The 288,358-nt window shown below is 46.3% G+C and overlaps 1 protein-coding gene and 1 long non-coding RNA gene across 7 annotated transcripts; one reads left to right on the forward strand and one right to left on the reverse strand.

Moving 5' to 3' along the window:
• Nucleotides 1-7,380: 7,380 nt before the first annotated feature.
• Nucleotides 7,381-238,526, reverse strand: AIG1 (androgen induced 1). Of its 6 annotated transcripts, none has more exons than XM_037844377.1 (6): nt 238,284-238,518; nt 179,077-179,232; nt 147,291-147,392; nt 64,657-64,772; nt 17,351-17,514; nt 7,461-7,707 (listed from the first exon to the last, which is right to left on the reverse strand). In XM_037844377.1, the coding sequence occupies exons 1-6, from the start codon at nt 238,422-238,424 to the stop codon at nt 7,556-7,558; spliced, it is 831 nt and encodes a 276-aa protein (XP_037700305.1). In that variant the 5' UTR covers nt 238,425-238,518; the 3' UTR covers nt 7,461-7,555. The 6 variants fall into 6 exon arrangements, with proteins under 6 accessions (XP_037700307.1, XP_037700306.1, XP_037700305.1 ...); XM_037844380.1 differs by lacking the exon at nt 7,461-7,707 and adding an exon at nt 9,985-13,224 and having other exon boundaries at nt 238,284-238,513; XM_037844379.1 differs by lacking the exon at nt 147,291-147,392 and having other exon boundaries at nt 7,381-7,707; nt 238,284-238,525.
• LOC119540277 lies at nt 97,320-100,315 on the forward strand. Its single transcript, XR_005218067.1, has 3 exons — nt 97,320-97,391; nt 97,997-98,139; nt 100,109-100,315. It is a non-coding gene; the product is annotated as an uncharacterized LOC119540277 (long non-coding RNA).
• Nucleotides 238,527-288,358: the final 49,832 nt, after the last annotated feature.

The raw sequence follows: 288,358 nt of genomic DNA on the forward strand, positions 1-288,358 counted from the left end.
CCAGCACTGTCAGGTATTATTTCTGCACGGCAGGAAGCAGAACTTCCCACCACAATACGCTCCCAGCTTGGCCTCGATGGGCTGCTCTGCGCGTGGCCCCGCCGCGGGCTGCTGGGCCTTTACCCTCAGATCTCCCCCTTCAGCCCGACGCCTCCGGGCCGTGGGGAACCTCTTCTGCCACACTTTCAGCTGGAATCTTGGAACCGATGTTACTCTCCAGATGTAAAACTTCATTAGTGCCAACTTATGATCTCAGGTCGAGCCAGCTTAAATGGAAAACTTACTTCTTAGGGGCACAATGTTGTAAGTTTGGGATATGTCATTGAAAAACAATTTCTCATATAAAAATTCCAAGGTTAATGATGGACATTTGAGGAAACAAATATTAAAAAGCAGGGGCAGAGAGGTGAGGGGCGTTTGAGCTTCCCTGGAGCTGCCAGCGGGAGTCGGTCATTCAGAATAAAACTCTCCAAACGTCCACCCCGCAGTTCCGAGCCTTCCTAGTGTCCCACACGAGGGCTTTGCCGACAGAGGCATCCCCGGGCCCGTTTCTGAAACCCCACTGGCCTCTGCGGCCCAAATGCTGGAGAGGGGCGAGGATATTTGGGCTTTGAAGATTCCTTCCCTTGCCCTTGGTGGAGAGGCTGGTGGGGGCAGGGAAGTTTCCATTTGTTCTGTCCTCTTAAGGTGAAATCCGCGTTTCCTAAGCTCCCCCTGGGGCGGGGGTGTGTGCCGAGCTGGCAGAGGGTTGGGTGCCGCTGTGGGGAGCTGTGGCCGAGTCCCAGGGCACCTGGACCCACCCCTGGCCCACAGTGGCCGGTGAGTGCAGCCTGGGGGAGCTGCGCCTCCAGAGCATGGGACCGGATGGATTGCTGGTTGCCATGGCGACTAGGGAGCCGAGGACAGGGGACCGTGCTGGAGGGACCCCTGTGCAGCTCCCCGAGAGCTGACAGCCGGGCAGCCTCTGGTTCTGGCAGGTCTGTGTGGCCTGAGGGGTAGACAGGGACCCCCTCTGGGATGCCCCATTGCCATACGAGCCGGGGTCACCCCCTCATCCTGGCACACAAGAAGAGAGAGGGAGCTGTGAATCAGAGACGGCACTGGCATTCCAGTATCACTCTGGATTTCAAAAATCCCAGGAGTGGATTGACTATTAACCTGAATGGGATGAAGAAATACCACGTCTGGCCTAGGTGAGGTGCAGGGCTCAGGGCTGGGCATTTTGTGCTATTTGAAAATGAATAAATTTCATCCTTGCACATATTTATATTGAAACTATTTGGTCAACCTTGTGACATATGCTTATGCAAGCATGTAGAACTAAACATAATACAAACATAATAAAAAAGTATTTATCTTGTGTTTGGTTTTATATGCTTGCAAAATTCCCTGGAGGGAATTTTACTGCATGCACTGTTTTGACTGAGGCTTAAAAAATACATGTATTTTCAAGAAAGCTTGGACAAAAGAGGCCCCCCTCTCTTCCTTGCAAATCCCCTGTAGCAAACACAGCCATTTGTCATTGCTCCAAAAACCTTTGAATTGTATTTAAAATTAGAGTCATCTGTCTCAAAAATTTTTGTTTCTTAGTTGATGAGTAGGCATGCAAACATCCAAGTATCTTTGAATAGCAAATGCTGTTTCCATGGGGACTTCCTCAGTCATCCTTTGTACTTGCATTTCAATAAATCAGATGAGTTCACAATGACTTTGATTGGCTTGTCAGCATTGAATAACTGATTTGGCTTAATGAGGTACAAAAGTGTTGGCCACTCAATTGTTAGAAAGTCATAAAAATGAGTTTTATATATTACCATGTGATCATTCCTAAATGGAGGGTTTTTTGAGTGTGTGTGCAGTTCAAGAGTAGTCCACATCCATAGGTAAAGATGCTTAATGATGCCTTCTGTGTTAATTTCCTCTTGTGGCTGTAAAATGTTACCAGAAACTTAGTTGACGAAGTCACTAAGTTCAAGCCAAGCAAAGCAAGTGTATTATCTTGCAGTTCTGGAAGTCACAGTACTAAAATCAAGTCCTTGCCAGGGCTGGCTCCTTCTGGAGGCTCCAGGGGAGACAATCTCCTGGCCTTTCCCAGCTTCTAGGGGCCACCTGCTTTCCTTGGCTTGTGGCCTCTTCCTGGCTTCACTCCGACCTCTGGTTCCGTCGTCCCATCTCCTTCTCTGACTCTGACCCTCCCGTCTCCCTCTTATAAAGACCTCTGTGGTCATATTGGGCCCACCAGACTAACACAGGATAACCTCCTCTCTCTCAGCTTAATCACATCTGCAAAGTCTCTTTTGTCATGTGTGATAGTTAGGTCTGTGTGCCAACTTGGTCAGGTTATGATGCCCAGTTGTTGGGTCAGACAAGCACTGGCCTGAGGTTATTTTGTGGATTTAAATCACCAGTCAGCTGATTGCCTCTATGCCTGATGGCATCTACAACCACAAAGGAGATGGCCTTCAGCCACGAGAGATGTCTCATCCAGCCAGGTGGAGGCCTTAAAGGGAGAACTGAGCATTCAGCAGTCAGAAGGGAGAATTTCCCTCTCTACTTCAGCCAGCTTCTCCTGGGAATTCATCAAAACCATTGTATGCCCAGCTTATGACCTGCCCTATGGACTTCAAGACTTGCCAATTCCCAAGGTCACTTGAGCCAATTCCTCTAATAAATATCCTAATAGTTATATATATTTGTATCTTTGCTGTTGGTTCTGTTTCTCTGAAGAACCTTGACTAATGCATCACGGAAGGTAAGATGTTCACAGGTTTAGAGGGTCAGGACGTGGACATCTTAGGAGGGCACTGTCCTGCCCACCACAGTGTATTCACTGAGACAAGGTGAGCCAGCGTGGTCTCATGGCCACCCCAACAGGTGGTTCCAGTCATGACCTTCTGCCCATGGCCCTTGTTTCTTTGCATCTGTGTTCCATCCTCAGCGACACCACCCATTGCTAGGCCACCTTTTTGCCCACCGTCTTCCAGTATAGGCTCTAGGATCACCCTCCCAGCTGCTCCCTTGCCAGTATGCTCGACTCTTGCTCACTGGCACATCCAGGGTCTTCAACCTCTCCTGGGTCCCAGTGTAGCCCTGAACGCCTTTTCTGTCTTCACTCCCCATGTGCCGTTCTGGGGATCTGTGCAAACTCCAGCCCCACCCTCTGGCCTTTCATACTCTGCAGGTGATTCTTTGAGGGGAAACTTGCAGCCATTAGAGCCATCACAAAGTTCCTGAACTGTATCCTTTGTCCTGCAAGGTCCCTTTCAAGGACATGCATCCCTTCTCCTTCTCCCCTTTTAGAGGGAGAGGTTTTCCCTCCAAAGGTAGGCCCAGAACTGTCATCTTTCAGGAATGTGGGTGTGGTGGTTTGAAGCTATGTGCACCTCAGAGAAGATCATGTTCTTTTAATCCACTCCTGTGGGTGTAGACCTCTTGTGGTTCAGACCTTCAGATGAGATTATTTCAACTGAGATGTGACCCACCTTATTCAGGGTGGGTCTTGATCCTCTAAATGAAGTCCATTTTAAGAAGATAAAAGAGAGAAAGGAGATCCAGAGAAGTTTAGAGAAAAGCCCACAGAAGCTAAGAGAGACAGGAGCTAAAAGAGAGACACATAGGGGTTCAGAGAGGAAGCCACTGAAGCCAGAAGCTGAAGCAACGAAACCCAGGAGAGAAAGAACAGCAGGTGCCACGTGCCTCGCTGTCTGACAGAGGAGCCCAAGCTCGCCGGCAGCCTGTCTGCAGAGGAGGGATTGTCCTGTGGATGCCTTGATTTGGACAGTTTCATGGCCTTAGAACTGTAAACTTGGAAGTTAACAAATCCCCATGTAAAAGCCAGTCCATTTCTGGTATATTGCATTCTATTGGCTTTAACAATCCAAAACAGTGGGTGCCCCCTCTTTGCCTTGGTTTTGGGGGTGCAGGTTCTGCAATGGAAAGAGCTTTCTCTACTCCTTTATCATCCACCAACTCCTCCGTCCTCTGCAATCTGGATGCTGTCCCTACAAAGTCACTGAAACAGCCGTAGACCTCTGTACTCAAAAATACAAAATCGTGTTCATCAGCCCCACATCAGCCAGGGCTTCCCCAGGTTTCCTGTTGGAGGAGATGGTGGGTCATCGACTCGAACACAGTCTTGATGGTTTTCTCTCCCTCACCCTAGTACACCAGTCACCCGACCTGTAGACTCAAGTTCACGAACTTATATGCTTTATACATATTAATACACATGCTAATATATATATATATACACACACACACATATACTTGTTTCCACATCTTCTCTGTTAGAGGATCAGATGTTCCCTCAAACTTTCTTGCCTTTTTTATAGCTTTTTGCTACATTTCATTGTTTACTCCATCTGTTTTTGTGCATGTGTGTGTGTGTGGTTTAGGAAAGGAATCTAGCCATTCCTTTTTACAAATAGTTATTCATTTGTTGCAGCACCACTTATTGAATAATTTGTCACACCTTTACTGATTTGAAATGTCATATTTTTATTTACCAGGGCCTGTTTTGGGGATTGCTATCTATTTCACTGCTTTTTCTCTCTAATATTGCCCTTCGATAATGTGTTTTAACAGCAAAAGCATGCTTTAATTATGCATCCTCTTCAAGATTCTCTCAGTTGTTTTTACCTTTTAGTCTTCAGTTAAATTAAACAAACAAAAAAAAACTTTGGCAACTATAGATTGGAGCTATATTAATCATAAATTACATGGAGGAAGAAATGTCATCTTTATAAAATTGGATCTTCCTTTCTGGAAATTGCCATATCTTTTCATTTTATTCAAGACTTTCAAAAAATGTCTCAGGAAAAAATATATGTTATTTAGTCATAAAAATTGTTATTTTATTATAGTGGATGTAAGATGTATGCTGCTAGTATTTTACTATGGTAAGTTAAAATTCTGTGATCTGTTGATTTCATTTTGAGGGGTATATTAACTGTGAAAAATAATTTGAGAAGTTTTTCATCACTGTGTATCTTTGGTGCAGTTTCTCCTTACGTGTTGCGCTAATCAGCATTACTTACTTAATTATTCCCACACGTGGAGCCGGCAGCACGTCCCCAGCCCCGTGGTCTTCATTCATCTCCACAGAGAGAGGACAAGGCACAGCCTCCACCTGAGAAGTGATGGAGGGGAGAAGGCTCCCAGCCAAAGGGGGAAATTGATGGCCATTTTTTCCTCACCACTCGGTGGCCACAGAGCAGCAGGTGGGCTCAGCTTGATGAGGTCTACTCTGGGGTCAGCAGTGGTGGGCCAGTGGGCGTCTGAGGAGACCCCGGGCTGGGCAGGTACGTCTGGAGGGACAGCCCCTGGGTGTCCTGCTTGGGCAGACCCCTCTGGGGCCAGGGTTCATGGGCTGGGGTCCCCGAAGCAACAACAACCCACCACCGGAAAACACAACCACAAGGCACAACGCTGAAGCCTAATCACGTACTTATATTGCAAACATAACGGATGCATAAGTCCACACTGCTGCAACGGAATCCATCCCTCAGCTTTAGGCTTGACGCCCGCGGATTTCAGCTTCTTCAGGGGTCAGCTTGGCGGCCAGAGGAAGAACGCGTTTTCTGGGGAGGAATGGTAGCCCCAGGGCCTGGAGGATCATTTCCAGGACATGTTACACACTTAGAGCTCCCCTCTGAGTTACCTGCAGAAATGCTTTCTGCTTAAATTATGCCTTTGTTCCTTTTTCTTAGATTTAATTTTCCTTTCCATTAATAATACCAACTCTATAATCACATAAACCTTTTTTTAAAAGAAAACTTTTTTGCTTCAAGTCAAAATGTATCTTATTTGAAGTCACATCTCACCTACCCACACACCTTAGAAAAACATTGTAGTGACAGTGTTGTGGGATCTTTGTTTCTTTGCGAACATCAAATGGGAACGTCTTTGGTGTTTGAAATGACTATTCCTTATCATGACATGGGATATCTTTATATTTTTTATTTTACCAATAATATTATCAGAAATAAATGTTGAATTTCTTCAAATGCCTTAGGCAGCTATGGAGAGAAGCATATGGTTTCTCTTTTGTGCTTTATTGAGCCAATGTGTTAAATGAATATCCTAACCTTATGCAGCCATTCTTGAATTTTTGGAATAAACCTTATTTAGTCAAGAAAAATTATTTTAATAGTGTTGGATTTATGTGGCCAGTATTTTAGTTAAGGCAAGTGAAATTTATTCACTATGCTGGCTTTGTTTTGAGGATTGTATTAATTGTGAAAAATAATTTTGGATGTTTTCCATCATTCTGAGACCTTGAAACAATTCAAATAACATGAGAATTTACTTGAAAGTTTTCAAGAACTTGCTCATAAAACGCAGTGGACCTGGCTCCTCTTTTCTTTGAGAGTTCATTGGACAGTTAAAAAAAAACAAACAAAAATCTTTCCGTGTATATGAGCCTGTTAAATCTATCTAAATTCTTATTGGGTCCTTGAAAATTTCCTTGAAAACTGAACATTTCATTGGGTTCTAGCAATTTGCTTCATATCTGTGCTTAAATTACAAAGTACTTACATTTTTCTCTCTCTTTCTTTTCAATTAACATGTCAGTAGTTGTATATTTTATTGATATTTGTATAGAATTAAATACTGGATTTATTAATCAATTTATTTATTTATCAATTCCATTTTTTCCTGCTGCATCATTAATTAATTTCTGCTTTTAATTTTATTTCCTTCCTTATATTTTCCTGTTTTTTTATGTTTTCTATTTCTTCTGATTATGTAGTTTATTTTGTTCATTGAATTTTTGTATAAAAATAAAAACTAAGGCTATAATTTTTTTCTAAGTATAGCTTTGGCAACATCTAATAAGTTTTGTAAGGTGTTTTGCTATTATTTTCTGAATCAGTCACAATTGCTTTTTTATTTTTTTTGTCTTTCACATAAAAGTATTTCTTTCCTCAAAAAGTTGGGTATTAAATTAATTAATTCCAGTTTTAGACCAGATAATATAACTAAGTTTTTCAAAAAGCAATGTATGTGCACATATATAGGAAAGCATACAGTGAACACTCTGCCAGTGCTGGTTCCATCAGATTCAGCCTCTACTACTTAAGCACAAAACCACTGCTATCTTGTTTCTATATCCTTCTAGAATCTCTTGACACATATACAAGCAAAGATTGGTTCTTTCATCCACCCCACACTGCCATCTTTTTTACGTGAAGAGTAGCATGTCGTACATACTTTCCAACATATGTATTTTTAAATTTTAAATTAGATTTTAGAGAGTTTTCCACATAAAGACAGCAGTATCATTCTCTCCCTTACTTTCTACAGATGCAAAGTATTCTGTTGAATGGAGGTACCAGACTTTTTAAAATCAGTTTCCTGTTGATTAACATTTATATTGTTTCCAGTTTTTCCCTATTACAAACTTTGCTTCAATTAATAAATTAAACTCGTGGAAATACATCTGCTTCGGTTTGCTAAAACTGTCAGAATGCAGTACACCAGAAATCGGTTGGCTTTTACAATGGGGTTTATTAGTTTACAAATTTACATTTCTAAGTCTATGAAAATGTCCAAATTAAGGCATCAACAGGATGACACCTGGACTCCAAAGACAGGCCGCTGACATCCGGGGCTCCTGTGTCACGTGGGAAGGCGCATGGCTGGCATCTGCTGGTCCTTCTCTCCTGGGTCTCGTTGCTTCCAGCTTCAGGTTCTGGTGGCTCCTCTCTGAGGAGTGAGGAGAACTAGAATATCAGCAGTACCAAATACTAAAACACATTATAAGGAAACATATTTCCTTAGCCAGAGTTTTCGTAACAATTCTGAGGGTCCTATCTTTAGACTCTCCAGGGCTTTTCTCTCCAAGCTCTCTGGGTGCTTCTCTCTGAATTCTCTGTTTTTTTTCTGTTATCTTCTCATAAAGGACCCCATAAAGGATTAAGACCCACCTTGAATCTGTGGGTCACATCTCAATGGAAATAGCTTAACCAAAAGATCCTACCCACAACAGGTTTTCCCCGCAGGAATGGATTAAAAAGAACACGGCCTTTTCTGGAGTACATGACAGCTTCAAACCGGCACAATATCTATTAGCATAATTTCTGAGAAATAGAATTTTTAGGCCAAATAATTTTAAGCATTTGTAATTTTTAAAGATACAAATTGCATTCTGTAGAGAGTGTACCAATTTATATTCCCACAAGCAAACCTCACCAATAGCGTGTGTCAAGCTTTTGGGTTTCTTTACGTAAAAATGGTATTCAGTGTGGCTTTAATTTTCATTTTTCTTATATGATTGAGGTTGCATTCTTTTCATATGTTTAAGAGCCACTTTATTCATTTTTTTCTCTGAAGTATTCATGTTCTTTGCTCATCATTTTCCTGTTAGGTTGTTGGCTTTTCTCCCCATCTTTTTCTTGAATCTCCTTATATATTAGAATGATAAGCCCTTTGATACAGGAAGTGAAAATATTTTTTCCTAGTTTGGGTATGTATTTTGTCTTTGTTTAACTCTTGTCCTGCAGAGTTTTTCAGTTTTTGTTTTATTTATTGATCTTGTTTTATGACTATTTAATCATGAGTTATAGTTAGAAAATTCTTTCCTACTCCAAGCTTACAAAGGAATTCCCTCAACTTTTCTTCTAATCCTTTTCTTAACCAAGAAAATTTTTACCCGTTTGCAATTTGTCAGGGTAGAAGGTCTAAGGTATGGGTCCAGCTTTTCTCCAGATAACTTTCCCAGTTATCCTAACTAAGTTTATTGAATAGTTCATCCTTCTTCACTCATTTGAGATAGAACTTTTATTATATTTCAAATTTCCACACATATTTATTTCCATTATCAATCTTTCTATTTTGTTCCATCTATCACTTGGTATATTCATAGCCAGATCCATCTGTTTTAATTAATGAAGCTTTTATAATATGTTTAATATTTTGTAGTGCTGATGTTCTAGTTCTCCTCACTGCTTTCCTTAGCCAGAGTTTTCCTAACAATTCTCGTTTGTTAATTTTTTTTTCATTTTTTTTATTAAATTCAGTTTTATTGAAATACATTCACACACCATACAATCATCCATGATATACAATCCACTGTCCACAGTATGATAACATAGTTATGCGTTCATCACCACAATCTATCTCTGAACATTTTCCTTACATCAGGAAGAACCAGAACAAGAATAAAAAATAAAAGTGAAAAAAAACACCCAAATCATCCCCCCATCCCACCCCATTTGTCCTTTAGTTTTTATCCCCATTCCTCCACTCATCCATACACTAGATAAAGGGGGTGTGATCCACAAGGTCTTCACAATCACACTGTCACCCCTTGTAATCTACATTATTATATAATTGTCTTCAGGAGTCCAGACTGCTGGGTTGGAGTTTGGTAGCTTCAGGTATTTACTTCTAGCTATTCCAATACATCAAAGCCTAAGAGGTGTTCTCTATATAGTGTGTAAGAATGTCCACCAGAGTGACCTCTCAACTCCATTTGGAATCTCTCAGCCACTGAAACTATTTCGTCTCATTTTGCATCCCCCTTTTGGTCAAGAAGATGCTCTCAGTCCCATGATGCCGGGTCCACATTCATCCCCGGGAGTCATACTCTGCGTTGCCAGGGAGATTTACACCCCTGGGAGTTGGGTCCCACGTAGGGGGGAGGGCAGCGAGTTCACCTGTCGAGATGGCTCAGTTAGAGAGAGAGAGGGCCACATCTGAGCAACAAAGAGGTACTCAGGGGGAGACTCTTAGGCACCATTACATACAACTTTAGACTCTCCTTTGTGGTAATGAGCTTCATAAGGGCAAGTCCCATGCTCGAGGGCTCAGCACATCAAACCGCCAGTCCCAATGTTTGTGACAACATACGCTAGGGGATCAGCATCTCAAAGTTTAGAGACAGGCCTTACAATTCAGGGATAGAGTTAACTGCTGCAAGAGCTTACAATCTAGGGACTATTACAATTATTGTGTCCACGTTAGGCTATGTTCTAAGATTCAATTCTGAGTTTACACATTGTAGTTAGTCCATACTGGTGAGGCATCATCCCTCTCACCATGTTTTCTCCAACACTTTTACTCCTATATCGTTAGTTAATTTTTACATATGACTTTTAGGATTAGTATTTCTAGTTTCAAAATAATAAAATGAATGAATGAATGAAAAAAACAAAGGTTGATATTTTTGTTGGGATCATGCTGAATTTGTAAATTAACTCAGGGAGTCCTGGCATCTTTAGGATGTTGGGTTTTGCCCTCTAAGAACACTGTATGTGTTTCTATTTGTTCAGTTCTTCTATTACGTCATTTAATAGTTTCATAGTACTGGGGTTTTCCTTCCATTGTATCTTGTAATATATCTTGTGTAAATGAAAACTATTTATTTACACATACTAATTTTATACCCTCTTACTTTTCTAAATTTTCTTAATTTTAAAATAATTCTTCAGTTGATTGTTTTGAAGTGTGTGAGTGTGACATTAAATTTCCCCAAAACAGCTCAGTATATCTGCAGTATATGCCAGTCCCACGTGCTTCTCCTCCAATGTGACACTGATGTGCCTCATCCAGGGGTGGGCTCTGTTCCCCCTCCGGAGTCTGGGCAGGCCTGAGGTTGCCCTTTGTGACTTCCAAAGCCAAGTCCTACGTAGCATACAGCTGTCACCCGGGCTGCACAAATCCCAGCAGCCACATGGGAAGGCCCCAGGTCACAGCCTCAGCCGCCACCTCCGACAGCCAGACTTGGAAGGGAGTGTAGACACGGCAGACACGGAGGGGAGCAGAGACACGCTCCTTCCACCACGCGCTGCCAGAACTGCAGAAACTTGGGGGTTTTGTGAAGCTGCCGTTTTGAGGTGGTTTGTTGCCAGTAATGGGTGATTGGCACAGGTTTTTGTTTTTAGCTTTTCCATTTTAATTTTTACAGCCCTGTGATTACTTTTTCCCTAGTTATGGTATAGGAATAATGACACCCTCAATGCGATAAGTTTCCTCCAAAATCTACTTGCACACCTTGAGCAACGGGCCCAGGGTCAGTCACCTGACTTCACCTGGGAGGGCAGACACTGATGGGTCTCGGAGCACCGGGGGCTAGAAACTTCATGAAGGTCAGGCCCCTGCTTTTTGGGGGGTGGTGGTTCATTTACCTACTACTCCCTGGGTGATTGTGTGTCCCCGTGGGCCTGGGTGCCTGCTACTTCCGGCTCACAGTGCGAGCGGCAGGACGTCATCGGTGAAGGAGCGGGTGCCCGTGGGTGCTGGGGAGACATGGCCACCAGGGACTGCTCTAGGGACCACTCTGGGGCAGGGCAGAAGGAGCCCTGAGGAAAGTGAGTGCACGCATCCTGCCGACTTTGCCAGGTTAAAGAAAACTGTCTCCTGTTTGGGGGCTCGTTGCCACAGAGAAATAAACTCTTGCAAGATGGCTGGCTTCCTACCCACACCAGGACTATGAGGATTTGCTCCAGGAGAAGGAGACCTCTTTCGGAAGCAGGGCGGCGGGGGGAGGCATGCCTGGCTGCGTGGGCGAGTCTCCTCCAAGACACGTGCACCTGCTCACGTCCAGTAGCCCCCCTCCTCCTCCAGGACGCGGCCGTCCTCTGCCCATGGCCCAGCAGGCGGTTAATGTGCTGTGGTGGGCGCTGCAGCCCTGTCTCCTCCAAGGCTTTGGCGCTGACGCAGAGTCACTCTGAGGACAGGGAGGTGCCCTGGCTTTTCTGCTTTGCTGGGTTTCTGCCAGGACTGTCCTACATGAGGGTCCTAACTCCACGAGTCAGGGGCCAAGGTGGGATTCCGCCACATGGTTTCTATAGTGATTTCCCCTATTAACCAAGGTGGGTGGCCCTGAGATTATTTCGGGCCTGAAATGTTAAAATCACAATCTTGGTGTGTTTTTTTTGTTTTTTTTTTTTCAAATTTCAGGTGCACTTTTGACCGTTTTCTTTTCCATCTTTCACAATTACTTCACATTGTGTGTTTTTTTGCAAATATACAGTATACCATTAATTGGGTCTTCCTTTCTGATCTAGTGTGAAAATCCTTTCCTTTTAACATGTGTATTAAGCCCATTCATATTTATTGATATAATAGACATGTTTTACTGGAGTTCTTTCATATTATTTAATGATATGTGGTGTGTTTTCTACATAATCATATCTATTAACTCAAATTTTCTCCTTTAGATTGAAATTTTTAATACTTCAGGGTGCTAAGAATTGAATATTTGTACTGTAAAGTATATACACTCTTACTAACTATTAAACTGTATCTACTTTAAATTATCTATAAATGAATTAAGTCCTAGGAACAACCTAGAAACCTCTCCTCCTTTTAGGCGGGTGCTGGGCCCTCAGCAGTGGCCAGGGGCACCATCAGACTGACTTCGGAAGAGGCTGTAGACAAGGAAAAGGAAAGTGAGAAAGAGAATGTACGGGTATGTGCGAGTGTGGGATTCTGTGTGTGTGAGCGAATGTGTGAAAGTGTGTGTGTGTGTGTGTGTGTGAAGGGGGGGGAAGTTTCTGATTTAAAAATTGTGTATCTTTATGATACAGGGAGAAACCAGGCCCATCTGCAGCAGGTATCGGAAACCAAACAAGAACGGAGACCCAGGGCCGTTGGGATCCAGAGGCGCCATGCCGAGAGCGGGTTAGGGGGGCTTGGTCTTTATTGAAGGTACAGTCTGTATCAAGGAAAAGTTTCACGGGGTTTGTCATGAGCTCCACGAACACCCGGGGCTTGACCAGCGGGACGTATGTATGCCCAGCCGCGAGCCTGTCCCCTCCGCCACGCTGCGGCCAGGCTCGAGGCGCGGCCAGCGGAGCAGCAGGCCCAGGTCCCTCACTCTGCCCTCCGGCCAGCGCGTTCTGGACCAGAAACGGTCGTGTCTCATTCTCCCTTGATTGAGTGGAGTCACAATTCATTCGCAAAAGTGAAAATCCAAAGACCAAGTTTAGCTTGAAAAAGTAGAAAAGGAAAAAGAGAGAAAAAGATGCTATTGCCAATAATGAAGCTAGAAAGAACTCAACGAGGGCAAGTTATTTTGGAGACAGCTGCACTCTGTTTTATATATATATTATTTTATATATATATAAATAGAAGCGTGCCCCGTCGGGGCAGGGGTGGGCGCGGAGGCGCGGCCTTCTGGAAGCCTCCTCCGGTCACGCGTCCTCGTTGGCGCCGTCCACCTCTCCTCTCGGCGTGGGCCTCAGTCCAGCTTAGGCTTGTCCTTCTCCTCTTCCGCACCTGGAGACACAGGCAAGGCCTGGATCTGGGCATCCGGTCAAACGCCAAAGCCGCTGACAAGCCCCGTCTCCCCACTGCTCCCTGCGCCCACCTCCACCGCCCCTTTCTTTTTCTCCTGCCCGTGATGGAAAGTCATTCACAGCTCTCACCAGCAGTGTCCCGGACCTCTGCCCCCTTCCCCGTGAATCGGGCCCCACCCAGCTCCCAGGGCTCCCGGGACTGAGGCTCAAGTCCGCTGCTGACCCCCCTGCCTTTGCACACGCGCCGGCCAGGTGCTCTGCTCCGGCCTCACCACAGGTGTGTGCAGCTCGCGTCGTGTCACGCTGTCCCTTCCCAAGGCAAGGACTCTGGATTCGCAAAACCAAGTCTTTTTCCTTAAAGCCCATCAAGCCCATTAGCCCCAGGAGCTGTCTCTTCCTCCCCTGTGTGCTCTGGGCCCCTCGATGGAGCCAGCTGCCAGCAGAGCTGTGCTTTTCCTTCCTTCCAAGGCTCGGATCCAACCTGGCTGTCCGAGCCCTGCCCACTGCCCCTGCCATGCCGGCAATGCCCCTGTTCCAGAGAGGACCCGGCTCTGCCCGTCTCCTGAACCACAGAGACCCCTGGCAATGCCTTCCCACGGGGCCTATCTTTGGCTCTGAGCCAAAGATTTTGCTTCTGATTCCAAATATCCCAGAGACTTTTGGTTGGTTGTTTTATTAATAAGCACGGACCAAAGAAAGCAAACCTCCTCTGTGTGGGTTTTGTTGGCTTCTCCAACCCACCCCTGCCCGCTGAGGATGGGCCCGGCTGCCCACTCGCGTGGGCAGCCCTCACCCCACGCGGTGCCAGGCTCATGGTGGGAGTGCGGGGTCTCTGTTGAATAAGCAGATAAACCGCGGATGCTGCGAAGGCTTCAGGAGCCTGGGAGGCGGTGGAGCAGAGGCAGGACTCGGTGCAGACAAATTCTAACGTGCCCACCCGCGGGCCACCATGACAGGGCCTGCAGTCAGGAGGATCCCCTCCCCCCAGCTCCTGGGGGGCCTCCTAGGGGGCTGGGGGGTGATGGGGTGGGGGGAACGGGCTGGAAACAGAGGGTCGCGCTTGGATGCTTGGTTTTTATGGACAAGGGGCTGAGGTCCCCACAGGCAGAGTCTATAGTGCTTTGTCCAAAGTACTTTTTGGAAATCCTGTGAGAGAAAACTTCATACTGAGGGGTGAGGGTCTCCACAGGGCAGAGGAATAGGATGGGGGGCTGTGGGTGCAGAAGCTGCAGGAGTGAAGGGCCCTGTGCTGTTCTCCTCTGAGTCTCCTTTCCCCTGGGGAGTCTTGGCAGCTGGGGGGACACTGAGAGGCAGGGGCCAAGGATAGGGGTGTTTGCAGACATGGAGAGGGGAAACATCAGACAGCTGGAAGTGTTTGCAAGGAACAGGAGTCCAATTTCCACCCAAAAGCAAAAAGAAGTGGTCACAAAGCCATGGTGAGATAGCCTCGGTGGCACATGTGGGGAGAGGCTGACTGACCCGAGACAGACCCAGGCCGGCTGGGGGGCTGTGCTCAGACGTGGCCTGGAGGGCCGGGCTGGGCCGAGAGCTGGGTGGGCAGCCCGGAGAGTGGGACCGGCTCCTCTTCTTGCTCCACACCTGCCTGCTACCCCCCACACCACCCCAGACTTGGGCATCTGGGCGCTCTCGTCGCACAAGGCTCTGACATGAACTAGATGGTCACTTCAGATCTGCTGGAATTGGAGACAGCGAGATTTCCCTTAGCTGAAGTACAGAAATATTTCATTGCATCCCAAGAAATTGAATAAAGCCACTTTGAGTTAGCTCCTTTTAAAAGGGCAAATGCTGAACTCTGATTTCTTAGCGTGTTTTAAGAGCTCGTTCTCATTTCACAGCAGGGTGGCCTTTTCAGTTGTTTTCTGGGTCAGGTCCGTGGTGCTAAGCCACGTTCCCGAACTTCTGGTCCCTGCATCTGGGCACTGGGAATAACCCGGCTGGTTGCCAGGCGGAGATGCTGGCATGTGGGGGCACCAAAGATTTCTGGACCTCAGCAGCCTCTGAGTGAAGGGAAGGGGCGGCCTAGACGATGGGCACCTCCTTTCAGCACTGGGGTTCCATAAGGTGATTTTCTCTTGACGTTGACATGCACAGAGCCTGAGCAAGCAGAGGACTCAGAGCCAGTTAAAGCCGTTATGGGTGCCAGGGGTGGGATTCCTTCTTCTCAGGGCCGTCACACCAGCTCGATGGGCTCAACTCTTCCTCACAGGCACACACACATGCACGCACACACACAGCTTTCAAACCGCAGTCTTGAGCCCTGCTGCTGATGGAGCCAGTCTGTGATGTGTCCAGGTGAGGCCGAGGGTCATCGAACTTTCAGAGGTGACCAAGACTCCCGGTTCCCTGGGGCCAGGAGAGGACAGTGCGTGCCCATAGCCAGACCTCAAGATAGCTGATGAGATGCTGACTGTCTGGACTTCTATGTGAAATCTCCTGATTTGTAAACATTGGCTCAAAACCAGAAATCCAACTATGCTCATCTAACAAAGTTTCCCCGCAGGTAAAATCTGGGAGAGGGTATCATTTTGTGACCCCTGTTGTAAATGGAATGGGGAGGGGGGTGGCTGCTTGGCACAAAACTTCTGCCTCTGTGGATTCAACCAGATGGTCACATGTATATCAAATGAATGTCTATTCCTGAAATGAGCCACAGAATATTGGTCAACCTCAACTATGCTACTTCAGAGAATAACTCAAATTAAATTCCACAGATAAAACAGCATACCCTAGTTCACTATTCATTTTTAATTCTTCATTCAAAGCTGCTAAAAAGCTGTATTCTACTGTTCCAGGTTGGGTTTTGCCTCTCCTGGTTTTTGAGTCATCATCTTATAGAAATGAAAGGAAAATGGCCAAATGGCCGTTGCAATCAAGCACATGGAGGACTCAGACAGCCAAAGCTACTTCTTGAATTACACAGATTGGGCATATTACTGCAAACTTAAGTACAGCCTTTCTCCTCAGAAACTGAAAAAGGTTCACATTCCACCCTCAAAATATTTCTGTACGTTAACTAAATACTTTAAAGTTAACTAATAGCAGAAATTTACTATTCCCACTTAGGGAAGAAAATCATTAAAAGATGAATTTCTGGTCCCTCAAGGTGTGGCCTGAACTGAATGTAAAACTGTGATGCTTTTTCTAATAGAGCACATATTGCAATCAAACCAGCAGCTGAGAAAAAAAACTTTTATATTCGTCTGGGCCATTGGGCATCAGCTAATACCCGGGCACGTACAACCTTAGCAGAGCCACGCACAAGGCAGGCTGGTTCCATAAGCACACAAAGGACGAGCCTTATTTGCCTGCTGTGATGGAGCAACTGGCATGGCCAGGTGCCCACTCCCTATGGGTCAGTCTTCACTGACAGTGAGGTCTGGGATTCTCTGACTGTGGCAACGGAAATGCCAGAGTGTCCCTGACATCCCCCGACCATCTTGCCTTTGGGTGCATTTTTGAGCAGGGCTCAAGTCACTACATACACTTTGGACAGACTTTGCCCAGCTCAGGTGAGATTATGTGCCTTGCCAAGATGGAGGCTCTGCCATAAATAGAAACGGAAGAGAAATCAAATCAAAGGTTAAGATATTTCTGCAGCAATGCAGCAGTGCCCTTTGCCTGTCGCTCGTTGCCACCTGCACGCCTTCAATATGGCGGCCGGCGTGGTCCACGTGGCGTGGCCTCCAGGCGATGGCTTAAAACGAGGCTGTCAGGGCGACTCCAGTCAAAGTGTTTGCCTATTACCTATGCAACGTGGGGCCCTTCGGCTGAAGCAGCATTTGTTCTTTATGGACGCTGCCTGCATCTTTCGGTTCACACCGCTCTTCTCCCTCTACAGTCTCACAGACACGTGCCTTTCCTCCCAGGTTTAAATGTTCAGCCGGCTGATAACTCTCAGAGAGCAGGAAGACTTTCAGGTAACTTCCAGCAGCTCTGAGGTGAATATTCTAGTTATACAAATGGAACTCTTCGTAAGTGATCCCAGGTAAAGGACAAAAGAAGTGGCCACCGTGGACTTTTCCCTCCGTCCCCGCCACACCCCTTTGGCCAAAAGGCTCCTTTCACGTCCCCTCAGTGATACTCACTTCTCTGTGTGTCCCAGATGTAGCTGTTCAGAAGCTCTCCCAGCAGGTACAGGACGTTCATTAGGACGGTCGTCGACCCAAAGAAGAGGACCCTGGCTCCCGGGCCAATGTGCTCCAGGAAGGGGTACACCCACATGCCCGTCACGTGGTGCACCCAGCACACCCTGCAGAGGAGTGGGAAGGAGACAGGGTCAGGTCCCCAAGCTGCTCCGTCACCGAGACACGCAAACGTGCATGCTCTCCTCCCGCAGGGGCCGTTCCGAGCTCGCCTCTGCTTCCCGGGAGCTGCCAGCAGCTGGGCAAGCTTGTGGTTGTTGCCTTTGCCTTTTTATCCTAAGGAACTTTAGACTCCTAGAAGAGTTGCAAATAGGTCCAGGGAGTTCCAGGGAGTGCCCTCGACCCCAATCCTCCTAACGCTGGCCCCCCAAATCACCGGGGAGCGAGCAGCTTTGAGGCGGCACAACCAAACCAGACTTTATTTGGAATTGCCAGCTTTTCCACTAATGCTCTTTTCTGTTTTAGTCCCAGGAGCAGATCCAGGGTGATCCCAGGTTGCAGGTAGCTGTCCTGCCTCCCACATCTCCTCCAATCTGGGCGGGCCCTCAGCCTTTCCTGGTTTTCACGACTCTTGGAAGTCCTGTTCAGGTATCTGGAACTGTGGTTCTTTTAATGCCACATGCAATCTCCTTAGCCTCTTTACGTAATGGATGATGGAGCCCTGGGCAACCGCCCTGAGTCAGACCCGGGCGACGCGGAGAGCACCCGGCCGTTGCGCCCTCCAGCCGGAGCCCCGGACGCAGCCCACGTGCGGCAGAGCCACGGCCACTGGCTGCAGCCTGGCCCCCACCTCTGACCTGTGGATCCACACTCGCTTCTTTCTTTTTTTTTGGTCTTTTTTTTTTTTATGTTACCTACTTAATTGCAATGATTCTATTTTTGTTCTGGAGATTTTTTTTTGGTTTAATGGGAAGAGTAGCATCATTAATCTCTACTTTTTTTCCCCCAAAAGTTTAGTTAGAACATTTTCTCCATTTGCTTCATCCTGACCTGAGCGCTAACCGCTGTTTCCAGAATGTTCTTGGGTTCATTACTTTATCAACTATGGTCAATTTTGAAGACTAAACAAAATGCAAATTTTTGCACAAGGAATAGAGATGACTTTTCTTTTCTTTAAATTACTTTATTTATCAAATAAAAAAACATTTCCTTAATGTTCTTAATATTAAGAAATGTTCTTAAAATTATATGTTTTAGGGGTCTTCACACACCTTGAAAAATTGGTTCTTGGGAAGGGGCAAAATATTATTCTGTTACGTATGAAGCAGAGGCATAGAAATATGTACATAATACATAAACAGAGTATACAGTGTATCTGTGGCATTAACGTTTCATGGAGTGGCCATTAGGGGAAATGGGGAGGCTGCAATCACAGAAGAATGGTTGAGAAACTGTCCAGAGGGAAGAGGCACCCAAACGTCCATCCAGGTCAACCCCAGTCCCTGCCCTACCAGAAGGTTCCACCAAAGAGCCGGGCGAGCTAGTCACGATTCAGAAACAATCTGGAGGCATTTATGAGAATCAGCAGTGATTAAACCATCAGAGCTCATCTATGGGATTCTGATCCATCATCTGCTGTTGGTCCATAAATTGGTGGTGGTTTTATCTTCATAATCTTGTCTAACTACTGGAAGCAGACGGTGTGCAGCCCTAAGGGGGCTTATCAATTTCCATACGGATAAGGTGCAATGCCCCCCAAATCTAAGACCATAAAGCTGTCACTGGTTTTGCAAATCAACTTGTAAAGGCAGAGTCAGACTTACTGTAAAACCGTTTCCTCAGAGAGGCCAGCTAGGAGCCACTCACACTGTGAGACACTTCAGATGCCTGTTCCTGGAAGAACGGACCTTTGTCTGCAGCTGTTAGTCACGGCCCTGCAGCCAGGCCCTCCCTCCTTGACGTGTCTGCAGAGTGCTCTGACAATGCAGGAGAGATGTCAGAGCAGGACTGACCCCATCCCATCTGCTGCTGGTCGGCTCCCACTTCACACCTCAGCCCGGACCTCCCCTCAACTCAAGCTGCCCCCGGATGTCCCCCTTGGGATGTCTAACGGGCATCTCCAGCTCCACAATTCCAGCGTGTCCCATCATTCCTGCACCTGCCACCCTATGGCAAACACACTTCTCCCACATCTGTCTCCAATAAATATTTGCTGCATTCCTCTGGGGGTGGCTCAGGGCAGGAAACAGGGGCCATCTTTGACTCTTTTTTTCCTCACAACATACTACCAGTCCGTCCTTCGATCCTAGAAGCTCTACTTTCTGAGTACACCCAAACACCTCCTTCTCCCCATCACCATCAGCCATCAGCACCCCACCCCGGAACCAGTGCTGGAGCTCCCCAAGCCTCTGTGCTTTTCCCCTGCTCCTCGCGGTCTGCACCCCACAGGGCGGCCTGAGTGATGTGGATGGGGTATGCTGGGTCACGTCGTGACGCCGGAGGCCCGATGCTCTGTTTGCCCTTCGCTTGGAGTAAAGTCAGAGCCCCAACATGAGTCTTCCAACCCTCCCCGAATTCCACGGTGCCCCTCGTGGAACCCCACTACCTGCCACTCTGGCTCCACCTCAGACGCTACTTCTCCCCTCCTGCCACACTAGCAGCCATGCGGGTCCTGATTTTACCCTTCTCCCCACTGCCGTGGGTTTTCACATTCTCCTCTTTCTGACCCACCTACTAGTCAAGTTCTATTCGTCCTTTATATCTTGGCTCAACTGTTGTAAGTGATACAGCCACCACTTACTCCAGAATTTCTCCCTGATCCTCCAGGTCAGATTTTATAAGCTCTTATGGAAACATGAATCTCTTTGATTTTTTTTCCCATTTAAGACACATGTTTATTGAAGTTAAAAAAAATTTTTTTTTGGAACCAGACAGAAAGATTAAAGTAGACAAGGATGTTGTAATCTGACTATATATAGTCTCATTCTTGCTGGAGTAAGAAATAGCTGAGCAAAGAGGGAGGAAAGGACCGTCTAGCTGAAAGGAACAGCACGTCCAAAGGCCTGGAAATGAGGGAGAGCGCCTGGGTAGTCAAGAAGAAAATTTTCATTGTGATCAAGGGAAAGAAGCAGGAGGGGCAGGTGGGAGCCCAACTATGGGTAATTTTCTAAAACCACAGTAAGACTTGTGGACTTCACCCTTGTATGGACAACAGGAAATCTATAAATAAACATGAAATAGATCAGAGTGACCTGGAAACCAATTGTATCAGAAACGGCAGCAGCCAGGACTGGAACGGCAGCATTAGATAGACTTAAGAGGTATTTAGACCCACATCTACCGACCTGTAGGTCACAAGCAGTGGTCAGCACTGAGACGGCTCACGCCAGGTCACGAGAGCTGGCTGCTAAATTTGGAGGAAGTTTGAAGCTGGTTGGTTGGTAGCTTGAAATCAACCATGGTGGGAGTTTTACACTGGGGATATTGGCAAATGCTACACATCAGCACCATCCTCCTCTCCCACCCCCTAGAAGAGCTGATTGCTACACATTTACCAGTAACCCACTGGTTACAAGCATTTAAACAAAAAAACAAAACAAAACAAAAAACAGAATAGAACAGAATAAAGAATAGAAACTATCAGAGCATATAGCGAAGGTAAAAATTGTTTTGTGAAACTTCTGTTTCGGTTATGTGTGTGGGTGTGTGTGGCAGGATGACTGGGTCATGAGTTATTTCTAAGCTAGGAGATAGAATTAAGAGGACTTGGTGATTGGATTTAGGCACGTAGGGAGTGGAGTGGAGTGAAGGATTAATCACAGATTTCTGGCTTGATTAGCTGGGTGGAGAGCGCTGCTGTGTGCTCAGATAGGGATGCGGTGAGGGAGATGGTTTGAGGCTGACGAGAACTTTGAGTGTGTTGGATTTGAGGTGTCCGGAAGATATCCAAGTGGAGAGGTCCCGATGGCTGTTAGCTACCTGGCTCTGGACTGAAGAGAAAGCACTCATGTGGTGGAAGTCTGTAGAGAGTTTGAGACCTCCCAGGAAGAGTCTGGGGCAGGAGGAAACCCTGGAAAAGGCCAAGATTTAAGGGATAGGTGGAGAAGGACAGTGTAAAAAGTCCAAGAAGGGTGGTTTGGTGACATGGAAGGAAGCCTTCTGTCTTCCTTCTGGGGTGTCTTGAAGCCAAGGACAAGTAGCTCAGGAGTAGAGTGGACAAGATCTTTTAGCACATTATCCTTGAGTATTGAGAATAATTAGACAACAGGGCATTCCAGCTCTAAAGAGGAAGCAAGGCATTTTTCAGATTCTAAGTGGTATTTGTTTCATTCGAATCTACTTTGGATGTTGATTGGGTATGAATGACAAATAAGAAGTAGAGCAAAACTGTCCTTATCAAGCTCAGTGGTGCTTTATGCCGAGCGGCCGAATTTCATCCTCTCACGTAGACCATGAGCTGCGGTAGGGACTGGAGCCCCCAAGGAGCTGCAGGCAGGAAGACAGCCCATCACCCCCTTTTCGGGCTCTGTCACCCTTATTTATCCTAGACTGACATGGTGCCTACCCTACCACTCATGACACTCCAGTTCTTACGACGACTGAAGACTTAACAACTGCCTATTTCTCCCCTGGAGTTAGAGAGCTGGGTACAGACAGAGCTGGTAGGACACAGTGTCGTGTGCCAGAGCTGACAGCCAGTTCCACTGCACGTGACTGCACGTGTGGCGACGGGCGCTGCACTCCTCGCTGTATGTGAACAGCTCTCGGGACAGATTTTATATTTGTCCCATTTTACAGATGAGGCCACCGAGCGGAGGGAGGTTGCACAGCCGGGGAAGGGGCCCCAGCCCTCGGCAGCCTGTCCCCCAGGCTCCTCAGGTGCCCAGGCCTGGGAGGAAAGTCTACTGTGCATTCTTCTTTTTTCCAACTGACTGTAAAAGTAATTCATGCTCATAAAAGAAAATAGGTGAGATACGGCAATGTTGCAAGTTATGAAATAAATCACTTTTGGTGACGTTTTAACACAAGAGTCTCTTATCAAGAATAGGAATCAGAGTTTACAGCTTCCCTGAAGGGAGGTGGGAGCAGCTGCAGGGATAAAGCTTCCTTCACAGAAGTTGTGACAGTGTCGCACCTTGTGTGCATCGCACCCACTGGAATCGCGTGTCCTGCTTGGCAGGAGGTGTGGGGGGTGGTGATGGGCACCGGCTACCGGCCCAGGGGCTGGGGGCCTCTGGGGGCCCCTGGGCAGCTCCCACCCGAGGCTTCCAGAGGCCTCTTCAAGGGCAGCTTTGTGCGATGTGTGGTCCGAACGCCGATCCTGAGCGAGCCCTTCTTCAGACCCAACCTGCTAACCCCAGGGCCGATCTAAAGCTCCTCGGGCCGCCCCCTGAGTACTGATTGCCTGCAGGCTGGTTCTTGCTACAGTTTTGGGAATCTGGAATTTGGCTGGAGTTTCCTGGGATTCAGGAATTCATTCATTTATTCAACAGGTATTTATTGAGCCCCTACTCTTTGCCACGGGGCAAGCAGGAGTGCGGGCGCAGAGCTGTGCCCTAGAGGAGATGGGCAGGGGGGCGTGGGGAGGGGGTCCAGTAGGGCTCTCTCTGACCGGCTTCGGGTCCCAGGACTATATGACGACACGGCCGAGAGCAAGCCGACCTCCTCGGGGACGTGTGTCGCAGCGCCAGAGAACAATGCGCCCACACACAGGCAAATGCCCAACAGAGGGGCAACCTGGAGGAGTGCTGGAATATTCTCTAGCTCAGCGATGGATAGGATTACAGAAACCTATTTTCCATATATTGTGAGTTTGATACAGTATTCTTCATGACACTTGTAAGGCATAATCACAATGTAAGATCCATTAAAGTCTTCCCAATTTTCTCAACGGAGTTAATCCAAATTTACAGAACTTGGGGGGACTCTATACACAGGGCCCCGCTTCGTGGGCCTGTGGCCTAGAGCCTGCTCTGCTGTCTTGAAACTCTTAATTTTTAAACAAAGGACCACACGCCTTCATAATGTACTGGGCCCACAAATGACATAGCCAGTCCTGTCTACACAGCTGCGTTCACTACACTTCAGGCCAACTTCAGGTTCATTCCCATGCCCGCCAGGTCACCTTGGTTCTATCTAACTTTGTGCCTCAGTTTCCCCTTCATTAAATTTCACCCACCTTAAAGATGCAGGTGTTAGATAATGTCACATTCTTAGCACCATCCACGTACAGTCGATAAAAACAAGCAGGCAGAACAAATGAAAACACTTTCCTTTGCTAACCTTTTCTTATGCAGAAATACATATTTGTCTGTCCGTCTCACACACAAGGATGTTTTAAGGCTACAAGGTTCTCCACCCATCCCAGGGGACAGAGGCAGATTGTGTGTGCCTCCCAGAACGAATTCTGTAATGAGCTAATGAGGGAGTGTGTTTTCCTCCTGATTCTAAATCACAAGATGGGAGTGATTATCCATAAAGACAGGCCAATATCCACCCCACGACAGTTTCCTCCACACAGGATCTGGCGCCTGCCTCAGCTGGGATCCAACATTTGCTTCCTTCCATCCCCACTTTCTCCGGAACACCAGCCTCTGGTGATGCCTCCTTGGACACCATTGCATTTGAATTCCCCGTAATAAAGCTCAGGACTGGCTTTGCTTAACTTCAATCACTCGGACCTCCTCAAGCACGTTGGTGCTGAGTATCCAGCGGCACACTGAGCATCGTGGGGAGCAGGGGACAGGCAGTGTGGTCAGCAGGGGACCAGCGATGATGGCCCAGGTGGTCATCGGAGTGGGCTGCAGTGGCCCGAGGCAGGGACACAGCTCAATCCCACTCCTGAAAACCATCAGTTTCCTTATTTTGCAGAAGTGATCTCCAATGTTTCTCTAGCATTTTTTGTGTTTCTTCCTCCACTAGAATCTTATTTTAGGACTACAAAGTTCTGGTTATACCCTCCCCGACAACATCTTCCTTGGACCTCCAAGCTCTCTCTCGTCGCCAACCTTCTTAGACAAACAGTGATTTTCCAGACATTCCTCGGGGACTGGCACCAAGTGACAAGTCTCAGTGGAGCCAGTTGTGCATTGTTGGCCGCATCCATCCTCTGTGTGCTACTCCAGCCACTGCTAACCATTTCTTCTCTTTCTCATTCCATGAGTCTGCGCCGGGGCCTGGTGTGTCGGATGTGAGTGTGGCAGTCTGTGAGGTGGACAGGTTAGGGTTAGTCCACCTGTGACGGGCTCCCAGCGGGCAGAGGGCGGGCCTCGGACACACTCCCACCTCCACCTCTCACCGCCGGGGAGGGCGGCACAGTCAAGTATTATTTTTCTTCAAGTTGAGTCGAGGAGTTTCTCTTAAAAATTTATTTTAATTTAGATCAAAGATAAACCTTCAAACCTGCCCCTCCCCATGCCCTGTCCTGGACCCCAGAGGAAGTCACAGTCAACCCTTTCAGCTGTTTCTTCTGGTTTGTACCTCCTTATTTCTTACTAATATCTGTGTACTGTCGTTTCTTAATTTACCTGTTTTAGATATTACGACTTCCTAACATAAAATATATAAGTTCAGTCTTCTTACAACCCTTTCCTTCTTTCTTTCCCTCCATTTCTTCTACCCAATATAGTTATATCACATTTGGGGGAATGGCTCAATCAGCGTGCAGTAGTCACATTATCGTGACTATGTACACTTGATCCATGGCTGGATCAAGCAGATGATTAATATTATGTTTTATTTCTCATGCACGTTTTTACTTTTTCCTTTAAAAAATCCGTCCTCCTTATTGCATACCTGTTGGGACTGAGTCCTGCCCCCACAAAAGGCCTGTCCTGTGGGCGTGAGCCCGTTTGTAAATCGGACCTTCGACAGTGTTATTAGTTAAGGTGTCCAGACTGAGTGAGGGTGGGCTTCGCTCCAATACGGCTCACGTCCGTATAATCTAAGGAAATTGGAAGCAGAAAGAGAAGCCCGGGGAGCAGCCAGGAGCTGGAAGTCAACCGAACCCGGGAGAGAAAGGAGAAGACGCCGCCATGTGCATCACCACCTGATAGAAACGCCGCCCGTTGGAGGACACTGGCCCAGGAGGGAGCACGTCTTCCACCCCCGCAACTGTCTGCCAATAAATTCCTCCGGTTAAGCCAACACATCGTGCCATTTGTTTTAGCAGCCAGGAAACTAAAACAATAACTATTGCTAACTTAGTCCCCAACTTTTCAATAACTCTCTCAAACACCCATGAGTAATTTCCTCAAACATTGACCCGTATGCCATCCATCAGTCTCATCTGCCATTGTTTCGAAGCGCCACCATCCTGCTCCAACAGGGAGCCGAGTTCCCGAGGCCCGCAGCCAGCCTGCAGAAGGAGCTTGGCTTTGCCATGCTGTTCGTCACAGCCCCTTTGGTGGAAGCCACATCTTCCTCTTCCGTATTAATCGTCTACACTCCCTCACGCTGAACCCTCCTCAGGCAGCTTCCTAGGAAAGGAACAGGGGAGGTGCATTTTCTTTCAACTTCTTGCATGTCTGAAAATGTCTCTACTGGACTCTCAATGGACAGTTTGACAGAATATAATATTCTGGGTTGAAAATAACCCCCCCCCCATATTTGGCAGGTATTGTTTCACTGTCTCTTTAGCACACAGGTTCCTGTCCCGATGCTCAGTTTTGACAGATGCTTTTGAACACACAGTCTTATTTCTCTTTCCGAAAGCTTCAGGGATCTTCTCTTTATCCCTCTTTCTTCATTTATTGTGCTGGTCACTTGGTGCCCTTTCAAGCTGGACATTCCTGACACTTAGTATTGGGCCTTCTAGATTGATTTTATATATATAAAACTTTTTGTTTTGATTTTCTATCTACTTTACTTTCTGAGAGATATCATCAAACTTAGTTTTTAATCTATTGAAATTTTATTTCTGCTATCAAATTTTTAATTTCCAAGAACTCTTCCTGGTTCTCTGATCTTTTTCTTTATTCCATCTTGAGTTTTTTTTTTTAAATAGAATTTATTTTTTTTCCTTTTTTTTTTTTTTAACTTTTTTCTTTTCTAAATCAACTGTATGAAAAATAAAAAAAAATTAAAAAGAACTTACAAAAACATACAATAAAAGAACATTTCAAAGAGACCATAACAAGGGAGTAAGAAAAAGACAACTAACCTAAGATAACTACTTTACTTCCAACGTGTTCTTACTCTACCCCAAGACAGTAACCTAATATAGCAACATTTCTGTGAACCTGGTCCCACCATACCCATCAGAAATCAACAGACCACAGTCATTCCTGGGCATTCCCAGAACATTAAATTTACCCATGATAGCTTATCTGTTCTTCTTGGATTACTGTTCCCCCTTCCTTAATTGTTCTCTATCACTAGTTCCCCTACATTCTACATTATAAACCATTTGTTTTACATTTTTCAAAGTTCACATTAGTAGTAGCATATAATATTTCTCTTTTTGTGCCTGGCTTATTTAGCTCAGCATTATGTCTTCAAGGTTCATCCATGTTGTCATATGTTTCACATCGTTCCTTCTTACTGCCGTGTAGTATTCCATCGTGTGTATATACCACATTTTATTTATCCACTCATCTGTTGAAGGACATTTGGGTTGTTTCCATCTCTTGGCAATTGTGAATAATGCTGCTATGAACATTGGCGTGCAGATACCTCTTCATGTCACTGCTCTCCGATCTTCCGGGTATATACCGAGAAGTGCAATCAATGGATTGAAGGGTATCTCTATATCTAGTTTTCTAAGGAACTGCCAAACTGACTTCCAGAGTGGCTGAACCATTATACAGTCCCACCAACAATGAATAAGAGTTCCAATTTCTCCACATCCCCTCCAGCATTTGTAGTTTCCTGTTTGTTTAATGGCAGCCATTCTAATTGGTGTGAGATAGTATCTCATTGTGGTCTTAATTTCCATCTCTCTACTAGCTAGTGAAGCTGAACATTTTTTCATGTGTTTCTTGGCCATTTGTATTTCCTCTTCAGAGAACTGTCTTTTCATATCTTTTGCCCATTTTATAATTGGGCTGTCTGTACTATTGTCATTGAGTTGTAGGATTTCTTTATATATGCAAGATATCAGTCTTTTGTCAGATACATGGTTTCCAAAAATTTTTTCCCATTGAGTTGGCTGCCTCTTTACCTTTTTGAGAAATTCCTTTGAGGTACAGAAACTTCTAAGCTTGAGGGGTTCCCATTTATCTATTTTTTCTTTTGTTGCTTGTGCTTTGGGTGTAAAGTCTAGGAAGTGGCCGCCTAATACAAGGTCTTGAAGATGTTTTCCTACATTACCTTCTAGGAGTTTTATGGTGCTTTCTTTTACATTGAGATCTTTGGTTCATTTTCAGTTAATTTTTGTGTAGGGTGTGAGGTAGGGGTCCTCTTTCATTCTTTTGGATATGGATATCCAACTCTCCCAGCCCCATTTGTTGAAAAGACCATTATGACCCAGTTCAGTGACTTTGGGGGCCTTGTCAAAGATCAGTTGGCCATAGATCTGGGGGTCTAGCTCTGAATTCTCTATTCGATTCCATTGATCTATATGTCTATCTTTGTGCCAGTACCATGGTGTTTTGACAACTGTGGCTTTATAATAAGTTTCAAAGTCAGGGAGTGTAAGTCCTCCCATTTTGTTTTTCTTTTTTAGAGTGTCTTTAGCAATTTGAGGCATCTTCCCTTACCAAATAAATTTGATAACTAGCTTTTCCAAGTCTGCAAAGTAGGTTGTTGGAATTTTGATTGGGATTGCATTAAATCTGCAGATGAGTTTGGGTAGAATTGACATCTTAATGACATTTAGCCTTCTTATCCATGAACATGGAATATTTTTCTATCTTTTAACGTCCCCTTCTATTTCTTTTAGTAGAGTTATGTAGTTTTCTTTGTATAGGTCTTTTACATCTTTGGTTAAGTTTATTCCTAGGTACTTGATTTTTTTAGTTGCTATTGAAAATGGTATCTTTTTCTTGAGTGTCTCTTCAGTTTGTTCATTTCTAGCATATAGAAACATTACTGACTTATGTGCATTAATCTTGTATCCTGCTACTTTGCTAAATTTGTTTATTAGCTCTAGTAGCTGTATTGTCGATTTCTCGGGGTTTTCCAGATATAAGATCATATCATCTGCAAACAATGACAGTTTTACTTCTTCCTTTCCAATTTGGATGCCTTTTATTTCTTTGTCTTGCCAGATTGCCCTGGCCAGCACTTCCAGCACAATGTTGAATAACAGTGATGATAACCATTAAGTACTATGCTGGCTGTGGGTTTTTCATATATGCTGTTTATCATATTGAGGAAGTTTCCTTCAATTCCTACCTTTTGAAGTGCTTTTATCAAAAAGGGATGTTGGATTTTGTCGAATGCTTTTTCAGCATCTATTGAGATGATCATTTGATTTTTCCCTTTTGATTTGTTAATGGGTTGTAATACACTGATTGATTTTCTTATGTTGAACCATCCTAGCATGCCTGGAATGAACCCCACTTGGTCATGGTGTATGATTTTTTTAATGTGTCTTTGGATTTGATATGTAAGTATTTTGTTGAGGATTTTTGCATCTATATTCATTAGGGAGATTGGCCAGTAGTTTTCCTTTTTGGTAGCATCTTTGCCTGGTTTTGGTATTAGATTGATGTTAGCTTCATAAAATGAGTTAGGTAGTGTTCCATTTTCTTCAATGTTTTAAAAGAGTTTGAGTAAGATTGGTGTCAATTCTTTTTGGAAAGTTTGGTAGAATTCTCCTGTGAAGCCATCTGGCCCTGGGCATTTATTTGTGGGAAGCTTTTTGATGACTGATTGGATCTCTTTGATTGTGATTGGTTGGTTGAGGTCTTCTGTTTCTTCTCTGGTCAGTCTAGGTTGTTCATATGTTTCCAGGAAATTGTCCATTTCCTCTACATTATCCAGTTTGTTGCCATACAGTTGTTCATAGTACCCTCTTATAATTTTTTCAATTTCCTCGGGATCTGCAGTAATGTCACCTTTCTCATTCATTATTTTGTTTATATGGGTCTTCTCTCTTTTTGATTTTGTCAGTCCAGCTAGGGGCTTGTCAATCTTGTTGATCTTCTCAAAGAACCAACTTTTGGTGTTATTTATCCTCTCTATTGTTTTTTTGTTCTCTATGTCATTTATTTCGGCTTTAATCCTTGTTATTTCTTTTCTTCTACTTGGTTTAGGATTGGTTTGCTGTTCATTTTCTAGCTTCTTCAGTTGATCCATTAGTTCTTTGATTTTGGCTCTTTCTTCCTTTTTAATTTATGCGTTTAGTGCTATAAATTTCCCCCTCAGTACCACTTTTACTGCATCCCATGGGTTTTGGTATGTTGTGTTCTCATTTTCATTCGTCTCTATATATTTAGCAATTTCTCTTGCTATTTCTTCTTTAACCCACTGATTGTTTAGGAGTGTGTTGTTTAACCTCCAGGTATTTGTGAATTTTCTAAGTCTCTGAGGGTTATTGACTTCTAATTGTATTCCATTGTGGTCAGAGAATGTGCTTTGAATAATTTCAATCTTTTTAAATTTATTGAGCCTTGTTTTATGTCCCAGCATATGGTCTATTCTGGAGAAAGTCCCGTGAGCACTAGAGAAGTATGTGTATCCTGGTGATTCGGGATGTAATGTTCTATATATGTCTGTTAAATCCAATTCATTTATCAGATTGTTTAGGTTTTCAGTTCCTTATTGGTCTTCTGTCTGGTTGATCTATCTATAGGAGAGAGTGATGTGTTGAAATCTCCCAAAATTATTGTGGAAACATCAATTGCTTCCTTTAGTTTTGCCAGTGTTTCTCTCATGTATTTTGTGGCACCTTGATTGGGTGCATAGACATTTATGATTGTTACTTCTTCTTGTTGAATTGCCCCTTTTATTAGTATGTAGTGACCTTCTTTGTCTCTCAAAAGATCCCTGCATTTAAAGTCTATTTTATTTGAGATTAATATTGCTACACCTGCTTTCTTTTGGCTGTAGCTGGCATGAAATATTTTTTTCCATCCTTTCACTTTCAATTTCTTTGTGTCCCTGTGTCTAAGATGAGTCTTTTGTATGCAGCATATTGATGGTTCATTTTTTTGATCCATTCTGCAAATCTATACCTTTTAATTGGTGAGTTTAATCCATTTAAATTCAACATTACAACCATGAAGGCATTTTTTGAATCAGCCATCCTATCCTTTGGTTTATGTTTGTCGTATATATTTTTCCCTCTCTCTATTAATATCCTTTAATGTACCCATACCGAATCTCTTTAGTACTGAACCTTTCTCCATGTCTCTCTCTCCTTTCTTTGTTTCTCTGTCGGTAGGGCTCCCTTTAGTATCTCCAGTAGGGCAGGTCTCTTGTCAGCAAATTCTCTCAGCATTTGTTTGTCTGTGAAAAATTTAAGCTCTCCCTCAAATTTGAAGGAGAGCTTTGCTGGATAAAGTATTCTTGGTTGGAAATTTTTCTCACTCAGAATTTTAAATATGTTGTGCCACTGCCTTCTTGCCTCCATGGTGGCTGCTGAGTAGTCACTACGTAGTATTATGCTGTTTCCTTTGTATGTGGTGAATTGCTTTTCTCTTGCTGCTTTCAGAACTTGCTCCTTCTCTTCTGTATTTGACAGTGTGATCAGAATATGTCTCGGAGTGGGTTTATTTGGATTTATTCTATTTGGAGTTCGCTGGGCATTTATGATTTGTGCATTTAAGGTGTTTAGAAGATTTGGGAAGTTTTCCCCAACAATTTATTTGAATACTCTTCTAGACCTTTACCCTTTTCTTCTCCTTCTGGAACACCAATGAGTCTTATATTTGGATGTTTTATATTATCTATCATATCCCTGAGGTCCATTTTGATTTTTTCTATTTTTTCTCCCATTCTTTCTGTTTTGCTTTCATTTTCCATTCTGTCATCTTCCAGGTCACTGATTCGTTGTTCAACTTCCTCTAGTCTTGTACTACGAGTATCCAGAATCTTTTTAATTTGGTCAACAGTTTCTTTAATTTCCATAAGATCATCTATTTTTTTATTTAGTCTTGCAATGTCTTCTTTATGCTCTTCTAGGGTCTTCTTGATGTCCTTTATATCCTGTTCCATGCTCTTCTTGATGTCCTTTATATCCCATGCCATGGTCTCATCATTCATCTTTAGTTCTTTAATTAGTTGCTCTAAGTACTGTATTTCTTCTGATCTTTTGATTTGGGTGCTTGGGCTTGGGTTATCCATAGCATCTGGTTTTTGCATATGCTTTAAAATTTTCTGTTGTTTTTGGCCTCTTGGCATTTGCTTAACTTGGTAGGGTTCTTTTAGGATTTGTAGACCAATTGAAATCCTTATCTCTAATTTGTCAGGTCTACAGCTTCGTGGAGTACACTTTCTGTGACTAACCAGCAGGTGGCATCTGCGAGCCACCTGTTCCCCTCAAGCCAGTTCTCCCCCACTTTGCCTCTGTGGTGAGTTGGGGAGTAAGTCTTGTGGGGTCCAGTTGGTGTACCAAGCTTGCGTGTGTAGTTGGTGTTGCCCACCCTGTATAAGGGGTGTGTGCCTGGGCGGTCAGGGAGGGGGGCCGCTCTAACAACCAAATCTCCCTGGTGTTCCTGGAGTTTTAAAGCTGCTGCAATAGTCTAATCCTTCAGTTCAGTCCTGCCACAGTTTGTCTCTGCCACTGACCCACAAGTCCTTGGTTTTGGCGTGTGGCCCCTGAGACTTGCGAGTCGGTCTCTCTTCCAGCCCTTGCACCCCCTGGTCCTCTGTTGAGGGATGACTGTGCTATGTCACAGGTGAGTGCCGTCCCCCCAGGGTGGTTCTGGGCTGCCGGTCTGTGTAGGGAGGCTCCCAGTCTGCTGAAATGATGTCTGAATGGGGCTTGTTAATTCCCACTGCTCCTCCTTCCCAAGTCTGGGACAACCAGGTGAGGGTGCAGGAAAGGCTAATGTCCATGCCCAATTTTGTGGTGTATGTGTGTTATTGTAAGCATTCTGTCACATTCTGTTGTCTGGGGCAGCTCTGGGCTATGGGGCCGGTGATGGGCAGGAGTGTTTCCTGTCCACCAGGATGATGGCTGTGAGAGGATGTCCCCCTTTTCTTGGGAAGTTGTGGTGTTTAGTGAATTTTCTCAGCCCCTGGATTATTGCCTTTTGTCTCTTGCTCTTGTCTTGACCTGCCCAAACTGCAAGTCTTTGAGGCTTTCTGTACTGGGCTTCTTAGAGTAACTGTTTTAGAAAATGAAAAAAATATTAAAAAAAAAAAAGAAGAAGAAAAAAAGGGCCCTCCCGGCAGATCTAATGCGTTATTGAAATGCTAAGAGTCAAAGCAATTAGGGCTATTAAGGAAAGATCCAGGGGGCAGAGAGATCAGTTTTTCTTCAGGTTTTGCAAATGAGCCTGCGGGCCTGAGCTCTGCCCTTCCCCTTTCTATGTTCACCAAACTCCAAAAAGCATCCGCTTTTATTTTTGAGTTTGTCTTGCTGTTTTTTTCTATGCCTGTCTCTTCTCTGCTGGGCTGGCTGCTCTCAGATTCTCTGGTGTCTGGTCACAGTCTATCTATGGTTGGAGTTTGGATCAGTAGAATGAGTTTCCGATAAGGGCTGCCACTGCAGTTCTCCCTTCTCCTTCCCGGAGCTGACAGCCCCTCTTCCCACGGGACTGAGCCTGGCAGGGAGGGGCGCGGGTCCCCTGGCCGCAAAAACTTACAGATTTCGCTGATCTCAGCAGTTCCACGTTTTCATGAGTGTTGTATGAAGTATGCCCAAAGTCAGATTGCTCTGTGGTGTCCAGTCCACGCAGTTCCTGGCTTTCTACCTACTTCCCTGGAGGAGTAACTAAAACATACACCTCACCAATCCACCATCTTGCCCCGCCCATAGAACTTATTTTTAGAACAATTTGGATTTATAGAAAAATTGAGAGTTCCCATGCATGCCACACCCAGTTTCCCCTATTATTAACATCTTGCATTCACGTGGTACATTTGTTAAAATTAATGAACAAATATTGATATGTTATTAACTAAAGCCTATTGTTTATGCATAATCCCTTCATTTTTCCCTACTGAACTTTTTCCATCCGGGATCCCATGCAGAATTCCACATAACATTTCGCCACCGTGTGCACTTTGGCTCATCTTGTCCACGTCAGTTTCTCAGACTTTCGTTGTTTTTGAGAAGCACTGGTCAAGTGTTTTCTAGGATGCCTCACTCCTTCAATTCGTCTCATATTTTTCCTTTTGGAAAGACTGGGATTATATTTTTTGGGAGGAAGATCACATCGTGTCTCGGGCACATACTATCAACATGATTTATGACTGTTGATGTTGACCTTGGTCACCTGGCTGATGTCGTATTTGTCAGGTTCCTCTACTGTACAATTACTCTTTTTTCCCCTTTTTTCATACTGTCTTCCTTGGAAGGAAATCACTACGAGCAGCCCACACTTAAGGAATGATGAGTTATGCTCCCCCTCTTTGAAAGCAGAGAGTCTACATAAATTATTTGGAATTCTTCTGTATGGGAGATTTATATCTTCTCCCCGTTTATTAACTCTTTCAGTCATTTATTTATATCAGTATGGACTCACAGATACTTATTTTATATTTTTTGGTTATAATCCAACACGACTTTATTTTGTTGTTCAAACTGTTACAGCTTTGGTCGCTGGGGGCTCTTTCGGTTGGTTGTTGTGTCCTTTTGATGTTCCTCCATCAATGTGTGCTGGGTCTTCGTATTATTTTACATTTCCTTACTTTCTGGCAGTACACAATATTCCAGGTTATCTTGCATATTCCCTGTCCTAGTCCTAGAATCAGCCATTTCTGCAAGGAGTCCTGCTTCCTTGTATTAGAAAATGGTATTGGAAACCAAGATCTCGGCACAATGTGTGCTCACTGCTATTGGGGTGTCACATCTTTTAGACCCTCTTGGTGACAGAGCAAAGGAGTATATGTGTACATATGTCAATATACACAAGACTAGAAATAGTGAAACCACCTGTATCTATTATTAAGTTAAACATGAGTTCTTACTGATGTCTCCAACTCTAATCCATTACAACACTGGTCATTCCAGGCTCCTCTCCTTGCTTGTTTGTGAATTCCCACTCCAACAGTAAGAAATATGGTTCCCATGATCTGCTATATATTTAATTAATTATTCTATTCCCGATACATGTATAACGGTATCAGAATTAACCTATACCCTCCTGGGGGACAACTTATCAACTAGAGGACAGTGCTGCTGTGCAGGGCCTTTTGCTTTTAGTCTTATAAACTCCACCCGTTTCTACAGTTACCTGGGTCAACAGCCGCCCCCCCCCCAAAAAAAAAACAGTAAGGCTGTTTCTTACACATGTGATACAGTTAGCTTCTCTTGTCACAGTCCTCATTCCCTCCTGGAATTCGCAATCTCCTAAATATTTTTTTTAAATTTTATATACTAAAGTACACTCTTTGTGCAGTAAAGTTCTATGGGTTTTGAAAACTGCAGAAAAGTCACATATCCACCATTATAGTATCATGCAGAATATATATTGTATATTGTATTTAATTGTCATCATCTCCTTGGCTTCTCTCATTTTTTTAAATTGTGGAGACATAGACACAACATAAATCTCCCCATCTGTTGGGACCCAGGGCCAGGGCCCCTTCCCTCCATAGTGATTTCCCGTAGCCACCCACTTGACTCAGACAAATGTTAGAAGTCATCAGAACTCCACAGGGGAGGAAAAAATGTATGTTAACAAAGCACTGAAACTCCCCTCCCCCCATCACTGTTGATAACAAATCTCCACACGCTTGTATCACAGGACCCTGCAGAGACTCTGTTCTCACACCCTCCTTGTCCTAACCCTTATAAGCCACCCCCTGGCACCCCCTGCTTTTGGGGAGTGCTAACTTCCATCTTCCCCAGCCCACAGCCACCTGTAAGTTAGTCCTATTAAACTCACGTCTGACTCCGTGCTTTGCGTGTCCTTGGTCCTAGGGCCAAGCTGGGTTGTGACACCGTCCCCATCCCGCCTAAGCATTCCGTAGGGATGATCACATTCACAGTGTTGCAGTTCCCTCCCCACCATCCATTAATAGAACTTTCCCTTCACCCCAAATGGAAACCCTACACCCATTTTGCATTAACTCCCCATTGCCCCTGCCCCCCCACCCCTGGTAACTGTATTCCACTTTCTGTCTCTGAGTTTGTATAATCTGATATGCTTAAATTTAACATCCTAAATCTATAATAATCTCCTTTGCTCTGACAGCAACTTAATTTCAACAGCACACCTCAGCTATGTTCCTATACCCCTCTGTTGTCCCATCTTTATGTAGTTTTTGTTACAAATTACATATTTATAAATTATGAGTCTGAAACCACTCATTTACCATTGCATTTTATGCGTTTGTCTTTTAGATCCAGTAGGAGGTAAAAAGTGGAGTTACAGACCCAAAAATACAATAGTTTGGCATTTCTGTTTACCCCTGTCATTTAAGAAGTGCTTTCCCACTTTCCCATCTGCTCTTGGACTTCTAAAATGTGTTGAAAGGTTCATCTGCCTGTGCTTCTCCTTGATGTTTCTGCCCCTGTGGAGTAATATTCTTTCAATGTTTCTATTGTCTCCTAGTGGGGGCCAGCTAGGGAGCGGAGACGGGGCGAGGGCCGCACACCGTGTTTAACGGGAAGTCTCTCCGCCTCTCTAGTTCAAGTCCTCCTTTCTTGCTAAGGCAAAAGATTCCTTACTGGAGAGGTGGCTCCCTGTCTCCTCTCTACAATGGACAGCTAACATTTCTGAGTTACAGCCCTGGATGGGATATTTCCTTGCCCCAACATTTTCAGTGACTTTGTTGTCTACAAATTTATGTTCAATTTTTTTTTACCTGAACTTTTGAAGCCTTCCTCAATGAGACCCGACCTGCCCTTCAACACTATCTCCCAGAAAACTCTCCCGCCCACATCTGGAAGGACAGCCAGTGGGGACCCTGGCCCTGGGTGCGGGGCCTCTGCCTGCCTGGCAATTTGTGCAGGTTTCCTCTTCACCTCCGGGTTCCAAGGCCTGTGATAGAGGACCTCTACTTCCCACCACGGTCTCTGATACCCCGATGAGGTATATAGCACTTGCTCTATATGATGAACCTCAGGCCCCTTTAGCCACACCTCCCTGGATGCATGTTTCATACGTGGCACTGCAGTTACTCTCCATGGGAGCAGGTGGGCCTGATTCCTCTCTGAGTCTCATCAGCTAGCACAGCTCACACATAGGAGCACTGTAAATACGTGTGCAACATACAAATCAATGAATGATGGTGAGTCCATAAGAACTTGGCTTAGAATAAGAAGTAGTTGAGTATTGCTGCCTCAACTCAAAATTTAGGACAATTCTAATTTTTCATGCATTAAATGGAGGTGAAAGCATAAGCCCTAAAAGTCCAGCAGAACTTGGTAATTTGTTAAATGTAAAAGCAGTTGTGCTTTGCACATTCCAGAAACAACCAAGGACCTTCTTTTATCCTTAACGGTGGCCTGCTCCTCTGCTGGGTTCTGACAGCAGTGGAGGGCTCTATCAGCCCAGTTTCTCCTCTTCCCGGACTCGGGGCATCTGCCCCACCCCTTCTCACCCACTTAAGTTTTCTTCTAAAAATATTTTTACAGTATGTTTAATATATGGCAAAAACTTTACATACCACTGTGGGTGTTACACCCACTTAGGCCGTTTAAAATAAAAATGCAAACCACAAGGGAAAAACCACACACCTCCCTGTGGAAATTTCACGGAATAAAATAGTTCAACCTGAAAGACAAGTTCAAATAAACATTTTCACACTTGTTAGCCTAAGGAAGGGAGAAAAGGTAAATCAAATTAAGAGTTACTGTTTTTTACTCTCTCCTGAGGAAGTGGCAAAACAGATATTTTTGCAAAGAGAAATATGACATTAAGTCATAGAAAATTCTTCTCTTTGTTTGAATGACTCAGATGGCCTTCTCTGTTGAATGGTTACCAGTTGGAGCAACACAGGCTGTGTAATAAAGCCCCATGTGCTGCAATGGGCTCAAATAATTAGTTCACAGCCCAAAGGGAAGTGAATGAATTTCTTTGGACAGTAAAGACCATGAGCAATCCAGATGTTGACTCACCAGGAAAAATGAGCAGATATACCAACCCCACAAAAATCCAAGGCCATTTTCATTCCTCAACTCCTTATATCTTAAAAAGTTATATTGCTTCCCCCACATTTTCATTGCACTCTTGTGAATGTGCAATCACAAACTTGTCTGTGGGAAGTTTCAGAATTAATGAAACTATTCTATTCATCGTTTAGTTTTATTTGCCCCCAGAGCAGTACAACCAGGCAAATGAAGGTCACGGGTGGGATATAATGTCGTAAGATCCAAGAGACACTAGTCTGCTCAGTGCTTAAAAGGACACTCGAGGAGACTTAGTGTTGCACCCAGAGACTTCTTCCTGAGAGTATCAGCACTAAGGCATTATTAATACTCTATTTCTTTTCATTAGGTGGTGACAGGGTGAGTATTCGGATCCTGTCCATGCTGCAGATGAGAATAACAGAAGGACCGCTGCCATGGAGATCTGCCTGATGGCCTTTGTGAGCAGCTCCTTGCCACCTGAATGCAAGCAGACTCCACCCCATAAAGGGCCTCAGCAGCGGGCATCAGCTTCGATGCGAATGCACTGCTGATGGGCTGTAGCCCACGGCTCCAACATGGCAGCCTGGGGTACGTCCCTCCAGCCCAGCCTCATTACCAGAGAAGCCCGGAGACCAGCAACCAGATACACTGGGAATGCAAAGCAGGCATCAGTGGCCGTCCCTCTTGCACTCTGTCTCTTGTAAAAACAAGGTACAGGGTTGGTGTAAAGATGCATACTTAGAAATAAAGGGTTAAAAGCAGACTAAGGCGGGATCCTGGCCAGGTACATCTCAATAGATCAACCTCATGGAATTCATGTGCCAGGTACTTCTTCCTCTACATGGTGTCTTCTTCAAAGGAAAATTCATTCAAAGGCTTACAAGGTTCAATTTTAAAAAGGTAGCTCTAATGTATGTGAGCAGGTATTTTAAAGAGTGATTTCTGTGCTCAAGTCCTGGTAATATTCCTATTAAATCAACATGCTGTTGAAATCTCAGATTTCCATAATTCAACAATTTTGGGGCGTGTACATAGGTAAGATTTTAATTGAGTTAACAAAAAAGAATTAAAAAGGTCTTCAGTGGTAATGGGGGAGAAGCATAAAACTAGTAATTTTCTTTCATTTGAAAAAGCACTTTTACCTTTTCAGATTTTGATTAAGAGGCTATTTCTAGTGCTAGATTGTCTTTGAAATCCTGGCTAGAATCCTGCTCTTCTGTATTTGTTCAACCTGGGTGAACAGTCTCCTATTTTCCTCTAATTTTGTTCTGGAAACCTTCATTTAAGAACTAAAAAATGACTTCCGGGAGATGGCGGCTAGGAGCAACAGGGCAAAAAAACACCTCCGTGAAAAATACTAGATAAAAGCCAGAAAGTGACCCAGAACACCAGTTCCAGTGATGCACCAGCTGGACAAGGTCTGCTAAACCCACAGGGACCGTGCACTTGGTGAAACCGGGAGTCTACATTCTGAAATGAGTGAGTAAGCTGGCTGAATATCTGGCTGCCATGCTGTGGTGTGGGGAAACTGCAGGTTGGTGTTTAGAGTTGGACTAGTTCTTTTTTAAAAAATTGAAAAGCAGCTGCAGATACGGCAGTGAGAACCACGCAGTGGGCGCAGCAGGAATGGGCTGTGCGAACGCCTCAATATCTGGTGTGGAAGATAGCCTTTCGTGCACCCGCTACTAATTGTCTTGGAGTGAGGAAGGCAGAGGTTAGCCAAAAGGGGAAAATAACCACGCCCCTTACGGCCATCTTCCCGGCACGCTGGGAACGCTCCTACCCGGTGCTGGCACCACAGCCCAGAGCCGCACCAAAAAACCCAGTGAAACGGGAAGTGTTTCCAGCAACACATATGCCACAATATTGGGCATAGGCAATAGCCTTTCGCACACCCACAGCTGATTGTCCTGGAGCAAGCATATGAAAAAACCAGATGATATAGATAACCCAAAACCAAACACTCAAATCAAAAGATCAGAGGAGACACAGTACTTGGAGTAATTAATCAAAGAACTAAAGACAAACAATGAGAGCATGGCACAGGATATAAAGGTCATGAAGAAGACCCCAGAAGAGCATAAAGAAGACATTGCAAGAGTAAATAAAAAAATAGATGATCTCATGGAAATAAAAGAAACTGTTGACCAAATTAAAAACATTCTGGATACTCATAGTACAAGACTACAGGAAGCTGAACAATGAATCAGAGACCTGGAGGAGAACAAAATGGAAAATGAAAGAACAAAAGAAAGAATGGGGAAAAAATAAAAAAAAATCAAAATGGACCTCAGGGATATGATAGATAAAGTAAAATGTCCAAATATAAGACTCTTTGGTGTCCCAGAAGGGGAAGAGAAGGGTAAAAGTCTAGAAAGAGTATTCAAAGAAATTGTTGGGGAAAACCTCCAAAACCTTCTACACAATATAAATACAGAAAGCATAAATGCCCAGTGAACTCCAAATAGAATAAATCCAAATAAACCCGCTCCAAGACATATTCTTATCAGACTGTCAAATACTGAAGAGAAGGAGCAAGTTCTGAAAGCAGCAAGAGAAAAGCAATTCACCACATACAAAGGAAACAACATAAGACTAAGTAGTGACTACTCAGCGGCCACCATGGAGGTGAGAAGGCAGTAGCATGACATATTTAAAATTCTGAGAGAGAAAAGTTTCCAACCAAGAATTCTTTATCCAGCAAAGCTCTCCTTCAAATTTGAGGGAGAGCTTAAAGTTTTCACAGACAAAGAAATGCTGAGAGATATTGCTGACAAAAGACCTGCCCTACTTCAGATACTAAAGGGAGCCCTACCAACAGAGAAACAAAGAAAGGAGAGATATGGAGAAAGGTTCAGTAATACATTGTTGGATTCGATGTGCTAATATTTTGTTGAGAATTTTAGCATCTATATTCATAAGAGATATTCATTTGTAGTTTTCCTTTCTTGTAATGCCTTTATCTGGTTTTATCATCAGGGTAATGCTGGGACCTGTGTAACTTCTCCCCTTCAGTTCTTCATGGGCTGTTGGCCAGAGGCCCCTCAGTTCCTTGACACATGGAACTCTCCTCAGGGCAGCTCACAACTTGGCAACTGGCTTCACTAAGGGAGAGAGTCATGTAGCAAAACAGGAGCAACTGTCTGTTTTGTAACCTAACCTTGAAAGTAACATCCCAAGACTTTTGCTGCAGTCTATTGGCTAGAAGAAGCAAGTTCCTAGTCCAGCCATCCACAAAGGGAGGTGATTACACAAGGGTGTGAATACCAGTAGGTGCTATTATGGGCCATTTTAGAGGCTGCCTGTAACAATTTTTAAAGGTAGATCTTTGACTACCCTTCCACTTTCTTCTATGGCTACCGGTCCATACTAGTCCTGTATCTTTTCTTACACAATTTTGGTAATTTATGATTGCCTACCAAATAATTATGTTTCTGTTTTGAAAATTTATTTGTTAAAAAATCTAATGTGGAGCCGAAGCTTATTCCTATCATTATTTATGTCTCCCCTCTCTTTTTCTTTATCAGAAAGAACACTTTGTCAAATTTGTTGGTCATTGCAAAGAATCAGGTTTTTGTGTATTGCTCAACACTATTTTTTCTATTTTCTTTCACTGATTTCTGACTTTATTAATTACTTCCTTTTACTTTTATTTGAGATTATTTTGTGTGCTTTTGCCTAGATTCTTGAAAGCTTGGTTTCTTTGTTTTCAATTTTGATTTCTAATAAATGCATTTAAGGCCAAAAAATGAAAAGAAAAGAAAAGAAATGAAGGGCTGATACATGCAACTGCATGGATGAACTTTGATAACATTATGCTAAGTTAAAGAAGCCAGTCATAAAAGACCACACATTATATGATTTCACTTATAGAAACATCCAGAATATACAAAGCTGGAGAACAGAAAGTGGTTTAGTGATAACTTTGGGCTGGGGGGTGGGGGGAGGAATGGGGTGGTGGTGGTTAAATGATACAGTATTTCTTTTTGAGGTGACAGAATGTTGTAAAATTGTGGTGATGATTGCACATAACTGAATACACTAAATCCACTGAGCCGTACATTTTAAATGGGTGAATTGTATGGATGTGAATTTTCTATCTCAATAAAGCTGTTAAAAAAAGAACTAAAAACCAAATGTGGACAAATAAAGAAAATGGAAGAATTCATAGGCTAATATTTCTGAAATATTTATTTTCAGCTTTGATGAAAAACTTCAGAAAAACAAGTAAATGTTTAGACAAACTGATTACTCTAGTTCTCACCTATTTTTAAAATTTTATTAGAGAAGTTGCAGGTTTCCAGAAAGATCCAGCATAATATACAGAGTTCCCATATGTCACCTATTCCCTATTATTAGCTCCTTGTATTAGTGTGATATATTCATTATGACTAAGGAAAGAAGATTTTTATAATTGTGCTAATAACTATAGTCCATGGTTTAACTTACGGTTCACTGTTTGTGTTGTATAGTCCCATGGAGTTTTAAAAATTTGTATTCTAGTAACATACATACAACAAAAATTTCCTCTTTAAACTATGCTGTGCTACCATAACCACCATTCATTACGAAATTTTTTTCCATCATCCCAGATAGGAACTCTGTACAATTTAAGCATGAACTCCTCATTCCCCATCCACAACCCAGCCCAGATAACCTACATTCTAGCTTCTGACTCTAAGAATTTGCATATTCTAAGTATTTCATATTAGTGAGATCACACAATGTTTGTTCTTTTGTGTTTGGCTTATTTCACTCAGCATAATGTCCTCAAGGTTCATCCATGTTGTTACATATATCAGGACTTCATTGCTTTTTATGGCTGAATAATATTCCACTGTATGTATATACCATATTTTATTTATCCATTTATTGGTTGATGTACACTTGAGTTGATTCCATCTTTTGGCAAATTGTGAATGATGCCACTTTGAACATTGGTGTGCAAATATCTGTTCAAGTACTTGCTTTCAACTCTTTTGGTATATACCTAGAAGTAGGATTACCAGGTTATATGGTAATTCTATACTTAAGTTTCTGAGGATCCACCAAACTGTCTTCCACAATGGCTGCATCATTTTGCATTCTCACCAAGAATGAATGAGTGTTCCTGTTTCTCCACATCCTCCCCAGCACTTGTAGTTTTCCATTTTTTAAAATAGTGACCATTCTAGTGGGTGTGGAATGGTATCTCACTATGGCTTTGATTTGCACTTCCCTAATGGCTAATGATGTTGAGCATCGTTTCATGCAGCTTTGACCATTCTTTGGAGAAATGTCTATTCAACTCTTCTGCCCATTTTTAAATTGGGTTGCTTGTCTTTTTGTTGTTGACTTGTAGGATTTCTTTATATACATATATTCTGGATATTAAACCCTTATTGAATATGTGGTTACCAGATACTTTCTACCATTCTGTAGGTTGCTGGTTTACTTTCAGGATAAGGCTCTTTGGTGCACAGAAGTTTTTAATTTTGATGAGGTCCCATTTATCTATTTTTCTTTTTTTTGGTTGTGCTGTCGGGGTAAAGTCTAAGAAACATCTGTCCTAGTTTGCTAATGCTGCAGAATGTAAAACACCAGGGATAGATTGGCTTTTATAAAAAGGGGGTTTATTTGGCTACACAGTTACAGTCTTAAGGCCATAAAGTGTCCAAGGTAACACATCAGCAATTGGGTACCTTCACTGGAGGATGGTCAATGGCATCCGGAAAACCTCTGTTAGCTGGGAAGGCACGTGGCTGGCGTCTGCTCCAAAGTTCTGATTTCAAAATGGCTTTCTCCCAGGACGTTCCTCTCTAGCAAGCTTGCTGCTCTTCAAAACATCACTCACAGCTGCAATGAGTTCCTTCTCTTTTGAGTCAGCTCATTTATATGGCTCCACTGATCAAGGCCCACCCTGAATGGGTGGAGCCATGCCTCCATGGGAATATCTCATCAGAGTCATCACCCACAGCTGGGTGGGGCACATTCCAAGCAAATCTAATCAGCACCAAAACGTCTGCCCCACAAGACTACATCAAAGATAATGGCGTTTGGGGGACACAATACATTCAAACTGGCACACCATCTCCTAACACAAGTTACTGAAGATGGTTCCCTATGTTTTCTTCTAGGAGTTTTATAACTTTGGCTCATATATTTAGCTCATGGATCCATTTCCAGTTGACTTTTGTATATAGTGTGAGATAGGAGTCCACCTTCATTCTTTTGCAAATGGTGAGCCAGCACCATTTGTTGAAGAGACTGTTCTTTCCCAAATGAGTGGACGTGTTTCCGTTGTCAAAATCAGTTGGCTATAAACATGATGGTTTTTTTCTGAACCCTCAATTCAATTTTATTCATCTGTATGTCTGTCCTTGTGTATGTATAATACTGTTTTGAATACTGTGACTTTGTAATAAGTTTTAACATTGAGAAGTGTTAGTTCTGTAACTTCATTTTTCTTTCTCAACATGGCTTTGAAATTCAGGGCCCCTTATCCTTCCAAATAAATTTAATGATTGGTTTTTCCATTTCTGCAAAGGCGGCTGTTGGAATTTTGGTTGAGATTGCATTTAATCTATAGGTTGCTTTGGGTAGAATTGACATTTTAATGATGCTAAGAAGTAAAAAGTGGAGTTGCATACCAAAAAATACAATGCAATAGTACTGGCATTTATAATTATCCAAATGATTACCATTATTGGAGGTCTTTATTTTTATGCCATTTTGATCCATTATAGAGTCTGCTTTCCTTTCAGTCTGAAGAACTCCCTTAAGCTTGCTGGTAGGGCAGGTCTAGTGGTGATGAACCCTTTCTTCTCCTTTCTTTCTTCTCGTGTGTATGTTGGTATGCTTGCTGGTGTTCCACAGGCCTCTTAGGCTAGTTTAGCTTTTCCTAATACTTTTTTTTCTTTCTGGTCCTCAGCTGACACATTTAAATTGTCTTCTTTTTTAAGTTCACTGTTTCCTTCTTATGCCAGCTCTAGTTTGCTGTTGAAAGCCTCCTGGGAATTTTTCATTTCCATTATTATGGTCTTCAATACCAGTAGTTCTGTTTGGTTCCTTTAAAATTTTTGTATCTCTTTAGTGAGATTCTTATAGTATCCATTCATATGTTTTTCTGTTATCCTTTAGTTATTTCTCCGTATTGTCTTTCATATCCTCGTCCCAGTCTGGTTTTCTTTGTTGATGTTTTCTGGATGTTTATCCTCTTCCTTTGGATAGGCCATCATTTCCTGTTTCTTTGTTTGCCTTGGATTTTTTTTGTTGCACACTGTACATTTTAATATTTTAAAAAGTTGACTCTGCGATTTAGTTCCTGAGCCATCTGTTTCTTGAGTTTATATCCAGATAGCGATATGACTGAAATTTTTTTAAAGTGCCAGCAGCTAACAAAACCAAATAAACCAATATAAAAAACACCTTTCACTGTCTTTGCAAATTGGCTTTGCATTGGTGGATCCTCTCCTTTGGAATTCAGCCCTACTCTCAGGAAGGTCAGCTTAAGACAAATGCAAAGTGCAGAGTCCCTCCTGTTTTTTCTAGGTCTGTGTGTTGTCCTGAGCTTGAGTTTGTTGGTGGCCTTAGGAGCTCACCTATTTACAGAAATTTGAATGCCCCTCTACTCCCAATGAAACAGAACTTCTCTCTTCAGGTGCTCCACTGCAGGACTTAAAGCAGGTAAGCCTTTGCCCCATGCTGCCCGAATCAACTGTTTCTTACCTGCTTTACTTGTCTGGGTGGGGGTGGGGTGCAGGGTGAGTGGGAGAGGAGTTTCCCAGGTCAGTCTTTCCTTGGGAAAGGAAGTGAGGGAGGGGATAGCAAGGGTGCCAGGAGTTTCTCCTATGGCTCTATGAAGCTGCTTTTTCTTGATTCTGCACTTGTCTGGTAAATGCAGCCTTTTATCTGTTTTTAGTTTTGAGGAAGGGTGTCAAAGTCTTTAAGTCTCCTCTGTTGCTTTTGTCCAGGTGGGTTGGATCAATGGCTGCTCTCAGAGCCAGGACCCCAGCCTCTGAAGTAGCTGATGGAAAGCAGTGATCAGTGATTGGAGTTCACTCCCCTCGATCTTGGGGAGCTAGGTCTTTATAACCCACCCTGGTACCAGCAGGCTGCACCAGGGGTCAGGGCTGAGGACCCCACTGCTGCCTGCAGTGAGGCTGGGGGATGGGTGTTGGTAGCTGCTGCTACCGTCTGGTATTTACCATGCTGGTATTTACTGAAATTTATCAGCTTCTTCCTTCCACTCTTCTCTGGATGCTGCATAGTGTTTTACTAGGCTGTGGAATTTCAAAATACTTGATTGAGACAGTTCCTGCCTGTTTAATAGTTGTTCTGGTGGAAGGACTGATTCCCAGAGCTTCCTTCCCTGACATCCTATCCTCCAACACTCCTGTCCTTTGCGGGGACTGAGCTTGTACCTCGGCTTGCCAGGCCTGGGCCAGGGGACCTGATCACCCCCTGGGGAGGGTAGTAGGTACGGGCGTGAGTGCCCTCTGCAGCCCCCCCGAGCCTGAGGAGCGAGGTCAAGGCAGCTCCCTTTTCCTCACCCAAAATGCCACTGGCAGGGGAGGCTTGCCGGAGGAAACCGCCTTTCTCCCAACTGCCCTTTCCCCACTTCCTTATCTTACCCACACACTCCCTGGTGCCAAGGCCGCTCCTGCCACCGCCAGCGCGCATGCACCGTGGCCAGAACAACCCCCGCCCGCTGCAACGGCTCCTGCGTCCTCTCAGAACCAATCCTAGCCCCTCTCCCTTCAATATTGCCATTTTAGGCTACTTCACCTCCTTTCCAGCCCTGCCCCTCTTACCAGCCTATATAACCTGTAATCACCCCTGAATAAATCTCTTTGGCGCATACCCCTACTGGATGAAGAGTGTTTTTGTCCTTATCGCCGCCCTCCTTGCACGCCTCTCGCCGAGGACTTTGGCCACGTCCTCCGCCTCGCCCTCGCCTCCGGGAAAGAGCCCCCGCCGCCGGTACCCTTTAAGCAGCCCCGAGAGCTGAGGGCTCGGCTACCGGCCGCCACTCCCCCTAGAAGCAGTAACCCCGACCGCAACTGGTGCCCCGTGTGAGGAACGTCTCCACACGACAGTTTGGCAGGTCACCCGCTCGCCCGGACGCCTCTCCAGCTTCCCGTTTCCTCGCCTGCAAGGTAGGGCCGCCTCTCCCTCGCCGCTTCCGGAGCCGTGTGAGGTTCCTTGCTCCGAAGCCGCTCATCCCTTCCCCCACGCTCTCTTCATCCAGTAGGAACTCCTCCCTTCCCCCACGCTCTCTTCGTCCTCTTGTATGCGCACTTCTATGACCCCCGTCCCTCCTAACACTCTCCCTCTTCCCCTCCATTACTTTGCTGCAGTTCTTTGTATCTTTATTTCCTCATTTGGTGCCGTGTGCCTCTTTGCAACTGCCCCCCCTGACTGCTCTCGTTGCCAAAGGGCACTGCTTTCTGCTCTCGCCGTCTCCTTCGGCCTTGCAGCCACAGTTTATCTCATTCTCTCTGCTCGATAAACAACTCCTCCTTCTCCTCCCTGCCAGCCGGCCGGCCCGGCTCGGGAACAACTCCCCCTCCTCTCCCCTCAGCTATGGGTAATCGTATATCTACATGTCAGGCACCTCAAGTTCGTGCTCTGGCGGGTCTCCTAGACACGCATAGCTGTAAAGTGTCTGTCCGGCAGCTGCAGATATACTGGGATCTCCTGCTGCCCTTTAACCCATGGCTCACCACTTGCCATCTTTGGGACCCTGTTACTTATGATCGCCTTATTGATCGAGTCACTAACGCCATGGAACATGAGAGCAAGCGTTTCCCTCCCGGCTTGCTCCCCACCTTAATAACCATCCGCTCCTGCCTTCAAGGCTCCCTCCCCCCTGATAGAGGCCCCGTTAAATCCAAAGAGGCCCTATCAACCCAGCCAACAGATTCAGATAGCGATACTAATTCAAATCATGACTCGGACACGGAGTCCTTAGTCGAGCAGATTAACAACGCGCTCGAGGTGACTCCCAAAAAACAAAATAACACTGCGCCACGCCAAGATGGCGAACTTCCTCCTTCTTCTTCCATCGAGGGGAGGAAATGCTCTGGTGATGACATCAGCCCTAAGCTGGGCCGGAAACCGCATATGCTTTACCCCGCCCTTCCACAGGGCGGAGTTAGTCCACCATCTTATGCCTTGAACCCCACCCTTTCACAGGGCGGGGCTGATCCACCATCTTGTGTCTTAGCCACGCCTACCGCGCCGCCATCTTGCGACGCTTGGGGCCTCCCACTCCCGCCTCTCCCTCCGGCGAGCTCCCCCTCGGAGCCGCTACCGGCAGCTGCCGCCGCTCCTTCCACCCTGCCGACTAACAACCCCTGGCTGCCTTCTACACCTCAAGGCAACCCTTGGGGCAACGCTGCCCCTGCCCCCACCCCTGTGCCAGGCCCTCTGCAAGCGCGCCCTCCTTTCTCTCGTGCTTTTCGCTGTTTTCCTCTTAACCTTGCCCCCACCCCACAGAGGCCGCATGACTGGTATTCCATTGACTTAGATACTATCAAGCAGCTTCGCAAGGCCGTCAAGGAGGACGGGTTAGGTAGCCCATATGCTTCCCAAATACTACAGGATCTCGCCATGAACTATTGCATCCCCCAAGACTGGGCCTCGCTTGCCCGTTCAATTTTTAACCCCGGCCAGTTTGTTGACTGGCGTGCTCACTTCCAGGCAGAAGCAGCTAAGCAAAGTGAGCAAGATGCAGCCATTGGAGTCTATCATCCCCCCGAAGCCTATTTGGGCACGGAAGCGTTTCTAAATGCGTCTGCTTATATTAATGCACCTGCCACCTTTTGGCCTATCCTTTGGGAAATCGCCTTACGAGCATTTGCCAATTACTCTGCCTGTCGGCCTAATAAATTCACCAAGCTCTTCCAGGAACCGAGTAAGCCTTTCGCCACCTTTGTCTCCAGAGTCGAAGAAACCTGCGCCAGAAAGGTAAGTGATCCCCAGGCCCAATATTACATGTGCCCATCCTCAAATCCTGGAAAATCGTACTGTAATTCCCCCAACGAGTACTACTGTGCATACTGGGGGTGTGAAACATTAGCCACTAATTGGAAGCCTCCTGTTCCTAATCATTACCTTACCTTAAAGTGGACCCCTACAGGGTGCAAACTCCCTACAATTAACTGGCTCAGCCAAGAAAGTAAGGGATCCTGCACACATCTTAATCTTACAGTGCAGCTCCCCACTGATCCCTCCTGGTTACTCGGTCAAACTTGAGGCTTCAGAAACTATAAGAAAGGAGGCGACCGAGGATCACTTATTCTTATAAAAAAGGAGGCTGTAAACCAACCAGGCCAAAATACTGCATTAAAAACACCCTCTGGCATAAGTCCCAACAAAGTCATTAACCCCCTCTTTTTCCACAGCTCTCCAGCCGCACCTTAGTTCCAACTAAACGTACTTCAACTACATCTCAAACCCCACCACCCCAGCTTCCTCTGCCCCCTTCTCGTTATTCCTCTCCCCTCCTCAGCCTCATCCAAGCCGCCTTTGCCTCAGTGAACTCCTCCAACCCCAATTTTACCTCCTCCCGCTGGCTCTGCCTCTCCACCTCTTCCTCACTATACGAGCCCGTTGCCTCCAACCTCTCCTTTTCAGAAAGCACAGAAGACAGCCCCTCGGAATGCAATTGGAATACCTCTGCCGTCCCCCTGACCTTTCATTCAGTCTCCTATACAGGAAAGTGCGTCCGCCCTCGCTCCAGTAACTCTCCCGACCTCACTGCCTGTGCCAGCTACTCATCTCCCAGCAGCTCGGCAAAATTTCTCATTCCTCATAACTCCTCCCAATGGCTCTGCTCCTCTACAGGACTTACCCCCTGTCTCAGCACGAATATCATCAGTGAATATAAAGAAACTTGCCTCCTAATTGTCCTTATCCCTAGGGTCTTATATCACAGCGAAGAAGACTTCTTCCTCCGTCTGGAAAAAAACTGCAGCTCCTGCCCTTCTGCAAAAGCGAGAGCCCATCACCGTCCTCACAATTGCCTCCCTCCTAGGTCTTGCCGGCACTGGCACCGGAATCGCTGCACTAACCAGTCAAGGCTCCGCCCTAACTCACCTCAGGGCGGCTGTTGACGAGGACATTCGCCACTTACAAAACGCTATTTACCATCTAAAAAATTCTGTCGATTCCCTCTCTGAGGTAGTGCTCCAAAACCGCCGAGGTCTTGACCTTCTCCTCCTCAAAGAAGGAGGCCTCTGCGCCGCCCTAGGAGAAGAGTGCTGTGTATATGCCAATTCCACAGGTCTCGTCGAGGACAGCCTGAAAAGGGTCCGAGAGGGACTGGAAAAGCGTAAAAGAGATCGTGAAGCCACCAATTATTGGTCCAGTTTTTTCACTCCCATCCTCCCATACATCCTTCCTTTTCTTGGCCCCCTATTAATAATTATTCTAGCTCTCATCTTAGGACCCTGCATCATACGCAAAATTGTCCAGCTTGTAAGAAAACAAACAGATGCCATTTTTTCCTCGTTCGTGCAAATCCAGTATCAGCAACTCGCCACCTCTGACGCCCCCCACTCCAAGATGACAACCAACCCTCCGCGACCTCAACGCCACCGGTCAACCCGCCGACCGCGAGGCCCTTCTCAATCACCTGAACATCGCTCTCGCCTCGAGTTCCAGCTTCTCTGAACCCCTGAACTTTAAACCCCTGAACTTTAAACCCCTCACCTTCTCCCAGCCCGCTGCAGCGGAGTCATTGTCAAGCGCCCGGGCACCACACCAACACTAAGCTCCAGCCTCGCTGAACCACCGTCAACCCCTTTTTCCCTTCCCTGACCTCCCCCTTCCCTCACCCTTAGCGGACCTCTCCGGTAAAGCCTCTTCCTCTAATTAAAAAAGAAAGGGGAATTGCGGGGACTGAGCTTGTACCTCGGCTTGCCAGGCCTGGGCCAGGGGACCTGATCACCCCCTGGGGAGGGTAGTAGGTACGGGCGTGAGTGCCCTCTGCAGCCCCCCCCGAGCCTGAGGAGCGAGGTCAAGGCAGCTCCCTTTTCCTCACCCAAAATGCCACTGGCAGGGGAGGCTTGCCGGAGGAAACCGCCTTTCTCCCAACTGCCCTTTCCCCACTTCCTTATCTTACCCACACACTCCCTGGTGCCAAGGCCGCTCCTGCCACCGCCAGCGCGCATGCACCGTGGCCAGAACAACCCCCGCCCGCTGCAATGGCTCCTGCGTCCTCTCAGAACCAATCCTAGCCCCTCTCCCTTCAATATTGCCATTTTAGGCTACTTCACCTCCTTTCCAGCCCTGCCCCTCTTACCAGCCTATATAACCTGTAATCACCCCTGAATAAATCTCTTTGGCGCATACCCCTACTGGATGAAGAGTGTTTTTGTCCTTATCGCCGCCCTCCTTGCACGCCTCTCGCCGAGGACTTTGGCCACGTCCTCCGCCTCGCCCTCGCCTCCGGGAAAGAGCCCCCGCCGCCGGTACCCTTTAAGCAGCCCCGAGAGCTGAGGGCTCAGCTACCGGCCGCCACTCCCCCTAGAAGCAGTAACCGCGACCGCAGTCCTTCACTTACTCTTAAGGTTAAAAATTCACCTTGGGGTCTGCAATTGTGATCGTGTGGGAAAGGCATCCACATTCTGCTGTATGACATTCTTGGCATCTTCCACCCTCTTGAATCCATGTGTTAGAAAGTGTGCATCATTCATTCCTTCACTCATTCATTCACAATTCCCTGAGTCATTCTTAGATGCCAGACACAGTGCTAGGCTTCAGGGACAAGCTGGGGAAGGTCAGGACCTCTGCCCACAGCTTGGAGCCCTTTGGCAGGGCTGGGGTGAGATTCCAAAGGATGGCATAAGTTCTGTGATGGGGTGGCTGAGGGGTGCTATGGGAGCACTGGGAAGGGACAACTAGCACCAACCCAGACAGAGGGCTTCCTGGAGGAGGTGACCTCTGATCTGAGGCCCAAAGACAGACTGGGGCAGGGGTGAGGCCAGAAGGAAAGGTCACAGACAGAATACTGCAAACAAGACAGGTTCACAGGCTGAACTACAAGCAGCCGAGGAGAGCTGGGGTAGGAGACCCGGGGTGAGGCCAAGCTTGCTCCTGAAGGGCCGTGTGTGCCCAAGATTAAGGGACTATGCAGCATCATCTGTGGTCTCCACCTTCAACCAAGTATGCTCTGTGCCATGAAGCTCTTCTGTCCCCTGGTCACTCCTTCTCCCTCTAACCAAACACAGTTTATACCTGAGAACTGCCTCTTTAACCAAAAAGTAAAAACAACTCAATGTCCATCAGCTGGAGAAGGAATAAACAGGATGTGATGCATCCCTACAGTGGAATACTTGTCAGCCACAAAAGGAATGAGGCTCTGACACATGCTACAATGAGGAGCGTCGAAAGCATGATGCTAAGTGAGAAAAGTGACACTAAAGGCTACATACTGTATGATTCCACTCATATGAAATAGCCATAAAGACCAAGAGCAGACTAGCAGTTGCTGGGGGTTGGGGCATCATGAGATGGGGAGAGCTGCATAAAGGGGGTGGCAGGTGGAACTGTGTACCCAGAAAGACATGCTCAAGTCCTAACCCCTCGTCTGTGGGTGTCGACTTGTGTAAAGGGGATCATGAAAGGTGCTGCTTGGCAGGTGGGGGGTCTCAATCCCGTGTGGCTGCAGTCCTTGTAGGCAGAGGAAATTGGGACACAGAAGTTCAAGTCACAGGAAGAGAGAGAAGGGGATGGAAGGCCATACGATGGCAGGAGAGACTGAGTTATGGAGGCTGGCGAGCCACCGCCAGAAGGCCGCCGACTTCGGAGGGAGCAGGGCTTCAGCCAACACAGAGAGCCCAGAAATTCCTCGTGTGTGAACCTACCAGTCAGCGGCATCTGTCCTAGCAGCCCTGGCAAACTAAGACAAGGAGAATGGGGGATTCTTTTCGAGGTAATGAAAATGTTCTGGATGATGGATGCACAATTTTGTGAATATGCTCAATTCACTGAGTTGTGTAGTTTAAAAGGGTGAATTTTATGGTATGTGAATTACAGCTCAATATAAAAACAACAAAAGTAAAGGCAGCAATGAAATAAGTTTGTCAATATATCGATAATTGTTGAATCTGGGTGAGGGTAATGGGGGTTTATTATGTTTTCTTCTTAAAAAACAACTCCAAAGCGTCCATCTCATTCACTCTACTCCTTGATTCAGATGATTTCACAAAGAAAACAGGAAACAAGAGGTAACAACCCCTTAGCTTCCTGTCACCAAACCTCGACACTTACTTTCATCCTCTCCTCACATATTCATCTCTGCTTTTAACAAATGCTTCCTGTCAAAAATTCTGCTGGGAGGAGGGGATAGAGCAAGGAACAGAAGGTCCTGCCTGAGGACGTTACCCTGTGGAAGGAGAGCCAGGCATTTAGAAGTAACTACAAGTAAACTGTTGGGAAGAAGAAACACAGGCCTAAACTAGACTGGGAAGTCAGGGAAGGATCCCTGGAGGAAGCGATGCTTAAGGTGAAAATTCTGGGGGTTGGGAGTGAACTAGGTGCAGGGTTTGAAGTGGAAATAGAGACAGGTGAGTGCAGAACATGTGTGAGGCAAGAAAGATCATGGTACATCCAAGGCTTGGAAACAAGTTGATGTGGCTGGAGAACCAAGGACGAGTGGTGACAAGAGCAGGGGACAAGGACATATGGGCAGGCAGGGGCCGGGGCACACTGGGACTTGGTCACTCAAGGGTTTCAGCAATGAAAGTCTCCTCAGTGGCCCTCGCCGCTCCTCTCCCAGCTCCTCCCCATAAACCTGTGTGCAGCAAACGAGAGGGCAACACTGGATCGGGCCTGAGCAAAGCTGCTTCGGCTGGGGATGCTCACTGCTGTGCTGTGCCACCCCATTATTCAGTGCCCAAGCACCAGGATGGCAGGGCAGGGACGGCACAGAAGGATAACCCTATGGGCGATGAGCCCAGAGCAAGAAAGGATCTAGCCTCACTCCTTCTGCAGGGAGATCCCTGTCACTCCAACAAACACCAAGGCCATGTGCCGCGGATCCTGGTTGACACCTTCACCTCCCAGCTGTGCACGCTGCTGTACTGGCCACGGCGTCTCCGCTGCCTCTGGCCACACACTGCTGTGTCCCCCACAACGGGCATTTACAGCTGCTGCACCTGCCCCCATGCTATCCTGGGTCTGGGCCCAGCTAGCTGCAACTTGGCAGACTTCTCCTGGGATTGTAAAAATAAAAGCGGTTATGGCTTCACCACCATGGCAGAGAAGGAAGTTGTACATGGCGACAAAGAGAAGCGATGCCACCCTATCCTGGACATCCAACAAAAGACAACTCCTGCTGCTCACCCATCCACCCTGGAGAAGAGCACTGAGCTTTTGGATGGTCAGCAGGTCACCATGGCAATGAGAGGGTTGTGGATCCAGAAGCTCCTTCCAGCCCTTCTTCTTAGGCATAGAATTGGCATTCACGAGAGCATGTCCACTTCACCTGGAAGATGTGGTGCTCCTGTTGGAAGGACCTATTTGCCAAAGCAGCAGGCTCTGCCGGTCTCCTGGTTCTACCTGCAGTTGCTGGTTTTAGAACGCAGTCAGATGTCACAGCCCTGAACCAACCCCAACTAAAATTATGATTATTGCTCCTTCTGAGTGCAAACGCTATGTCTTGCTTCTCCCTCCACCTTCCAGCTGTGTCGGTTAGCAAGTAGGACTCCAATGAGTGTGGTCTGCCCACTGTCCACTGAAAATATTTTCAAAGGGCTGTGGGCAGACGCACTGACTTTCTGATTGAGCTGGTTCACAAGTATCACATCCTCCTGCCGACGGGGTGCATCTTCTGTTAGACTCATTTACCTGTAATATGCCTTTGTAAAAACACACTTGTCTTTGCCTGATACTCAGGGAAATGTCATCACTATTTCACATTGTTCTTTATCATACATTTTCTGAAGTTCAATGTGAATCTTTGGTCTAAAGTTGAACGCGTGTGGCTGGGTCCTTAGTGTGATAAATAGAAGCTACGGGTTACATGTTTATGGAAGGAAGTGTCTTGGCCTGATGCAATGCCTCTTTGGCAGATTGATAATTTCTTGTGAGCTGTTCACTCCTGTAAGGCCTGAACATATCTGAACAGAGCACTAATGACAACTCCTGGACCCCTCTAGAGGCTGGCAAGAATTTATGAATGAATCGTCACTTCTCTCTTGCAGTCTTCCAGCAGGGCTTAGAAAGCATAGCTAATCTGAACCTCAAGACTACAAGACTCCATTTTCTTTGCAATCCAATGTTTCCAGCAGAATATTATGGAACTAAATTACTCACTATAGCTGCAAACAGTTTGTATTTGTACCTGTAAATTTATGCATTGCTCTTGTTTACATAAGATTTTTGTACGTACTTCTCAGCTCTTCCAGATGGATGACTTACATGTTTTGTTTTTCTCCTGTCAGGTGAGAATGTTCCTTAACTGTGTAAGGAAAAATAAAAGTGCTATATCCACCCCCACCCCCCACCCCCCAAAAAAAACTGGAAAAAACAAACTGTTGAAGAGTTTTAAGTAAGAGGGTTGATGATCGTATTTTCATTTTAAAATAAACTCTCTGGCCAAGAAGTGGAGAAGGGGTGGGAGATGTGTGAGAAAGCATGCTCAGGGAGTTTGAAGAGGCCAATTCATTTACACCTGTGAGACCTGATAGAGGCTTCAAACAGTGTGGTGGCAGAGCCAAGGAACAGCTAGAAGGAGCAAGGGAAATCAGGAGACAAGCCTGGGAAAAAATGGGATGGACAGACGTGATGGCTGAAGGGAGGGAGGGGTCAGGGATGACTTCTGTGCAAACAAATGGCTGAGGCTTTTACAGAGAAAAGCAGCACATCTGGAAGAGGGGTGGGCATGGGGAGAGAAGAGGATGTGTTCCTTTTGGACATGTTGTTTGGAGTGTTGGTGAGAGGAGACACATTAGGGGCAGGTGAATATGCAGGTGTGGAGCTCAGAGAGGCCCGGCTTGGACGTGACCTTGGCGGTTATCAGCCTATGGTTGGATCACATAGCTACGGTAGTGGATGAGCTCACCCTGGAAAAGTGTAGAATTAGAGCAGAAGGCAGCCCCATGACAGATGCCTAAACACCAAGCATCAGGGAGTGGGTGGAAGGATGAGGCCTGCCAAGGAGGATGAGGAGGAGAAGCCAGAGAGAACCTGGAGTCATACGGGACGCGACGGGAGTGGGACGTGGGCTGGGGCCCCCTGGCTCACGGACCCCTGGGCTATCCTTCAGGTGTGGGATGGGAGAAGAGGGGTGACCACCCTCTGGAGACACCTGACTGTGAGTAGGGAGGCGGTCAAAGGGGGTGGCTCCAGGGGTAGCTCCTTCCCAGGTGGAGATGGGACCAGGTGAGCACAGGTGCTGGCGGGAAGGATCAGCGGGGAGGCAGGTGGGGCCTGGGAGGGGGGAGGCCCCTGGAGAGCTGCTGATGGGCGGGAAACTCCCCTGCGCTCACGGGGGTGGGGGGCAGGAGAAACCGAGGGGTCCCTGACCATTCTCCTCTCTCCTCCGGGCAGTGAAAGGCCAGGCCACCTGCCGGGGCTGGGGAGGCCGAGGCTCAGGTGAGGGGCGGGTGCAGAGCCAGCCGCGGAAGCTCCTGGAAGGGCTGCACCACGGGCTCCAACAGCACCCAACTCGGGGACTCCGGAGACAAGGGGGAAGACGGGGGTGGGGTTGGTGAAGGGAAGTGGAGGGGATGGGGGCCATAACCAACCCAACTCGATTTGGGGGGGAATTCTAGATCCTCATGAACTCCCAGCCCTTGGGCTAGGAGGAGACGAAACCTCAAATCCTGGGACTTGAGATGGATTCACACACACACACACACACACACACACACACACACACACCTTTTCTGTCCAGAAGCTCGTTCGACCCAGGTGGCCACCCCGAGGGGCCCAGTGAGTGCCAGGCTCTCGGCAGCCCCCGGGCCAGGAGGGGTCTCCTCCCTAGGAGAGGAGAAAGCCATCACGCACTCCCAATGTAGTGCCTGGGAAAACAGGCAACGATGGGAAAGAAACGACACTCTCAATTCTCGGGGGAAAGCAGAGCTTGGAAAGTAGAGTCATAGATGAGCCGTAGGAGCAAGCAGCAGCTCTTTTGTATTCTCAAGAGGTTGCCAGGAGACCCGAGCCCAGGAAGCAGGACCAAGGCTAAGACAAAATAAAATAAAATAAAATAAGGGCGGTGAAGAGAGAGAAGGAGACGGAGAGGGAGGGAGAAGGAAAGAGAGAGAGAGTGTGTGTGAGGGAAAGAAGGAAAGAGCGAGACGCACGGAGGGAGGGGAGAGAAAACGGGCCTTTCTGCAGGAGCCTCTTCAGCCCCGGGGCAGGGGAGACGCCGCGTTCCCTGGAGCCCCTGTGCTCCTCCGACCCCCACAGCAACGCCGCGGGGCAGCCGCTGGTTCCCAACGAGGCTAAGAGAAGTCATTTGCCCAAAGCCCCCGGGAAGGGGGCACTGAGAGAGACCCCCGCCCTCACCTCCGGAGCAGGTTCACGTCCACGGGAGAAGGGGCTGGGGCCGGGCCTCGCGGGGACCGAGTGGTCCCAGCCACCTGCCGAGGCCCACCTGCCTTTCCCCGCATCCGTCCCCGTTCCAGCTCCGGGGGCCCCGCGCTCTGGGGCCGGCAGCCGGGCTGGGTCCCCTCTAATGTCGGGGACCCACGTGCTGAGTCGGGTCCCCGGGGTGGTCCGGGTCGCCCTCCCCATCGCAAGAGCCATCCCAGCGGCAAGGACCCTTTGCCGTCGGAGGTGACACATTCGGGGGCTCTGGGGACCAGGGCGTCTTTGGGGGCCGCCGCTCTGCCGACCACACTGCTATTTAAACAGCCGCCGTGCTGGTGCCGGATGGGGACGATGGCAGCGCAAACGCTGGACGTGATCAGCACCACGGAATGATTTATTGGAATGGCGTTGGAAGGGGAAATGTTGGGTTGTATATATGTTACTAGAATAAAAATTGGGGGAAAAAATCACAGGACTGTACAACACAAAGAGTGAACCCTAATGTAAACCGTGGACGATAGGTAAAAGTATAATTCTAATAACATTCTTTTATCAATTGTTAACAACGGTCCCGCACTAAGGCACAGTGTTGGGGGGTCTATGGGCACTCGGCATTTTTTGCACAATTTTTCTGTACACCTATGAATTTTTTTTACCAAAAAAAGTATAACAAATAAATAAGTAAATAAATGGTTCCCTTCATTGGTACTACCAGAAGCAACCTCCTTTCCAAAAAGTGATGGGGTTTTCCTAAAGACAATAATAAAAGTAAGTGCTTGCTGAGAAAATGGACTGTATCCTGGGAAAGTTGCAGTTTAAGCAAAATTGGAAATAAGCTGGTTTCAGTCCAATAGGGAGAACCTATCAGAAATAGATGAGCAAGGTAAAATTGCCAATGTATAACTGCTCCCCGCTTTCTAAGATCCGCCTTTACAATGAGGAACCCAGATGTCACCCAATCACTGCAACGTCCCCTCCACAAACCCCCCAGCTGCTTTTATAAGCCAGTGTAACCTGCCAACCATCTTGAGGCTCTTTGATTTGGGTTCTCCCCTTTTCAATCAAGCTGTTACATTGGTCACTGGTTATTATTGGTGCCTCAGTTTCTTTTGACAACACCAAGGTTAAAACATTATTGCTGAGTTTGGAGTTTGATTTTGGTAGGAAATCCCATGACTCTACCTTCGACATGCACAATCCCACCACTTCTCAGGCCCCTGTGGACGCTGTGGCCACCCGTCTGTTCTCTCTGCACCACCTGTGCCCCTAACCACCCTCCCAGGGCGGACATCTTTCCGCCTCGCACCCAGGGTCACTCCAGTGGGGCCCATTTCTCCAGTGAATCCCCTTTCCCATGAGGCTAATGTACAGACACTCCTTCCTGCAGGGGTCTCTGGGGCCACCTCACCACAACCCCTCCTCGTTCCCCACAGGCTCTTATTGCTGGGGACCTCGAGCCTTGGCTTGGCCTCCTTGGGCGTACCCCCATCCCAGCAGCTCAAGTCAGTGACCTGCCCCCATGTCCACCCAGACCCCAGAAACCCACTCGCCTCCACCCCGGGCACCGGGGGGCTCTCCTACGGCAGCCCTCCCACCCCTCCCCTGCCCTTCCCAAGCCTTTCTCCTGTGGGGAGTGGGGGAGGGCAGAAGGAAGGTGAACTGGCCTGCTTCCTAAACCAGAACCTGTCTGCCCCAATATTGCAGGGTTCTCCCAGAGTCTCCCCACTTGGCTTTGGCGAGTGTGGGGGGCCCAAAACTCAAGACAGCCCAGATCCTCCCTCCCCCCCACCAGGCTGGGGAAGGCGGGTGGGCAGAGGGGATGGCAGAGTGCACACGTGGCCCGATGGTCGATGGCCAGGGCAGGACAGGCCCCAGGGAAGGACAGTCTCTTCGGGATGGGAGGGACTTATCCCACGTCATTTCCACTCAGCCCAGTCTCCAACACCGGGAAATCGGGAAAAGTTGCATGGACACTTGCAGACTGAAGCCACGGTGGGCACTCGTGGCAGAGTGGGGCTCAAGCAGAGGGCATGCTGGGGAAAGGAAGCCACGGTGGGCACTCGTGGCAGGGCGGGGCTCAAGCAGAGGGCATGCTGGGGAAAGGAAGCCACGGTGGGCACTCGTGGCGGGGCGGGGCTCAAGCAGAGGGCATGCTGGGAAAAGGAAGCCACGGTGGGCACTCGTGGCGGGGCGGGGCTCAAGCAGAGGGCATGCTGGGAAAAGGAAGCCACGGTGGGCACTCGTGGCGGGGCGGGGCTCAAGCAGAGGGCATGCTGGGAAAAGGAAGCCACGGTGGGCACTCGTGGCGGGGCGGGGCTCAAGCAGAGGGCATGCTGGGAAAAGGAAGCCACGGTGGGCACTCGTGGCGGGGCGGGGCTCAAGCAGAGGGCATGCTGGGAAAAGGAAGCCACGGTGGGCACTCGTGGCGGGGCGGGGCTCAAGCAGAGGGCATGCTGGGAAAAGGAAGCCACGGTGGGCACTCGTGGCGGGGCGGGGCTCAAGCAGAGGGCATGCTGGGAAAAGGAAGCCACGGTGGGCACTCGTGGCGGGGCGGGGCTCAAGCAGAGGGCATGCTGGGAAAAGGAAGCCACGGTGGGCACTCGTGGCGGGGCGGGGCTCAAGCAGAGGGCATGCTGGGAAAAGGAAGCCACGGTGGGCACTCGTGGCGGAGCGGGGCTCAAGCAGAGGGCATGCTGGGAAAAGGAAGCCACGGTGGGCACTCGTGGCGGAGCGGGGCTCAAGCAGAGGGCATGCTGGGAAAAGGAAGCCACGGTGGGCACTCGTGGCGGAGCGGGGCTCAAGCAGAGGGCATGCTGGGAAAAGGAAGCCACGGTGGGCACTCGTGGCGGAGCGGGGCTCAAGCAGAGGACATGCTGGGAAAAGGACAGGACACGTTGGCAGGTGTCAAACGTGACGCAGCATCTCACTGAGTGGGAGCTTCAGTGGTCTAACGTGCCACTTTCTTAGAGAAGAGGGTTCAAATTTTATGCTAGAAGTTTTACTTGTTCATGGCCAAAAACTCTTTCTAAAACTTAAAAAAAAAATACTTTTTAGAATTTTTTCTATGCTTAAAAATAATGTATGTTCTCAGCAGAAGCCTGAGGAAAGAAAAGTCTCAACAAGAAAATAAAAATAATTCACAATCGCATGACTGAGAGATGAGCAAGTTTGGTGGGAGACAGGATTTGGATTTGAGACAATTTAGGTTTCTATCATAGAAGAAAGAACATCCTTGTTTCTGGGCTGGAAAGTTATACAACGGGCGCATTTGGGATGATGGGATTTGGAATATGGAATTTACTGAAAACCTTCAGGGCCCTGAGATAATAGAAAACTCTAGTTTGCTTTAAATAAGCTCCCAGCAGGTGAAAGGAATATTTACCCTGATAAGAGGCTCCCAGGGCCCTTCCCCCTTCACAAACACCTCCAGCTCTGGACCTTTCTGGAAGGAAGTGGTCAGTGTGTATCGGGCCACTGGGGCCTCAGGTGGCTCTGAGGGAAACCACGAGAGGGGGTGGCCAGGGGCAGGTGGCAGACCTCACGCTTGAGCCCCTGTGGGGTCCCAGGTGGTTTCTTCTCTGTGGTAGGTTGCATCACGTACCCCCTCCAAAGTCATGTTCTTGATTTTAATCCTTGTCCGGTGGGTGTGAACCCAGCGTCACCAGGACCCCCTGGAGACGCTGTTATCAGTCAGGGTGTGGGTGCACCTGCGAATAGGCTCTTCTAAGATCCTATTTAGATAAGGCCAATCTGAATGAGGTGGGCCTCACTCTGTATTACTAGAGGCCAGAATCCAGAGGAAGCCACAGGAGGACACCAAGGCCATCACCACACGATGGAAGCAGACACAAGCCAAGCGATCCCAAGGACGGCAGCCGGCCTGTGCCAGACACTACAGACACCCTGACTTTAGACTTCCAGCCTCTGGATCTGTGAGCCAACGAAGTCCTGTTGGTTAAGCCACCTCCATGTGGTATGTGTCACAGCAGCCCTGGTGGACCAAGACATTCTCTCTGTGTCCTGCAGATGGACAAGCAGTGGAGGTGCTGCAGGGAGACAGGGGTGTGAGGTGCCTGGGGGATGTGGCCGGGACAGACAGATGGACGGCCACCAGGAGGCCTGGACGGGGCTCCATCGTGGGCAGGGAGGATGTCCCCTCTCGGGAGATCCATCAACCTGAGTGTCATTCTCCTGTCGTGTCTTAGGGTTCTCCAGGGAGATAGAACCACAGGATATATCCATGGGGAAGGCTGCAAGCGGGAACACTAGAGAAGATGTTGGCGAATTCTTCAGGAGAAGCTGGCTGGCTGGAGTAAAGATGGAACTTCTCCCTGCTGACATCGTTAGCAATTTCGTCAAGGCCTTCAACCGATGCAGTGAGACGTCTCTCATGGTTGAAGGCAGTCTCCTTTGCAGATTATAGATGCCATCAGCCATGGAGGCAATCAACTGACAGACAATTTAAATCTGCAAAATAACTTCATAGCAGCAATCAGACCAGGGCTTGCGTGACAGAGCAATTGGACGTCAGAACCCAGCCAGGTTGACACACAAACTTAACCATCACAGTCCTCCAGCAAGAAAATTTCTGCAGTTTTTCTCTTTTTTTCTTTAATTTTTTTATTGTAACAAGATATATTTAACATAACATTCGTTACGTTAACTATTTTTAAGTCTATAATTTAGTGGCGTTAATCACATACACAATGATGAACTACCATCACCACTATCTATTTCCAACCTTTTTCATTCTGCCAAACAGAAGCTATAACTCCCCCCATTAAACAATAACTGCCCATTTCCTCTCCTTCTGGCCTCTGGTAAACTCTAATCTACTTTCTGTCTCTAGGAATTTGCTTGTTCTAGGTATTTCACAAAAGTGGAACCATATGATATTTATTCTTTTGTGTCTGGTTTCTTTCACTCAGGATAATGTTTTCAAGGTTCATCTGTACTGTTGGATGTACAAACTTCATTCCTTTTTCAGGCTAAATAATACTCTGTGGAATGGTTAGACCACATTCAATTTATCCATTCAACTTTTGCTGGACACATGGGTTGTTACTACCTTTTGGCTATTGTGAATTAAGCTGCTATCAACTTAACAGTTCTCTTTACACTTAAAAGACAAACAGGCAGATGGGTTATTTTTCGTATTCTTTAGAGTTGTTTGTTTGCAAAGTTCAGAGTATGTGTTAGTGAGAAGGAGGATGAGAAAGAACTTGTGGCCACGTGTCTACATTTCTCAGTCCCTTGATAAGGAAACATGACATGCTCTTCCTATAATGGACAAGGAGCTTCTCAGATCTGGCGACAGTAAATCTAGTAAGTTTCATGGTGTGCCAGGCATCGTGCCGTAGCTGGACGTACAGTGACTGGGTCCTTGCACCACCCCGTGGGGTAAGGTCTGGACAAGCTACAGCCCAGAAAGACCAAGTGGAGGTGCCCAAACCAAACCAGGAAGGGGCTTAACCACTAGGATGTATTTTCTCAAAACAACAAAACAAAATCCAAACTACAAACTCATTCAGGCCTTTCACCCACAGAGCCGCCCTTCCTATGGTAAGAAGTGGCAGAAAGTATGGCTGTTGTAGAGCCCCAGGCCCCATGCGAGGGTCGGCTGTGTGCTCTGGTAGGAATCTGGGGGTGCTCCCTGGGGGCAAATCTCAGAATCTCCCAGAACTTTACTTGCTTCTTCTTTAAAACAGGTGAGATAATACCTAGGTGGAAGGGTTGTTTCAGGAATAAATGAAATATTTGTGCAGCTCCAGCATGGTGTGTGGCTCCAAAGAAACCCCAGCGAACAGTGGCGTATTAACTCCTGATAAGGCTGCTGTTCAGAGAAGAAAGGGACCTCTGCATTGCACCCAGCAGGAGACAGTGCAGCCCCTCAGGTACTAGGGAGAGTCCCACACACAGGGTGCAGGCTCAGCTGGGAATGCCCAGGGCAGAACACCAATGGGGAACATCAACTTTGAAAGCTTTCCTGGAACAAATCTGAGCGCACCTGTGGGTTGGCGTGAAAACATATCCAGGCAAGCGCAGCTCACAGGGGACAAAGCCATCTGAAAGCACCTGTTCCCATGGGGTGCTACAAGATGCAGATAATTTAAGGGCATAGAAACAAATTTGCAAAAGTATACCCAGCAGCCTCGGAGCAAAGAATATCCCTTCCCACAGGTAAGCAAACATGAGCACAAAGTAATGAACCTTATTTTGGGGGGATGGGGGAATGAGGAGTTGATTGTTAAGCAAATGCTACAGGCAGTTCCAAAGAGGTTTTAAACACGGGGGAATAACTGTGTTATCCCCGGAATAACTGTGCAGCGCTCCTTCCTGACTCTTCGGAAAGAAAGCAGTCATTTGAACACCAGGTTCACATGCATAAGGCACATCAATTCAGTCTTAAAGATGCACAAGTCTATAATCACACTTCTCCTGGGAGCCCTGATCATTTGTTCCTTTTCTATCAAAAAAAATCCAATGCTTAAGGCTTCAGAGAGAAAAAAAGAATCCAGAAAGTGCCTGGGAAAAGGCCTGGTGAGCGGTCTTCGGCCAGTTGGTGATGTGCCCGACACTGGATGGACCTTCCCTCACGCTCGTTGGCTGTGTCACCTTGTGGCCGGCACACAGCAGCTTTGCTGGCACCGGTTCCCCTTCTGCCCAGATCCGGGGCACTGCGTGGTCACTCACGTGCGTCTGTGAAGACGGCCCTGACCCTCGTCTTGTGTTTCTGGGCTGCCCGGAGCACTGTGCTCCACTGACCTGGGCCTCCCAGGCGCTCCAGGACCCGGGCAGCAAGAGGGTGGTTCTGGGTGCTGAAGAAAGTTACCCGGGCGCCCAGGCTTCACGAGGGGACACCGACCCATGCTCAGGACACACACGCCAGCGGGAGGGACATCGTAAGCGTGTGTTCACACATCAAGGGGGGCTCGGAAGTGTAAGGGAAATTAAGCACTTCTCTCTCTTAACATACATCATCTTCAAAATGTTAAAACGTGGTAAGAACTGAAATTAAAGTGAAGCAAACTCGCCAGGCAAAAACTTCTATCAGATAAATTTGGCATCTCATACTTGTGGCTTGACAGTGCCCCACCTGTAGACCAAATGTAGATTTCCTATGGTTTATTTACTGAAATATTTTTAAAAAAATAGCAGTTCAGTACATCCCTGTGTGTAACAGCTACTTCTGGAATAGTTTTGAACAGATTCAGGAAAATGTACATTTCACTTGTTTCACGTAGAGTTTAAATTCACTTCTGTGAGAGCCATTTCCTCTGTTCTCATTCTCATTTGCTACAAGCTCCCCTCCCCTGACACAAGCAACAACAAAACACTCAGGCATAGAAGCCCTTAAGCAATAAAACTGGTGTCCAAGAAGAACATTTAGTTTGAAAAGGGGTTGAAGAATGCAGCCTTGGGAAGCAGCACTGCTTACATGGGATTGTTCAACAAATTCCTGTGTGTGAGGCCTGACAGATGCTGTCTAAAAATGTAAGCATCTGGGGGAACGGGACAAAGCCCAGGTCTCGGACCGAATGAGGCGCGCGGGGTGAGCCCGTGAGCGATTACACCCGTGATGAAGTCTGTGCCCCGATTTGGCAGCACAGAGTCTGACAGGGTACGAAGGCCCCGCAGGCCCCGTCCTTACCATAGTATGTAGCCAATGGAGAAGGTGCATATGGCGGCCAACCCGCTGCTCCTGCTGGGATACTGATGGTGTGACGTCCTCATCTCGATTAATATAAAGGGCAAAACCGTTGTGTGCTGAAAAAGAACAGAGAGCAGGTGACACAAAGTCATAGCATCGCCCTCAAAATGTTTCTGCTCCAGAAGGAGAGTGGAGGGTGTAAATTCCTAGGAAAGCTCCCAGCAGAGAGCAGCACACGGCTTGCCAAAGAGGCAGAAGAGACATGAAAACATGGAGCACAGCCGTTGCTCCAATGGTGTTTTTCTTCTCGGTGTTAATTTTTGCAATTTTATTTTATGTATGTCCTTTATAGGAAATTTGATAATACAGAGATACATGGAGGGAAAATATTGGAAAATAAGAAAGGAATATAGATAAACACTACTAACATTTTCTTCTTTTTCCTTCTATTCTTTCTGCCTATTCATAATATTAGACACAGTGGAGATCATTCTGTGCATAATTTAAAAAATTATGACAACATTGTAGCAGAATTTTCAATATGCCATTTTTAGAAATCATTTGTAATGTCAACGCTCACAATAGCTGCCTACATTTCCAGTTAAAGGATCTACTATAATTTATTTAATCAATTCCTGTTCTTGGACATTAATAGTAATGTTTTCACTTTTTCAGATTTTAAAAATGTCACGATGAACATTTTTTTGCGGAAAGAAGTCTTGGTCTGAATGTTGAATGTTAAGTTATTTTGTTGTAGTCCAAGCTCATGAAGACTTTAAGGCCAGTGACACAGAATGCCACACGGGCTTCTAGAAAGCTTGTGCCAGGAGTAGTGGATTTAGCTAGACTGTTTAAAGGCAGAGTCTGAAGCAGCGGAGTGGGGCAAGCATTTATATTTTTCTGACACAGAGGCTACTCTAGGTACCGAGTTCAGTGAGCCAGGAGGGAGATGATATGTATTCCTTTCATACGGTAAGAAGAAAGGAAAGTCAATTTTTAAACCCCTCAAAGATCTGAATACTTTTGCTATTGAAATTTGGTGAAAAGACATAAGGGAAGCACATCTTTTAGGCAGAGCTGGGTCAGGAAAGATATTTAACTTCTAAATGGAGAGTTTTCCAAGAAAACAAAATAGCGGAAGGGAACTGCAGATTCTAATTCCATTTAGCGCCTCCTTAACAGCAAGAAAGAAGCTCTGCTTGCTCTTGCTGTACTGTTTTCATATTCAAGAAAAAGGCAGGAGATGGGATGCTGGGATTGTCAGACACCAGTAAGTATTTTAGTAAAATGGAAACAGGTAGCAGGTAGTATGGGCAGGGAAAAGACATGTCAGGGATAGCATGGTGAACATCTTTGGAGCAATTTACTGCTTCTATGCATAGAAAAAAATAGAAAGGCAGGATTTCATAAGGAATATTAAGACAGTGGTAATTCTTTGCCTCAAATATTCTCCCCTAAATAACCGTTCTGTTTGCCGATACATTAGTGACTAGAATACAGCAGTTCAAGAACTTCAGGTGGGTGATTCCACAGTTGGGCAGTTTTCTATTTCTTCATCCACTGTTTCTCTATCATTATTTTAAAATAGTATGATTAGCTTTGAAGGGAACCACACAAAATGTCCAAGTGTGCTTATACAGAGATGGCTTGTATTTTATGATCTAATCTCCTGGTTTTCCATTACAATCTAGTCACCTCGGATGACACAGGCCTAGATTGAATGGCCAGTCTAAGACGTCATTGTTAGTTTTACAAAGGTGCATTTGTGTAAAATTAAAACATATATCTAGCAATAAGGCTATGTCCAACCAAATATTACATGGGAGACAAACCCCCTTCTGCTGAAGATGTTGCTGGCTCTAACGGACTGTGTGGACTACAGCACAATGACGGGATTCATCATTTTGGATTCACCAATACTGAAAACTATTTAAACTCTATTTGTCCATTCATCCCTCCAAACCAAGGAGAAAGTCATCCATTTTTCTATCACTGTATATCAGTCCAAATAACCAATCAGAATATTCTTGGTTATCCAGGTCATTACTTTGTCAACCTATTTGCTGATTTTTAGGCGTCATCCCTGGAAGGGCAAGAGCAGACTTTGATGATGCCACTCAGCAAAGTGCTTTGACAAAGGGGTATCCTTTGCGATCACTTCACCATTGGCATCATCACTACTAAAAAGGAGCTACTTGTTCCATCAGTGCAGTAACCACTGACAAAGACCTTTCTGTGTCTGGCCGTGTGAGAGATTGAATAGTGAACCCAAGAAAGACATGTTCTCACTCTCAGTACGTGTCTAGGGGTATGAGCATCTTCAAACATCTACAAAAGTGAAGGTGTTTTTCAGCTGAGGTGTGGCCCGACGGGATCAGGCTGAGCCCTAATCCGTATTACTGGAGCCTTTACAAGCAGAAGCAATTGAGACCCTGACCATCAGAGAAGGCCCAGGGAGAAGCTGGAGACCAAGGAGAGAGGGAGAGACCTCTGTGTGAGAGGGGACAGAGATGCACCCACAAGCCAGGCACCCAGGATTGTCGCAAGTCAGCACCAGAATGCTTCCAGAAGAAATACCTTGATGTTGAACTTCCAGCCTCCAAAACCAGGAGCCAATAAATGCTTGTTGTTTAAGCCAACCCACCGCATGGTATTTGTCATAGCAGATCAGGAAAACTAAGACACTATGCATGAGCAAGTTTGGCCACTGGCAAAGCTCAGGAGAAAGGAACTCTAAATCAGAGTAGCAGCATATTGTTCAGGAATTTTAGGGACTGAAGATTGTGTATCTCTCCCCTTCCTTGAAATTTTATAATGCAAATTATGTTTATCCATAAATAGGTAACAGATAGATCTCTATCTCCGTCTTGCAAAATATTTATCACAAATATAAATGTTGTCCTACAGATAACTAAAGTTTTAGAAATGAAAAAATTGGTAAAAGTCATCCGATCAAAATGGTGGAGTGAGACGCTTCAGAGCTCTGACCCTCTCCCCTCCTCAGAGGAGTTTTGAACAACCACTAAGAACTGCTGGAAACATCTTTCTCAAAGTCCCAGAAAACAGTTAAAGACTTGTAGCAATGGGTGAACACTGAATCAAGAAAATGGTCACTTAAACGCAGGAGGATCTTGAGACACCCTGGCTGCACCCCCCAGCGCTCACCCGTCCCACACAGAGCCAGTGCACAGCCCTGGTCCCGGGTGCAAAACTCCCTCGTGCACATTCTGGGAGCACGTGTGTCGGGCCCTGTGGTAGAAGGCAGCTCACTGAGCTCTCCTATAGAACGCTCTGGGAGAATGGTCAAGGGACGGCTGGCTCTAGGATGGACCGTGCGAAAGGGGAAGGTCCTAGGGCCAAAGACGCGTGCCCAAGACACAAAGGACCTGGTGGCCCCTACGCTCGTGCCTGGAGTCCTTCTCTAAATGCCCTGCGTGGGCTGAGCCCGGAAGGAGAACACCCACACGGGTCAATCGGCAGGGACTCGGAAAGGTGCTTTCTTTTTCCCTTCTTCTTATTTATTTATTTTTGTTATTTCCTGGCAGCCAAAGAAAGCTCTGCCATAACAGTAGTTGGACGCAAGCTTAAGGAATAGATGCCTCAGAGTCTAAATTCCAGCAGTGACACATTAAAATATCAAAATGTTCAGGCTTCAACAAAAGATTACAGAGCATGCAAGGAAGCAGGAAGAGACAGACCAGACAGAGGAGAAAGTTAAAGCACTAGGGACAGTCAATGAAAAGGACCAGAACTGGGACCTACCAGACTTTAAAAACATGGTGCTAAACAGTTATAGGAAACTATGGACAAAGAACTAAAGGGGATCAGAAAAATGATAGATGAACACAAAGAGAATATCCATAAAGAGATGGAAATTATGAAAAGGAACCAAGCAGAGCTGAAGACCACAGAAATTAAACATGCCCTGGAAGGGTTCACAACAGGTTGGAGCTGGCAGAAGAAAGAGTCAGTGAACTTGAAGATAAGACAACTGAAAGCACCCAGCCTGAGGACCAGAAAGTGGAAAGAATGAAGAAAAGTGAACAGAGCCTGCGGAACCTGTAGACACCATCAAGCTCCAATACATGCACTGTGGGAGTCCCAGAAGGAGAAGAGAGAAAGGGGCAGAGAGAATATTCAAAGAAATAATGGCTGAAAACTTCCCAAATTTGATGAAACACATGAATATACACATCCAAACTGCTCAATGAACTCCAAACAGGATGAACCCAAATAGAGCCACACTGCAGCATCTTATAATCACACTGTTAGACGTCACAGATAAGGAGGCAATTCTGAAAGCCACAAGAGAGAAGCAATGTGTCAGACACAAGGGAATCTCAATAAGACTAAGTGCCAATTTCTCACCAGAAACCACGGAGGAAAGAAGGCACGGGGAAGACATCTTTAATGTGCTGAAAACAAGAAACTGCCAGCCAAGAATTCTATAACTGGCAAAAATATCTTTCAAAAATGAGGGAGCGATTAACACATTCCTAGATCCACAAAAGCTGAGGGTCTGTGTCACCACTAGACAAGCCCTATAACAGATGCTAAAGAGAGTTCTGCAGGTTAAAAAGAAAGAACATTAGGCAATAGATCAAAGCCACATGAAGAAATAAAGATTCTGATTAGGTAACCACATGGGTAAATATAATGTCAGTGCTACTGTATTTTGTACTTCTACAGGATTTAAAAGGCAAATGCATAAAATGTAATGGGAAGTCAGTGATTTGGGACTCATAATGCATAAACATGTAATTTGTGACAGAACTACACAAAGGTGGGGGGGGTGAAGGGGTATGGGAACTTAGTTTGTGTATACTGTCGAGTTAAATTGGTATCAAAGCAAAGGAGATCATTATAGATTTAAGATGTTGAATTTAAGCCACAGAGAAAATACTGGAAAATATGCAAGCTCATAAGGACCAGAAGTAGAGTACAGGTTGCCAGGGGTAGGGGCAGAAGGAATGGGAAGTTACTACATAATGGGCGGAGGGCTCTGTTTGGGAGATGGGAAAGTTTCAGCGATGGAAGGTGGTGAGAGTAACGTGATATTGTGAATGGGGTTAATTTCACTGAAGGGTGTGCTTGTGAGAGGTTGGGAGACATTTATATTGTATATAAGTTCCCACAATTACATAAAAAAAAAAAAAACAAACTAAAGAGACAATGACAATTAAAAGCAATACATGATCCCAGAAGGGATCTAACAAAGGGGGAGAGAAAATTCAAAATGATATTTTTGGAATATAGATGCTTAGCTTTATATTAATGTTAAATTTCTTGAACTTGATAACTGCACTTAAAGTGGGGACATAAGTGAATATCCTTGATCGTAGGAAATATACGCAGCAGTATGACATACTCAAGGAGCTTGATGTAAACCACCTGCTCCCTGAGCGTCTCTGTCAGCTCCCAGGTGTCCCTCCAGAGGTCTCTCTCGGCTCCCTTTAAAGGCCTCCAGTGAACTAATCAAGACCCACCCTGAATGGGCAGGGCCACATCCCCATGGAAACATCCAATCCAGAGGTCATATCCTAATCAGAAAGATTAATAAATCTGCCCCCACGAGACTGCATTGAAGAACATGGCTTTTAGGGAGACACGATGTATCCAAACCAGCACACGGCCTCTGCCAGGGCCCCAGAAACTCCTCCCAGGGACTCACCAGCGCGAGCATTTGCCCAATGACTCTGAGGACAGGATATTAATAATGAGGACAAATCAACAAAATAAGGCCACGCATTAAACAGAGACATGCTTATCTCTGCAGTTAAGAGAGAGCCTATGTTTCAGAAACAGTTGCCTCGAGACGGTGTTGCAGTCGGGCCCCAGGGACACGCACTGGTGCTCGCACGCTGCACTGTGAGGCGCCCGGCGGCTGCCTGGGTCCTGCAGACGCACACACACGTGCACAGCCAGGGAGGTTTGGTCTCCCCTCACTTTTCCATTTATAGGCATTTTGAGTGTGGGTGGGGGTCCCTCAGAACCTCCTGTGACCCCTCCTCATCACGGCGCCCAGAGCTGCTGAGGGCCTGTGCGCCCCTGGGAGGCCCACTGGGCCGTGAGTTCCGCTCTCCCGTGGGCCGCCAGGTAAGGAGCTCTTCCTCGTGTGGCCGTGATGCCAGACACGACCCGTGCTGCACCTTAAAATCTAACATCGGGTTTCAGCGATCCAATACCCCCTTCTTTAGCGACAGCGAGTATTTGTGGTTCTCACAGCAGAGCACCTCCACTTACAGCCCTCAGACAATCAGACGATTCCAGAACAGTGAGACAGATGCAGAAAGACAGATGTACGTGGGGGTGGAGGCGGGAGGGCCCTGCTCAGCCTGGGCCGGGAGACCCTTCCCCTCGGAGGGGACGTTAGAGCTGGGCATTTAGAGGTGAGCAGGGGCTGGCAGAGCAGGAGAGAGGGTAAAGAAGGGGTCCCCTCACAAGGCCAGAGAGAAGAAATAGTTGGCGACAGCTCGGGAAGGCCCGCTGGGGACGGTCAGCATCTCAGGGTGCCCATGGGCACCAAGAGTTCCCTTCAGACGGTGCGGGCATCAGCCAAACCACGGGGGGCTTTCTGCAGCGCTGTCCCGTGGGAGAGGAGCTCCAGGAAGGGGCCGAGGCCTGTAGGAGTGGCAGGGACACACTGGGATATTCCTGTTAGAAAGGGCGGAGGACGGGCTGGAGGAAAGAGGGTCCGACGGCTGGGCTGCCCGCTCTCTGCCCTTCTCCCTCGCGAAGGGAATCCATCCTCTCCACGGCCCTTCAGCTCTCCCACACTCGGCAGCCTCCTCTCCTACAACTCCCGTCTGCTGTAATGTTCTCCATTATTTTAAAACTTGAAACAACAGGGTAAAGAAGGAAAGCCAGTTGTCAGCATCGGCAAACACACACTTGACAGGTGAGCACGTCTGCCTGGCTTCTGTCACCTGTCTGCATCGCTCCCCCACTGCCGATCCACGTGCATAAATGTTGAGTGTGTAAGAGTGAGAACAGTGTCCATTTCCTGAGCCCCAGCACGGGCTGATTTATACCAGACATCTCCACCGTGGTCTCTGCAGCCCGAAGGAAGCAGCTGTTTTCACCTCAGTTATCGGGGGGACTCGCTCCCCAAAGGTCCTGTACTGGCTGCCACGTTCCAACTGGCATTCATTCATGCATTCATTCATCCATTTGTTCATTCAATAAATACTTATTTTATTATTACTATGGGCTGGTCATGATGGGAAGTATTTACAATGGATCCCAGCACGGAGCAGACAAAGGTCCTCACCGCCAGGGTGAGGACGCATTCCAAACAGGCTGGTACAGATTACAAGCCAATCACTCAGGGAAAGAGCCAACCGATTGGGGCTACGGTAAAAGCAGCTCGCACCAGACGTGCAAATAATAATTCGAGTTTGCTGAGCTCCCCCGCTCAAGCCGAGCCGCCCGGGACCAATGTCAGCTTTTCATTGCACCCAGAAACTGTGCTAAGGACATGGGTTAAAGCTCATCGGATTCTTGCCATGATCCTTTGGGGTGCAAGTTACTATTATCAACTCCACTGTGCAGGAGAGAAACCGAGGCAGCGGGACACCAATGGCGTTGCTCAAGGCCACTCACCGGAAAGGTGGGACTTGGGCTCAGGTGGAGGGGTGAGCCTCCTTCCAACTCTGATGCTGTCGGGCCCATGGGGCCCCCGGGAAGACACAAGGATGGGGGTGGCCAGTGGCGGAACTGGTGACGGAGGGGGGCCCCTCTTGGGTCCTGGAGGGATTCCAGGGCTGAGGTTGAACGGCCTCTGCACTCAGTGTAAACGATGCACACCAGTGAGTCTGTGCTCCTGCTGGGGGCAAGCCCCACGGTCCCACGGGCCTCGCACAGGTGGGGTGCAGGGGTGACAGCAATCCCCAGGTGGGTGCAGGGGTGAGAGCAATCTCGAGGTGGGGTGCAGGGGTGACAGCGACCCCAGGTGGGTGCAGGGGTGATGGCGATCTCCAAGTGGGGTGCAGGGGTGACAGTGACCCCCAGGTGGGTGCAGGGGTGACAGTGACCCCCAGGTGGGGTGCAGGGTGACAGTAACCCCCAGCCACATCGAGGTGACACGCTATCTGTCCGAGGAGCTCTCTGTGCTGCCTTCCTTGTTGTTTCCACGGTTCCGCTCCTGCAGAGCCTTCTGAAAGAATTCTGGGGGGTAAAGAGTGGGAGCAGGGAAAGGGATGGGAGGTCTGAGAGAGCTGGAAGGAAAGGGAAAGGGGCTGATTAATCCAGCATTTTTCCATTCAGTGAAAATGGAAAGCACTGACATGTTTTCTTAAAGATCATGCAAAACTGGCAAGTTGGGGGGCAAGTAGAGAAAAATAAATTTGTTGGAAGATCATCCTGAAATTAAAAAAAACTTAAATAAAACACCTAGGCTTTTAGTGTTACTTGCATGCTTCTCAGGGATTATTTTGAGTTCAGCAAGCTCGGTCAGGCGTGCAGGCTCCTGCTCTCACCACAGATGCTCGTTTGGTTCCTTCCCAACAAAGTCCAGGTGGAAACGTTGAAAGGAAGCCTGCAAGGCCCTCATGTGCAGCTTTTCTCGGATAAGCTCGGACCGCTCCAGACTGGCAGCTGTCATCGTCGTGTCTGTGCTCCTGCACCTGTCCGGCTGGAGCCCTCCACATTCTGGACCTTCCCTTTGGTTCACACTCAGGGCAGGGTTGCTTCTGACTCACCACGGAATCACCTGCAGACATACGTGTGCCCGTTTGGATGTACTAGGTCCCCCAAATGCCACGTTCTTTGATGCAATCTTGTGGGGGCAGACAGATTAGTGTTGATTAGATTGGAATTCTTTGATTGAGGTTTCCATGGAGATGTGACTCAATGAACTGTGAGTGAAACGTTTGATTGGATAATTTCCATGGAGGTGTTACCCCGTGTATTAGTTAGGGTTCTCTAGGGAAACAGAATCAGTGAGAGGTATCTATGAATATAAGATAAAAGTGACTCATGCAACTGTGCTATGCACAAGTCCAAATTCCGTAGGGCAGTCAGCAAACTGTCAACTCCAAGGAAGATATCCGATGAACTCCTCAGGAAACAAACCGGCAACTTCAACGAACTCCTCGGGAAATGCTTCGCTGGGCAGACGAAGAAGAAGTGAAGGTCCTCTATCTGTCTTGCTTATAAGTCTTCAACTGAATAATTGGATCAAATCCAGCCAACTGCATTCTCTCAGTGTGGAAGACACGCCCATTGGTGAGTCATCAGTCACAGCTGCAGTCAATTGACCGATGATTTAATAAACCAGCCTGTTGGCTTATTAACCAGCCTCAAATGTCCTCACAGCAATTGTTAGGCCAGTGTTTGCTTGACCAGACAGCTGGGTACTATCACCTGGCCAAGCTGACACATGAACCTAACCACCAGTCCTCGCCCATTCAGGGTGGGTGTTAATTGGATCACTGGAGTCGTATAAATGAGTTCACAAACAGAAGGAGCTCAGAGCAACTTAGAGTAACATTTTGAAGAGGAGCTGCAGCTAAGAGAGGACAAAACACCCCAAGAACAACATTTTGGAGAACACTATTTTGAAACGCCATCTGGGAGCAAGTGGATGCCAGCTGTGTGCCTTCCCAGCTAACAGAGGTTTTTCGGATGCCACTGGCCATCCTCCAGTGAAGGAACCCAATTGTTGATGCGTTACCTTGGACACGTAATGGCCTTAAGACTGCAATTTTGTAACCAAATAAACCCCCTTTATAAAAGCCAATCCATTTCTGGTGCTTTGCATTCTGGCAGCATTAGCAAACTGGAACACACATGTCCACCTGCACAGTTGCCTTATGAGGCCGGCATGCTTCAAAGCTGGCTCGAGTCTCCATTCTCTGCCCATGCAGTGCCCCAGGAGCCACGTGTGGGGCGATGGGGCCACCAGCAGGGAGCAGTCTGGATTTGGGGTCACCCCCCGGGAGGGAGCTGCCTGGAGAGCTGGCCGGCCGCAGCAGACAGTGGCTGATGGTCACCCACCTGCGTGGGGTGAGCTCACCAAGGTTGCGGGGCAAACTCATCACTGGAGAATAAATGAGCCCAGCCTGACCCTCCGCTCAGCACAGCCGGACCCGACCCAGAAAGAATCACCCTCTCCCTCCTCCATGCTCACCTGCACCCCCTTTGCCACGGGCGCCCCACACACATACACGCAGTCGGTGCTTTAGGGGGAAGGAAGATGCCTTCTGGCCTTGCACGCTCCGCTCTCTGCACAGCGCAGGGAGCTCAGCAGGGAGCAGGGAGCCGCCACTGAAGGGACAGCACAGGATGACTCTGCCCAAAGTAAATCCTATTTTTCCATCTGCTTTAATGATCAAATAAAACCTGCCATTTAAGAGGACTAAAAATAAGTTTCTGGATGCCATATATAAACAAATTAATAATGTATACGCATCTTTAAGGAACAAAAATGGTGATTTCCTGTTAAAGGAAGGAAGCGATTTTGCCCCATGCCATTTCATAGAGACTAAGTCACAGAGCTAAAGCTGCAGTCACAGGACAGACAGAGGCCTTAAATTTGAAGTGAAAATAGTAACACATTTCCATTGACTTTTACAATTTCATCCCAATTCCCTATCACAGCGTCTCAGCAAAGTTCAGCGACCCTAAGGGAGGCTCTTCACCGAGCCTCCAAATACGATGTTTCACAGGGTCTTAATCTGTTCTCGTTTATGATCAAATAAATGCTATTTTGATTGATTGGCAAAATCTACTGGCAGCAACATGAGCAATTATGTTTGACATGGAGACATCATAAAACCTAAAACCCAAGCTTTTAAAGCCTGATTTGAAATGTCAAATTTGACTTATGAGAACCAGTGACAACCCTGCCTCATGCAAAAAGCATTAGGTTAATGTGGAGCAAAGGACGGTGGCCAAGTGCGCACTGCATAATTAACTGGGCGTTGCGGAGACGGCGCGGCTGCACAGGGCTATTGATTTACTGTCACGACGCGCCTTCTGGACAGCGCTGTGGGCTGCGGGCTGGGGGGCGCCAGCAGGTCCCCTTCAGCGATGGACCCCCGCCCTCCCCTCCTGGCTTCCTGCTGTCCCCGCCCTGACATCTGCAAACACTCACATTTGTCAGCCTCGTGGCTCAGCGCCGTGGCTTCCAAGTGCATTCGGATTAGCTCGGGGGCTTCGGAACAGGCTGAGAGGAATCGAAAGCAGAGAACCGTGAGGTCTCCAGGGAGGGACACGCAGCCTGCAGATGGCATTGCACCAATAAGTGAATGCAAGTGTGTGCATGCCCACATACCCATGCACGCATGCAAACACAAAATACATGTAAACACACACCCATACACACACACAGACACACACCCGTACACATGCACGGGCACACATGCAAACACACACCCTTGAGGCACAGAGCAGGCAAATCTGCCCCCGCAGGCGCAGGGACGGTCAAGGGGGAAAGAGGCTACGTTGCTCACAGGTCAGAGCTCCTTCTCCTTCCCTCCTAATTTGGCCTTGCAGACCGAGGGCGCCCACTTCCAGCACCAAGCATGGTGTGGGAGGAGAGGTGGCCATGGAGCGCCAGGCCCTGAAGCCCTCTGACCCCGGCTCAGAGCCCTGCTCTCTGCCAGCCCAGGTCTTGCCCAGGCTGCCCTGAGGGGACAGCAGAGGCCCTGCTGGCCATGGGGAGGGGAGAAGCCGGGCCAGGACGCACTCTGCCAGCTCCTGGCCCTGCCACGAGGCAGCCACATAGCTCTGCGTGGGGACGGCTCTGGGGAGCCTGGGTGCCCTGCGGTGGGCTGGCCTGCGGGCACTGGCTGGGATGGGGGAGAGCCCACCACCCATCTGCTGGGCACTGAAGCTCAGCTCAGGGCCTGCTCGCCCCTGCAGGGCCGAGGGGCCCCCTTGGCAAGCGGGAAGCGTCAGCACCTTAGCACCCATGGGGCCATCTAGGTTGGGTCACTCGAGGCTGGAGGAACGACGTGGCCTCGTGGACCACGTGGAGCATGGAGCGCCTGTGGTGGGCAGCTGGGCATCTGAGCCGGGCAGCCGGAGAGGGTTGTGCCTTCGGTGGCACGTCTGGAGCCCACCAACCACCTCTGGCTTGGTTTTCCTTATGGCCCTTGTGCTCTTTCCACCGCAGACCTATATTCCAAGTGCCTTTATTTCCCCAGTTGCGCAGATCTCGGCCGAACCCTCCCCATTTAACATTACTAAAGACACGCACTGGCCGCCTTCAGGGCCCCTGACATGGTCACTCGCCTCCGCTGCCAAATCGTGGGCTTCCACCCAGCTCAAGGACCCTCCCCTTGCCCATCTCTGTGGACCCCATGCTGGGAGCATCTCAGCTGAGTAGAAAACCCCACCGCGGGCGGCGATGCGCGGGACCCCTCCTCAGGGGAGGCTGTGCCTCTCAGGGCTGCTCCCCTGCGTCCAGCTGACCCCGCGTCCTCCCGGCCCCTCTCCCTGATCCAGGCTCCTTCCGCTTGCACAGCCGAGGACCAGGCTCCCTGGGAGCCATGGGGCAGGAGGCGTAATGAGGGCAGGCCCCTCGAGAAGCTTCCGGCCTCAAGACTGAGAGAGGATGAAGGGAGAAAGGAAGGAGACTGTTCAAAGGAATACAGTGAGAAAGTTCTGGATTGCATGAGCGAGAGATAACAGGCAGTGCCTGGGCATAAAGTGAGCTGAGAATTCTGTAAAAGGCAGCTGTGCTGCTCGGGGACAGGCCACCGACAGGTTATGAAAGTGCACGGGATAAGAGTATAAATCAAGTCCATAAACGTTCTGTAATGTTTGTGAATACGGTCACTGAAATGTGAGGGTGTGTGCGGAACGGGGTTGCCCCGGCGGTTGGGGGAAGGCCAGCAAGTCCTCTGACCACCCGGGGAGGAGGGGACCCTGCCTCCCGGAAGCACCCAGCTTCCAGCGTTTGGCAGAGATCTCGGAACCTTCAACCCTTCGGCAGGTGCCGGTTTAGACACGCGAGGACTGAGGACGGACGAGCCTGCCTCCTGCACCAGCGGCTCAGGCTCAGGGGCCGAGGCCTCTGGGCTGACACTGGGCCTTGGTCAGCCTTGGTTGATTCTGGAACAGACCATGGGGAATTTCTGCTCACGCCTGCAGCTAATGGGCCGCATCCTGCCTTCCTTTTCCCTCACTGGGAAAACGGGATTCCAACTCAGGATGGAGACGAGCGTCGCCGAGCGAGTGGGAACCGCCAGAGATCAGGTGCAGGAGATGCACACGGACAGACTGAGAGGTGGACAGATGTCCGGGGGACACACTCCTGGTGTGTGCATAGTGGGCGCCGAGCACGTGTGCAGGGGCGAGGCTGCAGGCAAGGATCCTGCAGAAGCCCCGGGTGCTGAACGCAGCGGCAGCCTGCTCTTTGTCATTTCCAGTTCACAGGGAGACCCGCGGGTAGCAGAGACCCTCTCGAAAACCCGTCCCCTCCGAGTGAGGTATCTTGTGCCCTGCGCTTGCCAGACCAAAATTGCATCCATGCTAGGGAGGAGAAAGCCTTTAGCACATTCCTTAGGGGGAACGGAAGCAATTTATTCTGTTGGTTTCTAATGGAGAGAGTTAGCTCGAGAGCCGCCTGGGAGGTCTGAGGCTCTGGGCTGGGGTCCGCCAGGCAGCAGGGGAGGGGGCAGCTGGGGGCTCCGGGACCTGTCAGGTGTGTGAGACCCCGGGCCGCCCCCGCGACGCAGCGCCTGAAACGCAGCTGCTGGGTGCAGGTCGGGATGAAGGCGCAGCCCCGCACAGCCAGCTACCATGTCTCTTTTGGAAGGGAGAAGGGAATGGGTTTGTTTATTTTGTTCTCTCTCCTTGATACTCAGAAAATGAAATCCCCAGGCTTATAGTTTGCCTTCCTTTGGCAGAGGAAAGCAGAAAGGCATAAATGCAAATGACCCTGGTGATAAATAACGAGAGTTTGGAAGGACTCTCAGATCTTCCAATGTGACCTGGTGACAGGAGCCGTAGGAATGGCGTCCCACCTGCTGGCCTCTGGAAGCTCATTTTATAACAGGATTTATTTCCAGAGGGCGACCTTCATCTCCTAACGAGAGCGGAGGGTTGTCACGGCCTCAAGGGTTGCACGGGTGGAATAAATGAAAGGAAAACGCATCCTCCCAGTTCCCAGGCCTGCCACCGGACTCTGGCGACGGGCTGTTCCCTTCTGTTTTGGGCAGGGAGTGGTACATTTTGGGTCTTGGAAACACTCCTGATAGCTTTTCAGAAACCAAGCAGTGCCGCACAGATGAGGTCTTCGGCGGGCACACAGACCTGGTGGGGGGAGACTGGCTATAGCGAGTCCTGGACCGGTAACAGCTGCCAACTGGGCGTCTCAAGGAAGTGACCCCAAATCTGGCACTTTGTTTGGATTTCAGAGGAGCACCGTGGGGCGACAGATGTTCCCCACCTCGCTGGCTCGGCCGCAGCTCCGGGCACCTCCTGCAGGGCTTCCTGCCAGCGCCGAGCCCAGGGGTCTGCCCGTCGCCAGCTGCCCATCAGCTCTGCACAACGGGGGACAAGGAGAGAGCGTGGGGGTGGAAATGCATGCTGAGAATGCCTTGTAAAAATGATCTTAAAATGCAATTTAGCCCACAAGTTACTGGACACCAGACAAAAGCGAATTATGAAATTAGCTTTGAGGGGAGGCAAAGCTAGCAGAGGGGGTGAGGGTAAGGACTGGAAGTGATCGGAGAGGGTACAAGGCAACAGAAGATGAAGAAAGAAGAGAGGAGAGACAAAGCTGTTAGTGGACACCCCACACGGACGTGCATGCACTCTGGCTAATAAGCCGTGACATGCAAAAGGAAAGCTATTTCACACACTGAATTAGCAGAACTTTCTTTTTAAAATAAGAATAGTTGATGTTGCAAGAGTGATGGGAAAGGAGCTTGCCCGTGAAAGCTGGAGAAAGAGCATGTGGGAACCACTGTTTTGGAAGCAAGTCGACCTATTATCGGCAGCCCTAAACCCTTTCCCAAGGACTGTAATTCAACTTCTGGGAATCTGTATTAAAGAAATATGAACCAGCCTATATAAAAACAAACAAACATGAGACAAAACACACCCTTCCTCTATTTTTCCATAACGCTATTTACAAGAGCAAAATAATCTTAATGATCTACAATGAGGGGATGGATTTTAAACTAGGATGGATCCTTGGTGAATAGTGTGCAGTCATTAAAATATTAACCATATTTATATACCCATATTTAGACAGCAAAGAACATAAGATCATATTTCATTTAAAAAATCTTATTTGTAAAACAGTCTGAAGAAACACATCAGAATGTTTGCTATGATTTCTCTTGTTTGGAATATCAGGAGTAGTCTTTGTTGTTGATGCATTTTTATATATTTTTGAATTTTCTTTAGTTTGCATGTATTACTTTATCATGGAAAATAATAAATTCATAAACATTTTTAAAAGAATGCATTAAAGAAAATGTGACATTATAGGAAAAAATTAAAGTGTTTTCAAGAAAACACAGGAATATGAAACAAGGCAGGAATTTTGGTATAAATCAAGAAGAGAAGGAAAGAAAGGTCAAACGAGCAAGTTCCCAATACTGGAAATAAAACAGGGCCACGAGAAGGGAAGACTAAGTAAGTGGCAAGAAAGGAAGATGTCTCAGGTACCGGGGCATAGAAAACAGAACAGTCCCAGCTATCAGGTGCAAGTTGTGTCGCTGAATACTGATCACCTTCGCCGTGTTAGGGATCTCTTGAAACACCTCGTCGCCAAGAGCAAGACAGGGCAAGGCCGGGAGGATTCACAATGCAGAAAAGCCACAGAAGGTCGGGCCAAGGGAAGATGTTTCTCCAACTTCCCCCACATGCCCAGCGACTCAGCTCCCGAAGGACCAGCGAGCGGCCCACCTGTTTCCTGCTGTGAATTTCACGTGTGATATTTGAGGAAGAATATAAAGAAGGTAAAATTATAAAGGGTGGCAACAAGAAAACTCCTGACAAATTGACCATGCTGATGAGACAGGAAAGTGTCAACTGTGAGGTCCTCATGGGGCCCCCTAGTGATTCTGCTCCCCAACTCTGGTGGATGCCGTAATTACTGTAAGTCTCTCAGCTCAGCCACTCGCTAGGTTGTAAACCTTTTTGAAAAACGAGTCTTCAGTTTTTAGTTCTGCTTTGGTGCATATGAGCTGCCTCTACACTTTGCTAATTCAGGATCAAATCCCTTCCATCATTCCAGAAATCCTTAAGAACCCCTTTTTCTTAAAACCCAGATGTGATCAAGCAGTAAGCTAAAATGATTCTTGGTGGCAGTTTCCTTCATTTAGAGGCCACAGCTCCCCAGGATTTCCTTAGTTTCTCCTCTCTGCTTCCCTCGTCTGTAGTCCCCACTCCCCAGCTGCCTCCCAGACCCAGGGAAGGTCCGTGAGTGTGTGCACTTCTCCAACAGCAAATCATCCTTCCCACCGCTGGCTTGCGGGTGAGCCTTCAATTTTCTGGAGAGAAAAAGTACCTTGGAGAGGATGTCACCCTGTTTTAACAGCATGAAGTATTTAACATTTCCTCTGCTATTGGGTTATGCAAGTCCATTTACCTTCCCCCGGTACAGTTTAGATTTGCAAGTGGATTTAACAGAGAGCAATATGAGTGGCCCCTCCTCTTGCGGATTTTTAGACGGCCTCTGTCATTTACTTCACAGGCCTCCATGCAGCTGCGGGAATTGCCCGTTAGCAGCACCTCCAACACACCATCCCGCTCCATTTCTCAACAGCAGGATGTGTGAGATACTGCCCCATAACTCACACGCTTCCTGAAAAGAAAATCACGGAGAGAAATTGCCCATCAATGCACCACTTGCTTTTCCCAGAGTCCAAGGATCAGCTGACGAAAACATAATGCACTAAAAACAGGAGGAAGGAGAACTGTGAGAAGTTCCTTAAATTATTGCAAAGCTGAAGCTTAGTTGCTGCCCTCATTCAAGGTGACCTTTGCCAGATCTCCTTCCTTCTCAGGAGACAACATCCCTCTTTGAGTTCAGGAGGCTTCCTCGGATGTTTCGTCTTTGCGAATCCAACCATTTGGGGGTTAGTTGGGTGATGAAGGGGTCGGAGCACAGAGCCTGCACCCAATTTAAAGTCTTGGGTATAGAATCTAAGACCCTTCATCAACTGTTTCTTGAGTTTTCTGCACACAAAGTTTTCATTCTTCCTTCATTCTTCCATTCTGTTTACACGGCGTCTGTGATCGCCACCCATCCAGTCCGAGACGCACCTTCACCAGAAGGCGCTGGCTGCAGGGTCGGAAGCTTTAGAGAGAAGCACAATCTTTAAACAGGTTTCGAGAGTTTTGCAAAGGGGTGTGGGTGGGAGTGGAAGACGCTGCTCTCTTCAGTGGGCACCCTGGCTCAGACATCTTCACTGGACTTGAGGCGAAACCTGCGATGGCCATTCACAGCTCAGGACGAGGCTCAAACATCTCCCATCTAGGGTAACTAAGCAAGGTGGCAGGCTCCGCTCACTTTGCGATGAGGAAATTCCGGCCCACCTTCCAACCATCTATTATGTGTTAATGGTCCTCTAATGGGAAACATTTGGCTGCCTCTGGAGAAGCCTAGATTCAGATACTGTCCATTACCTCAGAGCTGGGCAATCCACATGGCTTCTCTGCTCCTGGTTCCCTCAGCTTGGTAAATGGGACAATAAAACCCTTTTCAAGCGACTGTGGGGACTGCCAGGAGGACTAAATTCTGTAAACCCAGAGCTTGCCATTAACAGGCTTTCAACAGCCCCTAGTCTCCTTGTCCTTTCCTTTAACTTTCAAATGCACAACCGTGAGGCTGGCGTGAGGGGCAGTTGGGGAGTGACCTTGAGGTCAGCGTGTGGGGCGGTCAGGGGAGTGACCATGAGGGCGGCAGGCGTGAGGGGCAGTTGGGGCACTCTGCCACGACTAAAGCACAGCCTCCGCGACCTCAATCTCCATCTCCCGCAGATACTTCTGGGTACACGTAAGAATTGGGCTCATGGAGAGGCCACCCTGGCTGATGGACGGACGGAGCTGCGGGGACAGGGGCCGTGCCTTGTATTTCTGTGTCCCCACAGCACTGAGCTCAGCACCCAGAACTGGCTGACACTTGGAAGATGGGTCAGGGTGGCTGGTTTCAGCCGCAGATTCAACAGCATCTTGACTTTGCCAGAAACTCTCAGGACCTGGACCAGGTTACACAGAGAGTCGCAGCTTTACTCAGCAGTTGAGAGCTGAAACGTGAGTGATAGCTAAAGCAAAGCAAAGCACAATAAACAAACCCAAAACAAATCAACAAACAGAGGGAGCCCTGAAAGCAGGCATAAAGCTCTTTGTGAAACTGTAAATGCTTAACTAATACAGTTCAAGCACATATACAACCTACAGACACCCACCAAAAAACCCACAAGATTCAGAAGTGTTGTGTTTGCAGTGACTTAAGAGGGTTGATCTGGTTTTTAAGGATTCCTGAATTCTTTGGGGAGATCAGTGAATAAAGATGATTTTTTCTTTTTACAAATGTTATGTTCCTCAGAAATATTCAAAATCTAAGTAGTACACAACATATTTCAATTTTTGTTTTATTTTAGAGCTTCAAGTGCTTTTATTGGCTCCAGGAATGGATGTGTCCCCAGAGCCCTGGAGCTCTCTGAAAGCACACGTGGTGCAGTGGGGTAGGGGGACCTGCCAGCTACCTTTGAAATGTCAAACTGACATTACAGCCAGACTTGGGGCTTCAAAAGGATGCTTCTCAAAATAGCCACTCACCGGAAAGTCAGAGGAACCCTCAGATACATGTGCTGGATGGCTCTCACTGCAGGGGCTGGGGCAGATGGGGCCGGAAGGTTGAAAATGTTTCCAAAACCAATATATGACTTAAGATTTCCATGCCCTCCTGCACAACCCTAAAATGAGGGAAGGGAAGTGAGCACTGTCTTGAATTTCCCTGTTCACTGTTGACATTTTAATAAGAAGTTCAGGTTGCAAACAGAGAAAATAAATTTATGCTAGCTAATTTTGTTCCTTTTTTAAACAAAACAAAACAAAAAAACTGGGAATACAGTTCTTTTTTCTTTTCTGATATTTTAAGATTATTTGTATATATAATTTATCAGTGCTAGATAATCTACTAACTGCTGCTGATGGATTGGGGAATGACAGAGAGTTTATTTTGGTTTAGGGAAATGCCACATATGAATAGTGTTATTTTTTTTTCCAGCAGGCCCCTTTTCCCACCCCATTTTAGCCATAACAGTTCCATTTTTTAACTGCTTGGCAACTAGGGAAGACTTTCTTTGGATTGAGGATTCCATAACTAAGGAAAATTTTGAAAATCAAAGGGCAAGAAAAAGGCTAAACACATTAAAATAAAATTTATTGATGGTCAGTGAAACTCCAGCCTTCAGGTTTAAGAAGTCCGTAGCTCAAGAGTGCAATGAAATGACACCCTCAGTGGTCAGCAGGTGACAGGAACCCAGAGGGGTGAGGGCTTGGAAGGGACTGAGACAAAACAATGGGCGGGGGGAGATTTTGAAAGTGTCACTCACCCTCTACTTCTCATTTAAAAGAAATCCTACTTCTTTAGGACTTCACCCTCAGGTCTACGCCCCAGCTCTCGCGTTCATTGCTTTCCCCTATGTGGCACGTACGTGGCAGACATAAACAAAACTGTCTGTCTTGAGAATTCTGCATTTATTTGTTTGTTTATTTTTGCAACACTGTTACTACATCCTAAGGTCATGAGTGTTATTTAATTGCTGTTCCCTAACTGAGGTGTTTGTTTGATTTATATAATTTTATACATAGTCTTGAGCATCTAAGCCACCGTTTTACAAAGGAAGATACACTGAAACTGCAAAATAATGAAAACACATCACTACTTTAGTCATCCCAGCAGGATGAAAACAGTGCTCTCCAGTCACTCCCTTATCTCTGAAAGGTAATGGTTTAGAGCAAAACGGAGAACATTTCAGCATCTGAACAGGATGGAGCAGCAGGTTTTATGTAATCATAAAATCTGAGTGAAAGGATTAGCATAGTTCATCACACCTGGGAAAACAGCTAGGGGAGTGGGTATAAGCCAGTGTGCCGTCATCCATGGAACTCTTTGACATTCCCTTAAGAGGTGTGAACTCTCTCCACAAAAACCCGCACCTGAGCACCCACCACAGGTCACCTCAGGGGATGTATACGGACGCAGGCGACCCTAGCCTGAAGCCTGGCATGGATGGAGCCCAGTGGGCCTCGGTGGCTGGTCACTGCCGCCCCCCACGGGGGTGATTCTGGGGTGCCGCAGGTGCACCGCCCCGGGGCTGCCGTTCCCACTGCTGTTTACCTGCAGCCCCAGAATCAGAGACTCCAGATCAGGACGGGGCCACCGTCAGGAGCCTCACAAGACAGCACGTGCACCTGCCTTAGAAAACAACAACACGAAATCCTCCCTCGGAGGTAAAACTGGGAACATCTCAGTTAGAGACTTAAAACGGAAAATATAACAGGATCAACCCGTGACTAGCCCATGAGTGAGTATCTTAAAGAAAAGGAAGGAGGGGAGGGAGAGAGGGAAGAAGGGAGGGAGGGAAGGAGGGAAAAAAGGACGGGAGAAAGGAAGGAAGGAAAGAAGGCAGAAGGGAAGGAAGGAGGGAGGGAGGGAGGAAAAGCTTCCCAGCGTCTCAGCTTCGGGTTGAATTTACGGAGAAACCAGGCAGACACAGCGCCAGGAGGCCCAGGGCTCGGCCCCGTGGCAGGGCCCAGCTGTTCAGGAGCCCGGGGAAAATCCCCACGTAAATAACTCGGGCTGTTTTAAATTTCCCCAGGTGTAACGTCTCTGGGATGCCCCCCAGCCCCAGCAAAATTTCCACCCAAGGAAAGGCCACTGCAGCTGCCCCTGCTACACACGAGTTACAGAAAGAGAATAAATTTCCTGAGTCTTGCTGCAAAGCTGCTTTCCTTGCTTCAACATTTCCCCACATCTCTGTAATGATCAAGCGCTGTCACTGTGGCTTACGGTTATTTGCGTCTATGGCTGCTCCCTCCACGGACCCCAGAGGGCAGGAGTCCACCCACCGAGGGCTTCCCAAGCCTTTCTCCGGACTCAGGGGAAAGGAGCCTTTGAAGAGCAAACAGGGTTGGTGGGAGCTGAGTTCAAAGCGCTCCCCAGCAGCCAGGAAGCCACAGGACTTCAAAAAGGGAGTGTCAGTGAATGTAAACGCTGAGGCCAGGCTCTGGGGCTGGCCCAGCAGGCCTTCCACGTGGGGCTCACACCCCGGAACCCACAAAAACCAGGCAGGCCCGGAGCCTCAGGTCAGGAGGGCAGGGTGCGCGGAGGGAATTTAAAACCTGTTCCAAATGGTTCCTTGAGCCACACATTCTGAGAGATGGTGATAATGGTTTACTCTTCCTGTGGAAACACTTCGATTTTCAGTGCAAATACTGCCGACTTCATAGGATGCTGACACAGAATGCAGCACGACAGACGCTAACGTAGAGGTAACTATTGTGTTTGAGAATGGTTTGTCCACGCGGATGGCATGAAACAGCTAACGGATCACCAACCCTCAGCGGTACAGGACTCCAAACCTCCCACACAGCTAGGATGAAGATCCATTAATGGGGGATTTGTCCCAGTCTTCAGACTTGAAGTCTGGAAACATTTCCTCATAGGAAGACAATGGAATAAGCACATGGCAGTTCCAGTAGTTTGGCTAGCATGACGTGTGGTATATTCTGGATAAAACGGGCCTTTCCTGGCTGCTAAGCCCAGCAACGCAAGTTCATTGTTTCTCTAAGAAAATCATGTGGTCTGAGGTCCCGCTGAGCAAGATGGACATTTAGGAATGTGACCCAGTCAGTACCTGGTCATGGCATGAACCCACCTGGGGCCCAAACCTGAAGGGTCCGCTGGGGGGTGTGAACAGAGAGCACGGGTGTGGGGAGGGGGTGGTTCTCAGGGCAAGGACTCTGGAGACGCCCGTGGGGACGCTCAACAAAGCACGCATGCGAGTCCCCAGGCTGCAGACAAAGCGGTGGCCGTTTATCAGCTCAGGGTTCTGGAGGCCGAGGTCCGGAAGCAGGTGTGGACGGGGCTGCTCCCTGTGCCGTCTGCCGGGGGTCCCTCCTGGCCTTTTCCAGCCCCTGGCGGCTCTGGGCGACCCGGGGCTTGTGGCCGTGTCACCAGCCTCTGCCACATCTCCAGCAGCCCCTCCCTCTGGAGGACCCCTGGTCCAGGCCCCACCTGGGCCACCAGGAGCAGCGTCCCCTCCCCTGGGTCACCTCTTCTACCATCTGGTCATGATTTCAGGTTCTGGGGGTCAGGACACGGACACTGTTTTGGGGACCACAGTTCAGTCCACTGTGGTGCACAAGGTCAAAAACCATTCACGTTTCAGAACAAAGGCTCACGGGAGCTCCTTGAGATCTCAGCCCCTGATGCTTGGTGTTTTAGTCCATGCCCCATGCACAGTCATTTTCAGGAACATGTTTGAAACAGAAAATTCAGGTACTTCTTTCAGAGACATTAGAAAGGGGTGGGAGGACTGAAAGATCTGCATCTTATTGCAAAGCCAGCCTCGGTGGGAGAGAAGATGCAGGTGACAGTGGAGACGCAGCAGACGCTGGGCCCCAGGGACCACCCACCAGGCACGCAGAGAGCTGGGCAGAGTGAGGACCCACCAAGGCTGGGCGGGTCACAGTCAGGCCGCAGGGCCTCCTGGCAGCTCCCAGGCCCACAGCATCCATCTCTGCAGTGGGGCCTCCACGTCTGCTGGCTCACGACCCTGCTTCTTCGGTCAAAGCTGGCTGGACCGGGAGGTGGGGCTCGCCCCGAAGGTGGCCCGTTGCAGGCAGGCCGTGGCCTCAGGCTGCCCCACGGAGGTGCACGCTGAGGGTTCACGGCTGGTGCTGTGAGCAGGGCCCCCCAAAGGCCTGGCCCTGGGAAAGTGGTCTTGTCGGGAAATGGAGAAGTGGTCAGTAAAGGTGAGGCCGAAGCGGAGAAGGGTGAGCCCTGATCCAATAGGATGGTGTCCTGAGGAGAAGCAGAAGGATGGGGGGGGGGGGTGGAGGAGAGAGGGGGAGAGAGTGAGCAAGCACAGATGGCCATGGAGGCAGAGCCTGGAGCCCGAGGGCGCTGGCCACCACGAGGAGCCGGGAGAGGGCCACGGAAGCCCTCCTGGGATGCGGCCCTGTGGACCTGTGATCTTGGACCGCTGACCTCTCAGCTGTGGGACAGCAGGTGCCCGTTGCCTCACAGTTTCTAGCTGGTGGACCTTGGTTACAGTCACCCTGGGGAACTAAGATGCCTGCTGACCCCAATTACAGTCTTCCTTTCAGAGGCTTTACAGGTGAGACCACAAAGAGCCACCAGGAGGGTGGGCTGAAGCCAGCGATGCAGGGGCGGCAGTCAGTGGAAGCCAGGTGGAGGCCGGTGCCCGCGTGGATGGCACCTGGTGGTGAGCCCGGAAGTCCAGGCTGGTGGACTGAGGGGCAGGGGGCAGGGAGTTCCCCTCGGTAGACGTGGGGCTGCTGTTGGGGCTCCGGAGCCACGGTCGGGTGACAGAGGCCATGGCCCAGGGCCGGCCAGGGGCTTTCCACTGCCCACCCCTCCGTGTGCCCGGCTGCGAGACTGCCGCTGTGGTTTTCCGGCTTCCTTAGTCACCCTCGCGTCCTCTTCAACGTCCCCAGGAACTTCACACGGCGAGCTCGTGTCTCTCGCAGCCTGACCGGCCCGGCCTGCACATCCCACGCAGGGGTGAATGAACACGTGATCACTGCCTACTCCCAGCACTGAGGGGAGCCCCCAACCCACCTGCTGGCCCCACAAAGATGCTCGAGCTGAGTGAACACTCCATGGAGGATCTCCTTCGCTGTGCCCCTCACTTCGAGCACGAAAACACTTTCAGTGCCATGTCTTTATAAATGAGCAGCACGTGACTTTGTGGAAAACTCTCCTAATTTCTGAAATATTCATATTTTATAATTATGTACTTAACTGCCAGTTAACACCATTAGCCCTTCTTACCAGTCAAAATGACATAAAAGCGGGCACCCGTCATTTCGTTTCCCTTTAAAGAATGTACTTCCCCCAGAATTGTGATGCTAAAATCGGGTATCAGAAGACAGTTGTTTTTGTTTCGCACCTTCTGCAAATGTAAGGTTTTAAATGGTGGCAGAAGTTCAGATGTCCCCACATGGCTTGCAGCTTACTGGGAGGTGCTGACTCGGGAGGACTGACCGGTGGGGACAGAGTAGGAGGGCGGGAGGGGACGCCCCTCGGGCTTCCCCAGAGACCCCTGTTGGCTTGCGGTGATTGCCCAGAAGAGCTGCCCTTTGAGGGGGGCTGAGCATCCCACCCCGCCCCACCCCGCTCTCCTCAAAACCAAAGGGCCTGACAGGCAACCGAGAAATGGTCTTTAAAGGAACAAGCTCTAGCTTGGAAGCTATAATTGCACCCTAAATTTCAGGATACTGGCGACAGCCTCTCCAGACATAAAGCTGCTGTCAGCAATGTGAGGGGGCAGCTCTCCCCTCGGCCGCGCCCTGCGATGTGCTTTTCACAGAGGCACTGTGACCCCGTGTCTGTAAGCGCACTCAACACACGCAACTTGTGCCTTTGCTTTATTGACACGTATGTGCTGGCAGGTACTGGGATGTACTGGTAGCACTTTGTCTTCTGTAAAAATAATACAGAATTATTAGTCCCATAGATGATATTATTTTCAGGACTCGTAAAGCTCCATTGGCCCCAGGGGACCGGGGGAAGTTCTCAGAAGTTTCCATCGCTCAGCCAGGCTCCGACTTAGTGGGCCGAAAGCAACATCACCTGGGAGGAGCAGGAGCCCCAGAGAGCCAGCTCGGCGAGGCACATGTGGTTTTGCAAGGACACGTGTGGGGAACACGGCGAGACCAAGCACCCACATCAGATCCATCTGGGATCAAATCCGGGTTCAGCAGCAGCCCGGCCTTGGCAGAGTGAGCACACCTGAGGCGGCCAAGAGCCACCGTCTGCAGGTCCTGGAGAAAGGCTGTGGGGTTTGGGTGCTGCGGGCATTCTGGCACCTGGCCCAGCCCCCCTGCCTCTCAGAAGTTTCCGTCGCTCAGCCAGGCTCGTGTCATCCACGAGACAGGAACCCTCTCAGCTCTTCCCGCGGAAAGTTGCTGAGAGGACCACGTGGGTTTTTGCATCTACAGCACACGGAACAATATGTGGGACGTTGGAAGTTGCTCAGCAAATGTTAGGCACTATTTCCCAAACTCCACACATAAATTTTCACAGCATTTTAAAACCGAACACTTACTGGGTGCCAGTTTCAGTGCTGAGGGCTCCGATGGGACCGTCTTGTTTAATTCCCACACACTCTAAGAGGAAACTGAAGGAGCCCCCGGAATGGTCCCCAAACTCGCCTCGGTGGAGCTGGGACGTCACCCTGAGCTCTGAGCCCGGGACACAGATCCACAGGACTTGGCAGCCTCTGCTCCTAACTGAAGTTTATCAAAAAATACCACTGCCAGCGCTCTGAGCAACTACACGGCTACAAGGATCAGAGGATGACTGCAAGCCCCCAAGCAAAGCGCTCAGTAACTGGAAACAGCCGCCAAGCCCCAGCCCTCACACTAGAGGAACTCGGTAATAACCTTGTAGGAAGAGTCCGGGTGCAGAGCCCAGCCTCGGGGGCTGCTTCATTGCTTGAAGACGAAGGGTAGCACCCCCCATCCCAAGCTAGTTTATTTCTATTCAAAGCTATTATCATTCCGATGGCCGTAGGTTTGGGAGGAGGCAATATGTATTCTTGATTGGATTTTGTACTGACACATTTTTAAATGAACAAACATTTTCATTTCTGAATTAGAGTGTATCAAATTCCATCACAGCAGCAATAAAACAAAAGAGGCAGCATATTTAGTGCAGGGCCCCGGGGGTAAATCAAATCACCTTGAAACTCTACACACAAAATCTTCCCAGCAAACTGGAAACGGACTTTTTTTTTTTTTTTTCCCCACTACTTCTGTGTAAACAGATGGCATTTCGATACACGTTGCTGGTCCACATTCTAAAATGTTTCTAGAGAAAGAACTGACGACAAACCCTGCAGTCCCTCTCCCTGGGCTAGGTTTTCTGCTTAGGATAACACCCTATTAATAGCAATGCTTCAAACTGGGCCCAGTCCTCAAATTTCATGCAGCCTGGGTGTGAGGGGACCCACTTTTTTCCTAGGGTTGTATTTGGGGTGTGTATTCATCTTGAAAAGCACTAAAAACATTAAAGTGCTCTCATCAACCCTGCACGGTCCTGCCTCGATTTACCTGGCAGAGGACGGGAAAGAGCTGATAGATTTAACAGCCTCCAAATTCTTATTGCAGACAGTTATTCAAACCTTGGTTTTATTCCGTTTATATAGATAGTTGTAAAAAAAAATCCAGACCTTAGCAAACGGCAATATTTATCAGTAAAATAGGTTTAATAATACTTTTCCATTTACTCTGAACGGTTATTAATGATATCAGAAAGTGCTTTGCCAACTGGGCTATACAAATGAAAAGGCTTACGATTCTATCGGCCTGGGTGACGACGGCTGGCACAAGTAACCCAGGAGCCTGCCCCACACTGGCCTCTGGGTGGTGTGACCCCCACGTGAAAGGAAACGTCTCATTCCCACTAAATCAGCACCGTGGATGCCGCTGGGCTGATTTAGTGGTAAGGACAGGCAGATGTGGTTCCTCTTCCAACGGGGAACCCTTAGATTAATAGCTGAGCAGGCAGAATTTATTTCCATGTAATGACTTCTTGAAGGTGAGTGTAGCAAGTTTCCAGGTGAGGAGAAAGGGCCCTTTGGAAACACAGGTGTGTTTACAGAACCTTTATCCCTTGTCAACCCAGAGCTGAATTGAGTCCTGTCACCCACAATAGGCATGCTCAGGCCCCAGCCCCAGTCCTGTGGGTGTGAGCCCGTGTGTAACCAGGACTCTGAAGACATGACTAGGTGAGGTGCCCAGGCTGAGTGAGGGTCAACCCTAATCCAGGACGGCCGAAGTCCTCCTAAGCAAAGGAAATTGGACACAGAGAGGAAGCCACGGGGAGCAGCCAGAACCTGGGAGAGAAAGGAGAGGACACCGCCATGGGCATCATCACATGACGGAAAAGACAAGAAACCCCAAAGATTGCCGGCAACCAGAAGATGCCAGTCCAGGGGTGAGCCTCTGAAACCGTGAGCCAGTCAATTCCTGTTGTGAAGCCAAGCAGCGGTATGGCGTTTGTTTTAGCAGCTGGGAAACCAAAACACCCTCTTACTGGGCAGCCGGGAGGGACAGCTCTTGACCCGTGGCCAGCCCTCTGTGCCCCTCCCTCCCGCTCTCCTATCCGCATGTGGACTCTGGGCTGAGAAAGTGTCCCCCAGGCTGGGCTGACGGGGTCCCTCTGACCCCTGCCTCGACTGACATGGGAGTGACCCCCCGTTCACTTTCGTTCCTTCTGGAAGGGCTCCTCGCCTCCTGCAGGAATGGAGGCCTCTCCTTTCTGGGCCCCAACGCCATTTGATGGACAATCTGGTCACTTCCTCGCACAGGCCCGGAGGCCTCCCTCAGACCTGTGAGCCCTTGGAGGGCAGGCTCCGGGCTCTCTCATCCCTGCACGGCCAGTGCTGGCCAGAGGGAGTGAGCAGGTGGGCTCCTGGGCAGGTGCCCACGCTTGGGAGGCCCACCCGCCGGGAGCACAGGGAGGAGGACTCTGAGGCCCGATCCAGCCGGGTGGGCCAGAGTGCCGGGGTCAATCAGCCAGCCGGTGCCGGGAGCAGCAGGGCAGGGTGCTGGGGAGGCTGCGGCTCGAGCACCCGAAGGCACCATTCTCCGGGAGCGGGTGCTTGGTGACGCCTGCTGTGTTGGGTGCATTCTGGAGGCAAGTCCTGTCACAGATGAGCCTAGCATGATACATGAACAATGCTCATTTTTTCCCCCTCACCTTCTGTTTTGGAAATCGCCATCTGTACATCCCCTTTCACGGCTCCATAAGGCCTTCCTTTTCCATCCCACCTTCCCTAGCAGCACGGCCATCGTCCAGGGCTTCTGAGCCACAGCCAGGTGGCAACACAGAATCCGTTTTCTTCTTATCAAGTTACAGAAAGTCCCCTCCCTCCACTGTCCTGCACCAACGCTTTACCAATCCCTGTGTCACCGAAGACAGTGTCTGAGTGCGGTAGGTGGAATTATGTGCCCAAACCACAGGCTCGTGGGCCGCACTTCTGTGAGTGTGGCCCAGGGGACACAGCACCTCCGGAAGATGTTACTTTTAGTTAGGGTGTGGTCAACTAAATGAGGCTGGGTCTCAGTCGGATTACTGGAGTCCTTTACAAACGGAAGAAACTCAGACATCGTCAGAGAAAGCCACGAGGCAGAGCCGGAAGCCTGAGGCTGACACACCCAGAAATAAGAAGATGACATTGCCATGTGATGGGAAAGCCAAGGAAGCCCAAGGATTGCCAGCCAGCTTACCGACCCTTCCAACCCTGAGACCGGGAGCCCACACATTCCAGTTGTTTAAGCCAAAACCGATCTGTGGTATTCATCATGGAAGCCTGGAAACAAAACCCTGAGTTAATCTGGGGTGACTTGAGATCAGATCTTTGCAAGCTGGGACTTCATCTGGTCAAAAGATTCCTGGCATTTTGGAGCCTAGGATACTTTATCTGGTTATGTTTAACTGGGAGACCATCCAAAAAAGTTAAGGCTAGGCTTCCAAGCAAGAGGACAATCATGGGGAAGCACCTTGCCAATTCCAAGAAGGCCTGGGCTTCCTTTATTTAAACAACACTGTCCGTGCTCTTTTCAGTTTCATTTGGCGTTCCAAGAACATCATTCCTGATGACCCCTCCTGAACTACCAGCTTTTCTTTTCTCCTTCTTGAACTGCTTTGGATAAACTGACTATCCTGGGTGCAATTCCGATTTGGCTCCCAGTAAGGTTTCCTCATCTATACAGGCAGCTGCAAATATTCCCACATAATCAACCGATTGCTTAATGTGGACTGAATGGAGCCAGACTGAGGACTCTTCTGGAAGGGAACGCTTGGGACTGACCCGGGGAGTAATGGCAGCTCCTTCTGGGGGTCTCAGGGACCAGCTCCACCCGCCAGCAAATGTAGACCTCGGACAGAAATGACGTGGCAGAGCCTGGCAACTCCGGAGGGTCAGCCACGGGGGCGTCAGGTGGGCTCGGCTCAGCAGCAGACCACTGCCACCTGTCTTAAGGGCTCCCACACCTTGGGACGAGCTCGGGGCCCACAGAGGCTCAAAGATGTTAGCATGAGCTGGAGGTGTCGGCCTCCCTGGATCCCCCCAACTACAGTTTAAGAAGCGTCTGTGAGTTTGGATTTATCTGTAGGGGCCCGAGTTCTGAGACCTCCCAGCTGAGTAGTGACTCGACTCGGCGGCAGATTTAGGATTCTCCTGGCCTGTCCTTGTCATCAGGCTGCAGCTCTGACAGTTTAGCTGGGTGAGGACAGCCCAGGATTTGGAGACAGACCGGATGTAAATCCTGGTCTCCCGGCCGCCTGCTGTGAGACTGTGGACATTTGGACCTCTTGGAAGCTCACCAGTTTTCCTATCTGAGAAACAGGGGCAGCAGCACCCTCCTCAGAGGCGGTAGAGCCAAAACCCAGTTTCGTCTGCAAACAGCCGTCTAAGTGTTCCCAAACACAGCTGCTTGATTGCGAGCGTTCTTGCCACAGACGCGGCGTCGTGTCCTCTGACCTGAATTTGGTTGTGACGGACGCACGATTTGCTTCTATTTTTCTCATTTCATGTCAACCTGGCCGCTCGGCCTTCGGTTTGTTTTCCTGTATCAGCGACCAGAGTCCCCTCTGTTCCTCTGGGACTGGGCGGCTTCCCTGGGCCGAGGCTGACCTCTCCCGGCCTGGTGGTTTTCCCGCTCATTAGCAGCCCTTCCTGCTCCCGCCCCTTTATCGCTGGCGGAAGAGACGTGCGGACACAGCGACCCCTCGCTGCACATCCACATGACATCCTGTCAACCTTTCTGTGCTTTAGTTTTCTCGTCTTTAGAAGAGGACGGACAGCGGGGCTACCCCCGAGCGGAGTCGTGAGGACTAAACGGGTAAGTGTCTGTAAACTCCGCAGAACAGTGCGTGGCACATGCATGACTAATGGAAGCCTCTGGTAAATAAGACCGAAGTGCACTGCACAGCAGAGCCTTCAGCAGGAGACGCAACGCAGCGCGGCCTGGAAACAACCCCTCTCTCCCTGGCTCCTTTTCTGCGGTTTGTCTTTCAGCGCCACAGCCAGAAGTGGTAAGAAGGTGGCAGGCAAATCTGGGGATTGGGCCTGAAGGAAAGGTTGTCCAAAAAGTCTGGTTTGGGTGAGGGATGTGGGCTGAGGGAAAAAGCACCCCAGAAGCTCTTGAATTCTGTCTTGTCCACGAGGCCAGGGGTGTCACAGAGGGACGGGGGCCAAAGGTCTGCGCTGTTTCTGCCCAGGGCTGTCCCCCCCCAGGCTGGGGGCGGCACATCTGCAGAGCGACAGACTCGTGATCGTTTGCTAAAAGTGACTCTCGCTCTACCTTGTGGCCAGCACGGGTTCACTGTGGGCCTGCGGCTTATTTAATTTTTTAATTTAAGACCCCTTTTCCAAGGCCTTCCGATGGTGGACAGAGCCTCTCCAGGTAGCCTTTCAAGCGTAAGTCTTTGTTTGTATGGAAGAAGCCACAGAAATCAGAGTGGCTTCCCCTAAGCCACCGCAGACAGGGCCACGTCGTCACCGGTCTGGGGAGTTACCAGCTGCGCGTGCACATCCTTGAAAGCAGAACCCCGTGAGCCTCCGGTGACAGCTGACCGTCCTCGGTGCATGTCCGAGTCCTGGGACTGAGAAAAAGCCTTTGGAAACTTTCTTACCAATTTGTCTGTTGAATCTAATAAATACAAAATTGGGGCTTGAATGTTGTTTGCCTGTTTGGTTTTTTTTTTTTTTTTTTCATTTTCTTTTTCTAAAAATGCATTTTTTATTGTACTTTACAAAAATTTTGGTCTGTGATGATAGGAAATTTTGAAAGCCATGCCTTTGCCACAGCTGGAAATGCACAGGTACCCACCACCTCTGCCCGCGACGGGGCCGTGCCTCTTCCACGGGGCTGGTGCATGGCAGCCTCGCGGTTGAATGAGGTTCGCAGGCTGCCCAGGCAGTGCCTCTGCCCGGGTGATCCTGCTACAGGGTCTGAACCTGAGATCAAAGTGGGGTTGTAATAACACTGTCTTCGCATCCTGGGGCTGCTGTAACAAAGCATCAAAACTGTGTGCCTCAAAACAACAGATGTTTATTCTCTCTTGGATCTGGAGCCCGAAGTCTGACATCCAGCTGTCGGCGGGCCGCGCCCCGTCTGAAACCCGCGGGGGCCATCCTTCCCTGCCTCTTCCAGCGCCTGTGTCTGTTGCTGCCATCTCCAGCCCTCCTTGCAGCCGCATCGCTCCCATCCATCTCGGTCTTCAAACTCCGTCCCCGTGTCTGTCTGTTGTCACTGTAGCCAGTGCTTCAGGATCAAGGCTCACCCCAACCCAGTGTGGCCTCATCTTCAAAGACTATTTCCAAGTGAGCCTCAAAATAACCTGCGGGCTCCCAACATTCCAACAGCACAGACTGTAGGCAGATGACAATTGTAGGTGACATGTTTCAACCCATGACAGAGATTGAGGGGCAGTTGTAATCAGCCAATGTGATTCCCCATTCCTGGTCCTCTCCTCTCCAAGTTCAAGCGGGCCACGGGCTTCCATGTGGGCCACAGGCATCCACGCAGGCCACTGGCATCCACGTGGGCCACTGGTGTCCACGTGGGCTACGGGCATCCACGCGGGCCACAAGTGACTATGCGGGCCATTGCAGGCCACGGGTGTCCATGTGGGCTACGGGCATCCACGTGGGCCATCAGTGTCCACGTGGGCCACGGGCATCTATGCGGGCCATCAGTGTCCATGTGGGCCATGGGTGTCCACTTGGACCACAGGTGTCCACATGGGCCATCGCAGGCCACAGGCATCCACGCAGGCCATCAGCATCCAGGTGGCCACGGGTTTCCACGTGGGCCATGGGCTTCCACGCGGGCCATTGCAGGCCACGGGCGTCCACTTGGGTCTCAGCCCCTCTTCCCTTCTATGATAACTTCCTCTGGCCGCATAAGGTCGCCCGGGGTAACCAAGCCTCTGCTCCGGATCTGACTCTCCCGGCATTCACCCGCTGGGTGCTCCTGCTCAGAACAGTTTCTCCAAGTGTCCCAGCTTCTCCTGCTGACAACCAGGTCTAGCGCTCTGGGGGAGACACCACTGCCTGCCTGTGTATTTTCTCCCCTGCAACTCACACCCAGATGTTGTAGCTGGAGGAGGGAGGTCCCGTGACCTCGGAGAAAGCAGAGCCTCCTCGGGGTCCACAGGGCGACTGAGGACCAGCTGGGGCTTGACAGGACCAGTTCCAGCCAACAGGATGGGGGGCGGCTGCCGGGGGAGGGGTCCCTTCCAGAAGGACAGCAGGAAGGCAACAGTGCCACTCGGAAGAAGGGTGTTTGCTCCTTTGCCTTCCGTTCTGCTTGGAACACTGTCAAGAGGAAATCATTCTGGGAACAGGACCATCTTGTAACTATGAGGCAATAACTCTGGGGACAAAGGCCAATGCACTGAAGACTGGTGTACCAGAGGACGGGCGGGCTGGGTCCGAGAAGGCACCGTTGAGCACTGGATTAACACCAGCAATGCCCACCCTTTGATTTCCTCTTAGGTAAGAAAACAAACTCTTAATTTTTTAAGGGATTGGTCATGTTTTCAGTTACTTGCAGTGCAAAGCTTTCTTACTGATATACTTTTTGAAGTTCTTTTCCCTTCTTCTCTCATGAATCTAGACTTAGTTCTTTTCTCTCTCCCCACATTGCTAAACTCTAGCCTTCCTTCAAAGCTGAGTGTGTAGAAATCATTTTTCTGGAGCTGTCAGTCCAACAAATGAGAAATCAAGGGAGAGAGAAGTTCAGTGATTTGGCCAGGACTTAAGCAGTAAATATTGACCCTTATTGGCCGACTTCGGAGATTCCCAGTCTCCTGGGAAGTTTATCCATGAGCTTACAGTGCATATAGTGGCTCAGGCATAGTATCTTATCTGACCTCACAGCCCCCACACCCAGCACAGTGCCTGCAACCATAGGTTCCCTATAAAGTTTTGTTAAATGAATAAGTGCAGCCCCAACTACAGTATACGCTCCAAGAAACAAGACTTCTTACTGCGTCCTCAGGGCCCAACACAGGGCTTGCACACAGTAGGTGCTCAATAAATAGCTGTCAGATGGATGAATAAATGGCAACTGCTAATGGGTGTGTGATGCTCTATTTAAGCTTTGAGGGATGTATCAGCCAGAGACATCGAACTTCAAAGCATGAAGAGACGGGAGCATGCAACCAGGCTGAACTCCTGCCCTCGGGAGCCGGGCCATGGGGGTGAGGTTTAGATTTCACCACTGCTGGCAGCAGGCTCAGGGGTAAGTGATTTAACCCGTCAGACCCCAATGGCCTGATATACAAAAGCAGGAATAGCAGTGGCACCTCCTTCCAGAAATGGAATCACGGACATAAAACATGCAGCCCTGAGCCTGGCATGCAGAAAGAACTCAACACACGTGGGCTCCTCCACCGTCTGTGTCTACACTGCTTATGCCACTGGTGGAAGCACACTTCCTTCAAGGGATACGGGAAAGGGGTGCAGCTCCAGCCCAGCAGTTTCCTGCAGGTTGATTGATGCAAATGTGGCTCAGGTGGGGGACGGGGGGTTTGGCTGAAGCAGCGCATTCTGCTTACAGTTTGGAGATGGGAGAAACTAAGCAGATGGCTCGGTGACGCTGAGGCCTGGAGCCGACTGTGCTCGAGGCTGTAGCAACGGAACCCCACAGCTGCCAGCGCGGCCGCGCCTCTCTCCAGTCCCATCGAGAGCCACCTCGCTCGAGAGGGGGCAGGAGCGTGGCGTGGAGCTCTGTGAAGTGCAAAGAGCATCCTCCTGTGTTCCTGGCAGCTTGACCCAGAGTGGGGTCCCAGCCATCCTTGGGTAGGGTCATGGTCCCAGGAAGTGATGGTCACACCGGGCACCCATGGGGGGACACCAGAGAGGGGAGGTGTGACAACTTCCAGCTCCCCAGAAGGACATTCTACAACAGATGGCATAAGCCAGGGACGTGGGTCCCAGCAGGCACCTGCACACGCACGCAGAGCCCTGCACCCCAGGCCGAGTGGGCCCAGATGGCAGAAGGTCGCCCACAGGGACAGCAGCCGAACGCATCACCCTGGGTCCTGGCGCAGCCTGAAAGGCCGACAGAGGCTTCCAGGATTAAATCAGCCGAGATATCCCGGTTGGGTGAAACCTCACCCTTTGCTCTGTGCTCATTAGTGACAAGAAAATAAACTGGGCCAGGGAGAGGGCAGTGGGATGGGCAGCCTGAAGGCAGACAAGCCAGGGAGACGCTGAGCAGAAAATGAGCTTATTTCATAGACTTCCTCTCTCGCGCACAGATTCAACTTCAAGTCAGCCAAATCCTGCAGATCTGTGCATTTCCCATACATTCCCCTGCCATCATCCTACAAAGCATGGCGACGTGCAAAACAAAGGGCAAAAGTATCTACACAAATTCCAGATTCTTTTCTTCTTCCACCAATGTAGAAACACATAATGCCTGCTCCCAAAGGAACCCACAGTCCTGGAACAGATGAGAGCACATGCTAAGTTCTATTTGAAAAAAAATATTGTGCGGGGAATAAGGTCCTCACAGCATCCAGTCTGCAGGAGAAGCCTGTTTCACAGGTTTGCAGGGGCCTCCAACGTATCTAGCCACCTTCCGTGGCAGGTAGCCACCTGCTCGCTCTCTTCTGCCATAGAATTTCACCTTCCAGGTCGGGTCCACCTGGGAGTCCCAGGACCTCGCACACAGCCTGGGCCCTCAACCAGCGACTGAGGAACGTGGGGTGGATGCACGCAGCCGCAGGGAAATGGTCACTTTTCGAACATTTTTTGGAGAAGAGGATTTGCGTCCGAGCTCAGTGGGAACAACCCCTTCGCCCGTTCACAGACCACCTGATTCCAATTCATTTCTTCCTGTCCTCCCCACTGGTTTGGGCTCCTGAGTCACAGGCTGCACCCACCAGCCGCAAGGGGCCCCTCTCTAAGTTAAAGGCCCAGGTTCTCCTTGGCGATGTTTAGTTTTTACTGGAGCCCTGAGATCCTGGAGAACAGCCAAAGTTACGAGATTCTCCCATCTGTTGTGTTCCAGGAAACGGCTCATTGCCAGGACCCCCGAGTCCCATGGGACTTAGATAAGACCCCTGGATGCCCCTCGTGCATCTGTGACAAGGCCAGACACAGACCTTCCACTTAGTCAATCTTTGCTGAGCTGCTGGTCCCCACTGATCACGGAAGGAAATGCTCGTTAACCCACCTTGGTGAAGCTTCTCTCCTTCCTCCAGGCCCCACCACCGGGCTTTCCGGGCACCTCCCAGACAAGAGGCTGTTTCATCATCAAACATTCTCGGCTCTGCTCTGTGATCACATCACCCTTTCATCCCTCGTCTCTACAGCCCAAACCCCTCCTGCCCCACTCTTGAGGGGCCTGTGACCTCGTGATCAGCAAGGTGTCCCTACGCAATCGCCACTTTCCCCCTTGCAATAATTCTTCCGAGTAAAGTCTCTCCCTAGAGTCTAGATCTGTTCTTTATTTGATATGCTGCTCCACGCATTGCCGATAGGGCTGGTTTAAGGCCTGATTCTAACCCAGATCCACCCTTCCCCGAGAGAAGCGCTCCAGTCCGGGTCTGTCAGAGGCAGCCACCCTCCCCCCGTTCCAAAAGAACCCCCAGGAAGTCCAGGTCAAAAGGGCCCACCCGGCGAGGTGACGCTGGCTGGCCTGGCTCCCTTCCTTCTTCATTTCTCCAACAATTGACTTTTCCCGTATAAATGCAGCGACTCCGAGCCAGCTCCCAAAGCATTTCCATCTTTTCTTGGGAAGGAGCTCTTGGAAGGCCAGCGATGCTCCGCGCACCAGAAAAGGCCAGTGGGGGAGGGGGGCCCAGAGGGTTCCTCTTTCTTTGGGGACCCCCGGGGGAGTCCTCTCCTTCCCTACTTCAATCCACCCTTGAAAGCAGGTGATCGACAAGGAGCACCAGAACCACTTTTTTCTTATGAGCTCACAGGTGCTGAGGAGACCATAAGAGGAAGTAGTTTGCTTAGAAAAGTCTAATTTTCCAGCCCCAGGTTTATCTTCTCAGGGTGACTCCATCTCCTGCCCCCCAACCTAGACAGAGGTGGGATTTGGGGGTGTCTTGGTAGTTTCCAGAACATCACTGCTTACCGTTCAAGGATGGACACCAGGCAGGCAGGTCCTTGCCGGCTTCCCAGCAGCACCTAATTCGAAATACAGGTGGACTTTTTAAAGAAAGAGAGAAAGGAAGCTTTTCCTGATAGTTTGCCTGCTCGGTAAACTGAGTCCTCGAGAAGAAGTAGCAGTGATTCCCATCCAGAACGGGAAATCGAGGCAGCTCCCCAGCTCCTGACCAAGGCCCACATCTGCCCTTCCTCTTTGGCTTATCAAACCACAGTCCTTCCCTAATTTCCTGGGCTCTGATGTGAGCAGAATAAACCTGTCACCCACGGCCATGTCATCCCAGGGCTTGGTTTCCAGATTTAAGAAATGTTAGCTTTTCAGATTTAAGAAATTTCAGGTCTGAGAATGGACTGCCGGGCAGGAAGAGTCAGCCCTGTGGTGCACACCCAAGGGTGGCAGTGGGCTCCCCTAGGGCTTCAGCTGCAGTCTGGGACAAGCAGGTCACCGGGGCCTGGAGTGCGGACAAACAACAGCCTCGTGGGCACCCTCCATGGGGCAGTGTCTCACTCTGCACCCGACCCCAGCTCGTTGGCCGCTCCTGCACAGTCCACCTACTGCTGGGTGGGTCAGCACAGGCTCCCAGAGCCACGGAAGGACAGACAGGCCAGCAGACGGCTGGGGAGATGGCCATGTGAAGTCCTCATGCTCGTTTCCTCCTCCCTCCTCCCAGGTCCCCCTAAAATGTGCTGATGTGCTGTATCCTAGCTCAGAAACCAGTGGGGCTGAAATGGAGCCGTGGAACAAAATGACAGAAGGACTGGGAAGGAAAAGCACCCTCATTAACAGGCAGTCCCCAGTAAACCAGGGACCCCCAAAGATGGTCCTCTGCAGCGAAGGCAGAGGGAAGTGAAGAGCCCAGAGACAGTCAGTTAGGGGGTGAAATATGTCACCCACCTTTTTAGAGCAGATGCCTGGAATCTAGAGCAGACCCCTGGAATGTTTTGCATCAAAGGAAGTATGTACCATCTGGAATTTAGGGGCAGGAGCCTCCCGGCAGAGGTGTCCAGGGTGGAGTCTCCCCTCGGATGTGTTCCTGCACTCGATGGTGGATGCCGTGCGAGTGAGTGCAGCCAGGGCAGGGCCGGCTGCTAGAGCTGCGACCAGGGCCCGGCCTGAGGCTGAGGTTCCCATGCCCCGGCGTTTCCTCTCTTACAACCGCATATCCTTTAGTTCCTCTCCTCACCACCAACATTCTCACAAAGGCCCAGAAAGACACAGACTCACCAAATACTGAAAACTGAGAAGAGGAGCCCACTCAGCGACAAAGTTTATAGGACAGAAACGCAGCAGACTGAGATCCCCTCGGCCCCACCCGTCCTTCACAGGTGCCCACCTCATCCTGCAAAACCCGACTTGAGCTAACAAGATCTTTCAAAGGCGCCAAAGCCTCCGAGCGCCTTCACGAGGAAGGGCAGGCTGCCTTCTGGCGTCGGAGGCCTTGGTGGCCACGCTCCGGCTGCACCGCGTCACCTCCCGCCGGCCACCGCACGCCCACGCGTGTCAAGAGCTCGCGGATCATTTCCCATTCCAGGCATGTGCTCCGTCGCTGGAGCAGCAGCCACTGGCTGTCGGTGGTTACTGTGGACCTGAAATGCTGTGAGTCCAAGTGACATACACAGCCAGCGGAAAATGCACACTGGAAGGTGCAGGACCAAATAAAGAACGTAAAGCATCTCATTCATAATTTTAAATATGCATTACCTATTACAATGGCAAGATTTGGGATCTGTTGAGTTAAAATGTACTATTGACATCATTTCTCCTGTCTGGTTTAATAGGTTCGCATTTGGGACTCACACTTTCTACCGGCTGTGCTGCCGACTCGCTCCCCTTGGGAATATTTCTGTTTCCATCACCCCCTCACCATCCTCAGGCGCAACGCGGGCTTTGCCGCCGCTGACAGCAGCCTGCGCTGTCGTTCACCTGGCATTTTTAAAATGGACTTGATGTTGACTCGCTTATTTTTCTTAGCATTATCTTAAGCAATAATATTCATGTTTTGATATATTCATATTATTCTTAATGCACTTGTTGCTACATAATAATTAATATATTCCCTTATATGTTATACTTTCACTTTCACATTTATATTTACATTTTTGTTAATGCACAGTAAAATAAATACATGAGTAGTAAAATCCCTCCTCAGTCTGCCCCTCATCACCTCCCGCGTCACGAGGAGCGTCCACTCTGCCCCTGGGGAGTCGCGAGTGTTAGGAGGTTACAGGACCTCAGGCCAGCAGGGACCATCGCGGGTGACCTTCCACTACCCTGTGCTCAAAGGAGGGAGGGGACAGGCCGGCGGCGGAGCCGAGTGCCAGTCGAGGGGCGTGCGTGGGCCGGCGCCCATCTGGAGGCTGTCGGCCTGCTGTTCTCCAGCAGCAGCTGCCCTGTTCCAGCAAACCAGTGAAGTTCTCCTCGACTGCAGCCAAAGGCCATTTTCCTGGGAGTCCAACTCCGAGCTGTGGAACTGTCACAGGATTAAGAAACACCAGCACGTGGTGTTGCTCTGATTCCCTGTGAGGGAGGCCCCTGTGCTGGTGTTTTCCAAAAGAAGAGGCTGTCAACGTCCCAGGGCCCAGCCCGGGTGAGATGCACCATCCAGAGGCCGAGCAGCCGCCCCATCCACACAGCACCTGTGGCCGAGTGACCGACGACAGGCTCTGGGGGGGGGTTTCAAGCATGAGATCGCCAATGTGAAAATGTACATGATGATAAAACACTTTCTCCACTTCCCAGCAGGCTACACGTGTGTTTGTGACAGGGCCCGGGAGGGGCAGAGGAGAACTGACAGCCAGGCATGGGGGTGCTGGGTGGGGATCCCTGACACGGGCAGCTCCAGTGCTGGAGGAACTGGGAGGGGGGCCAGTGGAACGTGATCACGCAGGGAGCTGCGGCTGAGCTGGAGTTAGAACCTGATTCCTTCAGCCACTCCTTTCTCGGGGTCACGGTCTTCAGATCCGAGCCACAAGTGCAGACGGGCCCAAATCCTTTGTGCAAACTGCAGGGAGCAGAGCTGCCTTCTCGCAGGCCATGAGGAGGCTCGATGGGGCCCTGCCCCTGCGGGAGGCCCTGGGACAGCACTGGCCTTCCTGGGGTGGGAGCACACGGCTACCCCAATGGCTCAGGCTGAGACCCCCACTGCCCACAGGCCTGGGCCAGGCTCCCTTCCCCATGTCCACTCGTGAGGCCACAAAAGAAACTTCTGTGGGAGTCAGAGCTGAACTCTCAACGAGGGAGTGGGTTTGCACTTTGCACTGCACGTCTTGAAAATGGAAAGAACACGCTTCGGAAAGCCAGCTCCACACCTATTCGGAGGCAGGTGTCTCCCAGACCACGCCCACCCGGGGACTGACCCATCGCCTTGGTGACAGGCACTTCCTTCCTGGGTTCTGGACTCCCAACAGCCCCCGAGTCCCAGCCGGGGTCCCTCTCCCTGTGTTGGGGGCCCCACGGCTGCTGGCCTCCTCCCCACTGCCCGGGGCTCTCCTGGCTCTGCACTGGCCGCGGCGGCTCCCGGGGGCCTCGGCCGCCCTCGTCTCCCCCGTCTTGCTGCCAGGGACGAGCTCTGCCACCGCCACGGGCCAGACGCGGGGGCCTGTGCTCGCCCCCACATGCCTTCCCAACGGCCACCCCTGCCCAGCTCCGGGGAAGGGCAGCCCTCCGCGCCCGCTGCAGCACCCGAGCCCACCCCTCCGCAGACACACGACAGATACGGGGCGGGAGCTTCACTCAGGAATAGGAAGACTAAGTGGACCTACTCAGTTCCTTCTTGGGGGCCCAGCGGGGTCCCACGAGGTCGCAAGGAAGAGGAGACAAGGGAGCCTGAGCTGGGAGGCAGAGCCAGGGGACAAAACACAGAACGTGGGGTTCTGCAGAGGCGATGAGGCCCTGGGGCTGGGTTGGGGGCACAAACCCCCTGCAGGGAACTGAATCACATCCCCCATAAAGACGCAGTCAAGTCCTGAACCCCAGTCCTCGGTGCGAACCTTTGAGGGTCCCCCATTGCGGTCACCCACTGAGGCCGAGGGACGGAGTCCTGATGTGCACGAGATGCTGGACACGGGAGGGGCCTGAGGGACAGAAGAGCAGAGCGCTCTCCACGGGGCGTCGGTGCCAGGGCTCCGGGCGCCAGGGGACCATGTGTCGGACCCCCGGTCTCGGAACCGCGGGACAAGGAGCTCCTCTCGTTTAGGCCACCCGGTCCTGCACCGTTTGTCACAGCAGCCCTGGCAAACCAAGGCAGCACCCGCCTCATTTGGAGCACCTGCACTTTTGTCAGCTTTGAATATAAGATGCAGTTTGAAGAACGTTTTTTTGCTGCTTAAAAGTGTTGGGAAATCACTAAAGGGGAAGAGGGCTGGACCCAGAGGAGTCACAGAAGCTGGTGACCGACAGAACCGGAGGCAGTGGCCGGGAAGGACGCCGAGCCGCACGCACCTGCTCTTCCGGAAGTCGGGCTCATCCTGGCCCCTGCACCTGCCGACCCTTACCCCTCTGCAACCCAGTCACTGATGCTGCTAAAGAAACCCTGAAACACCCTGCTAGGGTTCTCCACGTGGAAAAAAAATTCCATGAGAGGATGCAATTTCTGTGTTTTGCAGAGCTAGTTTAGGCTCCAAAAGCAAGCCTGTACTTTTGTTTCCTCTTTTGGGTTCACCTTCTCCTGGAGGGGAGTTTGGAATTTGCCGGGTCCTGGGTAGGACCTTTAGGACTTCCTCTCGCTGCAGCTTCCAGCGGCGGGTCGTGCTGCTGTCTCCACGCCCTGCTCCTGCCGGCCGGGGGTCGGTGGGTGCTGGCACCTGGACGCTCCCAGCCGCGGCCATGCCCGGTCCTGTCTCACTGACTCCTCTGCAGGTATCCCAGCCCCCAGGAAGGGCAGGCCCGAGAGGGCACTTGTGGATGGGCCGATAACTGACCGCCGGTCACCATCTTCCTTCTGGGGCCCCTTCCCAGCTCCGAGAAGCCCCAGGTCTTTGCTCAAGCGTCTTCATCACAGGGGCAGGAGCTCAGACAGCCAAGCCCATGGCCGGCCTCCTCCTTCCTCGGGATGCTGGCCGCCTGTGCAGTCATCCGGTCCCCGCTGGGGTGGGGACGGCTGCCTCCGTAACTCCGTCCACTCACCAGAGGCCACCAAGGTTGAGCAGTCTCCAAGCAGTGTTCACAGAACCATGCTGGTTCTGAATCTAAGTGTTGCACACCCAACAAAAGTTAACTGTCTACATTTTCATTTCCAAAAACCCATATTGAGATAACAGCCTTGGGTGAGAATATTCACCGCAGTTCATGGAATTAGCTGAGCAATTATTTAATGCAAAGAAAAGATCCCTGGGGTTGGAGAGTGAGGCAGAACGGGCTCTGGGACCATGTGTCTAAGGACAGGAGGGCAGGTCCAAGGGCAGCTGCGCGTCCAGCAAGAGGCCAAGACCAAGGCCAGGGAGGGCAGACCCTGAGACGGGCAAGGTCAGAGGTCACTGCCACCCGGGGCCTCCAGCAGCAGCCGAGGATCCTGCTCCAATGGAGCATCCCCGAAAGGGGGTTTTTGAGCAAAATAAAATACTAATAAAACCAACTTGACAAAACCTGCAATTTATGATAGAAGTATTCTTAAAAAAAATCCACATCTTACTGACCCAAACAAATACACCAGAAGAAACAGTACAGCCACTTCACCTTAAAATACACATAAAAGTTTGCCTCTCAGATTGGTACAGATTCAAGGAAAAAGCAAAAAGGAAAAAGTTATTGGATGCATTTTAGAGTTTGGGGAGAGGAAGTCAAGGAGACTGATTCTCAGTATTTTCCAAAGCCTGAGCTGCGAGCAGATGGCTGGCTTTCTCTACCCATATGTGCAACATTTGCCTCTTTGACCAACTTTTTTTCTTTTTTTTTTGGTGTCGAATATTCTGCTCCTTTAGACAAATCAAGTTGATGTGCCCATGTGAAGGTGCAAGGAAGAGCGGAGGTCATTTCAGAGCCTTCACTCTCACTGACTTTATTTTTAACATAAAAAATGCAATTTGGGAAACTGACCCTACTTCCCTCCCCACCTAAATGTTTTATCTCTTAAAAATAAAAATAAAGTACTAATTCTACATACAGCACAGGTATCCAAATGCAGCCAAAGTCTCAATTGCTCTAAATTAAATTGTATTCTAAATTAAAACAAGTTACAGAAAGCCTCTCATTGCAAACAGCAGGTTACAAGCTACAAAATCAAAGGACACACAAGCCGTCAAGTCACACGGTATTAATATATCTTCCTCCTGTAGTGAGCGGGATTTTTATGTGCTTGTATAAAAATGCACATCAACCTACCTATGCAAATTTACTTTTCATTATAAAGCAAATGAATACATTTTCTACAATAAATAATCTGCTGGAGGCACAGCCCTGGTGGTGTGGGGTGGATGGGGCAGGGGGGACAGACAGAAGGAAGGACGGTGGGGGGGGTGACCACTCAGGATGCTTCTGCTGATTCACAAGTGATGTGCACGACATAAACTTTTCATCCATCTCTTTCCACAAGGCACCATTGAAAGGAGTATCGTTTTCTTTCCTAGAACACACAGTGTCACTGTAAATTGACACCCATCTTATCAGGTAAGTGGCACCCTGTGTAAAGAGTATGATTTTCAGAGTTCTTACAGGAACCCAAATAAACGGGGGACCTTGCTCTGTTATTTTGGGGACCCTTGGCTACCTGCGGAAGCTACTGGAGGGCACAGGGACCCGCGTTCAGCCATCCACCCCCTCGGCCAGCGCTTCCTGAGGTGCTGTCCCCACACACACCCCCCACTTGCTCTCGGACAGCGGGGCGCTGTCGGGGGACTCGGGGAAGGGGCAGTTTCCTGCTGGGCAGACCCAGGTCTTCTCAGAGGCTGCCACAGGCCAGCCCCAAGGGCACAGCGGGATCCCGGGGCGGAGATGGGGCCAGGGCAGCAGTGCGGAGTCCGGGACCCCCAGCCCAGGCGCAGGCCAGCTCACCCAGAGCTCTGTGAGGGCGCAGGGCAGGGGCGGTGCTGAGTGTGGGCAAGGAGGGCAGCCCCCAACAGGGGCCCTTTCCACGCCGTGCAGGGGTCCCACCTTTCCTAAGGGGGCTGTGGGGGCGGTTAAGGGGCCGCAGCCGAGGGTGGGAGACCAGCTGGGTGACGACGCCTAGGACATCTTGGAGGGGACACGGGGTCCCGGTCGGAGACCACAGCTGCCGTCTGGGTGACGGGGAAGGGGGAAGCACGGGGGCAGCGGAAGTGAGAAGAAGGGGGTTCCACGTCCCCCGAAGACGCACACAGCCACAGGAGGGGAGCGGGGTGCTGGTGTCGGCTGAGGACCTGCTCCGCGCTCCTCAAGGAACCCAGGTGAAGGGGCGCACCTGCCTGCAGGGTCCCTTTGTCTTGGGAGATTATTAACCACAGCCCCTTCCTCGCTCATGCCCTTCTGGTTTGGACAATCCCGTAGGGCTCACGTTTTTGTTACTCCTCAACAGCCCTGAGGTGTGCCAGGCTCCCCAGTTCCCACGCGAAGGAACTGGGGCTCTGAGCCCTGTGTGGTGGGGGCAAGGGGGCCAGGGCGTGCCGGCCCCAGACTGGGGCTTCATGGTGGCCGGAGATGCTGGGGGTGGGGTGGGGGGTAGGCAGCAAGACCCCCTGCCGGGCCCAGGTGGTCCGGCTCAGGGCCCAGCCCCAGGAGAGGCAGGGGTGGGCGGAGGGGCGCGGGGCAGAGCTGCCGGGTTTCACCGGCTCTGCTGCTCGAAGGGCTGCTAGGGCACCCGGGCGGTGGCAGCCGCTGGCTGGAAACTGGGGGAGGCTGGGCCTGCAGCTGCAGCCTCGGGAGCTTCATGAGTCGGAACCCTGGGACTGGCCGACGTGGACATCGCCAGGTGGGGAGTTGCAGGGCACGGGCCGCAGGGAGCACAGGTGGGTGAAGGGGCAGAGAGGCTGGGAGGGCGGCCGGGGGGCTTCTTGAAGTCTCCCCAGAAATCAGTTGTGATTTAGGATGGAAGCAACATGGTCATTATAATGATAGCCTATATATATTTTTTTTAATTCAAGCTTTCAACTAGAGTCACTGCCAATAATTTAATTTTAAAGAAATCACAGTTCATGTCTTAAGCTATTAAGTTAAAAGTAAGGTGAATTAATTGAACAACAAATATCAACAGAGTGCAGTCATCTCATTTTTGTCCACTTAATTTTCTATCCCAATAGGGACTTCAAATGAGATGAGAGGGTTTTTTTTAATGTAATTCATTTTTATTAAAATCATTAGTGACATACAAGGATGTTAACAAAAAATTGCAGTGTTTTTACCATCCTAAAAGACAGCCAAATATCATTCAGGCACCGAGGTCCTGACATGTGAGTTTGGGAGGGGAGGAGGGAGGTAGAAAGGGAAGAAAGAGCATTTCAAAAATTAACACCCCAATGTACATTAAGAAAAACCTAATTTATCAGTGAGAACTTAAGTTCTAGTTGTGCTGTTGCTTCCCGCTTTCAATCCAAAGGCAGCGAGTGCCTCTGGCCTTCGCGGGCCTCCCACCAGCGGTTCTAGAACTTCTGCCACATCAGGATCACTGGAGGAATCGTTGCCATGCAGACTGCCGGGCCCTGCTGCGGGAGCTTCTGACTCAGTGGGTCCGGGGCGGCTGTGAGACCCTGCGTCTCCCATGGGCTCCCAGGTGTGGTCCAGGGACCCCACTTTGAGAACAGCTGTCCACCCAGGAGGGTGTGTGCGACACCACTGGCCCCTGCCTTTTCCAGAATTCCCGTGGCCCACAAACACTGCCCGAGGCTCTGCTCCCGTGGCACTCTGGAAAATGATTCAACGACTTGGCTCCAAAGTGAGGTCCAACTTTTTGCCTCATTGTCTGTGTTCTGAATCCAACACAGCCTAATATTTTGGAAAATGTTACCCTTTTCTGTACCAAGCAAAGTAAATATTTTGTCAGTTGTTAGGGATGAGCTGCAGACTAAGATGGGAGGGTGTATACAAATCCAGCCGGAAGGCTTGCAGCGGCCTCGGAACTTTCTCCAGATTGCGACTTGCAGTGCGCGTCGGCAGCCAGCAGAAACACCAGCCACTCTGTCTGTCAGGAAAAGCCTCAATGAACCTTTTCACGGCAGATTTCTTTTCTGCACCCACTTTCATTATACTTGGCAGAGATGGGAGAAAGGAGAGAGGAAACGCTTTTCTGCCCGTGGGTTCCCTATGAGAATTGTTCTCATATAAATGCCCTAGTTAGAGAACTTTAGAATTGGGAGAACTTTTACCCCCCTCTGCTGTGTGACAGCTGAGAGACCCAGGCCCAGGGAAGGTCAAGGTCATCCATCTGGGGACCCGGCAGGGTGGAGCCAGGGCTGGAGGGGCTTGCAGGCTCCTGACTGCAGGGGCCGAACATCTCCCACCTCAACCCACCGCCCCCCACGCAGCGCAGACCTTCACGAGCTGGTTAAAGAACCAGAGGCAAAGCCGCTCTCCCAATGGTGCACTTGAGGCCATGTTCGCCCTGGACTCCTAACCCCGCGGCTCGGGAGTCCCCGTGGCCTCGCCTACGTGCGGGAGCGCTGGGGGCGCAGGCAGCAGGGAGCTCGGGGGCCGTTTCTCCTCCGTGCCAGGGGGCATCTTCCATCAGAGTGACCTGGGTCCCCAGCAGCGTGTGCAGGTGCAGAGGTCTAGCCGCAATCCTTATGAAGCTGAAATGCACACGTTGCTGATGAACTATCTGGAGAGGGGGTGCAGGGTGAAAGGGGCTCACATCTCTCCTGCACAGGTGAGGCCATGGAGGCTCTCAGGAGCCCCCTCAGGACACTGTCGTCTGTTTAATGGCACACCTATAGACTCCTTCCATCTATGCTCTGTCCTCCATCGTATGGTGTGTTGATGTGGACCAGAAAACACATGCTTCACTGAAAGTCCAGATCCCCAAATAGTAGCTCTGGTCAGAATCAAGGAAGAAACATGGCTTTGATATTAGCTGGCAATCCTGGAGTGCCAACGCTATGCCAAGTGCTAGGCTAAGGCCTCTACATGGGTGACAGCTCCTAATTGGTGATAGTGTGGAAGGAGACAGGACATCCGGCCAGGATGAGACAACGGGCTAGGGACAGCCAGCACACGCTCTTCTCTGTGAAGGCGACAGCCCGAGAGGAGCACACAGCAGCTCCTGGCTCACAGACCCAACAATGTGTTCGCTGTTGTCACATTTCCTCCATTCCTTGTGTGGAACAGATCCCAAACTGTGGATCCTGACACAAATTATGAGCCACACAGGATTCAGATGATGGGAAGTGTCTTTGGAGCCAGTCCCCATCCCGGCCTAGAGGCTGTGGTGCAGCTTCATCCAAAAAGCTCTCAAGAGGCAAAGCTGAGAGGTGGGGCCAGATGGCAGCATAGAGAGGTGTGGAATTTAGTTAGTCCTCTGGAGCAACTAGCAAATAGTCAGGAGCAACCAGTAAATAAATAGTCTGAACAACTGTTGGGGGACATCCGTGCCTGAACACACATCGTACACAGTCTGGAATGGGTGGAATGGCTGAGATCGCAGCATAGAACTGTAAGTAAAGCTCCCCAAACTGTGGAGCTGGTGCCCCTCCCCCACCGGCACACCTGGCTGAGCTGAAACACTTCCCTCTGCAAAAAAGAAGCTGGTTCCCTGGAGCAAGGGAAAGTAACTCACTCCAATTGCAGCTTTAATTAACAATCTGGACTACTGAATACAAGCTAGAAGCACAGATAAACCCAGGGCAAACAGGAAAGGAACTGGAGGTTCCTCCTGGTAGAAAGGAGGTGGGACTGATGGAAAAAAAATGCATTAAAAAAAATAAAAACAGAGACTTCGGAGACAGTTGAGTTCAGAATACTGGAAAATGGCTGTGTCCCAAGGAAAGGGGCATAGAGAACTGGGCACCAACACTGGTTGACCGGTGAAACTGGGGTAGGGGACGGACTCCGAAAAGGGACTTTCTCTCTTTTTCCTGTTTTTTTTTTTTTCTCTTTCATTCCAAGCAGCTCATTACAGAAAGCCTCAGGCATTTTCAGTTGTCAGCAGTGACCCAGGCAAGGGTGGAGTTAGCAGAGTCAGAGAGACAAAGGAGGAATTCAAGTGTAGAAGATAACTCCCTAAGGGGTGTATCTTCCCTAAGAGGAAGGAGGTGGGGCCCAGATCTAGTGCCTGCCCTCCCTTGGAGAATTCAGACCCCAGGGCCTGGGGGGAGAAAAAAACAGAAACAGCTTAAGCTTGCCTCCTGACACTCTCAGTCCCCTGGCCAGGACAGAGTCTGTTGAGAATTGAATGCACTGCACCTCTTTACACCAGTGGGGAGCTGTGGGCTGACAAGTGCCACCTGCTGGGCAGGAAAGAAAAAGCACAGAGTCTAGAGGCCTCACAGGAAAGTCTGACAACCTGCAGGATCTCACCCTAAGGGAAACCTGATACGGAATACACCTTCCTTCTCAGACCTGGGCCCATCTGTTCTGGGAAAATCTGATTGGGGTAACCAAGGAAACCAGATGCCTAGACAACAAAAAGGTATGAATCACATTAGGAAAAATGCAAATATGGCCCAAAGGAACAAACTTGCACTTCAACTGAGATACAGGAATTGAAACAACTAATTATTAATAAAACAAATCTCCTAAATCAATTCAAAAATCAAATCAATGAGTTGAGGGAAGATATGGCAAAAGAGATGAAGGATATAAAGAAGACACCAGTTCAAACATAAGTAAGAACTTGAAAGTTTGATAAAAAAATCAGCAGAACTTACGGGAGTGAAAGGCACAACACAAGAGATGAAAAACACAATGGAGACATGCAACAGCAGATTTGAAGAGGCAGAAGAAAAGATTCATGAACTGGAGGACAGGACAGCTGAAATCCTACACACAAAGGAACAGATGGAGAAAAGAACGGAAAAATATGAGCAGGGTCCTGCGCCTGCGATGAAGACTCTTGGGCATTCTGGACATGAAATGGGACTTCCTTTGCCTTCTGTGTAATCTAGGTTAGATAATCAATGCCCTATTCCTGTATTTCCCTGGAAGTCTTTCTGGAAACACACACTCTGGATCAATTTCTGTATCAGTCATAGTTCTTGACTGATTCTGACCATCATCAGCACAACAACTACGGAGAAATTATTGGAAGGTGATCAGGGGCTTATAGAATTCAACAGCTCCTGGAGGATCAGACTTGTAGAATACCAGGAACCTGAGAGCTCGAGAAGCTTGGCCATGGGCAGCAAGAAAGGAGCTCACCAGCAAGCTGGCTTGGTCTCCATATTAGAGAGAAAGGAGGAAAAATCAGTGAAAAGTATAAAAACTAATATCATCTTCAAATCTGGGCAGTATTACATGCTGAGCCAAGCACCTGACTTCTACTTAGGGTCTTACCACTAATTAGCTGTGTAACTTGCACGAAGCATTTCACATCTCCAAGTCCTGGTGTTGCCATCTGTGAAGCATGGGCCTCCAGAGGGTGTTTAAGCTGGGGCTGCCGTCTAGCTTTAACGTCCCTTGAGTGCGTCCCCCGCTGGGACCCCACCCAGGGCAGGCACTGGTCGGGGAGCCCAGCCTGACACAGAACCTTCTCAGTGCAGAGCCCTGTAGTGCTACACCAGTTGGCGGGAGTGGTGCATGTGGGGAAATCAACTTGCTATCTGTTTTGGTTTGTTAAAGCTGCCAGAATGCAACATACCAGAACGGGTTGGCTTTTACAGTGGGGATTTACAGTTCTTACACCATAAAAATGTCCACCTCAAGGCATCAACAGGACAATACCTGGACCCTGAAGACAGGCCGCCAGCATCCGGGGCTCCTCTGTCACGCGGGAAGGCACATGGCCGGCGTCCGCTGGTCCTTCTCTCCTAGGAGTCATTGCTTTCGGCTTCTGGCTTCAGCGGCTCCCTCTCTCAGCCTCTATGGGGCTTTTTCCTTGAGCTTCTCTGAATTTCATCTCTCAGCTTCTGAATGTGCTTTATCCTCTTATAAAGTACTCCAGCAAGAAGATTAAGACCCACCCTGAATGAGGCGGGGTGTGTCACATCTCAATTGAAATAACCTAAACAAAAGGTCCCACCCACAATAGGTCTGCACCCACAGGAGTGAATTAAAAGAGCATGGCCTTTTCTAGGGTACTTAACAGCTTCAACCAGCACCCTACCCTCACTCTCCACCATCTTGTTCTGCTTTTACACGACACGCTAAACCAGGAAGGCCCAGACAGCCTTAAAGCATCAGGCAACGTCCTCGCTGAAAAGAATCTTCAAGGCCAGCTCCTGACCAGCTGCTACATGTCAGCTTGGCTCGTCCAATTCCCCTGAAACGGAGTCCAGTGAGCGGCGGTGGGTCGGCCTGAGAGTTCTGCGGTTCAGTCAGACTCATGTGAGGGGCTCTTGGAAGGTTCTTCTTTCAGTTCTCACCAGCCTTGACTTTCGTCTTCCACTCTCTTGGTCCATGCACCTGACGACCAACCCACTTATATTCTGCTGGAATCCTCCAAACAGAACACAGTGGGAACCGAGGGAAACTTAGAGAAACCCTGGATCCAATTCAGCTGGTCTTAATAATTTAAAAAGTCTGGAAACAGGGCTGTCAGAACTCTGTATAATTCAAATCAGGCTAAGGGAGAAACAGTTTACTGAAGGAAATAAAAAATTAAAAGTGAAGCAAATCTCTCTTCCAAATCAAAAGATTCATCTCACTGAGCGACGTTTTAGTTAGGGTTAAGTTTGGCTGCTCACATCAGAAAGGCTCAGAATAGCAGTGCCTGAGAACAGGGGTCAGCAAACCCCAGCCATGGGCCAAGTCCAGCCACCTGTTTTTGTAATTAACATTTCATCTGAACACAGTCACTCATTTGTTATGGATTGTCTGTGCTGCTTCTGTGCTATAACAGAGACAGACACTCTGTCCACAAAGCCTAAACTGTTTTACAGAAAGACTTCACTGACCATTGTCATAGGGTATAAATCTGTTCCTCTCTCATGGAAAGATGTCCAGAACTTGTCCAACCAAGGTTAAGATGGCAACCCCCCGCTATGCCATCAGAGACCCCCGCTCCTTCTTTCTGCTTTGCCATCCTTGCACATGGCTTTCATCTTCAATGTCACCTCATGGTCCACAATGGCTACTGGGACTCCAGCCATCATATCTAAAATTCAGACCAGGAGAAAGAGGAAAGGCAGAAGGGCTGAAATCTACCCCCGCCCCAGTAAGTTGGCTCTTCTCAAGCAGCCTTCCCAGAATTTCCACCGAACATTTCCACTTATATTTTAATTGCCAGAACTTAGTCATTTGCCATAGCTTGCTGCAAGGGGGCGGGAGCATCATATGACCATGTGCCCAGCTGAAAGCAAGAGTCTTTGATACTGGAGAAAGGAGAGTGTTGATGCTGGGTTAAGTGAGGAACCATTTGCTACAAAACACTATTTGATGACGTGATGAGTATCGTATCCCTGGGTAACCAATACCTTTTTCCATCTTCTGGGTGGAAATTTTTAAAGAATGAAGGATTTGCCCTCTGGCTTCATAAATACTACTTCTTTTGTCTTCTTTTTAATCATCTGGTACACTACTAGACAATTATGAATGATCCAGGGATTGATCAATTCATTCACTCAACCAAGGCTCACCAAGCACCTCCAATGCCCTGGCACACTGTGAGGCTGGGGGACCCCCTGTCCCTGCTCTCAAGGGGGCCCTAGTCAACCAGGAGACAGACAATCGGACAGATGGCGGCCGCTCGGGATAAGATGCTTCCCAGGGGGGTATGTACTGGGAACACCATGGAAAGCACACGGGAAGGCCTTAAGTCTGGAGTGGATCTGCAGAATCAGCTGGAAGGAGTGTGCAGGTGAGGAAGTGGAGGCAACGCTGCAAAGTGCAGGAGCAGCAAAGAAACGGAGGAGAAAGGGTACGTGTGAGCCCATGCAGCCTGTCCGAGCACAGGTGTGTGAGGTGAGCTAGACAGGTAAGCAGCTCACACCCAGAACCCAAGAGGCCTTGGCATCGGCACTGGGTCCTCCGGGTGGTGGTGAGTGGGCACCAAAGGGTACAGCCCAGGAGAGTGGCGTGACGGCCGGTGCCTCATGAAGACTGGTTCCAGCTCGCGCGGCCTGGGGTGGGGCTGGCAGGTAGGAGGATGGCGGAGAAGGAGTCCAGTTGTCCTCACATCTTCCGCAGTTACACTCAGCTAAAACAGCACCTTGCATTTTTGCACAAGGAGATCCACTCATCCAACAGCTAATTAGTAAAGAAGCGTACTGGGCAAACCTAATGGACATCGTCCTAGTGATTTAGGATCTACAAAATGCTTCCTCTTCTACCATCTCATTTAACCCCCTGTTGGTGCTCCACCCGCCACCCCCATCTCACTGGGGGGACACTGGGGCTCAGGAGAAATGACCTGTCCAAAATCGCACAGCCAATAAGTGGCAGAGCTGGGCTTGCACCAAGGCTCTCTCCACTGCACAGAGAACGCAACCAGCTCTCCTGACCCCACCCGGTGCCCTAAGCCCAGCCCGGGTGGTGTGTGCGCACGTTTTAGCAGCAACCAATTTTGCGGCACTAAATGTAGGAAAATGTGGAGGTATTTTCCTCTACCCTTGATGGCCTGCCTCTTAAAGGATTTTGTCAGGCTTTGGGAAATTCTCTTAATAGGAAAAATCAAGCATATATTTTATTATTTTTTCCTCTCCAGTGCTGCGGCAATTATTCAACCCATAAGAAAGGTCTGTGTTTCTCTAGGACTCCAACCTGCTTCTTGATTAGAGTCCATCGTCCATCATTTATGTGGGGAGTCATAAGAAATCTCAGAATAGACGTGCCTAAAATCTCAAATGGGCTATACTAAAATAGTTTAATGTTTTCAGTTCTCCTAGACATTTGTCTTCTCTGAAAGAACTTTCCAGACACCTAGTCCTCTGCCCCCCACCTTCATGTCTGAGTTAAAAGCTGCTTCTCATTTATTATCCTGTGCAACACTCTATCAAAACCTTGAAAACCTGCCCAGTGACTCTTTGTATCTCTAGGATCTGGCACAGTGATTGGCATTTAATAGCTTGAGATAATTGTTTGGAGAGTAATTAATAAAATGGTGCAACATTGTAACAAAACAAAATTATATTTAAAATGATACTGTATCAGAATCCTTAGCACATTAACAAAAAATATCTTCATTTTTAATTTACTACAAAAAAAATCAAAAGCTTTCAGAACACCTTTAGGGGTATGGGATTCAGAGGAGGGGTTTAGGGGCCTTTCCAATATTAAGACTTAGGATCACAGCGCTTTATAAGAAATTAACCCAGAAATGGGTGGTTCATGGGTCCATTTTCCCCCCTGTTGCTCTCCCATGGGAAGTTTGGGCCCAGCAGATTATCTGCCTTTCTTGGTTTAAAGGCAGCAAGTCTCTGCTCTCTTGGATTACTGTCTGACTAGTTCAGGTATACTGCCCGGCTTTTGTCTCTAAACTTCACCTTGATTTCTGCCATTAACGACTCTCCCTGTTGGAAGCCTTTAGGTTTTGTTCTGAATGGACACTACACCCAGGACCCACTGCCCGCAGCTCGGCCCCCCAGCTCCCCTTCCCCACACTGCATCTGCCCATCACCCGCAGCACCCAGGTTGCAACTGATGGTTCAGTTGTGAGGCCGGAAAGTGGTGCAGTCGCTGTCACCAACAGGTCAGAACTCAGGAGCCATTTGGGCACTTGCTCAAAACGCTCCTGGAAACCTGGCTGAGAGTCACCTTCCACCTGTTCACACCCACACCCGAGACCGTCTATCCTATTAGCTAAAATAGCGCGCTCTCAACCCGCATTTGTCCCTTTCCCTTCTTTTGCTGTTTTCACCTCTGTCTCCTGCCATCATGACTTCCTCTTCTCTGGTTTGAGCAAAACAACCTGGAGGCTGATGTGCCGAGACCGGGAGGGGATGGCAGTGGGGCCAAGCGGGGTGGACACCCCCAAACAAGCTTCTGCGGGATGTTGGGGCTGAGGGGGCACTTTCCTTGCCGGGCGCCCCCTCACCCGCCGTGCGCTGTGCGTTTCTGAGATGGTGCAGGGCAGAAGGGGCCGGAAGCTTTGGCAAACACTTGGGTGGAATTTGAATTATTGGCAGGTGACCCATGGTGCTCAATCCAGGCGATTTTGCTTGCTGGGGACACTTCTGGTTGTCACAACTGGGGGGAGGTTGTTCCAAGTTGGCGGAGGCCAGGGGTGCCCTCAGCACCGGCGGACGCACGGGCCACCTCCTCGGGCCCCGGGAGCCCTGGGCTGGGAGGCCACGCACACAGGTGTCCACTCGGAGCAAGGCCAATGGCGGGAGCTGACCCGACATGGGGACTGAACAGGCACCACGCACCACACAGCTCATCCATCAGCCAACAACACCTCTGCGCAGCCACGAGGGCATCCCGCGTTGACGTACTCGGGTGCGTTGCAGAGTGGGAGCTCGGAGAGCTGCGGGAGGAAGTCAGACCCCCACCCCGGGCTGGGTGAATGGCTGGTCTCACCCTCACCCTCACAGCCCGTCACGATGCACAGCCGCATTCTCCCCTCCCAGGGCCCAGCACAGAGTCTAGTGTGTGTGGGATGCATGGGAGGAGGGGGTATTGGGGTGAAGAGACGGGGCTCCAGAATCAGGCCACCGGGCTTAAATCCAAGCCGCCTCACTGACCACCCTGCAACCTTAGCCAAGTCATGTGACTTGAAAAAAAACCTCCCTTTTCTTGTCTATAAAAACAGGATATATTGAACCTACCCCACAGGCAGGACTAAACAAGTGAAAATGCACAAATGCACAGAGAGTTGAATAAATGTGTTGATGAGTAAAGCATCAAAAAGCAAATGAAGACAGGTCTGAAAATCCGTCTGCACACCACCAAATTAGGAAGAAAAGCACATACGTCAACTTGGTCCACCCTCTGGGGATTTAGATATTTGTGACTTAACAATTGGGGAAAGCTGTCTGCTCACATTCGGAGGCAATAAGCACTGAAAGCCTGTGTCTTAATTCTGCTTCACAATGAAGTTCTACTCAGTTTCTCTGCTACATCCAGTTTTCTCACTGTATCTACTGCTGCAGGATAATTTCATTTTATTGTCCCCTGGTAAACACTGATTTATGGCACTATGGTAAATCAACTGGAAAAGGGCCTTCGCTGTCTGTGGCTGCCCAATTTGCCTGCTCTTTCCACGGTTTTACCTTCTCCATGGGCTCTTCCGAGCACACAGGATGGCCATCGCGATGGCTCTGCAGTGGACGTTTCCTGCAGCGTCACCGGACTGTCCGCCCCAGCCAGGCCTCGGGTCCTGGCCCTCAGCTGCCTTTCAGTTACTCAGTTATTTCCCACACGTACGTCTGGCGTGGGGCTCCCTGGAGGGAAGGAGCAGTGCTTTCGAATCGTTCATTCCCGAACACCACAATCACTCTCCTGAGCGTCGACGGGCACTTAGAGAATGCTGGGGCTCTGCGGGCTGCTTCTGGAACTGGGGCGCAGCCCTAATGGTGACCCTGCCCTCCTGGAGGGGCCCTTCTCAAGGGCCAAGGAGGGGGTGGCAAGAAATGAAGCAGGTACAGACACTGGGTAAAGGCCGTCGGCAGCACGCGTGTCTTACTTTCCGCCGGCTGCTGTCACACATGACCACAAACTCGGTGGCTTAATAGAAACCAACACCTTATCTTAACTCTCTGGTGGACAGAGTCTGTGCTGGGTATCACTGGGCTAAATGCAAGGTGTCCGCAGGCTCCTTTCTGGGGATGCTGGGGAAGAGCCTGTTCTCCTGCTCCTGGATGCTGCGGGTGCAGTGGGGCTCGTGGCAGCAGTGGCAGCTGGAGCTTTTCCCACATTGCAGCGCCCTGACCTCCTGCCTCTGCAGATCCCCTTCGGGAGCCTTTGTGATGACACTGGGCCGACTCAGATAACCCAGGATGAGCTCCTTATCAGCTGATTAGCAAGCTTCCCCCTCTGCCTGTAACCTCACACACGCTCAGGCTGGGGGTGGGGGGACGGTATCAGGTGTGGCTGTCCATGGGGGGCCGTCCCTCCGTGGACCACAGTGACGCAGTGGGGGCTGTATTTTGAGTACCCTGTTCCACAGCCGCACAGAAGAGATGCTTGGCAAGTGGATCACAGCCGCAAGCATCGGCTCCTAGTTCAATGGTCACGGCAAGAGCTGTATTTTCTTTACAGGAGAAATGAGGAGGGCCATGGTGGCTTCTGCCAAACTTGCGACTTGGCTGTCAGTTCCAACGCGGGACCCTCAGGGGCCCCCATCACAATGGGCACAAGAGGAGGGGCCCACTCCACATTTTTCTCGTGCTTCTCCGTGGGGGCTGGCCCCACCCGGCCATCTGCAGCAGCCCCTGCTTCCTACTTTCCCCACAGAGCTGCCCCACCTTGCCTTCAGTCTGCTGCAGCAATTTTCCTGAATTGTAAATGGAGATTTTTTTCAGGATCCTAAGGGATCATTTCACAGGTAAGGAAACTGACTTTTAGAATAGCTGGGGAAAATATCTAAAATGGCTCAGAGAGTCATTTTCTGTTCTGTGGACTTCTAGGACACTGAGATGTTGTTCAGCTTCCTCTAGTCTTGTATTGTGAATATCCAGAGTCTTTTTAATTTGGCCAACAGTTTCTTTTTGATGGGCAGAGCGAGAGATCAGAGAGTTTTATGGGGTTGTTTCAATGCAGGAGAAATACAGTGAGTTTAATTTTTAATTTCTGCAGCGTTGCTCGAGTTTATGATGCTGCTATTTGGCTGTATGTACCTGGAACACAGTAACCCTCCTCGCCATTAAATTACAGACTCCATTTCTCTGAAATATCTCATAAGAATAAGCCTTGACAGTCTAAGGGGGTCTGGAGATAGTCAGGCTCCGATCCTGTCACCCTCTGGCTGCAGGGCGCCACTCCTCTCGCACCTGCTTCCATCCACCGAACTTTGCTCTCACACAAGGTGAGGGGAAGCAGGGGCTTTTGTTTCCACCGCAGCACGAGGGGTGGAGGTCTGGGACCAGGAGTTGCTGAACTAGATCGTTCAACAATGATTTTGCTTGAAATGCTGTAGAAAAAAAAGAATTGTATTTCCTAGCTAGCTTGAACCTGTGCAATGGAGCATGAGCCATTTGGGAATCAGTTTCTTGGAGAAAATGGGTAACGCTAAGTCACAATGGAACATACGAGAAGCCTGGCCCTGCTCACATGAAGACAAGAACTCTGCTGTGCCTTCCTGAGCGAGCTCCCTCCACATAACTGGTGTCATTGCATGTTGCATCAGGTCTAATTAGAAATTACTCTGCATGCAGACATTTTCACTTCACCATAAAGCTGCCATGGAAATCTCAGACCAAAAAGATGCTAAGGCACATCTGAAATATCATAAATTGAAGGCACGGCTTTACTGAAAATCTGAGGGGGAAAACCTTCTGGGCAAAATGAATATGTAAGACGTTGTAAGATTTATGCTGAGGAAAATAAGCTGCGACAGACTGGGAGCTTATTTTCTATTTCTTCTGGAAATTTTCCTTAAGCCCACCCTAAGGATTAACTATCCATACAAACTCACATTTTATGTTCTACTCCCATTTGAACAGATAATAGAAACAAGCCCTCTGGGATCCGAGAGCCGAGGGCAGAGCGCAAGCAGCCTCAGCGTCCCGGGGAAGGGATCCGTCCCGTCACACCGCGTCGGACCCAGGCTGGAAGGGGGCATGTGTGACTGTGAGTATGTGCGTCGCTGTGTGTGCTAATGGGCACAGGAAATCTGCGTTGAAACTTAGCTCCGGGTGGCTCTGGTGCTCATTTAGATAACTGCTTTTTGTAAACATCATTTCTGAAAGTCTTAGCTTGCTGCCATGGAAGCGAGGACATTAGCAGAAATAACACCAGGGCCACAAATCTTCAGGGGTTTTTTTTTTTAAAGGAAAAGAAAATTCTAAAACTAAAAATGTACTTTTTATTCTTTGCAACTATGGGAAAACAAACACCAGAGAAATGCAAGCGGATGGATACCTGGGGCACGGGCAGTCCTCTGTCTGGGGATGGGGTCTAAGTCCTGGCTCCTGAAACTGGGGCAAAAGAGACTCAGGCATTAACTGGGGTCACCAGCCACCACCGAGAATCTGCAACCCACCTTAACTGCTGATTGCCCATCTCAATCTGCATTCGAGAGCCCATTGCAAAATGCCTGTATCTAAAAGTCTCTAAATATTGGAAAAATACCCTCCTTTTTATTTCGGCCCTAAATACCAACACCACTTGGAGCTGGACTTTCGAAGACATATCAAGATCAGTGGTGAAGCTCATTTAAACTCCTGGCACGGTTAGCAGAGACCATGAAATGCTCTTCTGCATGTTTGAACCTAATGCTCCTATGATTCCAGCTGTAAATTATTTATATGAAAATGCTGACTCATAAAACTTGGTTACAGAACATTTTTCTTGCATGAAGGAGTTCTATACTTTTTGTTTGCTTGTTTGCTCTGTATCCTTTTACTTCCCTGTGGCTCTCAAAACATTTTGGAGGGGAAATATTACCAGGGGAACTCTTAATTTCTATATTTGTAAACCTCTGTTAGGCAAAGTGGCTTACACTAGAAAAAAGCAAACACTTGCCTGTATTTTCTCTTATAAAATAGATATTTGAAATGAAAACAGAACAAATCAAAACACCCCTGGAATCTGAGTGCGTGTGGCTGGAGTCACGGCCTGTTGTCAGCTGGCGAGGAGCTCCACCTTCTTTTACAAAGTGCTCACCTTGTATCAAGGTCGTTTTTATTCAGCTAAATTTTACATCAGTTAATTGATTTAGAAAACTATTATTGCAGATGTTTGTAATGGGGAAATATGATGGCTAGAGATTAAAATCTGACTTGAAAAAGAAATGAGAAGAGTTATTACTTAAAATAGATCCCGAGGGCTGCCAGCCAGGTGGCATTGGCTCCATGGGGGCGCAGGGGCCTGTGAGCCTTTGCAACAGGCAGTCAAGGGGCAGCTGGGACTTCCGCTGTCCAGCCTGTGCCCCCGGCGGGATTAGGCCCTTGCTCTGGACGTGACAGTCGGGCACGCAAAGCCTGACACTTACAAAGGAAAAGTGAAGTCATGATAGAGGAGTCATTTAGAAACATAGATTCAGTAAATGAACAGATATAGGTGATTTCCAACAATTTAGGGGAAGGGGATTATGGAACAATTACACTTTATTTCCACTGCCAAGCCCATCAAAAATTGGACTCTAGCTCAAGCAATTTTGCCTTCCATAAATCCCCATAGTTCATGCTCTTCTTTATTTGGCCCCAATCTGTATTTTATTAAAAATTTAGCTTGGGGAATTTTTTGCTGCTGGCTGAAAGAACGCATGCCCACCCAGGGTTGTAAGAGCGCGTTAATGCTACATTAAATTAATTGACACCCAGATGCGTACTATTTTTAAAAGAAAACAACCGAAAAATCCACCTGTGTGCTGTCTGGCCAAGTGAGACTCTAACTTGGTAAAATGTCACATTCCAAATTCAGCTGTGCTGAAAGAAAGCCGGTACGTGCACTTCACATAAACAGAAAACACCGAGCAAAGGTAAAGTATTTCTGCAGCCATCATTTATCCCCAGGATGTATAATGTGAAAAGAACAAGACATCATGCCAAGGAAAAACATTCTTTAATTAATTGGCGAGGGTCTAGAGAAACTTCTCATAAGGCCACCGAAATCCAACCCGACAGCCGTGGGTGCACCAGGGGCCTGGCCCGGTGGCTTTGAGCCCCCCAGGCGACACCCACACAGGCTCTGTTTCCCAACCAGGGGGCTTGGAGGAGGTCGCCTGGACAATCTGTGGAGAGTGGAACTCGTGCTCCTCAGGCCTCATTCAGGGCTGGTCCACTCGGCCCCTTCAGATGGGTCCTTGCCAGGGGGGCTGAGCTTGTGTCCCCTGCCGGGAATAGCTCGGAGTTGGCCGTGTGGCAGGAGAGCCGCAGGGAGCACTGGGAATCTCGCCCAGGGGAACCTGGATGCAGGCTCGTGAGGCTGTGTTCCCAGGAGAGACAACGCAAGGCAGGTGTCGGGGTGGGAAGGGGGTGCAATCCCCCCACCCCTGCCAGAGGGCTTAGGAGGATGAGCACCTCCGAAAATAGCTCTTCCAGGCCCCCTTCTCGTCACCTCTCAGGCCCTGACCCCACCCTGCACTTTCTCTCTGCTCTTGTCGCGGGGTCAGCCAAGCCCACCACCTTCCCCGGGCTGGTCTCTCTACCTGTGCTCCCGCTTTGGCGTCCCGCCTCGTTCAGGGTCTCGTCCACCGATGGCCTCGCAGGGGGCTGAAGACCCCAGTAGCCCTTTGCTACACGTCCCACCGGTTTCCCTCGAGGCCGCACTCGGGCCTGAGACCCGCTTGGCCAGCAGAAAGCAGTGAGAGCGAGTGCCGGCTTCTGAGGAGGGACTGAGGGGCCCGGCAGTTCTGCCCACACCTCCTGGACACTTCTCTGGGGGCCACAGGCTGCTCTGCAGACACTGACCCTGCCCTGCTGCAGACCACCCAAGGGAGCCACAGCCGAGGGTCCTGGCTGGAAACGGCTCTCCAGACACCCCCGAGAGGCCCGAGAGCACATCCTCTGAATGCCACCAAGTGGCCTCTGCCCGTAACACAGGCAGAAGAGGTGTGGGCGGAAGAGGCTCCTGCAGAGCACCGCCCGAGGGCCAGACCTACAAAACCCCAACACAGACGATGACATCTGGGGGCAGAAGGCTCTGCGGCAGTAGTAATGGGAAGTGAACCCTGTTTTACTTTAAGTTTTTCTTTTACCAATAACTTTCCTTCCACTACGAATATGCTCAGTTCCTCCCAGGATTAAAATGAAACCTCCCCCCAGTCCCACCATGCCACAGTGCAACACTGCTTTCCTCTGCGGGAACCATCACCAAGGGGCCAGTCCGTACCCGCTGCCTCACGTCTCCTTCCCTCCCTGCAGCAACCTGGGGCTCACAGCCTCCTGCCTCAAGTGGCAGCGTTTCCAAGCTGGAAGGGGCCTCAGGTCAGATGTCCTCTATCGGACGCCCTCCGCAAGGTCCGTCCTTAATGGTGGCCATCGTCCGGCGACAGGACCCCTGAGCAGCTGGGTGCTGATCTAACTCTGGCACCTGAGAAGGTGAGCACGTTCCTTCCAATTCTGCAAAGAATTCTGGCTCTTTAAGGCTCCCCTCCACCGGCCCTGGTTCTGTTGCTCCGAAATATATAGGAAAAGCCAAATCTCTGCACTTTGCAGGCACTTGGAATGGTCCAGGTAAGAGACGGATCGGGTGTAGGTGGAAATGGCAGAAGAGGGCACACATCAGATTTCCTCCAGTCTAGGGCAGTTCCCTGCTGCTGCAACTGGACTCATCTCGAGATCCACACGACATCAGGGCACAGTAGCTCGTGCTCACCCTTCTTTCCACCGTGCGCTCTAACGCGGGTCTGAGCCCCACTCCGTGTGCAGCAGGGAACAGGGGAGCGCATGAAGGGGCCGGCCGAGCCCGGGGTTCAGAGGCTGCCCGAGTTTGGCTCCTGAAGCACAGCTTTCCAGGCCCGTGACCTTGAGTCTCTTAGCTCCGGAATTGGCAGCCACTTCTGGGGAATCTCGGCCACGCGGTTATTTCACAGTCCAGTTCAGAACTCGCACATCGCTGGATCAGGCTCCCGCCTTCCTGCTCCCTCTCCTGGGTCGTGTCCACATGCTCCGTGCCATCAGGGAAGCCCCCCCAGCCCCTCTGCCCCCCGCGCCTGCCCGCCGTTGTGGGGACTTCACCCCACTGCTCTGCCCTTGCTCAGCCCCCAGTGCACAGAGCCCTCATCGGGCTGCTGAGGGTCCCCCTTGGGCACCCAGGCCCGGCCGACCCACCCCGGGACAGATGGTGGGGGCTCTCCAGGCTGTTGGACCTCCACCCACCCGGCTGCTCACGGCAAAACTCCCTTTGAGGTGGGGGCTCCCAGTGGTGCCGGGCAATCAGACGCAGGCCGCACCCTGGGGTGTCCCCAGATTCCTCAGAGCTTCCTGCACCTCCCACCCCTGGGTAGCAGGGCCTGGGGACCCTCCTCCAGGTTCTCTGTGCGCGGCTCAGACCCTGACTCCCTGGGGGCAAGGGGCCTCCTCCCACCTCCTCATCAGTCCACCCAGCTCCGCGGGATGGAGGAGCCTCAGGCTCCGAGGTGTGCATGCAGATCTTGGGGACACTTTTTCAAAAGTTTCTCTCAAACAAAATCCTGTCTTGCAATCAAAAAACAAAAAATAAAAACAAACCAGCCCTAAGTGACCTTTACTAGTGAACCCGCCTCGCCGTTCTCTGCAGTCAGCCCAGCCCTGAAGCTAACAGCCTCAGCCCCGAGGTAACGAGGAGCTACCCAGAGGGAGAAAGCATTGGTGAGAATGTACAGAGATGGCCCTGCTATGCGTGCATGTAACTTGCAGTGCTTACTTTATTCCTGAAAACTGTTACTGACGGCACAGCTCACGTCTGCGACACCACAGGAATGAGGGAAAAAGTAATTCAGAGGCAGATTCCGTGCACCTTGGAAAGACAGCACACAGGCGCTCAGGAGCAGGGCGGCCCTGAGTGACTGACTAGCTTCCGGTGCCTGTTTCCTGACGTGAGGGCCGCACGTGCTCACTGGGACGTGGGAGGTGAGCTGCTGTCGTGGTGTGTTCTGCGTGGTGGGAAGGAACGGGAAAGACGGGGGGGGGGCCCTGAGGAGGGGCTGGAAGCAGGGCCTCCTTCCTCCCAGCAGGGGAGCCTTGGACTCAGAAGGCTCAGAAGGCATGGGTGAAACGCATCCACCTTCAGCCCAGCCTCTCCAGACCCGGGGGGAAGAGGAGGGGCGGACACCCAGCCCCTTGCTGAAGAGGGGTTAGGGTAGTGGGGTTCCCCACTCAGGGCATAGCAGAGGGGGGTCTGGTGGAGAGGGGGCAGCATCTGACCAGTTGGCTCCAGGGCTCTCTCAGATGATTTACGGGGTCCCTTGTACTTACGGGCCCCAGTGTACCCCACTCTGAGGGCTTGGCTGCCCAGGTCTAAGGGGTAAGATTCATTAAAAATACGGGCTTCAAACAAATCACAAATTCAAATGCAAAGCTAGCTCTAGCGCCTAAATGGAACGGCTGCGTTATAATAACGGTACACCAGAAAGCTTTATTTCTAAGTCCTACACACTGCAGGGACTCGTGGGGCCAAAGGGGGACATCCCAGGACAAAGCAATATTCGCGTGGCGTTCCCAGCGGGGTGGCCCAAGGGACCCTCTGCAAAGTAAATGGTCACTCGACTGGCTTGAGCAGCAAGAGAGATGGTGGGGACCTTTACTGAGAGGGACAGCCAGTTTGGGAGGGAGGTGGGAGTCAGAATTCTGGTTTTGGGTGTGATGCATTTGAAACGCCTGCAGGAAATCCAGGTGGAGACCTTGGCTAGGCCCAGAGCTCCCATGACACACAGATGTGGGAGCTTTGTTGACCTGTGCTGGGTGCCCGGATGGGAAGAAGCCCCTCCAGGAGACAGGAGAGAAGCAAGCCCAGCTCTGGACCTGGAGCCAGATGTGCAGACGCTCCACAGAAGAGGAGCTGGTGCAAAAACTGGGAAAGGAGCAGCCAGAGGAAAACCAGAGGCCACGGTGAGGGTGCCAGGAGGAGGGGCTGGCAGCCTGGTCCAGGCCTGTTCGGAGAGTCAAGTGGGAGGAGGGTAAACACGTCCACGGGGCCGGTCAACACGGGGCCACTGGCAGCCCCAGCGGGCTCAGTTTCAGTGGGGTATAGACGCAGGAACGGCTTAGAACGACCAGAGCGCAGGCAGAGGGGACGGGCTGTGCAGGCAACCCTGTGGAGAAGCTCGGGCAGGAGGAGAGAGGGTCAAGTTGAGACCAGGGGGGCTTGAGGGGGTGGGTAGGGAGTGCTGAGAGTTCAGTGGGGTGAGGGGTGGAGATCTTATCACATCAGTGGCGAGCTTTGTCTCTGCTGTCAACTAAAATCACTGCCTTTTTCCCACACGATGCTGTTGACATCAGGCCTATCCTCTACTCCGGCTACACTGGCCTTGACAAAAAATCTTTGTTCTCTTCAGGAGCTAAGTCGTCATCTCCCACAGTGTCCATGGTCACCGCTGGCAGCTGCTGCTCCCACTGCTCTCTGCTGACTCCACTCCCAGCCCGGGGATGGGCAGCTCACTTCAGGCCTTCCCCATCTCCACCATTTCCCCACTAGGGCTCCCTCCACTCCTTGCTTTGGATGGGACAACCCTTCTCCAGGTTCTCTGCCATCAGCTCGGACCCCACTCCCTGGGGGCAAGGGGCCTCCTCCCACCTCCTCATTCAGTCCACCCAGCTCCGCAGGGATGGAGGCGCCTCGGGCTCCGAGGTGTGCAAAGCAGAACTTGAGGACGCTTTTTCAAAAGTTTCTCTCTCAAACAAAACTCTTTCTTGCAATCAAAAAAACAAAAAACCAACCAAAAAACAAAAAATAACAAAAAGAAACCAACCGTAACTATCCTTTGGGAGTTTCATAACCCATTTTAAAGGTCAATAGCCACTGTCTCCAGCTTCTCATGCTCAAAACTCCACCCAGTTCCTGTCCCGGGTCTGAACCCCTGCACCGTCCCGTGAAACCCACCCTGAGCATCCAGCTCCAGCCAGGGGAAGCCCCTCAGCTTCTGTATTGACCGTGCAGCTCATCGCCCCACCTCCTGTCCTTCTCTGACCTGCTTGTGTCCCAAACTGCCTACTGCTATCAATGTATAAATACATCGTTAGCCGTGAGGTGCCTGTGCCTAAAACCCTTCACAGCCCCCCAGGGTTTGTGGAATTAATAGATAATACTGGTCTCTACCCCATGCTACACCCACCAACCTATGCCTCCACTCTCACTGCAGCGTGCTCCCCAACAGTCTCCAGAGAGGACCCTGGCATGCGTTGGAGTTTTCCCAATCTCCACGTTATTGTACTTGCAGTTTTAATAACCTTGGGTGGAGAATGTACATGTTAACTAAAAACAAAACAAAACAACAGCAAAACCCCACTATGACTCAGTCACACTTTTAATTGAATTTCTAGTTTAATTTCTACATCACAATAGACTGATGACAGTGGCCAGCTTTTGTTGATAGGTAAGTGGGGAGTGATTTATGTGCATTATTCCAATGCATAGTAATAAGTCAAGAGGTAAGTCTTACTAGCTCCATCTAAGAGAGAGAAAAAACAAAGCCAAACAGAACTCTGATGCTCACAGATGTAGCTTGTCGTCTCGGAGTTTGAATTTGAACCTAGAACTCTGCTGCTCACAGATGTCATTAACTTGCCTTGCAGCCTCCGAGTTTGAATTTGAACCTGGTTTTGCCTAACTCCAGAGTTGTGCATTTGCAAATCACTTGAAAAGTAGCACAGGTGCATGCAGGAGCCACCGTTTGCTCAGCGAGTGCCACTCCACTCCGGAGGCAGCGGGAAGTCGCCTGTGTCTGCAAGTCCTGCTGCCTCCGGGCTCTTCCCGCTCGGCCTGGGGGTGGCTGCTCGTGACCCCCAGGCCGCCTCCTGGTCGACCTTCCACACCGACCCTCTGGGCCTGGGAGCTGCTTCTCTGGGCCTGGGAGCTGCTTCTCAGGGGTTCCCGGCCCGGGGCCCTCCCACCCCTTCCCTCCGCCGGCTCCCGCCCTGCCCTTAAGGCCCAGGAAACTCACCCAGGCCTTCTAGTGTCCGCGCTCTCCCCGCGCACCTGCACAGGGCTTCACGTCTACTTCTCTTACATTCAATTTACTCAGAGACCATCTTAGCTGCCTGATTAGACTCGACCCTTACGGAGACCAGGGGCCTAAGTTTAATCACAGCAGGTGCTAACCAAAGGTTTTGCTTAACTGACTCAAAACTAAATTGCTAATGAATTCTTCAGATAAAAATGAGTTTTTCCAGTTGTATGCATGCAGAATAAACAATAATTCGCTGGACACCTAAGAATCCACTTACAGGGAGTGCAGAAATGGGCCCACATGAACATCAAGCACTGTCAAAAATTATTTTTGTTTCTCGGAACAAGTATTTAATATTTCATTTTGGAAATTTTCAAATATTCATAAAAGTAAACAGTATAATGAACTCCCATGAACCCAGCAATGTATTAAATGATTAACATTTTCTGCATCTAATTTTATTTATTCACCATGCCCCCTTCCCATTTTTTCCTGGAGTATTTTACAGTAAACCCCTACATCATATGATTTCACTTACATGTACCTCAATAAGTATCTCTACCAGATGAAGTTTTGTTTTATGATTTAACCACATGTCAAATCTAGTAAAAGTAATTCTAAGTACTTAATATGATCTAATATTTAGTCTTTGTTCAAATCTCCTCAATTTGTTGCCATGATTGTATTTGTAGAACACGTGACTTAATAGTTACAGGCCATTTTACTTGGAAAGAGCTTGGGGGAAGGAGGCATGCAGTTTCTGAATTACTGGGTTTCCTTGACTCATTTTCTCTGCTTTCCTGCCGCCCCTGCTTCGGGCCTTTCCCTTCAGTGTGTTTCCTTGGTGAGTGGCAGGGAAAGAAGGTGGCAGCTGCCCCCAGGCCCCACACCTCGTGTCCCCTCTCCTGCCAGGACGGAAGGACCGTGGGGCACAGGGTGACATTTCCTGACTCGCTTGCAGTCAGCGGGTCATGAAACCGGGCACTGGCTGGGGGCCGTGAGCAACGTGAGGCGTGCAGGGTCAGGCCCTAAGTGGGCATGGAAGAGTCCTCCCCTCCCTTCACCTGCCTCGATGGCTGAAGTGCAGGTGAGGGGCCACCGGACCCCGGGGCCACCAGAGGGAAGAGCAGGGACCTGGGGGCCCAAGGTGAATGACCCAAGGGCCTCGGACCACCCAGTGAAGCTGCTGGCATTTCGGAATCCATTACAGCAGCTACTCTGATAGCCTAATTGCTATAGAAGGAGGCAAAAACAGACAATGCCAGTATTAAAGTTGTAACTACATAAATAAGCTGTTTGCCGATGACTCTGATTACACCCAGCTAACTTTCTACCCTGGAGCACGACAGTCAGTTGACTTTCCCCAAGGGGACGGCACGAAAGGCGGTAAAGCCACCAGGGAAGCTCAGCCAGCTCTGGACACCTCACTGTGAAGAAGTTATTTAAACTACAGGACAGCCTGAAGGGTCTGTAACAGGAGTGACAGGGCTCCTCGGCAGACTAACCACAGGGAGTAGATGAGGTAAGAGCTACCGGGGAGCCGAGCACAGTCCCCAGCACACAGACGCATCCAGGAAAGGCCAATTCCCTTCCCCCTGGCTCCCTGTGCACAGAAGTCACAGGGTCTGGAACAGTCTGAATGTCCACTGTTTCCACGGCCATCCAGGTCCCCGGGAATCCTCCAGAACGGCAGGCTGGCCCTGGGGCCCTGAGGAGGGGCCGGGCTGGGACTTACGAGGCCCGTTTCTTTTCAGAGGCTGCAAGGGAAGTGATGGAGACACTTGTGGCTGGGACCTGGGGTCTCCTGAGCATCGTGACGTGAAAGGAGCGTTGGTAATGGTGCGTGGGGGGCCCTGGCCGAGGGTGCTCAGCCCGCATCCCGGGGTCTGGCTCTGCCACGACAGCAGGTTCTCCTGGCCACCAGGAGGCTCGGCTCCACCCAGGCCTTCGAGGACCCGGGATGACAGTGGCACGACTCGCGGAAACCGGGCAGTGGGAGCTGGGAAGAACCCAGCCACCGCCCTGCTGCCACGCGTCCCCTGGCCAGGCTGACCGCAAGGGCACTGGGCATGGGTGCGTGACCGGAAGGAGGGCCGCAGGCGTGGGCTCGCTACTCGCAGCAGCCGGGCTGCTTCACCTGCAGCGGCCCGAGGGGTTGCATGACACCCAAACGTCCTCCGAAAGCTCCAGGATGGTGTCTCATAAAACCTCCTGTGACACAAGATGCCAAGTTAGTCAAGGGTTTTACAAGGAACCAGTCAGAACAAAACTTCCTGAGCCCCTCCAAGTAACGTCGGTAAGAATTTATAATTACTTTTAAAAAGTCCTAATGTCAGAAAACCTAAATTATATTAGAAAAAGACTCAAGCCTTGTATTATCGTCCTGTAGAGCAAAATAGGCACTTGGGTTTAGGGAAATATTTGCACTTTTAGGGGATTCTCAAGAGTCATCGATTTCAAGTTGTCTTTTCCTAAACAACGATCTCCTCGTTACAGGGTCACCAGCACACAGGGGCCCGGAAACCAGACGTCCATCACAGCCGGGCCAGAGTCGCCGAGCACACGGGGACGGCGGAGAGGCTGTGCACTGCTAAAATTCCGCAATAATGACATTTCCAGAAATAAAGGGAATTGTGCACCAGTAAAGAAAAGGAACTCTGCAGGTAACCATGACGACTGCTGCAAATTCAATAACATTTTGTACTCCAGAAGATGTTTTTTTTTCCCTTTTTCTTTATTGCCAATAAGGCTAGAGAAATTTTGAGAAAGAACTGAGCAGCACTGCCTTCTCATCTGTGTGCGCCTACCTCCAAGACGCCATGGTCTCCCATCTTCTGGCGGCCACACGTGTTTATCCTGAGCAACCGTCCAAGCCCCCAGCCGAAGCCCCCAGCCCATCCCTGACACCTGTCACCACCTCTGACCCGGGAAGGATTTCTCCAAGTCACGTCCACTTGCACCTGCTTTCTAAATTACACTTCCCTTCGGAAACCCCACGGAAACAGACTGCTAACCTCTCACCTCACGTCCACGGCTCTTGCACATCAACTCAGACTGCAGGAAGAGTTCAAGGAAGAAATAGCAACTAAATCACGCAGCTTTCCATGTGATCAAATCATGGTTTTTGTTGTTGTATTGTTTTTTCATTCCTGTTGTTTCTGGTTTGCTGACAAATGAGAATTCACAAACGGGAAGGGCTGCTTGGACATGTTCCTCCCCTGCCGCCAAAAGGTGTGAAAGAAGTGACTGCTTTTTACCGTCTTTCTACATTTTCGTTTTGTTTACAGATTAGCACAGGATCGATACGGCAAGAAGAGTTCTGGATCATTAGTGGCCGGGGGAACCCAAAGGCCAGGCTCATGTCTTTTTGGGAACTTGTGACTTGTGGGAACGGATCTCCCTTTTGGGAGGAAGTGGGGGTGTGGGTGTGTGGGGGGGGTTAAAGGGGCCCAGGACGAGGCGAGGATTGGGGGCACGGCCGACCCCCCAAATGACCTCACCAGCCTGCCCTTGCTTCGGCCTCTCCATGGCTAGGGGTTTCCTGCTTCTTGCTTTTCGGGCAGCTCCCCCTTCCCTCCCCGGAGGTATGTCCTGCTGCCGGTTGCCTCCTGTCAGGACGCACCCCCACGCCATCCCCAACAACCTGGGCTCCATTTTCCCTGAGGCGCCCCTGCCCCATCTCCCCCACCGGACCCCCCACGCTCCCCTTTAGCATCAGTGCTGCCCTGTTTTCCCTCCTAATCCAGGTGCCCCTGTCAAGTTTTTTCTGCACCCCAATCCCCTGTCTTGGTCCCCTGGGGCTGCCAGGACTGAGGGTCGTAAAACAATGAAACCTCCGAAAGCTCCAGACAAGGGCCCTGCCTGGATTCTTCCGGCTTCTGGGGTTGGCTGGCATCCTCGTTGCCCCCCCTCCTGCCACCTGACCTCCCCCCACTGCCCCCGTGTCGTCTGCCCGATTCTCCGCTTATAAGGACACCAGCCACACTGGACGGGGCCACCCTGCTCGGTGTGGCCTCAGCCTAGCTCTCCCGTCTTCACGGACCCTGTGTTCCAATAAGGACCCGTTCACAGGACCACGGGCTGGGGCGTGGGGACCACAATTCAACCCCCAGCACCCCCAGAGGAGCCAGTCCTACTTCCTCCCTGCTGCGCGGAGCCCCCTCTTCTGCAGCCTCCCAAAGTGACTCAGGGGCTGGGCGAGGGGATCCCCAGAGTTCTGTGGCCCTGCCCTGCCTGCCCTCGTGCTTCCTGCCAGCTGTCGGGGTCCCCTGGGCCTGTCCTAGCCCTGCCCGGGGTGTCCCCAGCTGGCTCGTCCCTCCTCTCTACTGAGTGACCCGAATCATCTTAGTCACTCAGACACTCCGCAGGCTCCTTGGTTCCCAGGAGAGGAACCCACGCATGCTGGCTGACCTGGATCTGCCTGCTCCCCTGTCACCACTCGGCTGCACCCCTGCCTGGGCTGCCCTTCCAGACTGACCCCTGCTTTCGGGTCCCCTACACTGGGCAGGAATGGAAGCTGCGCCCCTCACTGTGCCCAGCTCCCTGAAGCTGCCCCCTCAGAGCTGCCTCCCCTGCCCACAAGAGCAGCAAGTCCGAGCCCTGCTCAGGGAGGCGGTGAGATGCAGCTCTGGGGAGCAAAGGGGCGTGAGCAGGCTCAGCCCCCCGTCCCTGCTCTCTCCAGCTGGGGCCCCCTCCCAGGCCCACAGTGGAGCAGCCCCTCTCCAGGACCTGCTCCCACCTTCTCTGGAGACTCCTGAGTCTGCCCAGGTGCCTGGGGTGCTGCTTCAGGGCCCAGGACCGGGGGGGACCCCTGGGAAACAAGGGCTCGGGCAAAGGGAGGGCCAAGGCCTTTGGGATTCCCTCCACAGCATCAAAGCACGCACCTCGAAACGGCCCACGCCAACGGTGGACTAAGACCTTTCCAAGCACAGCCCCCGCCCCGTGCCCAGGAAGGCCCCGACGGGAGCAGCGGGCAGCCGAGCAGGCCCTGGGGGGCGGCCTTCCTCACACGCAGGTCAGTGGCTTCGAAGGGGGGCGGGAGGCCGTGCCTTGAGGGATGAAGGGGCAGTTATTTCTCTCATCTGCTCATTCCTTCCCTTCCGTCTCGTGCTGACTTATCAGGAGAAAGTGTATTTTCACGCTGTTCCTTTGACTTCACTTAAATTCTCTAACCCTCCGTTTCTCCTCCTGGGAAGAGGGTTGTGAGAGCCAAGTGGGCAGGATCCCAGCAGGTGGCACGCGGGAGGACGAGGCGGGTGCCACTGGGACCACGTCCTCTATTTACGGAGGACAAAGAAGGATAATGCCGGAGACTTGCGTCTATTCAGGAGAGCGGTGTGTCCCACGGCGGTGCTGAGCTCACGAGCCAGCCGCCCCCGTCCCCGACCCAGCCCCACGGGCCCTCGTGCCCTGTCCTCCAGCACCTGCTGCTCACTCCCGTGCCAGGCCCTGTTCCAGGCCACGGAGGGAACAAGAGCCCGTCAAGGAGCTCGGCGTCAGGAGAAGCATCGTTTTTCCGTAATTAAATCCTAGAAGGAGAACATTGCCCGGATACTTATCTAAAGGATATTGAGGAAAATCCCGGAGAACATCTCCGGGTCGTTCTGCAGAGCCAGAGGGTTGCCCGGCGTGGGTGAGCATCTCACCTTCTCCAAGCCTCGGCCCCGCGCCTGTGAGGTGTGAGCCTAGCACCGCCCCAGGGTGACCGCAAGGGTAAATGAGATGGCACACCCGGGAGGCTTTTGTTCGCCAAGCTGGACGCACACGGCTGCAGAGGCCCCTCCAGAGAGAACAGCCACTGCTCCTTTGCTTTGGCGCCCAAACCCCCGCGTCCTCGACTCCTCAAATTGAGTCTGCTGCCCCTCCGGTTCCAGCGTTCAAGTTAAAAGTTTTAGGCAATTCAACGATCGATTTGATTGCTTTTATGCTCCTCAGATTGCGATGTTTTCAACAGTGTCATCTACTATTTATCATCGTAAATGTGCAATATTTCAGCTTCAAAACAGAATGAGTCAAGTTTATGAGCTAGCCTTGGAAATTAATCCCTACTTCTATAACAATATTTCTGTGGGAAAATATGTTTCCATTGCCAGACAACTGGCTCATTAATGAGCTTTTGAAACCCAAACCCATTTCATTTGTACTTCTAGGGTTTTCTACAACCTACCAATGAGACATCACAACAGTTTTACCTTAACAATGCCTTTAAGGTAACTACAATACAATCTAAATTAATATGTTCTTCTGCTTTCCCTGCTGGCTTCCCTCCCTCCCACCCAGTCCTCCTGCCTTCCTTCTCCCTTCCTTCCTTCTCCCTTCCTTTCTGCCCCTTCTTTTCCCTCCCCAGGTTTCCCAAGGCCGTTTTTGAAACTCCCCTATATTGCAAGTTGCATTGGCAGAAGAAACTCCAAAAAAGTGTAACCTTGTAATTTTGCTTATAGGATTTATGGGAAAGTAATGAAGTACAAGAAAATAAAACTTTAAAAATCTTACCAACAAGTAAAAATCCTTTCTGTAGGAAATGGGGTTATATAAAAAATTTATATTTTGTTTCATATAACTCAGAGGAAACCCATTTCCCCTGTGAACTGCCATCTCTAATTAGTTACAGACCATTTAACCCCACAAATTTTTACAAGGATCAGTGATAATCGACACATGTATTATGCTTTTAATCTTCTCAGAAATGTTAAGATTGATTAATTTTTCCTAGAGTCTTGGGCTGGCACCAGCTGAAATGCCAGGGGATATAGAGGGGAAGGCGCAACTCAGAACAACAAAGCTAAGCCGTGGCAAGGAGCACATTACCAGTGGGCACCGTTAGACAGCTGCAGGCGTTGGAGGGTGTGAGCCTGGAGGCCAGGGGACCTCCCCTTCCCCAAGAGACCTCTCCAGCCTCCTTCCCACCACCTTCCCCTTATCCACCACCTGCGCCAATACCCCAGGGGCAGCTCACCCTTCACTATCAACAACCACCTCTCCACTCACAATGTTACCCTTGGAGCATCTTCCTTTCCTTTAATAAATGCTTGAGAAAAACACCTGGGAGAAGCCCCAGTGAAAAGCCAATTTTCTCCATTACCCAACTTTTCCGGCCTGTTACAGGGCGCAGCTCGTAAAGAAAGGACGTCGCTGCTCGTGGGTGTTAAAACAGGTCCAATGCCAACGAAAGGGCCGAGCTGTGACCGTGCTGCCGACACCTCCTGTGAGCTGCCTGTGACATGGCACTTCCCGAAGGCCCGTATTTCATTCACTTGGCAAAAATCCGTTCCAAGGTCACGTCCGAGTGCCCATCCTGTACGGAGCGGCGTCCGTGCGGTGGTGCTATCCTGGCACCATCGACCCATTTGCCATCGCTGGGGTGAGCTTTCCGCGGAGCAAAGGCAGAGGGCTCTTGGACAGCACACTGAGGAAACTTTAAAATTTGAAATGCTACATAAAAAAAAAAACGTCAAGCAATCTTTTAGTTGTCCACTGAACTTGCAGCAGTAGTAGGTTGCTTTTCATATTTTTAGGCAAATATCACCTCTCTACTCAGTGTGGAAAACAGGTTAAAAGTGGGGCAAGTGAGCCTCAAGCGGACGCCCAGCTCCAGCCCAGCTCTGCGCACCGCACATCCGCATAAAAGCCTCGGGTGCGGGGCGCGCTGCCGTAGCTGTAAATCAAGCAAATAAACAAGGCACCGCGGACAAGACAAAACCTCTGTGGTCTGATGAGTTCGTATCTGCCACGTGTGTGACTACCGGCCATCAGACTGGGAGTTGAAGCAAAACTGTTTCCAGAGGTGCAAGTAAGTGGAAATTCTCATAAAAGTAGGAAGATTTCAGGTCTGTCCCCAAGGATAAACATCTTACATTTATACAAGGTTTTAAGGAATTTTGTTAAGTTTTTGTCAGGAGTAACCTACGATGTCAGTGTTTCTAAAAATAGTAAGATTTCCACCGGGCATGCATTTACCCTTGAAGCTTCAGGCAGTTTGACACTAACTTGCTGCTTATTATACGCTCAGTTAAACTCATTAGCTCTAGGGAGTTTTATTTTACTTTGTGAGAGGATTTGCATCTAAAGGGCATCTACGGGAGGTGCCTGCTGAGCTCCTCCACCTCGCCCTCAGGCCCTCAGGCTCCCCTCCTCGCTCTCAGTCCCCCGTGGGGCCCAGCGGAGACCTCTAGGAGACTGGAACGCAGCGGTCTCTTCCCACCAACCTGGTCATCGTTCTCACAAAACTCTTCATGGAATAACGAAAGCTGACGACAATTCGAGAGGCCACCGGCTTCGCTCCTCTCTCGTCTATTGGACGTGCAGCCAAGACACAGCCCCTTTTTGGGTTAACCAGATGCAAGGAAAAGAATGTGGTAGAAGGTCAGGCTGCTGCGTGTGGGCTGCGGCGCAGGTAGGTGTAGAAAGCGATGCTCGCTAATGTCCGTCTTTTTATCCCAAAACGTGCCGCACTTGGATATATGGGATAAGTAGATATTTACCAGGACTCACGAGTTAACGCATTTAACTCAAGCGTTAAGGGGAAGAGTCTCCACCCACTGGGGCAAATACTTGCCCTTAGATTAAAATAAATCTTAAGTAGACCATTAAGTGCATCATTCTCTGGACACAGATATTGTCAAAGCAATAGGAAAAAACCATCTCTGAAGAGAAGAAAAGGAAAATAATTCAAAACTAAAACTTAGGAATGCTGGTCAGTGCTCTGATGAAATATGTGTGTGCATACAGTAAAAATGCGTGGTCCAAGGCGTCACCTTGGCTTGATGCCAATGGGGCCCAGGACTAGCCGTGGTGCGGTGGGCGTCGGGGCCGTGGAGCTCGGCCTTGCACTCCAGCTCCGGCCTGCAAGCCGAGCAAGCGGAGCAGGGAATTCTCTTTGGAGAGGACGTGATGCCTGACACCGGGAGGACGGCAGAGAGGGCTCAGGAACGGGCTGCTGAGGGACTCGGAGATGAGACCTGGAACGTGGAGCTGGGATCCTGAGGGCCAGCGGAGGTTCACTCGGAGGAAACAACTCATTTCCTCTCCAGAAAGTGCTGCCAGGCCAGGAGAGTAGGGATGCCCTGGAAAGCCACGCTCCTCTCATTAATTCATCCTCCCACCCTCCCTCCCTCTTTCTTTCAGAGAACATCTCCTGTGACCAGCTACTGCATACCAGGCAAGAGGCGTATGTGGGGATTGTGTAGATGCTGAGACCAGGAGCCTGTCCGCAAAGAGCCTCTGGTTCCTGGGTGGTGAGAAAGCGCACAGCAAGGGCAGAAGGAGCGATCCCAGAGGGAGGTCCCGGGCAGACAGGCCGTGGAGAAGGGCAGGCAGCTCTCTGACGGCAGGGAGTGTGGGTGCAGGAGCGTATCGGAGCATGGCTGGAGTTCCAACAGGAAAATGGGGCTTGGTGGATGCTTGGATCTGGGGCGTCTGGAGGCACTTTGGAGGGGCCCAGGCAGTAGTTCTTGGTCTGGCTGCAAAGTCTTCCCTTGCTTGGGAAGAGGAAGAAATGGGCTCAGCACAGCTGGCCAAGGCCTCAGTCTCCCTGAAGGACCATGCAGTTTGGGGACAAATTAGGTAGTTTGGTTCAGACTCAGATGGACAGGAAGATCAAGTCAGGAGGAGCATTTCTTAGTGGGCAGCCAGTGCCAATCTGGCTTCCCTTTAGGGAACCGTTGTTCTTGAGACTTGCGTAAAGAAGTGGACGGGACAGGATGGGGAGATCTTCCCGCACAGTGGCTGTCAGGGCCTGGGACAATTTGAGTGTTTGGGACAATGATTCTGGGCTCTCAGAAAAGTTACTTTTCCATCTGATCTACGCAGGGCCAATTCCCAGACCCTCAGTCGCTCTCGCTGTCTGGGACCCAGCCCACTTGCGATAAGTCCCCACCCCCTGAGGTGAGTCTCGTCCCGGTGCCACCACCCACTGCCACCAACTCCAGCCCCCACCGTGTCTCCTCACCAGAGCCCTGGTCAGGAGCTCCCTCTCGGCTCTGCAGACCTGGTTAGACAGCCCCCGTCCCTCCGTGCCTGGGCGTGGAAGCTGTCTGCGGCAGTCATTCCTGCCGCCCACCCCCTTCCGTCACCACACTCCGGTCGTGAGCTCAGGGAGCCACCAGCCTCCCCCAGCACGGTGACGAGGTGGGTGAAACGCACGGCCCTGGCCAACCCGTCATTTTACCTCTGACCCTCCCCAGCATGTAGCCTCTGAAGCAGCTTCGACCCAACAGCACCAGCTCAGACCCTCAACTCCAACCGGAGAGCGCGCCATGTCATTACGTCCCAGTGTGTGTGCTCAGCGGCCCCGAATTCTTCCCCTGGGGCTTCCCCGCAGCCCATCCTGCTTCACACCAAGTCTAACGAGGTGGAATTCACGGGAATGCAGGGGGGGGGGTCCTACACTTTGGGGGCAAACAACAACGAGAGCCTTAAGTCTCAGTGTAACCAGCCCGGGCCGGGTGAGAAGCTGCCGGAGTCTCAGCGCAGCGCGAGGGAACTGCCAGCAAAGCCGGGGGCGCTCGGGCGGCACCACCAGGGGGACGCGGGCGACCCTCCCTGCGGCGCACTTTCCAGCTCCCAGGAAAAGGCAAAGACAGACACAGACAACTGACGCGCGCTGGAAGGGACAAGCACGATGGCCAAGGGGCCACATGCTGCGCCTCAGTGAACATCCCTGAGACGCCGAGACCCAGCCGGCCAGGATCGCGCCGGGTGAGGAGGGAAAACGGAGAGAGGCGCAGGTGCCGCCCCGTGGGCTCTGGGTCCAGCGGGGGAAGGAACCCGGCAACGTGCCAAGAGAAACCACAGGTGTAAACCCAGTGTGACAAGTGCAATGAGAGCAGCGCTGGGCCCAGGAGACCAAGGACTGCTCTGGACAGGGGTGTCGGAGATACGGGACGGAGCAAGGACTGCGGGCACCTCTGTCCTTTCAGAAAGGGGACCCGCAGCGATGGGGCGCGGGAGCCTCTGCCCAGGTGTGGGGTGCAGGGGGTGGGATGAGGAGCGGGACGGATGTGGGAGCCGTCTGGGGGATGGAGTGACAGCACTCGTCAGCTCACCGTGGCAGCTGTGGGGTGGGGCTGTTATTTGCTCCTCAGGGAGACAGCTCAGCACCCACAGGCGCTGACCCAGCATGTCTGTTTCTTTGGGTTTAAACTGAGGCCCTTGTGTCAAATGTGGGGTGTGCTGCCCATCAGGCACCTGGGCCGAGAGGTGCAGACCTTGGGTGGCCAGCACTTGGTTAGGTGGAAGCTGTGGGCAGAGAGAGCCCCTGGATGAGACCGTGAGGACCCCAGGAAGACTGGCCTCAAATCCCGCCGAATGGTGGGAGCGACTGGGTGCGTGTGGGCTGTGGGAGGGAAAGGAAGGCTCAGGTCTCTACCAAACCCTCCATCTCATTAAGCCCCCCACGGGCAGGGGTTTGTCCTGAGAGCTCCATCCCTGGGGATGGGCACAGGGTGATGGTCAGGGGATTACAGCATTGCACGCCGAGGGCAGACTGCCCTCAGGGTCACCTCCCATCGGGGACTCTGGTGTTCTGTAGCACTCCACTTTGACAGCTGTCCTTAATGCTTGCTTCTCCCCACTTCACTTTGGCAGCTCTCCTTAATGCTTGCTGAGGTTGGAGCGCCAAGTACGAGAGACTTGGAGAGGATACGGGTATGGAATGCTGCCCAGGAGCCGGTCTGTGGCTGACACATGATGTGTCTGTGTGCAGGGAAGAAGGAAGCTGAGCTCCTGGGTCAGCACCTTCCCTGCCTCCCCCCGACCAGAAACACATCTGAGAGCTAAGGGCAAAGGAACGAAACCATACGAATTATATCCACTTTGAAATATCTATGGATTTAAGGATTAGGGGGCAAGGTGCTGGAGTAAGCCACACTTGGGGTTTTGCTGACTCCAAAAGATTTGAATATAAGTTAAAGACCTTTTGATGAACTCACAGGACTGCTCAGTCTGCCCATCTTTTTCTTTAACAGTTTTTTTGAGATATAATTCAGATGCCATAAAATTTACCCAAAGTCCATCAACCAATGGTTTTTAGTATGTTCACAGATATGTGCAACTATTACCACAGACGATTTTAGAATATTTTCATTACCTCAAAAGGAAGTGCCTTACCCTTTGGCTCTTACCCCCTCTGCCCCCATCCCCACAGATCTACTTTACATCTCCAGGGATCTCCCCATTCTGGGCGCTTCACAGGAATGGAATCATATCATATGTGGTCTTTCGGAACTGTCTCAGCAGAAGGTTTTCAAATGTCCATCTTTTAAATGTAGCAACAAACAGGGCACAGAGTAAGGCAACCCATGAGAAACTATTTCTTGAAAGGGATTTCAATGGCAGGACATTGTTTTAAAAGCCACTGTCCAACTATTGCCCTAGGGAGAAAATCACTGATACCCAGTGCAGTGGTTTGGAGCTGTCGTGTGCCCAGGAAAGGCCACGTTCTTTTAATCCATTCCTGTGGGTACAGACGTACTAACTGTGGGTGGGACATTTTGGTTAGGCTATTTCAACTGAGAGGTGACCCAGCCCATTCAAGGTGGGTCTTCGTCCTTGACTGTAGTCCTTTGTGAGAGGATGAAACACATATGCAAGCAGAGAGATGAAATCCAGAGAGAAGCCCAGAGAGCTCAGAGAAGCCCCACAGAAGTGGAGAGAGGGAGCCACTGAAGCCAGAAGCTGGAAGCAACGGAACCCGGGAGAGAAGAACCAGCCGACGGCCACGTGCCTTCCCATGTGACAGACGAACCCCGGGTGCCATCGGCCTCCAGAGAAGGTATCATCCTGTTGATGCCATAATTGGGACATTTTCATGGCCTTAGAACTGTAAATATGTAAACTAATAACTCCCCATTGTAAAAGCCAACTCATTTCTGGTATATTGCATCTCAGCAGCTTTAGCAAACCGGAACACCCAGGAAAAATAATCTACAGGAGCACTTTCCAGTGCATTTGATCCATGTTGTTATTAGAGTGACCTTCAACTCTTACATGCTCAAGGGCTCTCTGTGTGTCCTCTGCACGTCAGTTCAGGCCTTTTGGCATGGCATGGCCCTGGGATACTGTGACATGCACCACTCCTGCTGGGGTCGCCTGCCTTGCAGCCACTGCAGACTCCAGCAGTGCAGCTGAGAGTGAAGAGCAAGGGTAAATACAAGGTAGGAAAGGGCAAACAGCTTGGGGTTGCATTTTCTGCCAACCACTACTGAAGGAACAAAAGGAAGCATGGAGAAAAAAGAACAAGAGGACATGTGGACATAGAATATCGGTAGGGCCAATTCATGCATTCAAGAAATATTTCTTGTCCAGTATGCAGAGGTTTTGTTTTAGGTGCTTGGAGACAAAGGGTACCTAAAACAGACAATGATCCCTGCCCTTACAGAAATTATATCCTAGGAGAGGGAGCCCGTATGTACACCATAAACCCAACAGCTGAGCAAACCACATCGTAGGCTGGGTGCTAGGCCCCCAGGGAGTGGGGCAGCCCGGGGCAGGCCTTCCTGAGAAGTGAGACTGGGCTAGACGTGGAGAAGGTGAAGAGGGAGCCAAGCAGCTCTCAGGGGGAGAGCATTCCAAGAAAAGGAGGGGGCAGCTCAGTCTAGTGACTTCGATTTGATCATCAAATGTTAAGTGGGTGCTGTTAATGTGCTAAGTGCTCGGTAGTATGCTGGGTATTGCCAAAGGAAAAATGGACCCCTGAAACTCAAGGAGCAATTGAGGAGATACAATATAAAAAAGTTGCCACTGTGCCTTCTTTACCCAAAGGCATATTGTTTCCTCTATTCTCTTCTTTCCCATCTCCCTCGGCCGCAGTCATGGCTCTTCTCACCCTTTTCCCAACCCCTTCACCCTCATCTTCCTTCTACCCAGCCTTCCCCCAGCTCCCCTTTTTCTCTCGAGTTCTCTGTCTCTCCATCTCACAAAACTGTTCCCATTTTTCTCATATATCAGCTTGAGAACATTTTCTCTAATTCACAAGACTATTTCTGGTTGAAACAACAAATGAAAAATAAAATTGGTCTGCGCTGACATTCGATACATTAAAATTTATGACTGACTTAAATGGGCAGAATGATCAAATTTCATGCCAAAATGTACAGCTGCAAAATCTAATACAGGAGAGACGTACTTGGTAGAACTAATGAACACAAGTGAAAATTAGCAAAGGAAGGAGCCCTTGTTGATAAAATCTGAAATGAAAAGCACTCGTACAGCAGGACTCTCTGCCTCAAAGTCAGCTCACACTTCTCTTCCTTTCCTTTGGGATCCTGTTTGTTTTCTCATTCAGGAATCTTAGAAAGAGTTTCCCAAAATATGTCTGACCTACGTCCCAGTTTCTTACCTATATTTTTGAAATCTTCCAGATATCTTGTATTTATTTTAGAATATATGGGGAAAATTCGAGAAAGACCAGATTTTTCCATTTGAAATGTTCACCATGGTTTTCTCTCAACCAACAGCTTATTTTATGAAAATTTCAGTATCAGGGTGGCACAGACCCTGCAGATAATGAAATGCACGATCTGTGTGTCCCAGCCTTGGAAATTTTCCATAAGTCATGTTATCTACCAAGAGAATAACGGCAAATCTGAGTTCTTTCAAAACCAATGATCACCCAAGTGGCATTTAATGCCGTTTCTTCTTGGAAAGACAGACATACAAAAAGTTTAGCAATTACCAAATGTCAAAATAATACCGAACAGAATAAATAGCTGCTTAAATTAAGGCTCTCTTGAGGAGGACAACTGACAAATCAAGCATGAACAGAGGTAGGGTTTGCTTTTTCCTCCTCATAAATTACAAGGGGCATGAACGCCTCCTGCTGTGACTACGAGAAATGAGGACACGTCTACTGAAAGATCCATGGTGGCAATAATGATATCTTAACCTTCTGCAGGGCCCTGCGTTCTCACAGCACTTCATAAACATTAATTAGTTCTTTCAGTTTGCAGAGAGCCTGCCTCCTTGTCGGCTATTCCCGTTATAGCACTGCTGAACTGCTGCAATCTGCGGTCTTTCTCGAGTTTACATATTTATTTATTTACTTATTTATTGCTTTTAATGTATATTTACCCCATTGACAGTGCTTTAACATTATAATCTGCAGAGCAGAGAGGCTCAGGGTTCTATTTCTGTAACTAAGAAGGAGGACAGAATAACAATCATGCTTCTCCTTGTTGAAGCACAAACAGGCCTTCTGGGACTCCTCTGCTGGCTTGGGAACTGCTTTGCCACTTCCCTTCCTCCATCTCAAACACCCCCTTTCTGTCCTTTCGAATGCTGTGTGTTTTTCTCATCCTATAACCCCATGTGCCCAGCAGGGTGCCTACCTATCCAAGGTTTTCAGTAAGTGTGTGCTAGATTAAATTGAACTGTAGCCTTGGTACGTTTGCCAGCATTGCCTCTGTTTTCCTTTTGACTGATCGTGCGTGGACTGAGGATAGAAAGGGGATAGATGGCTGTACACATACATGTGACATTCTATGATGCTTCAAGAGCAAATGCACGGACATCCTTTCCATCATCATCCTCTGGTGATTGATGGGAAAGCAAAGATAAATAGCTCAGGGGTCTCTGCAAGGATGGAACGATTTTTGATTTTGGATATTGAAATGACTTCATTTAAGTGCATTATATATATTTACTTGTTTTTTATCATAACTAATTAAGAATCGCTTTTTGGCTGTTTGAACGGAGGCTGGAGATAATCTAGCTGGTATTCAACCAAGGCTCTGTTACTGCTCTCACCCATCTATTTACCCATTTTCTCTCCTCCTATTCAAAGAAATTATGCTGAGAGGAAAGAGATAGGCAAGAGAGCACAGACATGGTGCCTTCCTTGAGTTAAAACCACATGTAATTTCTGGCCACTGTACTGTAAATCTAAATGATTTTGGATCCTGTGGGTTTCTCCAGGCCTGCCTCCTCACCATTCTTGGGCTGGGCAGGTGGATGTTGCCAATTCAAGACGGACTTGCTGGGCCCTGAAGTGGCACATCATGAATTTATAAACTGCATTTCAGCCCAGAGGCTCGGGCCTCAGGTTCCCAGAAATGATATTGAGGCTCCTCCAACAAACGATCTTGGGGTACACATGAGACAGTGCACTTCTGCTCTTGAAGTTACAAAGATCTGAGCCGGTGACAGCAAACAGTCATGAACCATGCAGAAACATTTAAAAGTCACAACTCAAGTGGGCAAGGTGTTAAATAAAATATATTCTATCCTCCTTCACTGTAAAGATATATTTTCATAAATCGAAATTGTAAAGATGTGATTGGATGAGTAATAAAATAAACACACACATATTTAAAAATTGCAAATATAAGTATAACAATATTTAATCATATAAGTATCCCCCAATTTTATTTTTCTTGCTTTCATTTCCAAAAAATCATTAAATATATTGTTTTAATCTAAATTTTCCCAAAATCTGGGCAGAGGACTGGGAATGCGTGGGTTGTGAGAGGGATTTTCACATTCCAATCAGGTGAGAAGCTGGAGCGGGGCAGTGTGACCATGCCTGGCCCTTAGATGGTGAAGTTGAACCGATAAAACCCACCTCTTTGTACATCACTAGACCAGAGTGGCGGTGTCAATCCCTCACAGTGTTGTTCCAGCTGGGCTTAAAGAACATTCCAGTTCTCCAAGATGTGCCACTTCCACTTGCCATGAGTTGGCTTAAGAGACGAATGAGCACAGCCCCTCAGTACAGTAATATTTGTTAATGCAACTGCTTTTCTTAAAATATACCAAAACTGGGGGCAGAAGGGAGGCTGTTATTTTGGGACTTGTGATCTAGCTCTTCTTTCCCCTATAATTTCTGTGACGGGTTGCCCTTTTCACCAGGAGCACCCTCTGACAGCGTCTAAAAATTACCGTAACCAAATGCAGTCTTCCTAGTTAAAAACGAAACAACACTCATTTGCAGAAATGAAAAGGAATACGCCACAAAATGTATCCTCAAATCTTGTAAGCGATGTGCAAACCATCCGAGGTATTTGATTGGAAACTACCAAAGGGAACACCAGGTCCGAAGCATCACAGAGAATTAGACTGAGAAGGACAAAATCCGTCAGCCACAGGCAAATGCCCTGCACAGCCAAAGACACCCCCAGATGCCCGTGGGGGGCAAATAACAGCCTTGATGCTCAGGTGGGGGGGACTCTCCAAGGACAACAGCAATTTCCAACCCAGTCCCGTTGGGTGGAGGTGGAGGCAGAGTGGGCTGTTGATAGATACACAGGATGCAATCAACCCTTAGATTCTACCAGGGAACCAGCCTCTTAATGGCACAGAATAAAACTCATCCCTGGAACAAGCTGGTGCTATTTTCTAACACCACTGAAACGTCTTATAATTTGGCAGTTCATCTACTATAGAGCTTTAGTAATGAATCGATTCCATGGTAAGGAGGTTTTTTTTTTTTAATTCATATACAGTCTCTTTCTCTAATTATAATTTTTCTTATAATCTTGCAACATTTCACAGCTACTTAGGTAGATTATATGGAAAACCAAAATTGGAAATTAGCTCTTTAATAGATTAAATAAACAAACAAACAAAAGGATATCACTGGTTTTAGTCCACTCACCATTCCATGATTCAGCCACCCTGGGATAAAATTGTCAAGCAACTTCGGGTAAATCATCTCTCTGTCGTAGGCATAAATGATCCAGAACACCACCACGACGAACTGGAAGGGAGAGGAAACCTTTTATTGCAAATTCACCAACTATCCACATCGTATAAAATTGATGTACAATCCACTGTTAAAAGAACCCAACAGAATTTGGAGTCTCTGAGTAAAGACAAGTCAGCAAGCCAGCTAATGAGGACAGTTCCAGCTTCATTTCATCCATGGTGACAGCTGGGGTGTCTCCTCTTTCCTTGTTCTCCCAACCATGCTCTCTCACCAGGGCCAAAGGCTCTGTCTCCATTTCAGGGCTCATGGTGCTGGGTGAGTCCTCTCAAGAGGACTCACATGTTCAGTGGTGGTGTTTCCTGATACCATTCCCCATTCTATAAAGTTCATGCACATTCAGGAACTAGAATGTGTCCCTTTTCCTCGACCCCATCAAGCGGTTTAAATTAGTCTTCACCTTCTCGTGTTTCCATTTTACCACAAACAGCATTGAAACCACTGCTCTAAAGTGCCCAGAAGTCACATTTCCAGTAAACATATAAGTTTATCCCGCCTATGCAAAGGCTTTAGTTGCAGAGAAGCAGGGTGTATAGCGGGTGAAGGAAGATCCCTAAATCTCTTGGACTAACTAATAGGTTCATCTGGGTTCCAGAGGTTTGTTTTGGCCCATCAGCAACATAATTGTCAAAAGAGTAGAGTTCTCAATTTATTATCGTGCCTTTCTTCAAACTAATGATGACAACAATATCAGATAAAGTAAAGAAATTAATGGCCCAAGGCTTTAACCTTCAGCATAGAATTTAAAAGAAAACATATGCTTTTGTGAGCATCAGTAAATGTAGCATGAGGAAGGGAATTAGCCAAAAAGGGGAACCCAAGACTGCAGGGTGATGCCTCAAAATAATAAATACTGCAGAGTGAATAATAAAATAAGAAAATAATTTTATTTAATTTTTTTATAATTATATAATTCATGCTCCCACATTCTATTTTTAATAACAAATTGTTTTAATGTCACTTTTTTATAAAACACTTGATGGTTGTAGCTCAAAGTCAATAATCAGAACTGGGTTCCAAAGTTCTCTTCCAACGTTATCATTATAACATGCTGGAAATGTTGGCCAGAACAAGCATTCACCCTTAAAATCTAGGATATTATGGACATATATTGCTTCATAAAACACACCAGGAGATTACAATAGGCAACAGCAGATTGCACACCTAGTTTTAACACCAGATGGGGGTTCCTGGGTATTTGGGATCAACCTATGGTCACTATCAGTCTTGATAAATGCACAAGACGTAAAAAAAGAAAAAAAAAATCTATTAATAGATTGAAGTTATCTATCATTAGAATCTGGAAAAAAGTGTCTTCCAAGTACAATGACTAATTTTTGAATTATCCACAATTTTGCATCATTTGTTCTATTAGAGGCTTCACATTTTCTGAAAATCAATGGTAAATGGAGTTAGTGTGAATTTAAAAGACAAATACCTGCTAGTTATTTTCAATCTTCATTGCATTAACTCTCAACACTATCTCCTTAAAACAGGCCAGAATACAGATTATTGCATTTTTTCCCCAACAAATAGAGAAATCAAGGTTTATTTCTCACTGACCTTATTAGTGTCTGCTTGTACACAAGGTTTCACAAAATGGAACCACAACTAAAACCTCATTAATTTTAATACCACTGATTTGTGTGATACTGTAGATAGAATCTACAATGGGCTTAGCTTGGCCTGATTTGTTTAGAAAGGATTTGCTAAGGAAATTAAAAACGTACCAAGCATTCATAAATGTAGGCATCAAACACTAGTAAAAGTAATGTTACTTTTTGTCCTTGAATGACCTTGAAAACTGGCAGCTTGGTGGTACGGCGCAAATAAAGTCCAAATGACGGAAGATGAAGGTGTGTGGAACTGGTGTCTACAGAGGCAGTGAGGTGGGGAGAAGGGGGCTGCTGGAGGGCCTGAGGAAGGCTAGTACAACTTCAGAAAATACGAGATCTAGGCGACCTTTGGAGTGGCTAGACGCAGAACAAACAGGGAGAGAAATAAAGATGGGCTGGTAAACAAGGCCCAGGAGAAGACAGGGTTAGGACCAGGCACTCAGACAGGGCATCCTTCCCGTCCCTAAAATGGGGTGCTGTGACTTTTGCTGACAGCAGGAAACAGGGCTGAGACCTGAGAGTGAAGACAACTGGGGCGTTGCTGGGACAGTGTGCTGGGAGGTCGTAAGACACTGAGGAGATGTCCACCGAGGCCCGAGGCGAGGGTCTGTGGTAGAACCAACCAGAAAAATTTCCAGGCTGCTGGAAGCCTGCACAGCTTCAGAAACAGGGGGCCTGGGGCTTCGCCTTGCGCTGGGGAGTAGGCAACTGGGACTGATAAAAGGCCTGGGGTGGGGGTCCCATCAGTTTAGCAAGGGCGTCTGTGGTGGCTGACTGTCCATTCCAAGATGTCACCTGGTGATTTGTGTCTCGAGGCTGCCATAAAAAAGCACCCACATCCCAGTGGCTGAGAACAACACAACTTCATCGTCTCCGGAGTCCAGAACTCAAGGTGTCAGCAGGTCCCTGCTCCCGCTCAACCTACTCTGCTCTGCTCCACGCTCATCTGTAAGAAAAATCCCTTCCTGGCTTCTTCCGGCTTCTGGCGTTTGCCACCAATCCTTGGCACATCTTGGCTTGCAGACGCGTCACCAGCCTGCCTCCGTCTTCACGCGGCCGTCTTCCCTCCGTGCTTCTGTGTCCACATTTCCCTGCTTACAAGACTCCACTGCAGCAGGACCCTCCGTACCCCAGTTTGGCTCCTTCTTAACTAATCACATCTTCAAAGACACTATTTCCAGATAAGGTCATATTTGCAGAACTGGGGGCTCAGGACTTGGGGTACACACTCCAGCCCCTAACACCTGGGAAGCAGAGGCTGCCGATGACATTTGATGGGACATCACGTGTGAAGGTATCAGCGGAGAACCTGACACACAGCAGACACTCAGTCAAAGAGAGCTGACTTCCCTGGTCCCCTTCTCGCCGCATAGATTGGACCATCCTAAGTGAACTCGGCAATTTCCATCCCGAGCTCCTCCCAGGCCACGCTTCACGGAGACCCTGTCCTGGAACCGGAGCCCCAAGCTCCACGGCCTTGCTGTCAAAGGTGGCCCATGGACAGCAGCGCCCACTCCACCTGAGAGCTCAGACGTGCAGCTCCCCAGGTCCCACCAGAAGCGCTCTAGCTCTGCATCTCACTAGGATTCCGAGGCGATCCACATGCACAAAGAAGTGTGTGATGTCCTGCCTTGGGGGGCTGCTCCAGCCAATGCCAAGTGAGTTGTCTACTCAGAGCTGGCACCCCCCCCCCCCCGTTGGCCACACCCCAGGTAACCGAGACCCCATGCTCCTGCCCAAATGCACTGAGTGCTCCGGGGCCTGTGGGGCCTCCTCCCGGGTCAGATTCCCGGGGAAGGGGACTGCCCACTGGATGCTGAACCCCTTGGCCTCAGAGAAGGTGAGGAGGCAGCTGTGTGGGGTGAGGGTTAAGGGTACATTTGGACATGACAGCACCTTTTTGGTCCTGGATGGAGCCATGGGTGGAAATCCCCACATCTTTAACAAATCACGTGACCTGAATCTTGGGGCCAACTTCTAATTCTGCATACATTATCCCACTTTGCTGTCCTTTTCCAAAATTTTCACTAAATCTTTCGCATTTCTATTTAAATTTCAGAATCTCAGCTTGTTAATTTCCACAAAAATCCTGCCAGAATTTTGATTGAGATTGTATTGAATCTATATATTCAATCTGGGGAGAACTGACATCTTAACAGTGTTGCGTCTTCCAACCCAAGAATATGGTTTATGTTTCTTCATTTATTTAGGTCTTCAATTTTTCTCAGCATATCTGTGGTTTTCAGTGCACAGATATCGCGCATATTTTGTTAAATCTATCCCTAAGTATTTCATGTTTTTGGTGCGATTATAGAAAGTAGCAATTTTTTACATCCTTCATTACTAGAATGTAAAAATACAGTTGTATACTGGTGTAGCATACCTGTGTCTTTGCTGAATTCACCTAGCAGTTCTAATAGTTACTTCTTAGGTTATTTTAGAGTATTCTATGTACAACATCTGCAAATAAAGCCGTTTTTCTTTTTCCTTTAGAAGCTGTTGCTTGCTGCTTGCTTCTTTCCCTTTCCTTACTGCGCTGTCTGGGACATTGAACACGATGCAAGCAGGGGTGATGTCATGAGCGTCCCCCCCTCTTCCCTCTCGTGGGTAAAGCTCACTTGGTCTCTTAACAATAGCTCATACCAGCAGCAGGGCTTGTTAGATGCCTTCTAGCAGACTGGGGAAGATAATTTCTATTCTTAATTTACTGAGGCTTTATTTTTTATTATAATGAATGAGGCTTAATTTGGTCATATGGTTTTCCTACACATCTGGGGTGATGATACGTTTCTCTCCTTTATTCTGTTAATATGGTGAATTACGCCAGTTGATTTTTTTATTAGAGAAGACATGGGTTTACAGAAAAATCATGCAGGAAGTAGAGCTCCCGCAAACCACCCCTCACACAAACAGCTTCCCTGACATTAACATTTAGCATTATTGTGGTGACTTTATTACAACTGATGAAACAATAATATAATATCAATTGTAGCCCATTGTTTACATTAAGGTTCACGTTGTTGTACAAATCTATGGTTTTAAAAAAATTTACTCCAGTAATATATATTATATTTATATATATTTATATTTACATATGCCAAAATGTCCAATTATAACCACATTCAAATATATGATACACTGGTGTGAATTACTTTGGCAATGCTGTGCTACCATCAGCACCATCAGTTTTCAAAACTCCTCCACACCCCAAACAGAAAGTCTGTACCAATTATGCATTAACTCCCCCTTTCCTACCCTCACCCTGGCCCCTGGTAACCTGTATTCAAAGTTCTAATTCAACAACTAGGCATATTCTCATTATTTCATGTAAGTGAGATCATACAATATTTGTGCTTTTGTGTATGGTTTGTCACTCAACATGACGTCTTCAAGGTTCATCCATACTGTAGCATTTATCAGAACATCCTTCCTATTTACAGCTGAATAATAAACATTTGTTTATCCAGTTATCTGCCCATGGACCTTTGGGTTACTTCCATCCTCTGGCAATTGTGAATAATGTTGAGATGAACATAAGTGTGCAAATACCTGCTTGAATCCCTGCATTCAGTTCTTTGGGATACATACCGAGAAGCGGGGTTGCTGGGTCATGTGGTAATTCTATACTTAACTTTCTAAGGAACTGCCAAACTCTTTCCACAGAAGCTGAACCATTTTACATTCCTACCAACAATGAACAAGTGCTTCTATTTCTACACATCCTCTCCACTACTTGTTATTTTCCATTTAAAAAAAATAATTAGTCATTCTACTAGGTGTGAAACGGTATCTCATTATGGTTTTGATTTGCATTTCCTTAATGGCTAAGGAAGTTGAGCATCTTTTCATGTGCTTTTTAGACATTTGTATATCTTCTTTGAAGAAATAGCTATTCAAGTTTTTTGCCCAATTTAAAATTTGGATGTTTGTGTTGTTTAGTTGTAGGATTTCTTCATATATCTTGCACAATAAACACATCAGATAAGTATTTCCAAATATTATCTCCCTTCCTGTAGGTTGTCTTTTAACTTCAATGATAAGAGCCTTTTGTGCATAAAAGTTTTAAATTTTGATGAAATCACATTTGTCTATTTTTTCCTTTCGTTGCTCATGCTTTTGGTATAAAGTCTAAGAAACCATTACCTAATGCAAGGTCCTAAAGATTCTACCCTATGTTTTCTTCTAGGGGTGGATAGCTTTGGTTCTTACATTTAGGTCTTTGATCCATTTTTTACTTAATTTTTGTGTATGGTGTGAGGTAGGGGTCCACCTTCATTCATTTGCATATGGATATCCACTTTTCCCACTACCATTTATTGAAGAAACTATTCTTTCCCCACTGAGTTGTCTTGGCACACTTGTCAAAAATCATTTGGCCACATCGAGAGAGTTTATTTCTGAAAGCTCAATTCCGTTCTATCAGTCTGTATGTCTTTCCTTGTGTGAGTACATATTTTGTTTTGTAACTGTAGCTTTGTAATACATTTTTAAATTGGGAAGTGTGAGATCTCCAGATTTGTTTCTCCATTACCAGGTGGTTTTGGCTATTTTGGGCCCCTTACTATTCCATACAATTTGATGATTGACTTTTCATTTCTGCAAAGAAGGCTACTGGAATTTGATTGTAATTGTTGAATCTGTAAATTGCTTTGGGTAGAACTGACACTTAACAGTATTTAGTCTTCTCATCTATGAACATGGAATATCCTTCCATTTATTGAGGTCTATATAATTTCCTGCAACAATGTTTTGTAGTTTTCCATGTACAAGTCCTTTATTTCTTTGGTTAAATTTATACCTAGATATTCAATTCTTTTATAGTTGCTAATGTAACTGGAATTTTTTTCTTGATTTCCTCTTCAGATAGTTTATTACCAATGTGTAGAAACATCATTGATTTTGGGTATTGACATTATACCCTGCCACTTTTCTGAATTGTTTATTAGCTCCAGTAGCTTTGTGGTAGATTTTTCACAGTTTTCTATATATAGGATCTATATATATGTGGGTTTTTCATATATGCCCTTCATCATGCTGAGGAAGTTTCCTTCTATTCCTAGTTTTCTGAGTGTTTTTATCAAGAAGGGGTGCTGCATTTTGTCAAATGCCTTTTCGGCATCCATGGAAACGATCATGTGGTATTTCGCTCCATTGTATTAATGTGGCATACATTACATTAATTGATTTTCTTATGTTTTCTCAACCTTCCATTCCTGGGATAAATGCTTCTTGATCATCGTATATAATTCATTTAATGTGCTGTTTGAGTCAGTTTCCTAGTATTTGTTGAGGACTTTTGCATCTATATTCTTAAAAGATATTGATCTGTAAACATCTTTTCTATTGGTCCTTATCTGACTTTGGTAATAGGGTGATGCTGGCCTCATAGAATGAATTAAGAAGTGCTCCTTCCTCTTAAATATTTTGGAAGACTTTGAGCAGGATTGGTGTAAATTCTCCTTGGAATGTTTGGAACAATTCCCCAGGGAAGCCATCAGGTCTTGGACTTTTCTTTGTTGGGAGATTTCTGATTACTGATTCAAGTGTCTTTACTAGTCATTGGTTGTAGAGATTTTCTGTTTCCTCTTGAGTCAGCGAAGGTAGTTTGTGTGTTTCTAGGAAATTATCCATTTCATCTAGATTATCTAATTTTGGCTTACGGTTGTTCATTTACCCTTTTACAATTCTTTTTATTTCTGTGCAGTCTGCAGGAATGTCCTCCCTTTCATTCTCATTTTGGTTATTTGCTTTTTTTGTTTGTTTTTTATTCTCTATTTCTTTCTTTCCACTCTAGTTTTTATTATTTCCTTCCTTCTTCTCAATTTGGTTTATTTTGCTTTTCTTTTCCTAGATCTATGAGATTAGGTCTCTGATTTGAGGTCTTTCTTCTTTTTTAATGTAAGTATTTAGAGCTATAAATTCCCTCTCAGCACTGCCTTTGCTGTATCCCATAAATTTTGGTATTTGTGTTTTCAGTTTCCTTTGCCTCAAAAATTTTCCAAATTTCTTTTGTGATTTTTTTCCTTTTCCTTGACCAATGGATTGTTTAAAAGTGTGTCATTTAATATTCATATATTTTTGAATATTCCAGTTCCTCTTCTGTTATGATTTTGAGCTTCATTTCATTGTTCTTGGGGAAGATACATTGTATGATTTCAATTTTTAAAATAAATTGAGAGTTGTTTTGTAACCTAATATGGTCTGCCCAGAGAATACCTCATGTGCACGAGAAAAGAATGTGTATTCTGTTGCTCTAGATGTGTCTGCTGGGTCTACTAGGTTATGGTATCATTCTAGTCTTCTATTTCCGTATTGACCTTCTGCCTGGAAGGTTCTATCCATTATTGAATGTGGAGTACTGAAATCTCCTAGTAATAATGTACAACTGTTATTTCACCCTTCAAATCTGTCAATGTTTGTATCATATATTTTGGCGCTCTACTATTTGGTGCATAAATATTTATAATTATTTCTTGCTATATTTACATAGTGTTTTTCTTTGTCCTTTGTAACATTTTTGACTTAAAATCTATTTTATCTAATATTAATACCTCAGCTCTCTTCTTGTTACTATTAACATGGCATATTTTTTCAATTCTTTCATTTTCAATCTATTGTGTCTTTGAATTTAAGGTGAGTCTCTTTTAAACAGCAAATAGTTGGATCAAGTATTTTTTTAAAATCCATTCTGCCAATCTCTCCATTTTGCTTGGATATTTAAATCCATTTCCATTTAAACTACTGATAATAGGACTTTCTTCTGCCATTTTGCTATTTGGTCTTTATAAGTCTTATACAATTTTGTCCCTCCATTCTTCCATTAATGTCTACTTTTGTATTTGTTTGATTTTTTTAGTGTACTATGCTGTGTCCCTTCTCATTCCTTCTGTATGTATTTTTCAGATATTTCCTTTATGGTTAACTTGGTGCTTAAATGTATCATCCTAAATCTTTAGCATTCACGTTTGTTTTGATATCAACTTCAATAGCATACACACTGTTCTTATAACCCTCAGTTCCTTCAGCTTTTTATTGCACTCGTTACAAATTATATTTTTATATATTGCATATCCAAAACCATAGATTTATCATGACTTTTTATGCATTTGCATTTTAGAACCTTAAAGCAGTAAAAAGTGGAATTGCATACCAAATATACAATAAAATAGCACTGGCATTTATAATTACCCAGTCGGTTCCCTTTACTGGAGGCTTTACTTCTTAATGCCGCTTTAATCCACTGTCTAGCATCCTTTCCTTTCAGTCTGAAGAACTCCCTTTAACATTGATTGTCAGCACATCTAGTGGTGACATACTTCTCAGCTTTTGTTTAACTGGGAATGTCTAAATCTCTCCCTTATGTTTGAAAGACTGTCTTGCCAGATGCAGAATATTTGGTTGGCTATTCTTTTCTTTCAGAACTTTTAAGTGTTTCATCCTACTTCCTTCTTGCCTTCATCTTTTCTGATGAGAAATTACCACTTAGTCTTTGGGGCTCCCTTGAACACAGCATGTTGCACTTCTCTTGTAACTTTCAGAACTCTCCCCTTGACCTTGGCAGTCAAAAGTTGACTATAATCTGTCTGTGCAAGGTTCTCTTCCAGTTTATCCTGTTTTGGGTTGTATGGCCATCTTGAATATGTACATTAATGTCTTTCTTTAAATTTGGTAACTGTTCTGCTATTATTTCTTTGAATATTTGTTCTGTCCTTTTCCCTCTTTCTTCTCCTTCTAAGACTCCCATACTGTGTATATTGGTCAGCTTGATGTTGTCCTACAGGTCTCTTAGGCTCTGTTCACTGTTTTCCTCTTTTTTTCTCTGTGCTCCTCTGTCTGAATCATTTCAGTGGTCTATCTTTATGTTCACTGATTCTTTCTTCTGCCAGTCCCAAAATCAGTTATGGAAACCCTTTAAGGAATTTTTTTATTTTCGTACTGAGTCTTTAACTCTGGTGTTTCTGTTTGATTCTTTAAAAAATTTCCCTCTCTTTATTCAGATTTGTATATTATTCATTCATCATTTTCCTGATATCACTTGGTTCTTTCTCCATGTTTTCCTTAACTCTTTCAGCATAAGAGTTCATTTTTTAAAAGTCTTTGTTTGGTATGTTCAATCTATGGTATTCTTCATTGATGATTTCTGAAGGTTTATCTTGTTCCTTTGGATGGGCCATTATTTCCTGTTTTTTGTTTGCCTTGTAATCTTTTGTTGCACACTGTACTTTTAAAATTGTAATGAGTTAACTGGGGGATTTATTCCCTGAGCTGACTCTTTCTGAAATTTGTATCCAGCTAGTGATAGGACTGAGATTTCATTGAGTGCCAGGAACAAACAAAAATGAACAAAGCAATGCAGAAAACACCTTTCACGTTCTTTGTAATCTGGCTCTGTGTTGGTTGGTGCTCTCTCTCAGAGTTTAGCTCTCCTATCAAAAAGGTAAACCTGAGGCAAAAATGTGTGGTCCTCTCTTTTCTGAGTCTGTGTCTTGTACTGGACTGGCACTTATGGCATTAGAAAGCCTCTCCCCTCATTTACAAAACAAATACCCCTTCTACTCCGTAAAAATTAGACCCCTCCCCCAGAGTGCTCTATTGTATTTCCGAATGTTGACAATCAATTACCCCCAACTACTTTGATTTCATTGTTTCTTATACTGTTTTGGCTATGAGCAAGCCTCTCCTTCCTGCAGAGCCAGTTCTGGGAGGACAATCCAGAAACATGTGTCCTGGTTCAGTCTTTCAGGCCGCCTCCCAACAGACTGGCGCCAACACACAGGCACCAACACATGTGTGATAGGGTTTCTCTGTTCCCTCCGGAACACGGCCAGAACCTCACAGTGGGAATGCAAGCCCCTCCACCCCAGCCAGGGCACCATGAGCTTCTCCACAGTTTGAAATCTGTGTTCTCTTCATTTGGCACTCGTCTTGTTACTGCAACCTTAGAACTATTTTCTGGAGTCTTGAGGAAGATGGTAGTTGTTCAAAGATTTTATGGGGAATGGAAGCCGGGAGCCATTTTGGTCTACTGGAAGTACACAAATTGATTTTTGAACATCAAACCAAACCTTCATTCTGTGACATCATGTGGTATTCGTTTTTATATACTGCTGGATTTGATTTGCTGATATTTTGTTGAGGATTTTTCCCCAACACTCTTCATGAGGTATACTGTTCTGTACTTTTCTTTTCTCATAATGTCTTATCTAATTTGGTAAAAGGATAATGCTGCCCTCAAAAAATGAGTTGTGAACTGTTTCTTCTCTATTTTTGAAAGATTTTGTGCATGATTGGTATGACTTTTTCCTTTCATATTTGATCTAATTTTCCAGTGATGTCATGTGGACTTGCAATTTTTCTTGTGGGAAGATTAATGGTGAACTCAATTTCTCTAGTAGGTATAGGGTTATTCAGGTATTCTACTTTTTCTTGGGTTACTTCTAGTCATTTTTTCCTTTATGGGATTTTTCCTTTTAATTTAAGTTTTTGAATTTTTAAAGTTGTTAGTAATATTCCATTATGGAAACTGGCAAATGCCACCAAATAGGTATTCTTCCTTGGAGAGCTGTTTGCTAAACATTTACCAGCCCATCACTGTAGAGAGCTGTTTCTGCTTATTACAAAGGGTTTTTAACAGCATCAATACTACACAGATCACAGTGGGATTGGCATTTAATAGCGCATGTTTGGTCAATACTGTGCCTGACCCTGTATTAAGGGAGCTGTGCGGGTCATTAAAAATGAAGTGGTTTTCAAGAAAGTGACAATCACCTTTCTAGGTGCGACACTAGAAGGTCAAGAGGCACAGGTAACTGAGCAACCCTCCTTCTAGATAATTCTCTAGCCATTAACACAGCACCAATGGAATTGTTGTGGCTTCCCGCCCTGATGTCCACTTGACAGTACGGTCATCGGCAAACCCAAATTAAGCTTGAACTCTACTAGCAGGGCACAGGTAGGAACCAAAAATAGATTCCCCAGGACAGGACAACTGCTGTCAAATTCTCCTTCTCTGACCAGCAATCCCTCACATTGCGCCTGCCCCTTCTCGGCTGTCAGGACCGAGCACTACACTTGAGCTGAGAGAGGGAGGAGCACGTTCCAGTCCTCCAATCCCCCAGACAAAACACACGGTTACACATGGTCACTGAGGCCCCACTGGAACCCCCGGACTACTGGAAATGGACGCCCAAAGAAAACTGGATTCATGGTTTTTCTCTTTTGTGCTGAACTCATACGGAGCCTGAGAGAAGCTGCAACCACAGGCCCTGGTCCACTTCTAAAAAGAGCCTTTACTGATTAGTGAGAAATTCTTTGGAACTTAGTAAAACCAATTAGAATGTAAAGGCTATTGCAGGGAATTTTGCCAAGAAGAACACTCAAGAGAAGGGTCACTTATCTATGAATTGGTCTATAAAGGCCATTGAGCTCGATCTCAACAAGAGGAAATGTGTTTCTGGAGAAAAAAAATCAAACTCAAAACTAAACTCTAAGTACATAAAAACACTGGAGACTAAACATCTGTCTGAAGCAACATGAAAATTGAGGGAAAAAATACTTAGGGATACAGTGAGAAGAACAGTGCACAATTGGGAAACCCGAGTTTCAGCTGCACTTCTCCTTCCCACTATGAGAGTGGATAATTTAACCGGCTCTCCTTTGGTGTTCTCGTGTAAAATGGGGAAAGGGGTTTCGTCTAAGATGCTCCCTGCCCTAGCTCAGGACTGAGGACAGTGCCGGGCACAGACCACACTGAACACTGAACAGACACCGTGGAAAGGGGGCAGGGAGGGAAGACGAGAAAGAGGAATGGATAGAAGGGAGGGCGGGAGGAAGGGATGGAGAGAGGGAGGGAGGGAAAAAATAAAATAACACCTCCTAGAGCCTTCACCTTTTGAAACTAGCATAGCAGCACCCAGACTTGATGAAATACCTAAAGCAAAAAAGGAGATCGTCTCGGCCTCCCTCGCTTTGCTTCCTCTGTTACTCTAGTTCCTTTCCAGGACTCGCTCTCCCTTTGCCGGCTGTTTGTGGTAACATTTCGAGATGTGTCCTGCAGTGATTTCTCGATCCACACCCGTGAAGCACGTCCCCTCCCGCGGCTCCCGTCCCCTCCCAGCCGCACCCACGAGGCCGGCGCCCGGCACAGCCCAGGGCCTTCGGGAACCGCCCTCTGCCCCGGAGGCGGCTGGAACTCCCCCATGTGCAGTCAGGAGCTTGGGATTCTGCCCAAACTGCCCGGAACTAGACTCTCCTTCCAGGGCGTCCCTGAAGCACACGCTGGCAGTGTGCCCTTTCCCACAGCTCCCAAGTTGTCGGTTTTTGGTAGAATTTATGATCCATCCATCTTTATCTGCACTGAGGTCCTTCGGGATCACTGTTAAGGACTTTCCTTCCAATCAGCTTGTCCATTCTCTCTCTTGCTCCCCAAATCATCACTCTCAGACAAGAGCATTTCCTGTCCTCCGTGCTGTGGCCACCCTTCCCCCTCCTTCCCATGGCTGACACTTCCGTTCCCCCAGGGCTAGCTTAAAGAACACCTCTTCCAGGAAGCCCTCCCTGACCACCCGGACTGAAATACATGCCACTGCTCCATTATTTTCTGTCATAGGCCCTGACAGGAAATGGGCCCTTTTTGTTGCTGCTCAACTGTTCATTGCCTGATTCCCTCTGAGAGAGTAAAGTCTCAGAGACCAGGAGTTTGTCTTGTTCGCTGCTGCCTCCCCGCTGCAGGGCATAGAGCACACATGTGATAAAACTGTGTTGAATAAATGAATGAGTACATGGCTGCTCCCATAGGTGCCAGCCCCCCTCTCCACAGAAACGAGGGCCCTCTTACTTCCTCCATTTTCCTCCCTTTGACCTACAATGTCAAACCTAACATGTTTGGCCCTTCTGCCTACGGGGACAACGCACCCTTCTTTACAAAGTCAACCTTCCGGCCCACCCCTCCTCAGGTCTCCCAGCAGCTAGCTCCTCCTCCAAACGCTGGAGGAGTCATCCTAAAATACTCCCATTCTGGACTTCTGGCTCAAGATGGAAGCTGAAAGCTCATTCCCTGGAGTCAACCAAGAAGAACTAGAAACAGAAAGGACACGGATGAAAGTAAGAGACATGCGTCACCCAAACGTGGCTCCTAGCAGAGCTCCCGGGGCAGGGCTGTGGCCAGCACAGGGAGGGCTCTGAGGACAGAAACCGGATCCTGCGGCTGCCGGGCCGAGTGAGAACACAGGGACTCTCCGGGCAGCCTCCCAAGGGGCAGTTCCAACGACCTTTCTGGGAAAGGAGCTCCGGGTGTCACAAGGGTGATGCCACATGTGGAGGTGGGCTGCGATGTGGGATGCGGAGGTGGACAGGAAGACGCCAGGGTGACAAGTTTGCACAAAGAAGATCCTAGATACTTTCAAATTGATTAGTAATTAAATGAATGGATAAATTAAATACCAAAGACTATTTCAGGGTCATTTCTAGGCCCCCTAGAAAAGCCTGCCTGCAGCAGGAACTCAACGAATGTTTGTGAGTAAACATGTTTAATCATTCTAGAAAAAGCAAAAGGAAAGGGCAGCAGCCCTGTGTGGAGAAACACTGTGATACTGCTCCTCTGGACCAAAGGCGCCAGGAGAAGTGCGGGGACAGTGGCCAGGAGCGCAGGACCCACGGGGGACGTGGTCAGCGCGTCGTGGGAAGCTCAAGCATCTCAACAAGGACGGTGGAGCCCGAATCTTTGGCCGGTACCTCTTTTCTCTGGCAAATTCACCCCAACGGGACGGAGAAGCAGTGCTGGTTTGGAGCTGCCGCTGGGTCCTCCAGGCTGGATCAGAGCCCCTTCCCCTCCGTAGGCTTCAGCCCCTCTGCTGCCACCGTGTTCTCCATGGTCTTTGGGGTGCGAGCTGCCCCCAGACTCCTGCCTCGGTGGCCGGCCCCTGTGCCTGGAGGCCGGACCCCCTCCCACCATGACCTGCTGCCGTCTCCTCGCAGTCCCGCATCTCCGTGCCACCCGACGGCTTTCCTGTTCCCTTTTCTTCCCACTGGCAGAAACCCACGGCGGGGGTCAGCTCCTGGGGTCTTCTTTTAGGAAGACAGATGTCTGCAGGGTGACTGGCTGGTTGGGAGGGCGGCGTGTGGTGTGGTGTGGAGCCAGGGGGTGGAGAGGAGGGAGGGGGAGCTGGATGTGCCACATCATAGTCATCTGTCAGGTTCAAAGAGCTACAGAAACGGGGTGAGGAAATGCTGGGGTACCAGCGGTGGGGTAGGAAGGACAGTGGTGGACATTCCAGCTCACTGCGGGGACAGGCCAGGCCTCGGGAGCCGAGAGACGCGGAAGCACAGCGGTGGGTGCAGCGAGCCACGGGGCACTGCTCCCGAGTTCTGCAGTCCTGTGGAGCGAGGCCCCAGAGCGGAGCCACCGCGCTCTCAAGAGGTACCTTCTGGGACGGAAGATCTGGGAGGGCCCGAGTGACCCCCTTCTCTGCACTGGCACCCCAAGGGGACTTGAGGATGTGCATAGCAGCTGTGGGGGTGGAAGCCTGACAAAATAGTAGGTAGGCGCCACCCACTGGCTTCTTATTTATCCTTTCAGTGCTTCTTTCTGCAAATACAGAAAACACGGACATACACACACGTACGTATGTTCACATACATACGTACAGGTCCACACATCCACATGTATACATGTTTGTGCACGTATTTGTACACGTTCACATACAGATCCTCGTCTTAAAAATACACATCATACCACAAAACCTGGCTTTTGGGTCATTTCACAACATAGCCAGGAAATACAAGGAATCTCTTAACATAAGTCACCAGGCGATGAAAAGCGGTGTAGCTGTGGGGGTCAAGAATGAACTGACACTGAGAACACCGGGCACAGGGCTGGCACTGGGCCGGCTTCCCCCAGACCACACTGCCCCGAGGATGCAGGCAAAATGTGCCCGGGTAGGGATGGGCCTCTGCACAGAGGGGGAAGGAAGGACACCTGCCTGCATTTTACAGTAAAAATGTGAAAGAACCTTGGGTCTGTACTGAGAGGGAAGGAGGGGGGAGGGGGAGGGAAAGGGGACGGAGGGAGGAGGGGGGAGAGGGAGAGAGAGGGAGGGAGAAGGGAGGGAGCGAGGAGAGAGGGAGGGAGGGGGAGGGAGGGGGAGAGAGGGAGGGAGCGATGGGAGGGAGGAGAGAGGAAGGGGGAGGGGGAAGGGGAGGGGGAGGAGGGAGGGGGAGGGAGCGAGGGGGGAGGAAGGGAGGAGGGAGGGAGGGGGGAGGGAGGGGGAAGAGAGGAGGGGAAGGAGAGGGGGAGGAGGGAGGGGGAGAGAGGGAGGGAGCGAGGAGGGAGGGAGGGAGCAAGGAGGGAGGGAGAGAGGAAGGGGGAGGGGGAAGGGGAGGGGGAGGGAGGGACCCTGCATTTTCATAACCACAGACCAGCCTTCATGCAGGGCCAAGGCTGAGCTGAGCTTTCTGGATGGTCCCAGAAGGGCTACATTTCAAGTGGTTCTGGATTGCTAGTCGCTGGGTGGTTAGTCAACACAAAGGTAAATAAATCGTTGCTGGAGGCTGCAACTTCTATCTCAAAGAGTTAACGCAGGTAGAGTTGCTGGAAATGCGAACTCAGGAGGTCAAATATCAAGAAACACAAAGGAAGACAAGGCACCATGTGTCAAATCAAAACACAACAAAATAAATCCAGAGGGAGGAAAAAACAACAACCTTCTGCAGTCTCAGATATTGTAATTATCAGACAGAATAGGAAGAAATATTCTGACTTGTCTTAAGAAATAAATGCTTAAGATTAAAAAAAAATTAATTGGATTTTAAGACTAAATAGAACTTTAAAAATGTAAAAGATAATAACTAAAATAAAAGCTGCAATAGTTGGGCCAAACAGCACAGTTAACACAGCTAAAAAGGAAATCAGAGAAATAAAAGCACCAAAATAAATTTTCCAGATTAGAGTCCAGAGAAACAGAGCAGAAAATAGAAAAGAAAGGTCAAGAGACACAGAGGAAAGAGTGGGAAGATATGTCATATGTCTTCTCTGGAAGTCCAGAATCAGACAAAGGAGGAGAAGAAAATCCTGAAATAATGACTTAAATTTCCCAGAACTGTTTAAAAATTCCAAAACTCAGAATCAGGAGATTAAATGAATCACATGCAGGATAAATTTTTTTAAATCCACTGCTCAACAAATCATTGCGTAACTGAATAATAAGATAAAAAAGAGTACCTGTGCCAGTTTGTATATATTATGTTCCCCAGAAAAAGCCATGTTCTTCAATGCATTCTTGTGGGGGCAGACATATTAGTGTGGATGGGTTGGAACCTATCGGTTCAGTGTCCGTGGAGATGTGACCCACCCAACTGTGGGTGATGACTCTGATTGGATAATTTCCATGGAGGTGTGGCCCCACCCATTCAGTGTGTACCTTGTTCAGTTTACTGGAGCACTATATAAGCTCAGACAGAAGGAGCTCATAGCTAGCTGGAGCTGAGACAGACATTTTGAAGACAGCCTTTGGAAGCTGATGCTGACATTTTGGAGAACGCCATTTTGAAATGCAACCTGGGAGCAAGCAGATGCCAGCCACGTGCCTTCCCAGCTGACAGAGGTTTTCCGGATGCCATTGGCCTTTCTCCAGTGAAGGTACCCTTTGTTGATGGACACTTTATGGCCTTAAGACTGTAACTGTGTAACCAAATAAACCCCCTTTATAAAAGCTGCTCCATTTCTGGTATTTTGCATCCTGGCAGCATTAGCAAACTAGAACAGTACCTTAAAAGCATCAAGGGAGACAGGAAGACACACCGTGTACACATAGACACAGCAATTACGCCGAAAGCTGACCTCACAGCCACTGGGGAAGCAGAAGGTGCTGGAATAATGTCTGCAGAGCCTGAAGGAAACTGACAGCCAATCTACAGTGCAATGGCCAACAAGCTGATCTTTCAAAAACCAGGGAGTAATAAGGGCATTGTAAGATAAACAGACACTGAGAGTGCTTGCCATCAGCGGGACCCCCATGAAAGGAAGTTATGAAGGATGAGCTACCAGAGGAAAAGGAGATAATCCCACTTGGCAGTGCCTCCTGTCTGTCTGCCTCCAAAGCTCAGCCCTTTGGACGGTGTCTGGGTCCTTCTGCTCACACAGGTGCAGCCTCCTCACATGGTGGCGATTTTATGGGTTCAAAGTAATATCCATTTTAAATTGATTTCACATCAAATAATAAATAAAGGCTTCTTTCACTCTCTGTTTAGTGACTATACATTAAAAAATTAAACAGCTATTTATAAACCTCATGCAAGTCTATTTGATTGAGACCTACCCTCAATCAATTAGCATTGATACCAATTTCTTGTCCAAAAATATAAATATTTGGTTTTGCTCATCATAAAGGCAATGAATAATTAAACTCTTGTCTCAGTCTCTCTCTCTCTCTCTCTCTCTCAATAAAAGGGGGCTACAGCTAGTTATTAGACACATTATGTTAAAATGAATATTCACACAGCAGCTCTAAGTATGTAGGAGAGACGCGTCCAACCGACCACAAGTTCCATTTGAAGTTACCATCTGAAGATGAAATTAGGAAACATCTAACAGCTAGTGAATCAACTTGATTGTGTTGGAGGAAGGCCTGCATCGATGCCTCAGCTGTGGTTGGAGCAGAATGCTCTGGAGCCAGAGTGCTACTGGAAGCGGGAGCCTGAGCACATATTCTGGGGGAGAAAGTACGTACAAACCAGCACAGCCTGTGCAAGAAGGACCCACCAACAGAAAGGAAGTGATCATCACAATGAAAGAGCTACTATGGGTGGGTATAAAAAGCAAGAAGGCAGCCCCTGGCCACCCAAGGGAGCCTTCTGGTCCACCTACTGGGGCAATCCTGTGGTGAAAAAGGGCACAACGGATTAGACCATGGTAACTTGATGCCACCTGCCACAAACATCATTCAGTTAACTCCCCTTGCCCTGATTCCCAGTTCACCCAGAAATCATCCAGCTACCCTTCGTCTTCGTCAACATTTTTTTTTTTTTTTGCAGAGATAGTTGGTACTGACTCCAGTCCACCTGACAACTTTTTCTCATTATACATCAATTATTTTTCTGATTTAAACTTAGCATGAGTCCATTTACTGAGAAATGGATTACCTCCAACAGACTGACATACTGTCTGGGTCTTTGGTCCTGGGCTACAGTAAGATTTGAACACTGTCCCAGCACACCGGATGCCTCCAACTGTATACCCTGCTGCACTTGAACCGATATGGAGATATGAGAGGAAAACGCTAAGGGTCTTTGGTCTTTCTTTGGTTTATTTTAGATTATATGCCTAAACAAACCACGAGAATGTGTAACAAGCTGTGTACATAGTCCGTAATGGGAAAAAGGATTTTTGGAGAGGTTGGCATATTTGTTTCTTAGTGTCATCTCAACTACATAGCAACGCTCCTCCTTTTTTCCTCTATGAACAATTTGTCCTTTAAATTTAGACTTGAACATCTCTAAATGGGAGAACATTTGCAAATATAGTGATTTATTTCCCAAGCGTGAATAGCTGTACAAGTGCTTTTCCCAAAAACTTTCTGTGGAGTTTTCGTATTATAAAATAAAGGCTTATTTTGGAAAACTGAGTGGGCTTTTGTGTTTGCCTCTTAAATTTTCCTATGATGATCTATGCTGTATAAATAAAGTGGAAGATGCCAGCAAGCAAACTGTTGTCTTTGGAAGCAAAACAGCTCAAAGATGATAGATACAGCCTAGCATTGGCAAGCTGTCTGCCTGACAGCACTGCAAGATTCTTTTCTCTTGGCATTAGATCTACCTGAATTCCTGTCCTCTGCTCAGGCCTCCTCTAGAACTTCTGACAAGTTATGGATTTTTTGTTGTTGTTGTCAAAGAACTCTTCTCTTCAATCAAGAGCCAGAAGTGTAAACTCAGATCATTACTCTGAGGATCAGCAGTTCAGGAAGGTGCCAACTGAAGGGAGCGACATCTGTTTCGATGCTGATCTGAAGACAGAGTGGGGGCCTTGTAGAACATTGACTTCCCTGGGTGATGTTTCACCTAGAGCTTTCTCTTTCTTTCTCTTATTGCATGGCCTTTTTTGCTTGAAACTCTTTGTGACGGTTAAGGTCATATGCCAACGTGGCCAGGTTATGGTGCCCAGTTGTCTGGTCAAGCAAGCACTGGCCTGATTGCAACTATGGGGACATTTCCTGGATATAAATCATCAGTCAGTTGATTGCATCCATGGTTGATGACTTCTATCATCAACTAAGGAGATGCCTCCAGCATGAGAGACGTCTCATCCAGTGGGCTGAAGAACTTAAAAGGAGACCTGATGATTTCAGCAGTCAGAAGAGAGAACTTCCATCTCTCCTTCAGCCAGCCAGCTTCTTCCGAGGAATTCACTGAAAACCTTCACCAAGTTCCCAGCTTCTTGTGGTCTGCTCTACAGAATTAGGACTTGCCCATCCCCCAGTCCTGTGAAACAATTCCTATAACAAATTTCATTATACATATACATATATATACACACATATACATATATTTGTGTGTATGTATGTATCCTGTTGGTTTTGTTTCCCTGTAGAAGCCTGTTGAATCGTCATTCCTCAAGCATGGCTGACTGGATCCAAAATGGCAGACAGGACTAAAGCTGAGCAAGAACTGGTCACTGTGGCTGGAGGGCACCAGCCGCCCAGGCCCCAGCCCTCGCGAGAGCAACAGTCTGCAGGGACAGGTGACTCTCCCCTTGCTGGACGCCTCTGGTTTTATGTGAGACCCCTTCGAGGGCCGTGAAATGACGTGGTAGTGTGTAGCTAGTGGTGGGCACACAATCTGCCATTCAGTCAGCTGAAGGTCTCCCCATTTTCCTGGCTTTCCGCACCTTTAAAGACTAAAAGCATAAGCAAGTTTCTCTGCACGACTTACATGATAACACAGAAGACACTGAAGCAAGCAAGGGTGTTTACAGGAAGCCTCTGCTGAGCTATCTCAAGCCCCCAAATGCTGGGCCATTTGTCTGATTAACTGATTAGACTTGTTCCACCCCAGATCCCTCTAGAAAATAAGTGGGATTATATGTGATAGATCTAAAAAGGAACGCAGATTGGACTGGAAACCTGCTCTCTGTAAAGCAGAACAAGATGGCTCTTGGTAAAATACTTCACTGGTAGGCACAGTTCACTTGTTAAGATAGAGCTGCACATGTGGAAGGCATTGGATTATTTCTTGCCAAAAATCTTCTTTTCCAACTGTGTAGCTGTGAACTGTGCCTTCCTGGAGGCCGAGAGACGGTTTGCAGATGATGTCTGGGTACAGTTAACCACCATCTTTTTTTAAATGCAGCTAATTCTACTGATAAAACCTCATCCTCACAAATTAACAACAAGCATACTGGGTAACTGTGTGGTAGCTTAAATCTGTATTCAATTATTGAAAGGAGAAGACACAGCAGGAGAGATTTTCTTTTCTTGTCAAAATTTGCACTTAGCAAATTGGCCTGGAAAACTGCATTAAGTCATAGGTCTGTAGTGTGACATATGACCTCAAAAGGAAACTATGAAAAGCACAAATAAACAGAAAGCCTTTTTAAAATAGCCTCAAGGAAAAAGGTAAAGCAGTGATTTTTGATCCAGACTCTCCATACTCCTGTTCTTATTCTGACAAATCCCAAATGAAAAGGTTTGGTCAGCTCAGGCTTCACATATGTAACTGAAAATGTTCATCAGGAGAATATTCGGCAGAAAGCAAAGCCAGGTTTTGTTTGTCAAAAGTTTGGAGAAGTTACTCAGAGCAGGTACTCGGTTCGCCAGAGGGGCTGGTTTTGCACCCCGGCTGCACCGCTGCCGAGCTGCAAGCTCTCTGGAGAGTGGGGACCCACCTGCCCAGGGCTGAGACAGAAGCGTCCCGGGTGGAGGCAGGTGATAGAAGCCCCCCATGGAATGAAGATCCAAGGAACGGCCTTGGCAGGGTGCCCGCCCTCAGCAAACATGCAGAGGGGTTGGCTGGGTGATGCCAAATCTCGGGCCTGGGGCTTATTTTCGGGGTTGCCGCCTGAGAGAGGGAGGGAGGGAGGTGGTGAGGAGGGTCTCAGGAGAGCAGCACACAAAGCCTTCAGGTCCCTGCTGTCCGGGGCTGATATGTGTGCCTGTGCACTGGGGGCTGGGGGTGGGGACCCAGGGAGCCTGTCCGAATACTCAGACAGAAGCATGACTGTCCCAGGGAATGGGGGCCGGTTTCGACGTGCTACCAGCTCTGTTTTCTGCTGGAACAACAATCTGCCAGGCTTCTCACACTCATGTGATCCCCTGGGCATGCAGCGACCACGGCCTCCTTCAGTCCAGTTATTTCATGCTGGTATGAAGGCAGTTGTCCTTATTTGGTAGTTGATTTTAAGGAAAAAAAGGGGAGAAAGGGGAGCAATTTACAGATTCAATGCAATCCCGATCGAAATTCCAACAGCCTTCTTTGCAGTAATGGAAAAGCCATTCATCAAATTTATATGGAATGTTAAGGGGCCCAAATAGCCAAAATCATCTGGAAAAAGAACAGAGTTGGAAGACTCACAAGTCCCGGTTTTATAATGCATTTCAAAGCTGCAGTGACAAAACAGCATGCTACTGGCACAAGGACAGACATACAGACCAACAGATTTGAACTGAGAGTTCAGAAATCAACCCTCACATCCATGGTCAACTGATTTTTGACAAGTGTGCCAAGTCCACTCAATGGGTAAAGAACAGCAAATGGTCACTTCAACATTTGGTGCTTTGTTCACGCAAAAGAACGAAAGTGAGTGGACCTCCATCACTGACCACATGTGAAAGTTAACTCAAAGTACATCAAAGACCTAAACATAAGAACCAAAACTACAAAACTCCTAGATAAAAACACAGGGAAACATCTTCAGGGCCTTGAGTTAGGCAATGGTTTCTTAAACTTTACTCCAAAAGTCCAGGTAACTAAAGAAAAAAAAATAGATAAATGGGATTGCATCAAAACTCATCAAAAGGCCTTTATCAGGAAAGCTAAAAGATGACTGACTGAGTGGAGAAAACATTTGGTAGCCAGTTATCTCATAAGGGTTTAATGCCCAGAGTGTATAAAGAAATCCTACAACTCAACAACAAAAAGACAACCCAATTAAAGCATGGGCAAAAGAATAAACATTTCTCCGGTGAAGATACACAAACAGCCAATAAGCACATTAAGAGATGCCTGACACAATTAGTCATTAGGGGAAGCAAATCAAAACTACAATGTGATACCAGTACACTCTCAAGAATGGTTAGTATTTAAAATATATATATGGTAAACAAGTGTTGGAGAGGATATGGAGAAATAGGAACACTCATTCTTTGTTTGTAGGATGTAAATGGTACAGCCAGTTTGGAAAAGTTTGGCCATTCCTCAGAAAATTAGATATAGAATTACCATATAATCCAGTGTGGTGATCTGAAGCTGTATGTACCCCCAGAAAAATACGTTCTTAAATCTACTCCATTCCTGTGGGTGTGAACCCAATGTAAACAGGACCTGTTGATGAGGCTACCTCAGTTAAAGCATGGCCCAGCCCAATCAGATTGGGTCTTAATCCCATTACTGGAAACCTCTATAAGAGGAATGAAAATCAAACAGAGAGAGAGAGAGAGAGGGATAGAGAGAGAAAGCCACAAGAAGCAAGAGGCTGGACATCACCGGAACCACAAGTGAAGGGAGAGATGAGGAGATGCCACCATGTGCCACATGACGGAAGAGACAAGGATCGCCGGCAGCCAGCCCAGAACGCCAGTCTTGGGAAGAAAGTATCGCCTTGATAAACCCTTGATTTGGACTTCTCCTAGCCTCAAAACTGTGAGCAAATAATTTCCCATTGTTCAACCTGACCCATTTCATGGCATTGCTGAAGCAGCCCAGGAAACTAAAACACCTGGGAATCCCACTACTAGGTATACACCCCAAAGAATTGAAAACAGGTTCTTGAATAGATATTTACACGCTGATGTTCATAGTGGCTTTATTCACAATTGCCAAAAGATAGAAGTAACCCAAATGTTCATCAACTGATGAATAGACAAGTAAAATGTGACACACACACACACACAATGGAATATTATTCAGCCATAAAAAGGACTGAAGTTATGATACTTGCAACAACACGGATGAACCTTGGAGACATTATGTTGAGTGAAATAAACCAGACACTAAAGGACACATATTGCATGAACTCACTGATATGAAATAATCAGAATATCTAAATTCATGGAATCAGAAACTAGAATACAGGCTACAGGTTGCCAAGGGCTAGGGTAGGATAGGGAATGAGGAATAAATGCTTAATTGGAATTTCTGTTTGGGGAGATGGTAAGATTTTGGGAATGGATGGGGGTGATTAGAGCACAACACTGTGAATGTCTTTAACACCACTGAATTGTATATTTGGAATTGGTTTAAATGGGAATTTTATGTTGTATATATGTTCCTAGAATAAACATTTTAAAGAACTATAGAAAGGTACAACACAAAGAGAGAAAGCTAATGTAAACTATGGACTATATTTAATGATATAATTATAATAATATTGTTTCATCAATTGTAACAAACTTGCCACACTAATGCAAAATGTTAATAATAGGGAAATGTGTGAGGGTGGTATATGGGCGTTTTCTGTAAATCTACAACTTTTCTAATGAAAACAATGAGAAAAAACATGAATGGTGTGTCCTCTTTTCTTTTTAAAATCAACAACTAATACTGCACTTTGTTCCTGGTCCCCAAAACAAAGGCCTAGAGAAGATCCTGGGGCAGGACTTGTAGGTCTATCTGAAAACATGAGCCACATTATTAATGCTACTGAAGATCAGTTTCAATCTTTCTTGATCTCCTATTTCAAACATACATTTTACTTATGAATATAAGTAAGGGAAGAAGATATTTTCATCTCCTGAACTATTTTTGTGACTTCTTGGTTCAGAGTGCAAACTCTGTGCAGTGATACTTCTCTGCAACTTCCAGAGGGTTGTTCCAGAAGATTTTATTCATTGAACCCGGCTGCCGCATTTTTGAGTTGCTGATCTAAAGCAAAAGCCATCACTCACAAATTCTGCAAGGGGCTTTAGAAATTCAGCACAAGCCTCGAAGTCACCTGTGTGGGAACTTTCTCTGGGCCCTGCTGGTAGCCTCACCCCCCTTTGCTTCTGCTTCTCCCCCAGCCCCCTGCTCAGCTGGGCCACGCACAGTCCTGACCCACACGAGATGGGGCATCGGACGGTGTGGCTTCTGGGAAAGACCTGGATCCTGACAAAGTGCCCTCAGGGGCCGCCTCCTCTTGCGTTGGACATGCCCATGAAGGGTGGGACGTTTGGCACTTTCCCAACCCTCCTGGGACTTCCAGTGACAAGTCCAAGGATAAAAGTCCAACACTGAAGACCGAAGAGTGGAGAAGTAGAAAATGCCGAGGTCGCCAATGACACCCCTGAGTGACAGCGCCTTGAAACCTCCTGCCTGCAGGCTTCCTGTTGGGCGAGACACTGAATACTTTCATTGCTTAAGTGATGACTGAATGAATACCCATTCGTTCAGCAGACACTGAATCATTTAGACACAGTTCCTGATGCTTGGGATACAGCAGTAAACGAGGCATCCCGCCCCCCCGGCTTCGTGGAGCACAAGGCAAGTCCCAGGAGACACACACTGCACGGGCACATAAGCAAGAAATGCACCAGGGAGTGGGGCCTGTGACGCAGAAAACACGGCCAGGCCAGGGGAAAGGACAGCAAACAGGTTATGCAGCGAAGGCGTCTCCGAGGGGAGATGATTGAAGTGCAAGTGTGAGCAGTGAGGGCATCTGGGGGTATCCGTTACTTGCAGCCGAAGGCAGCCAGTGAGGACGCATCCTTCAAAACAGAGCTCGGAAATCACTGCCCTGGAAAGGCTCCAGGACCTCCCATCTGCTAAAATTAACCCCCCCAGTCCCCTTCTGTGTCGTAGACACTGATACAGTCAACACGCCCTGTGTGAATTCACACTGGGGATTGGGTGTGGAGTTACCCCGCTCTGGGAGGGAAACCCCTAAGGGAGTTGAGTCCACCTGCTGGCTCCCAGCCCAGCACCTGTGACACTGTGCTCCACGCACCCTCAGGTAACTGTCGGCTCCACTGGAACCTGTCTCGGGAATGGTCCGAGTGGAAATGGGTAGTCTTCACTGCAGTCTGATTTTAAGTGGGCACTTAAACTTTTGTTAAAGTACAGTGATTTTTTTATATTTAAGGAATTTGTCTTGAAAGCACCATGAATGGTCAAATCACAAAGGTGGCCTCAGAAGAAAACCTTTGGTTCTCATTGAGAAGAGAAGACTTTATCAGATGGTTGAGGAGCAACCAGGCTCCCCACAGGAGGCCTCTGTCCAATCGTGTTTTGCCCCCTACCTTTTGAAAAGGCTATCACAGGATAACCGTGAGACGTCCTCCCCAACGGTGGCCTCTGCAGCCCCCCAGCCTTCCTGTGGGACCGGGAGGGAGCCTCTCTTGCTTGCTGACCTTGAAACCTCACAGTATGACCAGCCCAAGTCAACAGCAGTTCTGAAAACCTTAAAGAATACCCAGATTCCCCTCTGAGACTCCATAAAAGTTTCACTCACTAAGTTTATTCTTCAGAATCTTAAATCCTTCAGAGAGCTCCTATGCCTGCTAAGTCCCAAAACCCAGAGGCCATAGCCTCTTCAAGAACATCAACCAGATGTGGCCCCTTTTCCCATAATGTCAACACCCCTTTTCAACATGAACAAATTAGAGTGGTCCCTGCCTAGACATCCCTGAAGACTGGGAAAGTGATTAAACTAGAGGAAAGGGTAGCAACAGACAAGATGGAATTTAACAATGGATTATGAATACTGAATCTCTATATAATTTTTTAAGGAAAGAATCAAAATGGTGGAACTGTAACCCACAGCATCCTTTGAAATTTGTAAAAGGAAAAAAAAAAAAGAAACCTCACTAAGGACTTTTCCTCTGCAATGACTCAAGCACAGCACAACCTTTCCACTCCCCGTCCCATCTCAGCGCTGGGGGACAAGCGTGTGACAGACTCAACCCACATCAAACTGGCTTTATCATAAATTTGTACCCAGCAGATATGTTATGCTCAACCTCAAAGGTGAAGAGAAAAGGAAAAGGGCATTTAAAGAAACATAAAGCATTGACTAAGGCTTAAAGGAAACAGAAAAGGGTTTGATTTTGGGAACCTGTATAAGAATTTAAAGAGTAGAGGATCAGTTGATAGTGTATTTTTAAATTAAATCCAAAATTTGTAGAACAGAGTAAAAATGTACTTTAAAAGTTTTTCCCTTTACTACCAAAACAGAAGAAAAGGCATTTGCCTCTATTTATAATCACAAATAGAATAAAATTCCTTTCCTTTATATGTTATATTAACTGACTTACTAATATTAATATTAAAAATTAATATTAATTAATATGTTTGTTTTCCATTTGAAGCTGAACTTTTACATATAGAGTAAGTGATGAAAAATCATGCTTTTTAATCATAGGGGCATGGCAATTTAGATTTATACATATTGCAAAATTTTTCCTAAGGATAGGTTAGGGTTATATAGTATGTCAATAAGCTAAGACTTTTGGGAATCACTTTTTGAAAATAATTGGGAGACACTTTACCTGTGAGTTTGCACTGGCAATTTCAAATTCCATTTTCCATGTTTCCCAAGGAAGCCAGTACCACACAGTCCCCGTCACAAGCAAAACAAGTTTTAAAGGATTCTGGAATAGGTTGGTACATGTGAAGTCTTCATTGAGTCTTTCCAAGAACGTGATTGTAACACCAGAAATGGTTACTTAACAGACTGTTTTGAGAATCAACTCAGATAAGGCGGCAACATTTCAGAAAAGCTCAGACGGGCACCTACAGGTTTGCCCCCAAGACCCCGGATGCCCGCTGGGTTCCCAGGTTAGACCCCTGCCTCCTTGGGCCCACGCCTCCCTATTTAGGGTCTCCACAGGTGGGGGTGGGGGCAGCATCACTGCAGAGCAGGCCAGCACCTGGCTAGCACAATCCACAGCCACCTGACCCCAGGGGCACAGGGGTGCCAGGCAGCTGGCCTGAGCTGCCCCCTGCATCATTCAGCTGAACAGCTACGGAGGGATGGGATGTGTGGACTCGCGTGGACCCACGTGGCTGTTCTCTGTCATTCAGGGGCTGCTCCGAGGAGCAGGGCAAACGCAGCTGGGTTTCTCTGAGGGGCACTTTCACACTCAACATATTCATTTTTTTTTTTTTGCTACTCTTCATTTCTTCTTTGCTTTGCTGTTGTTGTTTTGGTCGAAGGTCTAAGCCTACTTTTTGAACTATGCTAATGGTCTCTGCCAGCACAAAAGCCAACACAACCACAGGAGACAGAAGACACTCTCGGTTTGGCTGCTTCTAAGAGACATCAGTGCTTCCAGACCGCATCCTGTCACAGAATTATTTGCAGCATTTCTTTGCAAGGGTGACAGGGTTCACAAATCAACTGCATGTGGGAACAGCCTCCCAAGGGCCCCCAAGCCGAGCGGGTAAGGGTGACAGGGTTCACAAATCAACTGCATGTGGGAACAGCCTCCCAAGGGCCCCCAAGCCAAGCGGGTGGCCAGGATCTGGGAGATGGTGGTTCCCGGCCATGAGCTTTCCTAATCAAGGCCAGATTTTCATGTATGCAGCTCTCAGCCCTGAGAACGCTCCTGGCACGGTCACCCAAGCGATTCTGCCTAGTTTCTTCAAGGTTATGCGCAAAGGAAACTTTACTCCAATCATCTTTGATTGGGATGTTTCATTCTTCTTCTGTGTCCTTGGGATAGAGGTCCACAAAGTAGATGTGTGGGGTCCATGGGTCACAAATCACATTTCCTGCTTCATGCCCATAAAGCAATCACCGTCAGCTCTCAGTAGACCTTTTTATCAGAGGAAGCATTAGTGCAGAAAGTACAAATCCTAGAGAACCCGCCTGGGTCTTTCCTGCTGCCACAGCTGCTGCTGAGGTCAGAGGTGGGGTACGGGGCTGCGGGGACGCCATGAAAAGCTGGGGCAAGAGGTCTCTTTGGGAAAATTTTGAGCAGAGGTGATGAATTCAGTCGTTGCTCTTTGTCCTCTTTTTATGTCGTTGCCTTTTTATCCCATACCATGAAGCAAAAAATAGCGTTGCTTTTTTTCTAGGATCCTTCCAGCTGATGGCAGGAAGAGGGGCCGAGGAAGCCAAGTGGAAATCAGCAGGGGAAGCTCTCTGGGCTTCCGGGAGTCGGGCTGCAGAGCAGGGGAGGCCGTGGGACACCAGGCTGAAAGTAAAAGCATTGCACCTTCCGCTGGAGGGGTGGGGGGTGCCTGAGATATGCCCCCAGCAAGGGGAGGGTCCCGGATGTTTTGCTGTATAGAATTCTATGTCAACTAAGATGGTAAAAGGTTGTTTAATTGTAAATGCTATAATTAATCATTTGCACCCCGGGTAAGTATTCCTGTAGTTATAACTGTGCGTCTGTTGGGTCTGGGCATGGATCTCATCCCACCCTCTGACAATGAGCCCTTCGGAGCCAGCACCTCCCTTCCAGCCAGGAGCTGCAGAAGGGGAATACGATGTCCCTTTGTCAGTCCAGGAAGGGCAGGGAAGAAAGTCTAAAGCTACAGGGATAAAACCACAGTGGAGCTCCAGGCCCTCCACGCAGGGTGGAGGCACAGGAGGAGGCACAGAAGGGGGCAGGGGAACGCCTCTGAAGCCCCAGCAAAGATGTGGGGATTGGAAAGGAAGCTGGAAAAGGACCTTAGGAAACGAGGCGGAAAATCACAAAATCGTATCTTTTAATGAAAAAACAATTTTAGGTAACAATGCTTATAAAGAGCCAAGTCCGCATCCTCTGTACGTATGACTGTGCAATAAAATTATCAGGATCTGGAAAGAATCCCGTCCCCCACAAAAGGCAGGTTCAAGTCCTGGATCCCAGGTCCTGTGGTGCGAGCCCACCTGTAAGCAGGAGCTCTGCAGAAGCTACTCGTGAAGGTGCCCACACTGAACGAGGGAGTCTTTATCCAGTTTGGCTGAAGTCCTCACAAGCAGAGGAAACTGGACATGACGGAGAAGCCAGAAGCTGGAGGTTCAAACGAAACAGGAGGAGAGAGAAGATGCCATCGCGTGCACTGGAAGGAAGCGGAAGAGAAAGAAAGGAAGGGGGAAGGTAGAACTATAAGAGAAACTTCAGGAAGTTCAGGAAAAAATGAAAGGCCAGTGATTACAAAAAGAAAAGAGACGCCCCGTAACGGGAGATTGTGAAAAATGGAGATATTGAGTATAAACACCAGTTCATTTGAGAATGAAGGACGCGAATGGAATCTCTGAGTCACGCTGTACCCTTTAACTCCATCGACTAATTTACAGGTGTCTGCCCACCCACGGGGGCCCAGGCCGCCCTGAGGTCACGCTGAGGAGAGGGGTCCCCGCGGCCATGAGCTCGGCAGGAGGCAGTGTCTGAAACGTGCTGAAATGCGATGCTACGGATTCTGCCTTAAAAAAGGGGGAGTGGGCAAATTTAAGATGTTTTTACTTCTCTTTTCTCGTTGAAAACACAGATAAAACAATAAAAATAATGGAAAATGGAGGGAAATACTAGTTGAGACAAGGCAAACAGGCAAACAAAGAGGCCACCACGCATCTTGCCAACCATCAGGCACGTGGGACTAAAATCAGGACAGACCCAGACACTGACAAAACACCTCACATATCAAGCAGGCACATCCTCAAAAGCAAGGTCAGGTTTCTAAAGGTCACAGCAAGGAGCCTTGATGAGCACGAGGAGGTTCACAGAGGATGCCGGGAAGTCCCCCGAGACAGCACCTAAGAGGGCAGATGCAGCTATAGGAATTCCTCTCACAGCGGGGCCTCTGGCCGCCGAGGACTTCCAGAAGGTAAGGACGCTCCTTTTCTGCTCCTTTCCTGTAGGAATTCCACAGGAGTAGGAGCAAAGAGAAACAGGAAACATGCAGACCATGATGTTCTAGATAAGTCTTTTGCACAGAAAATAGATGTCTTTATACTTTATGCTCATGGGAATTTCCTCCTAGATGGTTCTTGTGATAGAACGTAATTGAATTTTACAAGGCAAGTCCAAAGAGGGAAATAAACGCTGGTTTGTAAAGCATTTAACTCTGTTAGGTTAAGGAACAGGATTTTAGAGATTTGCAAGGTGCACAGATCGAAGCAGCCAGTTCAGTTTCCAGAAAACAGGGATGAGGGGAAGTGAAGAGGAGCGGGACGATGTCATAAGACTTCTCTGGCCCTTGCATTGTTCTCAGGAGCTGAGGGCTGTTGCATCCAAAACTACAACCCACCACGTAGGAAAAGCGTTTCAGTGACAGGCTGGGTGCCCACCCATGGCCCACATGGGATCAGAGAAAGCTGGGAGCCCCGGCCAGTCACCGGCCTGGCCAGCTGAGTAAGAGCCCTTGGGGGGATTTGCAGAGCTGCTTTCTGGTTCTGCTACACTGACCTGTGGACTTGGCTGTGGGTGGAAGCCCTGGTCACCTGCCTGTTTCTCCCCAAATCCAGCTGGCAGATGGAAGGTTTGCATCTGAATTAGGTAACACCTTACAGGTGACCATCCTTGCAGTCTGAGATACACGACAGATCTGTCATTTTTCACCTGGCTGTGCACGGGTGAAAATCTATAGGATCAAGACAGGTTTTAAGCACACAGTGGGGGTTGAACAGCCCCACTGATGAAGGAAGTATAGCATGGAGGGAACCAAACTGAAAACAGTGAAAATAAAAGAAACCAGAACAGACCCAAGCATTAAGTGGCATTGACTTAATAAGTGTGATGACCTAACAGCACAGTTGGGGGAGAGAAGAATGAGCCAATGCTGACGGCCTTTCTCAAGCTCAAAATTACTAGAATGGCCCTAGGCCCAAGGGCCACACATTTCAAGCCCAGGCTGGGCAAGAAACCTCCTGGAGTGAGCCCCCTTTCCCCCGAGACGTCTGAAATAAGACTCAGGCTTCGCTTGTGGTTAAACCCCTGCGTCCTCATACTCACGATCCCAACGGGGAAGGCCAAGACGGCCAGCACCCAGTCGCGGAGCGCGATGAGCTTCTTCAGCTGCCTCTCCTGCTCCCGGCTCCCACTGCCTCTCGTCAGAAGGCTGGAAAGATCAGTCAGGACACAGATCCCAAAAAAGACGGCCTGGATGACCTGTAGAGAAACAAGGGTCCGTGTCAGCACAGGATCCGCGGGCACCCACGGCAGGGGCAGCAAAGGGGCCACACACATTGCAATGCGATCCAGTCAGAGAGGGTCCCAGGCACTGCAAGCGGAAAAGAGTCAGCTACTTAGAGCTTCATACCAAATACTGGAAAATTCATCCTAAAAGCACCATTCTGCATTTTGCTCGCCTCAGGACAAAGGCAAAACGTGCACACACACACATCTAAATGGAGGCGACAAAAAGCCATGCAAACAATCAAACTGGTGTGTCCATTAGTTTAAAACATCACATCAAAATCTGTGGTCTGGTTCTACTGACGAGAGGGTTTAACAAACACCTAAGAAGTGCAAAGTAAAGAACCATGGTAGCCAGAAAAATAGACATGACAGTTTGGTATGTGAAGAATTCTTCCTTATGGCTTAGATCACTTAGATCTAGAAAATTTTCCACCCCAGGGAACAGTTCTACAAGAAGCTATCTAAGCGTCCAGTCCTCGAGTCATAGAGAAATCAAGTGAATACATAATCAAGTCTCTGGTGTGAAGCAATTTCCCATTGTTAAACTTGGACTAAATGATCTTCCCAGGTTTTCAGTTTTTATGAAATAAAATCTTTCCAAAGTAATGTAAACTTAGATACCCACATCATTCATCCCCTAAGAAAAGCTACTGTTGAACATTGCTGAACGATTACAAATGGAATTGCTTGTATCACTTATGTTTGGAGAACACTGGCACACTAAGCCCAGTGACTTGTGAAATTCCTGAAGTGGTGATAAAAGTACTGAAGCGGAGGAGCTGGGAGTAGGGCAGCGGCCCGCTTTAGCAGCTTAGCAAGCGATAATCCTAATTATGGGAATGGTAGACAGTGTATTCCCGGCTCAGTCACACCCATTGAGCACCAAGGCTTGACTCAGGGGGATGTTACCGCCTTCTTCTAGTAGAAAGAACCTATCAATGATCTATTTGTAAAATATTTAATTTTACTCATTGTAAAATCCTTTAGAAAACATGACAAATACTCTCTTTGTAAATGTCCTTGTTGGCCATGGAAGGAGCCCGTGGCAGCTCCCTGAATGACCCCCACACCCAAGACACACACCAAACAGAAGGACCCTCAAAGCTAAACCAACCGACAAAACAGGAAGCCAGAAAAGAACACTACATTTGATATCATTAAAATAAATTCTGAAAGATGCAAAAATAAATTTTAGGCTGCACATATATGAAGTAAAATATGGAAAAGTGAATGGGAATGAATAACACTGACTTCAGGTACGTCTAGAGAAAGGCAGGTAAGATTGGAGCAGGAATGCAAAAGGCTTCAACTGCTCTGATAATATTTTATTTCTAAGCTTGACTGTTGTGTATATGAAGTTTGTTGTGTTTTTCTCCATACATTCTACCAGTCCAAAATATTTCAAAATAATTTAAGAATACAAACTGATAAAGAGTGGTTTTTATACTTCTAGAATGTGGTTGACTAATCTCTTTCAATTCCTTTCCTTGCAACTCACTTTACCCGACTTTTAAATATTCTTAATAATAACAGAGTTTGGTAAACTCAAAAAAGCCTAGTGATAATATCATATGTAAAACTTCTGTACGACTTTTGCTTAGAGGCATAGGGAGTAGAGCCTTGAGTGGGTAACGAGGAAGGAAAGCTATCTGGAGACCACTGATTTATCAGATGCAACCTGGGATAAAGAGATGCAGCAGTGGACAGTCCAAGAGGAAGAGGTTCTAGTTGCACCTAAGGTGATACATTCCAGAGACATTCATGACAAATTAACTGGTACCAGATGTGCATTCCCACCACAAACAACTAGAAATTTGCAGTAAAGTTATGAATCAACTCTTTCAGAAATTGGACCTCTTCCTCTGTAACAGACCAGAGGAAATTCTCTGATTCTGAAGGGCACACCAGAAGAGGCCAGACTCACCCTGGATAATCCTCCTTTGCCATATAAAATAACATAATCACAGGAATGGCATCTAATTGTATTCATAGGTTCTTCCCACACCCAACATGATGGAATTAAAAATGATGAGGGTCACTGGAGGTCATCTTAGATTCTGCCTACCACAAGCGGAAAATTATAAACCCAAACTCCAAGAAGCACAACACAAATAAAACTATAAGCACACTGTAATCAAATTGCTTAAAATCTGAGATAAAGAGGAAATCAAAAAAGCAGCTGGAAACTGTGCTGGTTTGTATATGTTATGTCCCCCAGTAAAAAACCATATTCTTTAATGCAATCTTGTTGGAGCAGATATATTAGTGTTGAATAGGCTGAAACCTTCTGATTGAGTGTTTCCATGGAGATGTGACCCACCCAACTATAAGTGAAACATTTGCTTAGATAATTGTCATGGAGGTATTAACCTGCCCATTCAAGGTGGGTGTTAACTGGATCACTGGAGTCATATAAAGGAATTCACAGACAGAAGGAACTCAGAGCAACTGAGTGTCATTTTGAAGAGAAGCTTCAGCCAAGAGAGGACAAAACGCCCCAAGAGCAACATTTCGGAGATCGCCTGTTTGAAACACAACCTGGAAGCAAGCGGACACCAGCCACATGCCTTCCCAACTAACAGAGGTTTTCCGGACGCTAATGGCCATCCTTCAGTGAAGGTGCCCTATCATTGATGACTTACCGTGGACACTTTATGGCCTTAAGACTGTAACTTTGTAACCAAATAAACCCCCTTTATAAAAGCTAATCCATTTCTGGTGTTTTGCAAAATGGCAGCATTAGCAAACCAGAACAGAAACAAAAGACATAACATAGAAAAATAACGATAAGAAATCACAGACTTCTCACACAAAACAATGCAAGTCAGAAAACAATGGAATGAAATCATTAAATCCCCCAAGGTTACAAAATTGTCAAAGACCAAAGACTCGTTCAGACAACTAGAAGCTGAGAGAATCCATTGTCAGTACGTTTTCACTATAAGAAATGTTAAATGAATGAAGAAATGGATACCAGATATAAATTCAGTCTATATACAGCAATGACGATTGCTGTAAATAGTAAATATGTGGACAAACACAACATTATTTTCATGTAAAAAACTTTTAAAGATAGCTAACTATTTAAAGCAAAATTATAACAATAAATTGTGGGACTTGTAACATATGTAAAAGTCAGAATTTGACAACAATAGCAAAAAAAATGAAGGGAGGATTGGAGGGTATGCAGTTGTAAGGTTCTTAGGTTATTCACAAAATGATATATTATTATTTGACAGCAGATTGTAATTAGTATGCATATCGAGCAGCCGATAAATGAATAAAATAGAGCTGTTTAGTTAAAACCTAATATTAGTTGTCTATTGCTGAATAACAAATTACCACAAACTTAGCAGCTTAAGAAAACATTAATTTATTGTCTCACCATTATGCATGCCAGAAGCCCAGGTGGGCTCAGCTGGGTTCCATGTTCACGATACCTGTTTTGTCAGGGTTCTCTAGGAAAACAGAACTGACAGGAAGTATCCATAAATATTATGAGATCTTTATAAGAACCATCTCACGCAACAATGGGGATACCCAAGTCCAAATTCTGTAGGGTTGGCTATAAGTGGGTAACTCCAATGAAAGTCCTCAATGAATTCTCCAGGAGAAACTGACTGGCTGAAGTAGAGATTTCAATTCTCTCTCTGCCTGCTGAAATCATCACTTCTTTTAAGGCCTTCAACTGATTGGATGAGACACCTCTCATTGTTGAAGGCAACCTCCTAAGTTGACTGTAGATGTTATCAGCCATAGATGCAATCAATTTACTGATGACTTAAGTCCATGAAATGTTTTCACAGTAACAATCAGGCCAGTGCAGATTAACCAAACAACTGGACTCATCACATGGCCAAGATGACACACTAACCTAACCATCACAACATCACAACAGTGAAATCAAGATGTTGGCCAAGCTGGGTTCCTATCTGGAAGATCAAGGAAAGAAGCCACTTCTAAGCTCCTTTGGATTGTCAGTAGAATTTAGTTACTTGCAAGAGTAACACTGAGGTTCATGTCTCCTTGCTTGGTCAGGGTCACTCTTAGTGACTTGCACCGCACTCCAGTCCTTGAAGGTGGCCTCCTCCGTCTCCAAAGCCAGCAACAGCATGTAAAATCCTTCTTGTGCTTCCAATCTCTCTAACTTTCCCTTCTGTTTCTTCTTCTACCACAAGCTTCAGAAAGACCTCTGCCTTTTTAGGGCTCATGTGATAACATCAGGCCACCCAGTCTCCTTTTCTTAATGTCAACTGTTCACATAATATGACACAATAACAGGAGTGATCACAGTCACAGTTTACCCAGGTTTAGGGTGGGACATTTTTGGGGAGCCATTTTATTAATTCTGTCTACCACAGTTAAGAAAACAATAGTGGAAATAAATGGAATACTAACAATATTAAATTAATTCAAAAGAAGTCAGAAAGAAGGAAAAAAAGGACAAAGAACAGATGGGATAAAGAGAAAGCAACTAGCAAGACATTAGACTTGAACCCAAATGGGGCTATAATTACATTAAATGTAAATGATTTAAATTGTCTAATTAAAAAAACAGAAATTTTCAGGTTGGAATAAAGAAAAGACAAAAATGCTCTTTAAGTATAAATATGTAGATAAGGTAAAAGTAAATGGATAAAAAAAATTGCAATAAGAAAGCTGGAGTAGCTATATTAATATAAAAAGTAGGTTTCAAGGCAAAACATTACCAAGAATAAAAAGGGACATTTCCTAATGATAAAAGTTTCATTACATTAAGATGTCTGTGCCAGTTTGAATGCATTGTGTCCCCCAAATGCCATTATCTTTGACTTAGTCTTGTGGGGCAAGACTTAGTCTTGTGGGGCTGATTAGATTTGCTTGGAATGTGCCCCACCCAGCTGTGGGTGATGACTCTGATGAGATATTCTCATGGAGGCATGGCCCCACCCATTCAGGGTGGGCCTTGATCAGTGGAGTCATATAAATGAGCTGACTCAAAGAGAAGGAACTCAGTGCAGCTATGAGTGATGTTTTGAAGAGGAGCAAGCTTGCTAGAGAGGAACGTCCTGGGAGAAAGCCATTTTGAAAGCAGAACTTTGGAGCAGACGCCAGCCACGTGCCTTCCCAGCTAAGAAAGGTTTTCCGGACGCCATTGGCCATCCTCCAGTAAAGGTACCCGATTGCTGATGTGTTACCTTGGACACCTTATGGCCTTAAGACTGTAACTGTGTAACCAAATAAACCCCCTTTATAAAAGCCAATCTATTTCTGGTGTTTTGCATTCCGCAGCATTAGCAAACTAGAACAATGGCATAAGGATCTTAAATGTGTATGTGCCTAATGGCAGAGCTTCAAAATACCGGAAGCAAAAACAGATTTATCATGGAGCTAAATTACTCAATAAATGAATAAATGACTCATTGATTCTTGGGAAACATATAGTTTTATGAAGAAGTAAAAGGAAAAGAAGAGGTGGGATCTTAAAGTGAATGAAAAGGGAGAAACAGGTTCTCATATTCCAGGAGAGGAGAAACCCAAAAAAATTTCTGCAAATATAAATGTAATAGTTTAAACAACACTTCACCAAATTTATATGATTAACTCTATACACAAATGAAGTAATCTATTTTCTGACAGTAGAATTTTCTTATCCAGTGGTGTCACCCAGCATGGTCTCTGCACCGTTACCTGGTGGCTGCTCTGTCAGTGCTAGGAGAATTCTCTGCGAGCCCTCTCCCGTGCGGGACCCTAACATGCCCCGACCGCAGATGAACCGCTATGGAAGACTCCCCAAGGGCGTTTGTGAAGGTCAGGGAAGGGAGTACCACAAAACAACTCTCTACTCATTTCCAAACACAAGGAAACAGAGAGGGATTTTTTTTATTATTATTATTTTAATTCACAGTATCTAATATAAAAAAAAAAATCTCTAAAAATTATGAAACAGTCTACCTTTTTTTTTTTTATGGGAAAAAGCATGGGTTGACTTTTGGTTCTTGGCTGATTTAAGAAGCAGTTTGTTAGTACTAAACCGCGTTAGATTTCTGCCATTATTAGTGCAGTCTGACTTGAGCAGACAGTTAACAAATCACATTAGAGATATCTTTCTTATATGTGTTTTTCTAGTGCCTATATGTATCATGCTGTCTATTGCAACTTAACATTCATTAAATGAACTGTTAAAATGTGAAAGTTATACAGAGATTCTGTGGATCCGAGCAGGATTACTTTGAAATGTTACTCAGCTCCAGCCACTTCACAGAGCTGGCATTTTCAGCCTCTCAACTCAGCATGACACACACATACCATCTGGCTTCGAGTTCTCAGCAGCTTGGTTGCTCTTATTATTTTGTATGAAATGTAGACATGAAGTGGTCAAATGTACCTTATCTTTCTAAGGAATGTAAATGAGGATTGAACTGAATGAAAAATATTCCCAGGATATTTTAGAGTAACTCCAATGTTTGTTCCTCCTCTAGAATGTTCTCTACTGTTTAATTCCATTTGCATCTTCTCTCCATCCCTTCAACTCTGCCCTTCAGGATATCATAACTGATTTACTGTGTTATTTTAGGTTTGGTATTCATTTCCACATGAATGGAAATGTACTCAAATTCCATTCATATCTTTATCTTTGATTAAGTTCATTTAATTTTATTTTCCTTTGTTCTCTAGAATGTACTAAGCAAAAATGCTACTTATAGGGAAAATTCATTACATTTCTTCCATTAATTCCCAAACATATATGATATAGCTTCTTCAGAATAGGTTTAATTTCACTCTATTAGATCATCGTCAATATCCTCAATTAAATTTAATTACACCAAACCCATGGTCTATATATCAGACTATGTCATTACTTTAATTAGTTGCTAAGTTTTACATTTCTGCCAAACTGGCTGTCTTTCCTCAGGCAAGATCCAAGAGTGCACCAAAGCAGGAAAAGCAGCATATTAAATAAGGAATGGAATAGTTATTTATATGAAATTAAAAGGCCACAGTGCAGCTGCCTTTACCAATTCAACGGTTGGGAGGCAGGTGTTCAGTAACCGGTTTGGAAAGAGGGTCATTTCTTTTTATGTTGTACTTTCACAAGATTAACTGTGAAGAGCACCATACCGTTTCTCTTGAAGACTGTGCTTATTTTAAAGCTAATTTTAAACCCAGTAGAAAGAAGAAAAAAGAAGATGCAACACAGGTGTGGAAGTGGAAGAGAACAGATGGGAAAAAGGCAGTGAGATTTGTTAAGTGTCACTGGAAGTCCTGGAGGATCCTCTATACGAGGAAAAGAGCATTAAACGGTAAGTGATAAAATAAACAAATACCAAAAAATTGACCTGGACTCTTTTCTAATTAGAGAACATGGTATGCGTGTGCACAGCTGACTTACTATTAGTGGTAGTTATGCTCTGTAAAGTCACTGTGGACACTGAAATAGTGAAAACTGGTCCCTCGCTCCAGAAGAAATACAGGGTCAGTTTCCTGCAAAGCTCTGGACACAACATTTTCATCAGTTGATCAATGCATAAACTTGTTTTCTGTGTGTTTCTGTTAAAAGACACTGTATTTAACCAGCACGGTTGATTGATCAGCATTGAGCTCTCGGCTATGACACGCCTGAACAAAGCTTACCCAATTCCTGTATTTTCTCCCTAAGGCACATTCCAGCCTTCTTGTGTTTAGAAACACTAGACAGCATGTCAGCACTACACTCGGGGCCATTTTAAACAGCAAACTCGCCAATAAAAAGGGCAAAAATGCAAAAAAAAACATGGACACGTGTGCAGTATGAGAGCTGCAACAAGAAGGCAGCTGGGACGTGCACAATGGGTGACACCAAATTTTCCCTGCTGTACACATGTCCACAAACGGCCAGAAAAATGCTTCAAGTATTGATTTTGGGGTTAGAAATAAATTTTAGCAACTAGGTGACTTTGCAAATACAGAATCACGACTAACGGCGAGCCACTGTTCAGTGTATGCCTGTGTGGGCGCACACACACATCATTTCTCCTAGGCACAAAAGTGAGCAGCTCCCATGGAGAAATGAAGTGAGCTCCAGGCTCTCTCATATCTCACCTGTTGTCACATGTCAGGATCTCAGCAGACCACAAAAAGTTATCGTGTTTTCAATTCATAAAACTTCCAATGCAGTTCTTGCTGGAAGCCAACCCAGGTCACATCTGTGCTCAGTGAAGAGTGAATTTGGCTGAAGAAGTTACGGAACATTGGCAAGGATTAAGAGCCATAAAAGAGCAAAGCCATAAAACACCATCTCTCAGGGTCTCCCCTCCGTTGCTCCACAAACACCTTCCTTTTTTGCAGTGCACAATTCCTTCCTCTGTTATCAAGATCAAGCACGAGTGCCACGGTATTTCAGCACCACGAGACAGTGACTCAGGATTTGAAATCAGCTGAGTGACGTCTGGAGGGATTACCTCTGCCTCTTCCCCAGTGCCTTCCTTGCAGGAGACATCTGAGCTTCCCACAGCAATCCCACGCCCATGGGGGTACACCGGCAGCTGCATGTTCAATGCATTTGAAAGAGCCCCAGCTCGCTCTGCCTCCTCCCTCCCCGGAGGCTCACTCAGCCTCCCCCTCTCCCTGGGCCCATTCCATCAGATGCACCACCCGGGGAGCTACCCTCCATTGCCCATTGAGCCGGACAAGCCAGCAGGCCCCTCTCCCTTTAACGGTTGGAGCTGTTTTTCTAAATCTGTCATTTAAGCGCCACACTCTAACCCAAGCCTTTCCAAGGAGCCTCCACTACAAACATTACTGCAGAGGTAGGCTAACTGCACCCTCCAGCTGATGGGTTTCAGAAAATGCTGTAGGATACAGCCCCTGGGTGTAGAGGTTGGCTTGTGCCATCCTGCTATGACTGAGAAGCAAGGAAGTAAGCTGCAAGTCACCACTGGCAAGCAATCCATTGAGACAGAAAGAAAAACAAGCTTTCCAGTCAGAAATAGGCACTTAGATAGCAGCTTTGGAAAGGGAAGTTTGCCCACCAGATTCATTACTATCACATGATCACATTCAATATGTAATTAGGAAGAAGAACAGTCATCTCAAGAAGGCCTTGGGATACGCCTCAAAAAGTGATGGGCACAACCGATCTAAGCTCCACAACGGCCTGCTTACGGTGCAGAAGGGACCTGGGCAGAGACTCCACTCTAGTCTGCAGCAAATGATAGCAAATCCCACATCAGGTCTTTGCTCTGAAGGAGTTTTCCCAGCTACATGGGCGGGGGTAGGTTTTAACCAATACTATAAGCTATTAGAAAATTTTATAGGATTAAAGGTATTTTTAAACTACTAAGATGAGCATGAATCCATTTTGAACACTGAATTAAGGACACCATTTATTTAACAAATATTTATTAACAGCTATGTGCAAAGCACTTAGTAAACCACGGATGCAGAGAAGCAGATGATTAAATGACTGTGCGCTATCTGCAATGCCAGTTGCTTAGACGTGCCTGACCCGCAACGTGGCCACATCTGCATTTGCCAAATATGACATCAGATTCAAGCACAATGAGGGAAAGGCAAAAATTAAAAAGAAAGTCACATCTTTAGTAGCACAAATCTTTTCTGAAATTCTCTAGTATTATAAACTGTACTTTAACCCACTAGATTCTGGCTCATGGTAACAATTTACCTCAGTAGAAAGAGATTTAAGTGCCAAAAACAATCATTCAAGAGCTAGATAAATCCAAAACCTAAATAAAAAAGGACCTTGGCCTGAATTAGGTTCTGATCACAACCTTAGCTGATTTGCTGAAGTAGAATCAGGTAATCATGCAGACCCTATGCACAATCTGCTACAATCAACTAAATGACACGTACTAAGAGCATATATATGCAGGGGAAACTGTGCCAATAAGGCAAACTAGAAAGACGTGGCTCCTGTCCTTAGAAACTTCTGTTTTAAATATTTATGGCCATATTGATTTTGTCTGTCCAATACCGAGCCCGCCCCATTGGAAGGAAATTCCTGACTGGGACCAAATGGCTGACAGAGCCCTGCAGGCAGCTCCCTACCTGGGAACCCTGACCTGTGCCTTCAGGAAAGGACCTTCTAGACAACACCTTCTGGATGGCCTTTGTGGGGTCTCAATCCTTACTGCATAATATTTGCTATTACTAAGTCAAGCTGGCCATTGTTCTGCTATATTAACTTTTTAAATACATCATTTTGGAGTTTACTGGTACAGAGTCTAAAAGGAAGTAAGAGGAACCACACTTTACATCTCTACTGCCTGCTAGCTCATCAACAACTCCACAACATACAACTCCAAGCTAAGTGTATTTATAGACGCCCAGATCCCCGACAGTTGGGGAAAGTAGGAAGTCAGGGCTGGGAGAGCCCGGCCACCACCCAACTCAAGTGACAAAGTGAATCTGAGGTGAAATTAAAGTACCGAAGACCTCTCATAATTTCAATGATGACCCAAAGTCTGCTAACACCAAGCATCTCAGTCCAGGTTCCCAGAGAGAAACAGAACCTACGGGGAGATGTAAAGTAGATTCATCACAAGGAAGGCGATTGTGGAGGCTGACAAGTCCAAACACCACAGGGCTGGCCAGGGCTGGGAATTCCTGTAAAGGTGATGTTCAAGTCCTGAGTCCAAATTCCTCATGGGAAGCTGGCAAGCTGGAAATTCTAGCAAGAGTCAATGCTGAAGTCTTGAGGCAGAAATTCTTCTGACCTCTGGGACCCTCAGTTCTTGCTGTTAAGATCTCCAACTGACTGGATGAGGCCCACCCTCATTCTGGAGGAAAATCACCAATATTTACGGTCCACTGGTTGTAGACACTAATCCCCTCTATGAACTACCTTCCCAGCAACATCTAGGTCAGTGTTGGGCCAACAACAGATGCCACAGCCCAGCCGCGTGGATACCTGAAATCGGCCATCGTGGAGAGTGCAGGAGAAGAAGGGAACCAATGAAGGGAACCAGTGTCAGGGTGAGTGCACGTTGGTTGAGCCAAGCTGGGGGTGTATTCACCTAAGAACAGTCTTAGGTGTGTCTTCCTGCACCTGCAGTACCTGACTCAGAATGGGACTGGGGTTGGAGGTATATTCCTCAGCCTTTAAACTATTACGGCATTATATATATATATATATATATATATATGAAGAAGAGAAAAAGAAGAGGGAGGGAGAGAGGGAAGAAAGAAGGAATCTTGGTATGAAGAATTATTTAGCTATTTTGGGAGAGTACCTGTGAACATAGCGAGAACTGCACAGGGTGCCCTATTGGGCTCAGGGAATGTGCCCAGGGGAGCAGGTGCTTGGAAGGCCACCCTCCCCTCCAAGGATGGGCGTCAGACCTCCCTGGGGCAGGGGTGGCTGTGCCGTGGGGAGATGCAGGTGTTCCCCAGGTACCGGGGACTGGGAAGCAGCCGTCCCAGCGCAGGTGAGCCGCAGCTGATGGGCAGACGCCCCGGGGGGGAGGTAGTCCAGGTGCCCCGGCGGGCAGGGGGCCTGCAGTGTTCGGAGCCCTTGTTGAGAGGCTGCAGGGGGCACTGAGAGGCTGCACCCCATGTGTGGCTGAGCAGGGCAGCTCTGGCCGATGGGGTGTGGTGCCCGACAGGAACCTGTCAGGGAAGGCCTCCCCCCCTGCAATGCCCCAGCAGCACCCTCTACTGAGCAAGCTCGTGTGTGGCCCCCACTGTGATGGGAGATGGTCAAAAGGTCCTGGTCAGTACCCAAGAGCAGGCATGGAAGGGTGATCTGGAGCTCAGAGGAAATACATAGTACCTCATTTAATTCCCTGGGACCTCACTGATTTTTCATAGCACTGCTGACAGTATGTGAAACTATTCTTAGGAGATGCAGAAGGATGGGTGAAGGACACTGGCCAGACCAGCAGTCTGAGTTCTACCTCCTGCCCTTCGACCAGTTAATTATTTTCTATCAGCCACAGAAATGGGAAGTTAAGGCTTAAAATGTGCAGGGCTCCTGTTTGGAATGATGGGAATATTTTAATGAATGGTGGTGAGAGTAGCACAATGTTGTGAATGCAATTAACAGCACTGAAATATATATCTGAATATGATTAAAAGGGGAAATGATAGATTGCACACATGCTAACAGAATACAATTTTTTAAAAATCCAGGGGACCACACTACACAAACAATGAACCCTAAGTTAAACCACGGACTTTAATTAATAGGACAATTATAAAGATGTGCTATCATCAATTGTAACAAATGTTCCACAACAATGCAAGGTGTTGGTTGTCCGGTGGTATATGAGAATCCTGTGTTTTATTCATGATTGTTCTGTAAATCCACATCTTCTGTAATAAAAAAAAATTTTAACTCAAAACAAAAACAAACAAAAAAAACCACAACGAGAAGTGAGGAGACCCAGAGGGAAGGACGGACAGGCCAGGTCGCCTTGGCGCTGGGTTCCCACCCTCGTCTCCAGCACAACGGGTCACCCCGGTGCCGCCCACTGCAGGACCTCCAGGCGGCCCGGAGGACGCTGCTGGACTCCATCGCGCCTCTGCGCGAATCCGGCGAGGCCCCTCCTGCCCGGCCACCCCGTACCCACCCTCGTCCAGGCCCGGGCGCCGGGGTGGGGCCTTCGCACCCGGCCTCCCCAGCCCCTCACTCAAGTGTCCGGAGTCCCTGCCTTTCCGGCCGCTGCCCCGCGCCCGCCAGCCCCTCCCCTGCCCCTTCTCCTGGGCCACGGGCCCGACGCCCCAGCCCCGCACCAGAACCTAAGCTCCACTAGCAGGACAGGGTTCCTTCCTCCCACCCTCCTTCCCTCCCTCCTTCCCTCCTTCCTTCCTTCTTTTTTTGTATATTTTATTAACTGCTGAATCCTTGGCAGTCCATAAACATTTGGCAAAGGAATGAATGAATGGGTAACTGGATTTTTACGTTTATTTTCTTAGGAAAAGTCACTGAGCAGGTGCGCAGTGCAGCCCGACTGCAAACCGAGACCCAGCTCCCTGCGGCAGTGAGCTCAACTCCCCCCCATCCCACCACCTCGGGGCCGGGCCGGCCTCATCCTCCTCACGCTGACCCCTCTGAGCCCACCATGATCAGGCGCAGAAAGAGCTCAGTGGGTGTTCACCAGATACAAAGAAAAAAGCATTTCACCCTGAAAGGTGGTTGTTGCCCCAGCCTGGGACGCGAATCCATCGAGGAGGGAGACGGCCTGTCTGCATTCCTGATTCCCAGCTCCTGGCTCAGCGTCGGGAACCAGGCAGGTGTGCTCAGAGGGTGCCGGATGGCTGAGGAAAACCACACCACGTCACCCTATCCAGGACCGTGGGAAACGCCGGGTACAGCGTGCTCTCACCTACCTGACTCTTTAGACAGAGGCCAAAAGTCAGCTCCTCCCAGAGCCCAGCCAGGGAGGCTCCCTTCCTCTCACAGCGTCACATCTGCACCTTCTTTTTCTATGGCTCTTGGTACTTTCTACTTTGTGTTACATGGATTTAAATAAATTCCATCTTCCACAGAGCGTTATATTGTGGAAGGCAGGGTTTGCTTGCCCATCACATTTTGCACATGGTAGGTATGCAAAATTATTTTTGAGTGAATAAAACTTCTTTAGAAACGGTGACATTCGTGAACACCAAACAATAAAAAGTTACTCATGGCCTTATATAGTCATGGAATTCTGTTTTCTATTCTAGTATGACAAATGGCAGTTGATATTTCCAACTTCAAAAAATTAAAGTTCCTAGTACAACTTGGTTGCTTTACACATTTGTATTCTTCACTGGATAGCTGTCATCTCTGTAAATCTAGCTCTCTAATTCATTTTTTTAAAAGTTAGCCAGAAGAGTTTCATTTAGGCACTCTTCCTTTTAAAGGACTGGTTTTAAAAATCAATACTTTCAAGTAGATTTTATCATTATTCACCCTGAAGTGGAACAGTTAACTATAAAATAGGTTTAAAAATAAAGCATTTAGCCAGGGTATTTTAAACAGCTGATAAACATGATGACACACTGTATTGACGTAGTACCTGTAAGCTAACATCCATTGAAAATTTTACCTTAGTTTTATGTTTTTCGAGTATCGTAATATACCCTTACAACGCAAACATTTTCTTCCAATTAGAACTCACTATGCCCAATTGTATTTCAAAGGAAAGCAGGACTGGCCTTGAACCTGCTCAGATCCTCTTTCTCTCCCTGAATCACTCCCACCATCAAGCATGTTCTTTCCAGTAAATTTTAAAATGTAATCAGAGGAGATTTTCCACTCATATTTCTCAGAACTTGTTGAAAACTTGTGACTAACACACCGCCTTGAGTGAAGGCCGTAAACTCATTATGTAAAAGATTCTTGCAGTATTTTCCCTTAGGAATTATCACGCATGGTTTGAAACTAGTCGTTCTATGTTCCATAAGGAAAAAAAAAAACCATTGCATCTTTGAGGCCTCTAAGACTGTTGAAAATGGCCCAGTGTTGTGATGGTCCAGCGTGGGGATACACTTCACTAACAACTTCCCTGCTGTTCGGGGTTGTGGAAGGCTGAAGCAGTTACCCATGTGTTTGGGTTACTTGTGGGGGTTGGGGTTTATTTGTGATCAGCTTAGGTTAAGGAAATGGCTGTGGCATTTCCCTGTTCTAAAAAAAAAAAATCCCACAGATTCAAAAGGTTGTTCTAGCATTTTTCACAGTGTGAAAGACACACCTATTTAATCAGCTTTGGAGGAAAAAAAAAAAAATATATATATATATATATATATATATATAAAATTATTTACAGCTGTGACTACCCGTGGCCTGTGCTGGTTTCCAAAGGCTACTGTACCTGTGATGTGAGACACTGAGAACAGGACTTGCTCATCTCCTCTTGTGCTCCCACACCTGTGTACCTGTGTGCTCGCCATTCTAAACCAATACCATGTTTTCACAAGCAAAATACCAGTGCACACGGTCTGTGTTTTGCAAATGCACCTCAACCTGCCGTGCTTCTCAGATTCTAGCAAACCTAGAAAACTGATTCATCCTTTGAGACCCAGCTCAACGTTCTCCTTGACACGATGCAGCAGAGTGACTCTAACAGGAGGATGTGGGAGGATGGGGGAGCAGGCAGCTCCAGGAACCAGTCCCTCCACAGAACAGCTATCCAACTGGCAGGAACTGTCTCAATCAACTATCCTGAAACTCTGGAGTCCAGTAGAACACGATGCAGAATCCAGGGAAGAGCAGGAGGAAGAGGCTAGTAAATCATGGTAAATACCGAAGGATTTCACTCTCCCTGCAGTGGCTACGATCACCCATCCCCCAGTCTCGCAGCAGAACTGAAGTCCTCAACCCACGCCCCGGTGCAGCTGGCTGGTGCCAGGGTAGGAATTAAGAGTTAGTTCCCGAAGACCCAGGGATGTGCAGGCTGATCACTGATCATTGCTTTCGATCAGCTACTTCAGATCACTGGGGGCACAGCTCTGAGGGCCTTTGGCAAAAGTGAGAGAGGAGTCGTAGAGACAATACCCTTCCGTAAAACTACGGAAAACAGTCTAAGGGCTGCATTTATGGGCAAGTGCCCAATCAACAAAATGCAGCTTCAAAGAGCCACAAGAGAAACTCCTGGTGCCCTTGCTGGCCCCACCCGAACCACGGGGCAGTGGGGCCAGGTCGGTCTCCCGTGTGTGTCTGTGGCCTCATGCAGCTGCGAAAGACAGACCCCGGAAACTCATCGCCAGCTCCCACCCCCCACCCCCCCACCCAGAATTTGCTGTCCAGCAAAAAGCAGCTTGGGACAGCAAAAGCAGAAAAAGGAACAACTGAGTAAGGCAGCCTGGGGCAAGGGCTTACCTGCTTTAAGTCCTGTGGTGGAGCACCCAGGAGAGGGAGGAGTCTGTTGCACAGGGGGTAGAGGGGACGTTCACACTCCTATAAACAGAGGAGCTCCTAAGGCCACTAGCAAGCAACAGACCAGGACAAGACACAGGCTCAGGAAAGACAGGGAGGATCCTGGGCTTTGAATTCACCTTGGGCTGACCTTCTGGATGGGTGGGCTGAACTCTAAAGAAGAGGGCTGGCCGAAGCAAAGCAAATTTGCAAAGACAGTGAAAGGTATTTCTAGCATTGCTTTGTTTGGTTTTGATAGCTCCTGGCCCTCAAGAAAATCTCTGTCACATCACTGTCTGAATACAAAGTCAAGAAACAGACAGCTCAGGGTCTAAATCCAAGAGATGACATTTCAAAATATTAAAATATACTGTGTGCAACAAAAGATTACAAGACAAACAAAGAAACAGGAAATGATGGCTCAAACAAAGGAAGATGATAATCCAGAAAACAACAATGAAGAAAATTATATTGGACAAGGAGATGAAGGAAAATACACAGAAAGAACTAAAGGATAATAGGAAAACAATTAACAAACAATATGAGAACTTCATTAAAGAGGTAAAAATTTTACACAGGAACCAAACAGGACTACTGGAGTTGAAGACCACAATAAAGAAAATGAAAAATCCCCAGGAAAGTTTCAAGAGAACATTGGAGTTGGCAGAAGAAAGAATCAGCGAACTGGAAGACAAGGCAATTGAAATGAGTCAGACTGAGGAGCAGAAAAGAAAAATGATTATAAAAATTGAAAATAGTCTAAGAGGCCTCTGGGACACCACCAAATGTACTAATATATGCATTATGGGAATTTCAGAAGTAGAAGAAAGAGAGAAAAGAGAAAGAATATTCAAAGAAAGAATGATAGAAAACTTCCCAAACTTAACAAAAGAAATGAATATGCACATCCAAGAAACCCAATGAACACCAAACAGGAATAACTTGAAGAAAAATATACCCAGTCACATAGTTGAGTGCAAAGGACAAGAAGAGAGTTTTGAAAACTGCAGGAGATAAGCAGTGTGTTTTGTACAAGGGAGTCCCAATAGATTAAGTGCTCATTTCTCATCAGAAACCATGGAGGTAAGAAGGTGGTGCGAGAAAGTACTTAAAGTACTGAAAGAAAACCATTGCCAACTAAGAATTTTACACAGTGAGACTTCCTTTCAAAAATAAGGGAGAAATTAAGACATTCTCATATAACAAAAACTGAGGGTTCATTACCATTAGACCAGCCACGATGCTAAAGGGAGCTCTTCACACTGAAAGAACCCCAGACAGTGGATCAAAGCAACATAAAGAAATAAAGACCCACGATAAATGTAACCACACTGGTAATTGTAAGTGCCAGTACTAATGTATTTTTTGGAATGTAACACCACTTTTTAATTCGTATGATGCTAAAATGCAAACACATAAAAAGTAATGAGGAATCTATGATTTTGGACATACAACGTACCAAGAAATAATCTGTAACATGTAGAAAAAATAAGGTGGAGGGACAGAGGGATATAGGAACAGTGTATGTATAGGCTATTGAAGTCAAGTTAGTATCAAATAAAAAATGATTATTGTATATTAAAGATGTCAGATTTTAACCTCATGGTATCTGCAAAGAAAATATATGAAAAATATATCCAGAAAGAAATGTGAGAAGGAGCTCACTAAGGCATAATAGAATATTATAAATGTGAAAATAGGCACTAATAGCATAATTGAGGTGCAAAAAGATATGACTTACAAAAACTGTGCAGGTTTGGATATATTATGTCCCCCCAAAAGCCATGTTTTAATATTTGGTTAGGGTTGTTTCCATGGAGATGAGACTCACCCAACTACAGGTGATACTTTGAATTAGATTATTTCCACAGAGGTGTGGCCCCACCCATTCAGCATGGGTCCTGATCAGTTTACTGGAGTCCTTTCAAAGAGCCCGCCCAGACCCAGATGCTTGCTGACACTCTGAGATGCCAGCCCAGAGCTTGTTCCAGAGAAGCTAAGAGAGTATAAAATGCACTGAGAGCAGCTGAGAGAGGCTTTTGGAGAGCTACCTGGAAGCTGACAGAGATGTTCAGAGATGCCTGGAGTTGTGGACAGAAGGATGTTTGGAGATGCTAAGATAAGGATGCACAGGAGATAAGAGAGGAGCTGAAACACAACCCAGTACCAGCAGATGCCAGCCATGTGCCTTCCCAGCTGACAGAGGTGTTCTGGACGCCACTGGCCTTTCTTCAGTGAAGGTATCCTCTTGTTGCCTTAGTTTGGACACTTTTATGGCCATAGAACTGTAAATTTGTAACCTAATAAATCCCCTTTATAAAAGCCAATCCATTTCTGGTATTTTGCATAACGGCAGCATTAGCAAACCGGAACAGGTGCCAAGTCCAGTCAGTGGGTAAAGAATAGTAATAGTCTTTTCAATGTTTGGTGCTGGGAAAACTGGATCTCCATATGCAAAAGAATGAAAGTAGACCCTCACCTGACACCATATTCAAAAATTTGCTCAACATGTATCGAAGTATAAGAACCAAAACTATAAACCCTCTAGATGAAAACACAAAGACATCTTCAGGTCCCTGTGTTAGGCAACGGTTCCTTAGACTTTGCACCAAAAGCATAAGCAACAAAAGAAAAAATAGATTAATGGGACCTCATCAAGATTAAAAACCTCTGTGTATCAAAGGACTTTCTCATGAAAGTACAGACAACCTACTCAATAGGAAAGATATTTGAAAACCACATATCCAATAAAGGTTTAATATCCAGAATATATAAAGAAATCCTACAACTCAAAACAAAAGCCTATAACTATATTTAAAAATAGGCAAAAGACTTGAATAGGCATTTCTCCAAAGAAGTTACTGAAGTGGCCAAAAAGCACCTGAAAAGATGTTCAACATCATTAGCTGTTAGGGAAATGCAAATAAAAACCACAGTGAGATGCCATTTCACACCCATTAGAATGACTACTTAAAAAAAACAACATAAAATTACAAGAGTTGGAGAGAATGTGGAGAAACAGGAACACTCATTCATTCTTGGTGAGAATGCAAAATGGTGCAGCCACTGTGGAAGGCAGTGTGGTGGTTCCTCAGAAAGCTAAGTATAGAATTACCATATGGCCCAGCAATCCCCCCTCTAGGAATACACCCAAAAGAACCGAAAGCTCAAACACATATCTGCACAAAAGCAGCATCATTCACAATTCATAAGTTCACAGCAGCATTGGTCACAACTGCCAGACGATGGAAGCAACCCAAGTGTCCATCAACCAATGGATGCACAGACAAAATGTGGTCTGTACATACAAGGGAATATCATTCAGCATTAAAAAGAAACGAAGTTCTGGTTCATGTAACAATATGGATGAACCCTGAAGACATCATATTGAGTGAAATAAGTATGACACAAAAGGACAAAGATTGTATGATCTCTCTGATTCAAAACTAGAATATAGGTTACTGGGACCTGGGTGGGGGTATGGAATGGGGAGTTAATGTTTAAATTGTACAGAATTTATTTAGGGAGATGGAAAATTTTGGTTATGGATGGTGGTGAAGGTAGCACAATATTGTGAATGAAATTAACGGTACTGAATTATGTATTTGGATATGGTTAAAAGGAGAAATTTTAGATTGTATGTATGTTACTAGAATAATTTTTTTTTTAAAAATTCATAGGCCTGTACAAAAGAGAGAGCCCTAAAGTTAACCAGGGACTAGAGGTGACAGTACAACTATAAAAATGTTCTTTCAACAATCGTCACAAATGTACCAAACTAATGCAAGGTGTTAATAAGGTGGTATGTGGAAATTCTGTACTTTCTACATGATTTTTCTGTAAACCAACAATGTCTCTAATAAAAAAATAAAAGACATGCTATAAGGAGATCACAAAGAAAGAATAAGTCCTTATGTTCTTTCCATGCACAAGTTAAATGACTTGCCCAAGTTCATGACACATCAAAAAAAAAAAAAGTGATTATAACCTCTTTGGTGCCAAGATTTAGGTATATTCCTCTACTTCCTCTACTCTTGCAATTGCATCATCATTTAAGCATCTATTTCTGCCTGTCCTACTAGGCTGAGCTTCTTGAGGAGGAGAAGATTTTATTCATCTGAGATTGGTGGGTACAGTTTACCTGTTTGGGTCCTCAATGATCCTTTCTTAGCAAAATGCTTTATACGCTCTGAACCTCAGTTTCCTCCTCTGTTAATTGGCTGCCAAAATATTTACTGCACAGATTCACTGTGAAGATTCAATGAGATCTTGCACATCAAAGCACCTGGAACACAGGCTCACACTCAAAGCTAACTGGAATCTGAAACTTCCATCCATCACAGTACCTGACAAAATGAGCATCCAGCAAAATGCCTGTACCTAGATCCCAAGCAGTGATTGCCAAATGAATAAATACAAGGAACAGAACACATGTAGGCCAGAGGTTCTTTGAATCACAAGAACTTTGAGGATGTGATGAATGCTATGTCCCTTTTCCATATGCACATGCACTCAATTTTGCATGCAGTTTTAAGGACTCTCCAAACTCCCTGAAGGTCATTCATGAATCTGAGAGTCTTGGGCCATTGATTAGGAGCCCCTACTGCAGACAACAAGGGTAGGCTACCGGTCCACGTGGCTTAGTCTCTGACCCTCCCTGACAGCTCCAGCGCCAATCCATCCAAATTCTGGGTCAGTCCATCGAAAATCTGCTGCTCTGGCTCCAGCCTCCAGGCTTGTGGAGTACCTAACTCTCAACCATTAAGCGTCCTCTACCCTTCACGCAGACACCCTGCCCTGCTACACTGGTTGTGGGAGTTCACACCGTGTCTGGGAAAGAACTAGATTGAACGTTCCTAGGTTTTCCGCTCTTATTCACCAGAGGGGCAAACACTTTCAGACAAAGTCAGGGTGGACCAAACCCTGATCTCAATCAAGGTTAAGACTGTCCAAGAGCCTCTGGACACTGATAAGAAGATGCTGGTTCTTTCAAGTCTCAATTAGGCACTCTAAAACAAGGATCAGTGTTTTCCCTCTCCCACCAAACAGCACGACGTCTGTTTACAAGTTCAGTTACCATGCGTTGATATTTCCCCTCCACCCAGGCTCTGCACCTGCAGGGCTGAGCAAACATTCTCTGGAGATCGACTAGGACAACTGGCTGTGGGGCAGCTGGGATTTTCCTGGAGAAGGTCTCTATTCTGAGGACTGCTTCTCCTGCACCATCTCTCTAGGGATCCCTGTGTAAATGTAAACAGAACTCTCCCAGACTCAGATCGGGGGATTCTCCTTCCACGTTTAAAAATACCTGCATCACTGCGCTCATCAGATTACTCAGTAATTAACCACTGGTGTTGCTGTTTCACCGTCTGTCCTGTGAGATCCCACGGGTAGGGTTGACATCTCATTCATCCTGGCTTCCTGGAGCCTGGCACAGCTCCCATTGACAATCACATCCATGAAGGCGGGATAGAAACATGCAAGACCTGCCCTGCCTTCAAGAACTTCAGACCAAGACAAACACACTCTCAGAGTGCAATGTAACATAATCCAGAGGGGACAGGGGATGACAACAGTGTCCCCTAAAGAGTCAGATCTCAGTCAAGTCTTGGAGAAGGAGTAGGAGATGATCCACAGAAGGAGGGTGTTTTAGTTTCTAGGCTGCTTAAAGCAATACCATGAAATGTGTTGGCGTAAACAATGAGGATGTATTTGCTTATAGGTGAGGCAAGAAAAATATCCAAATCAAAGCATCATCAATTCGATGCTTTCTTCTGATGAAAGCCACCCGCAGTCCTCGGCTCCTCAGCCACACGGCAAGGCACATGGTGGCATCTGCTGGTCTCTCCCTTCTAGTCTGGGTTTCATTGATCTCAGCTTCTTCCTTCTGTGGCTTTCTCTCTCTCTCTCTCTCTCTGTATTCATTCCATTTATAAAGGACTCCAGTGAGCTCCATTCTGAATGAGGTGGGCCACACCTTAACTGAAGTAGCCTCATCAAAAGCCCCTGCTTACAGTGGGTCCACACCCAAAGGAATGGGTTCAATTTAAGAAACATGTTTTTCTGGGGCACACAGAGCTTCAAACCACACAGAGCGGGGTGGTCATGAGGCCATGGGATGGGAGAAGCACATTGGGGGTGATGGGAAGGCCCAGCGGACTGAGGAACTGGAGTTGCTCTGGATCAAACGGGTGTCAGACGGAAAGGGCTGAGGCCAAGGCGGGTGTGCGGGGGGGGTCTCCACCATGACTATATTTTTAAGCTTGTTAAGCAGTGTGGCCTTTATCCTGAAGGCCAAACAGAACCATTGCAGAGTTTCAGAGGAGAAGCACGTTTGGGAAGGTCAGCCCCAGAGCAGATAACGGACTGGGAGGTGACAGGACTGCAGACAGAGCAGTTAGGAGGCTGTTTAAGTGAGCCAGCTGTGAGATTACGTGGGAGCTGAACACAGGCAGCGGGTATAGAGAGGATGACCTGATCTGGAAATACTAAGGGGCAAGACTAGCCAGGACACTGTCACTGGATATGGGGGAGAAAGGAGAAAGACGAGGCAAAAATCCACACCCAGGTGTGGAACCAGTGGAAAGGGTGACATTCAGCCAGATGCAGAACATGTTAGGAAGGAAGTTAATTTTGAAATGCTAAGTTTGACATGCGTTTAGGGCCTTTAAATGGAGAGGTCCAGCAGGTAATTGGACAGACATGTTTATAGTGTAGGATATTTCAATAATAGTGTTCAAAAACATCACAATAACAATTCTCAGTGAAGCTCCGGGAGGGAATGAGAGTTCACGGGGAGAAAAGGCTGAGTCTGGAGCTGCCCACGTGGAAAGCCAACATTTGTGGATTGAAGAGTGCCTGAAAAAATGGCCTGAGAAAGACCATCGGGGTGGGGGAGATTGGGGAGGCTCATAAATGTGAAGGAAGTCAAGAGAGAATAGTTTCATGGAGACAGACTCTTTCAATAACCTTGGAGGTGGCAGAGAAGCTAGAGAAGGGAACATTTTTCCACTGGGTCTGGCAGTCAGGAGGTCTTTGTGTTTCAGCAAGAGCAGGTTCAACGGACTGTAGGAGTCAGGAGCCAGGGGGAGAGATGAGTTGGAGATGACACACTGAAGGCATTGAGAAAGGATTCTTTCCCAAGACATGACTGGGAAAATGAAGAAACACAAAGGGGTAGTTAGGAACTCCAGGAGACTTCAACTCTTAAACAGTGTGCTCTCGCTGACTCACTCTCATCAACATTTCAAGATTTTTTCTGTTTACTGGAAAGTACATTTGATGGTAAATCCAACAAATTTATCCTTCACTCAGTCACCTTGATGACATTTTAATCATTGATTTCAATACTTTCACTCTCTGGTGACTGTCTGGTGATGATAAGTCAAAGATTCAGGAAGACAGGTCCAGGGTAAGATGGTCAATTGGTTTGCATCAGTGAATGTGCTTCAGAACTTAAACTGTGCATCAGTTTCTTTATCCGACTATGCATTGCCCAAGGCACTGAGTAACTCTGCTTCTCAATATACTCTGCCTCTGCCCACACGCACCTGCTGCCTTTAAGGATAGTCTAAAGCGTCCATCTGGAGAAGGCCTGCTGCATCTCACCTCCCTCAAACCAGCAACAACACAAAAGTGCCTCCCCCTCAAGGTGCAGGGGTGCTTCCTGTCTCCAGTTTCAAAATAGTTTTTCTGTAATTTTTTTGTTAAAAGGTAGGAGTCTAAAGGAAGATTTTGCTTCTCTCTACTCTAGAAGCAGCTGTCTACTAAAATGAGGACACACAACTAGGAATAAATCTCATGGAAGATGTGTAAGCACTCCACACAGGAAACCACAAAACTAGTGATATCAGGTGAAAAAGAGCTAAGAAATGGAGAAATATAATACGTTCCAGGAAGGTTCAATACTGCACAATGTCATTTCTTCCTTAACTGATTATACATTCAATGTCATCCCAATTAAAAACACAAATTTATTTTCTGTAAACTTTAACAAGCTGGTTCTAAAATAATATAGAAATGCAAAAGGCAAGAATAGTAGAGACAATGTTGAGGAAGAACAACAAAGTTGGAGGATTTAAATGACCAGATATCAAGATTTAATTTACAATTATAGTAATCAAAAAGTGTGGTATCACATCCCAGAGTGATATGGGCAAAGAGTAAAAGTGTACTTGCAGGGCCCCCCGAGGAACTGGGGAGAAACGCGGAAATGTTGGACTTCCCCAACTGGGTTATTGCTGATTTCCCTGCAAACACTGAGGACTGCCAATTCAGTGGGGTGAGCCCTTGGTCTGGGGGCTGTCCCTTGTGAGGCTGGTTGCTGCAGGGGAGAGGCTAAGCTACTTATAATTGTGCCTAGGAGCCCCCCACCCCCACCCCCCTACCCAGAGAGCCTTTTTTTTGTTCAGATGTGGCCTCTCTCTCTAAGCGCACTTGTCAGGTGAACTCACTGCTCTCTCCCACATGTGGGACATGACTCCCAGGGGTGTGACTCCACCTGGAAATGTGGGAAATGACTCCTGGGGATGAGCCTGGACCCAGCACTGTGGGATTGAGGGGATCTTCTTGACCAAAAGGGGGAAGAGAGATGAATCAAAATAAGGTTCCAGTGGCCGAAAGATTTCAAATGGAGTCAAGAGGTCACTCTGGAGAGTATTCTTATGTGCTATATAAATATCACTTTTTAGCTTTTAGGGTGTTGGGATGGCTAGAGGGAAATACCTGAAGCTGTCAAACTACAACCCAGTGGCCTTGATTCTTGAAGACTGTATAATCATGTAGCTTTCACAGGACGACAGAGGGATTGTGCAAATCCTGTGGCTCGCACTCCCTTTATCCAGTGTATGGACAGATGAGTGGAAAAATGGGGACAAAAATTAGCTGAAGAATAGGGTGGGATGGAGGGGATGGAAAGATTTAGGTGTTCATTTTTGCTTTTATTTTTATTTTGGAGTAAGGAAAAGGTTCAAAAATTGATTCTGGTGATGAACACACAAATGTATGATGGTGCTGTGAGTAACTGTACATTGTGGATGACTGTAGGGTGTGTGAATATATCTCAATTAAACTGTATTAAAAAAGTAAATGAACAATGGGGGAGAGGTGGGTAATGGGATGTTTTGGATGTTCTTTTTTATTTTAATCTTTATTTTACTTTTTGGCGTAAGGAAAATGTTCAAAGTTTGTGGCGATCAATGCAAAACTACATGATGGCACTGTGAACAACGGTCCACTCTGAATGAGTGTATGCTATGTGAGCATGTCTCAATAAAACTGCATTTAAAAAAGTGTGATATTAGGGCAAAGATAAATAAATAGAGCAATGTTGCTGAAGAGAGTAGAGAAACAGACCCACATGCAAACAGCCATGTGATTTATTGCAAGGCTTGCAGTGACATTTACTGGGGAAAGACTAGATAGCCAAATAAGAAAAAAAATCATCCCTGACCCCTACCTCACACCATACACAAAAAATCACTATCATATAGGTCACCAGTGAGAACAATCAAATGACAAAGCTTCTAGAAGATAACATAGGAGAAAATCTTCATGACTTTGGATTAGATAAAAGATTTTTTTAAAAGAACACAAAAAGCACCATAAAGGAAAAGATTAAAAATAGAATAAATTTATTATTTAAGAATTTCAGTTCATCAAAGGGCATCATAAAGAATGAAAAGACAAGCCTTAAAGAGCAGAATATATTGCTATATACAAAATCAGACAAAGGCCTCCTACTATTTTTTTTTTATTTTACAAATCAGAAAGTAAAAGAGTAACCACGTAACTTTAAATAATGGCACTTCAAAAAAGAGGCTATTCAAATGGCGAATAAGCACATTAAAATATATTCAGTAATATTAGTCATCAGAGAAATACAAAATAAAACCACAATGAAATATTACTGCTCAAAATCCACCAGAATAGCTAAAACTTTAAAAATGAAACAAAATAAATGGGAAAGAAACCTGGATACTACAAAGTGTAGTCTTATGGGAATGTAAATTGTTACGGCCACTTTAGAAATCCATTTGTCAGTATCTACTAAGCTGAGCATCCACGTACCCCATGTTTCAGCAAATCTACTAGGCAGAAGCATGCACCAGAAAACACTCACAGGCACGTTGACAGATGCATTATTCTTAACAGCTAAAAGCTGAAAACAACCCCAAAGTGTATCAGCAATAGAATGGAAAACAAAATTTAAAATTCAGAAAATAGAATCTTCTATCACAATGAGAAAGAAGAAATTACTGCTACAGGCATGAATCCACAGACAACACTGAGTAAAAGCAGCTAGAAGAGAAACAATATCGACAGCAGGACTCCATGCTGTGGAGCTGGAGAACAGGCAGCTGGGGTCCACAGCAATAGAAGTTAGAGCAGGGTCTCCTTCAAGGGGATTCTCGGGGGCTGGTTGTATCTGATGTCTTAGTCGGTGGTGGATGTGTTCCCCCACAGAAGGGAACACATAATTCATGAGAAAGTCTGTTGAGCTCTTCATGTGACATTTGTGCACTTCTCAGTCTACATGTCATGCTTCAATAAAAATAAATAAATGAATAGATGAATGAATGAATCAATCCACCAATGAACAAATAAAAATGACATGGCAATACAGAGTCAATTAATGGAACCAAGGCATTCCACCCAGATGCACCTACAGCCCAGGATGCCAAGAGGCATTATTAACTATAAATAAACTATAAATATCACCGTGGGTAGCGTGGGCATACTGATGTCCTCACCTAGAGTTAGCACTGCCATGTGCTCTCAGAGCCAGAGCCCTGAAGTCCTCAAGTGAGGGTTCTTTGAGCTGCAAGTGTCCTGCTGTTTCTGATTTCTAGAAACAGAGGCGAGCTCAGGCCAAGGAAAAGAAAGGCACTCTATTTCGCTGTTGGCACAACCAACCAGCCACTGCAGCCACTGGTGGCTGTGCACAGATGGCTTTCCTTCCCAGCTTCTGCACTTGGTTTCAGGTTTTTTCAGGACACTGTCGGAATTGAGTACATTCTTCTTAAATGTTCTATAGCAAGTAAGAAGTCTCAGAGGGAAGTTTCTTCTGACTGTTTGCAGTAGAGTAAATCTGGAGTTGTTTCTAAACAGATTTGGGTCTCGTGCCCTCCGGACTTCACACTTTCTTTACAGGATGGGGATGCAGGACACGGATGCAGGCGGAGAAAGCCCTGAAAAATACTTCCTACTTCACTATAAATTGAGAGATGTAATTTGTTTGGCACGGAGAAAGCCCTGAAAAATACTTCCTACTTCACTATAAATTGAGAGATGTAATTTGTTTGGCAAAAAAAAAAAACCTTTTGTGCAGCCACTTCAGCAAGTCTAACTGTTCAAGCAAAATATATAAATCAGGCTAAAACAACCATAATTCAAGCAAATGAGTTTTCAGAGGGAAGTTCATGTGAAACCATATAGTGCATCAACTATTTAACAAGACCAGGATTTTAGTGGAAGTGTTTGTTCTTTGTTGCCCTCCCTTAGAGGAAGCACAATCTAACACAAAGACCAGAGGAACCGAGACACACAAAAGAAAAATGGCATTAAAAATGTTTTCATGTTATCATGGTGGAAGGATAGCTTAGATGATCTCTAAGGTTTTAGAACAGACTTCTACCTGGGGGGTCTGGAAAATTCTCACAGAAGACAGCACTTCTACCTCCGACACAGAGTTCTCCACCTCTCTGGGGGAGTCCTTCCATATCATCTCATCCCCTTTGGAGCCGCCAGGAAAGATCCTTCCCTTTGGCTTTTCAACCCCTGGGTGCCCAGATGGAAACTCAAGAAACTGGAACTGCGATTTCCAGATAGACCCAGGAAGCTTATTTTCAACGCCTACATTTAGGGGGGGAAGTTTTCCTACTTACTTTTAAGAAACTCTGTTTCTTTGTATAGTTAAAAGCCATCTGAGTTCATTCACTCATCACCATGATTTGGTTTAGTTAGTTTCCAGGTCCAGATGATGGAAGCCTGTGTCTGCAGTGACACACTGTGGATAACCTGTCACTTTGCTCTGTAGCTCAGTTTGTCAGGCTGCTGTGACAAATGCCACACAATGGGTTGTCCTAAACATGGGGACTGCCTGGCTCGTGCTTTGGGGGCTAGGAGAAGACCACAGTCTAGACACCGGCAAGCCTGGCTTCTCCCAGACTCTGGCGTCCTGGCGTCTCCCAGCTGGTGGTGTCCTCTCCTCGGCGCTGGGGGTTCTGCTGACCTGCAGCTTCTTCCTGGGGGCTCCCTCCAGCCCCCAACTCTCGGTTTCTCCTCCTTCTAAGGCCTCCAGTAGGATGGATTAAGGCCCACACTGCTTCAGGCAGACCACACCTTCACCAAAAGTAACACCTTCCAAAGATCTATTCACAACAGCATCATGCCACAGGGACAAGGATTAGGATTAAGAACAAGTTTTGTTGGGGACATAATTTAACCTACCCCACCATCTAAAGGAATTTCCACCTCTGTTCTTTATTACTCAAGTCATATCTATACAATGAGTAGGCATTTTTATATTAAGATGAAACCTTCAGTTCACTTGTTCATCGATAAAAATGATTGCATTTGCCCCCAAGAAAATCTTAACCTAATGTTTGACACTGCCTATACAGATTTCACTGTAAATGAAGGCTTTCCTAGAACAGTGATACAAACATTTCACTTATCTGTGGATAAGATGAAAATTCTAACTAATCTTCAAAATGCAGAAATAACTGAATGAGGGGCAGGGGAGCATCTGGTGAGGAGAAATAACCAAGGGAAGCCATTCCGAGCCCCAGAGTCAAGACACTCACGTGGGAATGAGTTGGAGACGTGAGAAAACAGGATACATGCTTTCTCCTTGCGAGAGAGCCGACTGCTTACCGGCGGAGGTCAACATCAGTAAGATTTTAGGGCCCCCTAAGTGAGTCCCCATCACCGTTCCACGTGAGAAGGGTTCATAGGCCAGGAGGACATCGAGCCCAACCTCCAGGAATGCAGAGTGAGATGGAAGAGACAGACGGACAGGAGAGGCAGGGCACTGTGCTGCACCCCAGGCTCTGGAGCTGAGCTGGCCATTCCCTAAGGGCCTCCCTCACTGCCCCCTGGTGCCCCCGGGCAGCCCACCCACTCCTTCCCTCTGCCCCTTTGGGGTGGGCTGCCCACAGAGCCAAGATCTCAAGGAATGGGTGTGTGTGCGTCCAACTGGGTGCTAAATGTGCAACCTCCTGCCTTGGACAGAATTCCAAAGCGAAGCCCGATGCCCCAGCCCGGCCTACTCGAAGCTTCCCAAGCACGCAGCAGGGAGCGCGGCTGAGCACCTGCCCACATAAAGCAATCCACGTCACCGGACTGCCAGTTCGAGGACAGGGCTATGCTTAGGGGCACACTTTCCCGGAGCTGTGGGAGAAATATTGATGCTGTTCAACCGTGTTTCAAAATCTACAGCTCATCGTGTTTAGAGTCGATTTGAGAAAAAGCACTCCAGCTAGCTTGCTCCTACGCAAGTATTTTTGACTTAAGGATGAAAGTGATATTAAAATTACAACTCAGCAGATTTCTGCACTTCCTGGCCTGCTGGTCTACCTGAGGCCCACACCCGGGCCCCTCGGCTGCCCCATCTTGAGGCCTTCCTCGCCCCTCGCTCCTGACTGGGGATGCTCCGAGAGCCACCTGCATTATCCCAGCTGGGCACTCCTCGGGGCTCTGCTATGTTTTCGATGCTCTGTGCCAGGCTGTCCTTATCCGACAAAGAAGTGTGGCAATGAGCGTGCGGCACGGCAGGGAGCCTTCCTTTGCTGAGCTAAATTGCAAGCACACTGTTCCCCGCCAGGCCAGAGAAGCCCCACTTCTGGGGTTTAATTCCAGGGCTCCAGTGACAGATCTATCCCACGCTCAAGAGATTCTTCAGCATCTGCGGTTTCTCCAGTCCAGCCCCGAGAAACAAGAACTGAAACTGAGGAGCCCATGCTTGGAAAGGCCTGGGGTGAACCGAGGATCCCCCACTCACCTGGGTCAACTAATAAAAAATAGTTATTTCTATCACTGCTTTCTTTCACTGCCAACTTTAAAGGAATAATTCCCAGCCACTCTGCAGAGAACACAGCCTCCAGCAATGGCCATCCGCTAGGGTCCACTCCCCAAGACGTAGGTCTGTGCTCGATTCTGTGCCCAGCAAGGCACCCATCTTCAGGATGCTGGGATGACATAAAACATAGATTAAAGTGACAATTCAACACATGGAGTGTGGTTTGTTTGTTGTGGTTTGGTTTGGGCTTTTGAAGAAAAACAAATGACCATATTGACACACGTACATCTATCTCTGCTCATAGCGTAACAAACTTTTGTGTTTCATTAAGTCAGATATTTGTTAAGTATAAAAGAAGTAAAGGTGGGTGGTGGTGATAAAAAAAAGTACAAGCACTATTATTTTATTTAAGATGCTTTTATATGCAGGGTTGGGAATGTTAAAATGGATGCAATGATGACCAATTACCATGATCACCCATTGGATATGTTATGGCTGTAATCTTTAAAAAATACCTTTAGGAGCACCTGAAATAATGGCATTTCCACTTAACTGGCTGAAAACATTTCCCCAGCCATGAATTCCGGAGCTGTGGCAGGCGACCTGTGGCGGTCACATCTACTACGCCCCTTGGGCTCCATCTCCCTGATTTTCAGGGCTCTGCCCCTCATGCTCTCCCCCAGTGGTCTCCTCTGACCCCCTGACCTCTCCCGGCTCTGAGATGCCCTTCACAGAAGGAACTCAAGCTCTTAAACGTGGTCTTTCTCTCCCAGTCCATTCCGCCTTGCTCCTCTCCCTCCACACAGCAATTCCCCAGAAATTAAGCTAAGATGTGGGGGACAAACAATGTGACCACGTAATTGGAGTAACTCATGCAATGCTGTGAATAACTGGTGTGTGCAGCCCTTGCTGACTACTTGGACTTTAACTGCTGGAATGTTCCCCTGGATTCTTTGCACGCTGGGTCCAGCGGTCTAGCAGAGACCTCTCTCTGGGCAGTCTCACTCACATTCCCTCACCATATTCTCTGGAAACAGAGACTTGGAGAATGAAAGCGAGCAACCTGATAGCTCATTTTAATAACCTTGTCTTTGACTGTTTTTTTTAAAGCAGTTTAACATCAGTATAAATAAAAAGTTATGAAGAAAAATAGTAATTGCTCAGCATATAAAATGATACAAAATAAAGCTTAAAAAGTTTACAACAGCAGGCTTAAATTATTTAAGGAAATAAACTTTACCTATGGCCATATTATTCGATTCCCCATTGGCTCCTTATACAATTTTTAGGGGGATGCTAGAGTGCGTCACTCACTTGCCTTTTTAAAAAAAGTAAGTGAGTGCTTTTATTTTGTAGATTAAAGGTCTGGTTTAATGTCAGTTCCTTCTTTTTTTGCTTTCTCTATAAAAATATTTGAGAGCATTTTCCCTCTAAATCACATTGAGGCCAAACACTGAGATCAAGTGAATATTTCAATGAAAATAAAATACCATGCACCTTTACAACCAAAGTCAACACCCGGGGTCAACAAGCCACATAGCTTTCTAAGAGCAAAGTGAAGGCTCTTCATGTAAACCTACGGGTCAGAGGACCCATTTGGCAGTAGGAATGCAGTAGAAACATTGACATTGGAGGAAAAGAAGGCACTAGCACAAGCAGCGGCAAAAACTAAGCTGATGCAGTCAGTGGTGGCATCACAGCCCATGGGTTATATCCACGTGTGATCAGAGTCTCCCACACTGATTGAAGCTATAGAAAGGGGAAATACATTTTTAAAATCAGCAAAACACCACTGGCAAACAAACAAAATTGTGGTTGAATGGAATTCTACTTTGGCTGGATTTTCTTAAAAAGCCGGCCGCAGCGTGGCTCTGACACGTTGGGTTTGGCGTTGGGCCTCCCACGCAACAGAGCAGGTGGATTCCCACAAATCTATGCTTCAGGTAAATCGTTCCTTCAGTCAGGCAGGAACATTTACACATTGCTCTTCCAATTCCTAATTGGCTACTCAGTCGCAACACCAGATTACACAGCGCTGAAGGCAAAAAAGGACACACGATGTAAGCAGTATCTCAGCAGGTCACGGCGCTGGCCGAGGGCACCCTGCTCAGACAGGCCATTTCCATCTGGGGGCGAGAGTCTCTCAACTGACACTGCTTTTTGTGAAGGCCATAAACAAGCAAAACTAACCGGCAGTATATATTATTTAGGCTAGATACTATTAAGACATAAAGTAAAGGGAACAAACACAAAATTTAAGATGGTAACTGCCTCTAGGTGGGAGGAAGGAGACTAGGATGGGAAAGAAACACAGCAGGGAAAGCAAGCCCAGTGGCAAGGCTACCTCATAATTATGCTTAACAACTTACACACATATCATGTATATTATTTTATGCTTAGTAACTTATGCTTTTATCATGTGTATTATTTTATGTTTATCATTAATTCCATAATTAAAATCCCTCTCTTGCTTAGCATTTATGGAGTAGTCCCTGGAACAAAGCATAAAGCATGCCCTGATCATGCATAAAGTGTACCAATATTTACTTTGTGAATTAGAAGCCCCTTTAAAAGTTCTTTTACCTTTGCAATCTTTCTGGGTGAAAAGCTAATGAAGTTTTCTAAAGTAGTAGCAGCAAACACAAAGAGCTATTGATGAGTTTTTGGTGACTTGATGTCGTGGAAGACTGTTTTATATATCCCAATTTAGATGGGTTCTTAATCTTAGCCTACATTCCTCTGGAGGTGGACCCATCTTAATTGGGTCTCTTGAAGATGTTATTTTTAGTTAAGGTGCCAACCAGCTCAATGAGGGTGGGCCTTAAGCCACATTACTGGAGTCCTTTGTAAACAGAAGACATTCAGACACAGTCAGAGAAAGCTACAGGGAGGAATCAAAAGCTGGAAGTCAACGGAACCTGGCAGAGAAAGGAAAGGAAGCATCACGTGATGCGAGACAGGGACACAGAGCCAAGGAACCCTAAGGATCGCCAGCAGCCAGCACCAGAATGTTTTGAAAATTTAAAAAACTAGGTACAACTGCTGAATTGTTTGGATTCGTTAGTCCAGTTGATACAAATGAGATGCTCATTGGGAAAAATGCACAGAAGATGCAAATAAGCATTCAACTGACCCAGAAGAAGGATGCCCCTTGGGGCTGTAAAGCAGAGCAGTCCTGAATGACGGTGGTGTTTCTTGAGACAGAAAACACAGGGGTAGAGGCAGGTTTGTAAGATGAAATCAAGAATTGTTTTGAAAAGTAAATTAACCTCAGCAGAGACATAAAGCAGGTAGTCGGATATAGGAATATGCACCTCAGGAGAGACTGGGGATCCAGACCATTATTAAGTTGACTGAATCCAACCCCATGAGATCCCCAAGGGCACGAATGTGGACTGTTAAGAGAAGAGGGCTTGGACTGATCTCTGGGTCATTTGACATTTACATGTTAAGAAGAAGAAGAAACCAGCGAGGGAGACAGAAGGAACATCCAGAAAGGTAGGAGGGAAGCCAGGAGAAGGGAGCTCCCCAAAGCCAAGTTCTAAGAAAGTGTTTCACGAAAGAGAAACGACCAACTGGAACAAATGCTGCCAAGAGTTTAAGCTGAATGAGGACTCCAAAATGGCCATTGCATTTGCCTGCGCGGAGACCACTGACACGCGTGGCCTTCAGGACTGACCAAGACCCAGCCGGGTTCTGTGAAGGGCGCTAATCGTGCTCAGTTGCTTGGTGCAGGCACGAGTAGGCTGACGGTTGGGTTGAATAGGGATTACAGATTTTCCAGGTGAGTAAGACTGAAGGCAAAATGGGATATAGTCATTGAGGATACACAAGGGTGTCCTTTTAATGCTCAATCCTGGAATCTAAGATGCTGGGGAGGAATGAGGAAATGAAGGTGAGAGTGAGCACTGAGGAGAGGGGCTAGGGTCTAAAATTTCTGCATCAACAAAATAATTCTGAAACTCTCCCACAACAAAGTAATGGAGCAAGCCTTGCCTCAGCAAACAATGAGAGGTTACCACTGACAGATGTTCTGCCAGCACAAAAACACTCACTTTTCCTTTACAATTTAAATCTTTTGGTACAGGCTGCTTTTTATCTATTTGTACTTAAGGCCACTAATGGCTATTTTGAAATATATGTATATACCAAATTAGGACATATCATAATGGCTTTCTGTGGAAAACAGAAATTGGTTCTGATATGTTTTTTATAGGCAATCTCTAAGTTTAAATTGTATTAATATATGGAAAAATTAAATATATTAGAAGAAAAAAATCATTTTAAATTATAATGCTAGGTTGCCCTTCAGTAAAAATGTAAAATAGGAATAAAGCTATTGCAATTGTTTTTAGGTATCTGTGATACACTCCTATTATCTTCTAACTTCTAACCAATAGGGAACCCATGTCTGGATGGCAAGACATTCCTTTTCTGCAGACTATTTTTGAAAAGACATTGAAGTCATTAAGAAAACTGTTTATCAAGTATTATCATATGCTGAATGATATGAACTTCCATATCAGCAATATGGTACTGCAGACGTATATGAAATCATGCCCGAGGTATAAATGCTAAGTATTTACAATGATGATAACACAAGGTTTTTGTGTTTTTTTAATTCTATGCTATTTGAAATCACTATTTAAGAGCAAGGAGGCAGCAATCTGATTGGGTGAAGTCTTTAACTTAGTCATTCTCACCCTAGGTAGGCCTAAATAAGACTGGAATTTACTACTGAAACTGAAAAATGACAAAAGCAGACAAAATACCTTAGAAGAGATCATTTAGCCAGTTTAGATGCATCAATATATAGCCATTCATGTAAACTGTAATGGAAACAGCAAAAGTTCTCATGGCTCAGATTAGTGCTTTCAGGTGCGACTTACAAATAAGCCTTAGGAATTCATTTAAGGAGAACCTCTGTTAGGAGATGCTAGTTCTGTGTAACTGAAATCAGGAAAACAGCATTAAAATTTCTATAATTAAAATCACACTAACTTGGCTAGATTTCTGTCCAACAGCCTTCATTACTGGCGTTTTAGCATTTAATTGTATCACTGTGCCTTGCTACCTGAAAGAACCTAAGAAATTCTTTCTACAACTCTATAATCAGTTTCAGTTAATACAAGTTTTATACTATGTCCACTTTATTCTTGAATTTTACATTTTAATTCCTCTCGTGGCTTGAACAATATTTGAACAACAACAATAATTAAATAGTAAAAAGGCAGTAAAAATGGAATAAAAAACAAGAAGGGGTATATAGGCAGTACTCTCTGCAAACTTGCATAACTGATAATATATTTCAATTACCTTTACTCAAAAAAAGATAACTTGGTTGGGTGTATAATTTTTAGATCACATCATTTCCTCCTCAAAATTCTGTAGGCGTTGCATTGTTTCTTTGTTTCACTCTAAACAGTAGAAATTAAATTCAGATGATTCAGAATTTCGTAATTTTTGTTCCTTGCTGGAGCACTCTTTATATTTTCATGCATGGATTCTTATATGATATTTAATAGTTACTTTAAATCACAAACTTTTCCAGGATGAGTCTAGATATATTTTACATCTCATGTATTTTGCTTGAAAGACAATGAGCCTTTTCAATCCGTATCTCTGGGTCTTTTTTCCCTCCAGCACTGGAAATTTTCCTCAGTTATTTTCATTATTTCTGTCTTATTGTTGTGGTTTATTTTCAATCAACTATTATTGAATTTCTATTTTATGACCTCACAGCTTCTCCTTCCTTATTTTTATTTCTTTTCCCTTTTCTTCTGAGTTCTGGGAGAATTTCTTAGCCTGTCCTCCACCGCACTGATCTGCATTTCCAAAGTATCCATTTCATGTTTTACTGCCCCCACTGGGGATTTTAATTTGGCAGTTGCATTTTTTGAGTCTTGCAACTGACCTCATATCACCCACGTCCCTTTTCATCTCATCCCGCAGCCGTTTACTTCTCTATTCTCAGCTTATGACATTACAGTCCCTTTCATAGACGCTATGTCCTTTTTCATCCTAGTGAGAATTCTGGACAGTTTTCTAAATTTTTAAATTTCCTATTATAAATAATTTCATTATCATATCTTTCTTCTGAGTTTTCAGGATGATATTCCCTTTGCTTTGTTTTGCAAAAATTTTCAAGGGTTGCATGTAGTTGCTGTTGGGGCTTTATTTTCTCTCTATTTATTCATCCTGGAACAAGGAGACATTTGTCTAACACCAGTATTTTCAACAGCTAGGATAAGTGGATGGAAGGGGATCCTCTTTTACTCGGGTGCTCCTCTAGTCCCGGATCCATGGAGGGACACTCTGGTTAAATGAGCAGTCCTGGCATAATACGGGGGCACTCAGTAGCCTTCCGTGGCTCTGCTCCATTGGGAAGGCAGCACCCTACTCCTGGCTGGCAATCTGCCACCCTGGAGCAATGGAGAACGTACACAAAAGGGAAACTACAAATCCCAGGATGCACTGCTGCTGGTTGGGCACTTCCTGCTTTGCAATCACTGTACAGCACATTATTCGTGTATATTGAGTCTCCCAGGATGCAATGCAATGCCCTCTCTTAGTCCCCTTCCTACCTCCTTCCTGCCCACTTGTCTTCTGGGTTTTACGGCCCCAATTACATAACACTCTGGCTGCCTGCCAGACCTGCCCCCCTAGAATAAAAAGAAATCTTTCCAGACACCTTATTTCCAAGTCAGAAATAGGAAAGGGACTTTATGGCCATCACTCTGATTTTAGACCAGCAGATACTGGTGGGCGGGGTGGGTGGGAGAGGAGGGGACACACTGATTACATATTGGAAATCAACTGCGTCAGCCCGGGCTTTCATGGGACTGTTCTCTCAGATTCAGGAAACAGGTTGGCTGAAAGTTCTAATTTTTTGACATTATTGTGGACTTTCATCCTTTCTAATTTTATGATTTGTAGGTATTTCATTTCCCCCCAGGTCACAGATGAAGAGGGTGAGGCAGAGCAGCTAAGGGTCCAGTGAAGTGCAGCCAGAGACTTCAAACTCGGGAAGTCCACTCCGGAGCCCTGTGCTCAATCACTGAACTCTCTCTCTGTGTGAACCTGTAATTAGCTAAGCAGTTGGTTTACCCACAGGTTTCTCCTCCCTGGTCACATGTCTGTATGCAACTATTAGAATAATAATAGTTACCATTTATCAAGCACTTAATATGTGCCAGGCATTACGTTACACAGTTAATATACAACATCTTAGTTAATTTTCACAACAACCCTGTGTGATAGTTACTATTACTACTCCCATTTAACAAATGAAAAAAAACATTGAATGTTAGAGAAGGTAACAAGATTACCCAGTCCCACAGCTGCTCACAGCAAAGCTGAGATTCAAATTAAGTCTGACTCCTGAGCCCAAACACTCACGTCTCGGACTGTACAGCCTCTGTTTAATTGGTAAAGAATATGTGGTACAGAACCCTCCAATAAATTGACTGTATAGTTTGCTAAAAAGTCATATTTTATTCAGAATTATCACTTTACATATTTAACTATAAATAAATATGTTGTGAACAGAAATATTCCTTCATCAAATTTAGCTGATTGCAAGGTAGCTAAGACTTCTGAATGTATTTGTGGTAAAGAAGTTGAATCCAAGACTATTCCCTGGGTTCCCCTTGTTAGATCTTGGGGACCCCTGCGGAGACTGTCCTACTCTCTGCCTTCTGGCCTGCTTTGACCAGTGAGGAGAACAGGCAGGATACTGGACCGAGGCGGGGGAGAGGAGAGTCGAGGGGTCTGCTTTGTTCACTGATTCCCCAAAGGGTCACCATGGTCCGCGAAGGGTGCTGCTTTTCGCCTTGGGGTCTCCTGCCCCTTGTTCCCAGCCCACAAAATGTGCACTACATCTTGTTGCTTTTCTACACCCTGCTCGCACTCATGGAAATTGTTCCTTCACTGAACTCGCTCAAATTACACAGTTGAGTGCACTGTGTCTTCTGCCTGCCAGGACCTGAGCCGACGCAGGAGTGGCCTATTTTGGCATGGAATTAACCTTAGTGTTTCACAAGAGGATAATTTCCCATTTTCTATACAATCTTAATGTTCAGATGTATTGTTAAAAGTGGAATTACAAAGAAAAGGACACTTTCATCAGCCTTCTGAAGTTGGCTTAATCACTCGTGACTAAGCTAAAGTACAGTTTTAATGCAAGGTGCATGGAATGCACAACCAGACTCACGTCTACCACACAGCGAAGGTCCTGTCAATTCCTTCTTAATTAGGATGCTCTGGGCACCTGAAGATACATGTTTGGCTCAAGTATTTATGAGCCCAAACCAAATGTGCATAATACCCAACCAGCTAGCCACTTCCTTTTATGAGATATGTGATGAAGGATTTGCAGTTAATCACTAGACAGGAAATTGCAAAATCTAAGCATCTTGAGTAATGGTTGGCATTATTTGCTGTACACAGTGTTAGCAGAAGTACAGTGAAATCAGTACTCTAGATATTGGAGGCAGAGAAAATTGACTTAAAATTAAAATACTCTCTTAAAAACTTTAGTACAGCAAATCCACCTCTAAGAATTTATCCTAGGAATATAGTCCCAAATGTGTGTAAAGAATTACTCCTTCACGTATTCACTGAGACAATCAACATAAACACCCAGAGGAGGAAATGTGCAGCCATAAAAATGATGTTATGGATGGACACATAAAGGCAAGGGAAAATGTTTATAAAATATTATAGGTGGGAGAAAACAGGGATTAAACCTGTGTGGGTGACTTCCAGTGCCAGCCGAGATGGAGTGAGCCGACCACAGGCTCTCACTCCAGCTAAATTCCGCTAAAAACTCCAAACAGGATGCAAAACCTGAGGACTCTGAAAAGTAAGCGATGGAAGGTGGACTGGAAACTAATGTGAAAAATGGAATACGGGCTTTAGTGAGGGTGAAGCACATGGGTTTTTATTCTCCTTTTTCCCCAGAGTGGACCTGAGGGCAGGCTGGATTCAGGAACTGTGCATCAGGCACAGAGAGCAAAACTCAAGGAGAAACCTGCCTTTGAAACCAGAGGACAGGGGAAAGGGACCCCAATGTGCTGGAGATTGAGAGGGGCTCTGTTTCTTTCCTTCCCCTTCCTTTCCTCCCTGAGTCCTGCCCAGAGGGGCAAGCCCCAGCTATTGAGCTGCACTGACGACAGCACAGGATTCAAAAACCCCAAGTAAAACCCATCTCTCTAGCCAGAGGAACTGGGAAAAAAGAGCCTATTCTGTGATGAGTGTAGGGGGAACACGTGATTTTTTTCCTCTTTTTTCTTTTGCTGCCTCACTGGGAAGACAATTTTAGCTATATGGAACTGCACGGAGACACGGGAGGCTAAAATTCTGAGAACTTCCTAATTAGCCTGGAGGAAACAGGAGAGAATGGGAGAAATCATGGAGAGAAGAGAGCTGAAAAAGGCTAACCCCTAATTCTGTGGCTGAACTGATGTATGTCCTTATGTTCTGGGTATGCACACGATGGACCTAGAAAAGCTTAGCAGAGTCTTCAAAACCTGAACTACCATATAAACCATTGTGCAAGTCCCAGACTAAACCCTGGGCCAGTCAGACCCAAAGGGTGCAGCAAAATCTTTGAAAATTCAACTGACATCAGAACCACTGTGAGACAGAGCAGATAGACTGCCTGCCAAAACAAAGAAACAAACTTTAAAAATCAATAGTCTTCCAAGAATTTAACAGGAGCCAGAGTCTCCCAACAAAGTATTCAAAATGCTCAGAGTAAAATCCAAAATTACTTGCTATACAAAGGACCAGGAAAATCTGACCATTATTCAAGGGAAAAAAACAATCAACAAATGCCAATTCCAGGATGGCCCATATGTTGGAATTATCAAGGATTTCAGAAAAGCTGTTACAGCCATCCTCCATAAGGGAAAGGTGAACACTGCTATAATTAACGAAACATAGGATTTTTAGAAAAACAAAATATCTAAACTATAAAAAGGAACCATATAGAAATTTTAGAATTGAAACACAATGTCTGAACTTAAAAAGTCACTGGATGGGCTCAATAACAAAATGTAGGTGACAAAGGAAAGAATTAGTGAATTTGAAGATAGATCAATAGAAATCATGCAATCTGAGGATCACAGAGAAAAAAAGACTGAAAACAAAAAAGGAACAAGTCCTCAGCAACCAGTGGAACAATAACCCAATGGCCTAACAGTCACATCCATTGAGTCCAAGAAGAGAAGAAAGACAGAGAGATGTGCAGAAAGAATATTTGAAGAATTAAAGCCTGAACACTTCTCAAATTAGGTGAAAGACGTAAGATTGAAGATCAGCAAACCCCTATCAGGATAAACTTAGGAGAACTACCACCAGATACATCGTGGTTAGATTGCTGAAAACTGAATAAAAAATCTTAAAGGCAGCCAGAGAAAAGCAGTACATTATATTCAAGTGGACAATGTCTTGAATGATCACAGATTTCTCGTCAGAACTACTGGAGACCAGATTACAATGGCATGACATCTTTAAAGTGATGAAAGAAAAGAACTGTTAGCCAGAATGTTATATCTGACAAAAATTTCCTTCATAGATGAAGGCCAAAGAAAGACCACTCAGCCAAAGAAAAACTAGGAAAACTTGCTTCTAGCTGTCCTGTTCTAAAAGAAATGATAAAGTTCTTCAAGTCAAAGGGAAATGATTCCAGAGGTAAACATGGACATAAGGACTTAAGGCAGGGCAAAAGAAATGCAAAACGTCTGGATAAATACAATAACTATTTCATTCCAGTAAGTTCTTTAGAATATTTACGACCATTGAAAGCAAAAAATATAAAATGGTCATGGAGTTTTCAAGTTATATGGATATAGTAAATATGACAATTTTCAGATTAAGTAGGGGGGGTATGCCAGTTTGTATATATTATGACCCTTGAAAGAGCCATGATCTTTTAAAACCAAACTTGTTGAAACACATTTGATTTGTGTTTCCACAGAGATGTGACTCACCCAACTGTGGGTAGTACCTTTGATTAGATTATTTCCATGGAGGTGTTACCCCACCCATTCAGTGTGGGTCTTAATTAAATCACTGGAGTCCTATAAGAGCTCACAGACAGAAGGAGCTCAGAGCAGCTGAGAGGGACTTTGGAGAGACGCTTGGGAGATGACGCTTAGAGATGCTTGGAGACATTTAGAGATGCTAGCCCAGAGTTTGCTCTGGAGAAGCTAAGAGAGACAAGCTCAGAGACATTTTGGAGAAAGCCATTTTGAAACCAGAACCCAGGAGAAAAAGACCAGCAGATGCCAGGCACATGCCTTCCCAGCTAACAGAGGTGTTCCGGATGCCACTGGACGTTCTTCAGTGAAGGTGCCCTATTGTCGATGCCTTAGATTGGACACTTTTATGGCCTTAGGACTGTAACTTTGTAACCAAATAAAACCCCCTTTATAAAAGCCAATCCATTTCTGGTATTTTGCATAAAGGCAGCATTAGCAAACCAGAACAGAGGGTAAAGTTACAAGGCTTGTATCTTTTCACTGAACTGGTATAAAGTTAACTCCAAGTAGATTGTGCAGTCAGTAGTATATGTGTTAAGCCCTAGAACCACAACTAAAATAACAGTACACAGAGATATAGGCAAACAGCCAATAAGTAACATTAAATACTGAAAATGTACAAATAATCAAAAAGAAGTCAGGAAATGAGGAAGAGGGGAACCAAAATGGGAGGGGGGGGGCAAAAGAAAATAATCAAAGGGTAGACCTAAATCCAACCGTATCAATAATTAAATCAAATGTAAATGGTCCCAACACACCTCTTAAAGGATACATCTATCAGATTAGATTTTAAAAATATTATTCAATTCTATGCTGTCCACAAGAAATCTTTGAATATATTGAAGTAACTAAGTTAAAAATAAGAGGATGGAAAACTATACCTTGCAAACACTCATCGTAAGAAGGCTGGAGTGGCTATAGTAATATCAGGCAAAGTAGACTCCAGAACAGTCCTAGATCTTGAATTCAACTAAATTGAATACGTGGTTGAAAAACTCCCAACAAAGAACATTTTAAACCAGATGATTTTGCCGGATTAAATTTTACCAAGCATCTCAGACAGTGATTCTACCATTTCCACTCAATCTCTTCCAGAACACTGAAGAGGAAAGAAAACTTCTCAGCTTATTTTATGCAGCCAGCATTATACTGATATCAATGCCAGAGAAAAACAGAAAAAAAAAAAAAATACTACAGTCCAATACCTCTCATGAACAGAGAGGCAAAATCTCAACAATTAACAAATCAAGTCCAGAGTGTTTCAGTTTGCTAAAGCTGATGGAATGCCGTTTACCAGAAATGGACTGGCCTTTACAATGGGGATTTATTAGTTTACAATTTACAGTTCTTAGGCCGTGAAAATGTCCAGCTCAGGACCCCAGCAGGACGACACCTGGACTCTGAAGACAGGCTGCCGGCATCTGGGACACGGCCAGCGTCTGCTCGTCCTTCGCTCCTGGGTTCCATTGTTTCTGCTTCTGGCTTCTCCATCTGTGGCTTTTTCTCTAAATTTCTCTGGATGCTTCTCTGAATTTAATCCCTCTGCTTCTGTATGTGTTTTATCCCCTTATGAAGGACTCCAGCTTGAGGATCAAGATTCACCCTGAATGAGGTGATCACTTCCCAACTAAAATACCCCAATCAAAGGGTCCCACCTATAGTAGGTCTACACCCACAGGGATGTATTAAAAGAACATGGCCTTTTCTGGATACATAACAGCTTCAAACTGCCACACAGAATTACATAAAAAGGATAACAGATCACAATCAAGTGGACAAGTGGAGCTCACCCCAGGAATGCAAGAGTGGTTCAACATTCAAATATCAATGTAATTCACCGTATTAACAGAAAAATATTAAGAAAAACCATATAAACATATTAGCAGATGTAGAAAAAGCATCTTATAAAATTCAACATCCATTCATACTATTAAAAAATTAAAAAAAAAAAACCTCTCATCAAACTAGAAGTAAAAAGAAATGTGCTCAGACTGCTAAAGGGCATCTACAAAAAACCTAGAACTATCAGCCTTAATTGCAAAAGACCGAATGTTTTCTCCCTAAGAGGATAATATATTCCATGTAATATATACTGGAAATCTTGGCCATTGTAATAAAGTAAGAGAAAGAAATAAAAGGTGTACAAAGGACTTTTATTCAGCATTAAAAAGCCTCAAAGCTAAACAGTAAGAAAACAAAACCCCAGAATTTACCAACAGGCAAGTTAACATTAGTGAATTGGAGGAGGAAAGACTTTCAGAGGCTGACTCTCTCCAGAAATCAACCTTATCAGAACTCTGGAAGATAGTCAAAGGATTACAGAAGCCAAGAGAATGCTCAACCAGGAGAAAGGTGACTTGAATGGGGCAGAACAACTTGGGGGCATTTTATCTTACCTTGCCCACTGCCTCCCTGCACGTCAGTGGTCCTGAAGGCAGCAGCCCACGTCCCAGGGGTGGATACCTGGTTTCAGAGGAAGGAAAGTGGACTGTTCCCAAGGGAATGAGTGTGTCTGTTTGGACCTGACTTGGTTTCCCTGGAGCACTGGTGCAAGGGGCTTCCACTTATGTTTCCTAACTGGGAACTCTCTCAGGAAGAGCAGCTGTGTGGGGGATGTTCCTCGAAAACACTGAAAGACAAATGACAAGCCGCTGCCACCTGGGGCAAACAATAGACATTCCAAAAATCTGGGAGGAAAAGCCAGGGAGTAAGATATTTTGGAGTACAGGGGTTTTGAAAAGCTCAGTGTTTACCGGGGAACCAAGAAAACACCTGAGAGGACCAGACTGTTTCTCCTCCGGCTGATCTTCAGGCTCAGTGCACAGGACATGACGGCTAAGACAGAGCTGAAAATGGCCTGACTGGGCATTGAAGGAGTGTCCGAGACAGAGCCAATCTGCAGAGAACTAGAGAGTATTTTTCTTTTACTTTTCTCTACTCTTCTTTCTTGCTTTTTTTTCCAAATTATAATACTCAAAATGTCCAGTTTTCAATAAAATATTATGAAGCATGCAAAAAAACAAGGAAGGATGGCCAATTCACAGGAAAATTTTAAAAAAATTAACAGAAACTTTCCTTAAGGAAGCACAGATAATGGACTTATTAGATAAAGACTTGAAATAAACTGTCTTAAATATGCTAAAGAAAACCATGGACAGAGAACTAAAGGAAAACAGGAGAATGATGTCTGAGCAAATAAGTCATATCAATAAAGAGACAGAAATTTTTTAAAGAAGCAAATAGAAATAATGAAAGTTAAAAAGTAAAATAAGTGTAACAAAAATATAACTAGAGGGGTTCATAAGTAGATTTTGGCAGAAAGAAGAAAGAACACGCAAACTTGAAGGTAGGTCAAGTGAAATTAACCAGTCTGAGGGGCAGAAAGAAAAAAAGAATGAAGAAATATGAACAGAGCTTAAGCATATTCATTTGTCTAATGGAATTCCCAGAAGGAGAGGAGGACAGAGAAAGGGACAGAAAAAAATACTTGAAGAAATAATGTCTACAAACATCCCATATTTGATAAAAGACAGGAATCTAAACAACCAAGAAACTCAATGAATTCCAAATAAGTTAAGCTCAAAGGCTCCACACTGAAACACATTATAATCAAAAGCCAAAGACAGAGAATCTTAGAAGCAGCAAGAGAGAAGTGACATACATGTGATTCTCATTAAGTTTGGAGTAAATTGCCCATCAGAAACCATGGAGACTAGAAGGCAGTGGGATGACATACTAAAAGTGCAGAAAGAAAAAAAAAAATCAATAAAAAATTCTATAGCCTGCAAAACTACCCTTCAAGAATGAAGAAGAAATTTAAACATTAACAGATAATAAAAGCCGAGGTAGTTCATTCCTTGCAGGCCTGCTGTACAAGAAATGTTAAAGGGAATCCTTCAGGCTGAAGTGAAAGGACAATAGACAGTAACTCACAGCCATATGAAGAATTAAAGAACACTAGTACAGGTAATTTCTTACATAAATGTAAAATCAATACTTACTGTATTTGATTTATAAATCTTTTTTCCCTATAAGATTTAAAAGACAAATGCATAAAACAATACTTATATATTAATGGACACAATGTATAAAGATGTAATCTGTGACAATAACAATAAAAAGGGGGAAGGATAGAGATATGCAGGAGCAGAATTTTTACATACTTTTAAAACTAAGTTGGCATTAATTCAAACTAGATTCTTATAAGTTTAAGATATTAATTGTAAACCCCATGTTAGTATCTAATACATACATAAAGAAAAAGAAATTAGAAGGGAATCAAAATGGTACACTACAAAAAAAAGTGAATTAAACACAAAAAGAAGGCAACAATGCAGGAATTGAATGAAAACAATACAACACAAAGAAAACAAATTGCAAAATTGTAGAATTAATTCCATCCTTATCAGTAACTGCATTAAATGCACATGGATTAAACTCTTCAGTTAAAAGGCAGAGAGTGTAAGAGTCTCCCCTACAGAAGCTCTTTATTGCTCAGATGTGGCCCACTCTCTCTCTCTAAGTGCACGTGGCATAAATCACCCTAGTGGTATAAATCACCCCGGCAACATGGGACATGGCTCCTGGGGATGAGCCTGGACACGGCATTGTGGAATTGAGAAAATCTTCTTGACCAAATGGGAGAAGTGAAATGAAACAAAACAAAGTTTCAGTGGCTGAGAGATTTCAAACGGAGGTGATAGGTCACTCTGGAGGGCATTCTTATGCACTATATAGATATCCCTTTTTAGTTTTTAGTGTCTTGGGATAGCTAGAAGGAAATACTTGAAACTATCAAACTGTAACCCAGTAGCCTTGATTCTTGAAGACAACTGCATAACTATGTAACTTACATGGTGTAACTGTGTGATTGTGAAAACCTCGTGGTTCACATTCCCTTTGCCCAGTGTATGGACAGATAAGTAGAGAAATGGGGACAAAAACTAAATGAAAAATAAGGTGAGATGGGGAGTATGGAATGTTTTGGGTGTTCTTTTTTACTTTTATTTTTATTTTTTATTTTTTTGGATTAGGAAAAATGTTCAAAAGTTGATTCAGTGATGAATGCACAACTATAGGATGGTATTGTGAATAGCTGATTGTACACTGTGGATGACTGTAGGGTGTGTGAATACATCTCAGTAAAATTGAATTAGAAAAGGCAGAGATAGGCAAAATGGATAAAGCACATGATCCATCTACATGCTGTTTACAAGAGACTCACTTTAGACTCAAAGATACAAAGAGAATAAAGGTAAAAGGATGGAAAAACATAATTCATGCAAATAGTAACCAAAAAGAGCTGGTGGGGCTATAATAATGTCATAAAAAATATAGACATTGTGTCAGGTTTTTATAAGAGATAAAGAAGGATATTATATATTGTTAAAAATGTCAATCCACAAAGAAGTTATAATAATTATAAAAACATACATACCCAACAACAGTCACCAAAATACATAAAGCAAAAACTGACAGAATTGAAGGGAAAAATAGTTCTAAAATACTTGGAAACTTCAATATCCTACTTTCAACAATGGAGAGAACAACTAGACAGAAGATCAATAAGGAAAGAGAAAAATTGAAAAATGCTATAAACCAGTTAAACCTAACATACATAAAGTGAACACTCCATCCAACAAGAGCACATATTATTTTCAAGGGCATATGGAATGTTTTCCAGGACAAAACATGTGTTAGGACATAAAAACATGCCTCAATACATTTAAGAATAATGAAATCATAAAAAAGCAATGGAATGAAACTAGATGTCAATAAAAGAAGGAAAACTGGAAAATTCAGAAATTTGTGGAAATTAAACAACACACTCTTAAACAACCAATGGGTCAAAGAAAAAATCACATAGGAAATTTAAAAATACTTAGAGACCAAGGAAAATAAAATCACAACATATAAAAACTTACAGAATGCATTCAAATCAGTACTTAGAGGTAAATTTATAGCTGTTAACACTTCAGTAAAAAAGAAGAAAGATCTCAAATCAATAATCTAACTTCACACCTAGAGAAACTAGAAAAAGAAGAGCAAACAAAACCCAAAGTTAGCAGAAGGAAGGAAAAATAAAGATTAGAGTACAAATAAAAGAAATAGAGAAAATCAACAGTCCAAAAGTTGGCTTTTTGAAATGATTAACAAAATCGAAAAAACTTTAGTTAGATGAAGGAAAAGAGAGAGTACTCCTATTTAAAAATTAAAAGTTAAAGTGAGATTAGTGCTAATCTTAGACAAATAAAAAGGATTATAAAATAATACCATGAACAATTGTAAGCCAACAAATCAGATAACCTAGATGAAATACACAAATTCTCAAAAACATACAAACTACCAGAACTGACCCAAGAAGAAACAGAAAAATCTGGATAGGCCTATAACAAGTAAGATTGAACCAGTAATCAAAAACCTCCTATCAAAGAAAAGCTCAGGACCAGATGGCTTCACTGGCGAATTCTACCAAACATTTAAAAAAGAATAAACAACAATTATTTTCAAAACAATGAAGAGGAAGGAACACCTTCCAACCCATTCTATGAGACCAGTATTACCCTGATACCAAAGCCAAAGACATCACAAGGAAAGAAAACTACGGACTAGTATTCATTATGAATATAGATGCAAAAATCCTCAAAAAAAATACTAACAAACTGAATCCAGAAGCATATTAAAAGAATTACATCATAACCAAGTGGGATTTATCCCAGAAATGGAAGCGTGGTTCAACAATCAATGTAATACACCACCTTAATAGAATAAAGAGGAAAACCCCAACACATGACCGTTTCAACTGATGCAGAAAAAACGTGACAAAATCCAACACCTTTTCATGATAAAAGCATTCAACAAACTGGAAATACTAGGGAGCTCAACAATAAAGGACATGTATGAAATAACCACAGCTAACATCATACTCAATGGCGAAAGACTGAAATATTTCCCCTAAGATCAGTAACAAGACAAGAATGCCCACTTTTACCACCTCTATTCGACTTTATACTGGAAATCCTAACCAGAGTATTTAGGCAAGAAAAACAAATATAATATCCAAATTAGAAAGGAAGAAGTAAAAAAAAAAAAATACCTCTATTCAGTGGTGACATGATCTTGTATATAGAAAATCCCAAAAACATCCACGAAACTTCTGCTAAAAAATGAAGTTAGCAGTTTCAGGATATAAGATCAACATGCAAAAATCAGTTATATTTCTATCCACTAGCAATGAGCAGTCTGAAAAGGAAATTAAGAAAGCAATTCCATTTACAATAGCACCAAAAAGAATAAAACACCTAGGAATAAGTTTAACCAAAGAGGTGAAAGACTTGTACACTGAAAACTACAAAACACTGCTGAAAGAAATTTAAAAGACCCAAATAAACGGAGAGGCATCCTGTGTTCATGGACTGGAAGACCAAATATTGCTAAGATGTCACTACTCCCTGAAGCAATCAACAGGTTCAATGCAATTCCTATCAAAATCCCAGAGGCCTTTTTTGCAGGAATTGAAAAGCCATTTCTCAAATTTATATGGAATGCCAAGGGACTCCAAATATCCAAAGCTATCTCGAAAAAGAAGAGCAAATTTGTAGGGTTCACAATTCCCAATTTCAAAACTACTGTAAAGCTACAGTAATCAAAACAGTATGGTACCATCATAAGGATAAACATTGGATTAATGGAATAGAATTGAGAGTGTAGAAATAAATTCCTACATACATAGGTGCCAAGACCATTCAGTGGGGGAAAGAACAGTATCTTTAACAAATGATGCTCTTACAACTGGATATCCACAGGGAAAAGAATCTCATATTCAGAAATTAACTGAAAATGGATCAAAGACCTAAATTTACCAGCTAAAACTATAATACTCTTTGAAGAAAACATAGGAGCAAACCTTCATGATCTAGTATTTTGTGATCGTTTCTTAATTATGACACCAGAAGCACAAGCAACAAAGAAAAAAATAGATAAATTCAACTTCATCAAAATTAAAAACTTCTGTGCATCCAGAGACACTATCAAGAGAGTGAAAAAGATCAACATACAGAATGAGAGAAAATATTTGCAAAACATATATATGATAAGTGATTAGTATCTAAAATATATACAGAATGCTTATACCACATCACCAAAAAGACAAGCAATTCAATTTAAAAATGGGCAAAGGACTTGAATAGACATTTCTCCAAAGAAGGAATACAAATGGTCAAGAAACACATGAAAACATGTTCAAGGTCAGCACCCATTAGGGAAACGTAAGTAAAAACCACAATGCGATACCATTCCATGCCTACGAGGGTGAGTATAATTTAAAAAATAACAAGTGTTAAGTGTTGGCAACGATGAGGAGAAATTGGAACTCTTGTACATTGCTGGTGCGGATGTAAAATGGTGCAACTGCAGTGGAAATAAGTTTGGTAGTTCCTCAATAACTTAAACATGGAATGACCTTATCACCAAGCAATTCCACTCTTACATGTATGCCCGAAAGAAGTTAAAACAGGTGTTCAAACAAAACTTATACAGGAATGTACATAGCAGGTCTATTTATAATAGCAAAAAAGGAGGAAACAGATGAATGAATAAACTGTGGTATATCCATATAGTGGAATATTATTCATCCTTAAAAAGAATGAAGTACTGATGCATGCCACAACACGGATGCCCCTTAAATATATGATGCCAGACACAAAAGCCAGATATTACATGACTCCATTTATATGAAACGTCCATAACAGGCAAATCCATAGAGAGAGAGAGCAGATTAGTGATACTAGAGAATGGGAAGAGGGCGATATTGGGAGTGACGGTTTAATGGGTTTCCTTTGGGGATGATAAAATACCCTAGGATTAGAGAGTGCCGAAGGCTGTACAATAATGCAAATGTACTGGAAGCCACTGAACTGTTCACTCTAAAATGATGAATATAAAGTTATGTGAATTTCATCTCAATAAAAAAGCCAGGCTAGTGATATAAACTTCTGCCATTAAAATAAACTCAATATTATGTTACATTTTTAAAAATGGGTAACATATTTGAACTTCACAAAGAACAGATAAGCATGATAAAACAGCACAAGCAAATATGCTCAAAATCATTTAGTCAGAAGGGAAACGACTATTAAAACCACAATGAGATACCAACACACACTTATTAGATTGGCAAAAATCAAGGAAAATTTGATTGTACACAAACTGAGGAGGACACGGAGCAGGTAGAACCCTTGTACATTGCTGGTGGGAATCCAAAATGGTACATTTACCCTGGAGAACAGTTCGGTAGTTTCTAATAAAGTTAAAGATACACTTATCATATGACCACACAATCTCACTCTTAGGTAAGTACCCAGGAAAAATGAAAACCCATTGTTACACAAAACCCTGTCCGCAAATGTTCCTAGCAGCTCCATTCATCATCTCCCCAAACTAGAAACAGTCCAAGTGTACTTCAACTTATGAATGGATAAACAAACTGGGATACCATACCATGGAATAAGACTCAGCAATAAAACAGAACAACCACTGATAATCTCAACAGCATGGATAAATCTGAAATGCCTTATGCTAAATGAAAAACCCAGACTCAAAAGCCATATTCTGTATCTTCCATTGATAATATTTTCTAGAAAGGGCAAAGCTTAGGGGTTAAGATTTAAGGGAGGGACTGTCTACAAGAGGGCTTCTTCAGAGACTATTTTTGGGTGATGGAACTAAGCTGTTTCTTGATCGTGGTGATGGTTATACGTATCTGTCAAATCTCATAGAAAACTACATCAATAAGTGAATTTTGGTGAATTAAAAATAAATTTATAAAAACCATATGTATACACTGAACTTTTAAAAATGTAAGTATATATATATATGACTGAAAAGGCAAATAGCAAAATATGAAGTTATTATCTGTGAGTGATATTAATTTTTCTGCATTTTAAAATAATTTTTATAAACAATATTTTTTTATATAGACTGATTCTGTGTGCATGTATAAAATTCTAAAATAAATAATATCTTGAAGCACAAGAATGGTAACAAGCAAGGCATAATAAGGGAGGAGATGGAATACACTTTTCCTGGACTTTTCTGCATTTTACAAATTTTCTGCAATGAGTATGTACTTCTTTTGAAATAAAATATTTAAATTATTGCAGGTCTATATATAAATCAACATGAAGACACTAGACCATTCTAGAATTCCATCCTTCTAAATTAAAGGATCCTTCCATCCTTAAATTTAGTAGTGCTATTTTAGTTAAGGCCCAAATGAATGAGGCTGGGCCTCGCTTGGGATTACGGGAGGCCTTAGAGAGAGAGGAAAGCGCAAGTCAGGGGAGAACCAGGAGGGCAGGGTGTGCTGGTCTGAATCTGTTATGTGCCCCATTAAAGACCACGTTCCAGCCTTCTCTGAAGGTTGGAAATGGCAGTATTGTCGTCACTTTGTAAATTCAAGCAATTTCTCTCGTTATTCTTCATTAGCCTGTCTTGATCAAGAGCATTAAAGCTCCATCCCATATCCTGCTCCGGTCCACCATGGAGCTTCCCAAGGGTCCCTCATTTCAAAGGAAGTCCTCCGAGGAGTCCCCTGCAGGAGGAAAAAGGCCCATGAACTGTCAAGCCAGAGGCGGCACAAAAGAAAGCTACGCGGTTATGGAATCCTAAGCAGTAAGGTTTTTCCGAGCACGCTTGGATCACAGGACTGTCTGATTCAATGTGGAAAATTGTACTATTGTTCACACTGCCACAGGAACATGACATTTCAGGGGAATACAGAGAAACAAATGAAAACCCTGAAGTGCACCTACCAGTTTTGCTAAATGTTATACCAGATGTGGGGGATGGTGGGGACGGGCAAGGAAGTGGCCTCAACTAGTGGCCAGATGATTTTCTGTGATATCATCAATTATTTCCCCCTACCCTGACAAAACCGGGACCCTATTTTATTTTGATCCAAAAGAAACACTTTCAAAGAAGGTGAAGAGGATTCTATGTTTCTTCCCCCAGTTTAGGAAAAAACATTATTTAATCCTTCAATTGTTCGTGTATATTTTAGGGTGAAGACTGACTATACTGAATAAAAAATTTGCAGTTTCACCCTGTTTGTATAATAGCCAAAAAAAAAAAAAAAAAAAAACCAAAACACAAAAACCCCGCCCAATTTCGTTCACTGAGCACTCAATGAACTAGTGGCCTTCCCGTGGCAGGCTGCAGTTTCGGCTGGCAAAACTAACTACCATAGTTATGTAATGACATAGAATCTCTTCTCAAGATTTTTCCTATTTAAAATGAAGCCATGAAATAGAATCAACTACATATTTTATTAGTGGCATATAAATAAGTATAAGGCAAACTCAGATGCACAGTCTTATTCTGCCTTTTTAAATTTTTTTAAATGTTAAAATTCTTAGCACCTCTAAAAGCAAAATATGTATCCTCCATATATACTTGCTCATTTCCTGATCTTTGAGTCCCCCCAAGCTTTTCCACTTCTGAGCTCTTACTTATTCTGTCCCTTCCACAGTTTTCTTAGAAGTCTTTGGAAATATGGATTTCGAGAGAGTGATGGTTAGGTTCATGTGTCAACTTGGCTATGTGATGGTGTCCAGGTGTCTGGTCAAGCAAGCACTGGCCTAACCATTACTGCAAGGAAGTTTCATGGCTGGTTAGGAAACCAGAAGACTGGTTTATTAAATCATCAGTCAATTGACTGAGAATTCAATCAGCTGGATTTAATCCAATCAATTGAAGACTTTTAAGGGAGAAAGAGAGAGAACCTTCACTTCTTCTTCAACTGACCAGCAAAGCATTTCCGAGGAGTTCATCGAACACCTTCATCCGAGTTGCCAGTTTGCTGCCTGCCCTATGGAATATGGACTCGTGCATCCCCACAGTTGCATGAGACACTTTTATAAAATCTTATATTTACAGGTATCTCTTGTTGGTTCTATTTCCCTAGAGAACCCTAACTAATACAGAGAGCAAAATTTAAAAAGGATGTAGATTATTGTGGTAAGTTGCATCATGTACCCCAATTTACACATGTTCATATTCTTAACCCACCTTCCTGTGGTGTGAACCCACTGGAAATAAGACCTCTTGGAGATGCCATTTTAGTTAAGGCCCAAATGAATGAGGCTGGGCCTTGCTCAGGATTACTGGAGGCCTAATAGAGAGAGGAAAGCACAAGTCAGGGGAAAACCAGGAGGGCAGGGTGTGCTGGTTTGAATCTGTTATGTGCCCCATTAAAGGCCATGTTCTTATAATCCACTCTTGTGGGGCCAGACCTATTGTGGGTGGGACTTACTGATTAGGTTGTTTCCATGGAGATGTGACCCTGCCCATTCAAGGTGGGTCTTAATCCTTTACTGGAATCCTTCAAGAGAGCTCACAGAGAAAGAGCTCAGAGAAGCTGAGAGAGACATTTGCGGAGAAGCTAACATATGTAATCCAGAGTTTGCCCCCAGGAGAAGCTAAGAGAGAGAAGCCCAGAGACGTTTTGGAGAAAGCCACGGAAACCAGAAGTTAAACCCCAGAGAGGCCCAGCAAACTCCAGCCATGTACCTTCCCATGTGACAGAGGAACCCCAGATGCCATCAGCCTTTTTTCAGAGAGGGTATCGTCCTGATGATTCCTTAATCTGGACATTTTCATGGCTTTAGGACTGTAAATTTGCGAACTAATAAACCCCCATTGTAAAAGTCAATCCATTTCTGGTATACTGCATTTCAGCAGCTTTTGCAAACCAGAACACAAGGGAGAGGAAAGGACAGTGCCCTGTGACAGCAAAGCAAAGGGATCCCCGGATTCCAGCCAGCCAGAACACTACAGTCTTCAGGGAGAAAGCAAGCCTTGCCGTATCTGGGTATCAGCCTTCTGGCCTCTGAAATTGCGTACCAACAAATGCTTGTTGTTTAAAGCAGTCCACTGTGTGTGGTTTCTGATAGCAGCTTAGGCAAACTCAACAATTACACTACCTTAAACTTCTGCAAAATTGCCCTCACCCAGTCAAAAGAGAAGACCCTAATTCTGGCTTTCATAAAATCATGATACAAGGAACATCACCTATAAGAATATTTTTATATATTCTGCTAAAAACCAGTCAAAGGCATTATCTACTATGCTATCTACCTAATGTCCTCTGTATGAGGATCTGAGTAATAAATCACCTTGAAAAGTCATGCCTGGGAAAAAGATTTATCTTTCCTAACAAATTGTATGCTTCCTTTATTCTGACCCAGGAAGGAGGCAATCAAAATATGAGCTGTTTTCAGCCTCGGTCACCCTGAAGGTTAGCAAAATTTGTTTCTCCATCACAATAATTAACCCTTCCCTGGTGCCCAATACATATTTTTCTCTAACTTTTGTTTTACAGTTGTCATTTTTACAACAGGCTTGTATGTCTGATCCATACCTGTTCAAGTGACCTGAGACACGTTCTGAAAGTAGGCAGAGTTGAGACGTAGAGACGACTGTGTTCTAGGAGCGATTCCACATTAAATTACAAAGCCAGGCCGGCACCGGCTGCAGCCACGCCTCTCCGCCTGGACACGCCTCGCGAGCCCCGGGCTCCTGTGCAAACACGGACTCTGGTTCCGGAGCTCCAAGGTTGCACATTTCCAGCAGGCTCCCAGGCAGTGCCACCCTGCTGTCCCCCGACACACTCAGAGGAGCCCCCGACGCAGAAGCCCAGGCGGGAAAGGTGGAATAACGAGCACGATAACTCTCAATGTGGTGAGAGCCACCACAGAGCAAGCCGGATGGCCAGATTGCTTGTCCCACCCTGAACACTCAACACACTTAAATCTAATACCAGCATTAATTTAGTTTTAATAATAAGTGTCCAGTTCACGTATTGCAAAGAAGTGGATGCTGACTCATTTGTTAGACTTTCTACCATATGCATCTGAATAAAGTTCTGGTAGAAATAAAAAGATTCATATTATCTTGAATGTTTGGGGAGGAGATGGGACAAGAAAAGAATACTCATTAAAAGTATGGAAAGAGAAAGTTGCCATTTATTCAAACATTCACTAAATACCTATTATACTCCAGGCCCTCATTTAAGGCCTCCAAAAGCAGTTGCCTTTCCCTTTCAAATTATTTTTGCTGGTTTCTTTCTGATGTTTCATTTTTGTTATCTATGGGGGCAAAGATCACACAACTTGGGGATTATCCTTTAGTTAGTACAGGAATCTGCATCACTGATGAAAATTCATCAGCCATGATACTGGTTAAAAAACATTTGAACGTCATTTAGTTTAAACTTTCTTTCCAGCTTATTTCCAGTTAAGAGTCTGCCTTCCCTTGACCTGGGCTGTTACATAATAATAGTTACGCTTTGTGAAACATCTCATGGTAAAGAAAGACCTCATTCTCCAGTGTGGTTCAGTTTTTAGCGATGTTTGTCCTGCCAACTGTTAAATGCATGGATCTCCTCTCCACAGTTTCAGGATGAAGTCGGGAGGGAAAAAAAACCTGTAGTTTGGTTAAAGCTAAAATTAACCAGCTAACTAACATACTGAAAGGATGATCACATAAATACAGAGGTGAATTTCTTTTCTTTTCTAAGGCCAGAGGTTTCAAATGAAGTGTGCTAGTTTTCCATTGCTGCTGTAACAAATCACCACAAATGTGGGGGCTGAATATGTTTATCATCTTGCAGTTCTGGAGGTGAGAAGTCCAGAACGATGTCGGCAGGGCTGGCTTCCCTTTGGAGGCTCCCGGGAAGGACCGTTTCCAGCTTCTAGAGGCCCCCACGACCCCTCCTCCATCGTCACGGCTGGCAGCAGCCTGGTGTCCTCTGCGCCCCTCTTTACGGTGACCCCAAGGGTGCTCACGTCCTACTCCCCGGAGCCTGCAAATACGCTCTGGGACATGGCGAAGGGAAGAGAGTAGCAAACCAGATTACGATGAAATAGGGATTGTTCTGGATTATCTGGGGGGCCCAAAGGAATCACGGTTGTCCTTTAAGGTGGAAGAGGGGGGCCAAAGAAGGGGCAGGAGACGCCACCGTGAAGAAGGGTGCAGACGAAGCGAGGCTGCTGCCGGCCGAGCCGATGGAGCAGGGGCCGTGGGGGCCTCTAGAAGCTGGAAATGGTCCGGGAGCCTCCAGAAGGAACCCACCGTCCCGCCGGCCACACCAAGGCAGCGCTCGGTTTCCACTCACGAACTGCGTCTTCCTGAGCGTCGGTTCTCTTGCAGTTTTCAAGGAGAGGAAGAGAGGCTCCTGGGCAGCGAGCAGTATACGGTTACTGAGTTTCTGTTCTTAACCTCTGGCTCAGCTTCCCCGGGGCTGGCTCTCCTCCTCCAGGGGACGCGGACACAGATGGCCAGAAGCCGAGCACGCCCGGAGGCGCGGGGCCGGGAGTCGGAAAGCAAATCCGCTCAGCCGACTGACTGCCTGGGTCGTGGTGGCCCGTGCCAGGACCGCATCCCGGGAGGCCACAGAGAGGGCCTTCCCGCCAAAATGCTGGAAGCAAAACCCCTTCCAGAATCATTCTCAGGAGCTCAGATGACCATCAAAATTGTCCAAGTTTATTGTTTTGTTCTTAAGAAAGAAACGAAAGGTTAAATGGTGCGGGACACTGATTACGTGCCTTAACTTGGCGGGCCTGGGCCAGGGGACCGGATCCGCCCCTGGGGAGGGTGGTGGGCACGGGTGACAGCGCCCTCCACAGCCCCCCGGGCCTGGGAAAGTGAGGCCGGAGGCAGGCCCCATTTCCTCACCCAAAATACCACCGTTAGGGGAGGCTTGCCGGAGGGAACCGCCTTTTCCCCACCCCCTTATCTTGCCCGGACACTCCCCGTTGCCAGAGCAACTCCCCCACCGCCAGTGCGCATGCACCGTTGCCAGAGCAACTCCTGCCCGTGACAAACAGCTTCCGCGTCCTCTCAGAACCAATCCAAGCCTTTAACCCTTATAGCTACCCCGCCCTCTAAACCGCCCAATATAAGCTTGTACTCTCCCCTAATAAACTCTCTTGGTTTTCATCACCCAAAAAGAAACGTGTCCCGCCTGTTCCTTTCTCGCCGCCCTTCATACTTTGCACGCCTCCCGCCGGGGACCTGGCCAAGTCCCCCGCCTCGCCCTCGCCTCCGGGAAAGAGCCCCCGCCGCCGGTACCCTCAGAGCAATCCTGGGAGCCTAGGATTTAGCAACCGGCCGCCACCCTCCCCCAGACGAGTCAACTGCGACCGCAAAATGGAAAAATGATAGTAGCCTAATCTTTTCATAACATTACCAATGATGGGGAGGTTGAGGTTTTTACAGCTATTCACAGCTGCAGCTCCAAGGACCCCAAATGTCTAATAATAAAAAGACTAACACTTTGCAGGAGTGCTTTAGTGACTACGTTAGACATACTTCCTCAAAGGAAACTTGCAGAGAGGAAACTTAAAGGTAATTATTTTATTTCAATAGAAACTACAGGGAGTAAAAAGTTTGAATGATTGGCTGAAGGCCTGATACAAACTGAAGCTAAATATGAAACAGAGTAGATGTTGCAAATCTGAATGTATAGCCTGAATTCTAGGATAGAAAGAGTATATTTATGGTGATTAGCGTTGTTTAAATTAGGCCAGTCCACACATTTAATGCTGCCACATATAAGCTCTATGACTCCTGCGATGGTTTGAGGGGTATATTGTTTCTTGCATTTTTTAACACACTCTGAACCATGCCAACGTGACAGCCAGCCCCCCTAGTCCCCAGCCCCTCGTAAGTTTAAATACTTGGAAAGGGACACCCTTTCTGGGCACTCTGTATATTGTATACTTGCTTTATAGCCAAATTCATTACAACTTCACGGAAGCAGCTCGGCTCACTCCATCTATGGAAAGGGTCTGCTCTATAACCTAATTGGCGAAGCCAGTCCCCACTGACACGCCAGTCAACCAGTAAGACTTCCCCTCCAAACAAGTCTATGTTTTTCCGTCACATACCTGCATCTGGGGATAACCATCTATCTTCTGGGGCTAAAATTTGCTGACAGACACAGGGAGCACAGGGCCTAGGGAGGAAAGGGAGCTGGCAGATGGGTTCCAAGAAAGCTGGAAGTTGAGGGTCTCAAAATGGATGCCCTTGCAGAGCTGCACCCCCGGGAGCATGGAGTCCCCTGGGTGGAGCACCGTTTGGAGATTGCTGGGGAAGGGAATTAAACTCCTCTCTGCAAACATCTAAGCGATGTGAAGACAAGGTGGTCTTTCTAAACTAAAGGGCCCTGTGTTTCTTTGAGGCATCCCAAGCATTTGGGCATATTTAAAACAAGTGCCAAGTCCTCTTCATTAACTGGAGGGCCAACCCTTGGAGAGGAGAATGCTGCTTCTGCTGGGGCCCTTGGTCTGCCCTTGGTCTGCCCTTGGACGGGAGTCCTCTGTCCCCGGAACCGCCCTGTGTGTTCTTCAGCTGACCTTTCTGCTTTAGCCCTCTGCCTGGACTCGGCATCTTCAGCACGTTCGGCCCTACCCCAAGCCATCACTGGGCCTTGTGTCATCTCCGGATTCTCTATGGGGGCCTTTTTAGGGCCGGAAGTCCATAAGCTTTAAAAAGAAACCACAACAAAAACTGCAACTGTCAAGCCTGTCGGTTGTGCCAGGGCAGCTGCAGCTTCTGCAAAGGGTTGCAAACTTTCTCCTGGGAATTCCGGGCAGGGCTGGAAACGCACTCCCTGAAGTCTCCCCCCTAAAGTTTTTGTGGGCAAGGGCGGATGCAGATTACTGCCCAGGGACCCAAACAGACGCCAAGAAGACAACTTTATGGGGCGCTTTCTCTTCCTTCCCAGGATTTCGATCCTGTCCGGTGGCGCCGCAGGTCGCAGGCAGCCCCGTGTCCCGCAGCCGCGGCCGCTTTATCCCACGGGGGTGCTCTGCAAAGCACCTCGGGGACGAGGCGGGGCGCAGGCCCTCCGCGCTCAAGGCCCGTTGAGGATCCCCCGCGTCCCCTCCGCGCAGCAGGTCTGCCCGCCTCCGAGAGGCCCACCCGGCTGCGCGCCCCGCGCTCGGCCGCAGCCCCGGGTCCCGCTGCGCTTCGCCTGCGGGCGGCCAGGCCTCGGGGCGCGCCCCCTCCGGCGTCGGGGCGGGGCGGCGGCGCGCGGCGGCGCACACGGGCCGGGGCCGGGGGACGCGGGGGGCCTTACCAGGTCAATGAACGTCAGGAACTTCCAGCTGCCGCCGTAGGTCTGGTGCGAGGGCATCTCGATGGCCTTGTAGTTGCACAGCACCGAGCAGTAGGACAGCAGGATGGCCGCCCGCAGCACCTGGCACGGGACGAGCGCCATGGTCCCCGGGGGCGGGCGGCGCGGCGCGCGGGCACGGAGGGGCGCGAGGACCGGGCGGGCGGGGGGTGGGTGGGCCACACGGGACACGGGACTCGCGCGTCCGCAGCGGCGACCTGCGCGGGCGGGGGGCGGGCCCGTGCGGCGTGGCGTCATCGCGGCGGCCGCCTCGTCCCTCCGCTGCTGCGTCCGCGGGATCCCCAGAGCTCCCGGCGCCCGGGGCAGGCGGCTGCGGGGCGGCCGGGGCGGTGCGCGCCGAGGGGTCCCGCCGGCGGAGGGGGGCGCGGGGCCTTGGGAACCCGGGTTTAGGGACGGAGGGGGCGCCGGGCCGGGACTGGGGGTCCTGGGGCGGGGGCGGCGGGGCGCGCGGGGCCGTCGGGACCTGGGTTTAGGGACGGAGGGGGCGCCGGGCCGGGACTGGGGGTCCTGGGGCGGGGGCGGCGGGGCGCGCGGGGCCGTCGGGACCTGGGTTTAGGGACGGAGGGGGCGCCGGGCCGGGACTGGGGGTCCTGGGGCGGGGGCGGCGGGGCGCGCGGGGCCGTCGGGACCTGGGTTTAGAGGACGGAGGGGGCGCCGGGCCGGGGCTGGGGGTCCTGGGGGCGGGGATGGAGGGGGGCGCGGGGCCGTGGGGACCTGGGTTTAGAGGACGGAGGGGGCGCCGGGCCGGGGCTGGGGGTCCTGGGGGCGGGGATGGAGGGGGGCGCGGGGCCTTGGGAACCCGGGTTTAGGGGACGGAGGGGGCGCCGGGCCGGGGCTGGGGGTCCTGGGGGCGGGGATGGAGGGGGGCGCGGGGCCTTGGGAACCCGGGTTTAGAGGACGGAGGGGGCGCCGGGCCGGGGCTGGGGGTCCTGGGGGCGGGGATGCAGGGGGGCGCGGGGCAGCGGGTGAGGGGACGCTTGCGGGGCCGGGGACTGAAGAGGGCGGACGCGGGGCCGGGACTAGTGAGTCGCAGAGCCGGGGTCGAGGGGGCGCGGGGCCGGGGACTTTGAGGGTGCGAGGAACCTGCTCTTCCGGAGGGGACCCCCGTGTCCCCTAAAACGTCCCAGCGGGGCACTGGGGCGGGGTCCCGGGGGTAACAGGTGTGCGCGCCGTGGCTGCGCCCCGCCTCGGTCTGGAGCGCAGCCTGGGGTCAGGTCCCGCCGAGGAAACTGCCTCCCGGGCGCGGGTCCTGGGACACGCCAGCCCGCAGTTTTCCACGGAAAGGCCATGGATTGATCTCCGTGTGCTGTAGCGGGCACAGAATGCGAACTTTCCCCAGGACAGTGACAAACAAAAAAGTTTTAAAGGAAGGAATGCCAGCCGTTTCCGCTCCAAGACACTCACTCTGTCCTTAAGAACAAATGGTGGGCGCTCGCCACCACTTCCTTACCACTTTCAGTTGGCGGCTGCCCAGTTTCTGAATTGTTTGTAGTCCAAATAAACTTTAACAAACATTAAAAAAAAAAAAATGGTGCTGTTTGGATGTGAAACCGGCATGTAGAGTTCAACACCCATCTTTGGGGGGTTAAACTACTTTCGCCCTTTTACTTATTTATTGTTTTTCCTACACTGCAGTACCAGGGCGTGATGGAAGGAAAATATAAACTGGATTCCCTCTGCCTTCCGGTCAATCGCGTCAGTCCGTGAAGGGGGTGTGGGTGTGTGGGTGTGGGTGTGGATGTGTGTGTGTTGCTTTCAATCAGGATCGCATTTCAGCCAACCAGATGTAGGGTCGGATTCTGAAAAGGCAGCGGAGGTATTTCCTGTGGAACCGTTTAAAACAGGTGTCCCTTCCAAATAGACCTGAGTCAGAGGATGTGGCCTGGGGCTTCCAGAAAGCAGGATGCCAGAGGGGAAGGGAAGGCAGCAGCTCACAAGGGCTGTCCTGAAGTTTTCCCACGGAGCTGGAAACAAAAATAAACAAGCGCACTAGGTTTTTTTTTTGATTGGCATTATAATTATGCTAATCGCCACTGATGTCACAAAAATCAAGATAACGCTAGGAAATTCTACTAGCATAAAACTACCCATTATTGAAGAGTTGTAGTCATCTCGTGTAATAATGGGTTTATTTTTTGTGTCCATACTACATGTTCATTAGAATGAAAAACAAAAACAAACAATACCAAAAAAAAAAAAGTAGATGGATGAAGGAAGATCTATCTTAGTAAGACTTTAATAAAGTTTTATGAGTTTCCTGTGATATTCTCCAAGTTTGTCACACCCTTCTTACCTTGCATTTTAGAATGCCATGGATAGGATTCTCTGTCCCCCTCATTACAAAATATAATATTCTCACCAGCCCATCACAATTTTTTTCTGTAGTCAGTTTCTTTTTTTAATTTTTATTTTATTGTGGGAAGATAAATACATCATACATGTATATATATACACACACATATATGCATTTAATATATAACAACATATTTTAACCATTTTAAATGTATAATTCAGTGGCATTAATTACTTCCACAATGTTGTGTGACCATCACCACTATAAGTTCCAAAACGTTTCATAACCCCAGACCGAAATCCTGTACCCAATCAGCAGTAACCCCCTAGTTCTCACCCTGTCCAGCCCCTAGCAACTTTTAATCCACTTTCTGTCTCCGTGAATTTGCCTATTCCAGATGGTTTGGATAAGTGGCATTTTACAATATTTGTCCTTTTGTGTCTGGCTTCTTGCACTTGACATCATGTTTCAAAGCCCATTCATGTTGTCGCATGTATCAGCTTTTCTTTCCTTCTTATGGCTGAATAGTATTCCATTGTGTATAAATACCACATTTTGTGTACACACCACATTCATCTGTTGATGAACACTTGGGCCGTTTTCACCTTTTGTGGCTACTGTAAATAACGCTGCTAAGAACATTGGTATACAAGTATTTGAATCCCTGTTTTAAATTCTTTTGTGTATATTCTTAGGAGTGGGATTGTTGGATCATATGGTGATTCTATGTTTAATTTTTGATGAACCACTAAAATGTTTTCTGTGGCAGCTGCACAATTTTACATTCAAACCAGCATGACACAAGAGTTCCAGTTATTCTACATCCCCATCAATAAGTTATTTTCCTTTTTTTGTTTTGCTTTGTTTTGTTTTTTACTACAGCAAGCCTAGAGGGCATAAATCATTATCGTTTTGATTTACATTTCCTTAATCACTAATAATATTGAACAACTTGTCCTGTGCCTATTGACCACTTGTATTTCTTCTTTGGAGAAATATCTGTTCTAGTGTTCTGCTCACTTTTTAATTGTCTTGTTACTTGACTTTGTTATTGAGATGTAAGATTTCTTTATACATTCTGGACACTAGACTCTTATTAGATATATGATTTGTAAGTATTTTCTCTCATTCTGTTGATTGTCTTTCACCTTCTTGTTAATGTCCTTGATGCACAAAAGTTTTAATTTTGTAATTCCAATTTAATTATTTTTTGTTATTGTTCCTTGTGTTTTGGGTGTCATTGCCAAATCTAAAGTTGTGAAGATTTATTCCTCTGTTTTCTTCTAAGAGTTTTGCAACTTTCGCTGACCTGTTTAGGTTGTTGTGGTAGATTGAATCATGCAACCCAATGTTTTATATTCTTAATCTGGATCTGTATTCCTATAGGTGAACCCAATGTAGATAGGTCCTCTTGAAAATGTTATTTTTGGTTAAGGCATGGCTCCATGAATGCATCTTAATCTGGATTACTCGTGGCCTTATAAGGAGAAGGCCACAGAAGGAAGCAAGAAGTCAGTGGAAAATGAAAGCAGGAGAAACGTGAGAACATTGCCACGTGATTTTTATATCATTGTTCTAGGAAAGCCTTTATGCACAATAAAATGCATGTAGGCAGTGTCAAACATTAGATTAAGATTTTCTTGGGGGCAAAAGCAATCATTTTTATTGATGAAGAAGTGAACTGAAGGATTCATCTTAATATAAAAATGCCTACTCATTGTATAGATATAACTTGAGTAAATAAAGAATAGAGGCGGAAATTCCTTTAGACAGTGTGGTAGATTAAATTATGTCCCCAACAAAACTCGTTCTTAATCCTAATCCTTGTCCCTGTGGCGTGAAGCTGTTGTGAACAGACGTTTGGAAGATGTTACTTTTGGTGAAGGTGTGGTCTGCCTGAATCAGTGTGGGCCTTAACCCGTCTTACTGGAGGCCTTAGAAGGAGGAGAAACCGAGAGTCAGGGGCTGGAGGGAGCCCCCAGGAAGAAGCTGCAGGTCAGCAGAACCCCCAGCGCCGAGGAGAGGACACCACCGGCTGGGAGACGCCAGGACGCCAGAAGCTGGGAGAAGCCAGGCTTGCTGGAGTCTAGACTGTGGTCTTCTCCTAGCCCCCGAACCACGAGCCAGTCAGTCCCCATGTTTAGGACAACCCATTGTGTGGCATTTGTGGTATAAGCTCTGGCAAACTAGAACAGTCATTGATCCATTTTGAGTTCATTTTCAGATATGGTGTGAGGCAGGTGTCTAACTTCATTCTTTTGCATGTGGGAATCCAGTTGCTCTGGCACTATTTGTTGAAGGTCAGTTTCTTTTTAAATAAGTAACTACAGTGCTATAATAACTGTTTGAAACTATTCTGTAGATTTGTTATTTTGTGATTTTCTGTGATAAATGAGTTTTGTGCTAAGAAATGAAACATATGCACAAACCTCAACTCAAATATAATTTTATGGGAGTGTCAGTCCACAGTTTTTGGAACTTCTTTATAGCTAGCTATTGACATGCCCAGGTTGCTCTCTTTACTCTCTTAGAATATAGATTATTAAATCTTAGTCATGTTTTAAGGCATTCATTGGGAAAAAAATACTAACGTACACACAAATGCTGTTTTACAGGGTAAACAACGCAATGGCGATTGAGCATTGTTTACTTTTTTTTTTTTTTTGGTAGAGGTAGGCTCAATTAAATATTTAATTTTTTTAAAACAACAAATCTGGTGTATTGCTCTTCAAACATTCCTCAGTAAAAAATAAACCCTTTTATGAACAGTAATACATTATTCACTGATAAGAATTTACTTGATTCCATGTCTGAGTAAAAGAATACTATTTTCATTTTATTGAAGAAAATAGCTTCTTGCCACTTTATTAGCTTCTTCATTCTACTGCACAATTAGTGGGGTTGGAGAAAAAAGCCTTATCCACTTGAGTTCTGCAAATACCTGTAAATCACATGCATAAGAAATGTCTATGGAAGATTCCAAGACCCCATTTTAGCTTCAAGTTACAAAGTGTTCTTTGGTTATTGTAAGATCTCTTACATTTAGACATAACCTATATATGTGGGCTACAGACACCCTTCCTTATATACTCCTAAAAACTGAGAATGACTCTTCATTCTTTTTTTGTTTGTTTGTTTTTGGAAGGGATTGGGTTGTGCCACACTGGTAACAGTAAGTCTTGCTGATGTTGGAAATGACAGGGAAGGGACCCCTGTATCTCTGTAGCTTGTATCCCAAGAAGCCAACTGCTGATAGCCATGGGTCTTTGCTTAAACATTCCAAAGGAAGAATTGTACACCTGCATGTCTTTACAGTACTCAATACTTGATGTTTCCTTTGGTTCTGTATTTACATTAGATAAGCATTTTCTAAATAGCAATTTATTTGGACAAATAATCCCCTCCCCCCTTCACATCTGTCCATAATATAAGGGAGCATTAAAGATTATCCTTTGAGAGGCATCTTTGAGCTTTTAGTTTTCTTAACCATAAAATGATATATTTACAGTTTGAAAATAAGAAAGGTTTCAAAAACAGGGAAAAAGATGATCCTCATTCTCACCACCTAGAGAAAGCCTCTGTAAATATTTTAGCCTCTCCCTGCCAGTCTTTTTATAATACATGCTTAATTGTGACATATTATATATACAATTTGCATCAAGCAGATTATTTTTGCTGTAAATTTAAGAATTTTCCCTTATTATTTAAAAATCTTTGGAAAATATTTAAAATTATTGCGTAACACAGCACACTAACAGATCACATTTTGCTTAAAGTTTTCACTGTTTGGGGATATTTCTACTGTTTCTAGCTTTTTATGACTATAAATACACTGTAATGGTCACATTTTGAATGGAGACTTTCACCTTTTAAGTAGGATTTGTGGCTCAAAACCAATTCAGAAGCCATACTTGTATAGACTAATAAGCATATTTGTTCACATTTCTATGAATTGAGGTGACAGGGACGTCTCTTCTGCCATGGAGGGCAGTTGGGGAAGATTACAATTTAAATAAAGAAATTAGGTAAAAAATTACTCTTTTTCCCAATGATCGATGCTCATTGTGGACTTTACAAGTTGCCTTGGCTGTGTGAGGCAGGGCCAGGCCTTCACTGAGCCAGCTGTTCTCAGCTGTTCTCTGTTTTCAGGTTAAGCTGAGGCAGTTGAGTTGATGTTTTTGGTTGTATGCACTGGCTTTTGCAAATACAAAAATGGATAACATTTGCTATGGAGAATTCCACTAAGTTATGAGATTTCTAAATGCAAAGGATTTTATAGAGGGTCACTGAAGAGCTTTAAAAAAAAAGGTCACATCTAGATTAGTTGCAAGCCACTGGCTAGACCTCACACAAATGTAAAGCCTCCCCCCTCCCTCCAAGGCTGCTTCACACTTGCTAACACTGCTCCTTCTTGCCACCCTCACTCTTCCAGGTGTCTGTCTAGATCCACTGCCTCCTGCAAGACGTGGTGTGAACCCACGGGGTCTGACAGTCCCTCCGGGACAGCACTTGTCTTCCTGTCTGGAATCCTCGCAGGGATGGCTTCCTTCTAGTTCAAACTCTGCACACCCTCACTGGACTCAGGTTTCCTTTTCAACGACTGCCCCTCTGCCGTGACCCGACCTCTGGAAACAACCCACGGGGCTGTGTTAGAAACGCCAGGGGAGAGCCACATGGCCCGGGGGTGCCAGGCCTCTCATGGCACTAAAATGGCCCTGGGAGTGCGGCAGGTGGAAAGCAGCATCCTTGCCGAAATTCCCCTCCAGGGGCTCCATGTGTTGCTAGAAGAAATGTCTTCATGGGCCTTTGGTGCATGGGGGGGTTGATGGGGCACCTCCTAAAGCACGTTGGAAGAGCAGTAAATGGTTGCTATGTTGTCCCCACATGAGTGTCAAGGTAATTCTTGCAAAGCTCTTGTTTTACTGAGAGCAGCACCTGGAGTTTAGGGGCAGAGCTGACCCCTCTGGAGAGTGGACCCAGAGCCGGCCACTCCACCAGGTGCTTTCTTCCCCACAGCCTTCAGTCTCTCTTCTAAATAAATGCTGAACAAACATTTAAAGAACTTTTCAGAGTTCTTAAACCCAGACTCTTCAGAGACCAGGCATGTATCATAATGAAGTGAAGCCAGATGCAAGGTAATGGGGCAAGACGGGCTCTGGGAGGAATGGTAGTGCATGCCCTGCACCTCCAGGGTTTCAATTCACGTTTTAAGAAATGGTGTCAGCAAAAACACGCCTGCTGCATGCAGGAGTCAGCTAGCAGGCCGCCGCTGACTTCTGGGTGAGCCTTTCGAAGAGACCACCTGTGTCTGCAGGTCCCTGTCCGGCCTGTCTCAGCATCATGCTGAAGCCCCCTGCCCCCAGAGATGCGTTGAGATTCCATCGGCTGTCGCTGACAACCTGCTCCACGAAGCGGGATGGAGGACATAGGACAGGTCAAAAGGCACCTGTGCACTGTCTCTTAAGGAGGATTTTTTTTTTTTTTTTTAGTAATTTGTGTCTTTGTTTTCTTGGTTAGCATGTGTGATGGTTAGGTTCATGTGTCAGCTTGACAAGGTGATGGTGCCCAGTTATCTCGTCAAGCTAGCACTGGCCTAACCTTTACTACAAGGACGTTTGGTGGCTGGTTAGGAAACCAGAAGGCTGGTTTATTAAATCATCAGTCAGTTGATTGCATCTGTGGCTGATTACATCCATGATCAACTAAGGGAGTGTCTTCCACGATGAGAGAACACAATCAGTTGAATTTAATCCAAACAATTGAAGAATTGTAAGGGAGAGGAGAGAACTTTCATTTCTCCTTCAGCCAGCCTCTCCTGAGCGGTTCATCAAACACCTTCATCAGAGTTGCCAGTTCACTACCTGCCCTACAGAATCCAGACTCGTGCATCCTGCCCTATGGAATTTGGACTCATGCAGCTCCACAGTTGCATGAGACACTTTTATAAAATCTCATATTTACAGCTATCTCCTGTTGCTTCTGTTTCCCTAGAGAACCCTGACTAATACAGTATGGCTAGAGGTCAAAAAGAGATCAAATTTACTGATATTTTCAAAGAAACAGCTTTAGTTTTCTTGATTTTCTCTATTGATATCATGTTTTCAATTTCATTGATTTCTGCTGTAATCTTTTTATTATTTCTTTTTTCTGGTTACTTTGGATTTAATTTGCTTCTTTCTCAGGTTTCCTAAGGTGGAATCTTTGATTATTGAGTTTAGATCTTTCTCATTTTCTAATATATGCATTCAAAGTTAAAAATTTCCCTCTTAGCACTGTTTTCACAGCATCCCACAACTTTTGATAAGTTGTATTTTCATTTTCATTTATTTAAAAAATCTTAAATTTCTCACAACAGTTCTTCTTTGAACCATGGTTTATTTAGAAGTGTGTTGTTTAATCTCCAAATATTTTTGGATTTTCCAGGTGTCTTTCTGTTATTGATTTCTAGTTTAATTCCTTTATTTTCCAAGAGCACACTTTGCGTGGTTTCTATTCTTTTAAATTGGTTGGGGTGTGTTTTACGGCCCAGACTGTGGTCTCTGTTGGTGCATGTCCCATGTGAGCTTGCGAAGGACATGCCTTCTGCTGTTGTTGGGTGGAGGGTTCTATAAATGCCACGAGGTCCGTTTGGCCAATGGTGCTGCTGAGTTCAGCTCTGTCCTTCCGGTTCTCAGCCTGCCGGGTCAGTCCCTCACGGGCAGGGACATTGAAGACGTCACCCGCAGTGGTGGCCTCCTCTTTCTCCTCGCATTTCCACCAGTTGTGGCTCCCCATCTCCAGACGCTCCGCTAAGTGCGTTCACATTAGAACTGTCATGTGTTCTTGGAGATGACCCTTTATCCTCATGCCATGCCCCTCTTTATCCCTGAACATTTTCCTCGCTCTGGAGTCTGCTTTGACTGAAAACAATATAGCTACTCCAGTTGTCTTCTGATCAGTGTTGGCACAGTATATCTTGCCATTCCTTCTTTCAATCTGTCTGTAACTTTACATTTAAAGTAGGTTTCTTGTAGACAATAGATAGTTGCATATTGCTTTCTTTATCCACTCTGACAGTCTGTGTCTTTTAATTGGTACATTTAGATCATTCAGATTTAAAGTGATTGTTGACATAGTTGGGTGAATGTCTACCATATGTGTGACTGTTTTCTATGTGTTGCCTCTTTTCTTTGTTTCTTTTTATTGTCTCCCTTTTTTTTCTGCCTCCTCTGTTTCATTGCCGTCATTGTGTTGTTTTATTAGAGAAGTTGTGGGTTTATAGAACATTCATGCATAGAATACAGGATTCCCACATACCACCCTATTAGTAACACCTTGCGTTGGTGTGAATATTTGTTACAATTGATGAATCATTTTTACAATTGTGCTGTTCACTTTAGTCCATGGTTTAACTTAGGGTTCCCTGTTTGTGTTGTGTAGTTCTACTAACATGTATACTAGAATATTTTCTTCTAGTAACATACACAAAATTTCATTCTACTTACATATAAACTAGAATAATTTCCCTTTTTAACCACATTCAAATATACATTTCAGTGCTGTTAATTACATTCACCATGTTGTCCTACCCTCACCACCATCCATTACCAAAGCTTTTCCATTGTCCCTAATAGTCTCTGTAGGTCCTTTGCCCTGGACAAGTGACTTCTGGATTAGTTCTGTCCTCAGTTGTAGCTGAGTGTAACACGTGTATAATAAATCATCTCTTCTGATGTCTTAGAAGATGAATCAAAAAAAAAATTGAGCATTTTATACACTTCCATTTTCCTCCTCTCTGCATACCAATTGCACTTTTAAAAAACGTTTTAAAGTGGTTGCCCTGGAGACTTCAGATTACAACCAATTTTAGTCCATTTTCAGATAGGGTTGCACTACTTCATGGGTAGTGGAGATAACTTATAACAAAGAATTACAAATTAATCTCTCCCCTCCTTGTAACAGTGCTGTCCTTTTCACTTACCCTCACTCTAGTAAGGTTATAATAAGGGTTTCTACAGGAAGGCATCCACTTATGCATTTTCCTGGCAGAACATAAGATTCCAAGGACACTAGCTTCTGGGAGAGATAAAGGGAAGCTGACAGACTTCAGAAGGGTGATAACTCTGGTCCTAGAATTCTAGACCCAAGTCAGTGATAATTCACGCACAAGGGAAACAATGACATTTTGGAAAATGAAATACTTGAGAACGTGCATCATCCTTGCAACCTTTCTGAAAAGAATTCCTGAAGAAAACATGCCAGTGAAACAAAACTTAATCAAAACAACAAAGTCAAAAAAAAGGAAAATACAGTACATAAGAACATGCACTGAAAAATGAATCCATTTAAACTTACAGTTGAGATAAAAAAATTGTTGGTAATTCCATCATAACTTTGAATTAATATTATTGAACTAAAAGATTCATAAATTTCAAAAATAAGTTAAAAAACATACAAATAAACTTTCAGATTTTAATTTAAATTCCTAAACCAGGGAAGAAAGAAAATGCACGTGGCTTGAAATCTCTTGTTTGCTACAGGAAGAGAAGCTTATGAATACTGCTTAATTTTTATGTACATGGAGAAATATAATTTTGAGTATTTTATTATCAACAAAAATAGTCACTAATAAAATAAAACTACTAAAAATAATCACTAAAAGAATAAAGTGAAGATACATGACTCCTAAGCTGCCAGAGGGAGAAAAGGAAGTACAGCTTGATTAATCCACCATAATTTAGGGAAAAAATAGAAGGAAATAAGGCAGTATAATAAACAGAAAATAGAAAGCAAGAAGACAACCATAACACTATTATCATAAAGACAAAGATCAAAAAGTGTTTAAAAAGTTCACCTATATTCAGTTTAAAAGAGACACACCTAAACAAACTGACAAAGAAATGTTAAAATTAATGAGGTCAGCATTTTATACTTGGCATATACAAAGGGAAAAAGCAGTGATGGAAATGTTAGTGCCAGAAAACACAGGAATTAAAGCAAAAAGGCTTAAAAGTTGTTAAAGAAGATTTCATATTGTTAAAATATAATCCATCAAAACAATGAAGAAGTTCTATAGCAGTTAAGAATATTTACAGTCTGAACAGCACTGAATTAAAATTCATAAACTAAAATTATCAGAAAAGCTGGATTTTCCTTTGGTTGCTGTAATAAATTATCAAACTTAGTTTCTCAAAACAGCACACATTTATTATCCCACAGTTCTGAAGGTTAAAAGTCTCCTTGGGTTGAAATCCGGGTGTCGGCGGCCGCGTCCCCCCTGGGGGCTCCAGAGGAGACCCTGCTTCTTGCCTTCTGCCTCCAGCGACCCTCCGCTGGCCCCAGGCCCCGCCTGCACCCCAATTCCGGGCCCCTCTCCTGCCCCCTCCTCTGCCTTTAAGGCCTCTTACGATTGTATTGCAGCCCCATTCAGTAATCCAGGATAATTTGCTAACTCTAGGGCAGCTGATTGGGAACTTTCACTCCCCTTTGCCAGGTAAACTAACTAACGTGGTAACGCATTCCCGGAATAGGAGATGGGCAGCTTTGGGGGGAGGGGAAACCAGTTTTCAAAGTCTGGATGTTTCTTTATTTTATTTTACATTTAATATTTTCTTAGTTCTGCAATCTCTAAATTTATTCTGCTTTATTTTATAATCATTTGAGTTGAACATTTATCTCATTTGTTTCCAAAATAAATTTGTCTTTATCTTTAGCTGTATCCTTCCTACAGGCCTTGCTATGTTGATTTCTAATTTCAGTGCATTGCGGACAGATAACATGGTTTCTGTTATGATTATTCTTATTTGTTGAGCTTTCTTTTGTGACATCTCAATTTTTGTAAATGTTCAGTGTAAGCCTGAGAAGAATATACATACATTATTTATTTTAGGAGTAGGAATCTATATGAATAAATTAGATCATGCTCATTAATTGTTTTCAAATATTAAAAAAAGCTTTTGAATATGAGTGTCTCTGTTTTCAAATGTTTTATCAGTTGATATTTATTCTACTCTTTATGCACTTTCAGCTCTTGGGAAGAAATGAATTTATATTTCCATATCAAAACCATAACCTAAAATATCCCCAGAGTGACTAAATTTTGACCGTAACAAAAAAATCATAATTGTAGCAGGAGAAAATAATTTTTAGATGGAAACATGTTGTAAAGCCTACCATAATACACAAATACCACAAAGAAAAGATGAACAGATTTAAGTGTGTAAACAAAGTTAAAAGGCAGATGATAAAGTAGGAGCAGAAGGACAATGGCAGCTACATTTTAAATTCTCTCTTACAAATCTATGAGATAAAGGAAAATATCACTACAGAAAACAAACAAAAAGTCAAAACATAGAATCCACAAAAGAAACAAATGAGCATTAGTCATATTAAAAATAGATACTTCATCTCATTTATAATTAAAGAAAAGTAAATTTCACTGAGATTGGAAAAGACCAAAAGGATTAAAACTTTACAATATTAATGTGCATGTAGGGAAACAGGGATTTTCATACATTCTCTGTGGAAATATAAATTGGTATAATGTTTGGTCTTGTTCATTTCTCTGCTAGGAATTCACTCTGCAGAAATACCTCCCCAGGTAATCACATATGTATGTATAATGATGCCACTTTAGGCAAAAACTTAAAAGTAATCCAAACGCCCATTGTTCAGAGACAGGTTCAATAAATTATGATACCTTCGTATCATCGACTGGAATACTATTAAAATAAATGGGGTGACTCTCTGGGTATTGATCTAGAAAGATAATCTGTATTATTAGTTAAAAAGCAAGTGCACTTCACATACACACACACACACACACATACACACAGCATGGTGCACTTTTTGGTAAATGACATACACATTTGTATTGACAGTCAAAAAGCTGGAAAGTTAGAAGCCAAATGTGATCAGTGGTTTTCTCTGAGGCATGGTGAAAGGAAGGATGGAGTGGAGATTTTTGTTATTTTACTTCTGTTTGAACTATTTTTAAAAAGAAGGTTATGCTATTTATAATTAGAGAAAATAAAGCAAGAACAAATGAAAATGACAGAATATATGGCTCAGACGGGAACTCAAAGCTAAACTTGTGCATGACTCTGAGAGAAGGAATGCTGAAATGGAGTCCCCCAGGCTGCTCTCCTGGCTCTGCAGAGGGTGGAGCTCCCCGAGCTGGCCTTGCCATCGCCACTGGCTTCTCTGGGACAATGTGCCTCCTTGGTTGATGGACACCAAAGGGTCTTGCCAGGGACTGGCTTGCCAGGGTGTGGCGCCAGAGAGTCGCCAGCTCCAAACCCAACTCAGGAGCTGCAAGGGGGTAGGGTCCCGCCATCAGCAAAACCAGGAACCCGCCCCCACCAAGCAACATCTGCTCTCAGGACCCACTTTTCCCAATACCTCCAAATCCTCCCCCATTGTTCCATGAACCACCTGACAGCCAGGTGAGGTGACAGCAGCTGCTACCTGGTAAAAACCACCTGAGATAACTGCTAGTTAGGGGTGGGATGGGGCAGAAGAGATGCGTTCAGGGCATGAAAACACATCTTTAATGTAGCAGGACATCAGCTTTTAGCGAATGGGAAGAACATTAGAAATTAACTTCTGTAGCTCTTTCGGAACACAGACCACTTGTGATTTAAGTGGCAATACCCCAAGGAATATCGCAGCAGAGGATAGCACAGAATAAAGAACAGCCAAGAATACACAAATGAGCATCTGTGTGTCTTTGCGGTGTCACCTTCAAGGCTACCAAATTTCATTTATTTTACTGCTTTATAACTCTTCAGAGAGACAGAGAGATGATTAAAAAACAATACTGCTGTCTACCGTATTAAAATTTTAGAGCATATATGTGCTTGTAAAATGGGATTAGGTGGGGAGAAATCCATACTGTAGTAAAACAATTTTATGAATTATTAACTAGATGGTGCTTTCATCTAAGAGAATTGTGAATTTTTCTCAGCATTTCCTTTTCAAGAGGTTGTAAAGTCAAGCTGTAAAAGCATTCACGATATCCTGGGGGCACAATGAGTGGTAAAGTCCAGGCAGGTAGCTGTTGACACTAACTTGGCTATCTCCTTGTAGGAAGGGGAGTTCCAAGAGGGACCCGCAAGCAGAGTCATTTTCACAGAGTGTAGAAGACACCGGGCGCCCGGCTGGGGTGGCGTGTGGGACAGCTGGCCCAGCCCCGGCTCTGCTGCTGGACACGTGGGACCACCCAGCTCCCCAGGGCTGCTGCCCCCATCCCTGGGCCTCCACTTCAGCTGTAGATGGGGCTGAACTAAAGATCTCTGAGCTCTGACATCTCTTGAGTTTTTATAGCCCTCGAGTGTAATTGCAGATTTTCAAGCAAACACTGCAGAGTAACCAATTTATACTTCTAGATTGCTAACTCACCAGGAGTTGGTACATTATGCGAGAATGTGGAGGAATCCAGAGAAAGACCTATCTAATTAAGGACTTCAAACCTATTAGAATTAAAAATAAATAAACGGGGAAGAAGGAAGGAAATGAGGTAGGCTGGGAAAGAGGAAGAGAAAAAAGAAAGGGAAGGATGAAGGAAGGAAAGAAGGAAGCCAGGGAGTGAATGAAATTTAAAATTATTTCAAGTGTTAATTTAGAAATTAACCTTTATTGGCTTATAAGTAAGTTTATTCTGTTTTTAAAATGGTTCTGCTTATAAATGTATTTTTTTCAAATAAAAATTTTTTTAAAAAATCAATGCTACTATATTTGCAGTCATGGTTGACGTTTTTTGATCATAAAACAATGCTAAGAGAGTGGTATGTAGGCAAACAAGAAAGGTTGTGTATGAGATGTGCCAAATGTAACAAAAATATTCCTGGTAGACAGTTTGAGTCATGCAATGACTCAGATCAAATTCATTGGAAAGGCTCTTTTCTCACTGAGCAGGAAAAAATGCTTATAAGGGAAAGAGTGAAAAGAAAGGAAGATTATAAAATACAATTTTTGTTCTTGGGTAGGTTTGCAGACAAGCTGCCGCGTCCTAGGCTGGGCCCCACACCTGCCCCTGACACATCTGTGACATTAAAGTGAGGCTGAGACAGTGTCGCTCACTCAACCCTGCCCCCCTGTTCCCTCCCGGGTTTTTGCCTCCCGCCTCCGGCTCCCCCGGGGCCTCTCCACTCCCGTTTGCAGGAGCCACTCGGGGGCTCTCCGGCTGCTGCCGCCCCTGCTCGGGGTGCACTGGGTCCCCCAGGGTGGGGGCGGAGTCCTCCCTGGTGCTGCGGATGGGACGTGGTCTGGAGAGAGGGTCCTTGCAGGTGAGACCGCCTGGAGACAGGTCCGACAGGAAAGGGGACATTCGGCCCCATCGGCGCGGAGGAGGCCGCGGGACAGGACCGTGCAGCAGAGGCTCAAGCGCCGCCCCGAGCCGAGGAGCCCCGGGGAGGCGCCGCCACCGGCGCTGGAAGAGGCCCCGGGGACCCCGACGGTCCGAGGGAGCGCGGCCCTCCCCTCCTGTCCACACCTCCGGCCTCCGGGACTGTGAGGGGAAAGAGCGCTCGTCCTCAGCCCCCCAGTGTGTGGTGCTGTGCTGCGGTCGCCCCAGAGCAGAACCTTAGAATCAACCCGGCCCTCACCACCCTGACCCCGTGCTCAGCACCCTGACCCCATGCTCAGCACCCTGACCCCCATCACCCTGACCCCGTGCTCAGCACCCTGACCCCATGCTCAGCACCCTGACCCCCATCACCCTGACCCCGTGCTCTGCACCCTGACCCCATGCTCAGCACCCTGACCCCATGCTCTCCACCCAGACCCCGTGCTCAGCACCCTGACCCCCATCACCCTGACCCCGTGCTCAGCACCCTGACCCCATGCTCAGCACCCTGACCCGGCGCTCACCACCCTGACCCCATGCTCAGCACCCTGACCCCATGCTCTCCACCCAGACCCCGTGCTCAGCACCCTGACCCCCATCACCCTGACCCCGTGCTCAGCACCCTGACCCCATGCTCAGCACCCTGACCTGGTGCTCACCACCCTGACCCCATGCTCAGCACCCTGACCCCCATCACCCTGACCCCGTGCTCACCACCCTGACCCCGTGCTCAGCACCCTGACCCCCATCACCCTGACCCCGTGCTCAGCACCCTGACCCCATGCTCAGCACCCTGACCTGGCGCTCACCACCCTGACCCCATGCTCAGCACCCTGACCCCATGCTCTCCACCCAGACCCCGTGCTCAGCACCCTGACCCCCATCACCCTGACCCCGTGCTCAGCACCCTGACCCCATGCTCAGCACCCTGACCTGGTGCTCACTACCCTGACCCCATTCTCAGCACCCTGACCCCCATCACCCTGACCCCGTGCTCAGCACCCTGACCCCGTGCTCAGCACCCTGACCCCATGCTCAGCACCCTGACCTGGCGCTCACCACCCTGACCCCATGCTCAGCACCCTGACCTGGTGCTCACCACCCTTACCCCATGCTCAGCACCCTGACCCCATGCTCTCCACCCTGACCCCATGCTCAGCACCCTGACCCCATGCTCTCCACCCTGACCCCATGCTCTCCACCCTGACCCCATGCTCAGCACCCTGACCCCATGCTCTCCACCCTGACCCCATGCTCAGCACCCTGACCCCGTGCTCAGCACCCATACCCCATGCTCAGCACCCTGACCCCGTGCTCAGCACCTTGACACCAAGCTCAGCACCCTGACCACCATCACCCTGACCCAATGCTCAGCACCCAGACCCCATGCTCAGCACCCTGACCCCCATCACCCTGACCCTAAGCTCAGCACCCTGACCCCATGCTCAGCACCTGAGCCCATGCTCTGCACCCAGACCCCATGCTCAGCACCCTGACCCCCATCACCCTGACCCTATGCTCAGCACCCTGACCCCATGCTCAGCACCTGAGCCCATGCTCTGCACCCTGACCCTGTGCTCCCTGTGGCAGCCGCATGAACAAGGGCGTCCTAAAGACGGGCCTCGGGGCATCTGCCCCTGCAACTCCTTCCCAGAGGCCAAGACCCCCTGGATTTCTATTGATCTGGGATAGAGTGTCTCCTGCTGGACCTTGACCTCTGCCCTCCTGCTCTCCTCACAGCCTCCCTTCCTTTGTGCCCTGTTCCAGGTGGTGGTCTTGCCCTAAGCCCACCCTTCTACAGGCCTCTGGTTCTGCAGGCATTGATGCGATTTCAGATCTGTGCTAAATAACCTGCCTGGCCCCTCTCAACGTGTCGGGAGCTTCTTTGCTTCCTGTCCAATCCCTGCCAGACGCGGGAATCTGGCCCAGCGGAGTCCCCCACATGACTGATCTCCAAGGGGTGTCCGGCTCCCAGGTCTCTGCTGCCAGCCTGGTCCTCTGACACTGCACCACGGGTGCCTCGTGAGCTAGTGGCAGCCCAGGGACGCCGCCCAGGAATCCCACCCAAGGACCCCGCCAGGCACCCTGCCCAGGGACCCCACACACCAGCTCCCCAGGAGCAGGCAGCTCCCCCGGAGCCCAGGGTGGCCTCTGTGCTCTGCCTGGCTCTCCCCACTGCCCGAATCCCAGTGGGTCACTGTTCACCTCTCCAGATGAAACACAATTCAACTGACCAAAACCCAGCAAAAGGGGGAAATGGACTTTGAGTGGAAGAAAATTGAGGAAAATGTGACTTTATCTAATTTATCTAATTAGACTGTATCTGATTGTGTGTTAAGTCCACACCACCTTCACAAAACTTAGTTAAGGCTTCTGAAGTCCCAATTGTTAAATCTGGTCAAGGTAAACCATTTGCTTTAGCTCTTTTTATTGGATGCGAAAATAGAATAAGAATTTAAAAATCAAATAAAAATATTTGGCAATACTAAAACTACTGGTTATGTAAACTTAAAATTCTATTCCTTTAGAAATCCTCTTACTGGATATATATGAAAATCTGAACAAGTATTTCTTTGCCCAATTCCCAAGTTCAGATGTGGCAACCAACACAACTCCCGTGGCAGTTTTATAGAAGAGGCGATACGGACAGCACGATGCAGGCCTAGAAGGTGTTTGTCTCGTATTCCACTCATTTTACTTTTCAATTGATGATGACGATGATGATTTAATAAAGTCATTCTTGGACTCTCTGTGATCGTTGTCACCTTAGTAGGGAAGCACCTCTGCATCTAGACAGGATGTACCTGTTTGGATGATCTGTGGTCCACGTGCCCTTTGCTGTCCAGATGCCTTACGCCCAGCACACTTCCTGCCTCCTGCTGTGGCGACAAGGCCCGGCCTGTCTGCGGCCCCTCCGAGCTCACACAGAGATGAATGAGGCTCTGAGGTCTAAGTGCGTTCTTTATGTTTTGACATTTCACAAAAATGGTGTCAACAATGGAATGGGATAAAATGCAGCTTTGAAATAGGACACGTTTCGCTCCTTGCCCACTTTGTTATAGACACGTGTTTTTTCAGAGGCAGGCTCAGGGGCTCCCTCCGGGAAGGGAGAGGGGAGGGAACCTCAACAGCAGAGGCCTGGGTTTCCCGAGGTAAGGGGAAGTGGCGGGGTGGGGCTGTCCCCTGCCCCTGCGTGTTCACAGAGCTGCTGGGCCGAGGCCGGGAGCGTCACGTGGACGTCCCAAGGGGCGAGCAGGCCTGCTGGCCACCAAGCAAACAGTCACTGATTACCCTTCCTCATAGTAATGCTAAGAGAAACCCAGTGGATGCTGGAGAGCAGACTGCTTTATTTCTGTGAAGAACAGAGTGCAAAGATAGATTTGCATTGCAGATTTTATAGATTTTGTTATACATAGGTATTTTTTAATTGCAATGAGAATTAGATTATTGTTGGGGGAAAATATTTACCAGATTACAGGGCATAAAGCTCTAAACAAACCCAGTGTCCTGATCTTGGTTTCTAATACAATTCTTCAGTAAAAGGATCCAGGGCTCGTTGGAGAATTGGCTGATCCTCAGGCCGGGGCAGGAGAGACTCGCCATGAGCCTGGAGCACGCTGTAGTGCCAGAAACTAAGGACGTGCACTAAAAAAAAAAAAAGGCCCAGAAGACAATCGTGGGGCATGTCACAGGGACACGGGAGCTCCCGGTGGCTAACGCTGGAGCAATCTGAACAGGAAAAACATAAGGCAGCATTGGATAAAAAGGCAAAGTAAAATTAGACATAAATAAATAAATAGATGTCTATGATTTGTTTATCTATTTATATCCAGCTCGGAGCTAAATGAGTAAGTGATTGAATAACTAAACTACCCGCGCAGGAGATTTCCAGTTAGCGTAGCCAGCCGGCCCTCGCGGGCAGGGGCAGCACCCACCCCCGAGCTGGGGGCTGCGCCGGGAGCCCCCGTCCGAGGACAGGGGAAGGTGGGAACAGAGCCGGGGCGCCGGGGAGGAAGCCCACCCCCAGGGCCTGGGCCGGCACCTGCCCCCCACCCCAGCGCCCCTCCTGCGGAATCCCAAAGCCGACCCGGGCACCGAGGGCGAGGACGGTCGGAGCCGCGCAGCCCGCGGGGCCTGAGGGCCGGGGTGCCCGCGTGCCCTGGGAGGACGGCTGAGTGAACCCCGGCTTCTACGGAAGTGCACCGATTCCGATGCATTAGTTGGGGTGACCGAACCCCACTAACCTAAGATGTTACAGTGGGAAGAACGGGGTGTGGGGTTCTCGGGAGTCTTCAGCACTGTATTTGCCATGAATCTAAAACCATCCGAAAGAACAAGGAAATTTAAAATCGAATTTTAAAGTATACAAGAAATGGTAAAAGCTTAAGAAAAGTACCATACAAAACTGTCAAAATAGATCAGTACTCATTCAAGACACTCTAATAACAATCCAAATGCTATGTAAAGAATTAGACATAAAGCTGTTCATCACAGGATTAGTTAACATAGAAAAAGTTAGAGAAATTCAGGGGGAAATTAGAATAAAATTATCATATAGTCTTACAGTAATAGGCAGACATTTGATTATGTCAATTTTTAAAAAATATGGCAGAGGAAAATGCCAGTGAAACAATTTTGAGTGAAGAAATAATGTAAAATTATATGTAATTTAAGCAACAAATATAGTACAAACAATTAGAAAACAAAGTATATATATGTATAATTGGGCAAAAAAATAGGTAAAGGAGAAACATTTGAAAATATTTTAAAATTTAATAACACCAAACGAGTATTATTACTTTGCTGATGGGAATATATTTTGGTCTAAGATTTCCAGGGGAAATTTAGTACTATGTTCCAAAAACCTCCAAGTAGCTGTACCCTAGATGGCAAGCCCTGAGGATGACAGTGTCCTCCACCCTAACTCCCTGGAGCTGGGGGTGGGTACGATGGGAAGTAGGTAGAAGCCCCTGGGGAGGGTCTCCCAAACTGATGCTCAAGTGTCCCAAGGAGAAAGCCTTAGGGCTTTCCTTTTATTTGGACCCAGGAATCCTAACCCAGGTCACATAAGTGCAACAGCCATTTTGTAATACACTGTGAAAGCCAAATGCTACATCTGGCAAAGCAGAAAACCAGACATTGTCGGCCCCTGGTGACATTGTGGAGCTCTGTGTCAGCCTGACCACTGACCACTGGCCTTTGTGTGGCATGAGACAAGCAGATCTGCTGCTTGGAAATATCCCTGTGGTCAGGTTTCCTGTTATCTGCAGCCAAATGCAATCCTAATAGTTATGACACAGAGATAGAGAAACAGGCAGTGCTATCAGAGTACAAAGCAGACAAACTTTATACAGATAATACAGAAATATGTGTCAAAAACTTTCAACTTTTAATACATACATATTTCACCTGCATGTGTTTATTCTAAGGGAAGAATTATGGAACTGCATAATGATTCAAGTATATGAATATTAATTTGATTGCTGTTAATAATTTAAAAACTTGATGCCCCAACAATATAGTATTTATATAAATATTGATAATATTTATATAAATTATGGTACAGCCATATAATAGAGTACTTTCCAGTTATTAAAACTCAGTTCTATAAAGTTCACAGGAAAAAGTTTTTTAATAAGCATAATAAGAAGGAGCTTTTTCATAGAAGTAGGAACTGATATTTTAATAATATAAATATAATTCTACTATTATGCAGAGAAAAAAATTGGGGTGTTACTAACCAAAATTATAACAGTGATTATCCTGAACAGTGGGATTTTGAAAGATCTTTCTTTTGGCCTTTACTTTTGTCTACATTTTCTAAGAAGTTTACATTATTAATTATTTATTACTTTTCAAACCAGAAAACAATACTTATTATTTTTCAAAAACTGTTTGGAACCAGATTCTGATACAAATGTAAAGTCAGTAGGCACAAAGCTATTTTACAAGGGGTTTGGCATTGCCTGTGCCCGATTAGCTATGTCCCACTGTGAGAAGACTTGGTTCCATGTTGTGTTTCAAGTTGAGGAAGTGTGATTTTGTGCAACTGTGCAGTGAGCTCTGGCACACATCACTACAGCTCTCGTAGCTGCCCCTTGGAGTGGAGAAACACTAGTATTTTCAGCACTGTCCCTGGAAGTAGACAGTTGAGCTCCAGATTTGGATTATTGCATCTTCAATTTGTGTTTCTATCAAGTCACTCACTCTTTGGGAATTACAGCTTCCTCTTGGTAAAAGGACGCCTTTGTTACAAAATCACTGGGAAAGCATTCCGTGCTGTGGTGCCCCTGGCAAGGAGGCAGCCCACGTGCTTTCCTTTCATTCCAGCACCTCTTACCTCACTCATCACCACAACCTCCTATAAGGCAGATAAGGACAGGTGTTTCTGCTGTAAGCCCTGGTCAGGTGCAGCAGTGGAGTGGAAGGGTGGCGTAGAGGTATGAGGATCAGCTGATGTGCAGAGCACGTGGAGGAGAGGCTCCCGGGCCCAGGGAGAGCCAGGTGGCCCTGGGTGACCCTGTCACGTAGGAATGCTCTTGCTCCACATTCCTGAGGGAACTCCTCCCGCCTGACCTCCAGGCTGCTCATAGCCAGCTTCCTCCTAGGGTGGGACTTAGGACCAGCTCAGGTGACGCCCTCCTGAGGTAGAGAATGACATCCAGCCCAGAGAAACCCAGGAAGAGCCCCCGGGCGTGCGTGCACACACACACACATGCACACCTTGCAGATGTCTAGGCTTTCCCCCTTTAGGAGTTACCGCCCCATAGCTCAGGATCCTGGAGCTCTTGTCTGTGATGAGTCATCCAGCCTGGCTGGGTGGGGCAGAGGAGGCTCCTTCCATCCCCACCTTGTTGGGTCCAAGTGACTCGAGAATAACTTTTAGACAGAGAAAAGCTGGGGCAATGCCGAAGTCCATAAAATGTACCTGGAAAAGGTATCTGGGCATCTCTCTCTCTCTCTCGCTCTCCCTCTCCTTCTATTTCTTTGTGCCAGCCTGGGTGGAAAAAAGGGGGGAGTATACACTTTCAGAGGATTGTTTTCATTTTTATGAAAGTCAGGAATTTTACCTAAGTAGGTTCAAAATGATTCCAGTTTGCACATGCTAATTGTCTCAGTTGTCACTGTTGTGTTGAAAAGATGTGAAATAATATCCGAAGAGTCATTGAAAATGCAGGAGAGTAATTCTGCAAACTGAGTTGGTCAACTGAACTAGCCCACAGGATATCGTTTCTCTAAAAGTGACTGAATTATTCCTTTGCACAGATAGAAACTGCAATGGATGGAAATCATCTTCTGGTGTCTCCATCCCGTTTCTCAGGCCTTGGAGATGGACGCTGTGCTTTGGGATTCCCAGGCTAAGCCACGCCGCTGCAGAGCTGGCCCCTGATGAGTGTGGCATCTGGGATACCAGGAACCCCACTCACTGCTGCTTGAAACTTCAGTTCCTCTTCCTGATGCTCTGAGCCTGAAATTTCTGACTCAAATATAGCGCTCTAGTCCTGCTTTGAATTTGTATCTGAGCAGTTCTGTGCAAGCACCACTTTAAAATGTCCCCTGCCTCTAATATCATTATTTTTTAATGAAAGAAGTTTTAGGTTTACAGAAAATTCAGGCAGAAAATATAGAGTTCTCATGTACACTCCTTTACACTCAGTTTTCCCTATCAATAACACTCTGCATTTGTGTGGCAGAGTGAAAGAATATTATTATAATTGTACTATTAAGCATAGTCCATAGTTAACATCAGGGCTCACTGTGTTGTTGTTTTTCTCAGATTTTTATTCTACTAATATTTACAACCTAAATTTTCTCCATTTAGCCACATTCAAATATATAATTTACTGGTGTTAATTACATACACAATGTTGTACTTCTATTACCACCATCCATTACCAGAACTTGTCTGTCACCCTATCAGAAATTCTGTACCAATTAAGTGCCCACTCCCAATTCCCTACCCCACCTGGGCCCTTGGCAACCTGTATTGGGGTTTCTGACTCTGTGAATTTGCTTGCCCTAATTATTTCACGTGAGATCATACAATGTATGTCCATTTGTGTCTGGCTTATTTTCTTCAACATGATGTTTTCAAAGTTTTTCCATGTTGTTGCATGTCTCAGAACTCGTTCCTTTTTATGGCTGAATAATATTCCATTGTGTGGGTAGACCACATTTTGGTTATTCATTCATTGGTTGATAGGCTTTTGGGATGCTTGCATCTTTTGGCTATTGTGAAAAATGCTGCTATATACATCAGTGTGTCAATATCCGTTCGAGTCCCTGCTTTTAGTTCTTTGGGGTATATTACCTGGAAGTGGGATTGCCTGGTCATATGGCAGTTCTGTGCTTAACTTTCAAACTGTCTTCCACAGCAGCTGCACCATTTTACTTTCCCACCAACAATAAACTAGTGTCCCTATTTCTTCTCTACAGCCTCCTCTCCAACACTTGTTATTATTATTTTTTTTAATAGTAGCCATTCTAGTGGGTGTGAAATGGAATGGTATCTCATGGTGATTTTGATTTGCATTTCCCTAATGGCTAATGATATTGAGCATCTTTTCAGGTGGTTTTTGGCGAGTTGTACATCTTCTTTGGAGAAAGAGCTGTTCGAGACTTTTACCCATTTTTAAATTGGTTTGTCTTTTTTGTTGTTGAGTTGCAGGATTTCTTTATATATTCTGGATATTTAAACCTTATCAGATAAGTGGTTTTAAAATGTTGTTTCCCATTCTGTACATTGTCTTTTAAGTTTCATGTTAAAGTACTTTATTGAGATTCCATTGAGTCTATAAATTGCTGTGAGTAGAACTGATATCTTAACAATATTTAGTCTTCCAATCTATGAACTTTTTTCATCATTTCCTCTTCAAATTGTTCATTATTAGTGTATAGAAACACTACCGATTTTGCACATTGATCTTGTACCCAGCCACTTTGCTGAATTTGTTTAGTGCCTCTAGTAGCTTTGTTGTAGATTTTGAAGCATTTTCTATATATAGAATAATGTCATCTGCAAATAGTAAAAATTTCGCTTCTTCCTCTCCAATTTAGATACCTTATATTTCCTTTATTTGCCTAATTCCTCCACTGGAACTTCTAGTCTGTACAATGTTGTTTAACAGTGATGACAGTAGGCATCTTTGTCTTGTTCCTGATCTTAAATGGAAAATTTTCAGTCTTTCACCAGTGAATTATTACTGTCATTCTGGGTTTTTCAAATGTGCCCTTTATCATGTTGAGGAAATTTCCTTCTATTCCTTGTTTCTAAGTATTTCTATCAAGAAGGGGTGCTGGATTTTGTTAAAAAACATTTTCTGTATCAGTTGAGTTGATTGTGTGTTTTTTCGCCCTTCATTCTATTAATATAGTTATTACATTGATTTTCTTATGTAGAACTGCCCTTCAATACCTGGGATAAATTCCACTTGATCAAGGTTTATGATTCTTTTAATGTGCTATTGGATTCAGTTTACTAGTATTTTATTGAGGATTTTTGCTTCTACATTCATAAGGGATATTGGGTCTATACTTTTCTTGTTAGATCTTTATTTGGCTTTAGTATTAGAATGAATTAGGAATGTTCCCTCCAATTTTGGGGAAGGATTTGAGCTGGATTGGTGATACTTCTTTTTGGAATGATTGGTAAAATTCCCCAGTGAAACCATCTGGTCCTTGGCTTTTCTCTGTTGGGAGGTTGTTTTTTTTTTTTTTTTTTTGAAATCTTCTATTTCCTCTGGAGTCAGTGTAGGTAGTTTGTGTGTTCCTAAGAATTTGTCCATTTCACCTAGGTTATCAAATTTTTGGCATGCAGTTTGTTCCAGTTTGCTAATGCTGTCCTTTTACAAAACATCAGAAATGGACTGTCTTTTATAAAGGGAGTTTATTTGATTACAAAGTTACAGTCTTAAGATTGTAAAGTGTCCAAGGTAATGCATCAACAAAAGGTACCTTCACTGGAGAAAGGTTATTGGCATCTGGAAAACCTCTGTTAGCTGGGAAGGCACGTGGCTGGTGCCTGCTTGCTCCTAGGTTGCGTTTCAAAATGGCATTCTCCAAAGTGTTGCTCTTGGGGAGTTTTGTCCTCTCTTGGCTGCAGCTGTTCATCAAAATATCACTCTCAGTTGCTCTCAGCTCCTTCTGTTTGTTAGCTCGTTTATATGGCTCCAGTGATTTAATTCAAACCCACCCTGAATGGGTAGGGTAACACCTCAATGGAAATAATCCAATCAAAGTTCTCGCCCACAGTTGATTGAGCCACATCTCCGTGGAAACACTGAACCAATAGGTTTCAACCTAATCAACACTAATAAACCTGCCCCTACAAGATTGCATCAAAGATAATGGTGTTTTGGGGGACATAGTACCTTGAAATTGGCACACAGTTGTTCATACTTTTCTCTTATAATCACAAGGACAGTAATGATGTCCCCCATTTCATGTCTAATTTTAGATATTCATGTCCTTTCTCTTTTTATCTTTGTCAGTCTAACTAAAGGTTTGTCAGTAATTTTGCTCTTTTCAAAGAACCAACTTCTGTTTTTGTTGATTCTATTGTTTTTTATTCTCTATTTCATTTATCTTCACTTTAATCTTTATTATTTCCTCCGTTCTGTTCACTTTGGGTTTAGTTTGCCCTTCTCTTTCTAGATCCTTCAATTGTGAGGTTAGGTGTCTGATTTGGGATCTTTCTTATTTTGTAATATAAGTATTTAGAGCTATAAAGTTCCTTCTCAGCACTGCCTTGGCAGCATCCCATAAGTTTTGGTATGTTGTATTTTTATTTTAATTCACCTCAAGATATTTCCTAATTTCCTTTGTGATTTCTCCTTTGACTCATTAGTTGTTTGATACTGTATTGTTCCATATCCAAATATTTGTGAATTTTCCAGGTATCCCTGTGTTATTGATTTCCATCTTCATTCCATTGATATCAGAGAAGATACATTGTATGATTTAAATATTTTTGAATTTATTGATATTTGCTTTGTCACTGAAAGTATGATCTATCTTGGAAATTGATCCCTGTGCACTCTTTTGCTCTCGGGTGAAGTTTTCTATATATGTCTGTTGGGTCTAGTTGGTTTATGGTATCATTCAAGTTTTCTATTCCTTTATTGATCTTCTCTCTATGTGTTCTATCCATTATTGCAAGTGGTGTTTTGAACTATTTTTCCATTCAAATCTGTCAAAATTTGTGTCATATATTTTGGGGCTCTGCCAGTATGTACATATATATTTATAATTTTAATGTCTTGTTGACTTGGCCCTTTTATCAGCATATAGTGATCTTCTTTGTCCCTCATAATAGGTTTTTTCCTTAATTAGAGAAGTTGTGGGTTAACAGAAAAATCATGCACAAAATTCGGGATTCTCATATACTGTGCTATTATTAACACCCTGTATTGGTGTGGAATATTTATTCTGATTGATGAAAGCACATTTTTATCACTGTACTATTAACTATAGTCCATAGGTTAATTTAGGGTTCACTGTTTGTATAGTGCAGTTACATTTTTATTCTGTTATCATATATAAAACCTAACATTTCCCCTTTTAACCACATTCAGACATGTATTTCAATGCTGATAATTACATCCACAATGTGCACAGTTTTTGACAAAGTCTCTTTTATCTGACATTAGTATGGCTAATCCAGCTCTCCTTTGGTTACCATTTGCAATGTATATTGCTTCCAACCCTTCACTTTCAACCTACTTGTGTCTTTGAATTTAAGGTGAGCTGCTTGTAAATAACGTATAATTGGATCATGCTGTTTTATGCATTTTACCAATCTCTGTCTTTTGACTGGACAGTTTAATCCGTTTACATTTAAAATAACTACTGATAATGCAAGACTTTATCTGCCATTTTGCTATTTTTTTTAAGTCATACCTTCTTTTGTCCTTCAATTCTTTCATTAATGTCTACTTTCATATTCATTTCATTGATTTGTATTGTACTATTTTGTGTTTGTTCTCATTTCTTACTGTATTTATTTTTCATATATTTTCTTTTTGGTTACCATGAGGCTTACATTTAACATCCTAAATCATTAAAAATCATGTTTATTCGATACCAACTTAACTTCAATAGTATTCACATTCACTGTTCCCAAATGCCTCTGCTCCTACATCTTTTTGTTGTACTTGTTAGAAATGATATCTTTATGCATTGCATGTCCAATACTGTAGATTTATGATTACTTTTTATGCATTTGCCTTTCAGAACCTGTAAGGAGTGAAAAAGAGGAGTAACATACCAAAATTTTATAATTCATAATTACCCAAATGGTTACCTTTACTGGAGGGCCATATTTCTTTATGCCACTTTAATCCACTATGTTGTGTCCTTTCTTTTCATTTATAGAACTCCCTTTGACATTGCTTGTAGAGCCAGCTAGTAGTGATGAACTCCCTCAGCTTTTGTTTATCTGGGGATGTCTTAATCACTCCTTCATTTTTGAAAGATGGTCTCTCTAGATATAAAATTCCTGGTTAACAGTTTCTTTCAGCACTTGAAGTATTTCATCCCATTGCCTTCTTGCTTTCAGTTCCTGATGAGAAATTGGCATTTAGTCTTGTTGGAACTCCCTTGTACAGAACACATTGCTTTTCTCTTGCAACTTCCAGAATTTTCTCCTTGTCCTTTGCATTTGACAATTTGATTATTATGTGTCTGGGGGTGGTTCTCTTTGAGTTTATTCTGTTTGGGATTCACTGGTCTTCTTGAATGTGCATATACATGTTTTGTTTTTTTTTTAATTAAATTTGGCAAGTTTTCTGCCACTATTCCTTTGAATATTTATTCCATCCCCTTCTCTCTGTCTTCTCCCTCTGAGATGTTCATGATGGGTGTTCCAGTTTGCTAATGCTGCCAGAATGCAAAACACCAGAAATGGATCAGCTTTTATAAAGGGGGTTTATTTGGTTACAAAGTTACAGTCTTAAGGTCATAAAGTGTCCAAGGTAATGCATCAACAATTGGGTACCTTCACTGGAGGATGGCCAATGGTGTCTGGAAAACCTCTGTCTGCTGGGAAGGCACGTGGCTGGCATCTGCTCCAGAGTTCTGGTTTCAAAATGGCTTTCTCCCAGGACATTCCTCTCTAGGCTTCCGTTCCTCAAAAATGTCACTCTTAGCTGCTCTTGGGGTGTTTATTCTCTCTTAGCTTCTCCCGAGCAAGAGTCTGCTTTTAACGGCTGTCTTCAAACTGTCTCTCATCTGCAGCTCCTCTCTCCGCTCCTGTGCATTCTTCAAAGTGTCCCTCTTGGCTGTAGCAAGCTTGCCCCTTCTGTCTGACCTTGTATAGTGCTCTAGTAAACTAATCAAGGCCCATGCTGAATCGGCGGGGTCACACCTCCATGGAAATTATCCACAGTTGAGTGATCACATCTCCACAGAAACATCCAATCAAAACTCTCCAACCCAATCAACACCAATACATTTCCTGCCCACACAAGACTGCATTAAAGATAATGGCATTTTGGGGGACATAATACATCCAAACCAGCACATCAGGTATATGGGTATGCTTGATGGTGTCCCACAGGTCTCTGAGGCTCTGCTTCCTTTTTAAAATTCTTTTTATTTATGTTCTTCAGCCTGAATCATTTCAATTGACTTGTATTCAAATTCACTGATTCTTCCTTCTGTCAGCACCAGTCTGCTTTGAAACCCTCTAGGGAAATTTTCATTTCAGTTACTGTGGTCTTCAACTTCAAAAATTCTGTGTGGTTCCTTTTTAAAATTTTGTATCTCTTTGTTGAGATTCTCACAGTATTCATTGATAATGAATATCAATGATAATCATTGTTTTCTTGATATTCTTTAGTTTTTGTCTTTGTGATTTCCTTTATCTCCTTGAGCACATTGAGGATCAATTTTTTAAAAAAATCTTTGTCTGATATGTCCAGTGTGTGTTCTTCTTTGATGGTTTCTGGATTTTTATTTTTCTCCTTTGGATGGGTCATCATTTTCTGTTTCTTTGTCTGTCCTATAATCTTTTGTTGCACACTGTACATTTTAATATCTTAAAATTTTAACTCTTGGATTTAGTACCTTAGGTGTCGATTCCTTAAGTTTGCATCCAGCTAGTGATATGACAGAGATTCCTTGATTGCCAGGAGCTAATAAAAACAAGCAAACCATCACAAAAACACCTTTCACAGTCTTTGCCAATTGGCTCTGCATTGGCTGGTGCTCTCCTTCAGAGTTTAGTCCTAATATCAAAAAGATCAGCATGAGGCAAATGTGAAGTGCAGGGTCCTCTCCATCTTTTCTGAGCCTGTTCTTGTCCTGGGGTTGTGCTTGCTCATGAACTTAGGAATTCCCCCATTTACAGGAATTCAAGTGCCCCCTTTATTCCCTATGGAATAGACCCCCCTTCCCAGGAGGTCTATTGTATGAGGTTAAGCAGGTAATCTTTGATTTAACTGCCTTTTATACTGCTTTAACTGTCCACAAACTACTTCTGCTTGCAGGGCAAGCCTGGGAGGGTTAGCCAGAGATGAGTTTCCTGGTTCAGACTTCCAGGCTTCCACCTGATAGATTGGCACTGACATGCAGTCACCCCATTATGCACATAGTGGTTTAGCCCGTTTGGATTTAATGTAATTACTGATAAAATTGCATTCAAATCTATTGTCTTACTGTTTGTGCTCTCTTTTACCCAGGTATTGTGTGCTTTTCCCCCTCTTCTTTTCCTAACTTCTGTTCTATAAATGGAGTATTTTTTATGAATACATTTAATATCCACTATTTCTTATTAGTTCCCTTGTTGTTTTAATAAGTGGTTGCTGTAGGGTTTACAGTGTGTGTAGCCATTTTACACAGTCTATCTTCAATCAATATTATAACATTTTCTGTACAATTTAAGAACATTAAAAAAGTATAATTCCTTTTCACCCCTCCTGTCCTTTATGATATTTTTCATACATTTTACTTCTATGTATATATTACAAAGTGTACAATATACTGACTATATTTTATTTAATTATTTTATTTAGCTGTTTATTTTATTAACAGGGAATTGTCTGTTAAGGAATTTAAAAATGAGAAAATCTTTTATATTTATGCACACATTTACCATTTCTGGCTCTCTTCAATCCTTCATGTATTTTCAAGTTTCTGCATTGCATCATTTTCATGAAAAACATCCTTTTACATTTCTGTAGTACAGGTTTGCTGTGGGAAATTCCTTCAGCTTTTGTTTGTCTAAAAAATTTGTTTCTTCTTTATGTTTAAAGGACATTTTCAGTGGATATAGAAGTCTAGACTGCCAGATTTTCTTCCTTTAGCACTTTAGATGCTGTCCCATTATCATCTGGCTTACAGGATTTCTGGTAATGTCTATAAATTTTATCTTCTCTATGTTCATGTTTATGTAATATGTCTTCTTCTGTTTTTTTTTTTAAATATTTTCTCTTTGTCACTCATCATCAGTTATTTAATTATGATGAATCTTGGGGTGTCTTGTGCATTTGTGTGTGTTTATCCTGGTTGTTGAGTTTCTTGAATCTATAGGCTTACAGTTTTCATTAAATTTACAAAATTTTTGTCCATTATATCTTCAAATAATTTTACTCTCCTCCTCCACTCCCATAGGACTTAAATTACATAAATGTTAGAATACTTGATATTGCCCCACAAGTCACTGAGGCTCTATTCATTTTTTTTAAAAAATATTTTATCAAATACCACAGACATGCAGTGCCTATTGCCCATCTCAAAAAAGCTTTTTTGTGTACTTTTGTCCATTTTTCTAGTTCATAGTGGAAGGGTAAGTATGGATCCTGTTACTCCATTGAGGATGGATACAAAGTCTGCTATTTTCTTTTCATTTGCTGAGTTAAGGCTCAAAAAAGCACTAATCTTAAAGCCCATTTTCTTCCAGACTTGCCTGTGTTTCTTATTCTGCCCAGGGATTTTTCCATCATTTTTATGATTCATTCCTTAGAACATAGACTTAAACCAGAATTGAAACCATATCAAACCAATGCAATACGTAGTGAATAAAACATTGGAGTGCACTGAAGCGCAAAGTGGCATTAAATGAGTGTGACAGTAAAGTTCATGTTTCGACTTGGCCAGGTGATGGTGTCTGGTTGTTTGGTCAGGTGAGCCCTGGCCTGATTGTTACTGTGAGGACATTTCATGGATAACATCATCAGTAGGTTGATAGCATCTAGGGCTGATTGCATCTACAATCAACCAAGGAGGTTGCTTTCAGGAATGAGAGAAGTCTTGTCCATTCAGATGAAGGCCTTAAAAGGAGAAGCGATGATTTCAGCAGTCAGAAGGGAGAATTTCCATCCCCACTTCAGCCAGCCAGCTTCTCCTGGGGAATTCATTGACAATCTCTTATCAGAGTTCCCAGCTTGCAGCCTGCCCATAGAATTTGGACTTGTCCATCCCCCACAGTCACATGAGAAAATTCTTATAAAAATCTCATAGTATTTACAGGTGTCTCCCGTTGGTTATGTTTCCCTAGAGAACCCAGATTCTGCATCTTGATGTCTCAATAACCAAACTCTTTACCAGAGGGAAAGCTTTCTTTCATCAATTTCTATTTTATGAGTACTCATTATGTATCCGGGAGGGCAAGGGAGAGTTAATTAAACAAGAAACGGTTCTGGGCCACTTTTGATTGATAAGAGTTCTAACATCTATAAAGTCATTATCAAAAAATAACAGAAACCAAAGTAAGTAAACCACATAGTAACATTCTGAACCAGAATAAAAGGGTAAATAATATATATAAATATATACATACACACACACATATATATATTTATATAGAGGTAGTGCACTTAAATTAAGTGTGCTTATTTTGATCTTTGACATCTTCTCTGAATCCTCATTGTCTTTGATACAATGGTATATACAGACCCTTTAGTATCTGGCTCTGTCCTGTTTCCCTAGACTCTTCTTTTGACTCGCCTGCCCACCACCTGAGGAGCCCCTCCTCAATTTTTATGACCCAACTCTTCTGGGGAGCCTTTCCCGGTTCTCTCATTTATAGTCTTTCTTTTCTATGCTTCTGTAGCACTTAACACTTTTGGCTGTCATATTATATTTGATAATCTCCATTACAGTATAAAAACTCACAGTATCTCCTATTCATATTTGCATTACTATATGTAAGTGACACATTTTTGTCATATAATAAATGTTTTTGGAAAAATAAATGAATCAATGAGTGAGGGGATTAATGTAAAACAACTTAATGAAGGGACCGAGTTCCTGTCCTTGGGAAACTGTAAGTCTGTGCTGGGCAGAGCAGAAATCAGTGCTACACTGGCAAACCTGCGTCTCCCCGGAAGAGGCCTGTGGGACAGGGAAGATGTGTGAGGAAAGGAAGCAGGAGTCTGCGGTGCAGGGAGCATTTACTTGTGTCTTGATCTCCTGGGGAATCCACTTGGCTGCCTCAATGCAGACGTTTTCTTTTCACGAGTCTATTTTGTCAGGAGAATCTTTGTTGGGTACATGGAATTTAAGGGACATCTCTGTTGTCATTACAGGCACAAAATATTAGGCAGACAGCTGCAGGTTGGCAAATTATGAAAGAAATAGCAGTACAGCAACTCTTTTGAAATTATAGTATTTTGGGTCATTAATGATACATGGAATGATTCAGTAGAAGACAGTCATACATTCTAAAGCACTGGCTTTAAAAACACAACATTTTTCATTCTATCATGTTCTTAGACATTTATTCTGTAAGGTTTCTAAAACTGTAAGTATAAAATTGTTAGGTGGAAGAGTAATAAAAACACTCTCAGGAAACTAAAAAGGCTCAACATTCAATAAAAATTTCTATCTGTCCATCCACCCTACCAACTATATGAGGACCCAGGAAGCCAGACAGAAAGCATAGTAACAGACAAATAAAAAATGAAAAAGTCTAAAATAGGTATCTGTAATAAGTGCACTGAAAATATCTGATTCTTCAGGAAGAAAGAGGAGATATTGAACCAAGTACTTTCACCTTGACCAAATGAAAGAAATTAGGCATTCAACAGTTCTCTGCTGTAACAGTTTATATTATGTCTCCCAGAAAAAGCCATGTTCTTTGATGTAGTCTTGTGTGGGCAGACATATTAGTGTTGATTAGATTGAAATTCTTTGAGTGTTTCCATGGAGATGTGACCCACCTAACTGTGGGTGATGACTCTGATTAGATAGTTTCCATGGAGGTGTGGCCCTGCCCATTCAGCATGGGCCTTGATTCGTGTACTGGGGCACTATATAAGCTCAGACAGAAGGAGCGAGCTTGCTACAGCCAAGAAGGACACTTTGAAGAATGCAGAGGAGCTGAGAGAGGAACTGCAGTTTACAGAGACATTTTGGAGACAGCCGTTGAAAGCAGACTTTTGCTCTGGAAAAGTTAAGAGATGACAGACACCCCAAGAGCAACTAAGAGTGACATTCTGAAGATGAGCTGCTGCCTAGAGAGAAACGTCCTGGGAGAAAACCATTTTGAAACCAGAACTCTGGAGCAGTTGCCTTCCCAGCTAACAGAGGTTTTCCGGACACCATTGGCCATCCTCCAGTGAAGGTCCTGGATTGTTGATGCCTTACCTTGGACGCTTTATGGCCTTAAGACTGTAACTGTGTAACCAAATAAACTCCTTTATAAAAGCCAATCCATCTCTGGTATTTTGCATCCTGACAGCATTAGCAAACTGGAACATCTGCTTACGTAGAACTTTCATGGAGATCTGTATTCTTCCTCTTTTACATCAAGCCATTCATGCATTTCTTAAAATATGAAAAGGAAGTCCACAATAATTAAATGACGAATTATAAATAGTTAATTTGATGAAGACATAAGATGAGCACTAAAGTCTATAAAACTTTATGGGAGACCATTTTTAAAATTTCTTAATATCATTTCCAACACATTCAGATTTTAACTCTGAACTCCAAGTATTGTTTCAAATTAAGCTTAAATAGAAATATGGGTTTTTATAATATTGTTAATTTACAAACATGATAGAAGTAAAGGCACACATTTCAATGAGTTAAACATCTGTGGCTAACTTCAAATTTTGTTTGTATTTTTTAACATCTACAAGTTGGAAGATCAGTTACAGCAAGCTAATGTAAATATGATAAATGACAAATTGCGAACTCTAATTGTGAAAATGGAGCACAGTACCACAATTTCGCCTTAAAAGCACTAGAGAAATTTGCTGTTCCTTTACCATAAATGTCCCCCATTTCAGCTGGTCTCAGAACATCTCAGAATTAGGTACAATTCCGCCTAGAATGAAGAAGCAGATGATTTTGGAACTGAATGACAGAATGGGAGTGTTCCGTCTTTTCAATGAAAGTGACAAAAGTTTTCTTACTGTTTTTGGTCTTAAGAATGGCAGGGATAAGTGGTGTGGTAAAGAAAGGGGCACTGTTAGTCTTTTGAAACTTTCATGTGACCTGTGGCACTGGATTGGATCAGACAGCGAACAACACCGGGCACTGTCCACTCTCAGGTCAGGGCACACAGCTGCACTGCTCAGAGTTAAAACACAGTTCCAAATTGTGGTGGAAAGTGGAGAAAACCACATGCCAAGATGACATTAAGAATTCTCTCTGGTGCTGGTTTAAACACTTTCTTTGAAAGTACCCACTCTGGTGATTGATGCAGAGCAGATACTCAATGTATGTTGAGTTACCTTTTGCAAAACAGGAAATATCTCATAGGAGTAGCACAATAACTAGCTTCTTTCTCCTTGAGCAAGCCATTAAACCTTTTGATCTTCAATTTAAAAAAAAATTATAAGAGAGTCCTTCAATGCTAACATATCTCCAACACAAAACATTAAAATTTGTGTACACTGAAGACAAGCAATGAAGTTCAATCTCAAGTGTGATAGGTGTCTGGGAGTTGTTGCTCTTTTCATAAGGCACTGTGTTAAGATGTTATGGGGGATTCCAAGATGGGTAAGACACAGCCTCTTCTCCTAGGAAGAGACTTCTTGAGAACAATATTGAATGTTTATTAGACACTTCTTTTATTTCAGGCACTGGGCTTCATTACTTCACTTCATCATGTGCTTGAGGCAACCCAATGCCTCAGTTGTTCTCATCACAGTAGTGAGGAAATGACTCTGAATGGCCAACACTCAAGCAGCCAGTAGGTAAGAGCACAGAGGCTCCGGATCCTGTGTGCCTGCCCTCGGCCCCCACGGCCCATGGCGTAGGCACTGTCTAATCAAGCTAGAAAGCATTACCTTCCAGCAGAATACTCAGGAGCCCAAGAGACAGGAAGACTTCTTGGTCCAAGAGGCATTTGAGTTGATATTGAAACATGGGTGATGTCAGCAGGTTCCCAGGTCAAAACACTGGGTCAAAATGGCTGTGTCAGTGGGTTACGGGGTCAAGGAAGAAGACGAGTTCTGCCAGGTGGGCAGAGCAGGTCCCAGGGGGTCCTGGGCTGAGAGCACAGTAGAATGGAGTCTGGGCAAGGGATGTAAAACCTATGTTGGCCCCGGGGTCCAGGGCTGGATGGAGAACTCAGTGGAGGAGCTCAAGTTCTTTGACAGCCTCTGTTTAGTCAGAACTGTACCTCTTTGCCTTTTTAAGTGTTTTTCTTCTGCTTAGAGTGCCCTCCTCCTTGGTTTTGGGTATTTCATTGCACCCACTCAATACAAACCATGCTTCCCAAACCTGTCTTCCTCTCCTTTGGTTTCCCTTCCCTAAAAAACAATATTCTTCAGAATTAAAAAAATAATAATAATAAGTTTAGATTTCAGAAAAGTTGCATAGATATTCCAGAGAGTTCTAGTACACACTGCTCCCAGATTCCCCTAAGTTTGACATCGTAAATAATAATGGTAGGTTTGTAAAAACTAAGGAATGAACAATGGTACAATGCTATTAACTAAAACCCACAGTCTTTATTTGGATTTCACCAGTTTTTGCATTCATGATCTTTTCAGTTTCAAGATACCATCCACATAGCACTTGGTAACATAGTTTTTAAATCTTATCATTATTCCTTGTGGCTCATATCATGCTTATGAGTAACATTAGCTCTTTTTTATCACTGTCATATTATTACTCTTTACTTTGCATTTGAATAATTCACATAAATTTATCTGCCCACTGGACTACGATCTCCTCAACTGAGGATTCATAGCAAGTCTGGTTCGTTTTGTTGCCTTGAATTACCTTGCACTGAATATGCTTTATGTTTACAAAGTAAATAGATATAAAGTGAATGAATGAAGAAACATTGTTTTTTCATGTTCTCCTGGTTTTTTTTTTCAGATTCCTTGGCCCTGGTTGACCAGCTGCTCCTCAATTCCCAACTTCTAAATGTTTGCTGCCCCAGAGTTCTGTCCTCCGGCCACTTCTCTTTTCTCCCGCTGCTGTAGGTGATCCGAGGTGAGCTCCCCAGGCTTGCAGCTTGCCTACCTCCAGGTGCTAACAATTCTTTGCTTGTTTTCTCCGGCCTCAGCCACTGCCTCTCCCTGATGCAGCCAGCTCCACCTCAGCAAACGCCACTCAGCTCACCCGTTGGCTCAGTCAGGGTCTGGGGCAGACCCCCCCTTTCTCACAGCCCACCTGCTGCTTCTGAGGGGACGGGGCTTGGAAGCACCTGCCACCCGGCCACAGAGGGGATGAGGAGGAGCCCGCTCAGGCTTTCCTCACAATCTCAGAGCCCTCTGGGGCATTAGGGACCACAGCAAGGAAAGACAGATGTAACCAAGGTCCACCAGGCACCCAAGACGCATGCAGCGTAAGAGGACATAAACACCAGAAGGGGGGAACAGGGGAACCCCAACATCGCGGGGATTATCTAAGGTCCCAGCGACCCAATAGGCAGGTCCTGCAGCACAGAGACCCGATACCCAGCAGCAGTAACTGGAAGGCCTTCAGATGGGGGGCCCCACCCGGGATCTTTTCCACACGTGCTCTTAATCATTTACTCAGCCAGTGGGGGCCGGGAGCTGCCCCAGGCACAGGGGATGCCACGGAAAAGACAAATGCAGGTCGTGCTTCCATGCTGGTCACAGTTCAGCAGCAGGAGACAGACAGCAAACAAGTCAAGGAATGAATAACTAGAACCTTTCAGATAAAGATAAGATAAATAAAATAAAGCAAGCTGATGCAATAATCAGGAAGAAGGTTGGGGAAGTAGTGATCTTTGAGGATTGAAGTGAGAACATTTCAGAGAGAGAAGATAGCAGGTGCAAACCTGGGGCAAGAACAAAATAAAATAATAAAATGAGATAAAATGACTTGGGATGTTCTAGAAAACAAGTAGACAGTGTGACTAGAGAATGGTGGGGGAACAGATTAGGAAACGAGATTGATGAGGTGGGCAGGGGACAGATCAGACCAGGCTCCATGGCCCCTGGAAACATGGGTCTATCTACATTTTGCAGCTCGAGGTCAACAAGTATCATTAGGGAATGGAATGGCTAAGGTAAATCTTAGTGCTAACTAGCAAATCTGATCAACATAAACCCTAAAAGATAATTATCATTAACCTTACCTCTCCTGCTCCAAAAGAATGTTTATTCCCATCAGAATCCTACCTTAATCCTTGTTGATATCAGAGCAAAAGGATCAGAACCTGCACATGCCACCCTTAAGTGACAGGATTCACCAATGGTAATGAATTTGCTGTTTCGGGCTAATATTAACTGCGGTCGCAGTTGATTCGTCTGGGGGGGGGCGGCCGGTTGCTGAACCCTCGGCTCTCGGCGTTGCCCGGAGGGTACCGGCAGCGGGGGCTCTTTCCCGGAGGCGAGGGCGAGGCGGGGGACTGGGCCCGGTCCCCGGCGGTGGCGTGCAAGGTGTGGAGGGCGGCGAGAAGGAACAGGCAGGACACGTTTCTTTGAGGGTGAGGAAGCCAAGAGAGTTTATTAGGGGAGAGTACAAGCTTATATCGGGCGGTTTAGAGGGCGGGGTAGCTGTAGGGGTTAAAGGCTTGGATTGGTTCTGAGAGGGCGCGGAGGTTGATTGAAAAGGGGCGGGAGTTGCTCCGGTAACGAAGAGGGTGGAGGGTGCGGGTAAGGCACGGGGGGGGGGGGGGGGGGGGGGGGGGGGGGGGGGGGGGGGGGGGGGGTTTCTCCGGCAAGCCCTCCCCAACGGTTCTACTTTGGGGTGAGGAAATGGGGCCTGCATTCGGCTCCACTTTCTCAGGCCCGGGGGGCCGTGGAGGGCGCTACCACCCGTGCCCCACTACCTTTCCTAGGGGCTGATCAGTTCCCCTGGCCCAGGCCCGCCAAGTCGGAACTCGATAACAGTGTCCCGCAATTAACTTTGCTAACATAGGCATGATAGTTCTTTGCATCTAATAGTTACTGAATACGGATACATGAAAGTGCTGAGCTGGTGTATATCAGGACAGTGTGGTTCCTTATCTTTTCAACTGGTGGCAGCGTTTTTAAATTGCTAATTGGCTTACCATTAGGATTCAATCAACAACAAAATTGTAGCCAATTCCGCTACTGAACACTTAAAAAAAAACAATTACAGATGGCAATCTACTTTGCAAGTTCTTCTGTAAAAACAACAACAACAAAAATTCATAAATTGGTTTGCTGGTCAGTCAGACCAAAATTAAAGCAAAGGCGTTTTGGGTTTGTTTCTTATTTACCAGCGGCCAGCCACATGCAAAAAAGCTGGCAGGAGAGACACAGCACTTTTCCACTATGCAAAGGTTGCCAAGTACAGTCAATTTATTTCCGGAATAACCTTGAAAATGTTCTAATTTTCAGCAGATTTGTTTTTGTTGAAAGACTTTTTTTGCCTCTGATCAGGGTATTTCATTTAAATATCTCTCTTAATTCTGGTTTCTTTTTAGAGACTACAGCCTTTTTTGTACTGTGATATACATCTCAGTTTCTATCATGCGATGCCACTTGCCATCCAAAGGGTCTGACTCAGCAGGAAGAATAAATTGCAATATCCTTGACACCCCAGGTGCCATTGGGAACCCCATCTTCCACATCTCTACTGGTTTTCTCCTCAAAGCCCAGGGTTCCTTTCCACCCACGATTGCTCCTCAAAAGAGTCATAAGTGGGAAATGAACAAGACAAACTAACCGCCCAAGAGAGGAGTGTGTGGTGCCATCTCAGACATGCAGGGGATGGTGGGGTAGAATTTATACAGTCCCATGTTTAGAACGTCATCGTTGTGAAAGTTGCGTGTGTGTGCTGGAGCGGGAGGATGGGCCCACAGATACTTGGGTTTTGTGTGTTTATCAGTTCACAGAAACAAGGTGTTGTAGGCCTTTGGTAGACTATCACCCATCATTTACCACGACATAGCCGAATAAGACATCCTTGCGGTAATATGGTTGTTTGTGGGTATTGTTTTAGCAAATTCTAAATCCTAGCAACACTAACTGGACATTTAGCATTTTAACATTTTCTTTAATTAAATGCATCTAAAATTGCATATGTGCAAATCTAATGTTGAATTTCATAATTTAAATGATCATAGGTAATTTAACTATGAACATCAGATTTCACCTGCTGTGCTTTCAACTCCTTTTTCCATGGCATGTGAAGGCTTCATTTCAGATCAAGGTCTCCTGGCACGGTATAAGAAAAATTTATTTTATAAAGGAAAAGCGTTCTTTATTTTTAAAGCCAAACTGAAGTTTCTGGAGGAAAAAGAAGTCAGCCTTTAAGGGCTGGAAGAGCTGTTGGAAACAGCTGATGGAGCAGTGGGGACCGTGCTGGTGTGAGTGCCTCGCCGCGGCTCACACCATCTGTCACGCATCACTCAGGAAAGAAACCATTTTCAGAAATGTTCTGTCCAGGGAAGAGACATTTTTACATTTTATCGCTTTATTTATTCTGCAGGGACTTAGAATAATGGCACCGGAGGAAACCGCGGTGCAGGAGAGCCTTGTCCTAAGGGCGGGCGGAGCGTCTCTCCGGGAGTCTTCTGGAGGCCGTGGGATGGGGTGTGCGCTGCCCGAGATGGAGCAAACAGGGAGGGCCAGGGTGGGGCCTGAGGGAGAGGACAGCGATGCCAAGGCCAAACCCCGTGCGTCCTGCAGGCTGGGAAAGGGCTGGCTGATGGCGGCAAACATGTAGAGACGGGAAGACGCCCGCTCTCCGAGGGGGGCCCCTGCATAAGAGTTCAGAACCATTGCCGCAGTCTGGCAATATTTTTATGCCAGAGGGAAGATGACATTCTCCACACCATTTACAGTGTTCCGGCTGCGTCTCCGCTGACTGCGCGGCTCTTCCCACCAAGCTGGACATCTAAACTGGCTTCTCTTAAATGGTTATCGTGCTGATCCAATGACAGCCTGACTCTGACCATTGGTCGCTTGTTATCATGTTTTGAAAATCACATGTCTAGGATTTCTTTTGCCATTTAATAATTTTCTCCTTTGGTTTTTCTCCCATCCTTTGGATGCTGGTTTCCCCACGTCGAGGGAAGAGCTGAGACAGAAGGCAGGTTCTCGGGCAGGCGGCTTGTCCTCTCGGCTCCCCTCTGTTCCTTGTAAGATGACAGCCGTGACGTGCGCTCCCCAGGGCTGTGCTGAGGATGGATGAGCTGCGTCTCAGCGCCTGGCTCGTGGTAGCAACCAGAAACACATTAATTCCTTCCCTCACTGCTGTCCGCTGTTTTCCCATTGCTGTTCCCATCCTGGCCTCAGCCTTGTGCTCATCCATCAGGTTCTTCCCATTCCCTGCACCCCCCACGCTGCCCCTCCAGAACCCGTCAGCCAGGGGATGAGGCAGGAGGCGAGCAGCAGGTGGTCAGCGCTGGGCATGAGCTGGCGTTTCCTGCGTGCCTGCCGCGTGGCACCGTTGCACGCTGTTCAACATCTGCAAGATGGACCCTGGGGCGGCTGCAGGGGCTGAAGAGCTTGCTTGGGTCCCACACAGGGTGATGAAGGACCTAGGGCAATAAGGTTCCATGGCTGTGGAACCCCAAGAAATGGGCGTAGAGCAAGAGAGGCCCCTTCAAGGGGGTTCCCACATCAACCGAGCTACTGACCAGCCCTGGTGGGTGAGGCCCGAGCTCCACTCAGCCACAGAGCTACAGCTGGGCCCGGGACCCAGCCCAGAACCACGCCGCTCTCTGTGGGCTCTCTCTTTAAAAACAAAACAAAACAAAACATCGTTGTTTTTCTCCTTACCATAGAAATAGCACATACTTGTTGTACAAAGTTCCTATGGTGTAGAAATGTTAACACAGGAAATGAAAAATCTGTAGTCCCATCCGTCAAAGAAAATTGTGGCTCACCAATCTTTGTGCATAATAAGTTTAAAAGAGATCATAGTTTACATACTGTTTTAAAGTTGCTATTTTTATTTAACAATGTATTTTGACTTTTATCCTTGTCAATGTGCAAAAAAGTTATCCCTCCCCTGCTTTGAGTGCATGACATAGAATTATAGGGCTGCAATTGGCCCATCAGGAAACTTTTAGGGGAAGAGACCACGAAAAGTAATTTTTTTTATTTTACATATTTTGCCATCACAAACATTGTTCCATGGGCTTCATTGGACATATGTCTTTGTGCAAATGTCCATGTACGTCTGTAGTTTAAATTCATAGAAACTGATTTGCTAAGTTGCCCTCTGGGCGGCTGTTCCAATTTATGATTCCACCAGCGATCCTTGAAAAGGTCATTTCTGCACACTTCAGCAAACCCTAGTTATTAACAATTCTTTTTTTTCCCCATTTGTTTTGGGCAAATAATAAATGTTCATTGATTAAAAAAAATACAGAAAGTACATGCCAAAATATAATCTCTTGAAATCACATCCTTCTGAAATCCCCACTGATATATTTTCGTGCACGTCTCTCTAAGCATTTCATCTTGACATCCAGGGATCCCTGTGGGTAAGTAGATTTGCATGTGTCCTTTTTGTTTTCATTTAACAATCTATTCATATCAATTAAAACATGTTCCATGTTAATTAAAACACAGTCATATAATCAACATTTTAAAAATTTGAATTTTTTTAATATGGTTCAATTCACATACTGTAAATTTCACCATTTTAAAGTCTACAATTCAATAGTTTTAGTATATTTAGTTAGTATATTTGCACCCTTGTGCAACTGTCAGCTCTATCTACTTCCAGAACATTGTCATCACCTAAAAGAGAAACCCAGCACCCATTAGCGCTCACTCCCTGTCTGCCTCCCCCAGAGCCTGGCAACTTCTAATCTACTTTGCTTCTCTGTGGAGTTGCCTGTTCTGGACATTTCATATAAATTAAATCATCGAGCATTGTCCTCTTGTGTCTGGCTTCTTTCCCTTACTATTGAAGTTTGTACCAGGACTTCATTCTCTCCTTGGCTGGATAATATTCCTTTACATGGATAGACCACACTTTGTTTCCCCATTCATCCATTGGCAGATGCTTGGGTTGTTTCTACTTTTGGGTTATTGTGAATAAAGGTGCAATGAACATTTGCGCAAAAGTTTTTGTGTGGGCTTGTTTGGGGGAGTACATCTAGGAGTGGGTTATATGACAACTCCATGTTTGACTTTTTGAGGAACTTCCAAACTTCCATCAAAGTACATTCCCACTGGCAATGTATGAAGATTCCAACTTCTCCACATCCTTGTTAACACTTGCTTTTTACTTTCTTCACCCCTACTACCTCCTGGTGGGGTGAAGGTGGTAACTCACTGTGGTTTTGATTTGTATTTCTCTGATGACTAATGATGTTGGGCACAAAACCACTTTCAACTGCCTCAGAATGTCCCCTCGTGTGAATGCACCGTGATCATTTCATATTTGTTTAAGCAGGCCCCACTGATGGGCATATGGGGTTTTCCAAAATTTTTGTCCTTACAAGAGGTTTTGCAATATACCGTTTGCCTCGCTCAATAAGGAAAGTTCTCCCTTGTAAAGTCTTGGGATGGGATTGCTCATGAAGAAGAGTGCTTGTTTGGCATTTTGACAGGGCTTGCCAAACAGTGCTCCTGAATGGCTGTGCTTAATCCCCCCCCGCAATGGTTAGCAATGTTGCCGCTGTGCAACCACGGACCCTGGTGTGCAAGAGATGTCACATTTCCTAACTCAGTTAGCCCCGATGGGCTAGCGTGTTGCCGAGGAGGGAGCTAGATTATAGCCCTGGCTGGGGAGCTCCCTCTCGCCATCTGCGCATGGGCTGCCCGTTCTTCAAGGCCTCCCCTTCCCTGGGAGTCTGATGAGTCAGCTGCTTCCACGCAGCACCTGGGGTTTTCAAAAAGCTGGGAGCATAGACTTGGGGGACAGGCTCCCCAGGGTGCTGTCCCCTTGACCTGGTGTCTTTCCCCTTTCTCCAGGAACCACTCTCTCTGTCTCCCCCCATCCTAGCTTTCCGTCCTCTCCCCACGCCTCTGAGAAACCAGAGATAACCTCATCAATACCTGTAGTTGTTCGTAAAGCTTCTGCCTGTGGAACCTGGAAAAATCCACGAGGCAAGAAAACAGAAAAGCTGCAGTGGGGCAGGAGCCGCTCACACGGAGAACAAACCCAATGAATTGTTCTTATTACCCGACTGCGTCAAGTTTGTTCACCTTTTTCATTTTTGTTAATCTGATATACAGGAAAAGTTATCTTTTTTTCTTTGATAAGTTTTCCATTGGAGTGTTTATTTTTCTCCTGTGTTGATTACAAATCTCAAAGAGAGAGATTAGATTAGATTTCACTTTGTTTTAATTTCTATATATATATATATTTAAATTCAGCTTTATTGAGATATATTCACATACCATACAATCATCCATGGTGTACAATCAGCTGTTCACAGCACCATCTTATAGTTGTGCATTCATCACCCCAATCTATTTTTGAACATTTTCCTTACATGAGAAAGAATAAAAATGAGAACGACAAATGAAAGTTAAAAAAAGAACACCCAAATCTCCCCCCCGTCCCACCCTATACTTTATTTAGTTTTTGTCCCCATTTTTTTACTCATCCATCTATACAGTCGGTAAAGGGGAGTGTGATCCACAAGGCTTTCACAATCACACTGTCACGCCTTGTAAGCTACGTTGCTAAACAGTCGTCTTCAAGAGTCAAGGCTACTGGGTTGCAGTTTGATAGTTTCAGGTATTTACTTCTAGCTATTCCAATACATTAAAACCTAAAAAGGGATAACTATATAGTGCATAAGAATGCCCACCAGAGTGATCTCTTGACTCCATTTGAAATCTCTCAGCCGCTGATAATTTCTATATATTTTGAATGATGTCACCTTCTTACTTGTTTATTATTCATTTATAAATTGATGCCATGAATTGCTTTTTAATTTTCTTTGCCCATTTCCTAATGGGTGTCTGAGATTTTTTCATTGTGATCTGTAGGCATTCTTTATAACAAAGGTATTCAATCCTTTAAATGTATTACAAATATTTTCTCTTAATCTGTCAACTTTTTATACAATCTTTAAGTTTCTAATTTTACGTAGTCAATCATTAATATTTTTCTTTATAGTTTTTGGCCTTGTTATTGAGGTTTACAATAGGCCTTTTACACACCAAGAAATATATATTCTGTTTTAACATTATGATACTTTATTCTTTATACTCTTTATTCACACATTTAACCCATCTGGACTGGGTGTGTTGGCATTGGTGTATGTTGTACAAGGAAGGGATATAATTTTTTCTTTTGTTGGTTATTGCATTTTCCCTGGTTTATCAATCAATCCATCAATTACTTACTGATTTGAAATGTTGCCCTTTTCCACCCCACTACACTTCTAATCAATATTACTGTTATATCTTTAAAAATCCATTAATGCTTACGTATTTCTCTTATGTCTAGCTATCTTACTAAACTCCAGTGTAATAAACAAATAGCTATTTCCCTTTTTTTAAAATGTAAAGATAATAGCATCAACAAGTAAAGACAGTTTTAGCCCTCATATAACTTCATTAAATTTTCCAGTTTTCTTCATGGGTCTTACATATTTCCTGCTACATTTATTACTAAAATGGGTCATAAAGTGTCATAATTCAGCTGGGCCTGAGCGTGGCTCACCCTGGCTATTGCTTGGCTCATTTCCCTCCTGCTGCCTGGTCTTACTTTTCCTGGTACTTACTTACTTTACTTACGTGTGACAGACACACGTCAGCCTTGCCCTGACCTGACCACCCCTCTGCCTCGTTTGAGTCACTTGTGGGAGCCGGAGCTGGTCTGGCCAGTCCAGAACGTGTCGAGGATTGGGTTCCCCAGGGACAAGAGAAGTCCAGAACGTGTCGAGGATTGGGTTCCCCAGGGACAAGAGAAGGACTACGGTCACAGTCCACACGTCACACAGCAGCAAGACCGTATGCAGATACTGGATCCAATCTCAAACTCAAGCACAGCCAGCTGACCTCTGAGATCATCAGTCCCTCCTGGGCTTGGACCGGATAACAAGCCTCTATCCATCCTAGCTGGCTGAAAAGACTGAAAAGCTTAAGTCACCTAAAGTGCCAAGGGAGGAGCTTTCCTTACCTGTTTCTATATTAGTTAGTATTAGATTTAGCTGCAACAGAATTGCTTCCTCTGAAATAGTAGCTTAAATATGGTGCAAATGTATTTATTTCCCAAGTTGAAGTCCACTGGGGAGTAACCTAGGGCTGGCTCAGAGACCCTGAGATGAGGTCATGTCACCACACCCCTGTTCCAAGCAGCAGGTGGGCAGACTGGAGGAGGAAGGGGCAAGGGCTGTGACAGCTGCCTCTAACGGAAGGTTCTTGGAAGCTGGCACAGGGCACTTCCCTTAGATCCATTCACATAACTTAGCCCATGGCCACACCCAGCTGTAAGGCAGGCTGGAAACGTGGCCTGGGTCTGAGTGGCCGTGTGCCTGGCCACAAGTCCTATTACTGTAGAAGAAGGAAGGACAGACACGAAGGATGATCAGCAATCGTTGCCACAAAGTTCTACTCAATTAGGTAACAAGTTAGGCCTTATAATTTAGCTGCAAAAGACAGACATGTGTGTGAACACAGGAAGTGAAGTCTTACATGCTGGGTGCTTGTGTGAAGCATGCACTGGGAGGCTGGGGTACAAGGAGGAGTGGGTCAGTTCTGCTGGAAAAGGAAGGAATGGAAGATTTCAGAGAGCTGACGCTTCAACTGAGTCTTGAAAGTTGAGGAGGTTTTTGCCAGGTGCTCTATAAGGAAGGGCATTTGAGGTTGAAGTAGCAACTTAGGCATAAAAGAGTAAAACATGATGACTTCAAAAATAAGGACACATTTCCATCTGGCTGACAAGTATCAGGGAAATGGGTAGTACGGTAAGAGATGCGTTGGAGAAGTGGGCAGGGACCAGATAACGAACAGCCACGTGTGCCTTCTGGGGGGTCTGAACTTTGACCCTTAGGAAATAGGGACCATAAGAATTACAAGATCAGATCTGATATTGATTTTGAGGACTAACTTGAAAGAGGTATGGCTGGATGAAAGCCTGTAAGGAGAAGAGTTGAGGAAATCTCTCAGACTCTTAGCACAGATGTTTTGGTGGGTAGTGACAGCATTAACTCTATAGGTGGCTAATAAAAAAGAATAATGTGTTTGGTTTTAAATACTGAAGAGCCTACAGTATGTGTTGATGGAGCCGAGATATCCTATCATGATTAAGAGTGTGTTTTGGATTACAACCTTAGAGTGAGGAAGTCCAAAAAACATGTAAGGATGAGATTACAGGGAGTAAGTTTAGGAGGAGCAGTTGTGAGTACTTGCTCATGTAAATGACTCAGGTCGGTGGGCCTGGGATTTAAGGCAATAGGGAGAGGTGAGGACTGTGGCACAGGAGAGAAAACATCCAATCTATAAGGAAAACCCTCGGTTTAGTTCCAACTAATTGTTGCTATGCATAAATATTGGTCCAGTATTGCCAGATCTTTCCATTTTTCCAAAAGAACCTGGGAAATCCATATGAATAAGTGAACACCTGTGGCTTTTAAATCCATTATGGTCCGACTTAGCCCAAATTGGGCATATGTGTGGCCTATACCCAGACTGTGGGTGAACTTTGAAGAGTGAGAATAGAGGAGAGTGGATGATGAGAATCGCCAACACTGAAGGGCCAACTACAGAACATAAGGACTAAAATCAGCCTTAAAATCTGGGAATTAGGAGTCGAATGGTAACCATTCTGGGAATTATCTTAGTGATACAGGGGAGCAGGAAGGTGAATTAAACATGTTGAAGAAAGTCGAGATGCGTCTCTCAAGACCAGCCTCATGAATGTTTGTAGTTTGAGTCGCTCTTTATTTTTAGCTCTTGAGACCACAATGCACACGTCTTGCTCTCTCTGTGGTTCTGGGCTCAGATTGGGGGAATATGTTTCTGTGTTACCAGAACACTTTGATCTTCATGCTTCCTGGGGCTTAGGGGGTACAACCAAAAAATATCAAATAAGCCATAAATGCAACTTATTTCTACCAATAAATTATATGTAAGTTTATACAAAGCAATTAGCAAAAACAATGCACTGCAATAAATTGTGGACCCTGCCCTATAAGAATCGCTGAAACCTCACACATTCAACAAAAGTAATAAAATGTACATGCAGATCCCCCGAGACCTCCAGAGAGGAGCAGTAAGTCAAAGACCACAGACCTTGTAGCTTGCAGCTTCCACACGTGTCCGCTGACAACTCAGGAGATCATCAGGTCTCAGTCACACCTGTACGCTTCCTACCCTCTAAGGCCAGACAAGGGAAAAGGTGCCCGAGGCGCTTGTGTTTGCCCATGAATGAGGAAGAACTACACACGCACACACACGCATGCACACACACAGAGGAAAGCCTCTTCTTCCTCACAGGTCTGTGCCAATCAGCAGGACTCTGCAAGCCCTTTACATGCCCTGTGATAAAAGCTGTGTTCCTGGGGTCCTGCTCGCACAGCCCCCGGGCAGCAAAGCTTCTACTGGAGACCCTTCAGAGGAGGCAGAGAGGGGCGTCAGCTGAGCCCTCAGCACGAAGAAACCCAACTCCTGGGGGTGGCGGGGAGGGGTTCTGGGGAAGGACAGGGTTGGGGGAAAGAGGGTGGTGAGAATCAAGAAACTGAGGTGAAAATGGCAGGTCTTGGTTTCTGGGGCTCCCTAACAAAGCACGGCACACCGGGTCCTCTGGGACAACCGACATCCATCTTCTCTCCCGGGTCCGAAGGCTGGAAGTCAAAGTCAGGGTGTCAGGAAGGCCTCGTTCCCCTGAAGTGTTGGGAGAAGCTGCCCCATGCCTCGTGGCTTCTCGAGCTGGCCACAGTCCTTGGCGTTCGTTGGCTCGCAGCTGTGCCACCCCAATCTCCGCTTCCCTTGTCGCATGGCCTGGTCCTCGCTGTCTGGATCTGTGTCCCAATGTCGCCTTCTTGGCGGGATGCCAGTGTCATTGGATCTAAGACCACCTACTCCCCCACACCTCACTTTAACTTGCCTCATTCCATCCGTGCCACCCTTAGTTCCAAATAAGGTCACTTTCTCAGGTGCTGGGAATTAGGACTCCAACCTGTCCTTTTGGGGGTGCCATTCAACCCATCAAAATACCCGAGACTCATTTACTGACGTCCTCTGCCACTCGACCGCCCGGGGTTGCCTGGGAACTGGTTTCCCTGGTGGCCTTTCAGCTGGGCCCCCGGGGCTCAGGTGGGTGCCACTGTGGGAAGGGGTGGGATTGAGGAAAACGAGGGAAGATTGAATGAAAATGTCTCAAATCAATGAAGGCAGTTGAGGGATGATTCATTAGACTTCAGCCCTGGAAATCTTCCTAGGCTTAGGGGGTGCAACCAAAAAATACCAAATAAGCCATAAATGCAACTTATTTCTCTCAATAAATTATATGTACGTTTATACACAGCAATTAACATAAAGGATTCTAGTATATTCCTCCATAGGAGAGGAATTTTTCTCCAATCTGATTTCTCCACTTAGCCAAACTTAAGCAGAAACTATGTGTGTGTGTGTGCACGTATGTATATACAATGGTAAAAGCTTATGCAATTTAACCTTACAATCACTCTTGCTTCTTAGGAGCTTGATTTAAATTTGTCTGAGATGGATAGCTTTTGTGTGATGGGAGTTGTGTTAGTTCTTAGATTTTGAATACATACACTTTTCATAATTTATATGGCAAGGGAGGGGTTAAAAATGGATGCTCAATATCTTATATTCACATGGAGATTGGCTCTGTGTGTGCACGTGTGTGTGTGTGTGTGTGTGTGTGTGTGTGTGTTTGGACTGAACAACGAATAAGGGTTATGGAAGCATTTACCCTTTCAATCTTCAAAACATTTCCATATTTCAGTTTCACAGCTCAAGAAATGAAAGCTCAGAGGATTTAAATGATGGAGTTTTCTGATCTCCCCCCAAAGAGGCTGACCACTGGGCTGAGAATCTGGGTGCCCTGTTGTGCTTTGGGAACCACCTGAAGAGGAGAGTGGCTTCTTTCTGTCCAGTGTCGAGACTCCAC

Source organism: Choloepus didactylus, chromosome 7 (assembly GCF_015220235.1).
Source record: "Choloepus didactylus isolate mChoDid1 chromosome 7, mChoDid1.pri, whole genome shotgun sequence".
Classification (NCBI taxonomy): domain Eukaryota; kingdom Metazoa; phylum Chordata; class Mammalia; order Pilosa; family Megalonychidae; genus Choloepus; species Choloepus didactylus.

Excerpts from the sequence above, each read along its gene's own strand:
- AIG1 (XM_037844377.1), bottom strand. The coding sequence starts at position 238,424 with ATGGCGCTCGTCCCGTGCCAGGTGCTGCGGGCGGCCATCCTGCTGTCC. Across the intron at positions 179,233-238,283 it reads TCCTGACGTTCATTGACCTG|GTCATCCAGGCCGTCTTTTT; the intron begins GTAAGGCCCCCC and ends GTTTCTCTACAG. Across the intron at positions 7,708-17,350 it reads CATCTGGGACACACAGAGAA|AGAGGAGCCACCAGAACCTG; the intron begins GTGAGTATCACT and ends CTCACTCCTCAG.